Genomic DNA, 256,232 nt, shown 5'->3' on the forward strand with positions numbered 1-256,232 from the left:
CTGTTGCACAACAATATCTATTTATTTTATCCCAGCGCTGAGGCCCAAATAATGTGTTTACCAACACCACCAGGATGAAGGATAAGAGAAGGCAGGAAGGAATAAGCAGGTGACTTGCCCAAATCTCATTTGACATGTGGGTGGAAGAGGAAAGACAGGAAAAAAAAGAAACAGTAAGAGTTAAGGCAGAAGTCTCCTGGTGAATGACTGCACCTGAATCAGGCATCTCCAATCCAGAAAAGCCCACAGGACAGTTCAAACAAGTGAATAATATGCCTGTATTCAAGGTTTTCAGTGCTGTTTTGCCTAAAAGATAATTTCATTTGCATTTTCTATAAATGAGTCATGACCTGCTGATAGCAACAAAACTCTCCATATTTATTCTGCAAAAGTTACACCTCAGAGATGTCACCTTATGGTTTTTTGCCTCAGTAAAATTCTGGCTCCCCACATGGTGGGAGCAACAGTGCTGACTTAAGTGGAACAATACAGTGGCAGAAAGCAAAACCATGGAAATCTAAATGGGAGAGTGAAGCAGAAGGTTTAGTACTGCTGGAGCCAGATGATTCATGAGGCTTGTGTCCTCTCATCACTGCTCTGGTCTCCTGCCTAGGAGACCTCAGCTACGGCTGAGGGGGTGCAGGCACTGCACTTAGCACCTCATCCTGCTTTTCCTGCTGAGCAGTTACCAGAGGAAGGAGACCCCGGAGTACCTGGGCAGACACCCAAGAGGCTTCTGAATAAACCAGGCAAGGTTCTGTACTGCAAAGCTAATTAGGAAAAAGGAAGAAAACCTTCCCAATATAATTTAAAGCAAGAAAAATATTACTTTGCTTTTCTATATTCTCAATAACGCATATATCCCTCCACCCTTTGCCTTTTTAAATCTCTTTCAGACCACCTTAAATTCATTGGAGAAATGCTCAGTCTTGCATTAGGTACAGCCCTGCCATCTGTTAGATTTTTTTAAAATTAAACACTTGTTTAATATCAGGGGGGAAAATGCAGCAATGGCTTGGGTTTTTATTTCAGTCAAATACATATTTGCTGTCCTAAATGAGTTCAGAAAAGAGCAGCAACCCTGACATTTCCTGGGGAATCCAGTTCATCCAGGACCCCATCCAGACATCCCAAGGTTGGACTCCTGCCTCAGAGCCCATCTCGCCAAAACCATAAATCAGTTTCAGTGATGGCAACATCCAGCTTCTGTGGGCATCTTCATGCATGAAAAGGAAAAGGTTCTTTTTAAGGGAAGAAGGTTGGGGGGTTTTTTCTCATAAGACTAACAGGTCATGTATGTTTATCTACACTCCAGAGATACTCTATAAGGGAAAACTATCAAGGTACCAAAAGACCCTTTAACCAAAGAAAGAGAGGGATAAGAAGACACAACGATGGGAACCTCAAGCCAGACAAATTCTTGTATTTAACAGAATGAACTATAACACAATATATGGAGGGATGTGGCAGTTCTCTTTGTTTTAGGTGAGATTCTTCTAGGTATCCTCCAGTAGGGACAGGTACATGTCAACTAGGAACCCTTTCTGGTTTTGGAGAACCACGGGTACTTTCATGGTGCAGTTCATTTCTTCAAATGGACACTTCATCTTCAGACTGAAATTAATTGCATCTGTTTGAGGATCTCTGTACCCTTTCAACTCTGGTGACTGTGCTGGGATCTTGGGGTGACATCTGGTGAGACAAGTGTGTGTTTTCTGTCTAGGCATCTCTCTGTCACAACTTCTTGAATGAAACAAGTAATTGTTCCTGAAGCTTAGGTGACCAGGTACAGTGCAAATCTTGATGCTTAGACATGCTCAGATGACCCCACAGTCCCTTCTGGCCTTCTCCCTGAGTTTCTGAGGCTGGCACCACTGCAGAGCCATAGGCAGTCACAACCAGCCCATGATGCAGGTGAAAAGTGGTTTTGGTTCCCTACATAATATGAGAGACAAATGAGAGGGGATGCCCCTTTGTCAGTGCCCAGGGTAAAGTCACAGGAGAAATCAGCCGTCAGCAAGCACTGACTTGGCTGCTCGGCCCAGCACAGCACCCTCTACCAGCTTCTTCCTTTCAGTATGAGGAGGGCTCCAACAAAAAAACTAAAAGAGATTTACTAGAGAACCTCTGGGCACAGAGGATTCATTCAGTGTCACTGTTCTGATTCAAGCCTCTGAAGATGTTGAATACACTCACATTATTCATTCACTATGAACAGAAGAAATGAGCACTCTGGCTTCTGTTTCCGTATACTTAAGCTACACTCAACAGAAAAGAAGCCCCAAGTGGTTTTTGTTGAGAGACTCAGGTAAGGTTAGATAAAATGGCAACTGGATTTTTTTTCTTATGAAATTATGAAACGTGGTATTTAGAAACTGCTTACTTGAGATTCAACTGCAGACAATGGCAGATGTTCCCTGAAGTAGGCTGTTTGGAAGTAGGATATTAAGAACAGTTGCTGTATTCATGGTGGGGAGCTTGCATTGTTTCTCCAATAGTCTTGGTCCAGCTTCACACAGTAACTCTTACTGCTGTGTCAAAACACAGGCAAATTTCCTCTCTGAAAGCCAGCAGGCAGATAAGGGAAACAACTGCAAATAATGCTGTGGGGTTTCTACACTGACACAGAAACAACAGGAAAGAGCTCCTATCTAATCTGCACCTGTGAGGTTTTCCCACCCTCCAGAAGTTCTCCCCCACAATGGACTCAGATTTACTCAAAACCTTTCAGGGGGCTTAGTCCTGCCCCAGCTGCAGCTGACAAAAACAATGGAGAAACCGAGGCAAAAACACTTCCCTGAGTCATGTATCTAATTCCAGGCAAGGTCGCAGTGTGCTGGGAGACAGCCTGGGGTGCACACGCATGGATGAACGACACCCAGCCCGTGTTGTGACAGCAGCGAGAAGGTGACATTAAGTGAACTGCAGAACACACACTCCAGACCTCTGCCATGGGCAAATGCACTCCCACAGACATAGCCCAGGGGATGCAATCCCAGTGGTATGGAAGGGTAAAGCTCAGCTGTCAATTGGGATCTCGGCAAAGTCTCACTTAGCATCCACGTTGCTCGTACGCATGTATGGGCAGCCTGAACTTCACCCAGATGGAGAGGAGGCTGGAGGGGAGGACAAAAAGACACACCAGCTCAGGAAGGGTAGCCACACCAGCTAAATTAAGCAGCTCATGTATGGATTGTAACACCTCAGCTCCATGCACAGCCCACATAGTCTTCAGGCCTCTTCAAAGCAATGAACCAAGCTCAACTTTTCTTCAGTGATGCTGAACCTCCAGCTGCTGATGCTCTCCCAGACACAGTCAGGACTCAGCATGGGTCTGGCACCCTTTGCAGTAGTTAGGGTGGAGATACTGATCCAGTTTTGGGGTAAAGTGAATTTACTAGTGCAGATATGAGCAGTGCTGTGCCTGCAGCCCCCAGGGCCAGGTAATGATCTCTGCTCTGTTTTACTAAAGTGGAGAGGCAGCCTCTGGGTTTAAAATGTACCTGGTCATTTTCCCATGTCCCTTCTGCTAACAGGATCCGGAGTGCAGTTGCCTATTACGCATTAAATCAGGAAATTACTATCATTAAAAATCACTTTATTCAATCAGTTTTATAGTCATCTGGCAGTTGCCAACTTTTGTCTTCAACTGCACACTGAGACTGTGTCTACGTGACTATCAGTCATTTGTAGGTCTCCTGAAAATACCAAGTACACCTTTAAAATATCTAGCTGGGGTCCTGCAAACAGAGTTGCCATGGCAGCATGGAAATCTAGCCCAGCAGAATATCTTTGCCTGTCCAAAGGTGACAAACCATTCAGAGCATCCAATGGATACTTTAAAACAAACTGGGCTTAAAGAAAACCTGGTTTGTCCTTCTCTCTTAAAACAACAACCTGACACCTAAAATCAGTAGTCACATGAGAAAAGGGGGAGGTCAGTGGCATGTGAGGCCTGAGAGGATCAGAAACCCATGTAAGCCTGCTATGAAAACTGGGCAAGTCCCCAGCAATCAGAAGACAGACAAGTTGCTGTTGATAGCTGGAGCAGCCCTCAGAACAGCAGTGCCTCAGTTTTCCCTTTGCCTTCTGCAGATCTTTGTCACAGCAGCGATTACTGCTATTGAAAATACCTGCCTCTATTCTCCTTCCTTGCTTTCCTTCTGACAGGATAAATTACTGCACTCAGAAAGTAAACAGCTTTTGCAGTTCTCCTGAATATCAGTGCTGCTATAAAACTATTCGAAAAAAAAAATGCATACAATGCAGAAAACAATACTGAACACCAATTGTTAGTATTTGCATCATGCCATAGGATTGCCTAATATTTAACTGGTATAACAAGCAGAGAGAACCCTCCCTCCAGGACCCCAGGCCTCAGTTCTTCAAAGACTTCAGAATGTGCTTTCATCTGACCGTGAAGTTGCACAGAGGGACCATTTGATGTGCATAAAGGTTTGTGCCTAAGTACTTATAGGGCCGGAGACTGATCTGATGAGCACAGAAAATTGGAGAAAACTATGAGGAGTAGCAGATCAGTTCAATCTTGATCAGATGAAATCAAAGCTGAGGCACTCAGCAGTGCCAAAAGCCTTTTAGGATGGGTAACTTCTGACCCTGTGAGAGAGAAATCCAGGAGTTCTTCTTAAATGTTCAGACTAATTGAGTCCCATCAAGGCCTGAGGCAAATAAACATCTTCAGCTCCGTCAAGTTGCTCACATTGTGTGTCCAGCTGTACAGTGATGAGCACAGGGAGGTAACAAAAGGGATTCCCTCCTGGTTTATGCCCTGTCATTTGACCTCTATTTAAAAATCTCTGAGATCCCTACATCTGTATATTCAACCTCACAAAACACAGAGCTTTTTTTTTTTTTTGAGCCATATAGCTCCAGAACTGAGTGCAGAAGCTTCCTGTTGACCTACAGCCTTTCTGTCTGCAGACTGTCCAGTCTAGATTTGAGGAACCCCTTCTCCTGGGTAAACAAATCCAAAGCATATCCCCAGCCTGCCTGAATCTGAAGTTCAACCACTTGACTATCTTTCTCATTTTAAATAATGACACTTTAAGTCTTCTCTGAATGTATCCCAGACATTTATTTGTAGGCTATAAGGAACTACCACATTCATCTTCTCTTGTGCAGGCTACAGGACTAGTTGTATCTTCTTCTATATTCACCTTCTCCTTTTCTCAACCAGCCTTTTTATCTTCTTTTTGTACTCTGGCTCACACCCAATCTCTGATGGAGCTCCTGCTAGTGCGAGTTCCAGGGAACACCACCACCATGCAGGGTGAGGGGCTCCCTTTGGTCCAGGCTCCCTCAGCCACCAATTCTCACAAGTGACTCCTTGTTCCCAGCATAGACCATGACCATTTGCAGCATAACAAAATAAGGGGGACACCTAAGCTGCAGCTTTTTTCCAGGTTGGGCTGTGTTCTTTCCTCTAAGAAGTGATCTCATTCCTTATTAAAGGTGGGAGGGAAGGAAGGAGGAATAGAAACATATCTGGGTCATAGCTTCTTTGTTTGGGTTTTCATCACCCCTCCTTTTACTTAGGACACATCAGTAATTTAGAAGCTCTCTAGTGAAATGCTCTTGTTGACAGTCGGGGTCAGAGCAACACATACTGGAAAAACCATGACAGAACAAAAGTTTATACAGGTTTACTACAAACTCAACTGCCATTCCCAGCCAAGACTAGCTGCTACCCAGCAGACCAAAGCAGAAGTACCCCATGGGATGGCCTGACTGCCTCTTTCCCCATCATCCACCCCTGCCACCCTCAGCACAGGCTGGCCTTGGCCAGAGACAGTGCTCACAAAGGAGTTGGTCACTGCTTCTTGGGTTGGAGTTTTTCAGACTTACTGTTGATCAGGTAAGCCAGTCTTTCTTGAAGTTGAGGGAGGAATTACAGGGTTAATAAGAGAAAAGAAGCAGAAGCAATGAACTGTCAGAGTTGCGATGGCCACTGCACTCAAAGTGCTTCATTAAAAACTTCAGAGGGCTTCAAGTATCAGCACCATGTTATCTAGAAGTATTTCATACCTTTTCAATGTAGCATTCCTATGGGTAGCTCCACACAGTTCTGGCTCTTTCTCCACTTCTTCTCTCTTCCTTCTGCTGTTCCAGCTCACAGCTTCCTGTCCCTAGCACAGCCACCCAACCCTGTCTGTCCCTCACACAATCTCCTATCCCTTCCTCCTCACAGCACAACCACCAGACTCCAGCTAACTCTTTACCCACTAACTCATGTTTTTATCACACCCAGCTGTGAGGGCAAGGCTGTTCCCACCCTTTGGTAATTAACACAGCTGCAATATATCAGAGGCAGGATTGCCTTTAGCACTGTCTCTCTCTGTCTTCCCACCATGAACCAGCCCAACGTGGGTACCTGCATGCCCATGAGTGGTAAGGGAGGCTGTTCAGGGCTGTATTTCTACTGCCTGTGGCCTCTTGGAAATCAAGCTTTGACTTGACTGCCAGTTGCACCGACTTCTGGTTTTGCCCAGCCTCTTGTAGACAGCCGCCTTGGTGAGGCTGGCAGGAAACTAATAGCCCTTGCTCCTGAGGCTGTGTGTTTTGTCTAAGTGTGGATGGCAAAACACACGGTTTCAAAATCATTACTCTCCTTTAGAGGGGCAAGAGGGGAGTTTGGGCTGAATTTTGTAGTGGGGAAAGACTGAATGTTTCACAGTCCCCTTTGTGTCCTGCCAAGGTCTTATATGTCGATGAAATCCTTATTTCTGCGGAAAGCAGGATATCTGGCGGGAGATAAGAGAGAGTAATTGCCCCACATCCAGCAACGAGTCCAGCAGATTTCTCACCACTTGGGTTATTAATGACATTTTGGAAGTGTCAAGCAGAGCACTGTGGAAAAGCCTATATCCTGATAATCAGGAAAAAAAAACACAGAAAATGTGAAAGTGGCTTTGCTATTCCTGGATGGCTACAGCTCTGAGAGGCAAGCACTGAAGATTTCTTTTTATAGCAACAAAAGCTCTCGTGTCACCTAATGGGGACTGAGAATTTGGGTCATAAGCTGGAGCTTTTGCAAAGGGACTTTTCCAAATGTGGCACTGCTCTGTGCAGTGCTGCACGCTCAGCATCCGGCAGGTCGAAGAGGAAAAGGCAGCGCTGGGGCCCCCAGGTAAACACTGCCCTTCCCATCTTCCCACTCTGAAGCGTTGAGTCTCAGCTGCCAAAACTCCCAGAGGGCCAATTTTCCCATCGCACGGCGAGGCATGGCACAGGGAGTATTAACAGCACTCAGGTGGGAAGGGTAGCAGCGGGATTTGCAGGGAGAGCCCTGCTTGCCTCGCCTAATGAAGCAGCACAAGGGCGGCTCACACGGACGATGCACTCCCGCGCTCCCTGCGGCGGAGGAAGCCTTGCTAGGAACACTTTCTTCCTAGGGAAAAGCTATTTGGCTGCTGCCTGAGCAACTGCTGGTTCACGCTGTGAATGACAGAGGGTGAAAATACGCTTTTTACAAAGGTAATGGCCGGAGTGTGCCGGCTCTCACTGTCGGGGCAAGGCGCTGCCCTTTCTCTGCCCACTTCCAGCCAGCCCATGGCTGCGCTACTCGCTCCTCGGGGCAGGAAAAGGCTCCGGGGAGAGGGGAGGCAGCTCCGGGCCGGGCAGGAGGTGCTGCGGGGTCCGGGAGGTGCCCGGGACACAAACCAGCGCTTCGGGCAGCTGCCAGTCCCAAGCAGGAGCCGGGGCAATTTATAGACGAGAAGTATACGCTACCCTTGATTTAGCAGTTTACTCTGTACTGTCAGAGGGAAGCGGGGAATTGTTACGGTATTTGCCCCTGAGACATTTTTCAAAAGCTGAGTAGGTAAAGAGGAAGGCGTAAGCAAAATTTGTTGCGAGACAGGAAATATTAATAATGAATGGACGCTTTCCAGAGTGGAAATAGGTTACTAAAACAGGCTGCGCATCTGACCAGTGGCAATTTGGGAAAAGATTTAGACAGCGATGTGTTAATTTGGCTAAGAATAGAAATATATTTAGTTTAAACACAACCATAATGTGCCACAGAAGCTCCAGAGGAGTTTCTACAGTGGCCATACCTGGGGCCTCAAAAGAAAAAGTTTTTGAGATTTAGGAGCTATTTTGTGTTATAACACTCCTAGTTACCCCTGCAGGCTTTTGTGGGAGGGTTCTCTGGCCTCCCTATTCCCAACAGCAGGGCAGAAAAGGCTCAGGTTTTGCAGCAACAGCTGCATTTCGGGAATCACATCAAACAGCACAATCTTGCAGGAAAACACACAGTAAAAAGAAAGCCCAATTTCTTTCATCTGAAAAACTATCCAAATTTCACTCCATGACAATGCTGGGCCAAGGCATGACCTCTAATAAAAATGAAGGGGCAGCAGCTGGGTTAGATACCCCAATCCCCTTTTTCATCTGGTGTTGCAGGACATCAGCTCTCTACCACAAAAAAAAAAAAAAATCCACAATTTGCCTGGAAAAACTAAATATTTGGGCCCAGGGCCATAATTCCTTGGAGCATCAACTGAGTATCCATAACTGTCCACAGCACAAGGAGTGGTGCCATGTTGACACACAGGGAAGAAAGAGCTCATCCTCCCAAATGTGAACTGATACTCCTAAATTAACACACTCAACAGTCATGCCACAAACCTCAAAACTCTTAAACTTGTTTTGTAAAGCACATGATTTGAAAAAACGAACATTTTTTTATTATTTTTCTGTTTACTCAGTCTCTAGACTTCTGGTCCCTGAGGTTAGCTCTGCAGCCAACGGGCTACAGACTTTTTCCAAAACTGAAAGTCAAGTTTGCCAAGGAATTGTTTAGTCACACAAACTGAGACTGTAAGGAAAAAACACCAAAGATCACAAGACTCCTGATAATTTTCTGGACTTGTCATCACACATGATTTGTCATGTAAGCTTGTGGAGAATGATGGGTTCAAAATCCTCTGAAATGCTCTCTGGTTTTATGGAAACTCCTGAAGAACTAAATACTGGATTTCCTTTTAAAGTTTTTTTGGATTTTTTTTTCCTTTTCTCTTTTGTGTTGTTGTTTTTTGGGTTTTTTTTTTGGGGGGGGGAATGTATTTGGTTGGTTGATTGGTTGGTGATTTGTTTTGTTTTGTTTTTGGGAGGGACTTTTTTGATATGGGGGGTTTTTTGACTACTGTAGTACCTGAAGTACTAAGAGTGTTTTTATACTTAATATTTCAGTATCTATGTAAGGGAACATTCAGAAAGGAGCCGTCTTCTGTCCATCCAGCTGCGTTCAGCTGGGAAACTTCCACTCCTCTCATCAGTATATTCCCTAGTTCTGATTCTCTAATAACAGAAGAGAGAAGAAAATACTAAATTGGCTTCTTTTACTGAGCAACTGGACAGACAGAAATGGAAATAATGCGTAGTACATGAAAAATGAGTTTGTAAAATAGGACAAATTTTCTAATTTGTAATCCCACACACAGTTCTGTTAACCTGCCAGTGGGTTAACAGTTACTTTAATAAAAAATGGGAAGCAGCAAAACGTTTTATTACTTTGTCTTTTGTCTGTTTGTACTGTCAGTAAGATAGCAGAGAGGAGCAGCTAGTTATCAGAATTAAACACCCTCTTTTCTAAAGTCTGATCATGTACAAATATATGGTACCAGGCACTAAAAGTGACCCAACAAAGGGATTTTTACAGCTGTGCTGTTTCTGTGTTTGTCATCACAAGACTTTTCGTGCTGGGGTGTGCTGAGAGACAGGCAAAAGACTCAGTGATCCCAATGTCTTCCTGTGTCCTGAAATTTCTGCCTGCAACCAGTGCCATTGCCCTGTAACCTCAATAAAGCCACAACTACACCATGTCTCTCAGTCTTTCTTCCTCCCAAGCTTAGTAAATAAACTTCCTGCAGCATTTGCTAAAGTACAGACAAACACTTCTCAGCAACGTGACTGAAACCTGCAGTCTCTCTTCTACTCACCCACATGTGTGTAAGGACACTAGATTAATGTACCTAGCCTTAGCACGAAAATGAAATTCTGATTTTATCATAACACACTGGCTTGACAATCTCTCACTAAAATAATGAAAAGCTCCACAATACCTGTCCTCCCAACCTCACATGCCACTTCCTCAAGGTTAAATAGCTTACACTGCACTGCTGTCTCCACTACTTCCATGTAATTATATTTTCTGTGTAAGTTTGTGTGTGATTCTCATCTCACAGCAATTCATACGAACATACTCAGGTGGCATACTCTTGTGCTAGCCTTTGGAAATGGTCTGTTTTCTGTGAGATTAAGTTCTTCCCTTCTAATTAAAAGAATTGCTCAGAATTGGCAAAATTAATTGAATATACTATTAGCTAATTTATTTTTAGTTAGACCTAAGGGAAAATCCAATTATAGATGACAAACTTTTACAGTGGATCTCCATCTTCTTCTTTCCCCTCAAGAAACTATTTCTGATGAGCCAAATCCTCCTAACATTTCCTACCTGCAATATACCACTGCAGGCTGACTGAAGAGCTACATAATCCCAGTCTACAAACCAGGGTGACCCCAAGGACTAGAAGTCTGGGTGCTGGAGGTGGCTCTGAGTGATGGCAGCTCCCACACCAGCTTGCATTTTGTAGAAAACCAGGCAGTTCCCACTTTCTGTAGGTGCAGTGTCTGCCCCCTCTGGTGCCCATATATGAATTTAAAAGAATTCCCTGATGGTTTAATTGAATATTTGCTTGGGAAAAATGTCTTTGAAGGTAACCATTTCCTTGAAGACCAAAGGGTTTTGCCATTCTTCAGTCTGATGGTTCATAGTCATCCACCTCAATGGCTTTTAGACACCCTGGTATTTCTTAGTTGAAGCTTTCCTGATGGTGTGCTGACAGTTTCCCCAGCCAGAGCTTTTGTCTTTGTAGAAAAGAGCAGAAATGCAGCACAGTCTGCCAGGCTCTGCTGACAGTGCTGTGAGGAGCACAGTGGATGGACTGCATACACACAAACTGGAACTGCCCTGCTGAAAAACCACAACAGCTCCACTTTACCAGCCAGCAGCAGATTAGCAGGGATGTGATTCTCCCTCACAAATAAGAAGAAGGTGAAATAAAAAAAAAGTTCTGTGTTAACACTCACCTGAGAGGCTTCTGGCATTCAGGTCTAGGACAGTATGTGCACATTGGCTTTAGGATGGCCTGTCAGAACCACCTTCTTCCCAAATGCAGGATGTTTTATACAAAAGGGCACTGCTTCCCTCCTGGATATGAGGGATTTTAGACATTCTGGCACGTGGTGATAGGGAATACACTTCAACTTGAGGGACTCCTTCTCCTGCCTGAATTTGCCTTGGATTGTCAGCAATGCAGCCTCTTCTGCTGTTTGTCCTCTTGTTGGATTCAGTGTGAGAGGAAGGAAGGAAGGAAGGAAGGAAGGAAGGAAGGAAGGAAGGAAGGAAGGAAGGAAGGAAGGAAGGAAGGAAGGAAGGAAGGAAGGAAGGAAGGAAGGAAGGAAGGAAGGAAGGAAGGAAGGAAGGAAGGAAGGAAGGAAGGAAGGAAGGAAGGAAGGAAGGAAGGAAGGAAGGAAGGAAGGAAGGAAGGAAGGAAGGAAGGAAGGAAGGAAGGAAGGAAGGAAGGAAGGAAGGAAGGAAGGAAGGAAGGAAGGAAGGAAGGGGTGTGTTTCCAAAGGAGGCTAATAACACCAGAAACAGAGGAATTCCATGTGCATACATATACACAACACTACTATGGATGTGTTGCACAGTATAGCTAAACTGTTAGTAGCTATTATATAGCTATAATAATAGTAGCTATTATTCAGGTGAACAAAGAGGAGAAAAAAAAAAAAAAAAGAAAAAACCCACAGTGAAAAGAAGAAATCAGGTTGCTCTCCCAAATGCACATAATAATTACACTGGCTGTTTGCTGTGTGCCCCTCTACAGCCTCAAGGCCAACTTCACTGCCTCTCCAGAGGCAGAAAATGCCAATGACTATCAGGAGGGTTGTCATTCTGCTGTGAGAAGTTACTCCGCCCAGGCTGAAAATGTTGTATTCCTGTAAGCCTGCATGAAAACTGGATGCTGCTGCTTTTATCTGGCCATTCTGAAAACAGTAGGCAGTTTTCAGACCACATTTGTATTTCCTTCTCTGTAGGGCAAACCAGACCCCCCCACCACTTCAGCATGACAGCAAGTGACCCCAGGACTCTACAAACCCCTCGGGGCTGGTGAGAGCAGCCCAGTTCCACCAAGGGTGGCACAGGTATCTGCCTCTGCCTGCAGTCAGTCCTTCTTGCTGAGTGCAGCAGGAAGCCAGAGCCTGGCCCCGGGGAATGTCACCATCTGCCCTTGACATCCCTACAAGGAGGCTGCCTTAGGACACTGCTCCTTCAACAGGCCATGCCCCTCTCAGAGAGGCAGCAGTGGTGCTGGGTGTTCATCACCTCAGTGCAGGTACCTGTGGTGTCAGCAGCCAAATCACTCATGTCAGGCAGAATGACAGTTTGGGAGCTGTTCTTCAGTGGAAATGGCCCTGCAAAGCACTGTAGGACAAGGTTTATTGCACTGTAGAGTGAAGGGTCACCTGCAGTTCTGGATCAGCATGGGCTGTTGCAGGCACAGCCTTTGCCAACCATCTCCCCACAGCCAGCTCACCAGCTCCCAGCTGAGTGCACCAGCCACTGCCCCGAGGCCTGGAAACAAATTTCCTCAAAGACTTAGTGACGCTCTCAGCAACATTGCACAGCTGCTGAGTGCCTGGCACTGGGGAGGGATGGTTTGCAGCTAAATGCTCTGCTGGTGCCTGCAGGGCAGTGGTGACCCACTGGAGCTGCTGCTGAACCATTTCCTCTGATCCTACTGTGGAGTTTTGTCTTCATGTACCACTGCAGTGACCAACAGATCTCGCCTGCTGGCACTTGGCACCTCCACTGGGAAGGCTCAGGGCTGTAATTTGTCAGACCAGATGCAGCTGCCTCTAGGGGTTTTTTAGGGTTTTTTGCAGGTCTTCAATTGCAAACAAGGCAGATGTCTGTTCCAAATACACATCTAAGGATATCCACCCTTCGTTTGTCCTCAGTGGATAAAAAATATTCTTTGGGTGTAATTTGTCTTCTCAGAAAGAGGGGTCTAAGCAACCCAAATGACTCCTATGCAAGAAGGATCTACTCCTGTCCCTCAGCTGGAAGGGGCACATAGGGTGCCCAGGGCAGCAGTGGGCAACAGCAGTGTGTGGTACCATGCAAGCAGCAGAAGTGCTCCCCAACACCCCTCCTGGCTTCCAGGGAACCCCACCTTGGAACTGCACAGAGATCTGCTTTCAACACCAGCAGCTTTTCCTCCAGTGAGCACCCTCAAAAAGCACAGAGCACAGAGAATCCTGACTGCAGAAACAAAAATGTGTATTTTTGTTATAAACTCAGTGGATATATTGATTACATGCATCACCTTTTTATGCACATCTCTCTCCTGGCAGCTCTTCATCAAGTACAATGTCTGCCTGGGTGAAATGCTGTCACTTCTCTACTACAAAGGGATGCATCTCTCACCATCTGAGCTCTCATTTTCCCTGCATGCCCAGAAGATCTCGCCTAACATGGAGAATAGCCAGACATCTGTGCTGTGTGCAGGGTAACAAGTGTCCTCTGTTTTCTCCCATAAGAATGATAAGGCTTTCACTGGATGTACTCAGAAAGAACAGACCTCTTGCTCTGCTATCAGATGTTCTCCCTTATGGAAAATGCAAGCCCCAGGAAATAGTTATGGCTCTACATCATTTCAGACAGGGCCCGGCCCCAGTGAGATTTTCAAAGCCCTGTTAAAAATAGATTTTCACTCCCCAATTTCATTTTCTATCCAATTTTCTCTCAGTGCTGCACCACGCCCATGCTATTTCTCCTTAAACTGAAATGCTTCCCACCACTGCTTCCTTTCAGCACCCCTTGCCAGGCTTGTCATTTACTGTACATCTGCATTTTTGCAAGCCACAGCCAGCAACCAAAAGGACCAAGCCTTTCATGTTTTGCTTAGCACCAGAGGGGGAGAAAGCAACATGTTAAAAGGAGGCACCAGCAGGTGACAAGGCACCCCAAAATGGGATGGGTGTGAGGCTGAAGGAGCACTGTGGGAATGCTCTGATGGCTCTACAGTATCTGAGCATGGAAGACACTGGGGCAGTCTGGCACATGAAGGTTATTAGGGCTAAGAGTCTCCTTAAGGTAAATGTTCCTCTGCAGTCACCAAAGAGAGAGAGCAAGGTTCATAGTCAAGTCAGTATTGCAGTTTGGAGAAGAGCCTTAAAATACAGCGTGAGGTAGATAAGTTGCAGAAATAGAGTGCAATGAAACTGAGATTTTACGAGACAGGTGTGAAATGCTTCCTATCTAAGGGAAACATCAGTCCCATAAACACAGAAAGTAGGGATGTTGCTTCTGCATGGCACAGCCTAAGATGAGAGTGGATCCTGACCACACAGGAGCACTACGTGTGCGTCCCAAGCAGGAACATTGCTCATGTGTAAAACTAGCAGGGGCTTTTCCCGAGGTAGACTGCCACAGGCAGGTTTTGGTGTGAGCACAGCATTTGTCTGTGGGGCATCCTTCTGTCACAACAGACTAAAAAAATGCTGGAGGAAATCCTGAGACAGAAATGAAAAAAAGAAGTTTGAAATCATCTGACAATTGAAGAAGGTGAAACTAAATGTGTTCAAAAGAGGTAGCAAGATACCCAAAGAAATCAGTGAGGTGTAGAAGATTATTTCTACAATTGTACAGACCACACCCCCATTAATTTATTGAGGATAAAATAACAAGTAGAGCACAAACAGAGAAAGCAAGGATGAAAATACATTTACTTTTAAGAAACCATGCAGAATTTCCACAATGGATAGAAATAGATGGGACATGCTGTGTAGTCCAGGCAGGCCTGTGCTCCTGGCTGCAGCTACTGTGGGCACACCATGGTTTCAAGCAGCAGCACAGCCCTGACAGCTCCTGCAGCTGCAGGGTGCTGCTGCACCAGCTTGTGCTAACCAGCCTCCCTCCTCCTCCCACCCACAGGGACCTTGCCCCATTGCCCCTCTGATAACGCTTCCCACACTTCATTCAGTGTAATTATCTTAATGAGCATTTTCAACACAGGTATCCTTAAAAGGATTTTCTTGCTCAGAACTATAGGCACTTTAAAATGCTTCTCATCTTGCTCACAGAAGCCTTATTTTTTCCTTTGTATATATCACAGGTATTCTGTTGAAAATCATGTGAATTTCTTTTGTGTGGATATCCAAAGTAATACATCAGCCAGCACAGAGAGGTGCAGAGGGACCCTCCCACAATGTGACACCTCAGTGGGTCCCCCTGTCCTCTCCTGGGGCTGGACACTGCCTCCTGCAGAAATGGTGAGTTCTTGTTTTGAAATGCTGAGGAGAAATTGGTAACCCTTTTCCTAACTTCAGGGATTCATTTTTTTTTTCCCCAAATGGTGTACGGTAGATGTTCTGAAAGATTTATTTTTTTTCTTCAGGGGGAAGGCTATGCTATGCAGAAGCCTCCTCCCACAGCTCTTTTCTGCAGAGGCTGGGGAGCAGGAAGCCCCTTGAAACTCCCCAGTGCTCCACAGCTCCCCAAAACTGCTGGGCTTGCATGGCAGAAGCAGATGGGTTCATTCAATGGAGCAAGAGGTCTGCAGGGAAGCATCTCATGGGCTCAGTGAGCAAGGAGGACTAAATTGTTTATGACTTCAGCTGCCAAATTTTATGTCTGCTTCCCTGTAGTGAGGGTCACGCTGCTCTTGTCTTTCATCAGGCACTTTGCTGTTCAGTTTAGCCAGCACTCTCCCTGTCAGAAACCCCTGGGCACATGTACAGGGCTAGGTTGTCTCACTTGGAGGCAGAGGACACCATGGCAAGGCATGGCAGATGCCCATCAGATTTTACATGTCTGCACAAATGCACAAAAGACCCTTCTTCTGTACAACCATAATGAGAGGACTGCACACACAGCATGGCAGCAGGAGGTATCCCAGAATCCCAGTAGAGTCCCTCCAACATCTGCTCAAGAATAGATCTTTCTTCTGCTTTTAATAATTTTTTTTTTCATTTTGAAAGGAAGAAAACAAGCAAAACCAGAGGGTACAGTAAACTGCTCTGAAGGGCAATGATCTGAAGTTGTAGAAATCACCACAGTGCTATGCTAGGACACTGGGAATTCAAAATGTTCAACAATAAAAGGACAGCTCACATTCAAAGGTGACATTCAAAGCAATTCAAATGGCATAATAAAGCAGTATGTAATGAGGTACACAGTTTGTATTAAAGGTCCTCTTATTAAAGAGCTGCTGAGTGTGCTGTGCAAAAGGATTTAAAATAGACGTTTCTGGTTAAACAAGGTCTCGTTTCTAACATATCTTCCTTTCTGACTGTTCCTGCAGTCAGGGAGGTCATATCATAAGGCTCAATTTGTGACGACACAGCTGTTTCCATAGTAGCAAACTATTGTCATAAACACTGAGCTTTATGATTTCACAGCTGGATTTAAAAAAAAAAAAAAGAGAGAGAGAGAATCAGGCTGGAAAGGAAGTTTTTTATTCCAATGAGACTTAGGGGAATACAGAAGATTGCAAGCAAAGAAAATTGGTTTTTGCTTAAATGTTCTTTTTTAAGTTTACCCCAGTGTGAAAGACCTTTTTAAGGGATATAATTTGGGTAACGATCCCTCTCCTATTTAAATGCTCACAAGGCTAATGAGCAAGCTTGTCTATTTTTGGAACACTTCAGCAGTAAGGCTGGATATTTTGCAGCAGGAAGCCAACAGTATTAAAATGTGTTTTCTTCACTTTCCTGAAAGCTCCTGACCACTTCCGCCATGATTTTCTGTAGCTGCACCACCTAGAAAGCAATGTACAGGTGAGGTTAGGTTATTTATGATGGTGAATAAACCCCACCAGCCACCCTTCACCTCCTCATTACTTGAATTATGGCTTCTTTTTACCAATTACATTGAAACATCCGTCACTACTGAGTGGAAACACCGTCAAGGTGGACAGATTGAAATATAATTGTGTTTTTAGGGAGAGTTGTTTTCCTGACATGGTGATTTATGTCCTTAAGTTAAATTAGTATTGATAATTATCAATAGCCCTTAAATATGAAAATGCAGTCAAAGAGACTTGGTTGTGGGAGGCCAGAAGTGGCACGTGGTGCCAGACCACCAGAGGGTGTAATATATCATCGTGCCTTGGATGACAGGACTCATTTTGCCAGGGGCAAATCCCAGGACAGCTTTGCAGGCATGAAAGTGCTTTCCTGCATCCCCAGCCCCATACCCCAGTCCCTCTATGGGCAAGAGTGAGGCCTGGAGAGATCCCTGGTGCCCATCACTTGCCATGGGCAAGCTCCTCTCCAAGCAGCATCCAGTTCTGCCCTCAGGGGAAGTAAGGCTGGGGTGTCTGCAGGTCTCCCCATGGAGGGAGGTAAAAGATTCCATTCTCTGACAGCCCTCAGTGGTCCCTGCAGGGATATCTGGCAGGGAACTGGCATGTGTGAGAGGGCTCCCTTCATGCAGCTACAGTGGAACAGAGCAACCTCCATCCTCACTGTCTGGGAAAGAAGCAGCATCACACAATGGAATGCACAGTATTCCTATAGGAATGCAAGTGGTGAAACATCCTGTGTTGGCCTCCATCAAAAGCCTCTAGCTTTGAGCTAGAGGAAGATTATTACTGTGTGTCCTAGTGATTCCCCTGGAATTTCTACAGCAGAAGCAAATTAAAGGTAATTCATCTTACAAATAATTAGCACATTTCATTTCAAGAAATCCCAGCTGACTTTACCTACTAGGCACTAGATTAGTATGTCCTGCCCTAAAATGCATCTGACACTTAGCTTTCTAACAAAGAAAATTCATGTGCAGGTAATCTAACTTGTCAAAATATAAAATAACAGCACAGGCAGTGCTACAGGCTGCAGAATTTCTTCCTCAGCCACTCCAAAATTAAAATGTTTTAGAGCATGAGGGCTGGGCAGCCACAGATCCAGTGTGTTGATGCAGCCCAGCTTTATTGACTAATAAAGTCTCAAGGGAGGTTTTTTTTTTTTTATTTTCTTTGAAAGAAATCCAAAATACACAGAAAGGTCACTTTGTAAGGCTGCTTCCTTCCCATGAGATGGAAAATGGCCTTGCTCTGCAAGCTGGAATTGCTAGGTCTGGATACTGAGAGCTGTACACTAGAGGTCACTGCTATAATAAAGGAAAGAGCCATCTAGCAGCTAAGGCACTCTATTTATTATAAGGTGACTCACAATGAAAAGCAACAGCTAACTGAACTATACTGTATCAAGTGTAAAGAATCACTGAACAATGCCTATTCATCTATGGATGAAAACTGAGAGATACTGAGATTTTTTAGAGAAAGGGGATAAAAGCACATACAAGGCCCTTCATTTTGAAACACCAGTTCACTTTTATCAGTTTCTATTGCTTTAATTGAAACTGGATAATTATGTCAGCCAGTGGAATTTCTGTCACACTGGTCCTCTTCCTTATTTTTTTTCCTCTAAAATGGGTACTACTGGGTTGGCTTATCTTGACCAAAAGCCCAATGCTGCCTTTATCTCCCAACATTCAAGTTCTGCTAAACTATACTAGTAAGAAATGGACTCGAGGAATTTTTAATATAAATCAGAGATGCAAACCAGTGGGTAATTAGTTGAGGATTACAGATGGGATGCCAGCGAAATAATTTCCTGCGGAGAGATTGTCACTGCTTACTGTGCACAAGTCAACTTATCCCGAAGCTTCCCAAGCCTCCAAGCATGCTCGCCTCCTTGTATCTGTTTCTGCATACTCTTAATTAGTGTCTGGGACTGTTTGTTTAATGAGGCATCCCACACTGTGGCAGTGTAGCTTCTCTCTCACACACATCTTGTGGCTGAGCAGAGATGATCAGCCTCAGTTTTCAGACTGCATTTCCCCAGCTTGTGTCATAATGTTATGGTGCTCTCTCTAAGTTTATTTTTTCCCAACCTTGCTGAATTATTAATTTCATTCAGGATCAAGCCATGTAACCTGTCCACAGCCTGTTTGCTGATGATTCATGACATTTCCTGTTTTGTTTCCTTTATAGGAACCATGGTTCCTGATGATTTTGCACATCTTCATGTGGCACATCCTGTGCAGGGAACTTCTTATCACAGTAGACAACAACATATTTTGTCAGCTGTTTCTCCTTATTCAGTCTTAATTCCAGCCTTTCACATCCTTCTGGCATTATTTTATCCCATTTACTTTATTTTCACAATTTCATTCTTCTCTTGCATCAAATGGCATGTCAAGCAGGAACATGACAGCAAAAGGTGTTTCTGTAGTGGGCAGTTGTGGTGTGAGATCAGCCCATCTCACAGTCCTGGCCCATGCCCATGCTCACTTCTTGTAAGATCTGTCATGTTTCATCTTGGTCAGGTGTTAGACACCAAGAGACAAACCCATCATGACTACAGAAGCTACCCAAGGCCTAATCAGTTTCTGCACAGATCACTCCGTCTCTATAAAGCGTTCTGCCAAAACATTCTTCATGAAACTCAGTTTATGTGTTTCTTTTGTAACTATCATCTTTTTCATCCCTGAATAGTCTTCCTTTTTTCTTGCCTGTTTTCTGTAGCTAAGGAATAGTCAAAGACTTACTTCTCAGTTCCTCTGACCATACTATTCAAAAATCTGCAAATTATTTTCTCCCTTCTGAAATCTGATCTGCTATTATGCTTTTTAGGCTTCACATCTGAACTGAAACTTAGAGTCAGCTTTATAAAGATGCTTTATACTACTGGTTAAGGTTCAATTCAACCTTTGCCTGTCTGTTATTTCTCCTATGCCTGTTTCAGCATGATAACTTCTCAGGTTTCCTACATCTCCTTGAGAATCCATTTTCACTTTGTATACACCAGAAACTGTTTCCAACATTCATCTCATTGTTCTTAGTCTCTCCCCACCCAAGAAAAAGTTATTGGAAAAAGTTATTAGGGTTTATTTTGGTCGAATAATTTTCATTTAAAGTAGCATGTTATATAAAGTATGCAGTGTGCTAAAGCAAATTTTGGGAAGCAGCAGTCTGGACCTATGAGTACTGGTAGTGTTTTACATGAGTATTAAGACTGTTTTCTACCAAAATATCTCTGGTCATGTCCATTGCCTTCCTACACTTCTTTGTAATTGAAAACAACTTTGCTGTGAAGCTGTTGAAATGCAGACAGGCTAGGGGGGAAAAAAAAAAGACCAATTCTTTTCTGGGCCCTGAACCAAATAAGCAAACTGTAATATGTTGGTCATTTGGAGAAATTCCCGTCATAGCATAATTCCCCCAGTATTGCTCAATATTTGCAAAGTTTTTCTAGCAAATTTATGAATTTGTCCTGCCCTGCCATATACATCTGCTGTGAAAGGAAGTCCCCACAACAGCCCTGTGAGCAACCCAGGGTGTCCTTCTCTGTTGTTTCCTGGAGCACCCTCTGCCACAGTGCCTGTCCCCCAGGCCTCCGGAGCCTGAGCCCACCGGTCCTGCTGCAGCCACCGAGCCACTTCCTCCCCTGTTTGTCATCCACTGCCAGGCACCCTGCTGGCACCCAGCCCTGCAGCATCTCTCTGGGCCTCCCTGCAGTACAAACAAATAATGAGCAAGGGGGTTGCCTCAGAGCTGCTGGCCAGACGGCGTTTCCAGGTCATCAGTTCCCTCTCTTGGAGCCCTGAGCTTGGACGCACTCATGCCAGTGACACTTGAGTGTCACTTGAGGCCACGAAAGAACAAGGTCATGGGAAGGAAAGTTTAAAAATCAGTGCTTCAGACTGTTCGTTTTTCTCAAATGGGGCTTTCTTTCAAATGCCTTTACAGAGTATTGCTCACACTGACCTTTCCAACGTATCATAAGAAATAGGGGAGACCGCATTAAGGTTTGCTGTGTTTTGATGCTGTTACAAGCAATAAACACAGAAGTTGACTCCATTACTAGACTGGGCTGCTGTACATGCTCTGAATCTACACTTACTCTCCATTCTTTCTCCTGGGGTCTATATGTGTGTTCACATGTGGTTTATTCAGCTTATATCCCTACTCCTGTTCTTTATTTGAAGGTACTTGGGACCCTGAGATCTCCAGCAGATTTTGCACGTGAGCATCGGTGTTGTCTGGAAAGCTTTTTGGTGACGTGCACATGACATGTGGGGAGGGCAGAACATCTGTCAGAAGATCACAACAGGAATGACTCTGAAATTTACTCATAAAACAGAAGCAGGCTATGTAGCTTGCACCTTCATTTTTCTAATTCATACAAATTCATCTTGGAAAGGTGTGGTTTGGAAGACTCTGGTAAGCCTAGACTATAACCTAACCTACATTAAATTCCAACTCCACATTTTATATAATTCTTTTGTATGGTGTCTGTTTCCCTTTTGCAGTTACAGAAATTCTAAGCTTGTATATAAAGAGAAGAATAAGTGGGTCATAAGGTGTGTTGCTTCATCACTTATTTACCTGGAATGCTTGAAGATACACGGCTGCAAATATAAGAAGCAATTTTAATGTCAGATCTAAATGTTTTCAAAACAAGGGTGGAAGAAGGACAAATGCCCTAGTTAGCTTGAAGATGGAGCTGGGATGAGATTTGGGACACAACTCCCTGCAAGCACAAGGACCTGACCTTACTGACCTCCCAAGTCCTTTCCAGGCTGGGATTTCCATATCTGCTTTATCCAAGTTCCCCAGCGGGTCAATCTGACCACAGTGCACTTTTCCCTGAGCGAGTTCATGCTCTCACATGGTATTTGTATGGATGAAGCTTTTCATTGTTTTCAAGTGTTGTCAAGGAGTAGGATTGCAACTATACACGCGAAATTTCATCATGTCACTTGGCTGAATGCTCCTTGGGGCTGGGGTGGTAGCATATGATGAATTTTTGGATGCTAAACAAATCACTATTAATATCTAGCATGTTGTACTGCTGAGCCATGGAAATTTGTGTGTAGAATTTCATTGTTTGAATGGTTTTGGCTTTCTTTTTTTCCCGGGTAGACTTTTGAAAATGCTGAAGTCCTGGCATCAGCCTCTTCTTGCTGTTTTCCAAGGATGTTTTTGGAAAGTTCTTGGAGACTAATACCAGACTGCACAAACAGACTCAGAAACCACAGAGCTCAGCCATTTGAGACATTCTCAAGCTTTTGGGAAAGGCGGCTCTAAAACACTTTGATTTCCCCATAATCTAGGTTGTTTAGGGGAACAATGTGTGTCCATGTTATAAAAATAGCCATGTGGCCCCAGCACACTGCCCCTTTGAGTAGCATGTGCTGGCCACCACTGTGCAAGACATCTTTACTGGGGACAGCAAGCATGGCTAGTGTAGAGCCCTTGGAAAGGTCTGAGATGACTAGAGAGGTCCTCTAAGCAGTAAACCTTCTCAGAGGGACTTTTACAAACCATTTTCAAAATTCTTTATGTTCACAGACTGGTAGCTAACATAGAGTTAAGCTGTCGAGGCCCCTGAGCTTCTGTGACTGTGGAGGGAAGGTTCCCCTGATTTACAAAGGATCAGTGGTAGGCAGGCTGCTGCCCAGCCAAGCCATGCAGATGCTCCACATTACAAAGGAAAGATCACATCCCCTCATAAAGACTTTTGTTTGGCACCTACCTACTATTCTTCCTTTCTGCTCCCCCTTTTTCCCTACCAAAATAAGAGTGCATTGATTGTGAGCATATTGCCATCCTTTGTGTGTGGAAAACATGTCAAAACAACAGCCAGATATCTGCAAAGGGTAATATTTACAAAGTCTCTCTGCTTCAGAGAGTCCAGGAGAAATTCATTAATTTATTTGCAAGATGTTCTGACTGGAGTAAGGATCCTGTAATTAAATTCCACTCACTCATTGTCAATGCCTTTATGTGCTCTTAGTAAGAAAACAAAGGAAAATATAAAGATGCAAAGGTACTCAATTTCAAATAAGACACACAAGAGACTCTTTTGCTCACAGAGAGGATTCTTTTTTCTCAGGCTTTCATTGCCCAAATCACTTTTCACAGACATGTGGCTTTTCATAAACTGCATCTCTGTTACTACAGGGATGTGGGATTCCTGGAGACAGCACAAGGTGACACGTGCCATCCTATCCTCCATGCCAGTGTAACTCCTCCTTAATGGATGACTGCCATGCCACCCTGGCAGGACATGGCCTCATCCCCCAGCTGCAGTCAGACACCCTTGCTGCAGGAGTCTTCCACTGTGCCCTGTCTCACCTTGGCAGATCCTTAGCTCAGAAGAGCTCTGATAATTAATTACTGGAGTAATTAATTACTGGAGTATCACCAAGAAGTTTGCAGAGACAAGGGCAGGGGGAGCACATGCCTCCATCTCAAAGCTAAGAAGAAGCATTACACAAGCAAGGGGGAAGGAAAGTCTGACAGCAAGATCCTGGGATTTCCTGCCTGCAGCAGGGGATGTGCTTCTGTGACCACGAGTATACATGAACAACCAGAGAACTGGTTAATCAAGTCGTTTAAGAGATGCACAGGAGAGAAGATACAATATCTTGGTCGCTAATCTGAAGGACTTTCATTTTAGCACAGCTGCTGAGGCAGTTTTAAGAAGTCTGTTAATGAAAGCCATTACCTACGATTATCATCACCATTGACCCCTGTGTGAATCTGCTTTTCTGTCAAGTCTGGATCAAAACAATTTTTTTTTTTTATCAGAACAAAAATTTTTACTACTGCTTTCACACAAAACAGTGCAAGGTTACCTGCAGACTTTGTGTGGGAAGCACTGCAGAAAAATTAGCTCAGTGGAAGGTGCTAATGGGCCTGATCTTTACAGCATCTGAAGGAGATAAACAGTCTGCAATCTAAAATCAAACTAATTTTTTTTAATACTTCAGGGAAAAAGGTGAAGGAACACACCACAAAGCACAGCTCTCTCATGGCAAGTCCAGAGAAGTACAGGGCTTGAACTTCTTTGATTCATTTGCTTCTAAGAAATACATGTCTACACAAAAACTATTTCTTAGTAGCTCTATACTGGGCATTACTGTACCCACTGCTGCCATTCAGACTGGACGAGGAGCTAGCTGATGACTATTTTCCAGTTTGATTTGAAAGAAGTAATCTTAGAAGAATACTCTTTGACCTAAGAGCCAAGCAAGAAAAATGTGTGTGTCAACATAGAGGAACAGAGAGAGTCAGATCATCAGCTCTGGTAAAATTAGAAAGAAGCACAATGGAATCTATTAATGCTACTCACAAGCAATAGGGACTGTAACATAAAACTGAAGAAACATAAAAAGCTTGATTATCCACAAAGATTATAACATGTTAATCAAAAATAACAGCAGCAGGGGACTTACTATGCCAGGAACAGACTTCACTTCATTGAATATTATACTTACAATGAACTGTTCTGGACAATAAACTGCAACACGAGCAGGAGGAATCTGGAAAGTTAGAGAGCAGTCCCGTTTTAGTTTTTGAGTTAGTTTTGATTCAGAAAGAAAGATAACAGAAAGGGATACACCCTTCAATTTGTGTTCACATGGAGAATACCCACGTACCAGGTCTTGAGGATTGCTCTTGCTAGCACAGTGCAACACTGAAGGCACTGCCTGTGATGCTGCCATCAAGAAAAGAGAACACTAATCTTCTAATGGTCCTCACATCCATGAAGAAAATCCAACACAGACCTACAGCCAAAAAGCACAGTCAGCAGTAGGTACTTCTTGCAACGACAGCAGTAGTACTTCGACCAAACACAGGAAAAGATTCAAGCTCAGAGGCTAAAGGGGTCATCGAGTGGTGCTGCTTAACAAGAATGTCAGTGATTGCATCCTGTCGTGGCTTCACCCCATCCAGCAGCTGAGCCCCACACAGCCACTTGCTCATGGCCTATCCAGCAGGATCAGGGAGAGAATCAGAAGGGTAAAAGCTGGAAAACTCACGGGTTGAGATGAAAGCAGTTTAATAGGGAAAGCAAAAGCTGCTCACATCAGCAAAGCAAAACAAGGGATTCATTCACTGCTTCCCATGGGCAGGCAGGTGTTCAGCCATTCCCAGGAGAGCAGGGCCTCATCACATGTAACAGTGACGTGGGAAGACATCCCTACAAATGTCCCCCTCTTCTTCCTTATTCCCTCCACTTTATATAATTATTATTTATGTAATGAACATGATGTGATGTGGTCTGGAATATCCCTTTGGTCAGTTGGGGTCACCTGTCCCAGCTGTGTCTCCTCCAAATCTCCCATGCACTCCCAACTTGCTTGCCAGCATGGCAGCAAGAAAAGCAGAAAAGGCCTTGGCTCTATGTAAGCCCTGCTCAACAATAACAAAAATATCTGTGTATTATCAAGCCTGCCTTCAGCACAAATCCAAAACACAACCCCAAACTAGCCATTGTGAAGAAAGTTAACTCTACCCCAGCCAAAATCAGTACACATCCCCAGTCTTCTGCTTTGTAAAATAAGAAAGAAGTCATGAGGATTTGGAATTTTTTTTTTTAAATTAAAAAAAAAAAAAAGATTTGGGCATTCTCCCTTCAAAATAGTACAAACTTAAAACTTCATGGCTGCTCTGCATATGTGTGTGTGCGTGCTGGGCCACGGGAAGCAAAATGTGTTCAGAAACCAGAACAGAAAATTTTGATTTAATTTATCCTACCCAATGTAGAAAAGGGTTTCCTCACTGCTTATGCAATCCTTCCCATTGAACACTACCTCACAGGTCATACACCTCCTTTCCAAGTATAACACTGCCTCATAATAAAACTTAGGAAACATATTGAAAGGTCAAAATAACAGTAACAAGTTATAAAACTATTTTACTTATTCAATGTTTCTATTTCCAATATCCTCTCTTTAAGCTTTCACTTTCAATATTTACATACACTTTTGCAAAACTTTATTAGGGTGATATTTTGAGTTTGGGTGGACAGTGTTAAAGTGTTAATCCCTGAATGCATTTAAACACCCCAACCAGACTGTGTAACTAAAATACTTAACGTCTCTATGGCTCTCTCTCTCCACTTTCTTGTGAGCAGTTTTCCTCAAACTAATCCTGAATGCCCTAGCAGAAGCTCACTTTTCTGTTGAGGTGTTCTGCCAGCATCAGTAGGTATTTTAGCCTCATCACAGAGGGGCTATGAGGGGGTTGGTCCAGATAATGGAACGCTCAGCAGAGCAAGCAGTCTCACCCTCCCAACATGAAGTATTCCTTCTGATGGAAACCAGATCATGGAGAGCAAAAAGAGAATTAGCTGTGTCCGGGCATTGTCCTCACTAATTTGAGACATTCTCCAGTGTCCTTCAATCAAACACAAATTAAAATACCTTCTCATGATCCAGCTTCTGGGAGGTAATCACAGACACTCATGGAAGTTGCACCAAAGGAAGTTTCCAATTTATTATTTTGAAAAATGTGCCTTTAAGCAATTTTCCCAAAAGCATAAAAGAGGCCAATGCATAGCTAGAAATGGGATTTTGGTCTTTTAAAGAAAGGCATAAAGCCCACCCCAGACCTCAGTTCTTCAGCATCACTCACTCTCCTAAGAGTCAGAGCATGGGCTCATGGTTGTGTGAATCCCACAGCTCTGGCTTTAGGGGTTGTTGCTGATCTGAGGGGATGCTGCATTTGTTGTGTGCAATATTCACAGAGCACATACTCTTCTCAAACTGCTGTTTCCGCACTGTTTCCTTCTCTGTCCATGGCTACCTCCTGCCATGACAAGGCAAGCAGAGTAGAACATACAGCCACACATCTTGCAGACCCCTGCAGCAGTTCAGGCTTTATGACTGGGTGTTGCATCGAGAGAAGTCATGATTGCCCCAAGGGTCCCTGACTTGTCGCACCTCACAGGCAAATTGCTCCCACAAAATAGGTGATAAAACATGACTGCGATTAGAATGTAGGAGGAAAACTGCAGCAGAGTCTTATACTTCCATATGTTTTTACTATGACAATATTTGAGGGGAGGGGGGAGATTACAACCTCCGACTTGGCCAAAGGCAGAGTAATCCTGCTTTAGGTTAATCCTCACTGAATCTTGGTACAGCAATGTTACCTTGTGCTGGGGAGGGTTATGAATGGCACATTGACAGCTTGGCTAACAGGCAGGTGTAAAATGAATCTGTGCTAACATGATTGCGTGCTGTCTCTTCCTTCGCATCCGAACAAGATTTCTTGTGGTATCACATGAAATGATGGTGTCTTAATTGAACCTAAAAGCTCTGAGTCCTTGATGGATCCTGAGGCTTCTGTGACAAAAAAATTGGGTAATGGTTGCAATATGAATGAAAAATTTCAAATACTAAAGCTTCTACTACAGTTTCTCTGCTCTTAGCTGTCTCTCTTATCCCAGTTTTAAAGCTTTTTCTGACTCTGGTGAGGAGTGCAAAACCCTACAGGATTTTTGCTGCAGTCTCAAAACTTGTGTGGCTATTGTAAATTGAGAGTGCTGGTGGATAAGAAGGATTGCTCATTTTCTGAGCACTACACCAGCTGCTGAATATCTTGTCCTATATCCTACTGCTCTGCCTGAGCTACAAGTGGAATTACACATGTGCTTTGGCTGTGGCTCCTGCAACTTCACTGAAATAATTAACACTTTCAATTGTGCTCATTCGGGATGCAAATTGAACTTCAGTAGCTTCAGCTCACTGTCTCAGACTACAGGCTTAACCACAACCGTGTTAATACAGGAAACCTTTGCACCTTTGCATACAGGACGCTTCTTTTATCTGCGGGAGGAAAGGAAGTCACAGTTTCCCCTGCACATTCGCCGTGCTTCATCTGCTCTCATCAGCTCTCCAGTAAATGGAACACAGCAACTTATTGTCGTCAAAGGGGAGCAGCGAGGCCGGGCTCGGGCACTCCTGTTAGCATCCGCGTTCTCCCGTGGCACTGGCAGGCGATGGCAGCCCAGGGCAGAGGAGGATGGAGGCACTGAGGGTCTGTCCGGGAACCGGCACCATGGGGAAGCTCACACGGAGCGACTGGATGCTCATGGGCAGCGCCTCCGGGCACTCCTACAACTCAAAACATCCTTCCCTCCGCCATGTCTTCTTAGCACGAACAAGGTCCCGTCACCTGCGCTTAGGAGGAAGGGAGAAAGACCGGGAAGAGATGGAGCCTCGCAGGCTGCTCCCCGGAGACTCCGCCTCGCCTCGGCTTCCGCTTCACGCTTCGGACGTGATGGATGGAGGGGTCGGTGCTTGGAGACCGGATGAATCATATTTTCCATGTTCAGCTGTAATCTGTGTAATTTTTTTATCAAAGGGCAAAATGCATTAAAGCAGAGGCGGCTGCAGCGCTCTGTGGGCTGCGTTCTGGTTTCCTCTGCCGTCAGGACACAGTGCCATCCAGCTGCCCCTCCTCGTTCTTCAGGACACTCACCTCTTGGCAGCTGTCTTTCTTCTTTCCCTCTGGTGCAGCAGGGCTCAGGGGTGCTGACAGATGATAACTCCTGCTCAGCTGCTCACCCTTGTGCCCCTGAAACACAAATCATCCTGGAAAAGCACACAGAGAGCACTAGCAAACTGCTTCTCTCATCTGCAGCCCTGAAGCATATTTGGCTTCTCCACACCTTGCCATTCCTTTAGGAGGTTTTGGCTCCTCCTGCCGAACGTTGCTGCAGAAGGAGATGGACCATGCAAACGGGAAGCTGCAGTTGTGTGATATTCCCTGCTCAGCCACTCTTACCTGCTTTGGCTGTGGAGGCAAGAAGTGGCTATACCTCTGAACTGAGCACAAAGCTTCCGCTCCTGAGCATATTGCAAGGAAATGCTGCGTGCGTCTGTCAGCCTCACCAGGGCCCAGAATAGCTGTGCTCTCTGCCTGCCCCAGATCTTCACCACCCGTGTGGATTTGCTTTTTTAATTCTGTTACAGCCCTCACATGAGCTGCCCAACTTAAAGCAATTTTCTTAGTCATCTCTCTAGCTACCAGACATAGTGTCACACCAGTCACTGTGCCAGTCCATGTCATGGGGTCGTGGGTTTGACTCTCTGGCTACACCTCCACTGGTAAGCAATGCTGTGTCATGGCTCTTCTCCTGGCGTTTTTCCACACTGTCAAACTATCACTGTGGTTATGTTGCATGATTCAGACCAACAACACCCCACAGCGCTGTCTCAGATGGTGCCCAGGACCAGTCTAGGGTTAGCAGGGAGAGGTGCCATCTTAACAGACAAGGTGGGTGCAACTACCCTGATCTGGAGGATGAAATGTACTACTGTAGGAACACAGCCCATGCTGCGGCCCAATGACAACAAACAGTCCATTTTGTGGAGGGAGATGAGAACTGGGGAGCCAAACTTCTTTCTCTGTAGAGTTTCCACCCTCTGACCATCAGGTGGGCTTCACCTCACCAGCCTTTTGGCTGTTTAAATCTAATAATCATCCACTAGTTTCCTTCTTAGTAAAGGAACAGAAACAGGAACCTCTAATGGGCAACCTAAAATAGATGGGGTGAGTCACCAACAGGAGACATCTGTTACTATCCACTAATTAAAGACGGAGCCAAGAGAACAGACTCAGACAACTTTCTTCACCCAGCTAAACTTGGGTGGCATGAATCTTCCTTTATGTGGTTTTGCCTCTACCTAGCCTACTGAGTCCTAGGACAAGGCACTGCCATATGCATGTTTAACAAGCACACTTGTACAAATGTACAAATGCAGAGTTCCCTATGGCTCTTTGAACTGATCATTCCTGACTTCTGAATAATTATTTCTGCAGAATTAACATTCTGAACATTTGCTTTCCAGAGGAATATATGTCATGCCATACAATCTGTGATGTGCAAGATTCTAGATTCACATAATAAATTTTAGATATATTTTTAACCAATATGTTTGTTCCCTGAGTTATACCACATGGCTGAAGGAAAATACACATTTCTGTTCATCAGATCCCACAGCTCAAGCTGAAGGAAAATACACATTTCTGTTCATCAGATCCCACAGCTCAAGCAGCAATGTATCAGTAGTAATGACTCTGACCAGCATATGTTAGGATATGTTAGCAGCAACATCATTTTATACCCACTGAAGGTGGAATTTATGACAGCACGAATAAGTGAGAAGCTAAAAAATGGTTCTGCGTGAGTCCTTTTCCACTTTTCCATTGTTGCAGCAGGGATGAGACAGGAGTATCAAAAGAATGCATGTTTGCTTCTCCAAAATACTGGTATGACAATTCTCTTTGAAACAGGGAAGAAAACTAATTTTCCTCTTGTCTCCATGTGCTCACAAGTGTGTGAATAAATATAAGCTGACACAGGATTTGTATGAGTGCGATACTGTGAAGCACCATTTTATTTTGCACCGCCAAGCTTTTGGCACATCTCATGAGGAAAGGAATGGTTCACAAACCATGCAAGTCTCCCTAAAACACACATCATAAAACCTGTGGTGTGTTCCTCGTCACTGTATATGCTGCTTGTTCCACTTACTCCCTTCCACTGTTAGTCTTCACCTTCGAAAATCCTGATTTCCCCCCTCTCATTGAACGACATTAGTTACTATGGAAACTGATCTGTGGATACGGAACTTGGTGACATCCACATGGAAAGGATGCTTCCCAGGAACCTAAATATCGACTGGATGGTTATATGCCAACACTGCATATGGCTTGGATTTTGTAAAAACCCACAGAAGGGCACTGCGGGAAAAGAGGTATCATCTGATGTTATGGTGAAAGAAACCCCAAATCCACCCACTGGTATGTTTGGCAGTCCCATGACCTTCCTGGTGACACAGCCCTGTGACTCAGAGGGAGAAGAACCAGAGACAGGCTGTGCTGAACCACAGAACTGTGGATTTGTCCCAGGAACTGCTCTGTACTGAGAGAAACCCACAAGGTCACTACTACTTTTGTGGCGGCTTTAATGATGCTTACCAGAGAACTGTTACCTAAAGTTAAAAGTAATTAAAGAAAAAAAAAAAAAAAAAAAAGCTACGCACAGCACACCAAAAATGTTTGTGACCTAGCTGTTTCACAGAGGTCCTTTCTCATAACACAGAAATTCACCTATTGCAAAAAACCCATTGTCAGGATACACTGGGCTGGATGGTACTTTGCTGTGTCACAACAAGAAGAAAAACTTCTTAGAGGGATTAGGTGCACCAGAAAACAGCTGCAACAAAGAGAAGAGGGCCCTGCTCTCAAGTAGGCAGCACTCAGCAGAGGAGTAGGACCAGGCAATAGCAGGTACCAGCCCCTTTGTGGATGTCATCCTGCCCTTCACTGGATATGACCAGACTCACCTGGACACGTGGGGATGCCTCTTGGTCTCTTTGCTCAATAAATGCTGTTTTCTGTTCCTGTTAATAAACTCACTAGACGCCACCTCCCTCAGTGCAGGCCAGAGGGCAGGCAGAGGCCTGTGGGGAGGACACCCCCCTTTCCCTCTGGGCAGAGGGAAACCTGTGGGGCAGGCAGGAGGGAGGTGGCACTGCAGGCAACAGGGCAGAAGACTGGGATGAAGGGACTGGACATAGCGTGATCTCAGCACAGATTTATGGATTCCCAGCCCTTGTTTTTGATAAAAAATGTAAATCCTTTTCTAGAACAGAGGCACACAGCCTGAGTTGGGGCATCATGCTGCAACCAAAGGCGGACGTTTTGAAGCAGGAGTTGTTCATATTGACTTCTTTTCTAACCCTGTTTCCAGAGGAGTAGGAGACATCTCCAAGCATTTCCCAGTGTTTATCAGGACAAGTCACTGCCAGGGCAAATGCTGCCAAATGAGTATTGTAGGGGGATAAAATCCTCAGAGTGGAGGGATCATTTGACTTGCTTTGGGTTGGATTGATTTTATGTTTAATATGAAATGCCAGCAGCATTTCCATTCACCTACAAACCAGGTCAGCTTGCTTCCCCAAACTATTGAAAATCCTGTTTATTTACCTGGATGCACAAGGAGCAGGTCAGGAGTGCAGGTTCCCTTCTCATCCTTTGCTCCTTACCCCACAGCCTTGAGTGTAGATCACTCAGATTGCCCCTCCTCCCCTCGAGTAGTTCAAGAGGAAAAAGGCTACAGTAGATTTAGTGATCAATGGCTGAAAATAAAATCTGACCCAATTTCAAGCTCCTCTTGAAGGATTTGGGAAAAAAAAAGATACATTCAGTACTTTTTAGAGGTTGGTGCCATTGCAGCAGTAGCAGACCTAGTATGGGCAGTAGGGTAAAGAGGTACAGATTGCATACTTTAAGTGGAACTATCCTCAAAAAAACCCAAGTAATTTAACACCTTGGACTGTGCTGTCACATTTCTGTTTAGCATCTATGTGAAAAGTCATCATGTCCCATTTTTAGATGGCCACCTCCCTGTTCACACTGATCTTTATAACAAGCAAACAAATGCCCATCTATATTTAAAGGGGGATTTTACAGAACCCTAGAAATTTCAGACTGACAGAGATTTTAGGCTGAATACAGACAAGTACATAAAGTGATGAGTTTTTGCACAGTTTACCTAAACTTTCAGGACCTGTTCTCTCTTGCCAGGCTACCCTCTGGCACTGTCCCCATCCTCCACTTCTCTACTGTCTCAGGGCATTAGCAGAACACAGGCTACTCTAGTAAGGGGAGTGGCTCTAACACACTCCCCTGTCATTTCCCGGTGCATCAATTGTAGGGATTTTCCAGAGGGCTTTTTTAGATCCACCTGCTGTCTGTTTAGCCAGCCCCACAGAAACATATAAACCTGTTTTACTTGAAAAGGGAAAGCAGGCAAACCTCTCTGTGCAATTAGATTGAGCTGTCTGTCTGCTTTCAGCCAAGGAAGAGCTGCCAACCATGTTGAAGGAACAATTTACCTGACTGACATCTGAAGAGGAACAGAGCAAGTCCCCTAAATGAAACTTTCTCTTCAGCCTCAGGAAAAAAAAATCTATTTTATTCCCACGGTTTTGGCTGATCCCCTCTGAGTCTGTGTGAGGCATGATGGCTCTGAACTGTTCTTGCTTGAAATAAACTGGCTGGCCCACCCCTAATCAAAACCAGTATTTAGAATGTGACAGAGGAGCAGCTGTCCAAAAATTAACAAGCTGATGATCCAGATTGTCTTGGGTTATGCATCTAAACCAAGACACAGATGTAGAAATTAACTGCCAAAACCTCAGGTTCTAAAATACATCTATTCAAAATTAACATTAAATAAATATTGCTAGATACCATTAAATAAGCAACAGAAATAGGCTCAATCTACTTCTGGTATTGCAAGAATCTTGTGTGCTACATACACTAGGAAAAAAAAATAAATAGAAGTGAAGCAATAAAAAAAACCTTTAAAATTGCACTTGATAGGAAATCAACAGGCTGAAATCCATGCTGGTCAGAAAGAGAATAACTAGGTTATAATAAGTTGTGCTGAGGAATAATTGAGTGGAGAAATGGAAAGAAAATTGAGCAGCAACCTCTCCCCTTCCTAACAAGAAGATGTCTCAAAACTTAGTGACACTTTTGAGATGGTAAAAAGTAGCTTCAAAGCAATCAGCAGGAGAGCCTACACCCCAGAGCTGCAGAGTTCCAGACAGAGTGGAAAAAACGATGTTGAATCTGATTGCTAACATACTCTGTCCCTATACAAGCAATGCCACAGGAAAAGGCAGTGGAAATTCCAGAGCCAAGACTTGCAATAAGGTCAAAAATGAAAGCCAAGACCGGAAAAAGATGAATAGAAGGGCAGCACCATCCTCTGCTCACCTGCATCGACCAGCAAGACCTCTCCCTTATTTGCATTTGTTTTTGCATACTGATGTGAGCTCTAGACTTGGAGCCGAGGGACTGAATTTTTATTAGGCATCGGCTGTCAAAGCACAGACAGCGGCAGCGTAGCAAGGCTGGAACAGCCTCAGTTTAGCTAAGCGGGCCCCTGGCTGCTCTCTATAAATACACCGTGTGGGGGTAAGCGCCAGGGGGGGGGGAGAGCTATTTCTGAGGAGAGAGATTGCCCAAGAACAACAAATGGCTGTGAAGGGAGGGAAAAAGCCCTGCCTGCAGAGGGGACAGGCTCCGCCAGCGTGACCACCCTGCCGGGCATTGCCTGGACTCAGACCAGCCCATCGGGAGCAGCAGGTGGGCTGGCACGTGCCCTGATGCAGGGGATGGGCATGAGAAGCGATTCAAAGCCTGTGGGTTTGCCAAGGTGTGCTCACAGGACTCAGGGCAGCAGCCCTCTGCATGCCAGGGACACCAAGGCTCCCAGCATGGGGGCATTGTCACACACCGGCAGCCCGGTCTCCTGTGCCTGTCCAGCAGCATCCAAGTCTCCGTCCATGTGGGACAGCCACACGTTCAGTAGAACTTTCCTAAAAGCTTTGTCTGAAAAGCTCAGATTTCTAAACAGGAGATGGGGTGTCTCTATGCTGCCAGCAGCAGTGACTGTGAAATGAATACTAAAAATTAAATCAACACTAAAAAATACTCAGGAAAGTATTGCAGTGTAATTCTTCACTGCTGGCGTTCAGAAACACTCAGTACTCAGCTGGACAAAGGTTCCGCTTGAACAGTGAATTATCAGACTTGAATAATCTCCATTTTTCTCTTTCCAGGACAAACAAAGAGCAGAAGAACAGCAAAAGAAGGAAAGCTCCACTATAAAGGGTGGCAAAGAAAGTAACAAATGGGACATGTGACAGGGGAGATCCTAATGTGCCTTTAGCCCAGGGCTCTGGAGAGGCAGGATGGCACAGGATAGGGCCTTGACAGGGAACCCCACCTCCCTTCTGCTCCACCAGCTTGTCCCTGGGCTGCAGAGGGTGCTGGCCCCAGGTGCAGCTGGCCATGACCTGTCATGCTCTCTGCTCTGCTGCTGGACCCAACAGGAGGGCAAACTGGTGGACCTCATGCAGGGCAGTCCCTAAGTATCTGGCTACAGCACAGGTTTTTCTCCCACCAGTGCTAGGCTGCTATAATTGTATGTAAAAGGCTACTGTCGGCTTATAGACAGCCCGCTTCTTTTTTTCTCTTTTCTTTATTTTTTTGCCAGAACTTGAAGTAAATAGAAAAGGTTTGAAAGGTTTGCTGGGGAGCAGCGTTCTGTTCCAGTAAAAACAGCTGGTTCAGATAAATAAATATTATGTTACTATGTAGTAGCCACACTGCAAGCGATACAGCACTAGGAACCTAACAGCAAAAATACCCAAATTATAAACTGCATTTCATTCCCCAACCTAAGAAACAAACACAGAATGTAAAGGAAGTTTTGGGGTTTTTTTAACTCATCTCAAATTTAATAAGTGCTGGTATTTCTGCTAGCAGTAGTAAAGAAATACATGTTTAAAATAAAAACTTTCAATACTGAAAGCAAGGTTGTAGACTGTAGCATATAAAAGTTTCCCAAAACAAAATTCTTCCTCCTCAAAACTAAAAGATATCAGAAGAAATCTGATAAACAGTGCACTTTTGAGGTCTAGTATGAAGAATTTGTGCAGAACAGGGAAACAATTCTGTAAGAAATAGTGATCTCTAGGTTGAATCCTTGTGTTGGTTTCTATCCAAATTCACTCAAATCTTAATTGTCAAGATCACATCAGAAAGCAGGGCTGTGGCTTGCAATCACAGCTTAGCAGCGGCAGGATTGCAAGACGTAAAATAAAGCTGCCACCAGACCTATCTCAACTCCCATTGCAGTTACAGAAGTTCACCTTAATGGTTTAATCATTTTCCGACTGCACAATCCTCTCACTGTAGGATTTAGAGCCCCCTCTGAAGGGAGATTTGGAGACCTCCAGTGCTGAAGGTGTTCAAACAAGAGAATGAATGGTCCTTGTTTGTTATGGATTTGCCTATATTTGGTATCCATCTGCTTTCCTGACAAGACCCCCAATGGCATAATTTGTAAAATGCATGGTTTTATTATGCCTGCCTGGAAATTACCTCACCTAAAAGTTCTGTTTCAGCTGATTGGTTTAAATACAGTAAACAGCAAAATACTCTTCTTCAACCATGTAATTTAGAGCAAGCCCAGAGTTTACCAGCCTCCTTATCTGACTTCCTACATCCCATATCAAAGTCCTTCACTTCTCTGGTGATGCTTTCAAATAAACATAAGAGGCTTTTCCTAAACGTGGGATTTATTCAGGAGGTCAAACTGGGATCTCATTCATAAGATAAATCATGCTGTAAGAGAGATGGCAAAGAGACAAGAGCTAAATAGCTTTTCAGCTAGGGGTATGAGATGATACAACTTTAGAAGATGTTGCTGGACTGAAGGAAAGCTTGGTAAACACCAGGCCAGTTCACTTGGAAAACACATCTGTGTGAATGAGGTCTACAATGAGCTGGGAGGAGTTTTGCTGCAACTCACAGCAGAAACCAGCTGTTTCCCTCAAATTTTGGTGATCTCACCCATTCCTTCTCAACATGCTGCTTTTTGAAGCTCTGTCTACCACAGTTTTGGGGGAAAAGCCTCAGGATAACTGATCATTTCCCCTTTTTATCTGGAGCAGGCCCCTTGATGAACTTCATCCAGAATCAGCTTTGGTCAGGGTAATTTGAAAACGTGACCCAAGCTGTCAGCTTCCTGTGCCTTCTAACCTACCATCCTCCTCCCTTGGCCCTCAGGACAGTGATGTTTATTGTCACAGCTGATTTTGATGGCAGTGTGGGGACTTGTTTTCTTTCTTTTAGTTGACGTGCTGCTCCTGCTGGGAGCAATAAACATCCCCATCCATTCACGGGGACTAAAACCCACCCTGAGGTGGTATTCTGGGAGTGCAAACGATCAACTTCAATGGAAAATTGACCAGCAAAAACCATTTCTGAGCAGCACTGCTGATTCCAAATATGTAGAGAGGAGTTTAGCTGAGTTGAAGTGATCCCAAGGAAACAGCATAATAAAGCATTCAAAGGAAAGAGTAGCCCCTATGTCCCTCATATCTACCTTGCAGTGGAGAGCTTGGCATTGATGAGCCTCCTGCCCCCCATCTCCAAATGGATTCATTTATCCACTCCAAACTGGATGGATAAATGCAGAGATATCAATGATCTTGAGGGGATTTTTAGATCTGCAACCAAGATGCAGTCAAGGCCCACCTTGGCTCCATCACCCCTGGGCAGAGACATCATGCATGTTCATTGGGACCACCACGTGTGGGCTCCTCATCCCCAGCAGCTCCTTGCCCAGGCAGCAGGGGGTGAACTGGGCTGTCACACCCACCTGTGTTGAGAAACAAAACACTGCTCTGGCACAGATGTGCCCACCCCTGCACCCACATTGCCCAGGGCAGGGCTGAGGCCGTTCAGCACTCTCCCAGGGGAGTGTGGATGCCAAGGAGTACTTCCCCAGCGTGCTTTGGATGGGGTCACTCGCATTTGGGTAGCAGGGAAATTTACCCACCCCCATCAGTCAGCCCCAGCATCTGTCAATGCTGCCTTGTTTTCCTTGTTTACAAGTAAAGCCAAAGAGCAACTAGAGGTCAATTCTGTCTTCTAGACACTTCTTCAAAGCTTGCACAAAGATGTATGGAGTTATAGCAGGAAATAATTTTAGAAGTATATTATTGTATATTAATTTGAAGATTTTCTTGTCCCTCTCAGAGGAGTCTGGCAGTTCTTCATTTTAATAGGAGGGAGATATTCACATTCCTGAACATGGACTATTGGACCTCTCCCAGTGACTGTTCCTACCATGTGATCTAAAATTCCTGTTTTTCTTTCCACAAGCTTGCAGCAAACAAAAGCATTTGTTTAGGGGGAAGCTTGTCTAGAATTATGCAGTTCTAAATAGAGTCCCATGGAGAAGAGAGAGGAAGAAAACATGGCTTGGGTAGGAGAGGTGGAAGGCTAAAAGGTTTACTCTAGACTTTCACAAGAGGTTACGAATACAAAAAGATGTACACAGCCCTGCAAGAAGTTTAGCAGCTCCTGTCAGTTCCATCATGGATGGTCTCCTTCTAGCTCATCTCTTGTCTCGTGGGCAGCCATGATCTAAGGTACAGCTGCATGAGGAATACACTGCCCATTTTTTAGGAACACCAAGCCTGTGTCAGGGTATGCAAACCTAGAGAGGGAGTAAAAGGCAGTAGAAGTCATGCCTGTGTGTGACAGAGTAGAATAACAAGATGAGCAATGCTGGAAAGAGATGTGACTCCACTGAGGTCACAAGGGCTTCCAACTGCCCCCAGTCAGCTCCAGCCTCAGAACTGGGAGGATCTGGGCATATGTAAAAATAGGGTGTGGAAGCAACCTTATCTTTTTAGCTGCTTTCCTGTTTTATATTTGCTGCCTGCTTTAAGCCACATCCCAGGGGCTGGGTAGGGTTAGTGCAGAGCTGTTATGCCAACTCATTCTTGACTCCCTGGTGAGAGAATCCCCTCCCTTGCTTTTTGTAGTGCCCAAGTGCTGCCAAGGGATCATCACAGGGCTTAGCACAGAGCTCGTGTTGCTATCTCACTGTATATTGTACTGTGCTGTTATTCCTTCACTTTTCTGCCTAAGTAGCAACTGCAGTAACTTTCCATCCCCAAGCTAATTCACCAATCAATCCAAACTGGGATTTCCATGAGGTTGCACACACCTGTATCTGCCCGTATGTTCTTTGTTTGCCTCACTTGGTGCAGGCAAGAGAAGGGAAAGTCTGACCAGTGAGGAAATCTTCCCCAGGCTTTTGCTATTGGCCGGCAGTCAGCAGGCAGACTCTGGGCACGGGGGTAATGTGTCCAGCTGGGTCACTGCCAAACGGCCTGGTGCCAGAGAAATATCCCTTTGTCATACCAAGTTCTTTTAAACTTCTCTTCACAGATCAAAATCCCTGTAGCCAAACTAATGTTGTTTGCCTCATAACTGTTTCTGTCAGAGGAAAGGAGAGTGGACCTGCTTGGGGACATCTGCTGTACACAGCCACTTCAGGCCAAACAAAGGGAACTGCAAGCAGAGAAGCCTGCATCCCGAGACTGGCTGCCAGAGTAACAAGCCATATATTTCCCAAGACATTTTCACCTTCCTCTCCTTTCAGGAGACCTCTTTGGTCTCAAGTGCCCACATAACCATACAGAGGGGAGGGGAAAACTTGAATTTTACATTGTTTGGTACTAACCCTGGGAGACATCCCCAGACACATCCCTCCTCATCATCAGCTAAAGAGCCTCATCAGAATTATGCTGAGTTTTTATGGAGTCTCACTGCCAGTGCCCCAGCTACAGTTGTCTTTTCTGTTTAAGGATGCCATGGGATTCACATAAGGCTGAATTGCCTTGCAGCCCATATGCTTAATGGGGAAAGACAACCAAAGCCCACCTGAAGGCCACAAGAAGGTCACAGGCACTGTGCACAAGCTGGTGGAAAAAAGCAGGGTAGGGACCAGTAGCACTGAGTAGTTCTGCTTTTTTGTGTATGTGCATTCCAGCTACAGAACGAGCCTGGGATGATTTCCCTGAGGAAGGAGGGATCTCCCTGAGGAAGGGTTTCTAAAAGAGGCTTGGTTTCTGCAGCCAGTTACCACACAAAACTTGGCAACTCGCAGCACAAACCCTTTCGAAGGCTTTTTTTTCCCCCTCCTTTCCCTGCCCCTACCACAGAATGTACATCATGCCCAGGACCCCAGAGAGCAATCAGGGCAGGAAAAGAGTTTGACTAGGAAATCTTTCCAATGTCAACATCCTCTATCCTGGGGCCTTGCTTTCCGTGAAAAAATGGACTTTGTGTACACATTTGCGTGGACTGGGCTTAAAGGCAAAGACCCATCCTGTGGGTTTAAAAATAAAGTTAAAAGATACTCTACAGCCTAAAGAGGTTGTGCTCCCTGAGTACTCCAGTGATGTATTTAGCAACATACTTATTTAGACTAAGCAAAACCTTGGGCATTTGAATGCAGAGAAGCCCTGGGGTCACAGGGTTCTATACCAGACCTCATATCCATCAACACTGTAAACTGTTGCTCTAGTCCTCAGCAAAAGTTGTGGAGTGATTTAGGGACTCCCAGGCTATTCAGACTCCCAGGATCTGGGCTGAAACATCCATGGCTAAACAGATCCCTAAGGCTTTTATGTCATCGCCCTTAATTTCTACTAGAGCAGGAAAACTCTGGCTTGTTCAGTGCTGGGATTTCTCCATGTAGCCAGCCCAGCTAGGGCAGAGATGAGAAACTGAACCAGTGCATTAAGGCTGAAAGTCAGACTGGTGGTGGCTGGTCCTGAAGAGCAACCAAGTAGGATCTGCTGAGCTGCACCAGTCAGTTAAACCACTGGTTAGGGATTGCCACAGCATCGTCTCTCTTCCACGCCTCATCCCTGCTCAGTCTCAAGGCTGATGACAGACAATCCTTAATGCAAAGCTACCCAAACTATGCTTCCCTTAGGGTCACATATCCCTGCCAAGAGAATCCACAAAACAGGGACGTTTGTGACTACCATGCTGAAATATTGCCATTTCAATAGAAATAATTCTGCAAGGCAGGAAGGCATGAGCATTTTCAGAATGCACAACACCAAGAAGCAGCTTGCTTCACAAGACTGACACACGTATTATTTTGAAGGAAGTCGTATCCATGACTAAAAATAAATCTATGCCATTTCCCCGCTTGAATTTCCTGTAGATCTTTAAAGAATACAGAGACCTAACCAAGTCATTCTCTTTGAAAGAAACATTTGAGATCATTAGCAACTTACCTGCTGGGAGGTTCTCAAATCCAAATGTCTTTGTGGTAAATTTGCACAGAGCGTTTGATACCCATTTATCCCCTCATTTACAAACAACATGTAACTCATAAAGTCAGCACTACAGTAAGAGAGGCACGACTGGTGATTGCTATGCTTGCAATAGGCAGACCTTGGATTAAAATGAGGTTTCATTGTTAAGTGAAAAGTTAACTTCCAGGCACAGTTCTTAATTTAAAACATCTGAAAAATTAACATTCTTATTTGGGCATTTTTCTAGGTCAAATGGTAGTGCCTGGATATTTTCTGGACAAACTATCTCATCCACAGTAAGTGTCTAAATATTTGGCTCACTTCTCTAATGTATGTAAGTGAGAATTACATTGTTTTTATTAATTACCCCAGAATAAGTTCATCACTCCTCATCACAGGTTTTGTTTCACTGCTGTGTCTGGCTCACTAAAAGCAGAGCACTTGTGTTACACCCTCTGACAGTGCCCACACACTTTGGCTGTTTCATATTTGGATTACACCAGTTGTTTTCATTTTGGATAATTTCTTGAATCCCTTCAGCATCTGTCAGCTCTAGCACTTAAATGTGCTATCAGTCTAGAGGGTTTGGTGTTTTGGTTTTTTTTTTTCTTTGTTTGGTTTGGTTTCTTGGTTTTGGAGGGCTTGGGGGGGTATTTTTGTTTTGGATTGGTTTTTTGTTTGGGGTTTTTTTGGGTTTTTGTATTTTTTTTGTTGTTGTTAGTTTGTGGTTTTATGGGGGGGAGTTGTTGTTTTTGTTTTGTTTGGGAGGGGGGGTGTTTGTTTGTTTGTGGGGATTTGAGGGTTTTCCCTACAGGTTGAAATCTCTTGACTCATTATATTCCATGATTCCAAGCAGATTTAAAACACAAAGGAACTGTCCACACAGTGCATCCTGCAGTGGGTCCCCACTCCTTTGGTTTGCTTTCCAGGCTCTTCTTATTACATCCTCAGATAGCACCTCTGTTCATGGTCATTGTAAGCTTGAGCAGCCCTTTGAAGGAAGTGACTTGCAACGCAGCTTGGTGGAAACTTGGGCTTAGCTTAGGTTACATGGGGCCTAATGGACTCCAGTAAGCCATGCAGAAGAATTTCATTAAAACATGTAAAATAATATTCATGTTCTGTTTGATGCTTGCTTCTAATGTCTCTGATGGAGAATATCAACCAGTTTGGGGCACCATCCTTCAAAAAATACATGAATAAAAAAATGAGGGTGTAGGAAAAATGACCTGCTTGGAAGGGTTGAAGTTGATTGGTCTAGCAGGAAAAAAAAAAACTAAGGAGACATTAAAAGCCTTTAAGGACAAGACAGATGCAAAAAAGGACAAAAGAAATTATTCATATGTTCTTTGAAGATAGGACAAGTGTAATGTATTTTGATTGCACCAAGAGAGACTAAGGGTTGGTGCGAGAGACAGCTTCCTCTAGTGATAAGGACAGTAAACAATGGAAAAGATTGCCTAAGGACGTTGTGGAATATCCATCACTCTTGGTTTCTAAAAGCAAATGTGACAGATGTGAGTTGGAATCATTCTGGAATAGCTGGGCAAGGACTGTGGACAAGTTTATTCCTCCAGGCAGAGCTTTTTTTTCTTTCTTTTTTTTTAATACTTGGTGATAATGTGCCTCATAGGCAGAGAAGATTAAATATTTATTAAAAATTTTAAAAGAAGCCTCAAGGAATGAAGGAAGATAAAAAGGCCTTGGACATCACCAAGTTTTGAGGAGCCAGAGGTGAGCTTTAGTCTTCAAACAGTCCTCTGATCTGTTTTTGTTTTACATAAAGTTAATATCAAATATCACTTTGTAGGCAGCATGAAGAAGCCTGTTGACTTCAGAAGGTCACTTAAGGGAGGATAAGCTGGGTGGGTACTGCAGTCAGTTCAGATACTTCATCGAGTTTCTTGTACACGTCCCAGTGGTGGGCCTCATGAGAGGAAGTGCACCTATTGCCTGGCCAAAAAAAGATTTGTGTTACAAAGTTCAGAATCCTTTTGGAAGAGATTGAAAGCTAAACGTAATTTTTTGGGTTTTTTAAAGAAAGAAAACAAAAGGGGGGGAGGGGGGCATAAAAAAACTTCCGGTTCCAGGAAACTGAACTGAAGTTTAACAGCCACACACAAAAAGGAAGAAAGAATTAAGCTGGGCATAGATGATTATGATAAAAATGTTAGAGATCTGCTCACAGTGCATATCATGGAGTCTCGGTTTACCATGCTTCATACTATGTACAAGGATTACAGATATCCAGGTGGGGGAGGAGGTTGTTGGGCTGTCCCTCTTCCCACTGAAGAAACAAGAAGAGTATGTGTTTCACAAAGCCAACAGGACCACCCTTCAGAATTCCAGTTAACTTCCTCTTCTCCTTAAATCATCCAGTACTCCTATACAAGCCTCCTAAATCTTCTTCACAGTTACTTCAGTAAAATCCTAAACCACATCCATCGTGTTAAGGTGCCTTCCTCAATAGCAACTCATTAACAGATCTTCCAAATTCTGACTTCACTGACACTGCATTTAATGAACTGTTGAGATTCAAAGCAGAATTCAAATGATGGGGAAATTGAGGTCTAAAACAGCAAAGACACAAGATGACATATTTCCAAGAGCTTCACAGCCTTTGTTTCTGTGAATTTTCTCATTTGTGCTACTATAAACTGGGAGCAACTCCACTAAATGTGGCAAAACCCCATAATAATTGCACATCAGCATAGTCCCACTGCAATATCATGATCAGTCCTGAAAATGCTCACATGAATTACCATTTAGATCACACCTTTTCTGGAAGCCTTTAGCAATAGTTGACAAGAAAACAACTTCAATAAAAGCACCTCAGTTCATCTCACTGCATAATGACATTTGATAAAAAGAGAAAAAACTATATTGGTTTTTGTTTATGAAGCTGATGTACTTTCCAAATGCATACAACAAAGTCAAAATACTTAAAACAATAAAGCATTTCAAAGATAAATCTTGCAAGTTTCAGGATATTATATGAAAAGAGGCTAAGTAGATGAAAAAATGGCATTTGAGAGGTTATGAGTACATTAAAGGCAAAGAAGAAAAAGACTGCTTAAAATGACAAACAGGTTGTTTTGATAGTCAAGATTTTCAGCCTATGGGAAGTGGACTTGTAACAGCAATTAATTCCTTTCCTTTCCAAAACACTCAGACCTGTGACAAACACCGAAGTTCACTCAGAAGCAAAAAAAAAACCTCGGAAAACCTCCCCATCTATCCTGATACAAGTGTGAGCTTTAAGCTGACATCTGACTAACTGGAATGGTCTGTACTTCTTTAAATAACTTTGAATTACGAAACTTTTGATGAGGATTTATGTACCACTTAAGTCTTATAAACAATATGCAACTTAATAATATTTTTTTTCAACTGGAAAGCTGGAGAGGACGGAGTTTTCAACAAGTGTTAATTTCTTAGATATTTTTCCCTTGAAACAGAAAATTACATTTTTTCTATTCAGTACAAAGCAAAACCATAATACTCAAACATATCTAATACACAGCCTAAATCTACCAAATTTGCATAACAAAAAAATGTAGGGGGACAGTCGGGGAAAGTGGGAGACAGAGAATTACTTTGCAGCTAAATGACAGCAGTTGGTGAAGATGAATGAAGAAAATTGAGTTCCATGTGTTTGTATTGTGTGGATTAATTTATGGAGCTTGAATGTCTTTGAATGCTCTTGCTATGGATATATCAATACTTTTGATCAAGAAGAACACACTTGGTGAGGAATAAAGAAATTACTAGATTTCAATACTCTTAAATGCTGTATGAAAAGCCGATGCTGAATAAGAACAAAAATCACAGATTCTTATAAACAAGTACAATTAGTCACAGTTATGTAAACATGAGTATATATTCAATTTGTAAGCACATATTAAAAGGAAATATGTTAAAAAACATTTTGAGAATAAGACATAATATACTGAACAAAATCATAGCACAAATAGGGAATTTCTTTTCCAGGAGAAAGTCATTACAATAGAGGATCCTGGGGCTGCCAGAATGGACTGTATTGGACTGAGGGCTCACCAGAGAGCCACATTTCTCTTTCTTGGCCATGCTAACACTGACATCCTTTTCTCTGGCAGCAGTCCCACTTCTGTGGTAGTGTGAATAGCTAATTCCATATATGCTTACTCTTGGGGTTTTGTTTTGTTTTCTTTATTTGGCCATGTGAAGCACAGTTCACGGCCAGGAGAGCTCACCTATAGGTATTTTAACACTGAACAGAGGATGATCAGGTAATGAGATCTCTATCAGGCAAGGGATTCCTTGGTCCCTTACTTCTTTTATTTGCTATCCTGTTTCCTGGGGTCCTGTTCCTGGAGTCCTCTAAATTTGTACCTAAGCCTCATATTACTGTTCTGGGTCATGAATTGGTCAAGTTCCTCACAGCCAGTTTCTCCACTCCCTTTGCTCATATGTGAATGTTCTGATACAAAATGTAAATGTTGTAGTTTCTAGATGTGATGCAACCTCAAGCGGTACTTACCAGACATTTTTGAGCATCTCGCCTAGCTTTTGACTGACCAAACACTCTTGAAAACTATTTCCAGCATTTAATTTGTTACTTCATACAGCTATTAATTAAAAAGAAAATCCATACTACAACACTTTCACTTCTTTCCTTGCAAAATTGACAGTGTTCTGCAGTTGTCCTAGCACAGATCATATCACTGTCAATAGCTGATCCTTAGACTGGAAAATGCAACATTAAATATGGAATCTAATGCCAGCCACCACATTTGTTGACTGCAGTTCCAAGACAACTTTGCTCTTTGGTGTGCAGGTTGGTGTGACTGTCAGTAAGGCTAGAGGGGTTTGTGGTTCTACAGAGGCTCCTCTGTGTCAGCAGTGTGAGCAAGGAGTAAGCCCAGTGAGCATGCTGGAGTGAGGGCTACCACAGGAATACTGACTGGCTCTGGAGGCATGAGACAGCTGGTGGAGAATGGTAGGTACCTCTTCTTCTCTGCTTCTTCCCCTTTTAGTTTTACCTAGGCCAGCCCTCCAGTCTGAGTGTCTGCCTTCCTCTCTCAAGAGGATCTTGTCTAGCAGCTCTACTTGCTTTTACAGGCAGAAGACCGTACAGATAAAATTCCTGAACTCTCCAAAATCTTACTCAGAACTGCATACGAGGCATACAAAGCACCTAGCAGAAATCTTTGCCTATGTTCCCAAAGCATGCATGAAATTAACAAATTTGTTGGGAAAACAGGCAGCACAATGACATCTTCCCGTTCCAGAAGAGCTCTTGTGATGCTGACTGGTGGGGCTCTGCAGTGTGCTGCACTGCACAGTGTTAAGTGATAATGCCCTTAGTTTTATAGGGTCATTAATGCTGATTATATCTGGAGTGTCCGCACTTAAAAAAGATTTGGGACAGGACAAAAGTACTGTGCTCAAAGAGCTCAAAAAAATGGCCCAGACCAGAACAAGGGGGTGAAGACACAGATTACTGATATTCTGGGGGTTTGGAATTGTTTACAGAGGTTTCCCAGCTCTAGTTTTTTCAGTGATAGTATTTAACAATACCAGTCTTGCAGAGAAAACCACCCACAGTAATTCATGAGAAGACTGTGAGTAAAGTACACACCATACATGTTGTGATATAAAACACTAGTTTTAGCCAACTGATACTGTTTCTTTGCATCTGTGAGACATGCTCATAGTGAAGTCCACTGTTTTTCTCACTGTGCTGACCTGAGAATTCCCTCAAAATTCCCTAGGTAATTACAATGAGTTTTGGTGGAGCTGAGAATCTGGCCCATCTGACTCCAGGCACCTGTGAAGTGTGAAGCACAAACGTCTGAAAATTATATTATTTTTTCAAAAAATCATCTTAAACTTTAAATATTCTAAAAGCAAGAGATGTCAAAGTAAATTTCGCACACCTCAAAGAAGAACAAAGTTACAGGTCCCAAAGAGCAAAGGGAGATTCCTGGCTTGTGATTTAAGTGCTCCCGTCTCTAAATTTAAATAACAAAATATTTTTCAAAGTATGAATCTCTTGGGCACTGTCATATTATGTCACCAAATAATTCATTAAGGAATGTTAGCTCTACCTTGGTTGTGTGAAGTGCCAGAGGTTTCTTTCCCTGAAATGGCCTGTTATTCCCAAGGACAGAGGGAAGAAGAGGCTTCTCTTAATATTTTTCTTTCGGAGCACAATGGATTAAAAACAAAACAAAAAAATCCTAAATAATGAGAAGGTGAGGAAACTCATTCTAAAGGATCTAGAGTGCTGTAATAGTATGTCACCATCCATAGTAGGACAAGGCTCTGTTCCCTCCCTGTGCATAAACTGCTTGATTGCTTTCACTGCCACAGTTTGTTTCCTAATATTTGGGATGACATTTCCTGTTTCTAGCCTTGGGCTTATATGGGTTTGATCCAGCCTGCCCTGAAATTAATGGAAAGACTACCACATACTTCAGTGTCCCCTTTTCCTCTTGCTGGAGCCTGTTGGCTGCTCCAGTGATTTCTCTCGCTTTCATTTTGGCTGGCCTTCCAAAACATCATGCCTCTTGTTCTGCACACATGTACAGACAGGAAGAGGGAGAGACAGGATAGAAATCTCTTTGCCCTGTGTGGTGGCCAAGGGGCATGGAATGGTTCATGTGGCAGCTGTGTAGGAAACAAACTCGGCCCCCTGTCCCAGGTTGCCCTCGGCACAAGCCCCAGCCTTCCCCAGCTACTCCCACTCTACTGCAACTGCCAGTACCAGAAAAGCCAAGAGATGCTGCAACTCTCTACCTGCGTCAAAGACTACATGTTTAGTTTTTGAGGTCCCTAGGCACAGTCTCATACCTAACCCTGGTATAATGCCTCCCACTTGGGTGATTGTCTTGCAACATTTAAATTTGTCTCAAAAAATTAGTGTGGATACTGCTCCTTGTTTGTGTGCTAAGATAGCACTTTATTATCTCTAGAGATAATCTCTTGTGAGTGATCTGCTTGTTTGACTGCAAACACCCTGGGTTTGCGACACATTGTAAAGAATCAGGTGTATACTTTCTAGGTGTTCAGTACCAAAATATGTATCAGGCTGTTCTCCCACTGATGACCAACAGCCTTGCACTTCTGGTGGTGGGGTATTTAGTAATTGTGAGCTGATACCTTCTTCTCTGGCTTTATCAATTTAATGTTAAGCTCTTGGAGGACCATAGTTTGCCCACAGTGGCAGGCTTTGGCCTGTAGGTATTTCCCCTTCAACCTATTACTTGGTCTCACTACCACTTCTGTTTGATGGGGTAAAGTACCAAAGGTATATATTCATCTTGACAGCAAGCATTTTCACCAGGCTGCTGTTAACACTTTCTGCAGGGAATGTTACTATATTCAGGAATGCTTTGACATATATTTTCTTTTTAGCAGCTTGCTTTTATAGGACTGTGGCACTTTTAAGCAGTGATTAAGCTTTGTCATTGTAACATGATGGTGACGTAGAACTCCACTTCCAAGGTAAATCATCTGAACTAAGTGGCCTAAGTCAGGGCTGTTATCTGAAAGCACGAGGCTGAGGGTACCAGGCCTGCTGAAATTATTCCTGCTGTGGTCAGTGCAGCATCTGACAGTCATCTGCTTCCCGTCAGACTGAAAGACAGTCCACAGTGTGTGCACAGACAGGGAGGGCTGGGCAGCCAAGGCAATTTCAGGGTCTCAGTAGTGAAAAGCATCTGTGGTGTGGGCAGGAATGCCACAACCAAGATTTACCTTTTTCTGAAGCACCTTTAACTATCTATGTCTACACCACTGAATAACGGAGGATCAGGGACTGATTCCTGGTCCCAGTTTTCAAATGGAACACACTAGATCATGCCTACTAATCTGCAAGGTAGTTGCTTGAAAAAACCAAAGTTTGAATCACCCAAGAGAAGCCAGGAATGACAATTAAACAGTGTGGACAATGTGCTACCAATACTCAAGTTCATTCCCACACTCTCCCTTTATTTAGAGCACAGACAAACTAAATGCTATATACGTTTCTTCAGCTTTGGGTTGGTTTGGCACATACCCACATGAACCCCAACTGTTTACCAGGTCTTTGATATCCCTGGCCATGTCTGCCAAACAGTGACATCTCCAGGTTTTTGGACACACACTTCAGTTTCAGAAGGTGCTCTGAGGAAGTGTCTGTGATCTGAATGCTGTGAGCCAAATGCCTTTATCTATGATGCTCTATCTTTTATGCCCAGACTGCCTCAAAAATTCAAGTACTCTGTACATGTGGGTGGGAGTTCTCCTTTGGCATATGCCCAGTTCCACAAAATTATAGATATGAGCACTTGTTTCATATGATTTGTTGTCAACTTCCTTTCAGATGCTTGCTTGACAATGGTAAATAATTGGCTTGATTGCTTTCTGTGCCTTTCTCTTACCCATTTTTCTAGCAATTTGAGGATCTCATATCTTGGTTCATCTGCTATACTTTCATGACCAGAAAATTAAGTCAGCTATGTATATCTAATTCCCTCTTTTTGTTGTGTACCTCAAAATTGTAGCAGTGCAGTTTCAGCATCATGGAGAGTCACAAGCAATAACTCTTTTAATATGCTCTCTAGTGATTTAGTGTCATTTTCTACTTCAGTTGCTTTACACCCTCAAACTTAATGGTGAAACAACTCACATCAAACATGATTGCTAGACATTTCTTCTTCCTTTGGGTGTCTTTTGGTTCTGTGGTGATAACGAACTCACTCAAAAAGCTACCAGCTGCCTTCTGCTGTAGGAACTGGTACTCCAAACTACAACTCGCTACTAACTCACAGTGTTGTTGCCTTTTCAGTCATACAGCCTTATTTTGGGACAGGATAAATGATTATCTGTTTTCTAGTGGTATGTAATGGTTAAATGTGGTAACCATGTGTGTGATTTTTTTTTCCTTTTTTCAGAATTCAGCAGCTGTTTGATGGTGGGAAAATAGTATAAATAATGTCTGCTAGTTTAAAAAACTACTATTAAAGTAATTTAGAAATTATCTTTAGCTGCAGCTTTGTTGCTTTTACCTCTTTGGCACATAATCCTAAGGAGGTCAGCAAATGCATGTGAATGACATGGCAGAAAAGCACATTTTACTGTGGTTACAGTCAAATTTTATTCCACTTACTTAACTCTATCAAATCAGGTTGTGGCCAGCAAAAGGTTGTGAGATACATGCTGCTCTCAGGAGATTCAGTTAATCCCACTTCTGTTGTTGACAGGGATTACTCACTTCTTCTGCACGTAGGAGCCTAAATGCTATTACCAACTTTACCTGGATGAGATCCATAATCTTGCAGAGGAGCCATATGACTTACCTGGGTGCTTTTAACATTACCACCAGTGGCCATGAAGCATTGGGAATCAACCTGCTTCTCCAAAGCAAGTAATCCTCATCCAGGAAGGTATTTAGTCATGAACTCCAGCTGTCTTGTCCTGGCTGTGGTGCTTGCTGAGCTTTTCCTCATACATTCACAGCACGGGGAAAGTGGAAGCACACTCACATATATGCTTCAGGGACACCCAAAAGGCACTTTTGGGAAAAGGGAGCTTGATTACCAGCCAACTTATTAGTTCTCAAATGAAGATAAACACTGAAGTGAAGTGAAGCATGGGTATCTGAAAAGAAGGAACATCCTGCTGTTCCTGGTAGGAAAAGTGTGTAAGAGAAGGGTGCAGAAAAACACTCACGCACGGAGTCATTGTGATCTGTGTAACAGAAGATGCTCATCCTGCCCAAGTTGGTACAGACATTCACACAGTGACACCCATGACAGCCCTGTTGACCTCACATTCAAGGGACTCAGAGTAATGCTGGCAGCTTGAATTTTATACCATCCTACCATAATTACAGTACTTTGGCGGACTGAGATTTTTCCTCGAACAAGACTGAAAAATCTTGTCACTTCACATATTTCCTACTACCCTACTGCTTCTTTTGCATTTGATTTCATAAGTGTTTTTTGGGTTTTTTGAGGGTTTTTTGTTGTTTTTTTTCTTTTTAGTTTGCATCATGGGGTTTTAATTAGGAACAGCTTTTTAATGCTACTTTGCATTCATATCATTAGCTTTTCTGAGGTTTACAGCATCGTTTCTGTTTCCATGCCTTTGCACCACATTAATACCACGTGTCTGCAAAATCTGACTCTTAGTCTCACTTCTTGCCTGCTTGACAATGTTATTTTGTATTCTTTCTTTTATCAGTAATGACTTCTCTTTTCATGAATACTGTATACAAAGTCTTTGTGCAGGGAGACCTTTATTATTCCTCAGATTATTATTTTTCCCTTTTAATTTTGTTTGTCTAGATTATACCTCTGTGCATTTGGGTTTTGCATTCATATGGGTACCTTTCTGTGTTTTCTCTTTTCTACTAGTGGATTAACAATTCTGGGTCTGGCTCATCTTAAATCTTGCATTTTCATGGGAACTGCTCCTCAGCCTTGCATGCAGCTCCAGCTTTTGGAGGCTTGTTGAGGAACAATCTCATATTTAGGTACTTTAAGATTTGATAATCACAGGGGCTTTGAACAGTTCAGCAAAATGGTCATCTGTTCCACACTGAGCAGATACTCTTTTTGGGTAGAAGCAGTCTTAGAAGGTTTTTAGTTCAGCATTTGGGTGAAGACAGTTTAGTGCTGATGCATCTGATCAGCATGTGGCTGCACGTCTCAGAGAGCAGTGCAGCTACATTTATTTTGTTCCTCCTTCTGCTTGGCTTCACTACATCCCATGTCTGTTTTCCAGTCTAGCTAGGGAATGTCCAAATGATGAGCATGGTCATCTCTATACAGGCAGCTATGGCACAGTGCCATGATTATTGTTTTTGCTTCAGCTGAAGGATCCAGAATTCATCCCTAATGACAGATGCAATTGCAATTGCCAAGCAATAAAGACTCCCAGTTAGAAAATAAGCTGATGAGGGCACAGGTTCACTTTGACATTGTCAACAAAATAGTCTGTTCAAAATACTGCAAGAGGTGAGAATGATGCAAAAGGAGGGCAGTGGCATTCAAACGTGCATCTCCACAACAGCATGCCAGTGTGATGACAGCAAGGTGAAGGCTGCTTTGTGGGAGGTTTACACTGAATCACATCCATTTGCAGGTGCCAGCAGACACAGTGTGGGTAAAGATGAGCATACTGCTGGCTTGGATGTGTTTTCCTTGGAGATAACACCAGCGGAAGAGGCTCTGATTAATGAGCTAAAAGCAAATGCAAATCTTATTAATGCTTACTTGGAATCCAGTCCACAAGTCAACATCTCATTAGAAAGAGGGTTACTGTGAGTAAAACAGTGCATCAAGGCTGTTGGAGTGTGACAGGGACAAACAGATGGGGCACTAGAGAGAACACAGCCTCTATGAACATGAGTAGAAAGGGGCAGATTTGAGAAAGAAGGCATGTAAGACAATCTGAGAGAAGCTCGGCCCCTACCCCAAATTGTGGGAACACCTACCAGCACTCCACTGTCAGCAGATAGCTGGAAACTCCCTGCTAAGATATGTACTTTGTACTTTCCTAATAACTCTCCGAGGCATACAAGGACGGCCCACTGCTTCTGACTGGTAACTGCAGCCTCCATGAGGAGGAGTGCAGGCAACCAAAGAACTCTCCCAACCCTCTAATAAGGTCATTAGCATATGTCTTTGCAAACCATACACATGGAACCAGTCCACTTGCAACTGACAGATCTGGGTTATTTTACAATTAGGAAAAAACAAAAAAAAACCCAAAAAAACCCAAAAACTAACAAACCAAGCAAACTGGGAAATCACATCCAAAAATAGATTGAAAGAACATGAGAAGTGGAAGGTCAAGAGTTCAACAGTTGGGTAGTGCCAGAACTGGGACAGTTTACGTAACCTTGCAGTAGCCTCCCTGAGTGTATGCAGCAGTTAGTCACAGGAACATGAATTGGTTTTTTTTGAGAGGATCCTGACTCATTTGGTGACGTAATGGCCAAAAGGATTAGAGAGAAAAATAGAAATATGCCTCTCCTCACATTCAGGAGGTGGCACTGTGCAAAAATTCAGCCCCACAATAGAAAGAGTATTACCAATTTTCTTCATGCTTCTGCAGTACAGCCTGCCTAGAATATTTATAATTCTTCACAAATAGTAATTAATCTTCAGCCTGCACAAGTAAGAAGACATTTTCCTCTCTATTTTGTAGTTTGGGGACAGGAGCACTATAGTCAAAGTACTCCCTCAGATAATCTGAGTATCCTCATGGAGTCAGTTAGTTCTTAGCACCTGCTGACACTTCAAATCTGAAAATTGCGATGTTAGTTCTGTTACACAGTGCGGCTTGGAGACAGTGACAGACAAGAAACTGCTTACTTCTATTTCTTTGGCGTTTGGAGGTAGTTCTTTGAGATGTGAATACTTCTGGGAATCACAAAGCCCTACATGGGCCTATTTTCTGGAAATATATCTGCAGTTTTTCAGTGCATCTACTATGGTGTTGGTGTCTACAAGTAAATGAAGAAAGTGATATTTAAGAATAAACTTGGGCTTTATTCTACTGTAGGAAGCCAACCCTTCTCTGATGCTCAGCAGAGGGCTAATGTTGACAGCAGAAGGAGGACAATGACACATCTTTAAGTATATTATACATTCCTCATCTCTACAAAATTATGTGATGTAATATACACACTGCCTCCTGTATCTTTGAAAAGATACTATCCCAAGAAGAGAACTGCTATATTCTTTGGCTGGATTATAAATGCAACAAATTACTTTTGCCCCCAGTGTTCTTATCCCACAGTTTCATCACTGTTGTTTAAAAAATACTTTTACTGAAAGTCAATACCTTTTACCAACTTGCATAAAAAATTTTAAATGTTTATTTGAGTACATAAAACAAGAGTAAGAAACTTTTTTCTGACTTGAGTAGGATGTGACTTCTAATAAATCTTAAAGTTATGAAAAATGGCCTTAATATTTTTATGCTATTTCTGGATTTCCCAAGGCTTCCCCACATCTGTTTTTTCCCCATGTCCACATGTAGCCACAGAGAGTGCAAATAAATCTGGAGCTTATAAACACAGAAGTTCAACTTTCAGAAATGCTATTTGAAGATGCTGTTCTTACAGTTTAACACCTGCCTTGCTGGTTTTGGAAAACCTCTGTGTAGTTTCTCTTCCAATTTTTGTTTCTGAGATATTCTAAGACAGTTAGAAAAGCAGGCTTGTATGAATGTAAATGTTTGAGATTAGACCTGCTATACCAATAAGGAATGCCTCTTCTGTTTATTCCTTAAAGATTTAAGGTGATGATGTTTCTTCTGTCTACTTGCTCCCACAAATGATTTACCTAATACACAAATGCCAAAGTGCTCTTTTCCTATGCCTGCCAATACCCTTACTTCAGCTTCTGTGTATTATTGTGACTATTGCTGATGAGCATGATGCAGAGTTCAGTTCAAACCTTCCCTTCTGCTTCCAGGTTGCTGTTCACACCTCAAAGATGTTGTCCCCAGGGAGGAAAACCTGCCACCTCAGCATTCCCTGGCAGTAATCACCTGTGAGTCAGCAAGACCCATTTAGCACTCCCCAGCTGAAGCACCTCCTGAAAATATAGTGGGATGTTTGAGGCAAATACTGTCAGCCTCCTAAAATACTGTAGGCAAGTTCAGATTCCTTCCTCCCCCCCCCTCCCCCCCCCCACTACTCTGTAATTATTTATAATATGCTGTACATGACAGGCTGGTAAAATACACGCAGCCAAAAACAAAACGAATGGAAGTGTTGCCAAGTTAGCAATGTAAAAAGGGAGGAAGTGTAAGACAGAAGATAAAATGGTGAAGCAGATTAGTGACCTATCAGTCTGTGACTAGTGTATTGGTTTGAGTGAGGAATTTGAGCATGATGTTTGTTTATCCTTATGAAAGGTAATCTCAATCAAAATATTTTTTATTAAAGAAAAAGAAAGAAAAAATAAAGGCACTATAACATTTAACACTTTGGGGATCATTTAAAATACAAATTCCTTAGGATCTGGCTTTTACAAATTATGGCTCAGAAGAATCCAGCAAATAATTCTGATGGCTATTCCTGAGAGTCAGCCTAGTTTTACTATGAGTGGCTTGACACAACCAAGGAAACTGATGTCCTGACCTGTTCTACAAAAGAGCTGCTTTTACATTTCTTTGCTATTACAGCCATGAATCTGTTTTGCTCCTCAAAATATTACCTTTCATTGAAAACTGTGGATGTTATTTATTCAGCATACATTCATGCTAGCTGTCACTGACTTCTTCCCCCAGACAAATCCAAAAGATACTTGTATGTCATTTTGTGACTGCTACTCTGTATTCCCAGATGTTAAATTATTAATACTAATAAATCCTAATCAGACTCTGTAATTTTCATATTGCTGTGAGAAGCCATGTATCTCTATAGGAAGATAGGAGCAGGGAATAGGAAGGAGAGGAGAAAAATCTTGACACCACATCAGTTAGCACATGTAACTGCAAATTTAAGGTTTTGACAGCATTTCCATGAAAATGACTGGTGGAAAAGCAGCATTTCAACGGACATTATTTCAAAATTTTAATGAATAAGTGTTTTACAGTGAGGTTGGAGAAAGGAGAAAATGGTTTGGCATGAGGAGGAAGGCTACACAGATGAAGGTGAGAGAAAAGTGTCATGAACTTAAGGAATTTAGAAAAGTTGAGATAATAAGAGGAGAGTATAAAGAACTGTTCCAATGTTATGCAGGTAAATTTAATTATTTCTTCTGTTTAACTGGGAGAATTTCTGTCAGATTTTCTGGGTGATTCCTGAGGGCAAATTTCAAAACAGTCAAGCCATGGCGGTGAGCACTAAAGAACGAGGTTTGTGTGAGGAGGAGCTGCTGTGGGGACACGTGGGCTTGACTCACACAGAGGGAACAATCCAACACTCTACCATGGGGCTGCAGGAAATTGCAGCAGCTTTGTGATCCCAAGGGAAGTACAGGCACCCTAAAGGGGAAACCCAAGGCATCTTCCTATGCTTCCCATGCAACTACAAGTACTTGATTCCTGGCTCCACACCTTGCTCTTCTTCAGCCATACTAGCTCAAAATCAGACTTTCAATGACATGCTGCTGAGCCAGTTTGTCTGCCCAGGCTTACAGCAGTTTTGTGGCTGCTGTGTGATATTGTTTTGGTCTGTCTTCATTGATTAGTCAGTTACTTTCTAGTTTGGCTCAAAAAAGAGTGTCAAGTAGTTTTTTATCTGTCTTTTCTTCTTATTCTTCTTTGTGCTGCTCTGGTTTTCATTCAGAGCAAGAGCATTCAAATTTCAGACAAAGATTCTTTATTACCACTTTTTTGATTATAAAATTAAGTGCATTTCTTTCCTGTACCTTTTGTAGAAAGAATATCTGGTTGTTTGATTAATTTCCAAGGTGCTTGAGGTCCCCAATAAACTTCTACTGACTTGTGGGGAGGTAGGATAATGTATAAACCCATAAAAAAGGCAAACAAGGCATGCAAAAATGCCCCTTTCCCTAGAGCCATGTGCTGGCATTCTGCTGAGGAACCTGGAGTATCAAGACACCATTTGCAGTCCTGATATTCTCTAAGCTCGAAGTTCATAAATCTGCTCTGCCCCCACACTGCTCTGGCCTGAAGCTCTGTTCTGCATGAACTGGTACCTGCTGCCTGCTGCTGGCCCAATGGCTGCAGCCTGAGCTCCTCAAAGTCTACAGGATCAGGACCCCAATCAGTGTTTCTGGAAAGGCATAATCAGATCTCTCCACCGAGCTGCAGTTTTCATCCAACAGAAGGAGAATCAAAAGTTGGTTTTTCAATTGATCTGTACATTCCTACTCTTGTGTTGACCATACCTTTTACATGGTAAAAAAAAAAAGATTTTTAAAAATCAATCTGCATAGAATAGGATGGAAACTAAAAATGACCTACCTAGAAGCCTGAAAAACTTGTTTCTTTGTATGTCTACAATCAGGTTTAAAAGGAGACGTGACACGTGTGACATTTTATTTTGGAATTCCCCATCTTCTCCAAATTCTTTATGTAAATTTGTGGAACAAGCTCTGTTTGGTCCCGAAATGTAATGACCAAGAGTCACCTACACACAACCTACACACTCACCCAGACAAGAAGGGAAACCCTTTTTGTTCTGAACACTCAGCTGTAGACATCTTGATAAGAAACAAGTTTATATTTGAACTTGTAAAACTTTATCAGGAAATCAAATTGTCAAGATGACATAATTCTCTGGTTAAATACCAGCATACTAAAATGAAATCCAGGGAGAAATGGGAGAGAAATGTAAACCTCATTTATTGAAAACTTGTGTTATAGTTCTCTTTGCTATTTCAACATATTTAATTAAGTTTCTCTCCCTCTGCATTTGTATTTTGTATGTCTCTCTTGTTCTTGTTGAAGCCTGAAGTGCAATTTCTTCAGTCCTAAGGCAAAAGAGCTTTCCAAGCCTAGGAGATGAGTGACAGTGAGATGTGCCAATCTGTCAGAATGGGAGCACCCAAGGTCACAGACGGGGCGCTGCTGGGGAGAGGACTTGAAGCTGGAGCATGTGGTGCTTTCAATGGGCGTTGGAGGTGGATGCAACACCTTGAGAAATGCTGGGAGGATTTATGGCGTTGCTGAGAACCTGAAGGGAACAAAGTGTTCAGGGAACTTTTCCAATCACCCGCCTGTGGAGCAGGGTGGCCCGTGACTGGCGGACAGGGCAGCCCGCACATCTTTGACTACAGTGCAAGCGGTGCTGTGGGGACAGCAGGTACACCCCTGACAGACGAACATCGTGGGGTTGACTGACGCTCCTCCCAACACGGCTGGCTGAATGCTCCGCGATTAAATGTGGAAAAAAGGATAAAATCATAACTCTGGAAAACCTCCGCATATTTCATTACCGCCGTTGCCTTACCACCCACTATTGCCAATTTCAAGAATTACGGATAAAAAAAAATCGTAATAGTAGAACAAGCCGTCGTCTTTCACAAAGACGCATAATCTGTTTAAGATTGTTCTCCCATTCATCGGGTATGTTGAGACGTTCGGCTCACTCCTCCCTCCTCCTCCCGAGGCGCCCCAGCGGTGCGCGGAGCATCGGAAACCGCTCCGGCGCCGGCAGCTGTCGGTGGCGAACCGCAACGTGGAGCGACCACCCCTCCTCTCCTTCCTTCTCCCTCCTCTTCGCCCCCGGTCCCCTTCCCTTCCCAGCCCGGGTCCGCCTCCGTCACGGCCGCGCCGAGCTCCCGGAGCGGCGGCCGCTGCCCGGGGGCGTCGGTGGGCGCTGCCCGCCCGCGGCCCCGCGCCCCGCCTCCCCCGCCTCCCACCAATCAGAGTGGCGACTGCTGCGGGCTGCGCCCCGCTATTGGCCGCCGCCGCTGTCAGTCGGGGGCCGCCCCCGCGGAGGGGCGAGGCGGGCGGGGGGGCTGCCGGCTCCGGGCGGGCGAGCGGGGCCGGGCGGCGGCGGCGGCGCTGCGGTTGCGCCATCTGTCAGGAGCCCCGGTGGGAGGGAGCGCCCGAGCCGCGCTCGCCCGAGCGGAGCGGAGCGGAGGCGAGGCGGCAGCGGCAGCGGCAGCGCGGACAGCCCATACGAGCTCATCCTTGCCCAGGCTGCGGCTGTGCCGCCGCACGGAGTCGCCGCCTCCGCGCCCGGCCGCGGCTCGGCGCAGCGCGTCTGCCCCGGGGAGAGGCAGCGGCGCCCGGAGCGGCGCCCCTCGCTGCGGGCGGGCGGGCGGGGGCAGCCGGCGGAGGAGCGGAGCGAGGAGGATGCGAGTGCGGCGGCGCCGCCCCGGCCCCGCGCTGCGCTGAGCTGAGCCGAGCCGAGCCGAGCCGCCTCAGGTAACGGAGGGGCCGGAGCCCGCCCGGGCCAGCGGGGGCGGGGGGATGCGTGGATGGATGGATGGATGGATGGATGCTGCGGCGGGTCTGTTTCCTTTGTGCGCCCGAGCGAGGATGGGGTGCGGGGGCTCCCGGCGAGGGGAGGCGGCCGCGCTGCTGCGGGTCTCCCCCACGCAGGCACACGCGGACCCCGCGCCCGCCTCCCCCGCCGGGAGCCGCGGGCAGGGCCGGGGGCAGCGCCGGTGCCTGCCCGTGCGCGGCCCCTGCGTGCCCAGGGGTCGCCCGTGTCCGGGTCCCCCGCCCCCGCGGACGCCGGCCGGGGAGAGGGGAGGGGGCGCAGCACAGGGACGTATTTGTTGTCGCCGAACTGCGAAAAAGGGGAGGGGGGAAATAAATAAAAAGACCTTCTCTCCCTGTGAAATAAATCGTATAGGATTTGCGCGTCTGTGACAAAGGCCTCTTTCAGGGAAGAAAGAAGGGACGCACAAAATGCCCAAGGGTGGTAGGATGTGAAAAGAGGCTTGTTTCTTGTCTCTCCCCTAGAGCCTCTCTGTTCCTTCCCAGACGAGGCCGCTGATCTAGTGCCAGTTCCTTTTCAGCTACATTTTAGATTAGGGAGAGACACCAAACGCCACACCATGGGTGCCAGCGTTTTGCTGCGTCTGCAGAGCCACAGTGTACGTGTCGCCCGACCTCCTTAATAATGCTCAGTTTGGCCTCTGCTTCCTCGGGATCTCGCCTGATTTCTGCTCTGTGTGGATGCTGCGTGTGCGTGAGCTCTGGGAGAGGGCTGGCCAGGAAAGGGGGTCACTTTGTGGGAACAAGACCATGGTACCTTGGTCCGTTCAGCAGTGACGGGGAGGGCAGGGCTGTGTAGGTGCTGGAGGAGAAGGTTAGGGCTGAGTGGAAAGCAACCCTCTGCAGTTGCTCATCAATCACTCGGATATGCTCCGATTCTTAAAATGCTAAATAACGAGTGACCAGGGCGGACCGGGCTTTTGAAATGCATGCACAAGACTGGGAACGCCTTTGGGACCTTGTCATTTTCCTCCTTGTATACAACCTCTTTAACTCCCACATCCTTCCTTCCACCATCCCTGCAGCTGTAACTCTTTTCAGGATCTCCTTCCCACACCCCCTTTTTTTTTTTTCTTTTTCTTTTTTTTTTTTTCTTTTTTTTTTTTTTTTTTTTTTTCCTTGATGCCTTTTTAACTAGCGTTCTGGCAGCTGAGAGCAGTTGCAGGTGAAGATCTGTTTGTTTATATGCTGGTGGAGGAAGTGTTTTCATTAGGGTTGACTCGTCTGGTCTCCCATGAGGAGGAACAGTAAGCTAAAGGGACACTGTCAACTTGAAATCCAGAGAATGTACATGATGAATGGAGATCTGTGTCCAATATTACACCCACCGTTGAGCTCCCTGCTGGAGATCTGTGGTTTTTATAAGCCTGTCTTCTGACTGTGTGGGTTGGTCATGCAGTGAAGGAGTAAAAACACACTTCAAACAAAGTTCTGTTAAGTGAACAAAGGAGTGCAGAAGAAAAATACCAGAGTGGGAAGGGAGGGCAGGCAACATTTCCAACTTCTCAGTTACATCCATTGTAGCCACTGCTTGACCCAGTGGGAAACTGGAGGGGCTATAGTTCATTTTTACAGTTGCACGTTTATTTAGTATCAGTGAAGTGGAAAGGTTGTTACCTTTGCCCCAGTGATTCAGGAGTTTTCAGCACCTTGATGTGTGTGCTCAGAAAACTGGTAGCACTTGATCGATGTCAGTAGGTCAGTGTCTTTTTGCAATATAAGAACAATTTTAAGAATGGTATCTCTTGTGAAAAAGACATTGGGTTCCTTATTGAGCCTTCTTTACCCCATAAAGCTATGATTTTGATGGAAAATGGAAAAAAAGATCGTATAACTAATGCTTTAGAAATTTGTATTTTGTTGATAGTAGGCTGCAGATTTGTTGAAATGTTTAGATGCTTCTTAGAGGGTGCCTGTAAGCATCCTTCCTCTCCACCTCCAGCAAATTACTGCCTCATCAGTGTGGCTTGTCTTTGGCAAAAGAAACAATTTTCAATATGAAGTTGTCTGATGGTAGGCCACTGGCTGTGGTGTTTTGTGGGTTATGCTTCAGGCATGTTGTTTCAGAAATTCTGTGTTGCCTGCTGGTGAAAGATAATAGTGGTGTAAAATACAAGTTAAGTATAAAACTCTTAACAGCCTTCTCTGGAAATTATTTTGATGTTGAGTAAATACATGTCTTCAGTGAGGGACAAATGACTTTGGCATATGGGCATGGCAGTCAATGTAAGCCAGAAAAGGAAAAGTTGGTGTAAAGAAGTTGGTTATTAATCATTTTAACAAATGTCTTTAAAAGTTAGGACTGAGTGATAAATTTCTAATTCATATGAGTAAGAAAAACATTGCTGAGGAACTAGTTATTTTTGACAGACTAAAATAGATTCCACAATATCTTTATATGAAATACCTAAATGGTGTCATCTGAAATTAATGAGTGGTGTCTGATATGGTGAGGGCCTTTGTGACCACTGGCCCTGTGGCTTAGCTGAATTAATCTGGATATACTAATCTGGACATGGTATCATCTGCACTGATTTACAGTGTAATAAAATTGTGGGTAAAGTAAGTGAAAACTGTCCAGTACATTTGTGATGATTTCACACTGTACTATGGTACATCTAACAATATCATATGTTTAATTGTGTTAAGTTTAGAGCTGTTGGCCATCTTATGCCCAATTACTTTTATTTAACTAGCATCTTCACTTTTCTGTCTTGCTGCATTACTCTGCTTTTACTTCAGGGAGAAAAAGAGTTGGAGGCATGTGTTTTCCCTTCATCCTTCTCTCCGGGGTGCGCATTAATATTTGATTCAAACTTGTTCTGTAAAGTTCTGGTGAAGTCAGTTTGGGCACTACTTTGAATGTATAATAATGGTGTTTGTTTGTGTCATGGACAGTGCTTTGTAATCTGCTTTATGGGCAAGTCTGCTGCTGGCAGTGTGTATTTTCAAAGTGACCTTCCTTTCAGAGGGAGAAAACCAGTAACTCCTGGCCCTATCCCACCCCTGCAGCTCCCACAGAAGTGTCTTCACAAGTCATTTTGACCCATTACTCCAAAAACAGGACTTGAACCGACAAATCTAGTTCACCCGAGCAGTCTCATTGAAATCCAGCAATTAAGGATTCCTTTGGTGACAAAAGGCCTACAGATCTGTATTGTGCAAGTCAGCCATTTACTCGAGGCAAACCCACAAAAGGGTTTTCGTGCCTCGGCGTGGAGCACCCTGAGTTGTGATCCCTATAGCTCTCTCTCCCCTGAGCCGGGGATGGAGCTGCTTGCTGTGCCATGCTGAATGCGTTGTGCACCTCAGAGCTGCCTTCCCAGCAGCGGGGGAAATGCTGCCAGGGCCACCCAATGTAAAGTGCCTCAGAAGGGGGTGAAGCTTCTGGGCTGCGTCCGCCTGCCTGCTGCGGGTCTCGCTTGGTGGCTTAAGGTTAGCTATTAGAGTTTAAAAACCCTAACCTGCTTTTGGTAAGGTAGTAATAATAATTTAAATTAGGAAAAAAAAAAAAAAGAAACAAGAGGAAAAAAACCAACACACTAAAACCACAAACAAACAACAACAAAAAAACCCTACAGAAAATTAAAACAAACAAACAAAAAAAACCCCCCAATTTTGCATTTCAGTAGATGATAAACGTGCTGCTGTAGAAGAATCGGGATTTCTAGCATTTGCATCCTGTCATGGGTTTGGCCCCTTAGTGCCTGAGTTCCAGACAGAGAAATGACAGGTGCAGATGCAACATGAAAGGCTGGAGCTGTTTCGGTGCATCCGAGGAGTGTGTGGCACTCCTCAGGGAGCGAGCGCCTGAGCCCCGTTAGTGCTGTGCTCTAGGGCAGTCTCACTTGTTAGCTCAGGCAGGGCTTTGGTTTCAGGCAGGTAATCTGCCTCCTGCTTTGAGAGTGGTCAAGTTAGACCTGTCTGTGGGATGTGTCCTTGAGCCCTGAAACTAAAAGCAGGCCCGACCTTACAGGAGTTGCAGCCAAGGAGAAGCAGTACCCTGTTGCTGTCCTTACCACTAGCTGCAGGAAAGCAATCGCATTTTGTAGAGTTCTTTCTGCAACTTCAGTTCACTTGGAACGGAAACGAAATTGAACAATATCACTACTGCTGGGGGAGGTGAAAAATCATATTACTTCAAGTCAATCAAAACATGATGCCTCATCTTGCTTCTGACTGTTTTAAATGGTAACTTGCTGTGAAAGCAAGGATTTCAACTCAAAATACTGCCACCTGTTTGGAGCAAAACAGAACCTTTGTCACCTTGACTTTTTACTGGAGTATAAAATCAGCAGCAGTTTTGCAGAGCTTTAAGATATGGATATAACTAAATCATCTTGCAGAAAATGGCTGTTGGATTTCTCCTGACCAGCTCTATTCCTTGTGTACCATGAATCTGAATGAATGTTTTTCATCTGAAAAAGCTATCAAAAAAGATAGCCTGGCAGTATTAACTGATTTGAATTAGATGGTCCAGGTTAAATCTTCTTTTCAAGAGGGAGGAAGAGAGCAAATTAAATTTAAAACTTGCCTTTCCTAATATGCAGCTCCTTTTTTTGTATCAAGACATCCCAGTTTGAATGGATCTAGTGATGTTGGCTGTGACAAGGTGCTGTGGGGAGAGGTTAGCCCAAATTTTCCTGCCCATCTTCTCCCGATTCAGAGAAGTCTTGCACCTCTGAAAGTTGCCCCATCCACACTATAATTTTCTAAAATATCTGTGAGTAATAAGTCTTTCTTGCTTAAGGCAGAAGCCTAAATTTTTAATGCAAATTCATTGATGTTCATCATACTGAGATGTGGTTTAATGTGATAAACTCTACAGGGCAGCTGCAATGTGAGAATGTTTTGATGAGAACGGGGAAGGTGACCCTTCAGTGCTTATTTGTTTTACTCTATTTTGGTGGATTTTTTAGGAGGCAACAATGACTGGAGGCCTTTTCTAGCCTAGGGAAGTTCTTTGTTCCATCCTGCTTTAGGTTCCCTGTGGCTACAACCAGAAAGAAGGGATGTTGAGAAGCAGCTGTGAGTGGTGTTCAGTGCTTTGAAGTACAAAGGATCCCAGTCAGAGCTCCTCAGAGGAGCCAGAGATACTTTTAATAGTATCGAATCCTGTGCTGTGAGAGCAGTTAGTCTGCTCTCCCCAAAACAAAGGCACTGTCGCCAGCCAGCCCTGAAGAAGACAACTCTACCTCACACAGCTCACTTTGCTTCACAGCTCTTGGGGTGGCCTCTGGAAGATCATCTGCACATCCTCCAAGCTCCCTTGCAGTGGTTCTGGGAGCTCTAAAGGGCAGATTAACATCTAAAACTTTGGCTGTGTGAGGACAATTATAACCTGAAATTGAGACCTTACATTTCAGACAAAATGTACCATCAGTACTGAAACTTCCAAAAATGCTTGGAAAATACTGTTTTATTCACCAAAGTGTTGATGCTCACAGTGGTGAATTTGGAAAGTGTTTTGAAGTTGAAAGTGATGGTAATGGCACCAGGGCAATGTATAAAGAAGAGAAGTAGCTGGCATGGAGGGACATTGAACAGACCCAGGGAAGAGCTGGCTGAAGCAGGCAGAGGAAGCTGCCCTTGTGTGTGGGTGTGTGTGATTGAGGACATTTGCTTTAACAGAAAAGCAGTGTTTGGCACCACTTTAACATGAAAATAACTCTTGCTTTAGTGACTTTGGGAGGAGTAAGGAGAAAACCTCAAATGATTGGCTTGGCTTGCGTGAAATATCTTCTCTGTTTAAAATTGTCCTTTTCCTCTTGGCTCCAGTTTTCCTCTGTTAACAGATTTGACCAAAATAGTTCTCGAGCCTTTTTGGTATAGTCCAAGTTGAAAATATTTTTGCCAGATAATCTTAATTACGGCAGGTCTAAATTTGCTATATGAAGATATACAGAGAAGTTAAACAGGCTGTGAAAATGAAGATTAATATTAATCCTATTCAGGTTTGTGTGTTTTTAAAGAAAATCTTTACCATTCCATGAGGGTTCTCTAATGACCAGTCTGGTGATTCCTAGCATCCTTCTTCTTTACAGTTTCTATTATTTTAGTTGTTGGGGGTGGGGAGCGGGTGGGGTTGCGGTTTTTGTTTTGCTGGTTTTTAACGAATAAACTTTAACATTCATTTCAAGGCTTTTCATTGTATTAATAAAGACCTTTCAACCTCCCTTGTTTTTGAAAAACCTGTGTGTGAAAGAGCACTCTGTGTAACATTGATCTTTGACTTGCAGCTGTACCACTTACAAAAAAGACAGCTCTGAAGGTTTTCCTGGCATGATTTTGGAATATCATGTATTTCCTATCTTGGTTCCTGATAACAATGTACAGATAATTATGTTGGGTTTTTAATTTTTATTTTTTTAACAAGTATGTTGGGTTTCCCCCCCCCCCTTTGTACCTGACCTTTAAACGACAGAATTGCTCTGGGTCTTATAGTTGAAGTTGATGCTCTTGCCTGGAATTGTAGGAGAAGGGAATTCAGGTGACTTCATCCCTGATAAGTAACAGCTGTGTTAATTACCCAATACAGCCTTGCCCCGATGAGGCACAGCTATACCCAATAAAGATAAGTGGGATAAAAGGGAGTAGGTTAGCTGGGGAGGGGGAATCATGAAGGAGGAGGAACTTTGAGGAAGAGGGAATGAGAGGCTCATGAAGAAGAAGGATCCTGGGGAGAGAGAATCACTGCTGTGAGGTCAGTCTGGGTCTGCAGTGAGAGCCTGTTGGAACCTGCAGTCATAGTCTAGCCAGGTAAAAGCCTGCATTCAGAGTCTGCAAACTAATACATGCAGAGATGGTTTAGCAGGGAATAACCATCAGTCAGAGGCTGCAAGGGAAACCTATAATAGGAGCTTGCTGCAGCCAGAGCCAGTGAATAGTTGGAGTCAGGATGGCTAAGCTGTAAAGAGGAATAAACCAGGACCCTTTTCATGCTGTGATAAACAAGAAGTCTGTGTCTTGGCTCATTTCTACCCTCTAGCAAGAGGGCTGCTGCAATAACAGAATAATTGAGAAGAATAGTTGTTTGTTATTTCAGAAGTTCTCCAATCCAGAATCCACCACAGTGGATGATGAAAGTGCTGGGCATATAGCTTCATTCCATACCTGGTCATTTCTTAGGACTTAGCAGTGAAGACCAGCGCAAAGCCCTGTTTGGAAGACAGTGAGGATTGTGTCCTCCAGCCAGCTGCTTTCACCCCAGGGACAGAGGGGGAGAGCAGGTGTAAGCAAAACAAACTCTCACACCCATAAAAGAAAGGATATTTGCTTGGTTTGGGGGCTGGTTTTCCTTTGTGGGCACCCCCTTACTAGGAAGCTATGAAATGTTTTTTTCAAGAAAAAAGAGCATCTCTAAGACTCGGTATGAAAACCACTGTTGTCTGAGTAGGCAGTAAATCCTCAGTGTTTGCTCTTGGTGGTGAGGTTAATGGTGGGGGGCACTTATGGTGAGCTTCATGACCTCACCATGTTTTTAGGACTCCCTGTGAACAGGTCCTCTTGCATGCTGTCACTATATGATAATAAATTTTGAATTACAGAGAAGGAGCCCTTATCCAGCAAAATTTTTGTCTAAGGACCAGCAAAAATGCTAGTTTTGTTGCCCATCTTCCTCCCTGGGAAGTAACTGAAAACTCCTATATTTCCTTCTGGGCTCATCTGTGAGACAGCCGACAGATTATTAAATTTTTGGATGTGCAGCATTTAAATTGGTGATTTCATTAACACTCTCAGTCCTATTTCCAAATTAATTGAAAGAGTTTTGCTGGTTTCTCTCTCTTCACGAAAGAATAAAGCTATTTAAAACTAATCTTTTGAATAGCACGGTATCTGAGGTTATTTGTAATTTTAATTTACTGTCTTTAGCTAAATATGCAGGCCTTTAATTCTAAATATTAGATTCTCCAGGTAATTTTGAATGATCAGTGATTTTTATATTCAGAAGACCTCATACTGTGGACTTGTGAAGAGAAATAGCTGTTGGATTTTTATTTTATTTTTAATTTTTTAATATCTCTTCTATTTTATTCAGAAAGGCCAAGGCAAACCACCTTTAAAAGGAGAAAAAAAGTGTTTAATGAAACCCATTGTATTAGCTGTATTCACTGCTGAAAATCTTTGTTAGCCTATCAGCCTACAACTGGGATAAGATCAGTGTGCAGGAGCTGACAAGCTGAAGAGCCAGTTTTAACTCTCAGTATAGCAGGCTGTACGCTCTCAAAAAAACCCACACATAGCATTGGCTTCAATTTCTTTTGGACAACTCTCTAGGAGTTTCTCTTTTGTAGGAAAAGTAGTGAGCCCAAAAATTTGACTGAGAAGAGAGCTGCTAAATGTTGTGGCCTTGTGGAAGAAACATCCCCTACACTTGAAGGTCGGAAGTGACCTTTTGTGCACTTGGGGAGGTAAAAGACAAGCATTGACTGTCTTTCCTGCTTAGGGCAGCATTACTGGCATGTCTAAAAACTGCAGAACTCCTTGTCCTAATGTTCAAGTGGGGCTGCCAAAAAGGAACAAATAGGGCTGCAGATAAAAGTGTGCAGGGAAGACTGTGTCCCTTTTCCTCCTCCTCAGTCATGGCAGGCAAGGTGGGGAGAGCATCGCTTTGCATTGCTTGATGACTTGACATTCACAGCAATTTCCTGCTGGTCCTGTAAAAGGTTAAAAAAAAAATCTTTCATTTATAGATTTTTATTTTTTTTTTAAACCACTGACCATCAGTGTGATTCAGTGACTTCTTTAAGGGTGAGGTAACCTTTTCTCTGCTCTTGCTTACATTTTCAGTAAATCTTAATTCAAAATCACAAGGTTACATTATTTAGGGTTGGGGTTTTTTTTTTTTTCTCCCCATGCAATAGAGTTAGTAGTTAGCTCTGCTTTATGAAGCTGATTGTATAGATGTAGGTGTTGAACGAGTCAGCTTAATCTTGCTTTTGTGGTCAATTCCTCCATGACTTGTCATGTGAGTTTGTGACTTGCAGAAGGACTCTGTCATCTGGTAGAGTTAACGTGGCACAGCAGGACTGTGCTGAGAGCAGTTTGGGCCTGCATGGGGGACAGCATTGCTTTGGTTTATTTCCTTGGGTAGAGCAAGTCAGGGACCCAAGGTATGCCTGCACGGTGCTATGCCAAGGTGGGCCGAGGAGCTCATGTGTGAGATTCAGGTGAGCCCCAGCAGCCCAGAGGAATACCGTGCTCATGTGCCTGCACTGCTTCCAGGACCACTGGGATGTGTCCATGAGTGTGTCTGAGTAGCAATGTATGGTGTTGTAGAGGCTGTACTTTACTTCTTGGCACAGAAAAGAAGAGACAACAGAGCAGTGACCAGAAGGGGTGGATTAACTAGATGAATGTTCATTTTCATAGCATCAGACTACTCAGACTAGCTTTTTAAAAAGTTGTTACTAAACTTAATATTTTTTTCTATTATTATTTTCTTTTTTTACGTTATCTGCCCCATGAATGAGAGTGATTATGCTCTACGAGAGCTTCATGTAGAGCAGCTACCCACAAACTTTAGGGTGACACAGTGCTATGATAGTATGCAATGATGCTGTGATAGCATGCAATGTTTATTTTCAATCTGCCTTGTTTAAAGAAAGATGCATTCAAATTGTATCACTGTAAGAACTGGAGAGTAATTTTTGATGAGTGAGGTCTTGCTGAAGTAAACTAGTGAAGAGAGCTTGTGGTTCAGGTTTAATCTTGAAATTTTAATACATATCTCTGGATTTCTTAAAGGACTGTTTTTGACACTCTCTTCCAAAAGTGAAATATCACAGAAAAATTAAGAAAATGCAGGTGTAAGCAACTCTGCGAGGAGAATAAAATCTGTTTGCCAATAATGTAGATACTACAAACTGTGATAAGAATTTCTTCTATAATCAGCAGTATGTTGCCACTGTGAGGTATAATTTCTGAGAATATACCTTGAAAATGGCAGTCAAACCACATCATGTCGATTTATTTCGTGATTGTTGGTATGGGAACTTGCTAAATCTTTTAAATTGTGATAAGTATGTGGCTTTGAATTCTTTTACATCATACTTTAAGAAGGGGATGCAAGACAATGGGGAGAAACTCCTAATGTTGTTTAAAGGAACTATCACCTATGGGGTTTTTACCCAATCATATTGTAAAAATTGATCTTCTGTAACTGATCTCTCTCTAGAGCTAACAGATTTCTTTCTATTAGTACTTTTTTATTCTTTTTTCCATTAAACTACTCTTCAGTAGTCCTTCTAACATCTCTGAGATGAGCTGTAGGTTTGAAAGAAATACTCTCCCTGAACAGAATAGTGATAACTTTGAAGCCAGGGCCTCATCCAGGCAGGTTTTGAGTACCTCCCAGGACAGCCTGAGCAAACCCAATTCTCAATCTTGCCTTCATCTGTCAAGTGCTGCAGCAGCTTTGTGGACATCCACTGGACTCACTCCAGTATGTCAGTCTTTCTTTTCCCAGGACTCCCAAACCAGACCAAGTACTCCAGATGTGGTCTCACAAATGCTGCATAGAGAGGAATAATTACTTTGCTCCACCTGTCAGCTAATTAGATTGCTTATTTGGTGCCAGATCTTCAGTTGCTGCCTGGTATCTTAATTTCACTCAAACTGCAGCTGGTGGAAACTCTCCCTTACAGGGGACTACTTGTAGGCTCTGTCACCTCAAAAAGGGCTGGAGCAATGATGGTCCTTTGCTGAAGTTACACAAAGGAGGTGACCAATCCAGTGTTTGTGTACAGAAGGCTGCAAAGGTTTTCGGTTTCCCTCTAGTGAATTTTTTTTGCACCCGTCCTTCGTGCCTCATTATGCAATATAACCTGAAGCAGTGAGATCACATGTTTTGGTAAAACAGTGAAGAAAATGCATAGTAAACAGCATATTCAAAGAGATGCATTTTGTGTATTCGGTTTGTTTTTCTGGCAATACTTTGGCTATTAGCTAAGTTACCCACTTTAAAGTTGATGTTTGGTAGCAAATACGAGGATTGAAATAAGAGTTGTGCCATCCAGGTGAGCCTTATAGGAGCTGTGGGACAAAAACTTGTGCTTAAAATTTTATATCCAAAAGGTGTTTTCTTCTCCACTAGATTTCTAAGGCTCTGTCATTGTGAGTGGGCTGTTAGAGGTGACTGATGTACTACATGTGATTGCTGTAGTTTGTATTTTTTTAAGGCCGAATCTTCCTACACTATTTGATTATTTTTTCGAAACACACACAAAATGAAAATTTCATTATTAGTGGTTTAAGTACTGAAATTAGTATTTGCCTGAAAAAACACAGAACAACCGGAGTACAAGATAAACCCCAACCATCATCAAACATGTGCATGTGAGACTTACCTTGCAGTTGTTGCTGCTTCTAGGAGTGTGTGCCTCCCACCACTTAGCTCAGAGGTCCAGTGTGCGACACCAGCTGAAGGTGTAGATTTTATACTTGCGTGTACCTGCTTTAATGTGTAATATAAGAATATTTAGGAAATTCTGGGTCACAAGTAGCTATGTCAGGGCAAGTGTCTGAGGTGTTGAGTGCGTGTTTGTGCTGCCTGACTGACTGATGGTCAGGGAGATGCCTGGGCTGAGCGCTTGCTGTGCCTACAGGACCTCCTGGGTGTCTGTTCCACCAAAGAAAAAAGAAGCCTTAACAGCCCACTGTAAAAGGAAGTGGTAGAGAGGTTTGAGCTGGGGAAGGTTGCCAAGGGAGGGGAAATGTCAGACTGTTTTTTTTTTTTTCCTGTGGGGTTTTTTTTTTAATTTTTATTTAACCTTTAGTATTTATTTCCACTAGAGAAGTTGTTCAAAGTCTCCCTTCCTACTCTGGCTGTTGCTTCCACTGTTTTCCTCCTGATTTTTCTTTGAGTGTTTGTTCTATCTCTGTGGCACTGGCTGTGGCTTCTAGAAGCTTTTAGTGGTCCCTCTTTTACCTGTTCTGTTCCCATAACCCTGCTTACAGCAATCCTGTCTTCATGCTTGCTTACCTCAGTCTTCTCCACTGCTCACCTGCCTTGCCTGGCCTGCAAATCCTCTCATCTCCCATGAGCTGTTTATCCTTGAGCTAATGGGTGTTCACAATGCTCTGACCATAATGTTGCAGAACTGCTTATATTCACGGTGATTAAAAAATAAAAAGAGGGATTACTTTTTTGCCCAGCCCCAGAAAATGAGTTTTAATTTTTCACTCAGTACGGTTACCATTGTAGGTTGCTTGCAGCTCAGAGCAAGCAAGGTGCCCCTCCTGGTATGGAACCAACCCTTGGGTTACACAGCTCATTCAGGTTACTGAGGCATTGCTACTTAGCAGAAGGACTTTGTGCAAGGCATTTTTCAAAGTGGAGGCTTACTGCTAATCTGATCACTGTTTTGTGTGGACAAATGGGGAGTTTTGCCTGTTCACAGTAATGAATGGGGTCACAGACCTTCCCCAGGTACTATTGGCTGCCCAGGTGAGGTTCACCAGGTCAGGAGGGTGCATGCTTTTATTTATTTGCTTTTATTTAATCAGAAACTAGGGTCACTTGGTCCAATATTTAAGCTCTCGTGGGGGAGAGAGTGACAGTTGAAAGTATTCAGAATTTTTTTCCAGTTTTGATTTAAGTCATGTGAAGAGCTCGCAAGCTTTCTGGTGTTTGGTTGCGGCTTGAGTAAAATAGTTCCAATGGGAAGATGAGGGGGATGTATTTCAACTCACATTTAATATTTGTTTAAGTGGGCTACGCAAGATTAAACTTAGGTTATTGTCAACAAGATAGAGAAGTCACAAAAACTCCTTTTCTGAAGAGTGTGATGTGTATTATCTTGGTAGGAAGTTTGGGACATGAGGCAACAAACAGTGCTGAGTGCTGGAGATTAGTACCTACTCCAGACAATGCCAGCACCTTTAGTCTCCTGCATCCTGACCCTGAGTAAAATTTGGATGGTCGCAAGACTGGAAGCCAGTGTTACCAATCTCAATTATTTAAATACTTCAGTGGTTGTGGAGGGGAGGAAGAAGGGGTGGGAGTTCAGAGCTAGAGATAGATACTGCATGTTCATTTGGCTGCTGAGGTTCAAGGTAGTGTGGTGGCGGCTGCTGCTGCTGATCTCAAAGGTGACTATCTTTTTCTTATGGAATAAATGTCTGTGTACTTGTCAACACCTTCTAATTAAATCTAACACATTCAAATTATTTTGAGGTTGGCTCCACAAGTGTGACTCAGGTACTTTTAATATATATACTTTGATTGCTCTGTCTGGAAGACTAGTTGGTAGAGTTGATTTGCAGATGATCTATGCTGTTTTGAAATTGCTGATGCATAAATGGGTGTAGCAGAGGCTGATCCTAAAAATATTCTCAATTTTCTTATGTTAACATTGGCAGATGTTTCTAGCAATACACTGACTTCTTTGTATATTGTTTTTAGTCTCTTAAAAAAAAAAAAGAAATTAAACAAGGGAAGTCCTCTATAAAAGGAGTGGTAAGAGCTGGAGCATTGCTCAGGATGAGGCATTTGGCACTATTTTGTCTTCCCTGTCGGCAATAGTTAAAGCATTATCTATCAGTGCTGTCCAAACAGACAAGCCCACTGACTCCCCATGCCCTCACCCCTTCCATCCCAGCCAAATCTCAAACCACCCTGAAGATACAGATGCCCTCCAGGATAACTGACCTTGGCTGCCTGTGTGCAATATGTGTATGAACCAAAAACGTCAGAAATGGTCCTTTCATGTTATAGATGTGAGTCAGATTTTTTTTTTTCTTTCTCATCTTCTTGTGACTTTATTCTCTGGCGAGCATGTGGCGGCTTAACTCTTGAAAAGTGGTGCCTTGGGGTTTGACCCAGAGATCATCACAAGATGATCACAACAGAGACTGCTGTTTTAAGGTGGCTTCTTATTCCCTCTGGTTCTTTGGTGTAGGAATTTCCAATGTCATTTTGTCAAGAATTACTTTTTAGGAACTAAAAGAGTGATTAGCACAAATGCTAAAGAGGCACAGTAAGGCATACAGTGTATTAAAACAAAAGGATAGGGAGGATCTCAAGTAACTTTATCTCTGAATTATGATTTTGCAGACTACTTTTGGTGATGTGCTTAAATCTGAGTATGTGCCGCATGCTTGGCCTAGAGGTGTAGTATGTCCCATTGTCTGTATATATAGCTAACTGGTTTTGAACACCTTTTCCTTTGGGTTTTGGGGGAGTGGGAGAACATATTGAAGACATCCCACCCCTTTTTGACTCAAAGGGAGAGAGACCTGGATAATGATTTTTATTAATTAGCAGTGGCCAAGCCCTGGAAAAAGCAGCATAAACCTTCTTGGCAGTAGTTTTGTTGTGGTTTTGGGGCGTTTTCATCTTTACCTGATGTTCACAAGAAACTGCTAACCTAATTTTGGTATTCCTACAAGAGCTCATTTCTGTCGAGTTGCCAGAATTCCTCAAATTTTAAGTTCCTTGTTGGCACATGTAGTTTGGGTTCCTTTGCTTCAGTTTTTAATACCAGGTTTTTGAGGAGGGGTTTGGGGTTTGTTTTTTTTTTTGCCTGTGTTCAAATTTGCATTCTTTAAGAGAAATATTTTTCAAGCAAACTAAGAATAATACAAAGTATAAGAACTTTTTTTTTTGATTTACATAATGAATATTTGAAGATTCATGCCACTTTTATGGCTTTTTGAAACTGTACCTTCAGCCTCCTGTCCCTGTAGTGTGAGGGACCACACAGTACTGTTGTCCTGTGTATTGCAAAATTTAAAAAGTATTAAGGAATACAGTGAGGTTTTTAACATAGAAAAGAAATAAATGTTAAAAGCATGGATTTTTGTGTATTTTGTTTCTTGTAGGCACAAGTCTTAAGCAGTTGGTTCACCTGTCCCTCAGACACTGCTTCTAACCTTCCTAAAGGGACTCTTGAACTCGGTGCTTGTGGATGTCAAACACCTGGATGCTGCCAAACCAAGTCAGCATGTGTGTTTTCCCTGACTAGCCATAGCTCTTCTCTCACCCTTTTTAGGTTGGCAGGAGACATGGAGCAAAAGGGAAGGTGAAAAGAAAGGCTCAACCATACAATTAACTAGGAAGTAAAGGGGAGAACAGGAGGATGCTTTAGTAAGAAACAGAGCTTTGTTGGTCCAATGATTACACCTTGATAGTTAAATTCAGTGACCCTTATTTCTAGGAAGTTCAAAGTGTAGCTGCTTGATACCCAAAGTGACGATTTTTTTCCCCATTCTTTTCAATGTGGAATCTTTATCAGAAGACTTATTTATCAGGCTTTTATAGAGCAAAAGTAACCCAAGCCACATGAACTCACAATGCTCAATAGGGGATTTGAAATCCTGGTAGCCAGTTTGCCTTCTAGGCATACCCAGCAATCTCCCAGACTTGCTCTACCAGCCAGTCATGGCATTTTAGTGACATGACTTGGCTGCATCTGCGTCCCAGTACTGTTCCTCCTCATGTTTGTTGGAAAAATGGTTGATTGGTGTGTAACCAGAAAGAATGCCTTACTGTATTTAAATTCATATGGGTAGTACCCGGAATGTGTTATTTTCAGTCTCTTCTTCCTAGGAGTAGAGATTTTCAATGTCCCAAAAAGGATGTCTCATTTATATCCCTTTTGTTCGCTAGAAGTTCAGGAACTGCCTGCTTCATCTCTTTAAGGTGTTGCTGCTTGATTTCAGTGACAGTTATGGAAACTATGTGGTATAAGGAAATTTGGGGGGAGAACTGAGCAGAAAGGGGAGGAGACAAAACTTTTAGTTCTGTTTGCAGGCTGAGGTTTCTATGTCTATGCTTCAGTCTAGAAGTTTTGGCTAGGGCCAGCCCTTTCCTCTGGGAGTATCATGCTCTGACATTTCATATTTGTTCTCCATTTTCAACAGCAACAAAGGTACCAGCCAACATGCTGGGGTTTTTTTCTTTACTTCTTCAGCTTTTACTGGAATTGAGATAAATTCATCCTCTAGAAAAAAAGAAAGAAGGAGGGAGGGGACACGAAGAAATACATTGCTGCAATATTGGGTGCTGAGAAACTTGGTGTTTCTGGAGACTTCCTGTTAAGCATTGAATGGTTTGTCATGTTTAAGCATCTCTTATTCTCTTTGTGAGTAAGCATCCTGCATTAGTTCTCACTGAGTAGAACTGGACAAATTGTGCTACCTTGGCTTAAACTGATATTATCTTTTATTAAACTGATACAGGGAAAAGCATTTATCTGCACATGTGTGAGCTCTAATAGAGTTATTCAAGATTGGACAGAGTTTTGGGGGTGATTTTGCTTGGTTTGGGTTTGGTTTGGCTTTTTATGTGTTATTGGTCTGGGGCTTGCCCTTCTGCCAGATGCTGCTACCTCATAGGCATGATGAGGTCTGAGTTGGACACTTATTCCTCTGGATGACATAGTTTGTGTTGGGTTCACCCTCCTGCAGGCTGCTCACTCCTAGGCAGCTTGCTTGGGCTGGGGTGTTGGCCTTGCTCTTGTGAAAAGGATAGAGGGGGGTGCAGGTGTCTGTCCTTCCGTCCACACTGCTGTCATCAGAGTACCTGGGCTGGCAAGTTAGTGCAAAGGCATCCTGCAGTGGTAGGCTGCCTGAGATGTAGTCACTTAGTGTGGGTCCTTACTATGGAGTCAATGACACCCTGAACTTTCAGAAGGTTTACCAGGCCACTCACATCCCGTACAGTGCTTTCTTTTTTTCCTGGTGATCTTCCCCTAAATCACTATGCAGATGTGTCTATAAGAAAAATAAAATGCACATAGTAATTTGTTTTTATGATCTTCTCTCTGGTATATATTTGAGGGGTCTGCTAACAGATATCCATAACAGATCACTTCCCAGCTGCTTCAGAGTTGAAGTTTGCAGTTGCAATAGCTATGTTGCCTTTTGAAAGGGACTTTATAAGGTCCTTATGGAGGAGAGTGGAGTGTTTGGAGATGTGAGGCTCCTAAGGCATTGCCAGTACTTCTATACTAATAACCTACTGCTTCTCTAAGGGAAATTGGGTTTTTTAAGTACAGAAGAATAGCTTTGAGTTGCCAGCTCAGTTGCAAATAATTGCCCAGAGCTTTCCAGCTGCTGTTAGAGCATGTACATCAGCAATGTTCAGTAATGGGTGCTAAGTAGGAGAAGTGCCCACCCATAATCTCTGCCAAGTATCTCTTATGGCTTTTTGCAGTGTCTGTATCCAGAACTGACATAACATGTATGTATTTACATCAGCATTTGACTCAGGCTGCCTCTTAAACCACAAAGCACACAGGTGTGTTGAAATAAGGGCAGGCAGATGCCAGCTGAGGTTTTGTGAATCTTGCTTTTCTGAGAACAGCTTCCAAGAATGACACAAAACTGTGCATGGTAGAAAATTAGGATATGGGTCTTATATCATTCCAGTCCTAATGGCACAAGTTAGGATACAGTGAACACAGGTCACTACTGATTTCCAGAGAGTTCAAGGGACGAGCATCTCCAACTGCTCTCTCCATCCTTTGGTTATTGAGGAGTTTTTAATATCTAGCTGTATTTTCATCTGTATTTGCACAAAGCATTTCTGTTATCTTCAGTGTACTTGGAGAAACAGTGGACCAAAATGGAACAGGTCCTGGAAGCTTGTCTGTTCGTGCCTGCTTTTCTTGTGCAAGTAAAATGCACTGTCACTTTGTAAAAGCCTTCTTTATCTTTCGGGGCTGCTCATGTGCTCCTTTCCCATTCTCTCTCCTTTTTAATCATCCTGACCAATTCCTCTGGCCTCTCTTCATCTGTTTTCCAGCCGAGAAAAGACTTTAAAGCAAGTTGAGCAAGAAGTCACAGATTACAGTGTGCTTTGTCTAATCTGGAGGTAATTGAATTGAAGATTTGAGGTCTTGGGCTCTTCCTTCTGCAGGTAGCAACAACCCATGAAATCTGTTGATAAATGAAGTGATGTGTACCCCTTGTCCTCCCCCTTGATTGTGGTTAACCCAGCAGTAAAAAAAACAGCATGAAGTTTCCCATTTCTCCCCGAGCTTAAAAAGAAGAGATTGTGCATCAGCCTGCTGATTAATCACACGCACTCATGTGATGAGAACTTCTCAGTGGATGGGAAACATTTGCTTTTAACAATCTTAAAATAGTCTCATTTCAAAGAATGTTTCCTTGATTTTTTTTTCTTTTTCCTGATGCTTTTTCAAGGATGCTTAAGTGTTAGCAGTATCAGTGTTTGTGTGTTACAGTTTGGGTTTTGGTTGCCTGATGTGATCCTGGGCTTTTCAGCTGAGAAGATCCCTGTTTACTTCAGTGCCCCGTGGAGCAGATCAAGGCAGTAACAGGAGAGATTGTCTCCTGCTGAATCACAGCTTCACCTGTTGCCGGAGCTGGGAGGTGCCATGTGAAAGCGGTGGGGAAGTTTGTGGGGAGGAAAAGGCAAGAGACCTGCCAGGCATCTGGGAAAGAGGCTCCACTTAAGCACACTCTGTTAAGAGAAGTGACTTATTTTGCTGCATAGCAATCTAACAAATTCTGGGATGACTGGAGAAGTATCAAGTTAGTGCAACTGCAAAGGAGGTCAATGGACTCATTGCTGTGGATGTACTGCATAATCAGGCCTTGGTTCTCTCAAACTGGGCGCCTAAATAAAGAACTTTGGAGCTTATCTTGTCTTTGTCATCAAGTACCAATAATACTCCTGGTGTCTTAGGATGCAATAAAAAAATGCATGCTTTGTGAGGGAGAACTCATGTGCTGAGCAGTGCAGGGGCCCATAAGTGAGCCGGTTGTGTTTCTGGAGCAAGCTGAGAAGATCATTCTGTAAAATGACAGTGAATGTCAAAAGGGGGAAAAAAAAGTACTAAATGTCCACGTTGAATAAGCACCAGACATTTTTAGGCACTGAAGGGGAGACTGCTCTTGTGGGAAGCTTTCTGTGTGACCATGTAATTAAGAGCTTCATCACAGTGAAGTCATGGGCAAGCTGGGGGAGGGCAGACAAATGTGAGCTGCACAACCAGTAACAGCTCTGGGAAGTCTGGGGTTTGGGTGCATAACTTCATACAAAGCCTTAATATTTGTGTCATGCAAACGTGTGTAATTGTTCTTTAACACAAATCTGCAGTGAGGTGTGGGAGGGTGAAAGCTGAGGCGTGAGGCTTTCTGTTGTTCAGGTATGAAGCACCGCACTCAGTAACCAGAGAGCTCTCACTACAAACTGGTGTTGCAAGTCAGCACACGTGAACCACACTAATTTGCTGTTGCCTGCAGTGCTTGTGGCAAAGATGACAAACCAGCCTTTCTGCGAATGAGAAACCAGCGAGACACAATGCAGAGTGGAAATTTGGTGCTGTTGGGACAGTAGGCGTTCCCAGGCTCCTGATCTCCCCTTCCTGTGGGTGGGAGGGTGTTGTACACGTGTGTGTGGGGAATGGTCTGAGCCACAGGCTGGCTTTCTGAGCACCCCAGCAGGTTAGCGACAGCAGAGTTTACACTACCAGGAAGCCTGGCACCCTGGAAGGGCTTACAAATGGGACTTCTGTTTTTCTAATTACCTGGCTCTAGTTTGCGGTGACCAGAGTGGTTTTGTTTCATTTTGATTGGTTGTGAGAGTTTTTTGCTTGTTTTTTTTAAACACTAGTATTTAGGAGTTCGGTCTGTACCATGCTAAGAGCTCTTCAGTCAAAGAATGTGAAGCAGCTCTTTAATGCATATGTATGAAATCTTACTGTCCTTTACAGGTAATACAAAGCAGAGTCAGAACATAAACAAGCAATCCTGTGTCTGTCAGCACTGTTACTCTGTTTTATTTTAAACCTAATTATACTTGAAAGTTGTAGGAGAAATTGAGAATTGACTTTTGGCACTTGTCAACACAATCTTAATTAACCATCAGCACCTCTTTCCATGCATTTCTGCAAAGAGCTCAGTCCTATGATCTCACTTCCCTCATCTCATTTGACAGTTAATACTCCCAAGTTAAAATCTCTTAAATTTATAACAGTTCATCATCTGTTTAAAAATAAGAGGTAAAAAACTTCTGGAAGCTGTTTGGGCTCCTTGCATGTCAAAGGACAAACTCATCAAGCTGTCCTTTTCTGACTCTCAGCAAGAGACTTCAAGGATATATATAAATCTCTCTACTGTGGCAGTGTGGGGTGATAGGATATTGTGAAATGCACTTGTGCTGGTGAATGAGGTTATCGAATGAACAGAAGACATTCAGGGATGAAACTACATACAAATTTTACTTCCTAAATGAGGTGTTTGTAAATGAACTCTTTGTTAAATGTGAACTGAAATTTTTTGTTGTTTTTACTGACAGTGGAAGTAGAAGGCATTAAAATAGTCATTGAACAGCTGGCATGTGTCTATCAGAAAACAATAGAATAGAACCAAAAGGTTATGTTCTTTGTGTTTTTCAAAAATTTCTCGTTTTCAGTGTTATAATGACTTTTACCTTGAACATGACAGGTTTGACAAACTATCAGAGATACTGTAAGTTGTTGGGGTTTTCTACTTTTTTGCCGGGGAGGGGGATTTTTTTGTTGTTGTTGTTTGTTTTGTTACTGCTCCCTTGGTTTTTAGAAGGAGAAGGGAGAGGATTGTTAGAGGAGGTCAGGGGTGAGGAGATCTTTTTTGGCAACTGACTTTTATTTGAAGTAAAGATATTTTTAAAGCCACAAAACAGCATTTGAGTCTTATAATCCCTGATGTGCTTGTATAAGCTACTTATGAATTATAATAAAAAAGAAAATCCTGAAAAGCCCATGGTCAGTAGTATTTGGACACTTGATGAAACATTTTTAAGGAGTCTAAAGGAAAGATAAAAATGCAATCACATCCTGTGCCCATTAACATTATTGTATGGGTAAAAGCTGGTTCAGTGCCTGCATGGCATGTCCCCAACACAATGTTGATGACATTTTGAGAGAACTGGGTAAACATTTATACTGTGCTCTGAGAAAAGGTTACCTGAAAGCCTTTCGATGGAACTTGGATTTGCAATTTCAGTTTTCATTTTTTTTAGATACAAATAAAACCCATCACCCCAAATCAACCCCAGGTCAGTTGTGTCCATGAGAGGTTTTCTTCCTTGGGCTAAATGGAACTGATCATAAGTTTATATATATAAAAACCAGGTGTTGTGTCATTGCTTCTAGACTTAAATATATGAATATTTATTTAAAACTATGTTCATATTCTTCAACATACTAACAGTAAGAGATTTTGCATGCTGCTTGTGGTTGTAACTTTAAGAAAAATCCATGTTTAATGACATAATTTGCCAGAGCATATACTTACTGAACTGAAAGGGACACATCCTGTGACTGGTTTCCTGTGAACCCCAGAGGGCAGAAGTCTTTTCCACTGTCATTTTGTCTGTTGGTGTAAAATAGAGATTATCTGCTGTCTGCCATTTCCTCTTCTCCCTCCATCTCTCTTTCTTTCTGGAGAGAGGGGGAAATAAATTTTCTGTCTTGTGCAGATGTTAGCACTGCAGGGAGCCTCTCTCTCTCCAGGTTCAGGAAGCATTTCCCAAATGGACTGTACAGTCCTTTGTATTTTACTTCTTTTTGTTTGAGTTTATTTAAGATTGTTAGTGTTTTGTGCTGACAAATTTTACTACACGCCAGTAGTATGTGTTTATGAAAGAGTAATCATGTTGTGATTCATTTTTAGAGGCGCTTGTGTTAAAACAGCATATGAAGGAAAAATTATTCAATTTAAAAAATCTGAAATACAGCTCTAGTGCAGTTGCCTCAGAGTCCAGGAAAGGTGCTTTTAAGCAAGTTTGTAGTAGTACATATTGTACTGCTGTGTGTCCAAAGCATCTGTGTCACAAAAACACTGTGAAAAGATGCTAGATGTCCATGTATTGAGAGTTTCACTTCTTTGAGAACTGAAATCTTCTACCATCTGTTTATTAAGACTGCTTTCATTACACCTGTGAAGTGGGATGAAACTGAGACTTCAGTCTTCTTGTGTCTGAGTACAATGAAAACCTTGCTTTCAAAACTCCCCTGAAGCCTACAAGAAGGAAATGCCATGTCTGTATAATTTTCAAACAATTTTAAGGATCAGAAAGATTTTTAAAAGGAATTTTAATTTATGTTTAAATGTTTTTCCCTGCCCTCTCCCCCATCAATCCAATGGTCTGCAATACCAATGTACTGTTTCCACTCCCAGACAGAAAACTGGCAGCCTTGTTGAAGGGGTCAGGGGATGAAACAGAGTGAAAATCACATTGACCTACTTCGTGTTGAGGAAAAAAGTGGTGTCAATGGAACATTCCAGAGAGACACTGCTTGTGCTGTTTAGTCTTTGAAGAAAAAGTAGTATCTATCTACAAAGTGAGGGATCTTTGTGCCAGTCACAAGTCCTGAAATAACCAGTACTTACACGTTCCAGTTTTACTTTATTCTTTTGGTGCTTACTTGCAATCAAATTGCATTTCGGTAGTATCTCTCCTGATCTTTAGAGCTCATGGGAAGCTCAAGTAGTAAATGAAAACCTACATGCTTGTTCATAAAGTGGACAATAAGGGGATTGTGAACCCTCCTGTGAACCTGCTGAAGTCAGGAAATCAGTAGTGAGAAAGAAGGTGCTTTTTCTTGCAAACAAAATAAGGTTTAAGGGGATTGGTATTATAGCCTCTACAAGGAGCAAAAAGTGAAGATCCACTGACAAAAACTTACTAGAAATGGTGTGTGTGGAATATTTGCAATATTCCCCTTTCTGTGCTGCTTTCGTCCCCTCCTCCGTGGAGGCTGTTCATTTATATTGAAATAAAACCTGTTTCTCCATTTGAGGTGGACCAGTGTTGCCTGTCAGAGCACAGCTGCAGCTAGCTCCCCCTTTTTTTTCCCTCTTTTAAAGAAACAACTCTAGTGCAGTGCTTCTATCCCAAGGTAAAGGAGAAACAGCAGCAGGGTCCAGGTGGGGCTTGCTTTGTCGTATTGGGGTTTGTTTTTTTTTTTTTTTGATCATCCAGTGTATGTTACAGAGAGCTGCCTGGAAAGGCTGGCAGGCAGCATGTGCAGGCAGCGGATCACAAACAAGCCGTGGAGTTCGAGCGGGCATCTCTCGGAACATGGGTGAGGTGAGAAAGGGAATTTAGGTGGGGTTTTGTTGGTCTTGTGGTCTTTTGGTTTGGGGAGCTTTTTTAATAAAGGTTGAAGAAAGGTTCAAGGGTGGAGGTAGAGACTGTAAAAAATACAGCCAGGACAGGAGAACATCTACAGAAGGAGAAATGGTAAAGCTAAAGCAAACAACAGCTGTGAAATGAGCAAAAACCCACAATCCTGCATAATTAATAAGAGTGGGTTGAATCCAAGAAGTCAAATGAAGCTTTTTTTTTTCTTTTTTTAAATCTAGAAGTGCTTTGTATTCATTGACCAGAAAGCTGTTTGGTTGTGTCACTATAAAGTATAGACATATGCATTTTGGTATTTCAGAAAATGCTTTTGCTTAGAAGGTGGCAGCCTGGAAACTTTTTTTGTTTAACTTAGGTTATTACTAAAGAGTGGCATAATGGTTTTTGCATTGCCCCAGTCTAAGCATAAGGCTGGTGAGATGGAGGTAAAGATGCTGAAATATAGAAATGCTGAGTCAAGCTGAGGGCAGAACAGCAGGCATGGAGGAGGCTGCAGACAGAAGGAGGGGTACGAGGCCTTGGAGAAGGACTGAACTGGGGAGAGGGGGAAACGAGGCAGGTTAATGGCTTGTTTAATTTGTGGAAGTGTTTGGCAGTTTATTTCTGCACATATCTTTGCTGTATCAAGCACATACATTGTAATTGCAAGTTCATTGACAAATATGCTTGATTAAGAGAGCTAGGAGAGTTGGCAGCAGAAGTCTCAACTGGTGGGAGAAGAGATGAGAGGTTTTATTTGGAAAATGCAAATTGAATGTGGTACTGAGAGGAAAAGTTGCTGTACAAGGGATTTTTTTGGTGTCTGCCTGGGAGAGTAAAATTTAAAAATAAAAAGGAAGAAGAAAGAGAAAGGTACTTTGAAGTGTGAGGAAAGAGATTTGGACAGTAAAAAAATACTGAAGTTCAGACCCACAAGTCAGATGAGACTTGCTCAAGCTGTTGTAGTTTTCCGAGACAAGTTACTGAAGAGAATGACAGGTGGGTGAAGTGCTTTCTGCTGGAGAGGGGTAGGAATCTCTGCATGCAGAGCAGGAGACAGTCTCCTTTCTCCTCCCATCCGTAAGACAGCAGCTCTCCAGGGAATGGGAGAGAAGCTGATTTTCTGGAGTTGTGGCTTATAGGGGCAGGGAATCTGATTAAACTAATAGGAGATATAGTGTTTCACAAGCTCAGGTTCATAAACCAATGGAGAAGCTGTTTTTGGAAAATCAGACCCTGCAGAAGGCAGGATCATCTCTCACATCCGTCTTCAGTGGCGAGGAGGCTTTGGCTTCCAAGGAAATTTCCTTGCCACAGTGATGGTGGAGCTGTTGTATAAGTCTCCCTTTGTGAGAGGGGCAAGTTACCCAAAGCTGTTAAGGTGAAGAGCAAGTTCATCTTCCCTGAACCAGAGCTGTGGGCCAGGTGCTGTGGTATTTTATGTATTACTTGGGATAGGAAAACATGGGAACCTCTCTGTCTGCTGGTCTGTACATGTGCATGCCAGAATGTCTAAAGAGTCTTCCATAGTTTTAGCTATCTTGTACTGGGGGATGTACTGGTGTAGGGCTCTTATGTTGGTTCTCATTTGCTTCATAGTCTTTTCCTTTCTTGGATTAACACATGGAGGCATTCGGGTTTTTTGCATTTTGGTGGGGTTTCTTTGGAAGGCAGCAGAGGGGAAGGGGCAGTGGATAGCGTCAGGGAATGGGAGACAACCAGAGATGGATTTAGCTGTGCAAACGCCCATCTGTCCTTCCCCAGTAGGAAAGCAGCGTAATGGCAGTGAAACATACTTTCCTTTAATCCACTTCTCTATGCCTTTATCTCAAGATAAACTGTAAAATTCAAAGTATCAAATAAAGGCATTACATAAAAGGCAGCTATTGCTGTACCCTGGAGCATGATGTGCAGCACAATAGGAAACTCTTTAGCAAACCTGGAAATCACAGTAAGGAAATAGGACAAATGTTCAAAAATGCTCTTAATTAACTTGCATTATCAGTAACTGCACTGAGTTGGTTTCTCATTTAAAATTTCAATCTAGAGGTCCTTCTGACTGGCGTATTTCATCATTTTTGCTGCAATTTGGCTTTTGCAATTGGGACACTTCAAAAGTGATGGCCTTTACTATCTGAGAAAAAGCTGCTCGAAGTTCTGGCTTTTAAAGCTTAAAACTTATTCTGATATAAATGAGGAAAGCATAGCTTTGCTATGAATCTTACTTATTTTGTTTGGGGAAGTTGGGAGGTTTTCATCTGTATTTAGATACCGATGTTTTAAAATTTGCATACAGTTCTTTGAAATTCCACCTTTTGTTGCCACAAATGTCATTTTTGGTTTGAAATGAAGAATGATGAATACTTTTCCAGGAGTCTAGAGCTCAAGGATTAATGTGGTTGAACTAGTTAAATGTTAAATCTATTCAAAGTAAAACTGCACAGGGACTGCAAATGTTCCTGCATGCAAGTAAATCCTTTTTATATTGAGTTTGGTTTGCTAAAGACGTAACTGCTCTGCTAGCTTGTTCTGTACAGATAAGTTATGTATGTTATAAGCAGTCTATCTTAGGGTACTGTATTTGCTGTTCCTATTAATGCTGAGCTGAGATTGCAGTTTAATTCTGCTTTTTTAAAATGGGAATCAGCCTTTTTGAATGGAAAAGAAGTTGCTGTAGCACACAGTATATTTTATACACTGACTTCGTATCTCTGATGGCTAGAAATAAAAGTTTCTCGAGAAAATTGTGTGAACCATGATAAAAGTTTAAGTATTCTCTCGTCTCCTGCAAGTAAATATCTCTTTAGCCTTCATCTGATAAGAGTCTTCAATGGGCTTTAGTTGAACTTAGTTACATCTGTGAAATGTAAGTATCAAACATCCCAACACGATTTTGTACAAGTAAGCGCTGTTGAAACTTGTGCTTATCAAATGACTGAGAAGTGTTAAGTCCTTGTTTTAACAGACTGGCTCTCCATTCCCTTATATCTAATTTTGAACAGGAAGATTTTGCAGAAGAGTGGTTAGGATGATGTTTTTATTTCACCTGACTTATACAAACTTGCGGATGAGACACTGGAAGAGCCACTTTGGAATTCCAAGTTCAAGTGCTCACAAGTTGGGGAGTGAAAAGAATTTATGCTGGGACAAATTTCAATGCCCTGTGTTCTGAGAATAAAAGGTTCCTTTTTTTGCCCAGCTACATTCTTGGAAGTGACTGAGTTGTTTTGGCTGCAGCTCCTCAGAACACTCAGCCTGAACTCGGGGCATACAACTTCAGCACAAAAGGTTCAGACGCAAAGGTTTCCTAAGCAATGAAGTGCAATGTGTTGGGAAATTACAGGTACCCCAAAAAGTAAATTGCTGCTTTTTTTCCATTATGATTTGGGATTTAAAATTTGCGTGTCAGAATTCCATTTGATCCATTTCTTCCGGAATCATCATGCAGCCTTTTTTTTTTTCATTCTTCTTGTTTATTTTACAAAATGCAGAGTTGCTACACCTGGGTCATACCTGTGGCCCAACAAGTCTAGTAGCTCATTTTGACTTAACCAGATTATGTTGCTTTGGGAAATGTTTTTAATACCACATGAGACAGAGAGTAGACAATGAATCTTCTCTTACCTCCTTTGTAATTAGACTGTAATAAAATCTTACTCCTGACATTTAATAGCCCTTCTAACACCATTGGCAGCAATGCAGCAAAGCTAGATGCTGTTCTGCATGTAGCAGATATGGAGGAATGGACCTACATTCCTGGCCCACTGATTTCTCCCAGAACTATAGAATAGTTTGGGTTGGAAGGGTTCTTTTAATGTCACCTAGTCCAACATCTGCAATGAGTGGGGACATCTTCACCTAGATCAGGTTGCTCAGAGTCCTATCCAGTCTCACTATGCAGACTACTAATTTAGAGCAAAATTTTATTCCTTGTAGTTTGGCTTAATTTCTATAGTTGGGCTTCTTCCTGAGTATGAGTTCCTTAAGGGTCTGCAATATTCAGAGATGCCCACCTTGACTTCAACAGCAAGAAAGTTGCCCAGATGGTTCTGCAGATGTTATCAAGCACCATCTCTTCACACAGACTTTTCTGTAGGGGATGTTAACCTGGGCCTCAGTGTTTCTTCAGGATTGCTGTAGACCTGAAATAATTAAAAAAAACCCAAAAAAACCCCCCAAAAAAAACAAAAAAAAAAAAAAAAAAACCAACCCCAAACACTGCAGGGTATTTGTGCAGTTAGTGAAGTCTCTGATGGCAAAGATGGGACATGAGATGTAAGTGAAGTGTTAGTTTTTCAGAGCAGGGAGTTGAGGGTAATCTAAAGGCTTAAGATAAGAGTGTCTATGAAATCAGGAGAAGAGAATTCATGTAATTTGAGGCTGTTTCTAATTTCTTCTGCCTTGTGATATGGAAGAAAATTATTTCTCTCACTCCTGATTGCAAGATCACTAAACTGCAGACCAGTCATCTATAAATGGAAGTATCTGTAATTTTCTTTGTTTTCCTAATTCTCAGTATTATGAGAGTAGAATTACTGTGATTGAATCAAATATAAACCCATCCAAGAAGTAAGCAGTGTTTCCAAAAATTATCCTGGTTGGGGTATAACAAGTTTTAAATTGGTGCTTTTATATATAAAATCTGTGGCCAAAAACTCAGTAGAACCTTCAAAAACCTTCATTTCCACTTCAAAGAGAAGATTTATTTAGCTTTCAAGTAATCACAAGGCAAACATGGCTGTGGTCTGTAATTTTTCTGGATGTAGTTAAGCAGTATTTTTGGAGGTTTGAGAGCTGTTGATAAAATGACAAACTACTTGCTCTTCTCAAGCATTTCCCTCACTTTGGAAACTGCAAATGCTCTAGACCGTGGTGGGGGGCTAAGTTATGTATTTCATCCATAAGTATTACATGTTTATGTTAATATATTTAATCGTTACTGTGGTGTATTGGCAGGAATTATTCTGTCTCCGCCCTAACTACCATTGTTGCTTTCTGTTTGTCACTACTTAAATGCTGAAGAAGTAACTCTGCTTTGCGGGAGTAGACTGGAAGGTGGTGACAATCACTTGTCATACTTTACTCAGCTTTCTTACAGGAAATATAGGCAATTCCTGTAAGAAGTGGTTTTTTGGTCTTCTGAGTGTGCCGTGGGGGAAAGAAGACTGTTTGTGAGTTTCCCTTTCAGTGTTTCATTGTCTGAAATGCCATTGCCTGGCTGCAGCTCTCCAGGAGCTGGGTAGAAAGGAGCATGCAGGGGTCCTGGAGCTCACCTCCTTGCGGAGAACTGGGGCACTGAGGGAGAAGCAAGCTCAGCCTTAGTCGGATGCGTCTGTTATCCGTGGAATTCAGAAAGGCACGACAAGAGAGCTGCAGTGGGCTGTGTGATACTTCAGTTCCACGCCCGTGGCTGTTCCCCTGACACATCTCTCTGTGTGCGTCAGGTTCAGGGCACTTCCTAACTCCTGCTGGGATGGCTGGGTGGGTGACACCTCTCCATCTGAGCCCGCTTTGGCTCCTGCACAGGGAACACAGCCACTTTTAGGCTTTCAGGAAGTCACGGCAGCCCCTCCTGCAGTGAAGTAGTCTGCCTTCCCTGCCTTTTTTATCTGGTATGGGCTGCTACTGCTGCTGTGTTTTTATTTGGTAACATTTTCCTTAATGTAACTCTAAGAAACTTCTGAACTGACACTGATCACAAACAGCTAAAACAGTGGTTGTAAACTTAATCCTGTCAAATACACATATACTTTCAGGAAAGACACAGTTGTCTTTAATTGAATCAGACGTTATCTCTGCCATAATTTTTAAAGACCATAGGAAAGTTTTAAATTCTGGGAGTATATTGAAATGTAGCAAATTTGTAACAAACTCGATACACTTCAGCCAGGTTGCTTTCTTGGAATAAAAATGCTCTGAGGTAATTCTGTCAAATTAGCTTGGTAGAAAAGATAACATATCATGTGGAAAAAGGTACACCTTTTAACAGACTTGAACGTGCGTGTGTTTGTTTGCAAGAGGCTCGTGTTGCCTCCTTCACATTTTTCTTTCTTCCATCCTTCCTTTGTTGTCTTGTGCGTTTAATTATTTTTGAAATCCCAAGAAGCAGCTGTATCTGTACTGTGTCTCATAGGGTAGAGACACAGTGATGTCTTGGAGCTCTCTGAAGTGCTGCAGAATAAGCTTTAAGAAGAAGAAATGAGAGAGTATAGGCTTCAGCAGAGATTCCTTTCATCAGGATATTCAGTGTTGCAGCCATCATAAACGGCAAAATCGGGTCAGAACTGCCAGACTTCCCCTTTCTGAAAGAAAATTTTCTGTAAAGCTACCACTTAAAAACTTTAGAAACAGAAGACTTTATAAACAAGTATCATTATGGTTTATAATACAGAAAACAGTGTTACAATAACTATGTTGCCTCAGGCAGCTTACTTCAGAATTTTTCTTCACTCAGTTTTGTAGTATGCGTGGTGCATAAATTAGATCTGTGTTCTGACACTTCTAATTGTTAGGGATATTCTAGCGATGTGCTTGCTAATGCACTCCTCGGTGCTGTAAGGCTTTTTTGCCTTGGGCTCAGCTCTTTGATTTTCACCCTCTTAAAATGAGGCGAGTGGTTATGGCTTGGCTCAGCGGGTGCTGGGGCGTGTGGCCAGAGCCACAGAAGAGATTTCTTCTCCTCTTTGTCCTCTGCAGAAGCTATGTCGAGCTGGAATGGAGGAGAAAGCCTGTGGTCCTCTGACGTGAAGACCCTGAGTGGGGCTGAGGCAGACACGTTAAAACAGATGGGTAAATGAGCCCCTGCTGCTTTTCTCTCGGTAGCCTTAAATCTCGTAACTTGCAAAGCCAGCTGGGCAGAGGAGCCCACATTTGTGGTTATATAGTGTAGTGAGCTTGGATTGGCATGTTGGTGCAGAGGGGAAGCTCACCTTGCTGTGTGCAAGGTGCAAACTGCTGGTGGGGCTTGGAGTAGCAAGGTGGACTCGGAGATGAAACTCTGTAGCTGTGAAGGAAAGCGCTTGTGCAACACTGACTAGTTGGTGAACAAGAGATGTGGCTCTCTAGTGTGGAGCCAGATGTTGGAGAAAGTGCTCCCCAGTTGTTGCCCCAGTTTTCTTGTAAGGCTTTGCTCATCATCCTGGTCTCATCAGTCTGTTTGGTGGGTTTTGTTTTTGGGTGGTTTTTTTTGAGATTCCTCAGGACTCTCAAGTCCTGGGATACAAAATGAAAAGCTTAATTCCAGTAGGTGTTGGCCTCTTTGTCAGAATTGGCTCCTTTTATGTAGTGATTCACATTAGGATGCTGGGCAACAAGATGGGGAGCTCAGCTTCCAGTCTTCTTTCCAGTCAGCACCTCTGTGTTAGCATCAGCTTCTTCTGTACTCCTGTGAATCTCTTCAGACCAAATTTGTGTGGCTCTGATAGAAGAGGAACGATGTTTTTCTACCAAACTTAAGTATGTGCTGAAGGTCTCTGCTTTCACTACATCTGTCACTGGCAGCTGTAAGAAAGCCAGTCATTTTGGCTACTGAAGCAATTTGGCAATTTATTGTGTGTGTTTCAGCAGCACTTATCAGAGCTAGATTTGACCAAATTGAGTTTAAGTTTTGTTCACTTCTTCACCAGTCAATGGAGGTATAATAATGTCTTCTGGGGGGTTGATGAGATTTCACTGCACAGGCCAGAAGGGTTTCTCTTAATTGAGTCTGACCTCTAGTAGTTCACTGTTTTGGTTTGCTTTTCTAGTCTTCTCTCTGAGCCTTAGAATGCAACCTTGACCTTCTGCGACCTAAGATGGGGCTGCTTACATGTGAAATGCCACAACTTGGACATGATGATCCTTGTGGGTCCTTTCCAACTCAGCATATTCTGCGATTCTGTGCTCGTCAGAGATACTTCCTGTGACAAAATGACTCCTAGAGTGCCCCATTTTTGTATGGGATAAGCAATCCTGTTTTTAAGTACAAAAAATGTTGTGTATAGCAGGTTTTTTAGTGGATGGTTTTGATTTGTTTCTTTTTGGGGGAGAGCTGCACTGAAGATTGCCTTTATGTTGTTGGCATGTAAATTTTAATTAAGTAGTATCTCTATTAATGCTTCCAGCTGTTTTTCTGTTTTATTCTAGAAATTAACACTTCAGCCATTTAATTAAAGTCTTTGGGATTTTTATTTTTTTTTATTTCAGTTTCCCTTTTTAGTTTAACTATCTTCTGTATGACTCTTTAACCTCATTTTTAAAGTACTGTTAAATGGTTGGTTTGTGATCTGAGTTATAATGAGTGAATATAATTTTCTTTCTAAATTTGACCAGTGAGATGAAGAACTATTCAAAGTTTTCTGATAAGCATGCATGGAGCTTTGGATTATTGCTTTCTTTTTCTGTATTCTGTTGAGTACAGTTTCATCCTTTTGGTTGCTTCCAACGGGGAAATTAACTTAGAAGATATTTGCCATCAGTTCATGCATGCAAGAAAAAAAATTGCTTGCAAAAAGTTTTTAAAGGTAATTTCGGCATGATCTTTCTTTAGTATTGCTCCCATTAAATGAGTGTGGGGAGCAGTCGCTACTTTATAGAAATGAGGTGTTAGGAGAAAACGAGAAGTGTGGAATAAGTTGGAGTGTATACTTGCAGCTTGTGGGTTTCTGAGCAGTAATTGCTGTATAAATTCTCAGCCCTTTATCTGGAGTAACTCTGGGCTCTCTTGCAGCTGTAACACAGGATATAAGTATGCTTGTGGGTAGCTAGCACTCAATATACACCCACTAGAAGTTCACGAGCTGCCACAAGCTATTATATAGCATTTGGGACCAGAACATGGGACTTCTGGCCCAAGGTTCATAAAATTTGAGCTACACAGATTGTTTCCATCTACACAGAAGTTTGTATTAAACACTTACCTTGTAGTTATGTTAGTGCAATCTGCATTTTAGGACAGAGGATTGCTTTGAAGGAGGGCACTGTCTTCCCTCATAGTGAACAATGTGTCCTGATTAATCTGGGTAAGACTGTAGTTGTCTTTGTAGATGTGTTCAGCTCCATTCCAAATGGCTGTGACATTTGAAGTTCCTAGATAGACCTTCATCTATCATCATTTACAATATGCAGATTCAGGATTTAATCATTCCCTTGAGCTCCTGTTGTTTTCTGGTGATGTGTATCTTGGACATTACTTTAAAAGAACCCAAAAGTAACTGGATGCTTGGCTTGGTTTCGTTTTCACTGTTTTACCATGTCTGTAATCTAAAAACAAACCTTAATTTTTTTATTCTTTTTTAAATTACTTTTTTCAATATAAACAGATAACATGAATTTAATCCCTTGTTAATGTGTCAAGCAAATGTGTGTCTTGGTGAAAACATGGAGGAGTCTCAGCTTTGTTGTGGTAAAAAAGCCAGAAAAACCCAGCACTTAGCTTTGGGAGTGATAAAGCAAGAATGAAAATGAGAATTAAGCTTTTCCTTTTTTTTTTTCCTTCCCCAAAATATTCTGATGCCCTGTCAAATGATTGCTATTGTATTTTAAAATTGTTTTTCTGGTTTTTAATTTGGCTAAAATATATGCTTCTTGTGTAATACATGATGTTTGCTCATATGAGGAATGTTATGTTTATATGAACATATTACAGCCAAAAATTAAAGTACCATTAACAACTGCCTCAAATGTAGTGGCCATAAACTGAAGTGCAAGAGGCTCCACTTCAACACAAGGAAGAGCTTCTTTACACTGAGGGTGGCAGAGCACTGGAAGAACAGGTTGCCTAGAGAGCTCATGGAGTCTCTCTCTGGAAACATTCAAAACCCTCCTGGACACATTCTGTCACCTGCTCTAGGTCACCCTGCCTTGGTAAGGCAGGTGGACTAGATAATCCCCAGAGGCCCCTTCCAGCTCTAACTATTCTGTGATTCTGTAACCACCTGTGACAATTTGGTGCTCCCCTACTACCTGGAGCTTTCCTCATAGTGCTGCTTGGTGCAGGGTGATAAACTGCCAGCCTCAGCTGCAAGCTGAGCCTAGATTGTTTGTCAGCCTATTTTAATAACAAAAATCTGAAGAATGATAGGGAACTTGCTGAAGTTAATGGAAAGACCCTAATCAGTGGGATTGGAACCAGTCATTGACAGTGCAATTCTTTGGCAGAAAGGCCCTTCTGTGAGTATTCTTCCAAAATACTCCTCTAAAAACAGAGTGCCATTGGCTGCATGGAACCATTTTCAGTCCCTTTTATGCACTAGTTTCTCTTTATCATGATTAGTTAGCAGCTCTTTGTGTTTGCTGGTCGCGTGGCTGCATGTGCAGTGCTAGTGCTGGCTGCTGAAGAGCAGATTTTCAATGAATCTTTTGGGTGTGCACTGAGAGCTCAGCTGCAGATGGGAAGTGCCTTTCCTGTGGAATTTAGATTAAAATTGCCACACGTAACATATCATTCTGCAGGCAAAAAAATGTAGATTAGGCTGTAATTCATGAAACAGATATTGAAATTTTAAATATATAATCTTGATGGATCATATTTTTCTTCCCCAAGCTCAGTGTTGTCTGTAATAAAGCAACTTCGTGAAATTATACATGAGAGAAGAAAATAGACAATTAGATGTGAGCCTAGGGTTGAAATATTTCTGCATATTATTTCCTGTAAGTTCTCTGTTTATGTATGGGACTGTAAGTTTGGGGTTTTTTTCAAGTGCGGGTGTATCTGTAGATATCAATCATACTTAAGCTGAATAGGCCTTTCAAATATACTTACCACACATTGTGGTTTTGTGTTTAATTAAACATATATCGAATCCTACGGTTGTTAATCTGTCAACCTACCCTTGGAATCCATAGCCATCTGATCAAGTAAAAGAGAGCTGGATAAAACTTCATAAGGTTTTGAGGAAGTGCTTATCTAAGAGAAATCTTTACTCCTAATTTTAAATAGTATTCTAGTACCATGTAAGCTTTTAGTTATTCAGCTTTTAAAGTGTTTCCTCCCATTTTGATGGTGAATTGCTGTATCTGTATAATTTTTCTTGGATCATTTCCTGTCCACAAAAGACTTTATCTTAATACTGAGCCTTTCTAGTAAACACTCAATAGATAGGAAGTTATAGCTTCATAATAGGCCACATCTCTGTGGAAATCTGTAAACATCCTTTTACCTCCCTTTTTTTTTTTTGAGATTTATTCATTAGTCATTCCTGCTATGCTGCTTGATTTGTGTGAGAGCTTGGAAAGGCAAGGCTTATCAAATAGGAACCTTTTCACTTTGTCAATGCACCAAACTAAAGCTGTACAGAGAAGGTATATCAGTTTGAATGTTAAGGTATTTTATGTAGCCTGAAAAGCAAAATTAATAGCCTGATAGGCGTCTTTGATGGCCAAAGGAAGAGCTTTGCACAAACACAAAAGTTGAGTGATACCCTGAGAATATTTTTTTTCCCTATTAGCACTTTCGAAAAGGTTAATATCAGAGAGGGATAAGCTGATGACCATAGACTGAATACCACTAGTAGGCAACCTGAAACAGTAATTTTTGTGCTGAGCTGGTGGTCCTGCCCATCAGGTGATCAGAATTTGTGCCTGGTTTACAACTTGTCCTCTGCATGTGGAGGAATGTCAGTGTTAACCAGTTAGGTCCCCAGCTCACCAGTTTTCATGCCTGAAGTTCGTTCCACAGCAGGGTCTCCAGGAACCTCAGCATAGCAGTAAGCACGTCTGGGACTGGGACCCCATGCCTGGCCAGGCTGGCTGCCTGCTGAACCTGCCACGCCTGGTCCTTGGTCCATCAGGAGAACGCAGCGCCACAGAGAAGCTGCAGGGCTTGTGGTTCCTTCAGCCACAGCTTCTCTTTGGATTTGCCCCATTATACACCCCAGTGAGGAATTCTGTCAAAAACATCTGCTCCATTGAATGTCTTTTTTTTTGCTTATGGATCAAGGCAAATAGAAATTACCTCTGTCAAGATCAACTTCGTCTGTACTTTTTAGCATAATTTCTCATACGTGTTGGTTCAAAATTTGAGATTTATTTCCAAGAAATTCTTCTGTGTGTGCATACATAATACATAAAGATTTCATCATCTGCTCTCCTATAGTCACTGAGTTAATTATAATGGCTCCCAGGAGAGATGCACAAAATATTCTGCCTGAAGTTGTTTAAATTAAGACTTTTAAGGTCTGAGAATCAGGCAAGTCTTGATTTCTAATTCCAGAAATTGCACTGCTAATGTTTGTGCTTTTAATTCCTTTTCTGGTTAATTTGGCAAAGTGATGGTGAGGCAATTTTCACTAAGAAACCTCCAAATCATGTTAGTTTTGAAAAGTATCTATTTCCTTTCCCCCATGACTTCTACTCTCACTTAAGAGTCCAGAAATAAGTTTCATCACCTCAGGTAACCTAAGTTGCCTCAGAGGTGACTGATGTAACTTTTCTGAAGACCAAAGCATCACTCTTGAGGCAGCCACCTGAGTCCCCTCATTTTGGCTTAGTGAGTGTGACTCTTGCTTCTGCATCTCTTTTGTCATGTGAGCCAAGGGATGTGCTGCCTTCATCCTGACTGAATTGAGGTTGTGAGTTCAGTGTGTCTTGAGGGCTGGGTGTACTACTTCTCCTTCACCTGCTGAATTAATCTGATTTTTTAATTATTGTTTTTAATATCTGTGTGTTATCTAGGAAAACTGACAAGGACATCCATCATCTCAGGTCAGGTGTTACTGTGGTGCTCTAATGCAAACCAAAGGAGGGAGATAACTTCTTCTATATGCCATAAAAATTAGCTTTACTGTCTTTCTTTGGATTGCTCTCTCAAATCTGTCTACTTTCATCTTCTTACCTTCCTGTTTCTCTCTCATGATTACACCCTGTACAAAATACCTGTATTTCTGCATGTCTGCACTATATTATTGGATGCTTTTAGAAAAAGTGAGTATCCCTTTCACAGAACCTTTTGGACAGCTGGTACAAGAAAGGAAATGGCCTGATTTTGTATATTTGAATAACTGACACAGTCTCCGAATACCTTGGATTGCCAAGTCAGGAAGGTCTTTTCAACGAAAGCAATACTTCAGAGACCTAATTCTTTCAATTAGATAAACCATGCAGAATCACAGCTCTATACTTCTTTCTGACCGATCTAATGTTATTGATGAATATGTGGTGGGTTGATTCTGGCTGGATGCCAGGTACCCACCAAGCCACTCTGTCACTCCTCAGCTGGACAGGGAACAAAGTAGATAATGAAACATCCATGGCGCAAGATAAGGACAGAGCGAGATCACTTGTGATAGTTACTAGCATAACCAAGACAGGGAAAGTTAGTTTAATGTTACCAGTTGAGAGAGCAGTATAATGAGCAATAAAAACTAAATAATAAAATACCTTCCCCCCCCACCCTTCCTTCTTTCTGGGCTTAAGTAAACTCCCAATTCTCTCTACCTCCTCACCCCAGCAGTGCAAGGGGGATGGAGAATGGGGGCTACAGTCAGTTCATTGCACAGTGTTTTTGCCACTCCTTTCTCCTCAGAGGGAGGACTCCACACTCTTCACCTGCTCCAGTGTGGAGCCCCTCCCATAGGAGACATTCCTTTCTCCGTGAACTTGTCCAAAACACTTCTTTCCTACAGGCTGCAGTTCTTCATCAACCACTCCCGTGTAGGTCTCTTCCAATAGGGTGCAGCCCCTCAGGAACAGGCTGCCCCAGCATGGGTCTCCCACAGAGCCACAAATCCTGCTAGCAAACCTTCCGCAGCATCACAGCCTCCCTTGGGTTCCCACCTGCCCTGGTGTGGGGCCCTTCAGGGGCTTCAGGTGGATTTCTGCTTACGCCATGGACCAGCATGGGCTGCTGGGGGAGAGCCTGGCTCACTGTGGTCTGCACCAGGGGCTGTGGGGGGTTAAAGTTCCCTGTAAAGGCTGAGTGTTGTGTTGTTTATCAAGAATTAGCATTTTTCTCATGTTGTGTGCCTTCCATGATCCAAAAGAAGTACAGCTGGTCGAGTTTTTTTTCCCCAGATAGTGTTCCATTTTTATTCCTGCATGAATTAGCAGCCAGAGAAGGTTCTGCAGGTCTCCTGTTTCCTAGCCTCATTTGGAGCTAGCAAAAAGAAAGCAAATATAAAGCCAGTCCTGTTTTGCCACTGTTCTTTGCTCTGATATTGACACATTCTAATACATTCTTTCCTTAAAACATGCAATCGTGATGCCCTTTTTTACTTGCTCATCTGCTATTAAGTACAATAAAAGTTTTGTAGAGACTCAGATTAGTATCTGATAATCAGAGTAAATTAAAAAAAAAATCAGCAACAAACAAAAACATCAAAAACTTATTTGTAAGAAGATTCCTTATGTATTTTCCAACTCAAAAATAAATGACTGCAGCTTGTATGACATGAGTCTCTTAATAATTAACCAACTTCTGGTGAATGTGTAGTTGATTAGTATCCTGTGCTGCTTCCTAGGCTAATGCTGGACACAGAGATGTTACAGGTCTTGTCTCTACCTGGAAATGATATGTCATCACATACTTTAGTAGAACTGGTAGTGAGCATGTTTTTTTCATGGCCCTATATTAACTGATAAGTTGAAGCTGCCATGGGTATGTTTGGTCCTGTGAAGTCCAACTGGTGTGTTGAAATAGTAATATTCTGGGTAATACTGCCCCGTGCTTAATGATGCTCCTTCCTGTGTGGTGGCACTTACTGTAACTGTCCTGTGCTCAAGTGAGAGACTGGTCTCTGAGGTGTCACTCTGTCATCCCTTCTGAGCACTAGCCTGTTTCCTTCCCCCACAGTGTTCCTTGTGCAGGATTGCCTCTTGGCTACCCATTGGCGTAACTGTGGCACTGTTTCAGATGTAGGCTTGTGACTTTCCAGTTAGAGATCGCTTACTTCCTGCAGTAAGTCCTGAAGGGGGCTTGTGTTGAAATGTCCACTGTGCAAACCGTGTGCGGGTGTTCCGCTGCAATCACTGGCGTTCACTTCGCTGAAGACAGCGCGGGGCACGTCAGAGCTCGTTTCTGTGGCGCTGCCGTCCTATGCATCCTGCACCGCTGCTGGTGCAGGAGTCACGGCAGCTGCACGTCCTGCTGGACCTGGAACTGTGTAGAGGTGAAGAGGAAAGCTCTGATACCATGGCACACGGTCAATATCTGAATTAATTGTATATCTGTCTTCTTCTGGAATGACTGCAGAGCAAGAGATGATGGAAATGAGAGCTGTTTCCTAATTTCCTACTAGAAAATAATTTAATTGCCGGAGAGAATGAGGCAACTGTTTACAGACAGGCCTGTCTGAAAGCAGATCTGCAGGTAGGAGTTAATACCACCTACAGCTTTTTCAATTGTAAAAGGAAACTGGTGAATAAATAATAAAGATTATTTTTTTCTGTGGAACAGTTCTCCCTAGTAAGTGTGAAGGGAGGTAGCTGCCATTAGCCTCCTGTGTAGGAGCTTATAACTGATGGTGCAATAACAGTAGCTATCTTGAGAGTCATGTGGCCTTGAGGAAAAAGGAGTAATTGCCTCATATCCTCTGGCTTTCCTTCTTCACGGTTGTGCTTTTCACGGTGCTGTTCAAGAATCTCTTGCTCAGGTGTGAAGGAAGGGGGTTGTTTGGTGTGGAATATCCTGAATCACTATCCCATCCTTGAGATCTACATGGCAAGGCTTGCCAGCTTGGGCATTTGTAGGGACACATACAGTGCGTGATTAATCTGAGAGCTAACTAGGTTTTCTTACCCTGACTGCACTAACGTGTGTCTCGTGGGCTGTTCAGATGGGCCTTTAAAATTTCGTTCTTCTCCAACTACCACTCCCCGTCCAGGCTTTCTAAGAAATAAGGATGTGCATGATTTTAATCTCTTAACTGTTTTTGGAGGACCCAAAGTTGTCACAAAGTGACTTGTGCTTTTTGGGACTATTTGAGGAAACTGCCTGGAAAAATCCAGCCTTATTCAAATGCCAAGTTGTATGCCTGGGATAACTAATCACTTTTAAAAATAGTAATTGTCATTTAGAAAGCCTACTTCTTTTAGTCTTTTAGAACCATTTTCTATAATGTTCAACTCCTTATTTGCATACACCTTGAAGTGCTTTGTAGATTGAGTATACTTTGCTAGCTTGGAGTAGAGTCCTACTTTTTATGTGTGATTTTATTAGGAGATAATCATAGTTTTTCTATTTTGAGGTTCTGAAGAAGTATTAGACCAGCAATTTTAAATTTTGCAAGAGCTGTTTCCCCAGGATATATAGAGTGAACAGTTTTGGGGTTGTTGTATTTTTAATTCTGCACGCTGAAGCCTTGAGCTTTTATTATGTCATGCACAGATGAGGAAAAAGACATGTATGAAATCCTTAATTATTGCCCTTTTCCAATCTTGGTTTTGGGAGCTGCACCAGTAGATTCTTTGGGTACTCAACAGAGTATTTTTCTTTTTGGGATACTTTCCTGTTAGAAACAGTAAGATGCTTAGGTGCTTCCAGGGCTATTTTGGTGTCAATACAAATCTCACATGAAACGGCACTACAGTAAAGATTTTGAAACTGGAAGGTCTTTTCTTTTATGGGACATCTGGCCCAACTTACTGAATTGCAGGTAAGAGAGCATTCTCTTGCTAGTGTTGAAGTTGCTAATGTCCTTGGTGAGCCCTGGGTTATTCTCCCTCTTTCTCCACTATGAACGCACTGCTGGGGAAATTGGCAGTAGGGATCTCAGCTCATAGCCTCTGTGAGGGGACTGGATTTTGTTCCTCACTGCTCCCTTTTTCTCCTGGAGAAATGTTGTTCAGTTTGTCAAGGCCTTTACTCTTACCAGGAGAGAAACTTATCTTTTTTTCTTTCTCAGAAAGTTCACTGATACCTGCACTTCCTGTCTCTAGCCCCTAAATTCCCCATAACATGGGTGGGAGATTGTTTAGTGAGTTGCCATCCACACTAGTTGCAGAAGCCTATTCGTGTGTGACCCGACTTTGCTTTGTATGCTCTGCTGACCTTGGTGAAGCCAGAGGATGTTCTTTTTGGGTGCATTGAGGAACATGGAGGGTGACCACAGAGACAAATAAAAGTATCCACTGACCTTGCTGCTACATTGCTGTTACCAAGTTATCTTCCTCTCCCAAGCACACATGACTAATCACAGCTCCAGAGGGCTGCAAGGAGATAAGCTTAAAGGGAAAGAGAAATCAGACTGGCACAGACATTTCACAATCTGAGAATTGTGTGGTCACCCATGTAAATCAGGTTACAATTTAAAAAAGCTTGTGTTTTACATGCATGCATATATCTAATGGCTGCTTGCAGTTGTCTTTATCTGCTTGGGTGGGTGTTTCTAATGCAGATTGCATTCAGAAATATCAGTGCAAAATAACTTTAAATCCTTCATGCTGAGTTGCTTGTGCATACCATGGACTTTCTCTTACTCTATTTAAATAAGAAGCAAGTTCTAGTTATTTTGCCACATTTCTTCTTCATGGAAGTAAAAACACAAAGTTGAAAGAACAGATGATTAATCAAAATGTTGTTGGCTACGTTGTTAAAGTTGTAAAGCTAAAGTCAAGGTGATCCTTAAGGATTTAAGCTTATATTGAATAGAATTTAGAAGCCAGTCTCCTAAATACCATTTTGGGGATTTTTCCCTAAATCTTCTAACAACAGTCACCACGATCATCTTCACAATTTGTCACAGCTGAGAAAGCTACTAAGCATCTTTCCATGTGAAAGTAGATGAGAGAGAAGAGTGCACGAGAAAAAGGGAAGCAACAAAGTTGTTGGACTGCTTTTTACTACCCCAGTGTGAAGTTCTCCCTAGTTATTGCCCAGAAGCCTGGAGAACGGAACAGAAAGCGAAACCAGGGTCTGCCTCCATAAACCCTTGTGTAGTCACCTGCCTCTGCAGAGAAATAAGGTGAGAAGCCACTGCTAGCACTGGTCACTCGTGTTTGCATAGGAGGCTTGCTGCTGACATAGCCTGCATCAGCGTTCACCCCACCAGAAGGATTTTCCAGATGCTTCCTCCTCAGAAATCACTTACTCTTCCGAAGACGTGAGTAGTGACTTCATGGGAGGAATAAGTACTTAGCTGGAAGAAAATGGTGGCATGAAGCAGATGATGCTTTATCTTCAGACAATTGCTTGTCACAGCTCTTACACAAGCCTGTGGGGCTCTGTCTGCCCATACTACCTGACCAGAGTCTGAGTGAGGTTCTGCCTTATGACTGTTCAGGGCACGTGCATAGGTGTTGGAGTCTTACCTGCTTACAAGGTGTGCAGCAGTGGAGGGGGTCTGTAGATCATCCTATCCCTGCCCCTCCCCCCCCCTCCCCTCCCGTCTCCCAAAGTAGAGATTCACTTTGGTGTTTCCAGACCTTGAACCCATGTACATTTTTGACTTCTTGGTTTCCACACCTGCTGCCACCCTGCATTGTGCAGATTGTAGAGCAGATACTACCAGTGCCAAGCTGCTTGTGTCACTGTGAGAGGGAGGAGTGTTGGTGGGGGATTTTTTTGTGGCGATAACGTCTTCCCCATACCCACTCTTTACCTTCTTCACTGAAAATTTCCTCCAGTAACTGGGCAGCATCACCTGGCATTGAGGTACATTGAAATTACATTTCTTTCACCTTCTGTAAAGGTCTTCCTTCTACCACTGTTAGGCAGAAGGAAGTAGGTTTTTGCCCCACACCACTTTCTACACAGTTTAGGATTTCTTCTGAGGTTCCTACACAGGGATGAATGTTTGATCTGCTGTCAACCTGCCTCCCACAGTGTGGGATTTTGTAACTAGACAAAGATGATGCTTTGCATACCTTTTCTAAGCACTCTCCAGCAAAATGAGTCTCTGCCCTCTGAAGGGAACTCTCAGGTGGGCATAAGAGTCTGGGCTGGGCCACCTGTCTGCATTCCCTGCTGAAAGCTTTGGGTCTTGCCCCAGAGGAGTGTCCATGGGGCCACAGATTCTGCTTTCATCTCATACATCAGCCATGCTCTGAGCAGTGGTGCTGATGGGCAAGGGGCATTCCCCAGCTGGGCATGGAGCTGCTGTGGGTGCTCTCTGACTTCAGAGCAGCTCCCTGGCAGAGAGGGAATGAAAGGGGGTCATCTGGAGAAGCACCTGGGTTTACTTTTCTAATATATTCAGGGGGTTGCTTATGTTCAGGGTTTTGGGTTCTTTCTCTTTCTGGTGTTTGCTTTGCCTTGGGATTCAGACCACTGTGGTAGTGTAAAGTTTAAATGAAAGGTTCCAGTTCCTATCTGAGGTTTTTCAAACATAAAGGTTAAATGGTTTACTTGTCCCTTTTGTCTTTCCAAAGTCCTGCAGTGTATTTTCACTGAAGTGTCCTACTTTATGTTAGGGGAGAATACTGGTGATTTTGTGAATGTGACATTTGGGGTGGATTCTGCTGCTCCCTGAAAAGGAACTTACATTTTACTGACAGTAGGAAGTAGTTGTACATGCTTTCTGGTTTTTTTCCCTGTCTGAAGGAGAACACTCCTATAGAAATGAGTAGGAATTTTCCCATTGAAAATTAGAAGAACGAGAAGAACAATGTGAAACTTCTAGACTAGGAGTCCTTACTGGTGTTGATCCTTTTGATGTAAAGCATTTCACTTTACCCTTGTGAAGATCCTACTCCATAAAATCTCTCTCAGTGAGAGTGGTGAGTTCTGGATGCAGAATGATGACAAAAAGCACATTTCTTCTCTGTGGCTAAGCCTTTGAAATTGTTGGCCCAGAGAGATTATCATTAGAAATTCTATAAGACAGAGGATGTAAAAGGGGGATGCAAGAGGGGAAAGCCACACATAGCTGATGGCTGTTTGCATCATGTAGACACCTAATGGCATAAAGTGGGCTTTGCAGAAGCAAAAAACGTCAGGAGCACTGAAGGTTTGGCTGAAAGTGGGCATGGCACTCTGACATTCTCGAGATTTAGTATCTGTGATTTAACTTCCTCAGCTCACCCAAGTCTAGAGTTACAGCTTTCTAATGCAGCATGGAAAATCAGCTGTCAGGATTAAAAAAAAAAGTATAGAAGCTATTTTTTTTTCTTGCTAGTATTCCAGTAGTATGTGTTTAATAAAAATTTTGCATCTGCTGGAGGCAAAAATACAATTTGTAAAAGTTCATTTGTGAAGTCACTTCACTAGCAAAGGGCTAATAAGATAAATCTAGAGTCTGAAGAGGCTAATATTTCAGTTTGCCCAGAAAACTTGGTCATTTAAATCCAAAGCTTCAAGCAACGTTTTGCTGTATGTTGTGTATAAGGATAAGTACAGGAGACCTGATAGGGCTGTCTGTGCAAGATGTGTCAGCTGGAGCTTTGCTGTATTCATCTTCAGTGCCAAGCAACTCCAATTCCTCGTGGTCAAACAAACTTTTTATTCATCGAGGTGCAGTTGTTTGCCAGAGCTATTTGCAGTCATGTGTCAGAGGGGGTACAATTAATACGTTGTAAAAAAAAAAATTTTTTTTTAATGGTGTGTGCTGTGGAGATTTAATACAGCCCTGCTGGCAGTGCTCTGAGGACCAGTGCAGGGTAAGGATTTGCCAGATCATAGCTGAGCACTTGAAATTTTTCAACCAGCAGGAAGGAAAAAGTGTGTGAGAGAGCCCGTGGGAACTGTATTTTGGTTCAGCAGCGTCCGCTAACATTGTCAAACTGCCTGTCTCAAACTGTTAAGGCTGATAAACTGCCAGTAATTATCATTTAGAAAATTAGCGGCTGCCAAAGCCATCACACACATCACATGTGTTGGTTGGACTGGTTTGAAATTACTTCACTTAAAAAAAAAAAAAAAGAAGAAAGAAAGAAATATTCTCGAGCCTGCATCTGCTCCAAGAATAGCGTTGAGTTTTGACATATGACAGTTGGTGCTGGCAGAAGTTATTTTTGTTGTTCAGAGTAGGCTTGGGGGATACTTTCTTGGAGTGCGTCACTACTGCTATTTACCGTCCGGGTAGCAGGACAATTGAGACCTCTGAATATTTGCAGCACATCTAAATAAATAACTGAAGTATGTGGGATCTCTTTTCCCTTCCCTTCTCTTTCCTTCCTTGCCTGTGACACTGGACAGAGAGAATTAAAAATAACAGTTGCCAGAAGGAAAACTCTTATTTTGCAGTTGATTTCCAGCCACTGCAAAGAAACTGAAGCATCATGGACGAGCTGAGCAGGGCAAAGCTGCTTAAAAGCAGCTTTGGCTGCACACCACCATCACTTCATGTCCTCACAATCCTCCCAAACAGCCCATATGTAAAAAAGTGGCTTGAAGCAGAGCAAATGTCATTTCTTTCCTCCCAAAGGAAGCTGAGTGCTACCGTGACCAAGAGCTAGGGACGATATGAACACAACCGTATCATACAGATATTGCTGTGAAGGAAGATGAGAGTGTTGAAAGGACCATGTAGAAGCTTGCACAGTATTTTTCACGCAGAGGTTTGTGATTTGGTCAGTCATCAATGAATAAGTTGGTACAAAGTCTCTGAATCAGTGATCTGTAAGTCTGAAGGACTCAGAGTTGTCAGCACAAGAAAATACCACATTTTAGCCTACATTTTAGTGTGTGTACCTTTCTACTTCTATTGAGTGCAAGGGTGTAAAAAGTTTGTGCGCTCTCAGCTTTTCCCTCTAGGCTGTGGTTCAAGACGAGACTTCTGGGGTGATACAGCCAACCTCTGAAGTTCCTGCTCACACATGTTCTGTGTTTCTCCACCCATCACTGTTTCATAATTTAAACCAAAACATTTTGGAGTATTGATGTTAAACCCCCGTGTCTCAAAGATTCAGTGACCGGTGCAATGTAACTAACAGGAAAATCAGTTGAACCGAGGTAAATGGAGAATTGCAGCAAAACAGCCTCTGCATCTAAGGGATAAGGACAGCTCAGGGTTTATCTTCATCAGCACTTATGATTTGTTTTGGAAGTACACCTTTTCAATAAGTGATATCATGTATCAGCTTAATCAAACTCTTTGTGAAATACTGAAGGAGAATTTTCTCTTTTCAAACAATATTCCTGGTGCTGTGAAGCAAGTACTCAGAGACTACCAAATGGAAATGAAAGGAAAACGTATTGCGTTTCATTATTTCATCTATGTGAACACTTTACTGTGTCTAATTCTGTTTATCTAAAATTATAAACAAACTTAGCCTGATATAATCTAATTTTCATTATAGAGACCAAATGCTATTATGATGGGCAACAAATTGGCTTAAGATAATTCTGTCTTTACAAAATAAGATTGTAATCAACAGATTTATAGTTTAATGAAGTCTCATGATATATGTATACCCTATAGCTTTTAGAGCTTTATTTTCAGTTCAGAGTTCCTATTAGTCTAATTTAAGATTATTGGTGCAATCATTTGATTGAAGATATGTCTTTTTATAAACCAACAAAGAGTGCCAGCATGAGATACTGAAAGGAAGCAGTGTGAGATGTTTTATTGCAGAGTTGTTGATGCATGCGAGTGACAAAAGTAGGCAGTGAGAGCCTGTGCTCTCTCTAAAGTTTGCAAAGGGCAGGGGATGGTAAGGATATGTAGGGTCCCAACTGGGAAAAGTGAGGTTATTTTAGTCTGAAATAATGCTTTTGCCAAAATATAAAAACTTTTTGCAGGTATTTGAAAAATACCTTTTTCATTATTTTCTTCTTTTCTCAGTCTAAACTGTAGTCTCTGAACACCATGGTCTACTTTATTGGCCAGATAGCACTAATCTTGAGATATGAAAGCCCAACAACAGAACCCTTACTGACAGGGATATAGAAACCTACTGCATCTTATTTATGTAAGTACTTAAAAGAAATTAGGGGTTTGTCTGTGTGTTCATGTTTTTGCTTCTGATTTATTTATCTACTATTTTTGCACTTTAAAACAGCAACTCTTCCTCCTCCCCCCCCCCCCCCCCCCCAACAGGTTTTTGTTTCTATAGAAGCATAGAATGGTTTTGGTTGGAAGGGACCTTTTAGACCTTTTATTTCCGACCACCCTGTCAAGGGCAGGGACACTTTCCACAAGACCAGATGGCTCAGAGCCCCATCCAACCTGACCTTCAACACTTCCTGGGATGTGGCGTCCCCAGCTTTTCTGGGCAACCTGTTCCAGTGCCTAACTTCTCTGAGTGAAAAACTTCTTCCTTATATCTCATTTAAACCTACTCTCAGTTTAAAGCCATTCCCCCTTGTCCTATCACTACAATCCTTTGTAGAAAGTCCCTCTCCAGCTCTCTAGCAGCCCCCTTTTGGTACTGGGAAGTGCTTTAAGGTCTCCCTGGAGCCTTCTCTTCTCCTGGCTGAACAACCCCAGCTTTTTCAGCCTACATAAATAGGAGAGGTGCTCCAGCCCTTTGATCACTTCATTGGCTCCTCTGGACTCACTCCAAAAGGTCAACAACCTTCCAATGTTTGGGACCCCAGAGGTGGATGCAGCATTCCAGGAGGCATCTCACAAGAACAAAAGCAGGGGGGCAGAATCTCCTCCCTGGCCACACTGCTTTGGATGCAGCCCAGGACACAGTTGGCTTTCTGGGCTGTGAGCACACAGTGCCAGCTTGCATTGAGCTTCTCTTCCACCAACATCCTCAGGTCCTTCTCCTCAGGGCTGTTCTCAATCCATTTGCCATCAGGCCTGTATTTGTGTTTGAAGTTGCCCTGACCCTCATTGCACTTGACCTTGTAGAACGTCACAAGGTTTGCACAGTCCCACCTCCCAAACCTCCTAAGGTCCCTCTGGATGACATTCCTTCCCTCCAGCATGTCAACTGCACCACACAGCCTGGTGTCAGCAAACTTGCTGAGGGTGCAGTCACGTGCCTGTAGTTTGCTCAGCTTCTTGTCTGAGCAAACTGGCAGAAATAATTAATTAAGCTTGCATCGTAAAGGGACTGTAGATCTGGGTCATTTGTAACAAATAGGTGACACCTTGTGTAATGATTTTGCTAACGTGATGAGGTGTGGATACAGGAATGTGAATTTCTAGCTAACTGGCTGTGTGTGATCAGAATTAAAGTATATATACCTTTATTTCAGAAAGTGTATGAAATGTGAGGATATGTATATGTTGCTCTGGTTTGTGATGTTCTGAAGGGCTGGCTGGGGAGAGACAGTGTACTCTTCCTCCTGGTTTATCCCTGTTCTCTTTCAAGGAACTGTAATCTTCCTTAGGTGTACTTGGATTAATGTTGCCTAAGAGCCTGTAATTAAACATACAGGGCTTGAGGAACCTGAGAAAGAGCAGTGCTCCTTGATCCTGTGTGTCCATGAACAAGGACAGGCACAGCTCAGAGCTCTGGGCAGTAGGCCATGGCACAGGCAGCTCTCTCACTGCCACTGTGTGGCTCAGGGGGCTGGGCAAGGGTGCTGTGACTGCACTGGGCTCAGTCCATCAGTCCCCTTTTGTGCCACAGCACAGGAAGACCTTATCTCTAGTATAACTGGAGCCAGCAGGGTGTATGTTGGAGAGTAGCTTCCCTTTCCCTGTGCCCCCCTTCACCCACGCTTTTAAAGAGAGGGTTTCTCTGGCTAAGAAGCTGCGTTTCATGAGGACAGGAACCAAGAGGCAGTTCATTTCTATGGAGAGTTGCTATAAATAGCTTGCTCTGTTAACATAAATTCTTTCTGTGAATCCTACAAACAGGGTTTTATTCCAAGCCTACAAAATGCTTTGTATACCCTTGTTACTTTGTACGTGCTGATGCTGCTGCTTCCCCCCCACAAAATGAGAGGCAAGCCTGACACTTGCAGGGCAGTGCTGTTCTGTTGATGGAGTAAAGGAGTCAGCCTTCCTAAACAGGCCTGTTACAGTGTTAATTTTTTAAATCACTGATACCAGAAGGACCACGACATTTTTCAGGCAAGTAGGGCAGGACTTGCTGAAGTCCATGCACATTGGTTTTTAAACCTTCAACTAGCTGCAATGTTTTCTTACTGCTCTGCTCTCTACTAATGCTTGCAGTGAGTCTGGGTCAGAAGCTTGAAAACTTTGCAGCCTTGAAAGCTTTGCAGGGCTTTTAGGAAGCTTGTAATTGCTCTACTGTGAATCCTAGAGTGAGAAAGAACTTGCCCAAAAGGAAGATGTCTTCTCTTACTGCTCATGCAGTGAAAACTCTATGGACATTAATGATCCCAGCTGTATGATATGCACCTGTCACTCTGCAGCTTTTTATTTTCTTCCTTTTACATTGTCCTGGTACTGGAAGCCCTCTCTTTGGGAGAAGATTTTCAGTTTCCATTTAAATCCATTTCTGCATTTGACTATCTGATGCTCAGTCCACGTGCCTTCCCCCTCTTCACATGAAATGGAAGCCAGTGAGCTGTTGAAATTTTCAGAGTTGAAAGATGTGACCTAGAGGTGCCCGTCCAGAAAAGGGAAGTGCTTTGGTGTTCAGGAAGTTGATAAAACACACGTGTTTATGAGGAACCATGCTCTCTCTCACTTTTTGTCCTCTTTTTAAATGTGTCCATCTGCTTGTGGAGACCACTGTCTTAACTCCCCATACACGTGTATGACAAGGTCAAATAAAGATCCCTTTCTCTGATATCCTTTCATGCATGAGGTGCTTCTAAGTACTTGTAGCTCTGTGTCTGTGTGGGTGGGTTGGGAGTGCAGTAAGCAGTGGACGGGCACACGTGTAGCAGGGGAAAGGAAGCAGACCAAATACACTGGTTGTTACCCAAGGTGAAAACAGCAGTGCGTGGTGAGCAGGGAATCTTGACATGCCAGGTAGCATTTCTGCACAGACTGTCCAGCTGCAGTGCCAATGGCTTTGTGGGACTATTGTGGTCCCAAATTCTGTTGACAATTTGCCATTTGATGTAAAAGTATATGTGAGGGAAAGGAACCTGATGTTTTTATCACGTACAGTTTGGGTTTAAAATATGACTATTGATTAGCTGCTGATGATGGTGTTTACTGTTGAATCTTCACAACTGGCTCTTGGAGCAGCTCCCAGATTGTGCAAATGGGTTTTTGGAGGGGAAATTAATTAGCTGGCTTGCATATTCAAAAGAAAAAGGAAAAAAAGTCTCATCTCTTTGTGACTCAGGCATGCATCCCATAGGATTGTTATGGATATGTAGTTCCAGGGATTGTACCCTCAGCCTGTACCATTCATAGGTTTTGTAGAGTTCATAATCAGATGTGTTCACGGCTGAAAGTGGCACACGTGCTGCTCTGAATGCTCCTTCTCAGATGTCTCCTGCTTCTGGTAACCCACATTCTGCAGCTGGGGGCTGCGCTCCAGGCGCCGCATGAATGGTGTGTCTTGTCTTTCAGCGAGGCGCAGTGAACTCCATTCTAGGTCAAAATCAAATGTGACGTTTCCTAAATGCGCGAGTCCAAACTAGGTACAGCACTAAAATCCAGAGCCTGTGAGTACTTTCTGTGTGTTGTTTCTCAGTGATTTAAAGTATATTTTACTCGAGGTGGGAGGGACACTGGCTGTGGGTTTATTTATTATTGTTTATTAAACCAGTGTTACCTCATCATATAGAGGTGCAAAAAACTTACCCTGACAGTACTAAAAATCCGCTTCTGTTGTTCCAGGGTGAGGGTGTCCTGTTTACAAACAGTGGCCTAGATAATACCTGCCAGCACAGCTCCTCAAACCTTCAGCCTGCTTCTCCCTGCTCCACTGTTCTTCCCTGCAGTCCTCATAGGCACAGCGAGAGCAGGCAGTGACCCAGATGCGCTGCTCTGAAAGTGCCATTTGTTTCCAGCACTCAGCATGCTGGCAGATTTGACACATGGCTACACACGCATCCATCACTGGACCAAAATACGCCTCTCCTGTGCTGTAAGGGGTGTTGTATCAGATAAGCCACTGCTGACAGGGCCAGTAGCTGTTCACACATCCTCTGAGGTGTGTGGCAGTGTGTGTGCATGGGACACCTGCCCTCCGAATGTGGAAGGATTTGTTGAGCTGCATGATGCAGTCCTGGCACTAATTTTTTTTTTGACTGCTTAAACTTTCCAGGGGGTTAGCAGGCAAGAATTTTGCTGCCGCATGCTTTGTTGCCAATGCTACCAAAAAATAATGAGAAAGGTCTTTTTCCAGTTCTGTTTTTTGTCAGGGAGTACAGGGCTGTGTTCTTTCTCTTCTCCTATTCTGACTACAGCTTTATCTCTGATTCCTTTGCATGCAGAGTTATTTAGAGCTATTACATGTATATATGCAAATGTGTTTATACAAATACGTACTTACACAGATATATAATCACCAGTGTCATAGATACGTGCATATATATATATATATGATTGTTAAGATTAAAACATAAAACTAGTTCTCTCTCCCCTCATCCAAGCTATAAGCTCAGTCAGTCTTTTTTCACTTTTGTGTACCAAGCCGTCAAGTCTCATTCAGCTTGACTAAACAGATATCCATTTGTACCTCCCTTCCTCCCTACACCTGCAGCTCTCCCCATTATTTCACACTGCTGTTGCCATGGACTCCATCAGTGTCCCTCAGCCAGGCCAAAACCTGTTCATCTCTCAGTTCCCTCTGTCTTTACTCTGAGTTCACCAGATTCTTCTTGCATACAATCTCTTAATAAATGCCCTGTGCTATCCACACCACACAGTTGAAATTCACATCTAAGCACTCATTTGTTGTCTCAAATTACTGCAATATCCTTTTCTCTGGCATCTTCAAATTATAATTCTATCTGTCCAGAATGTCTTTGCAAAAGGATTGTGTCCTATTTCCTCCTTTGTTAGCAGTGTAACCTTCCCTACGCACTCCTCTACTGATTTCATCATTCAGCACAAGGTGCCTATCTTTATCACCAAAGACCCTCCCTTCCTCTCTACTTCCCATCTGTCAGCCAGCTCCAAGAGGGCATCTTTCTCCTCCAGCCTCCTGTGATGCCTGTCTCCTCCAGTGCACGAGTTGCTTTCTGACATGTTACAGATTTTCTGCTGACCTAACCTGCCCAGTTAATATTGGCAGGACTATTTTCTTCTTGTCCTTTAGATCTCTCCTTTAAAATGTTCTCTTTTCGTCTGGGATGCAGGCAATGCAGTGCAGCTCACCACCCATCTTCGGTTTTCGCACTTGCACAAGTAGTAAGCACTCATTGTAATTTTAGACCTTATTGAGATTAAGGCCTTAACCAGCATCTCCTGTCACTGCAGGCTTTTAAAAATAGGCTCGACATGCACGGTAATAGCAGCGTTGTAACCATGGCAATGCAAGGAAGGCAGGGTTTGCAGGCAGGGATCTTACCAGACCAACTGGCGTGTCTGAGGGCTGGACCAGGGCGACTCAGGCGAGAGGTTTCAGGTTCAGGAAGGGACTGTGAGCCTCAAAGCACCTCTCTTTTTCCCCAGGTGGGTCAGGTGGCCTCATAAAAAAATTAAAAGTATAGTTGTTCCTGCCTTGAGCAGGGAAGCCACCTGGATGATCAGTCGAGGTCCCTTTTAATCCTGTAGCACTGTTTTAATCGGCAGAGCTGACTTCTTGTCTTCTCCTTGTGCTGTGTGTTCGAGCATATGCTGATCTTCTGCTGGTGCCAACAGAAGGTCCCTGAATATCAAGAAACCACAATATCCTCATTAAGGATCTTCTTGGAGGATAGGAGAGTAATGTATCGCTGTTTGAGCAGAGGCTGGCTTTGTGCAGCAATAAAACATGAATATTAAACAGGAAATCAATGACACTTCTGAAACATGTCTGAGACAGAAATCCAGATGCTGTATGGGGATATAGGCCCCTAAGCCTTATGTCTATGCTACTTTCTATTTTTTTTTAAAGCTGCATCTGCATAGTTGGCAGTGTAAGAGGGGGATATAGCAAGAGAAAAACCAGATTTTTTTTAGCCTAGTTTCCTGAGGAAGTGGGGGTTAGGCTGTTAACTCACTGTGTTTGTACACCAGTCCTCCTCTTTATAAGTTTGCAGGCTATCTCCAGCCAGGGAGGGGCCTTCAGGGGCAGCATTTGACTTCCCAGCTCTTTCTCCAGTGCATTAGCTGCTGCAAGGAGATGGGCTGGGTGTGGCGGCAGCAGGAGCAGGGTGCTGCAGACACCCCCGGAGCAGCTGACCAGTGGCTGCAGCGGGGCTTGTGCAATAAATGTGACTGGGTACCAGACATCTGGGTCTATGGGAGAGCCAAGAGCACCAAGATGCAGTGTGAGAAGGACTCTCATTGTAAAGTTAGCATCATGAGTCCAGATGAGCTGGAAATTCAGTTTCATTAGTTCCACTGATCAGGCATTTGCTTAATCTTGAAAAACAAAAGGGAAAAAAAAAGTAGGAAGGTTATACTGAATGGTAATGACATTTTAAATCCTTAGAATATTTCAGCAAAATAAATGCTTTTGTGTGGCTTCTGCATTGCAAAGAGGTTTATATTAATGTAGCACAATCCTGGAATTACATGAACCTTGTATTTTTCTGGTTCACACTGGGACACTTGCTTTCTGAGGGAAAACCTGTTGTCTTTAAGGGCAGTGTGAAATAATACTTAATCTAGAGCTTGAGGCTGAAGCATTACATTACATCAGTGCAAAATCTTTTCATTCATAGTTTTAGTGTGTTGTCCTGAGAATTTAATTTCCTGTTTGCACTGTGGGAGGGTCTTTTTTGGAAACGACTAGAGAGCAGGGTTGGTTGTTAAGGGTGTTTTTTGAAGGTAAATTGTCAAAATACAGTAATTTTTTTGTCGTTGGTCTTTTTATTTATGTTATTTCGTGAATATCGAACCCAGAAACATGAAGTCTCATCATTAAAGTAAGTAAATAAATAATCAGTGAAGTAGTATGAGAGACAGCCCTTTTTTTTCTTTTCCCTCTTTCCCCCCCCATCCCCATCCTTGGCCCATTGGTGGTTTTTCCTATGTTTTGCAGTGCTTCTCAGATTTAACGGTTATATTCTCTTCCGTTTTGTCTTATGTGACAATAAAGGACCTTATTTATTTTCTTTTCTTGTCTCACTATTAAAAAAATAAACCAGAAAGTCAAGTTTTTTGTTCTTCTATTTCCAGTACTCTTGTTTATTTTGAAACTTCCAGAAAGAGATAAGAACAGCTTAAGAAAAATGCTCTCCAGAGTAATCCCTTAAAGAGCAGCAAACAAACAGTGCAGATTGGTCCTAAAGGCTGTGCTTCCTTTCTGAGGAGGGAGGGAGGTGGGGAGAGAGGATGTTTTCTTTTTAGTTGTGCTCTAATCATCCGATCTGGGATTTGATAAGCTCCACAAGTCTGAAACTGCTGCCTCCTCCTGTCTTCCCCTTTCCTGCCTCTCAGAAGATTAAAGTGAACATGGCAAAAAGGAAACAGTTTATTTTCAGCTTGTTGTAGTTAATAATTAGTTTACAGTGCAGTATTCTCATTGTTTGTATTCTAATCGTGTTGCTATATTCTTTTCTTACATTGTTTACTTTTCACATCACGGGCCTTCTTTGATACAGAAATAGGTTTACAAATAGCCCATTCTTGCAAAATTTCAGCCTCTTTTCAACATTTTTATATTGCACATCAGGAAGTGTGACACATGTAGGTGGAGTAGCTTCTGCAGACTCGCCTTGCCTGCCCCCCTCCCCAGCAGACTGGACCATGTTTTCTTTTCACTCTCTGACAATTTGGAATTACAGCAATTGTGAAACCACAATAGGAAGCAATCAAGACTTTAAAGTATTACATGTACAAGATATAAGTATTTTTTGGCTCGCTCAAAATTAGCGAAATCCATGTATTGACTGAACTACAAGAAGTCCTTAGTAAATACCCCCAGTTTGTCCTACGAGATACTTGTGCTGAGTTCTTTTAACCTTTAAAACCTTGAAGTAAATCTGCCAGGACTTTGAGACTATGTATTCCCATGTGTATATTTTTAATGATTTCTTCCACAATGGCAATGGCTGACATTATGGGTACTGTAATACTGCAACACTAGCATATGTATTCTATATATATTCTCTATGCATGTGTTCATTATATGTCATGGAAAAAATGTCCTTAATTAAATCCTTGCTCACTGATCAAAGCACAAAAATATTTCTTGTATAACAAAGATTCTCTCTTAAGGAGGAGGGGAAATTTGTTTATAATAACAATTGCTTATAAAAGCACATTTTTGTATACAAAAAAGCTACATTTGCATTGCAGTGTAATTGCACTTCTAAATGGCCTTTATTGCTTCTCCAGAAGGTTTTGTAAATACACTGTTTAGCCAGTTTCTGCTAAAGGTCCTTCTGGGTCAATCCTGTCTCTTCAGAAGGAAAGCATTTTCTTTTTTGAAACAAACTGGAAAATCAATTATTAAAGCAAAAGCTTCTGAAATCTTGCATTATGCATGGGGGGTTTTTTTCCCTTGCTGTCTTTTTTAACCTTCATAATGGTGTGAGTACTTATTTCTGGCCATGGAAGGGTTTCACTGATGCCACTGGGATACTGAGCAGGTAAGGATGAGCAGGAGAGGGATGCAGCAGTGACTGGAGCTGCCATGTCCCTGCATCACTGTCTGCCTATGACTTTCCTCAGCTCCAGAGATGCCCAGAAGCATTTCTAGGAGCCAGCTCAGAGGGATAGAGAGTTCAGTCTATTTTTAGGACTATGGTCTCCATTCATTTATTTTTTATAAAAATTGTGTAAGACAGAGTTCTTTTCATTTTTCTGCAAAGAGAAATGCAAATGCTGTTCCTGTAATTAATGAAGTAATTTTTCTACTATTTCAAGAACTACAGTGTGCTGCTACAATCACATGCCCCTCATATGTAACACTCTCAGTCTGAGTGCCTACTCAGTATTGAGCTTGCTAATAGCTTCCCCTATGGATTGCTCAGCCCCTGTGGCTGTCCATGGCCCCCTGACCCAAGGACAGGCAGCTCCAGGGGGAGGCCAAGCTGTGCACAGCAATTGCTGCCTTTTGCCTTACACAGAGCTGCACACTTGCCTCTCTGTCCGGCAGTGAGGAAGACCAGGGGTACCACAGGGTTTGAGTTCTTCTCAGAACGCTTTCAAAAGGCAGGATTTACAAATGGGCCATGAGTGCTATCGTGATTGCCTTCCTGTCACCAGTGGCTTCCCTGTGTCGTTCTCCACTTGCTCGCCGTGACCACCAGCTGTCCCACTGTGGGTTTCCTAAAACTGTTAGCTTTTCTATCTTTTGATTCTTTGCATCTGCCTCTACTGTGTCCCTGTACACACCCACACCCTCTGCCTCTACTGGTGCTTTCCATGCAGGAGTTGGATGGTGCCATGTTTCCAGATCCCAGCTTTATGCTCTCAGCTCTGCCACGTTAGAAAGCCAAGCTGATGCTTGGAAAAGGAGTTGTGAATGAAGATTTTGTTTCTTTTATCCAACTTGATAGTAGAGCAAGGGGAAAAAGGTACTGATACCACTGATACTGAGCTGGCAATATTGAGGGGCTTGAACTACCTGGGTGAGGGACACAGCCCAGGGTAAGGGAGAGCAAGCAGCCAGCTTTGGCAGGGCTGGGAGGCACAGAGCATGGGGATCAGCTGAGAGCAGCATGTCTGCTAAAGGTGAGTCAACACAGCCAGTGTGTGGGGAGATTGCAGTATCACAGAAAAGAAGCAGTTGACCTTTTGCTCTTTAGCACAGTTTGTGGGTTTCTTTCTCTTCATAGCTCCATTTTATTAAATTGGAAAAAGTTCAAGCAAAGCCTCTGCATTTTCCTGGCGTTTTCCTCCCACGTTTCCTGTTTCTTAAAACTTGTTGCCACTGCAATGGTGACTTTGCATTTGAGTTCCTTCTGCTGCAAATGGAAAGGGCAGACGTGTTTTTAGACAGGAACAAGTTTAATGGTGCAAACATTCTTGTTTTGAAACCACTGAACTACTTTTGGACTCCTTTAACAGAGCGACCTAGTTATCCTTATTTACATCCTGCATGTGCAGAAGCTTTCCAGTAACCATTTTAGAAATCCAGTGACTTTCACATGAAAAAATGCAGAGTGCCAGTCCCATAGCCACTGTCCTCTTTCCAAGTTTTGGCACTGTTGCATGGGAGGACAAACCCCAAGAATAGTAGTGTCTTAGTAGAATTCTTCTACTGGTGTTGGTGGTTGGTGTTTTTTTCCTTTGCTGTTGTCCAGGATTGCATCTGGACTTGTTGCAAGAGCAGATTTTGTTGGGAGCTCTCTCTTTCTGCCTTCAGCTCTCTCCCCCCAAGCCTATTGATGACTGGGCTTTTCCATGTGCCAGCTACCTGGGACCTCACTTAGAAAAGGAGTGGTTTCAGGCTAACAGGGAGGCTTTTGTCTCTGTGTAAGAACAAGCCTATAAGCTTCCCTTAAACTTTAAATGTTTTATTGTTGGAAAGCTTTCAGATGTTCACAGGATAAGGGCTCTTTATATGTAATCTGGCATTGCACAGTAAAGGATTACTTTATGTAAGTTAAAATGTGCAGTGCCTTTATAAACTGGCTGTGTAAATTCAGCATGTAGGAGATTGTTCTTCTCCTTCTGTTCAATGTTGCTTCTAGAAATGGTTTCTTGGTTTTGATCAGTTGGAGGGGTGGGTTGGTTGGTTGGTTGGTTAGTTCTTGGTTTTAGTAGGGTTACAAATCTTAGATGGTGGGAATAGGTGGAAAATGCTGCATGCACCCTATTAAAAACTGAGCATGTATGCTTCCATAGATTTGTTCAAACAGCAGTGTCAGCAGAGTCCTGGGTGACAGAATCCTCAACCAGTCTGAAAAGGGTATCTCGAGGTTGTTAGAGCAGAGTCCTAGTAACCTATTACTGAAAAGTACTTTCTGGACCAATTCATGGCCCAAAATCTATGGGGTATGATGTATTGCAACATAAGCATGACTGACATTGAAACAGATGGAAAAGGCAGGCTATTACTCTGAAGAGACTAACCAACGCTTTCTTTGCAAAGTAGATCCAGCTCGTTTACTGGTTACACATTCTGCTCCAGACATGTTCTTTGTAAACTGTTCAGCATGAAAAACTTGATCTTCCCAGTTTTTGCCAAGATAGCAGCCCAAGCACCAGGAATGCCTGCTTCTACTTGAGGTTTGAAAAAGCAGCAGCAGAAGCATGTTGCTAATAGAAAACTGACAGATGTTTATAATTATGTAGATTTTCTTCTGTGTTTGAGTACCATAAACTCAATTGCATCTACTAGCATTTGAAAAGTATGTAAGACCACTTATGGCTTCAACCAGCCACTTCCTCCAGCTGGGTGAAACTCGTATGAACTGCAACATGTACCAGGCCAGCACCCTCTGTGTGGTTGTTTTTATGCTTTCAGCCATGTTATTATCTGTTTTCAATGGTGGGTAAATTGTCACTGAACAGTTTTTGTTCCAATGAACAATCAGCAGTTTTGTGGGTTCACATTTAGGATTATTCACAATGCACTTGATCCAAATATCCTTGAAGTTGTTGAGTGCTGATGGATTTGGGAGTGCAGGCTTGAGAAAAAGTACTTGCCATGTCTGTTTTCAGTGATTTCTCTTTTGCCAGTAGTAATAACCTTAATTCTGATCCCAGTATGAACTGACAAAAACACATCTGAAAGCTGATGAGGAAAAATAGAGGTTGTCTCATGAAGCAGACAATGTCACGAAACCAAACATGCAAATGATGGCTAGTTATGCTACTTGCCACATTCTGTTTCACAAAATACTTCTTCCTTTACAAAAAGAAAGTATTTTTTCCATAAGGCTACATAAATATACTGCTGATATATATGTAACACTAGGAGAGGAATATGGGGTTTTGGTAAAAGGTGGCAGTTTGTTGAAGCTTGTGCTGCCTATAGGAAAAAGTTGTTCCTGGCAGATAATAACTCTGATTATCCCCCAGAAGTGTTTTGCTTGTCTTTAATGTTTGAAATCATGTTGGGCTAAGATTCAATGCAAGTTTTCATGTCTGTTGGTGTGCTAAGGATTTTCTGTATCTCACCATGTTGGAGGAGATGCTTGGACAGTTTTCATTTGGATACAGGTTGGACAAACCATTTGTTTCCTCTTCTATTTGTTATACTAATTGTAAAAGAAGCCTATATTGGTGTCCCTTGAGGCCCGTATTAATTTATTTTGCATCTCCTATGCTGTACTCTTCAAAGTGAGCAGAGCTTTTCTGAAAAGTGCTCATCAAAATTTGGAGATATGTATCACGATCCAAAGCCATCAAGAGAAAGGAGTATTTCCCCTACATTCTTGGGTAGAATGAAAGTCATTAAGACTAAAATTGAGTTCTGTACGGGCCCCCAGACTGAACACAAAGAAAGACTGAATAATCTTTGGTTTACTCTGCAAGCTATGTCCAGCCCTCACCCTCAATTATGCAGCAAAATACTTCCCACCTCCAAGTCTCTCCTCTCCTTTGTAGCCTGACATAGAGCACATTTCTCATCATCATCTAAAATCAAGCAAAAGGCTTCCCTGCGCTTTCTATCTGCCATCCCTACAGTTCTGAAGATCTTGCAAGGCTAGAGATGTGGCAAATTGTGTGTCTGCCTCAGATTTAAGAAGACACCCCTTTCCCTAGCCGTCTTGCTAGTTTTTGTCATACATGGTCTGGGTGAAAGGCTTGGACTAGACTCCCTTGGCATGTATTAAAGCAGCTGCCTGCATTCACGTGCTGTAACATGGGAATGTTACATGTAACAAGTGGAGCTGTCCTCTTGGTCCATCCTTTTCATCTTTTCCTCCCTTTTACCCTAGAGTCAGCACAAGCCTTTTTCTTTTTTATTTCTTCTTTTGTTACTTCATTTTCTTTTTTCGGTCTCTTTGCAAATTTGTCTGAAGAATTTCCCCAGTTTGGTTTAATCCTGGTTGCTACATAGGCTTTTATGCTGGGGTGAGGGAGGAAGGGGAGGAGAGGAAGGGAGCACTGCCGGGGCTGCATCCAGAAGCTCCACACCAGTGCTGGGGGGAGTTCAGCCCCTTTTGGCAGTGGTGCCAGCCCTTGTCTTTCAAGTATTCCTGGGACCCGCAGCATGGAGTACAGAGTTTCCTTATTTGTCACTCCTCTGAGGAAATTTTTTAATCAGTCTCATGGAAGAAAATAATGAGCTAATCCAGAGCTGAGGTGCCGTTGGATTGTTTTGGACCTGGCTCATTTCTTAAGCTTCTAACTTTTCTGCATGCAGATTTTATCCAATTAGTTTGGAGGCAGAAGTAGAGTTTCTTGACTTGATGTTTTCTTTCCAGGCCAAATGCCTGGAAGCTAGGGAGGGAAATAGATGGCACTGGCATAATAACCACCTTCCCTGAGTTTGAGCAAAGCAGTTAAGACTCTTTTTTTTTTTTTTTTTTTTTCTTTTGTATTTTCATAAACTCTGCCAAGCTGTGCAAAAGGTGATGAGAGAGGAGGGGGTATTCATTCTTTTTCTTTATTCCTTGATATACCCACTCTTTTTCTCTACTGCTAAACAAAGAAAGCAAGCAGAGAAGATGCTTATGTTTGTACTTTGCTGTTAGAAAATGTCTGTTCCTAAAATCTCTCACAACAGCCTCCTCTGATTTGTAATGATGCTTTTTTTCTTTTCTTCCCACCCTGTACCCTCCACTCAAATGAAGTCTGAGCTTTATAATATCAGATGTCTGCTTGCTAATCAGGACTTAGAGCAATGTGATTCAGTTTCCATGTTTTAGAGGAATATTTATTTGGTTATTCCTTAATAGAAATTTTAATTTCGTAACTACTTTATGTAATGGTGACCAGTAAAAATAATTTGATTTAAGAAGCTATTCCCCTTTTGTTTCCTGTTTATGCCTACAGCATCTTTCAGGAGAGGTGCTGGCACAAGAGTTGCTGTTTCTGCAGCTGAGGCAGGTTTTCATGATCAGTAGTGCAGGGCTCCTAGCTGTCTGTGTATAGCTGTTAAGTTACTCATCCTGCAGTAATTTCACAGATACCTCTCTGGTGGAAAGTTCAGCCAGGTACTTGGGGGAGAACGGGACTTAGAAGCAGTTCAAATTTAGTCTGACTTCACTGGTGAGGACACCTGGGCACTGAAAATTGTGTTCCTCTCCATTTGCTGCACAGTTACCACTCCCAGCCATGAGCACCAGCAGAATCCTTGCCTCCTCCATCTTCTAGGAGTTTACAAACTAAATGTTTTAACATCATTGTTAGTCTGTGCTCCACGAGTTATTCTTTCAAAGATTTTGCCTCAAGGAGAAATAAGGCCTAGCTGTCATTTGAAATTTACTCAGGGTCGGCAAAATGATGGCATTTGTCACTTTTGCTCTCCATCTTCTTCAAATGGGCCCTAGTGTGTGTCAAGCTGGATATTGTGTTGGCTTCCTTCTCCCTCTTTGTTCTCCTAGAGAATGCCAAGTAATTAATACAGTCTAAAAATGAAGTGTGGCACAACCCCTTTTTTCCCTTTGTGTAGTTTTCAAACAAGGAGGCTGTCATGAACCTACGTGCATCCAATTCTGAAACCAGTTCGCTAAAACAAAATGGCTTAGAGATACTGACCAATTTTTTTTAGGGTTGGATCTAGAATAAGTGGCACACTTGCTGTATGCTACTGCGTGTTTCATGTTGTTGGCTTTGTCTCCCTGAAATCTGAATAGCCATCATGTTGGTGACAGTGATGTGTCTGAGCAGTCTGAGGGAGTCCTGCAATTACTTTAATATTTTGCATAATACCAGTGGAATTCAATAATTAGTTGTGAAGGTTTGGATCCAATTACCTCCTTCCCTAAACCAGGAAAAATGGTGGAAGTTGGGGATAGATGTTAGTAGAGAGAGAAGAAAGTATAACATAAGTTGTGGTGTGCCAGTCACTTATTTTTTTCCCCTTCTCTCTTATTTTACAGGGCATGTTTTCGAGCCATTTGTGAGGAAATGTGGTGAATATAAACTTGCTCTGTTGGGGGGGAAATTGTGGTAAGTCGTGCTGTCTTGAATAATTTTGGTTTTCAGTGAAAATTTCTGAAAGATTGTTTTAGCTTTTTTCAGTTTAAATTTTTTTTTTTTAAGCTCTGGAAAATACAGAGCTATAGTTGATTATATGTATTCTTTCTCTGGTACGGAGACTCGCAGTATGAGAAGCATTGACAGAGAACAGCATGCTGGGCCTCAGGGCGAGGAATGTGTTTTCATTTGCTCCAGTGGCATCTACTTATTGTGTTTGTAGCTGTTCCATTCTGCTGAAGAGTGGTTGAGCTAAAACCAGGAGTAGAAGAAATAAAAAGGCCTAATTTAAAAACAAGGGGTACCAAAAAAGCATGCTAGCTGTATAAAAGATCAGGAGCAAAAGTAATGCAGAGGGTGCATGTATTTCCCAAAGTGGTGGGGGTGTCCAGTCACTCTACAATCTTTCCATCTCTTCCCAGAATATCTGACTGCCATCCTTGCCATGTGGAACTAGAGTGGCTTGCTTATGTCTGAGAGATAAGGAGATACTTACTGTGTGCTTTACCAGTTTGCCTATCCCTCCTTTCCATACCAGATAACAAGCTTGTCTGGCTACTGTATGAAACACTTCCAGAGGCATCAGCTTCCAACAGACTTCTCTGGTCCTCAGGGCTCTGGGAATGTGGCACATCACGTGTCTGTGCTGCTGAATTGCACCACTCAGAAGTAGAAGGAGAGGGAGAAGAGCGGGAGGTAATTAGTGACATGTCCCAACTAGAGGGAAATAATTCAGAGAAAGCTCTTCCAACCTGCAAAAAATAAAGGCAGCAGTTCTGGAGCAGTTTGTGGGCTCATCTTACTTTTTCCTCTAGAAGATTGTGGATACACCCAGTTCTGGATAGTACCAATCAATCACCCTTTGGAAAAGAAACGTGTCAGCAGAAGACTGTGTCCCTGCTTTCCCTTGGCCAAGCAGGGTATTGGGCTGGTGCTTTTTCTCCAGGCAGAATGTGCAGATTGCAGATGAAAACTGGCTTGCTCTCCACTGGCAGAAGACTTAAGAGTCAGAAAGCCTGCAGGATAAAAAACTAAAATTTAAAGATTTGCTCTGCAAGAGCACTTGTTCTTTTCTACCATTTAAAACCCCCCAGATGTTACATCAAATAGAAAGATCTAGATTAGCTAGCAGATGTTTAAATGTAGATCACTTACCCTTCTGCAGAACATTTACTCTTAGAGACAGGAAAAGATAGGACCCAAAATTCCACAAAGAAGCTGGCCAAACACATGAAAATTCCTGCACAGTTGTATCTGGGTAAACCCTACTGCAGGTCATTCTTTTAAATTATCTACTGTCTTCAGATCAGCTTTTCTGACAATTGTGCATGTTGTAAGTTTGCATCTATGTCCGTATGAGAAATACAAACAACAATTTTTTAACTAGAATTTAGTTGTAGGGCCATAGATGAGCCACAGATCAGAGCATTAGTCCATAAGATTTTCACCATGTGCTGACTTCCACAAAACTTTGTGACTTTACTGAAAAAGAGGATAGAATCTGGATCTGGTTCTCTTTTTGGTGGTAGTACTGATAATTTGATCCTAAAAGTTGTCCAGTGTCCTTCCTTATAGATTGGCTGAACTTTGTGTGGGGAGTGACAAAGTTCACAGGTGAAAGAGGAGAACTATTTGGAGATAGTGATGCTATGTAACACCAAGGAAAAAAAAGTTTATCAACAAACCTGGAAGTCGGATGGTTGTGTTCTAATTTCCCTTCAAAGATTCTTCAGCTAAGGCCAGCCTAGTGTCCATGTCTGACCTTAATAAGAGAGCATAGTTCAAGTGCAGCAAGGGAAAAACGACAGAAGAAGCATGCTGCTTAGAATCGTGGAAAAATCCTGGTTGGAAAAAACTGCCACGAAACAGCCAAGAAACTTGTACAAACTGATGTCTTGTTCAAACCCCCACTTGAAAGAGGTCCTATTAGGTCAGGTTGCTCAGGGTCTTGATTTTCAAAATTCCAGCTGGCTGGAAACTTTACAGCCCTTCTGGGTATCTGTTATGTCTGACCATCCTCAGAGTGAAGAAAATGCTTTCTTGTTGCTTGCTGTTGTCTGCTGTCTGTCAGTGCGAACTCTACATCTTCTCTGCCTGTGAGAGGGAAGTCTTGAAGAAGACCTCAAAATCAGGAAAGTTGACTCATGTGGCTCCAGGGAAATGTGGTGTCATGCAGATGCAGTAAACTTGCTAGTGGGGGAAAAAAAGCCAGACCACAGTCTGGTTCACAAAGGTTCTGCGTGGGCAATGTTTCTCAACCTGTAGTTGACGTTCAGACTCAAGAACAGGGTTGACTTGGTTGAATTTTGAAATGTGGAAGAGGATTGGCTGACACACTGATGCACCTGAAAACTGCCAGCTTTCCTCACCTGCTTGTGGTGATATAAGTCATTGAAAAGAGGCACTTCTCACTGCTGGGTTGTAAACACCCTGGAATTTTTTTCAAGTCAGTCCGGAGCTGGGTTTGTGCTCCAGGACTTTGCTCTAAAATTTTTTTTAAAATACATAAACAGAGTGCAAATTCTGTTTGTTCTCACAGCTTTTCTTTTCACTCTTCCCACTTCAAACCATTTGAAACATCTTATTTTGAGGTAGAATAATCAAGGAACTTGAGTTTCTCATATGTAAGGATCTCTGACCCCACTGTATCTTTGCCTATGGCATTACAAATTTCCAGAGAGTTTAAAAATAATTGCAAAAATGTAAGACAAGGAAACAGTTTTGCCCAGCCTCTGTCCCTAACCTACTGAATCCAGGAAGTACTGGACATCAAGAGGACATTTTGAATTTATCTTGACATAGCTCAGAGGCTCAGCAGTTATTTATTCATCTTGTATCAAAGTCCTAGAAAAGGTCATGCAGCCTCTAGATCAAAAATTCATAATGGATTTAAGAGCTGATTAGAGACGTATACTTGAATGCTGGGCGGGGAATCTTGGCTGAATTCAAAACTCCCTCAGCTAAGCTGATGACATTTGATGAGGTTTCTGTAAAACAGCCTTGTGGATGTCAGAGCAGATATTCGTGTGGCACTATAGGTTGCGTTGAGCACGGCATTGGAAGGCGGTCACGGAACAGCCACCCTTCCACATCACAAGGAGTCACAAGGAGTCTGACTGATGTAGGACAGAAGACCTTGGGGTGATCTCTGTTGTATTTTTTCCCCCAGTCACACTGCTCTTTGCTAGTCCACAGTCCCCTTGAAACTCTTGCCTTTCATAACATTTTTTGTATTTCTAAGCGTGGCTTACGCTGTACAGTTTGGGTTTCTGTCCCTGTCCCTGCACCTGGGTACAGTCATCAAGATCAGGGGTGGATAAAGTTGTGAAGTGAATTGAGGGACTGCTGTGCCATAAACCTGACCTGCATCTTTCTGTGCCAGGTGTGTTACTGAGCATTTGTCCGTTTCCTATAGATTTTCTCTTCCCAGAAAAGCTGTGAATGCTTCAAACACAGGCCTTGTCCTTGAATGTGTATCTCAGGGCCTGGGAGACCATGGCTCTACTCCCTCTGAATTTAGGCAGGGATACCTTCCCAAGATGAGGGCTTTTTGATGTTTCATCTGAAATCTGAGATGCTTTGCTTCTATTTGCACACTTCTCCATAGACTAGAAGCAACTGCGCATCTTAAACAATGGATTCGGTTGTTGTATCAGTAGCTCAGCTATATCAAGGAAAATTTGGACTTCTGTTAATACACTCATCTGCTGTTTTGGGTTTTTTCCCCCATTAGAACAGTCAGGTTTTTCTTCTCTCTCCTTTTTTTTTTTTTTTTTTTTTTTTTTTTTTTTTTTTTTTTTTTAAAAAAAAAAAAGAGGTAGCCAGTAATGGCTGCTTTGATTTTAAGAAATTGTATAAAACCAAATTTTCAGCATCTTTACGCATTGTAAATTTATTTGCCTTTAGAAAGACTGTGATGCCCTGTGCATTCCTGGGTATCCAATTTGTATGATACAATTATTTATATCTCTGATGTCTACCAAAAATGCTATTGCATTTCTCTTGGTAATTCTTCACACGTCAGGTTTCTGAAAGAAACTGTTACAGAGCAACTATGTATTATCTGTGCTCTCACTACAAAAATAACCTACTGGGACTTCTGCTTTATTACCTGTACTCTGCCATACCCACAAGAGGATTTGCCCAAGTCATTAGCTGTCTCTGTAATTAGGGCTGACCTGGTGTGCTTTGGTCCTATTTCTGGCAGCTTTTAGTTTTCTGAAGTCATTCATTTGGGCACTGATGTGCCTCACAGTGTTCTTCTGTTGCATATCTTCATTATCTCTTCCTATGGGCTGAAGATTATCTTTCTCCTTAGGAAGGAAATGTGGGAAATGCTTGAACATTTTGATATATTTGGGGCTTAGCAAGATTTGCTATGCTGTGTTTGTAATTCCTTCAATTTTAGTCTGTTTCTTTTCTTCCAGTCTAATCCATTCAGAGGATGTGAATGTTGATGCTGCTGGGTATAGTAAATGTTAAATCTGGTCTATAAGATTTCTAAGGAATGTGGTTTGTCCCCTGCTCAGAACTGCATGTGTTCACTCCCAACCAGGTTGGATTTAGTCTTCCCTCTACAAAGCATTGTTATACTTCTGTTCGGTTTATCAGGTCAGATAACCCTACACAGCGAGGTTATGTTCCAGTCTCCTGCAGAAGAGATCTTTGTGTCTGTCTCTGTAATTTTCCTACATTTCACTTGTAATTCATTTAATATAGTTTTTTTCCTCCCCCCTGCCCTCCCACAAAGTTTGAGGTGGTCCAATTGTTGGAATTACTCAGCAAAAGAGAGTTGTTCTGTGGGCCATCTATGTGGATGTCTCTCCCACTGTAGCCACTAGAGAAGAAATAGGAAGGGACAGTTAAAACAGCAGATGGAACAGAGCACTTCACACAGCTGTATTTCCCAGCTCTCTTTGCTGCCTCAATGGCAAAGATGTTTGCAGTGGGTCATGATGTTACAGTAGCTTGAATAGCTATGATAGGGTTTAGCAAGTGCTAAATTGGTTGTGGGGGTTTTTTTTAGTTTTTTGTTTTTGTGGGGTTTTTTTTTGTTTTTTTTTTTTTTTTTTTAATCTAGATAATAAGCCTTCCAGTTGCTCTGCTAAAAGAAAAACATTACATTTGGAAAATTCAGATCTTGCTTTAGGGAGTCTTACATCAATGTTGCTCTTTTCTGTGTGTGCATTGGTGCAGTTGATACTGAAACTCTTGTTCCATCACACCGATGTGTTTCACACCTCATGTTCCCCTTCCTCCCCGGCAGAGAACTGGATACAAAGACATACCTGATAGAGGGCTGTCCCACCCTTTAGAAGCTCAAAATTAGGTATGGAACAGCCTTGCAGCTGCTCTCATGACCAGTTCTATTCACTTACAGTGTAACAGCAGCTTCAGGCAGGCGGGTGCCACCCAACTGGTCGTGGGATCCTGGAGCATTGTAGGTGGGATCTCCAGGGAATTTAGTTGCTAGGAAGCATCACCTCCTTAGTGAGCTCATGCAAATTAAGGTTTATTTTTTAAGAGGTTAGTAATTTAGTCATGTTTGGGAGTTTTCTGCAGAGATCAAAACACAAAGATTTTGCCTTGGCACCTTGCAAGTTTATGGTCCAAATCACAAAACCTCTTGAGTTGTTCAAGGAGCGACCAGAAGCTTTTCACATAGATAAATCACTCCAGTTTCCCATGCCTTGCTTCAGAATTAGCTTGAAAAATTTTGGCTGACGTCATGCCAAAAATCCAAAACAGCAACAAAGCAAGGGGGAAGAAAAGCCTCCCAGCAGACACCCAGCATGGAGAATATTGCCAAACTTGAGTCTGTTTGTGCCAAGTTTATAATCAGGCAAGAACAGGGTCTTAGTAGGTAATACTCTCAACCCACAGCTAATGAGCCCCACAGCATAGGGAGTGAGGAACACTGTAGAGAGCCTGATAATGCTGGGTGCAAGACACAGATCATATCTGGGATTAAAAAGAAAGGAGAGCATGATCTCTGGACATGAGATATGGCCATTTCTGTGGATATTACTCTTACTAGAGGAATAAGTGTTGTAATGATAAATAGATCTATAGGTAGAATTTAAGGCATGCAGACAGATGTAGAATTTCCTGACCTAAGTGTGCTGTATTTTGCAGCCCAAGCCACAGCACTGCTTTTCTTCTATAGTTTCTTTTATGAAATACAGGAGGAGGGAGATGGTTAATTTTCTCAACATTAATTCTGCCTCATCAATACTTCATGGATTTAATAGATTTTAGAGTTACAGTCATTTGGGAGATTCTTTTATCAGCCAGGCTCAGTGGAAGTTGCTGAAACTAAGTGGAGGACAGAATGCATGTGTGTGTGATACAGGATGCTGTGGTATCAGGATGTTATTATTATGGGATTTGTTTAAGCGATTTCTCTGTGCTATTTGTGAAGCTTTATGTTGGGCGCTAAATATATTGTGTGTAGGCAAGTGATCTCTTCAATAAGAGTTTGGTATGGATCTCCAGGTGCAAGTGTGTCTGTTTCCACCTCATAGCATAAGCGCGCTGCTCTAGTTCTTCATCTCTCATTACATCTCCCTTTCATTTAAATGCTCATCTGACACAAACATAATGAAACTGCATATAAAGGACCACGAAGAGGAGGAGAGATCTCATTGCAGATTACCAAAGCTGAATATTTTTGGACATTGAGTTATTTATATTATCATTCTGCTAAGCTCAAAGATAAAAGAAAGCCTTGGACGCCACCCAGAAAAATCAAGAACAGAAACTAGTGTAAAGATGATGCATTAATGTGAGTCTTGAGAATGCCTGCAGTGCTGTATCACAATACCCATTCCAAAATAATTTTTTATTATTATGGGTGGATCCTGAAAGCCAGTGCTCGGTGATGGGGGAGATTACTGCTTGAGGTGTCACATTCCATTAGCTGAGGTGGAAAGCTCTGTTTTAGGGAGTGCTTCACATCATTCTGCAGCTGCCCTGCTAGCAATGGGAAACAACATTTAGGGGCTCCAGGAGGTCCTCTGTAGCCTCCACTGGTGTGGAATAGTCAGCTCTTCCCAAGACATAGCAGGGAATTCACCGGTGATGATTTTTAGAAAACATCCAGTTTTCTGGGTTCATGCTTAAAGTCATGATAAGTTTGTGTCCGTGTTAGCTCTGAAAACCTCAGAGCTAACAGAGGTTTATACAGCCTTCTCATGAATAGCATTTTGTCCTGGTGACCTTTATACCTTTCAGCACCCACCTATAGGAGTCTACCTAATATGGAAAGTCATATTGCTGCTATTGTTTTTAAGAAGAGAAAATAATAAAAGATTCAACTGTGTAAATGTCACTCCTGCCCAGCCCGTTTAGTATTACAAGACAGGGAGAAGTCTGCATTGAAATTTTCCCTCTGGCAAAAGCTTGAAAATCCTTGAATATTGTGTGCATCCTTGATCGTGTCGTGCAATGGTAGTAGTGAAAAATACAAAATTTATCTCATTCTGCTAGGGATTTGAATGCTGTGCTGAGCACTAGTCTTCTAATCTTACAAGGTGGTGTTGAATCCTGTAACAGTCTTCCAGGAAAGCTGTGACATCATGGAAACACGGTGGGATGGCTTGCATGGCTGGAGTGCTGTGACGGATGGCTACAAGTTCTTCAGAAGGGACAGGAAAGGAAGGAGAGGAGGCTTTGGATGTTAGGGAGCTTTTAGACTGCGTAGAGTTGAGGATAGTGACAATAAAGTGTGGAACGCCTCTCACAGGAGGAGCAGCTGAGGGAGCTGAGGTTGTTTAGCCTGAAGAAAAGAAGGCTTAAAGGGCACCTTATCACTCTCCAGAACCACTTGAAAGGAGGTTATAGCCAGGTAGGGGCCAGCCTCTTCTTCCAGGCAACAAGCCATAGGATGAGAGGACATTACCTTAAGCTGCACCAGGGGAGCTTTAGGTTGGACATTAGGATGAATTTCTTCCCAGAAAGGGTGACTGGGCATTGGAATGGGCTGGAGTCACCATCCCTGGATGTATTTAAGGAAGAGACTGGATGTGACACTTAGTGGCATGGTCTAGTTGGCCTGTGGTGCTTGATCATGGGTTGGATTCAACAATCTCAGAGATCTTTTCCAACCTAATTCTGTGTGATTCTCTGATTCTCTGATTTCAGATAGCATTGATTTACTGACATAATTTTGTGCTGTTATTTAATCAAACTGCATTTCTTACTTTGTGTTTTGTTTTATGCAAAATCATGATAACTAAAGGTAGTGACTTTACAGGCAGAAGGATAAAAATAGCACGAGACATTTTAGATTCTTTGTAAAATTATTAGTTAAAAATAGGCATAGATGTTAAATAGGATCTGAAATGTTAGCTACCTTGATCCCTGGTTAACAAACATTCCCATTCATGCAGTTAAGATGCTACACAGAAAGAAAACTCTATGTGAAAAAAAATTCAGTTGTATGCTATGGAAACAGGATTTGGGGTCATCTCTTGTCCTCTTTTGCTGCTTATCAGACGTTAAAAGTTTGTCTTTTTCTTCAGTAGGAACTTACACAAAATTGAAGTACAGTATGCTTTAAGCTAGTGATTGCATCAGTCACCAGCATCTGTTACTGAGAGGTGCTGAGTCTGGTTAGCTGTAATTGGACAGAATCATCAGTCTAGGGAAATCCTCATTTTCCGTGATATTTGTTGCTTGTGCGTGACACTTAAGAGTTTTTGTCCGTTTTTTCCTCTTCTGCAAATTCCTCAGTATTAGGGAATTATTGTCTCTCTGCATGCCATTTACTATCAAACATAATCCCCTTTTTCCCTATTTCCTTCCATTTACATCCTTTGATGAGAAATATTTAGGCCACTACGTCTTTATTCTTGTTAGGCAGAGGCTGATGAAAGATCTGTTAAAGGAAATTTTGCTCTATCTATAGAGCAGGGTAGCTCAAAATACACGCTTAGACATATAGAAAGCAGGGACTGACAGCTGATAGATGCTGTAGACTTTCATTGTTTTCTACCATGGTCATTATGCCAAATGTGTCAAAACACAGGGAAACAAATTTGTATAGAATTGAAGGGGCTTGTTTTTTGGCAGGGAGGACAATGCAATGTCCACTGTCCTATTTTTAAGATACCCATTATGACCATTTTGGTATCTGCTAAATGCCTTTGTAGAAGCCCAAGATCATTCCATTTGCTTTTTTAAATGCCTTTTCTCCTAAGTTTTGCCCTCTAACTGACTGTAATTACACAGGGAGGCTTAGTTTGAGTTTAACCACTGGCTTTCCTGTATGTCATTATGTAGTGTTGGGGGATTATCAGGCACATGAACTACATTATTGTAGTTGTAAACTACAGTATATTACTTCATTTTCTTTTCTAGATTAGACTGTTTATAAGCCAAGTGTTTCAGATGAGAGAGAGAGAGCACTAATCAAAGCTGACAAAGCAGAAGGAAAGCTTGTGTTGAACTGCGAGGCTGTTTGCAACAGCCTTTTGCTCACCCCAAGGAAATAAGAGTATGCTGAAGACACAAGCTACATTACCAGTCTAAAACAGAATTCTTTCATGTCAATACTTACATATTCACCATTTCTGTGTTAGTGCAGCATGTGCCTTCCGTGTGTGTGTCATCCTGCACATGTGGTGTAGGTGGTGTCCAGATACAGCTCCTTGTCTGGTTATGCGTGTGGAATATGCCATTGGCTGCTGTCAGCAATAGCAAATCCTGCACAGAACTGCAGCTCCTGCCATGCTCTGAGCAGTTTCATGTTGTCTATGCTCAGCAAAAGGTGTAGCACCCTTGATCTAATGTCTCTTACAGCAGTGAGCAAGAGGATTATGTATTACATAACAGGCCTAAAGCAGCCCAGCTTGAAAACGCTTGAGAAGGTGGATGGATGTTGGGAAGAGCTCTGAGGGAGGAGCTCCATTTCCAGGCAGAGAGAGGAAGCACTTGAGCTGCTTGCTGTGCACAGCCAGTGGTCTTTGGGAAGAGCTCACGTTCACATCAGTTTTGTTAGTTTGCTTTACCATCCAGTTAAGGTCCCATAACTTGCACCTGTTTTTATCCATACTTTTCTGCACGTGTGATTTGGGTGAATGTATGTGAGACCTGAATTTTAAATTTTGTGGGAAACACAGATTGTTACTCTGGTGTTGCAAGACCCCTTTTATAGCACTTCTAAGTTTACAGAAATCAAAAGAAAATTATAGAGTTTGTTTTGAGGTACATGTTTGAGTCAGCACTGAAAGTCATTTGTGTTGCAGAGGTCTTCTAACAAGTATTTCTGTTAACATTAATAGTTTCTATTACTGTATTAGATATTTCTCCAGTTGTGCTTCTGATTAAAGAAATAACAAGTTCCTAAGCTGTCACCTCTTCTTCTCCAAGAAAACTCTTACTCAATACAGTGAGAGTCCAGTACCATTCCAGGCCACCATCCTGCTTTAGTAGGAGCTGTAATAGTGTTGCTGTGGGGAGAATTTTTGTGTCAAGTTATCAGCACTGTTCTCCTTCCACTGTAACCAGCAATTCTCAGGGTATTTTTTTTTTTGCCAAGAACATTTCTCCTCTTTGAAGCTACTCATGAATGTAGTCAATGTCTTGCTATGCTCTTTTGAGTCTCTTATGTCTGGGATAAATTCCAGGAGCTTTATGGTGTGGCTTTAGGCTCCACTGGGTTGGAGATGCTTCTACTTGTCACCCAGACAAGAACTCTCCTTAACTATTTAACACAAGAAAAGAAAAAACAAACAAACAAAAAATACAGGTAAAAAGATATAAAACCGTTTTCCTGTTCCAGGGTGGAGGAAGAAGATACCCTAGGCATAGCTGGCAATTAATTGTCCATTTTCTTCAGGTTTTCAACCAGCTCTCATAGAAATCTGGTTTTTGATGGACAGATCTCTAATGATAGCGGACAGTGAGAGCAGCAAATTTAATATGCTCTGCAAGTCAGGGTTGAAGTACCAGAAAACTGTGAGTCTGAGAGAAATGCCCTTGGAGCTCACTTTGTCTGCTCACAACTCGCCCTTTCTTGTGTTTAACCAGTTTGAGTCCAGGTCATCTGCCCTAGGCTCCTCTGTGTCAGTGCGGTGGGGGAGTGTGAAGGGAGCTGATTTTTTAAATCTTTTTCTTTTTTTTTTTCTTTTATTTTTAACCCAGAACACATGAGCAAAACAGCAGGCTGTATGCCACTTGAAATGGTTCATGCAAAGTGTCAAAGTAGCTGTTGGTGCTGTCAGAAATCTGTTCTTGGTTAGTTTGGGAAAATATAAACTAATAAGTGACTCTCCAAAGGTATTTCTGTGATTATGTGGCAGGTAATGACACATTTACTGTGTTAACAAGCTTGACAAGTAGTTTGCTTGACATGTCCAGCAACCTCCAATTAAACTTTCTGTAACTTACAGAAATCATTCCTTCTGATATTGCATGCTAGTACCCTGCAAGAGTCTGGAAACATCTAAGCCATCCTTATTGACTTGTTGAATTTTATAGGTGTTGCATATCTTATGATTAAACAAAATCTTGAGGAATAGGATTCTTCAATGGAGCCCGGTTAAATCTTTTGCAAGGGCTGATAAAGCTTGCAAGTAGAAGAAACTGACACTGCAGATCATTTAAATCTGTATTATCTCATCAGTGGGTAATTTCCAAACCCCACTTATTATGTAAATGTATTCAGTAACCAGAAGAAGGCTTAAGTATGTGAGAAATCATACTTTCATGTGCTGTAAGTCATCTCACCTGTGTTATGTTTATTCTGGGTGAAAAACAGTGTCTGACTGTGACTGGGAGCCTCTCCAGGGATCTCATCCTCAAATCTGCAGTGCTGTGATTTACAGGAACAGCCTTGTGATGCCTCTTGAACCTCTTGGAGCTTCCTGTTTCTTTCTTAGTCTTTCCAGGACTAATGTAATTTTAGCTACTTCTTAGCAATTAGATTAGGCACAGGCAATTTCCTTGTAAAATTGCCTGAGCATGTTCTTCCATACACCGTAATAGACTTGTTGTGGCTCAGCGATGTTTGGCAGAATAATTAACCTGGACTTCAAGCACCACAAATAGATATGTAGCTAGAAACCACAGATCTGCTCAGATGCTTGTTTGAGTTTCTCTAAACACAGTCTCTGCCATGGCCATGTGTCTTCAGTTTATGGTTTCTTCTGCAATCTATTCACTCTGGAAAATCACATTTTAAGTACATTGGACAATAAATCCCTTGCACCTCTTACCCCACAAATGTGCCAACATTAGGTGGTGTCAGTTGGTGACAGGTGTGTCTTTGGTGTTTTTTTAAATAATATCCCTGATTGTGTTTATTTTAGAATAATACTATTTTAAAACAGTACCCTTGAATGTTCAGGGATCTTCAGACAGAGGAAAGAGAGCAGTTAAAGATTTAATAAAAATCAAGAATCACCTTTGTGAGCATCTTTCCAAATAAGCCTGAGAACTGTACAAATAGGACAATTTCTTTTTCATGCAAGGGCTGTATCGATTTTGTGCAGCATATCACGTTCTGTTAGGTCTTTGTGCAAAAGAAGCGGTGCTAACCTTCTGCCCCTTCCCCTATCAACCTCATCACTTTCTGGCTGCATGTGTCTGGTGCCCCTGCAGCTGTCCCCATAAACACAAATGCCGCTTAAAACATCATTTCTCAAGCATTTGCCTCTTCGTTTCAGAGAGCACAGAGAAAGCAGAGTGTCCCTGTTCACACAGAGACATACCATTACATTTTCAGCCAGTAGTCTGATTGCTAAAAACAAAAAAAAAACCACCCATGGGTAATTAGTACTGTGTGTGTAGTTAATCGATTTAAAATTAAATGCCACTGGTGCTGCTGAAAGGTCTTGCGTTTGTTATTGCTTTGAAAAAAATCTGATTTAGTGAAGACCATCTCTGAGAAGGGATATTGGTTCTTTGTGCACTGCCTGCAACAAAAGAGAAGCTGGGGGTGCAGTTTCCACAAAGGATGCTGTAAATTTTATTGTCGCCTAGATTGGGGGGGCAGTCTGTGTTGATTTTAAGAGAGAAGCCCTTCAGGGTAAGGAAGCAGCTGTATATTCTTACTCACAGCAAAAGGAGCTCGTGTGCTAATGGTCTTACGGGTGAGATAGGAACCTCATCTCCTGCTTCCTAGTCCATCATCCTCATCATTAGATGATTCTGCCTCCCAGGCAGACTGATTACTTCATATTTTCATTCATTAATGATTTATCAGACAGCTCCTCCCCTAAAGGCTCATCTCCTCTGTTATACTCACAGCCCACACGCAACCAGCAACATGTAGCTTCCAGCTGGCACTCTGACTTTGGGAGAGCAAGCTACTGGTAGCCCTTTCTACATCTCCCGCTGCCCCTTCCTCCCCTCCCTTCCCAGCTGCTCAGCTCACCTGCCTGCTCCTTGCTGGCTTCTTGGATTGCACCAAAGCCATGAAATCCCTGTGTGTCCTGTCCTCCTATGCCATCTCTCCAATCTGATTGTTTAATGTGCTTTTCACAACTATTTTTTCAATCAAAAAAAAAAAAAAGAAAGAAAGATGAGGTGACCCTGCCTGTAACGCCGTGCTTATGCGTGTTACAGAAAGGGTGGCCTCTCATTTTGGTGAGAGAGTTTGTTCAGTGGTGACTTAGATTTTGGTAGAGGAGTGGGAGTGCTGGGGAGAGACTGTGCAAGCTGTATCTGCAAGCAGGAAGGTGTGGGTTGGCAACAGTTTCAGGTTTTGCTATCAGGTGCTTGGCACAACAGCTCTGTTGAAATCCCTCTCCAGTTGTCTGTGTGAGAGTGATTTTTATCATGTTGCTAAAGATTAACTCTATTCTTGTTCTCTGTTCTGCTCCCAGGAATCATGAAGTCTGAGTTCTGGGAAAGAGAATCCAAATGAATTCTCATGATGAAAGGGGGGAAAATTCAAAATTGTTTGCTACTGTCCAACTTGTCTGCTGCAGGCAGGTGGTGACTGAGAACAGTGGGAACAAGGGCTGCAGGACAGGAAGAAAAAAATATAAGCTAGGAGGAAAGGAATAAATGAAACTCCCTTGAGTCATTTATACATGAATGTATAACTCTTGAGTGCTCAATCTACTCTTGGCAAGTGGTGACTGATAACTAATTTTCTCTCTTACCTCTCCCACACCCTCCCAGTGTCTTCAGAAAGGACATGTGACAGGGATAATAAATCTCATTATTTTAGCAGGCTAAAATGGAAATTATGGATTAAAAGTGCTATGGATGCCTCAGTAGAGAAAAACTGACTGTTCCTAGGATGCCTAAAGTATATTTTCACTTGCACTGTTTCTGAGATCTTTCTGAATTATTTAGGGCCCTCCACTTACCTCTTTGGCCCAACACTTTTAAGAAAACCAGTGTTAAAGTCATCAGTGTCCAACTGAGCAGCCCTTTTCCTCCTACTGCTTGAGGGTAGCTAGAGCCTGACACTGCTCAGGCTTTGGGGGAAGTCTGGATCTAAATCTAGAGATTACTTTTTACTCTGGGTCTCTGAGTTGGAGCTTTGTGCTGCTGTTTTAAGGAGGGAGATGGAAGGTGAAGGGGAGTTCAGGCTGACACACATAGTGGCGCTGCAACACTGATCTGTTTGGATGCCTTTGGCTTTGGAGCAGGGAGAGGTGTGTGAGAACGGTAGCTGGTTGTGTTCTTTGTGCAGCCAGGTGTCTTTAAAAAACAGTGTCAGCTCGTAGGGTGTAGGAACTCTTGCTGCTCTGTGTCAGAGGTGGCTTTGGTGCTCCCACAGAGAGGGTGGAAAGCTGTGGCAGGACTTTGCTCACACAGGCTAAGGGGAAAGTGCAGTGTACCTGACTCAGGTCAGAGCAGGGGGAAAACCAAGAACAACAGCAAGTAACTTATTTCAGGGGGTAATCTGTGAGCAGAACAGGGATTTGGGACATGGGTCTTGCAAGCCTCTAGACCAAGGACACAGCCCATTGCTTGCTGTGAGATAGATGTGTTCATCCTCATCACAGAACTGTGGATGAGGATGGCAACTGAGATGGATAAAACACTTCATGCATTAGCAGGTGTGTCAAAGCTTCTTCCTGGTCTCTCAGTAAAACCTGTTAAAGCTGGCACACTGTCAACAGAGCTAAGGGCTTGTTGCCTGAGGAGGTTTCCATCAGTAAAGCTGAGTATAAATTTACAACACCTGACTACTTTGTTCTCTGTATGTAGAGTGTGTTACCTTGTGCATAGGGTGCATTAACTGTGTAAGAAGTTGCTGTAGTGCAAACAGTATGCACTGAATTTCCACCTAATGCTAACGGTCTGGCATAAAACATGGTTTACCAAGCAGTTGTTTGGTTTTTCCTGGCTTCCCATCTCTTAGCTTTACCGCTTGAATTGGAGCACAGGACATAAAAAAGAGGAAACCACACCTTTTCCCTGCAAAATGTGTACTACGCTTTTGTTACCTTACTGAATTTTTGCATTTGTTTCTATCTTGTAAAAGGAGTGAGAGGGGGATTTTTATGAGTGCAGCAGGTCTTCACGTGACCTGACAGAATCACAAACTGCTGCAGTTAGGAAGGGCATCTGGAAATCATCTACTCCAACCCTCTGCTCAAACCAGGGCCAGCTTAAAGTTGGTGTCTCAGTGGGGTTTGGATATCTCCAATGGAGACTCTGCAGCCTCTCTGAGCAGCCTCTGCCAGTCAGTGTTCAACCCCCTCACAGTACAAGAGTTTTTTCTCATGTTTAAACAGCATTTCCTGTACTTTAATTTGTGCCCATTGCCAGTCACTGAAAACCACTGCAAAGTCTTGCCTTGTCTCATTTGCTGCCTCCCATGAGGTATTTATACACGTTAATAAGATTGTCCTGAGCCTTCTTTTCCAAGCTGAAGAGTCCCAGCTCTCTCAGCCTTTCCTTGTAGGATGGATGTTCTAAACTCTCAACCATCTTTGTGGCCCTTTTACTGGATATGCTCAAATAAGTTAATACCTCTTTTGTACAAGGGAGCCCCAAATTTTCAGGGATCCCTAAATTGAATCCAGCACTCCAGTCATGTCTTACCAGTGCTGAATACAGAAGAAGGATCATATTTCTTAACCTACTGGAAGTGCTTTTTCTGATGCAAGCCAGGAGGCTAATGGCCACCTTTGCCATAAGGGAGCATTGCTGCATCATGTTCAACTTAATTTCCACTGGAACACTCAGATTTTCTCCTGCAATGCTGCATTCAGGCTGGTCAGCCCTGGATTGCCTGAACACTGCTGATTCAGGTTAGCATTTTCAGCTTTTTCTCATGTTTAATGTGTCTGTGGCAGCTATTTCTTTGTGCAGACTATTTGGTCATTTTACATAATTACACTATTGAACTAATTAAACTATCATCCTGAAATCATGTCCTGTGGAAAGCAGTTCACAAAACAAGGCTCAGTGAGGCTTGCACCAAAATGGAACATGTAACCCACCTAACATATTGGGGTTTATTTCCTCCCTTTTTCTCACGCTTAAATGTAAAATAAGCATTATACTGAAGGAACCAGGCAAAGGCTAATTTGCCTCATTTGAATGTGAAAAGGAGCCCACATCCTTCCTGTGCCCTGCAAAGAATGCAGAAAGACTTTACAGAGAAAACAGATGTACTAATATGTATCACTTGCTGGGGGCAGGGGGAGTCCAGGGTGCTGCCTTTAAAGCAGTGCCGAACTTGCAAGAAAACAAAAGCACCAGCATACAAAATATAGTTCTGGGAAGCTGACAAGGCTGAGACTCTTTTCTTTTGCTTATATTTATGCTCCTGGCATCTGAAAAACTGCTCTGAAAAAATATATAATACAAAAGGATACATGGAGCCTCATTTTTCATGCTTCATCTTCGGGGAAGATGGTTAAGTGCCCAAATGCAAACAAAAAGCAGAGCTTCCAGCCCAGCTGTAGGGAAGTCTCCTGCATTTCAGAGACAATATTGCCTCACCAGAAGTATACACTACTGACATCATAAACAAAACAAACATAACTTTTGGAAGTATCCCTTGATTTTGTGTTTTAAATACCTCTCTAACACATAAATATGAAAGAGTTTGTCCTGTTACCTCACAAAAAATACAGGATATAGTGGGGAGTTCTAATGGTCTGATGGTTTTTGGCATGGGAGATAGAGAACAAGTGAACTCAGATGTTATTTCTACAGCTATGCAATCCCACTGTCCTTTCCTGACTCATCTGTTTATCTCTTTCCAAGAACTTTGGCATTGAGCAGTCAACACTGACCAGTCAGCTTGTGAATATGCTGGTGTTCATAACTTCCCAAATTCAACAACTTGCATGATGCAGATTTGGCCCTGTAGCAGTATTGAGTCTCTTGCCAGCTTTTAGCTTGCAGACAGGAGGCAGTAGCATGTGACGATTTATAATTTATTATATACATGTATTATCAGTCCCAGTAATAAGAGGATGCTTTAAAGTTTTCTCTTAAAAGGCTACCTCAGACTTCCTAAATTAAAAACTGGTTTTCCAAAGGCAGAGAAGTGAAATGTAGCAGTAACTCAGATTTCTTTGTTCAGCAGTGGTAGCTGAGTAACATCCATGGGTAGGTGCAGTATTTTGTGAAGATGTTGTGTTCTCCCTAAGTGCAACACAATGGGCCTTTTCTTACAGTCTGTAATAATGAGGTTCATTTCAGAATTGACATTTCCTGCTTGATCTGCCATTTGCACCTTTGGAAAGTGTTCTTTATTCATAGGAGTTTTAAATCTATAGCAGTGATGTACAAATATCCAGCCATGGATAAGACAGGGTCAATAACCTTGAAAAGAGAAATTTTAAACCCACTTACCTAAGTCACTTAGATGAATGTGAATGGAGCTCAACGACTTTTGAGGTGTTTGAGTTGCAGTTTAAGTGCTGGCTTGTTTTGTACAATGAGGGTAAATAAAATCTTGGCCTTGAACTGGTATCTGTGTATTGGAACAAACATCTCAATGCAGCACGCTGCAGAAGGAAGGAAGCAGAAGAGAAATTAGATCACTTTCCTGTATTATTTCTTGTAAGTGTAGTCTTCTTACGTATGGAACACACATTTCCTCTTGTAAAAATATTGTAACAGCCCGCAGTAGCCAAACAACAAATAATCTGTTGTGGCTGAAAACTGGAGTCAGAGGAGCAGGTTTAGAGAGAAGTGTAGGAAGACTGCAGATGATCAGATCTCTAATGCTCTGAAAAGACAGTGAGCGTGAACTACATAACGGCTGCTGCGATTGTCCTAACAACCATGGCTTTACAATGTGGAGGAAATAATAGACTGACTCTTCATACAAACAGCAGTGTAAAGGTATGAGTGCATTTGGTTCTTGCTTTTTGTTTTGTGTCATCTCTGCATTTAGGCAGAACCATGTGGGTATTTTAAACCCCTCTTCTTCGTGTGCCTTTATCCTGGAGTGTGTGTGCTTTGTTTATCTCTGTCTACAGTGATATGGGTTTGTACTCATATTCCATTCGTTCTCTTACATCACCATTAAGTCCCAGCTGCATGAACTGCACCACATGTATTTTGTGATAGGAATCACAGAGGTGAGAATCCAATTCAGTAACAGAATCACCAGTCAAAGAATTGTTTGCATTGGAAGAACTTTTGAAGTTCATCTACTCCAACACTCTTGCCCTGCACGGGGACACCTACCACTAGGCCAGGTTACTCAAAGTCCCATCCAACCTGATATTAAACATTTCCAGCAACGGGACACCTGCAGCTTCTCTAGGCAAGTCTGTTCCAGTGTCTCACCATCCTCATTGTAAAACATTTCTTCCCATATCCAGTTTAAATCTACCCTTTTTCAGTTGAAAACTGAGGTTTAAAAAAAGTCACTACAGGTCCTGGGAAAGAGTTTCTCTTCTTATAAGCCTCCTTTAAGACTGTTCTAAGGTCTTCCTGGAGTATTCTCCATGCTGAACAACCCCAATTCTCAGCCTGTCTACATAGGAGAGGTGTTCCATCCCTCTGATCATCTTCATGGCCTTTCTTTGGACCTGTTCCAACAAGTTCGAGGTCTGGTACTGGGGATCATGGAGCTGGATGCAGAATTCCTGGTGGGATCTCACAAGAGCGGAGTAAATGGACAGAATCACCTCCCTTGACATGCTGGCCACGTTGCTTTTGTTGCAGCCCAGGATTCAGCTGGCTTTCTGGGCTGGAGTCACATGTTGCCAGCTCATATCCAATTTTTCATCCACCTGCACCCCTAATTACTTCTCCACAGGGCTTCTTTCAGTTCCTTCATCCCCCAGTCTGTACAGGTGCTGGTGATTGCCCTGACCCAGGTGCAGGACCTTGCATTTGGCCTAGTTGAATTTCACGAGGTTTGCACAGTCTCACCTGTCAAGCCTGTCAAAGTCCCTCTGGATGACATCCCTTCCCTCCAGCATGTCAGTGGCACCACTCAGTCTGGTGTCATCCACAAGCTTGCTGAGGGTGCGCTTGATCTCACTGCCTATGCCATTAATAAAGATCTTGACCAAGGCAGGCTTAGATGAGGTATGAGGAAGAAATTCTTTACTCTGAGGGTGGTGAGGCACTGGAACAGGTTGCCCAGAGAAGTTGCGGATGCCCCATCCCTGCAAGTGTTCAAGGCAAGGATGGGTGGATTTTTGAGTAACCTGATCTAGTGAAAGGTGTCCCTGCTCATGGCAAGAAGTTGAAACAAAAGATGGTCTCTAAGATGCCTTCCAATCCAAACCACTCCATGATTTTATGACTAAATTGTTTATAATTCATGATGATTGGTGGCGTTAAAATCCTTGTTGCCTGAACCTTGTGACGCTTATGCAGGTCCTAACATAGCGTAAAAGATTCTGTGGCTTCTGATGCTCAGCCAAATTGTGGACCACAACTTGTGGCCACATTCTAGGGGCAGGTCACATAAAGGACAGTAGACTTTGTGTAGGGGTGGTTTAATGCTCCACATCGAGTATCTTCAGTGGCTGTTACACATGATCACTCTTCTCTCAAACCACACTTCCTACGGACATTAAAAGTGGTAATCTTTATCTGACTCTCAGTTGTGGTCAGATAACAGATGCAGGCTTTTATTGTGGTAGAGTGACCCACACAAGTAGCTGCAGAAGAGCAAAGTGAGAATCCTCACAAGAGTTCCCCTTCCTGGAAACACTCCAGACACACAGTAAGGGGAAGCCTTAAGCATCTCATCTGTTTTTTGTGTTATACCATTGCAGACAATCTTTCTGTATGGACTGATGGGGGAGGAGCTGGAGGACTGGGAGAAAAGAAAAACTGTAAATAGCAGAGCTGGAAGCTTTTCTTGAGAGAGGAGGAAATGAGCTTGGGATCTGCTTTTTTGTTTGGTTTTTATTGTATAAAGTTGAGGGACCAGCCACTTTCAACTCTGGTATTTTCCCTGGTGAGTTCTGAAGAACTGTATCATTGATACTGTATCATTTTTTACTCATTTTGCTCATTTCAGGAGAAACACCACCAGGTGGAGAAGAAAATCCTTAGCTTAGTCTTTTATTCTCAGGATAGACATTGTGGCATCCTTGATCTGGTTTCCTACCATAATTAGTCTTTCCCATGGAAAAAAAATATTCCCAGCTTCTCTTCTTGCTGTCCCTATGCAGAAAAAAGTGAGTGTTGCCTCAGTGTTCTCTGACTTCCAAACTATGCAGCCTCAGAGCATGCTAGAGCTTAGATATTTAAGTGAGTGGCAAGGCAGGAAGGTGTAGTCCTGACAATTATATTGAAAGCAGGTCCATGCAGCCCCCTAAATTTTAGAAGCATGTGAGAAAGGGAAGAAGAGTGGTTTACATTAAGTTGAGGAAACTATACTAGGAACTCTTTTGAATGTACTGTGGCCATGAAGGACTGCATTAGGCTGTTCCTGGGGTTTTAAATTAATATCTTCTACAGGACAGATGTTCTGTGCATGTTATGTGTAAAGAGCCAATTATATACACAAGTCATGTAAATTTAAGCTATAAATGAAATGCTGTGTATGCATTTACATTTTGTAAATGTCTAGAAATGTTTATCTTGCTTCTCCTTTTCTTAGACAGCATGTATCAGCCTTGCTGCTGGGAGGTGGGCATGTGTGTGGCTGGGGTTTGGCTTGTGCTTTGTTTCCTCTCATTGTTTTCTTCAGTGAGGAAAGGAGATTGGATAAAACTCTTTTCTGGTCTCTGTTGACATCAGCACATTTGATCTGCCTGCGTCCAAAAGAATTATGTCAAAGCAATTGCCTGCATTTGTTCCTTAGCGTGTTCTCCAGCAGCACTGTCGCTTGAGGGTCAGACTGGAATACATTAAACTGGAATTGGGGCAGAAACTGCAGCCAGCCTCAGGTCAATGATGCCTCTTGAGATTTGTGAAAGTGACACTTCTGGGGTTCATTGCATTAAATTCCATAGCATTTCTGCATCTAGTCTGGGTGAATTACAAAGGCAGATGGGATGGTTAGTTTCACATTCTCCCGTTTAATTCTGTGTCTGTGTGTCTAGAATAAAAGGAAAAGCCTTGCATCTGATTTATTTTGCAATATTTCAGAAAAAGATTTTTTTTAATCCATGTATTAAAGCTCTTTGCCTCTACGTAGTTTTTATCATCTATGGTTAGGAAGATTATCACAGTTACTTCATCTCTAAAATTCTATTTCTGGAGTTCGGCCTATGTGATCCTTGGTACATCTTTTGACATAAGCCTTTACAAGGTTTAAAAACATGTTTGCATGTGTGCTTAACATCCTCATGCTGTTGGATGTAGCTGGGATTGTGCCAGAGGAAGAAGGAGAAAAATGCATCCAGGAGGACAGAAAGTATAAAAATGCAAATTAAAACTGTACTTTTGTAGGTACCTTTTCTTAGTAGCTCTGAAACCGTGTCCTTGATCAGCTTTCCCTAAACTTCTGCTGTATTGGTGACTAAAGAGTTGCCAATCACAGTTTTGAGTCCTGAGAACTGTTGATAGGAATGCCAGGTATGGCAGAGCTGAAGTGGTGGGGGGTATATGAATGCATGTACACGTACACATGCATACACACCACACTTGGACAGGTCTTTTTCCTCCCTAAAATTTTTCCAGACTTTCTTGCTGTGATTCACTCTGCAGAAGCTTTGTACTACGTGTTTACTGAAGACAGGATGTTTCTTTTATGTTTGTAACATATGACCAAGATTTTACTATGCTGTGCAGGCTGTGTTTTAGCAAGCATCATTCACTGAGCATAAACCAAAAGTTTGAAAAACACATTTTTTCCACCTGTTGAACATAAAAATAGCTGTAGAACCATAATTAATTTTAATTAGATGTTTGTATGAAATAATGCCTTCTAAATCTCTGGAGTGGCATATGTGAACTAGTCCTGAGCGCAAGTAATTGAGATTATTTTGTCTGTTTTATTTGCAGAATTTACACTGCAGCATTCAGTCATAAATGGGTTCATTCCAGAAGCTTAAAATGAGATGATGCCAGCCACTGGCACAAATCAAACACTTCAGCCTTCCCACTCCTGCACATTGATAGGATTAATACTTACTGGCCAAAGGCCCAGGTTAAGACAGACAGCACACAGAAAAGCTTGTACTGCCTCCTTTAAAAACACCACATTTAAATATTGGCAGATTGAGTTATTGGTGAGATTAAGCAGATTCAGTCACCAGGGCCCCACAGCTGAACACATGGTCCCCAGGAACCCAAATGCCCAACCCCAGCCTTGGAACAGATAGCCAAAAGCTTTCTTGATAGCACCCAGTTCCCTTGGCATACAGAAAGGGAAGGAAAAGACACGTAGAATGTCCTGAGTGACCTGGGAGGTTCCTGCAGGAGTAGTGCTCATATCCATTCATTCTGCTTAAAGGAACTTATTTTCCTGAAGATCATAGCTAGTCCACTGGTTCATCCTAAAAGGGTGAATTTGGGAGAGGAAATTCCTGTGAGGTGTGAAGGATTCTTTTCCACAGCATAATTCTCTGAGGTCACCTTCTGTGGCCAGGGGTGCTGGGATAAGATCTCAGCCAGATCCCTGGGACAAGGTCCCAATGGCACACAGCAGATGAAGTGAATTGCTGAAAGAAGATGCTTTCTCAGTGGCAGAGCTGTAACAACAGCCATCAATTTCCTAAAAATGGTTGCCTAAAAGTGGCATCTCAGTGTGAGGAGCTTTGTACTGTGAGGTTTTGTGTGCATCCAGGTGCTGGGAATAGAGAGAGGCTGCCTGCAGATCCTGCAGAAGATGGGCAGTTGGGTGTCATCTGTATTAGATGGCATCTCATCCCCGAAAGCCTGGAGTTTCCCCAGAGATGTTTTGTAAGCTCCTGTGAGCAGGAGGGCTGCCAGGATTAAGACGGTACAAGAAGGAGAGTTTCTTGGTGGCAACACAAAACACAGTGTGATGCAGTGACCACTCAGCTCACCTGCAGGAACTCCTGCTCTGTAACTATTAACCCAAGCCGTGTGGGCGTGCATCCTTTTTGAATCAAGCATGGTTACTTTCCCAACTTTGCTGATGTAGGCAGTACCTCATAACCTGTGATGCAAAGGGTTAATTACTGGTTAATTGCCTATAACACATCGTTGCTGAACAAGCAGAACAAACTGGCCTGTCTGCAGTCTGGCTTGGAGTAATTTTCAGTCCTGATGCAATTTCTAACTTTGCCAGATCAGAGCCTGCTGTTGTCAAATTTATTCAGTGTAAGAATACTGCTATGCCATGAATAAAATACAAAAATTCCCTCTAAGATTTTTGTTTATAACAAAGCCTTCTGTAGCCCAGTGTTTTCAGTTATTTAATTTCTCTTCCCTGAACACTCTTCCAGTTTTTCCAACAGTTTTTTGGTTTTTGTTTTTTGTTTTTTTAAATGGAGCAGCAGAACCTGATACGTTATTCATGGAGCAGAGGAACAAGAACCAAACACAGGCACACCATAACCTACCTACTCATCTTATGATTTTCATTTGTTTGTACAGCTGAGGCTCCCATTAGCCCTTTTGGCCACACGTGGGGAATTCATGTCGAGCTGATTGCTTCCCAGGACCCCGGGTCTCATATTCAGTCTCTGCTTTGGAGGATAGAGTCCTCTCTCTCCCTCTCATCCTGTAAGTATGGCCTGCCTTCTTCATTCTAATCAGGTGATTTTGTACTTGGCCATATTAACACTAAAACTGGTTTCTCCCATCTTTCTACAGACCCCAGTTGCTCAGTGTCAGGCTTGTTCTTTTGTGGTTTGTTTTCTGCTATTCCCAGTCCCATGTCTAACTACAATGACTTAACTTTAGTCCAGGTCACTGAAAAGGCTATTTAATAATAAAGAGATGATCACCAATGCCCATGGAACCCAATAGGAACCCATTTGTTTGCTAATAAGTAGTTTCCCATTTACAGTTACACTTCGGTTTCCTTAATATATCAGCTTTTTAATATTTAAATGATTGAGGATTCAAAAGTGACTTCAGTATAAAATAGGTTTAAGGTTTTAGCCTGATCTTGTCCTGCTCTCCATGTACAGATGGAGACTTTCCATATAGGCTTCAAAGCCTTCATAAAAATACTCTACAGAACAAGTCAAATGGCTTAGATTTGTAATACTGTTAACAATGCTGCCTTCGTCAAGTGAACTTGTAATTTTTGCAAGAAATTACATCAAATTAGTTTGACAGGATCTATTTTCCTTAAAGCCAAGTTAATTGACTTTAATTACAGAGCTTTGAAAAAAGTTATTAATTGAGGCTGATGTTGGTTGTTCTATCCCCTGCAAACTCATCCAACTGGCCTGTAATTACTTTTTACCCTTCTCAAATAGTAGCCCAGTATGAGCCTTCTTCCTGTCCTCGATCCTTTCCCAGAGGCCAAGAGCTGCTTTAGATGCAGTAGCAGCTCCAAGGCTACCTCTGTAAACCTTCTGAGACAAATTTATTTCTAGCAACTAATCTGAATCACCCAGAATCGTTTATCTGCTGCTTAACATCCCCTCTCCAGGGGCTCCTGTGGTGGGAAGCTATTTCATTATCATCATCATAAACAGATCATCCAGCCTTTTACCTGTGTGCTAACCGGAAACATTTACTGAATAACTTCTGCTGCTGTCATATTGTTATGAATGATTCTACAGTTTTTATTGTTCAGGATTCATCTTTCATAATCTGCTTAGAAAAATATAAAATGTATTTCTAATTCCATGTGCCTTTATTTTTTCTAGTATCTTCTTGAGTCCTCTATATAATCTTTATTTTAGCTTTTTCTCACTTCTTATTATCTCTTCCTCTTTCCCCTTTCCTGTACCAGTTTTCTATATAACATTTTATATGTTTTTTTCACTTCCCTGGTAAACCCAGCTGTTGGGTTTTTCTCGTTGTGCGTTATTTTTATCTAACCCATTTCCATGGTTGTAACACTCTAGGCATTTAGGAAATGTCTTAAACTGTTTGCAGATATCAGCAACTTTCTGTATGTTCTGCCTTCAGCCTGATTTGACTCCCATTTGCTCTAGTTTTGTGAAACTGCTTCTGAGAAAGCATGCACTAGGATTTTAATTTATGTATCTACAAAGAGCATACACGCACATGTTGTATAAAATTCTGGTCTGGATTTGATTGCAGACAATGTTAGCTATTTTCACAGGAAGTGTTGGTCCTTTTCAGTCTCAACAACTAGTAACCTCCTGGTTGGTGATCATTTCCTCTCTAGTGAGACAAAGTCTTGAGCAGTGATGCTCTGGCTCCTGTGCTAGACCACAAATGACTTAGGGGCAGTTCAGGTGCAGCTACATCACTGAACCAGCTGTGAGTTGTGTTTGTTGTGCCAGCACTGCAACTCCTCCCCATTGCAGCCCCTGGCTGGGGCAGGAAGGGAGTAGGTCCTGCTGCACGTGGGTGCTTGTGTGACCACCGTGGGGTTTAGCTTGCGTGTGGTGGAGTTCAGCTCTTCACCTTGTGGTGAGCTGCTCCTGCCCCCTTTGGTGCTGTGAGACCAATGTTGTATATGACTCACGTAGCTAATTGGGAAGAGCTTAATTTCACAGTGTTAGGAAGGCCGATCCTTTTTTGAATTTAGGGGTTAGTAACTTGTCATTTGCAGCCCTTTGGAAAGTACAGGCTTGTGTTAGTGCTAGTGACATAAGGTCTCCAGTGTAACACAAGAGGGGATTTTGTACTTCTTGTATGTGTTGAAGAAGCTCATCATCCCTGTAACTCTCCAAGATTGTTTATTTCCAAGCTGTCAATCACTCAGATGTCATTTGTGACACATACAACTTGGCACCACCCTCTTCAATTTGGATTTTTTAAATTTGCTACAGCTGTTTCTGTTAAAAATATAATAGTCTAAATATAGCTATTATTTTTCAAGAGTACTGTTTTGCATTGCTACTTTATAGGCAGAGAGTTTATCCATTTTTAATTAGCATATAAACAACTGAAAAGGGTCATCTTCTCACAGCCTTTGCTTTGGTTGATGTTCTTCTCAATATCATGGTTTGTGTTGAATGTGCTTGTGGTTGCTTATTTGACCTGACTCTCCCCGCCAGCCTGGCTTAGAGTGTCAATTTGTTCCCTATCAAGAGGTCCTTTTGCCTTTACAACACAATCCACAAATCTGACACGTGTCCCCCTGTGCTGTGGGGTCAGCACAGTTGTTAATTTCAGTGGCCTTCAGTTTTTTGTCTCCTTTTGCTAGGAAGCAGGGAGGAACTCTAGACAAGATCTCCAGATCTCCTGAATTGTCAAGAACTTCGTATTTCACAAGGTGTATCACAGAACAGTCATTTTCAGTGAAACCCTCCGTCTGCTCCAGATTACCATTCCAGTTTTGCCTTTTTGTTTTAAATACACAGAAACAGAGAAACCTCTGTGGACTCTTCCTCATGGACTGAGGGTGTAGAATATACCTTTGGTCAGCTGGGTTCAGCTTTCCTAGCTCTGTCCCTTCCCAGACCTCCTCCTGCCTTCTTGATAAAGTGGCAGAGTGAGAAAGGAAGAAGGTCTTGATGCTTTGGGAGCACTGCTCAGCAGTAACTTAAACGTGGGTGAGTTATCAACGTTGTTTTGGTCGGAAAGCTAAAGCACACACAGCAGGGCTTGGGATGCTGTGGAGAAACTGAACCCCGTCCAGACACAGTAAACTTAGCTAAAGTGTCATCTAGCAGTAAGCTGCTGTCATACACTGAAACCACAGTGGCAACAGCTGGGTTTGATGGAATGGGTCCCACAAGAGAACTTTCCTGTGAGTGTGTGAGCATAGGCAGAGTTTGTGTGTGTCCCCATTACTGGTGTAGTCAGTACCTTCAGTACTCACTACCTTTATCACAATGTGATTGCCACCCTGTTTGGGGACCCCACCTGTCAGCATCTTTGCTGTTGTAGATGAAGCCAGCTACAGTGATGGTGAGAAAGCTGGGGGTTTCTTTGTGGGCCGGCCACAGGCAAATATTTGCTCATGTTTAGGAAGAAATGTGTTTTTACCCCCAGTGTAACTGGACAAATAAGGGATTTACATAACTCTATTAATGTTAGCAGTAGCAACCTAGAAGAAATGAGAGCCCCTTCAGGAGGGAATGGTGTCTGGGAGGGTTTCAAAGTAAACCTCCTGATTTGAGACTCAGCTTGCTCCCTTTTTCTTGCTGTCACATCCTCCAAGTTCTTTAGTCACAAAACAGAAATCAGACAAGGCAGAGAAGGGGTTAGTTTCATTCCTCCATGGGCGAAGGGGGATGGGGAAGAGCAGTGAGGGTTTTTTTTGAGAGGAAATCTTTTTTTATGCCTCTTTCATAGTCCACAGTGTCAAACAGGCAGAAATTCTTTACTGTGTCCTTCCCCTTTCCCCCCTTCCTTCCCTGCCCATCCTGATTCACATTTGGCACTCCGCTCTCTGCCGCTCCCATACTGTGGGTCAGATGAACATCCATTAATCCTGGGTAGAATCTAAAAATAAGAATTGAAAGAAAAAAAATCAGAACAGTGTGAATCAACCTGCAATCATTTTTCTGTTCTCCTAATGGGAGAAAAGAAAGAGGAAATCAGTGGAGACACTGTTTTATTTCTTCTCTTTCCAATACAGAATTATTCTGGCATTTGCAGCAGTTGTTCTCTTGCTATAGGTTTTCTAATTTACACACTTAAAAGGCACTTTAAAATTTAGGTGCATTAGCTCAAAATGCTTATACAGACCATCCACCCACTTCTCTATGCTCATGAATAGAGCTACCACAAGCAGCCTGATGAAGGGAGGAATGTAGCTCGAAATCACTTGAAAAAATTGTTGCATTTACATGGTGTTCTCTCAGAGCCAGGGATAGATCCGTCCTTTGCAGGGGTTAACTATAGAGTAAGCAGTGTGTTTACTGTATGTAGCTGCTGCCATTAGTTCTTAATTTCAAAGATTCTTTTAATACATTTTAAGCATAAAAAAGTCGTATGTGCAGTTTTGAGTCTGACTTGCTCTTCAGTTCATGAGCATAAAACCTGCGGGCCTTCCTTCTGAACTTAGTTACACATAAGACTTTTTCTTTTAGATTACAAGTGAAGTTTGGAGGCTGGTGGGAAAAGAAAAAGAAAAAAAGCCAGAAGAACCTTTTCTCAGAACTGCTGCATTTTTCTAGGGCATCTTTTTTTCAAAGTAATAAAAGCCCTGAGACAGTACGAGGCTTAACTCAGTTACTGTAACTTTAAGAGATTGCAGCGTGAGCCTTTAATTGCTTCTTGTGTTTTGTTCTGGTTTGGTTTTGCTGAAAGGGATGTATCACAGGGAGTGGAAGAGAATTCACTGTTTTTTGAAAAAGATGAGGCCCCAACATTCACAGTCTTGGCTGGCAAAGAAGCTACACAAAACCGAAAGGGTGGAGATGTGTCTTTTCATGGGCAGTTTGGAGGGTTTATCTTCTCTTCTTGCACTGGGGAGCTTTTGATTACGGCTGCTCAAACAGCACTGTGGTAATGCAGCTTCCTTTGGCCTTGCCAGGTCACATCCCCACCAGACAGCTACCAGCCAGTCCCACCACCACAACTGCCCCTCAAAGAACACATGGACGTGGTTATTGTTCCTCCTGCCCAGCTGGAACACCGACTTCCTTTTTCCTCTCTAACTTGTAATAAATGGATCATACAGCTATACAGATAATTAACAGATTGTCTGGGTTGTGGTAAATCTCTTGCCACAGAGGGACCAAGACATTCATCACTCTTCCTTCCTGGCCCTGAGTGGCCACTCGCCCTGCCCCAGGGACAGCTGTGCTCACAGCCTCTGGCAGAAGCCACTGGTTGTAGCTCAGTGAAATCCTTCAATATGCACCGTCTTTTCCCTGATCCTGACCCCTGGGGCTGGCTGAAATTAAACAGGCAAGGTGAAGCCCAAACCTTCATTTTTCATAACTCATCTTTTAGTTCTGGTCCCAAAGGGAAAAAGAGGGAAGGCAAGCACAGGACCACGCTTTGCAGGTGTATGTTAAAACTTAAACCTTGTCTGCAGAGTCAGGAAGCTGTTGTTTCCAGGGCTGTGTCCCCGGTCACTCAGTAATGGGGAGGAACAGCAGGGCAGAATATGGCACTTCAAAGTCCCTTCCAGGCTCTGCTCTTCTCACAGCAGCTGGAGCTGCTCCCTTTCCTCAACCCCTTCTGCCACCATTGTAGAGGACTTCCAAAGCAACTCTAAGCTGACAAGAAACAATAGTAAGAGCACTCTAGCACTGTAAAAGGCATTTGCTTTGAACCAGAGCAGTATGGCAGCAGGAGCTCAGCAAAGACTGCTCTTCCAGCCATGGACGTCTATGGAAACTGGGCAGCAGCCTGACTTTTGACTGCTGCAGATGAACAATTGAACTGCTGGGGTTTTTTTCTGCTCAGCCCACTGAAGCAGAATCTGGGAGTGAAGTATTAAAGGTCCCCCTTAAAAATCAAATTATGCAGTCCAGGAATTTTTAAGTGTTGTTTTGAAACATACTTGAAATTTTGCCCTGCTGTTTCTGGCCTTTTGTTCAGGAATATGACTTTGTGTATGTGAGATTTTCTGTATATCTTTAACAGACAGAGGACATCCAGTGGTAGTACTGTGTCTTCTCTTATTTACATTTTTTAATGCAGCATGATGAGTGTGGTGCACATGTAGATTTGCAAGAACTCTACACAAATCTCTGGCTTTGTTCAAGGCTGAACCAGATCTATCACAATGCAGTAAAATTATATACTTTCTAGATCAGACCTTAGTATAAAAATCATATGTACATATTGTAACCTGCAACCCACAAGCCTGAGAAATAATGAATGACACCCAAGAGTTTGAATTTTCAAGTATTTGTTGTTTCTCTCTGATCTAAAAATTGTGGAATCACTGGCTAAGATGGAATGTAGGCAGTCCTCTAAAATGTCCCGGGAGTTAATAGATAAAAACAAAAATAATGTAATAACTACTTCTGTTTTATTCCATCTGTTTCATTTGACTTGGCTTGAAACTGACAAGTATTAATTCTGGAAATCCAAAATGCTCCCATCAGCACAGACATGAGTCAAAGAGAGGTCAGCAAGCAGACAGCATGAGAATTACTGACCTACATAAGGCTGGTTTTAAGTGCCTATTTGTTGCCCAACTTGGAATGCCTTCCTAGCCACTTGTAATGGTTAAAGTGGGTGAGTGAGACTTCTCTTGGGAGTTTAATGTGTCTCAGAGTTGTGTTTCAAAATAGGTAATCCATCAGTTTCTCTCTAGGGAGCTACTAATGGGGCATGGAAAGTAAGATGTTTCAACTTCAGAGTAAATTTCTGTGTTGATTATTCCTGCTATACAGCCTGCAGGAGGCATTCCAAAGTCATTTTTAAAGTCTCTCTTAAAAATTCTTAGCGTTCTTATTCTCGGAAAGCCTTTTCTGTCCTCCTTGAATCTTCACGGTAACTCAGAATGTGGCATTTTGAATATTACATCCTACGGTAGCTCATAAAATCTGGTTTATTTGATGTCACAGACTGATAGTTCTGTGGTGCTTTCAGCAAAACATAAAGCACCAAGAAGATGGCCCTTAGAGATTTCATTTTTCACAGCCATGCTGGATGCAACCCTTAGTTTGATTCGCCACAGAGACTGAAATAAAGCCAAGCATTTTGTGCTTGATTTCCTTTTAACATAACTATTTCTTAACTCAGCTTCCTTGCCGATGCTTTCCAGGCAAAATTTGTAAGGCTTGGTCAGAAAAAGGCAGTTGCCAGTTACCAGTCATCCAGCCTATCCCTTTCATGTTTTTTTTACTGAGAGAAGTTACCTTAAAAATACGCCATCAGATTTCATTCCAGAGAAATCCAGGAGGAGCAAGAATGCACCCAGCTGGGTCTGAACCTGCTCTCCATCTCTTCAGCAGGCTGGAACCCTCTCCTGTTCCAGTTCCCTTTCATGTGCAAAGGGTTGGAGCACAGAGGCCACAGCATGGATTGAAGGGTGCAGGGTAGACAGGTTTTTTCCCTGCATCTCCCAGTACCTCTCTCTTGAACACTCTTAGGACCTATTTTCTCTTAAAACTCTAAAAAAAGAAGGTTCTGAAGATGTACCATATTCAGACTTTCAGCTGTGAGTTGCAAAAGCTTCTGAGAAAACCTCTGATGCTCGGAAGGAGTGAATTTGCACCATTCTTCCCCCCATCCATATGCTTACTACTGCGGACGCAAAGGTTAATCAGTACTTTTTGCTTTTCAGATGTCACATGTTGGAGCTTTTACTTTTAAAATAGAAGTATAAAAAAACGAATTTTCCTGCTACTCTTGGACTTTTCCTAGGCTTTGATTAGCCTAGCACAGGATGGCTTTTGTTTATGTTAATGGAGTGGATGTCTGACCTTGTTGGGTGTTTCAGTTTTGGCTTCCATTTTGTATCAAGAGCATAAAGAAAAACCGAAGGAGGATGAGTTACAGTAATAATAATAATAATTATAATTTTAATGTTAATACATCTCCTTAGCTTTCATCTGTATCCTGCTTGAAAGTGATTAAGGTGCTATGACTATATAAATTATTAATAATGATATAATGAATTTTATATCCCTGTCGACTAATGTTTCCACAATGTAGGTGGAAACTACTCTTCTGGTTAGACACGTTGGATTGCTTGCAACATGTACATGTTGGAGTCCAAGAAATGTAATAAGGACAAGAAAGGAGACAAATAACATAATGTTTATTTTCATTTGTCTCTAAGGAAGTCTCAGAACCCATGAAAATGGGGAGTTTTATGTTTTCATGAAAGCACGTTCTACATTAAAACACAACTTCAAAATAAACAAATTTAATTGTTTGCATTAGAAAAGTTCATTTTAATTAGGCCACTTACATACCTTTTAAGATTACCTGTGTCAGACTATGATAATGCTGTGTGACCCATAACCCACACATCTGAGAAATGCTGCCTTTCCTAGTGGAAATGGATTAAAAACTTGTTCCCTTACTGTAAGATGCACAGCATGTTGGATGAGTAACATTGTGTGCTCATCTCTAGAGAGTTTAGTGTAAAACAACTCCAGATTTTGTTTAGTGATCTCAGAGCTGGCTGAATAATTCCAGCCTTCCACAGCTCCAAATGCTGACATACAGGGAGATGAAACTTTTGGGTATTAAAATCCTGTTCTGTGATACTGAAGGAGATTAGTTTTTGGATTCCATTCATTGACACAAAGGCCAATGCTGAATGGAGGTGATATTTATTGTCTATGAAACCCCTGAGTAAGCTGAAATCACTTTAGGCATGTACATGCATACATGTATTCTCTCACATTTAGCCAACTCCCCACGATGCTGTTTCTTTGAGCCAAGAACAGACAACTTTCAGGGACTTGGCTTGAAAAGATGTGTGCATGTAACACCCTCTGTCACATTTTACAAGAGGCTGCAATCAAGCAGTCTTTATACTTGGATTGTCTAGACACTGTGACAGTGGGAGGGGACGAGTGAAAGAAAAAGCCCGTTTTGTCAGTCATTCACTTTGCATCAAATTCTCCTTCCCTGTGTGCTGCCATTGCCAGAGAAAAGATAAAGCAAGCAAAAACCAAATAAAAATCAAGGCATTCATAATTCACTGGTTCTCTATACATGTAATTCCTAGTAATAAAAACCCAAACCATTTTTAAGCTACCAGTACATATGAATACCATCTCCTTGTTTAATCACCTTTTTCAGAATAAATACTTTTAGCAATTTTTCTTTTTGCACCTGATTTGTCATTTCAACTTTTTCCTTATCAATGTGTAAATGAAATATGTAGGGTTGTCTTGTCAGCAGTTGTAAATTTATATGTGAAATATTCCTGGATTTCAGTGGGGATTTTTTTCCCTGCTCAGTTGAATGTTTGTGAATGAGCAACAAGAAAACCACTTTCCCTCCCACTGGTCTCCCAGATTTCATGTTTCCTATCTCTTTTTTTCTTTCATTTTCTTCTCTGCTTTTTTCATGAAAGCACATGGGAAAAAATAAGAGGAGAAACAGAGCTGGGAGGGGAAAGGGAGGAGGTGATAGAATTTCACAGGGATGTAAGTCTGCAAGCCAACAAAAAGGCTGTGAAATTCTTTAAACAGTAAATCCTGCATATCACTTAGTTGCCTGGAGGTGAATAAGCCCATGTTGCAGCTTTTAAGCAGGCTGATTTAATGGTTTACTCTTTCCTGCTTTGGTGGTCAGCACCTCTTGTTGAGCTGGGATTTCTCTTGTGTATCTACCACACAGCATTTGCTCACTGCCTGTGTTTTACTCTCTGCACACCACAGCCACGCTCTCACAGAGGTGTAGCGGGGTCCAAGGAGTGAGTCCCAGACTCATCCCTCCCACCCAAAGCCTTCTGGACTCTGCCCATGCTGAGAACAGGGAGATGAGCTGTCACCCCACAGGGCTCTTGCCTTGCACGTGGTCCTGCTTCACTCCCTGGCAGTGCTCATAGGATGCCTTGGTTTTGAGAGGAGCCAGGAAAACCTCAGTTCTGAGTGACATCTCCAAACAAAGGGTCTCCAGAACCACACCGTCCTGCTGGTGAAATGGTAAAAGCAGTAGTCATGATTCCACAAGCAGTTTTTCACAGCTGATATGGAGCTGGCCAGTGCACCTCTGCACCTCTCATGGTCCCTGTGGGCTCACTTGGTGTCACTGCTGCTCCTGGGGATGCCCAAGACTCTACATACTTCCAACTCCAACCCAGCTTCCAGGGTGAGCAGTGGCCTTGGTCAGCATGGCTACTGTAGCAGTAACAGCAGCAGTGTGTTTTGCAGCCTCCAGGCTGCAAACTTCTTTCCCTCAACCTGTTGTTACTTTAGTTTATTGAGGGATCCCAGTTCATGTCACCCATGCAGCAAGTGAAGTGTCAGGAGTCCATTTTTCTGTTTTCCCAAAAAGACTTAAACATTTTGGTGAGAGAACCCTGCTGAGTGGATGCAGTGTCTTGAAAGGAATTAAGAAATGCAAAATGGGCAGTTTTAAATCAGGCTCTGAGCAAGAGGGGGTAGACCCATACTAACTGTAGGCAATACAACTCCAGGAAATAAATAAAAATAGTATTACAGCATAACAGAATCATTTAGGTTGGAAAAGACCATAGCATCCAGCCTTTGACTGATCACCACCTTGTCAACTAGACCATGGCTCTGAGGGCCGTGTCCAGTCCTAAACCCAATATGGCTGGGTCTGATCCCTTGGTAGTCCTGTGTGTGCCTTGTGATTGCACTCGAGGTGATCTGTTCCATGACCTTCCTGGGCACCAAGGTCAGACTGACAGGCCTCTATTTTCCCAGATCCTCCTTCTGGTCCTTCTTGTGGATGACTGTCACATTGGGCAAACAAAATGGTGCTTGTTCTTCTGAACAGACTTGTAGAATAACTGGAAGTATCTGCAAATTGTAGAAAATACCCTTCAACAGAAGTGTTTTTCTTTTTAATTAGCCAGGTTGGATGTGGGAAGTAGGTATGCAGACTGTGGACTGTCACAGAAAAACAGGGAGCTGCTGCGTAATTTTTCAAGCATTAGCACTGGTGAAACATTCTTTTTCTGAATCCCATGAGTTTGTCAAAACCAATTTCCTGTGTTAATGTTGGGGTAAGGCATAGAAAATAGCCAGCCTGGCAGCTACAGAAAAATTAGGAAATTTTAAAAAGCACAGACCTTTTATTTACTCAAAGTGACAGATATTGTCTGAAACGTCAAAAGAAATGGGGGGGGGGGGGGGGGGATGTACTTAACTATTTTTTTTTTCACTTTCTGCATTTTCTCCCTGTCTATTTATATATTCTGAAAAAAGTATGTCTAGTAAGTAATTTTTTAAGATTATTTTTCTGTCACTGCTCTTCCAACCCCACTGTTCAGAGTATGTTGGTTGTGTGCCAGGTTGCATCTTAGAATCACTGTACTAGTTCAGATCAAGCATACATCCAGACAAGTATCTGATTCCCTAGGTTCATCACACCCAACTCCAGAAACTCGGGTTTTGTGTCTAGGTTCAACTTGGGCCAATAGCAAAGAGTTCAGTAACACCACCACCTGGATTAGAGGAAGTTAGAGCTAGCAACTGTTGCCTAGAAAGGCAACACCAGTAAGGGGACTAACCTTGCAGGACTGCTTCTGAGATTTGGTGGATCAGCCTCTGTCTCCCTCCACACAGAGAGAGGCAGGCACCTAAAATAAAGAGAGATTAACCCAGGCCCTGGTAGTGTCCCATAAGGGTGCTGAACAAGAGGTTACAAGAATTTAAAAAACTTGGAGCAACCTTTTTGAGGCTGTAATTTTTGAAACCCTCTCAGTTTCATCCTGTGCGGAATCTGTACTTGCAGTTGCTCTGCATTTGACGTGTTAATTCTTCTGGGACTTTCTCTGGTTTCTTAACGTATGTACCTTTGCCAGCCCCACCTTCTGTTACCAGTGGTTTTAGCTTTCAATTTGGTACCGCATGAAAAGGAGCTTCCTTTTTTTTTTTTTTTTTAGCTGTGTCCTCTGATAGCTCCCTCCTACTTTCCTGCTGTAATAATTCTTGGCTTGCTGTGGCTGCTTTTCTGCCTGCCATGCAGAGCTCCAGCAATGGAAGAAGGGTTTTATTGTCTTCAGGTGAAGTCCACTCCTTTGTAGTTGGCAAGGTCAAATATGAACCACAAGCTAAGTGCGTCATTCTGTGTTCTGAGGGAAGTCTTGGACACCTCCAGCTGCATTTTTTTGGCTGAGTCCTTTGCCTGCCAGTTGCATCTTCCTGGCAAAGGGTGAGCAAGATGGGTTTCATCCACTTTGTCACTCTGTGCAAAATATTGCCTGTCAGGGCTGGACAAAGTTCTGCCACTACCCCCTAAGAGCAGACAGGACCCCATTCCCCAGGCCTTCATGGAAAATTCCTGAGGGAAAGATTTTGTATGAGCTTTGTTCCAACATGTTGCTGTTTATGTTCAAACCACTGCAGGTGTTTTTCCAAAGTACTTAACTTTTGAGCTGTGAACTTACTTTGAGCCTCATCATGTGTGAGTTTGGAGGAGATCTGGTGAGCATCAACCTATGAGTGCCTATTCTTTTCTTTCTCTCCTAGGATTTTAGATAATGGGCTGTGTGCAATGTAAGGATAAAGAAGCAACAAAACTGACTGATGAGAGGGATGGCAGTTTAACTCAAAGCTCAGGCTACCGCTATGGGACAGATCCTACTCCGCAGCACTATCCTAGCTTTGGTGTGACTTCAATCCCAAACTACAACAACTTCCATGCCACAGGAGGCCAAGGACTGACTGTGTTTGGTGGAGTCAACTCTTCCTCTCATACAGGGACACTGCGTACAAGAGGAGGAACAGGTGAGCTTGAAAGTCTTATTTTAGTGCTCATAGTGTCAATCATACACCTACAGCAGAGGCCTGCCTTACTGTCTCAGCATGTTGCTTTTAGGAAGAGTTATTTCATGAAATAGTGCAAAGAATTGAAGGAGGGTGGAGCTGGGTCTTCACCCCTTCCTTCGCTAATTTGCAGATCCATTTGGGGCTGAGAAATTATGTATACATGCCAAATTCGGCTAACTGCCTCATCTCTCTACCAGGGAATGTAAAGTGTGGGCTGAGCCAGCTCAAGTAGTTAAATACTTGGCATGGCTATGTCTAAACTGTCTCTTCAACCCCTTTTGCCTGCTTGGGATCCTGTGACTGTACAGAGTGAAGGAGGTGGAGTGCCCACTGGCTGCATAAGACCAGAGAGATGAGAATCGTTCAGAAGGTTGGAGGGTTCAGTTTGGTTTGCTCCTCAGCAACTGGAGTAGCTTAGCTGTGGCTTAGCCACATCATTTCCTGAGGTTCCTTTCCCTCCTGTCTTTTGTGATGGCGTATAACCCACCTGTCTTTTTCTGTAGGTGTAACTCTTTTTGTGGCGCTTTATGACTATGAAGCAAGAACAGAAGATGACTTGAGTTTCCACAAAGGAGAAAAATTCCAGATACTTAACAGCTCGTAAGTTTTAGGCTTGGGAATCTACTTTTTAATAATTTCAAACTTATAATGTTTACAATAATGTTTGCTTATGTTATTAGTAAAATCTGATGTTGGATATTCAAGTGTGGAGGGGATTTACTCTATGCTTACTTACTCGTCCTTGCATTTAGTGCACTTCTGAAAAGTGCTGTGTTGTTGGGAAGAAAAAAAACTTCAACTACATGCAGCTTTACTTTTAAAAAAAAAGTGTTAGATTGTGTGATTTACTGTTTACATTTTACAGCAACCCCACATTCAGAACTGAGACTGCCAGCTCTGTACTTTATCAGTAGCTACAGAGGTTCTGCAAGGCATTTACTAACACTTTTTCCAATCTGCTACAAGTATCCCTACACAGAAATGAGCTAAAAACTGATTCACAAAAGATTCATTATCCAGATTCACGTGCCAACCTTAAAAGCATTTTTGTCCTTTTAAAGGTAGGTGGTGCAGTCAGAACATGCTAGGAAGTTCTGTTGCATCTGACATGAAAAACACATTTCCATCCTGGAAATCATCACACAACTTAAAATTAATTTTATCAACTGCCCATAGAAAAAAAAAATCCCTTAGTGATTTAAAAATAACTACTAAAACTCACTGTGCTACTGACCTATATCTGAACATCTTGTAATTCTTGGCTAAGAGCATAAAGTGGCAGGCTCTGTGTTATGTTCACTACTGCTGTTATGTAGAGGTAAAAACAGGTTAACGACCAAGTATGTCACTTTCTAAAGGGTTTGTATTGGTCTTCTCTTTTTTTCTTATAATATGTGACAATGAGGCAAATTCACCCCTGGTGCAACTGTTAATTTTAATATAGCAACTGCAGGGTTGGAATTGGCTCAATGTGCATTGAAGTTTTTTAAAAAGTCAGGTAATTCTGTGGAATATTTCATGAAGCTAAAGAGCTTTGATGTAGATGAAAGCACAGAAACTCAGTTACAACTTGTAGAGGGAGCAGCAGTTTAAAACCTTTCTGCTTTTAAATTAGGGGTTGGAAACGAACCCTTTTTAAACCTATGACCCATTTTTGCTCTCATTGCCTTGTGCTTTCCTATCCTTGCACAAACTATGCCATAACTTGAAACAAGAAGTTCCACACAATATAAATACCTTGTATGTGCCAATTGGTGAAATCTGGCAGTGCTCACCAGCACTTACAGAGCAATCATCCTTGGAGTTGGTGAGACAGAGATATTCCCCTTCATGTCATTGGCTGAAGTACATGCATTTTGATGCATGGAAAAAGGGATTTCTAAGAAAGGAAAAAAGACCAAGCATTCATTGATTTTCCTGTAGGATTATAGAAGCTCAGTTCCCATCATAGTTAGCTCTATTTGCTTATAAACATGGCCCTAACCACACCCCTGGAGTAGTGACAGCCAGATGGGGAATCTCCAGAAAACTGCTTTTCTGTAAGAATGCTTCCTCTCTTCACTTACATCAGGATTTTTATGAAATAAGCCCATTTTTAAGCACCTGCCAATGCTATTTGCAAATAAAAAGCATGTAGGTGCAAAAAACGAGTTTGTCTGGAATTTTTGGAGGGGTTTGGATTTGGATTTTGCTTTAGCTCTCAACAAATGAAAATTGATTTGTGCTTTGGAGTAAACATTCAGTGCAACACCTGAAATGACATACAAGGGGTATCCCTGTGACTTGAACCCAGAAATTTTATTAAAGGCAGCCTGGGTGAAAGAAGTACCTGCAGAATGGTTCAGAGCAGAGCCTGACTTTGGGGCTTCCAAACATGGGGCCATCCCCAGCATTCCCACCCTGTCTGGCCCCATTGACTAGCTGCCTCCTACCTCCGCTGCAGGTCTAAAATTAAGAGCTGTGAAAAAAGTCTGTATTCCTCCTCCTTTCTGGCAGTGGTTTGAGAGATTTAAGCTTCTCTGTCAAAGCAGAGGGGGTTGTTCCTGATGTTGTGATCATCTACAGGACTGCTTTTTTCTTCCCTAGATATGACAAAATATCTCCATCTAGTGGACTCTGTGCACAGTAAGGAGAAGAGATGGAATGGTGCAATTTATCAAGCTCAGTGTGGTGTAGTGCCTCAGAAATATTCTACAGCAGATAATGGGGGAAGGGTTAGCGCTTCAGTTGGCAATACTAGAGACACAAACAAAAAGGGCCATTTGCCTGACATACTAATGCACACGGTGTATTAAAATAGTGTCAATTGCTAGCCTCTGCAAAAGCTATTTGCACTTTGAATTGTAGAATTGGAAGTGTCTCCTTTTTGACTAATCACGGCTGTTTTCTAATTGTTTTCCGTAAAGTTTGTGCTCCTTTAATCTGTTAAATAAAGTGAAGTTGAAAATTTAAAGAATTCACCTTGACACCACCTTTCCTTCCAGTAACAGCTTAGACAGTGTGGTTTCTGTAAATGTTTCCTTCCAGAAGAGTCTGAAATCTCCAGTCACATTTGATAATAGTGTTTCACTTAGTGAACAAGTCTCTGGTTTACAGAGAGAGGGAAACTGTCAGTTTCTAAGCAGTCCAGAGATAGAAAAGAGAATGCTTATTAGTAGTGGTAGGGGTTAAACACTGCTGAATCTGGTGCTGAGAATGAAATTAAAATTGCTAAATCCCAAATCATTGCATCCTGCAAAAAGCTGAGAAATAAACTTCTCTTTAAGCTGCACATCCTGCCGCAATGTGCATTGTCTGAAAGGCAGTACCGTGTCCCACTGGGTGCACCAGTGTAAGACAAAAATTCGTGTTAAGCCTACAGAATGCTGCCCTAAGATGGTCCTGCGTGAACCTCTTCACATTTAAATGCTGTAGAAGAGCTTTTTGTAAGTATTTGAAAATGCAGCCGAGTCCTGTGCTACCTCCTCCAGGTGGCCAGCAGAGGGAATCTAGACAATGAAGTGTGATCCTTAAGGGCCATCTGAAATGCCGTGTTGATAGATGGCTTTTTGATATCTTTTTGTTTCAGATTAATTATGCTCATAGAAGTTTAAAACAAGGAGTGAATGTGACATTGTGTTGTGGTTTAACCTCAGAGAACAACTCAGCCCCACACAGCCACTCATTCACTTCTCCCGTGGTGGGATCAGGGAGAGAATCAGAAGGGTAAAAGTGAGAAAACTCATGGGTTGAGATAAAGGCAGTTTTAATAGGTAAAGCAAAAGTAATGCACAGAAGCCAAGCAAAACAAGGAATTCATTCACAGCTTCCCATGGGCAGGCAGGTGTTCAGCCATCCCCAGGAAAGCAGGCTTCTGTCATGTCTAACCATGACTTGCCATTGCTCCAAACATTCCCCCCTTTTCCTTCTTCCCCAGCTTTGCATGCTGAGCATGATGCCATATGGTATGGAATACCCCTGTGGTCAGTTGGAGTCAGCTCTCCCAGCTGTGTGTCCTCACACAGACCCCTGCACACCCCCACCCCCTCTCTGGTGGGCGAGAGGCTGTAAAGCCTTGGCACTGTTGGAATGCTGCTCAGCAGTAATGAAAACATCCCTGCATTATCAAAGGCTGTTTCCAGCACAAATCCAAAACACAGTCCCAGACTAGCTACTTTAAAGAAAATTAACTCTGTCCCAGCCAAAACCAGAACACAGCATTCATTTTGGCAATTTTTCCTATAAGCTCTTTTAAGGGTCTGTATTAGAATAATTGCTATGGATACAGTTCTCAATATTCTAGTCCAAATTCAGCCCCCACCAAACCTGATTACCCTGGGCTGTTCTGCCTCTTCATGCTATTATGCTGTATATGAAAGGCTACAGTACTAATCACTGCTGCAGTAATTCTAGGTGTAAAGAAATATGTATATTATTTGGGTTTAGATGCAAACAGCTCTCTCAGAAGCATGCCGATGATAAAGAGATGAGTTGCTGTGGCTTCTTAGGGCCGCGCAGTTTTGGATGCTGTTAACGAAGTCAGATCATTGTCTTTACAGCTCTGTCTTGCTCTCACTTCTCCTCCTCACCTCTGTTTCCACAGGGAAGGAGACTGGTGGGAGGCCCGTTCCTTGACAACAGGCGAAACTGGTTACATTCCCAGTAATTATGTGGCTCCAGTCGATTCCATCCAAGCAGAGGAGTATGTTTTTTTTTTTTTGTTCTAAAGACCCATTAGTGCTGTATTAGAAGGAGGTGTGATGAGTTGGTTTTGATTGATTGCAGCAATTTTTCAAATGACTTACGTTATATTTATTTCAGGTCTTAACTGCACTGATAAATAATTAGGTAATTAGTAACAAAAGAAGCACGAGCTCAGTGCTTTTTCAATGTCAAAACAAAGGAAGAAAACCTAAAGGAACACAGGTCTGCTTCCTTTTTTCAATTGTCAGCTAATTTCAAGCTTTAACCAAAAGATGCCCTTGCTTTTCCTGAATCAACTTGTAAAAATATTTTGAGTAAATTAGTGTGCAAACTGTCCATTAAAGAGAGCACATTGTATCAACAAATTCAAATCCTAGGATAGGTAGGATGCCCAAAATGCATACAAAGCTGCCTAAGGAGGACCCATCTTTGCAAAGAAAAAGAGTGATGTGTGTATTCGCGTTATTTCAAATATAAAAGATACAGTGGAGGAGCTTACAGAGCTGAGCAGGTACTACTGAAGTCTGTACTTCAGGTTGTCCTTAGTTGATTGTGAAACAATACAAAAACATTGCTGCAGGAAGGAATAAAGGCTGTAACTCTGAAAGCCTCATATAGAACCACAAGTAAAGTGGTTGAATCTTGTCCTTCTACTGAGATTTTGTAGCTGTGCTGCAACAAAAATATTGAGTACTAGTAACTCACTATATAAGTTGAGTATTTACAGCAACATCTGTACAAACACTGCTCTTCAGCAGCGACAGTTTTCTGCCCTTTTCCTTGTGTATACCCTCCACCCACCACATCTTGGTCTCTGTTTGTCCAAGTCTGGCTGTTGTTGGAGGACACGAAGTGTTCTCAGCACCTACTGATTATAGGCTTAATGCAGAGAGCTGCTGCGTAGCACAAGGAACATCTACTACATGGTTTGTCACATTGGCTTTCCAGCATAAAGGAGACACAGCATGACAAAAACGGTCAACTGTATCTTAGTGACCACACTTTCCACACAAGATCCTCTCCATGTCTGGGCTTTGTGACACTGTTTAGTAGTGCTACCTAGCATCTGTCTTACTATTTCTGAAATTTCCCTAAGGTGGTACTTCGGCAAGCTTGGCCGAAAAGACGCCGAGAGGCAGCTGCTGTCGTTTGGAAACCCCAGAGGTACCTTCTTGATCCGGGAAAGCGAAACTACCAAAGGTAGGGTGGGCATTCTGAGCGGGCTAGTATTCTGGCTATGAATGAGAAGATAATATGGGAAAAATTGTGCTGAGTGTGTGAAATACTGTTTTCAGTGGTATGAAGGTAGAGATAAGTACCATTTTGCATGTATTTGTGTTAGGGAATTGGATGTCTGGATGTCCTAGGTCTTAGGGTGAGTGTTCAAAGTAGAGAACAACTGAAGTACAACTCACGCTCAACCCATGGTATCTGCAGTGCAAGCCACATGGTGTGATCCTTTGAAATGCTGGATCCTTGGAGGGAACAAAAAAAGGAGAAAAAAAATTATGCAGCAGTTTTAAATTCACACATTAACAGGGAAAAGACTTGAATATAGTTCTAATTAACATATTCATAAAGTATTCAACTGTATCCATTCTGTTGAAGTCAAGTGGAAGGGTGTATTCTCCTCCTTCCCTCTAAAAATATTGGAAGAGTTTCAGTTTTCCTGGCGGGTGCTATTTTTGCTTTTACGTTTTGCTCACAAGGCCTGTCAACATCTTCTTCAAAAGCTTCACATGTATGAAAAGATCTTTCTAATTCATACAACCATTGAGCAGAAAGCCTGCAACTAAGTAAAAACAAACCTGGCCATTTCTCAATTAACCAACAATCCAAAACAAAAGCCATGGGAGGCATAAGTCACTAGAATTAATTCCATACAAGTTCTGTAGTCTAATCATGGTTCACATAATTAAAGCACCGACTTGTCAGTGCTTTGATCAGAGCACACTATCAGCTAGGCTTAGCATGCAAAATTTCATGGCTGGTGAAGGAGTTTAAAGAGAATCAAGACTTGCACTTCTCTCTCCCTGACCTATCTTCAGATGCTGCATTCAATTCAATCATCTGAAATGGTACATTTTGCATTATACCCTCCTGAAGTCACTTTGATTCTTTCTTTGCTCCCTATAACTCTGAAGACTGTTTTTGATGCAAAATCTGAATAGACTTGCTGTTGTTTCAGGCAGATGAATTCTTGTCACCCCACAGCTTCACCATGCATCCCATAGCAGTGAGGCATTCTCACCAGGAGCAAGACAGGCTCTAACTTGCTCTTTTTCTGCAAATAGCCTCCACCTGTTTTTTTTCACCAACAGTTGTTCTGATTTGTGTGAGGAGCAGGATTTCATCCCACTCTGTGCCAAGTTTAAAAACTCACTCATCTGCAGGCATGGATTCTAAAAACAAGCAACACTTTCTCTAAACCACATTATCAGTTTAGTCTGGTTTCCTCAGTTTCTATACAGTGATAGGGGCTATGTTTTGCAGCGCTGTTTACTTAGCTAAGTCAGGGCTTTTTCTAATTTCTTGTGAGATGCAAAAGCATTGGGGAAATGTAGTAATCCATCATGGATGGACTTAGAACAGCAAGTTTAATTTCTCTGCATTTGAACTTTAGGCTCTCTACACCTTCAAGCGGAGTTTGCAATAAAACTATAGGAAAAAACAATTTTTTTTTTTTTTTAAATGCCTATTTCCCTTCTCATCCTTGTGGTGTTTGAGTATGTTATTAGAAGAAAACAGGGAGCTTGTTGTTCAAGAGAGAGAAAACAAATCAATTGGGTGGGCTCAAATGGTGTGTTCTGCCATGTCTTCTCAAAATGCCCCACCCCAACTAGTCATCGTGGGCTTAAGGCAGGAATTGTTTTATGACCTAGAATTGTCCCTTCTGCTTTAAATAATAACAATAATAAAATTAATCAGGATCGTGTTAGAAGTATCATCACTGATGGTTTCAGCATGAATTTAACCTCCCTTGATCATGGTTGCCTTCTCTTCTTTCTTTCAAAATAAATCATATGGAGCTGGCTTTTCATTTTTTCAATGCCTGACTACCCAGGTACTTCATCAGCTCTTGTCTGTATAATCCTTCACCTGGTTTCAATCTCCACCTTTCAAGAATGTCTGGTTTTAGTTGTTTGGCTTTTAAAAAAAAATCATTATTATGATATATTGTGATGTCGTATTTCTATCCCAAATTCTTGTTATTTATATCTCTTGTATTTAAATTTATCATCGGATAATAATGAATACCATAGATAACCAACAGCCTAAATAAAGGAATAATGAAATTCGTCTTGGTTCTTGTTTATGTCCAGGTTTAAACTAAAGCTCCAGTCCTGCAACTTGATCTGAGGTCAGTGGGGGTCCACAGAGGGCCACCCACACAGCTCTGATTGCTGACCTGGAGCCACAGATTGTTTACGTTTTCCTAAAGAATCTAAAAGTGACCAGATATGCAGGGAGCGTGACTAAAGAAAATACAGCTGCTGCCAGTGGATCAAAACTCAAAAATGAGGAGTTGGAGAAGACTGCCTGGAAAATCCTGAAAGGAGGCTGACAATGTACAGCCCAGAGTAGTGGTACAAAGCATGCACAAGATGTGCTTGCAAATCACCAAAAAGCTTTGAACTCCTAGTTGAGAGAAATGTAACGACTTGGGGAGAACCTCTTCAGAAAACTGTCCTAAACAAACAGTATTTTTCTACACTTAGAAATCATAGAATCACAGCAAGGCTGGAGTTGGAAAGGACCTTAAAGATCATCTAGCTCCAACCCCACCAAAATAAATACATAAAAGTAAAATAAAATTTAAAAAAGAAAAAGGACACATAAAATAACCCCTGACACTCCTTTAAGGGTGCCTCCCATTCAAATAAACCAGAATCATCTGTTTTAAGTGCTGGCTCTTTTCCTTCTATATAGGGGACAAACAATAGGGAATTTGAGAAGTCCTTGGAGTCAGGGTGGAGGCATTTTGCATCTCCCTCAGGAATGAGCCACCCTGTTGTTGGTTAATGCGGCCAAGGAGACTTTTTCCTGAGGATACATCCAAGAAAGACACCTTACACTGAGACCACCTTTCATGCCATACAAAACTGTTTGCTGGTGGTTTTCTTTTTCTGCCCCTAGCTGACATGGTTACTGGTGAAAGGAGCAGAGGCTCCAGGAGGGCCTTCCTGAGCTCTCTGCAGCTGACAGTTTCCTCTTCTTCCCTTTAATGCCTAAATTCCCTTGAGTAAACACAGTATTTGTCTGAGCCATGAGTGAGGACTTGTTTTCTTTGCTGCCTTTGAAATGGGCCATGTTTTTGTTCCGATGCTGCCTTACGCTGTAAAAAGGTGGCTTTGCTTTTGACACTGTAGAGAGCCAACACGTGTGTCACTGGCTGTAAAACAGGACTGTCCTCCAGAGTAAGAGACCTGAACATGCAGGCCCCCATGTAGGTGCCCACTGAGCTGGTTTTGCAGTCAGCAGGAAGCCGAGGCTCTGTTCAGCTGCCCGTGACTGCAGACACCGAGTACCCGTGCCAGCATTACACCACAGTGCCATAACACTCATGGAAACTGGGCTGGGATTCAGCCACCCTCACAGCACAGAGGTTTATGTGCGGGCATATAAATCAAGCCCCCAGCCCACCTGCAGGCTGCCACCACTGCACCTAAAACTAGATTCAGCCCATCAGCTGAGGTTCCTTTACCTGGCCATGAGCATCCAGAGCCACTTCAAATGCCTGCAGGGCATCCACATGGCTGGAAAAATGTGACAGCCTGTGGGAAAACTGCCAAGCAGCATGTCCTTAGGCATCTCACATGGCACTTAATCCCTGTGCTGGGGCATCTGAATCCCACTAGTAAGCTCTAAAGCCCCGCATGGATTTGGGAAGTTAAACATGAAGTTCTTGCAGATCTACTGGTGCTCAGTCTTGGTGTAGTATTACTTCCCAAAGACTGTGGTGTACAAGGTATGCTTATTGGGCTGTTTATAAAGAGGTTTGGGATCCATCCAGGTAACACTACCCACATATAGTTATTATCTCCAGAGCTTCTTGTGAAAATCTTGGTATTTACCACCCACTGGCATTTACATAAAGTACAGTATTTGCAGTGTAACCTGACACTTAGAATAGGAAAAGTCGATTGAATAGCCTGGAACATTAAATGTTAAAATGTGAGTTTTCATTTACACAGAAGTCCCAGTATCCTTCTAGAACATGGTATGAACATCCCAGGATTTCTCTGACACTTATCTCATTGTGTTAGATTAATTTGTTCTTTTTCAGGATACAGTGAGCATTTTGGAAGTGATTTCTCTTTCACTTTGTAACAACTGACCAGGAAACCAAAATCTTTGTGATTAAAAGCTAATTACAGCTTTTTATTTCTCCTTTGCTTGGAACAGGTGCCTATTCCCTGTCCATTCGAGACTGGGATGATATGAAAGGAGATCATGTCAAACATTATAAGATTCGTAAACTTGACAATGGTGGATATTATATCACAACTCGGGCACAATTTGAAACTCTTCAGCAGCTGGTTCAGCATTACTCAGGTAATTTTTCAGATAATACATGGCACTCTGAAGTATTTTAAAACAAAAGTGTTTGCTACTGAGCTGATGTATGTGTAAGATGCCCTAAAGAGTCATTTGATCTATGACTCTTGCTTGTTGCAATGCATCTTCTGTTATCCCTTTCCCATTAGAGTTATAAATGTCTTTGAGTGCTGTTCACAGGATACAGCAGCAGAGCTTTTAAAACCTAACACTTTACTGTGCTAAAGGTTTTGTCAGCTCTCCCTCTTCTAAGCAAACAGAATTATCGAATTTGACTTGCACATCTCCAAGCATGAATTCCCTGTGAATAAGTGAGTGTTAATATGTGCCATTTTGCAGCACACTATTGCTAATAAAGCAAATAGGAATTGCATTGTGGAATTCAGTCACCTAAAACAATGGTCAAAAGGTTTGCATATATTAGATATATTTTCCCACTGGATTTTTGTTCTATGTGCAAAGTATTAACATTAAAATTATGTTAAATAAATATGGTAATATGCATGTTTCTTTATGTGCACTATTTGTGTCCACCCACCAAATGTTTTTTTATTATTCCTGTGGATAAAGTGTGGCATGCACTATTCCACCCAAAAGTACGTCCTGTTGTCACTGGCAACTGGTGTACAACAAATGCAACTTCAAAGCCCCCCAAACCTCTGCATAGGACAACTGGTTCTTACACAGGAGATTGCCATGCTTCTCAGTGTGGTCATTTTTTAAGCAGAAATTTGTATTTTGAATTTTTTGCTCTTTGGGGTTTTTTCCCTTTACTTTAGCTTTTCATAATATTATTAACAGATTACCCCAAATGCTTGCTGCTCAACTTTTCGTAATTTTTACTTGGGAAATCAACTTCTCTGTGGGGCATTTTTTCTGTATTCTTTGTATTCTGTCTGCTGTATTCTTATGCTATTCATACTAGACATCTGGCTGTCTTCTCCACCCAATTCCTGATGGGTGTATGCTGCCAGGGAGAATTTCTAGTTGTTTCTAGTGACTATACTTCAAGCTAAATGAGGTATAAAAACTCACATATAAGGAAGATAATTTACAACTTCACTGTACTAGTTGGTATATGTCAAATTTTAGTTTCTTGTGGTCAGCTTATTTGGGTGGCCTGTTTTCCATGCACAGATGCTGAAACAAATAGATCTGGAAACAGCCATTTCTGTGCAACATGGAGGTATAATCAGTAGGATCCTCCAGGCAGGGTAGCTCTGGAGGCATGGTACAGCACTCCAAAGGTTTCCCCTGCGGTCTCCAGGACCCAGGTGAACACAGGAGCCCTCGTTCCATCCTAGCCCCAGATGTTTCAAACCATGAGGGCTCCCTCTAACTGCCTGCTCTGCACTCTGAATTCTGGGAGAGCCACAGTGCACAGTTGTGCTAATGAGGTGGAGCTTGGTGTTGCAAGGAGCTTCAGTGCTTGCCCACCTTATGCTGCTGAAACAATCCATTCACCTGCGTAGAAGGAAATTCTGCACAGAAGAATACAGATTATGTCTGAGTCTGAAGTGCCAATTGCACTTCCCCACCTTGTTCTGCTCTGCTGCACCTGCTTTAAGATGCAACTCTCTGTGCAGGCTTTATATTGTGGTCTGCTTTGTGCAGCATGCTATACTCCTCATCGACATGTGTGTATATGTATTTCATGTTGGTATATATCATTGTTTTTACTCTTGCCAAAATATCTTGTGCGACTTTTGTCACAGCTCAGTCTTCTGTGAGGGTTTGCAAGAGTTGATATCATGAACCTGCCTCAAACAATGTAGGACTGGCTGCATATACTAATGAAAGTTTGCTCTAGAAAGAAGGTCAGACTTGCGTGACACCTACAAAGACACCCTTTCACAGGGCAGAATATAGAAAATGCCTTTTCCCAGGCTACAAAAAGTCCACCAAATTTTCATGGCTGTGATTTTTCAGAAAAATAATTAATCTTCTCTGTGTTTCTTTTACTCACTACAGAAACAATTCAGATTGTAATTGACAGATTATTTTTAAAAAGATGTACTGTACCATAGTAAAGCAGTCACTCAAGAGGTTATCTTAATTCAGCATTGTGGGAGGAGGGAAATCCTGAGCCTGCAAGAGAAACCAAAGGTGGTCACCTTCCATTTAAGGCTGTGCAGAGACTAAAATATTTCCTATTCTGTCTCAAATGAATATGTTTCAGTGTTCAATTCCTAATCTTCCAGGATGCTTTGTGGTATGCAACTAACAGCTGTTGTGAGTAGCATTGTTTTTATGCTTACTGTATTTGTTTCATGTCACACTTTTTTTTCTTTCCTCTCCTTTGCTGTTGGCTTCACTTCTGGCTCCATCAGAGAGAGCTGCAGGTCTTTGCTGCCGCTTAGTAGTCCCCTGTCATAAAGGAATGCCAAGGCTTACTGATCTGTCTGTCAAAACCAAAGATGTCTGGGAAATTCCACGAGAATCCCTACAGTTGATCAAGAGACTGGGAAATGGGCAGTTTGGGGAAGTATGGATGGGTATGGAGCAAAATAATTACTCTAAAATAGCTCTATGTGTGGGGATTACAAGATGGAAGGTGAAAATGTAGAACATTGTGACCTACAAGAAAAAAAAAGTTAGTAAAGCTCAAACTGTTAGGAAAAATGTCTTTGGAATCGTGTCTTTGACTTTGAAATTCTTTAATCTTCAACTTTCACTATAATTGATGGCAAAAGAAAACTGAACATCCATGCTTCCTTGGAAGGTCTTGATTTTGACAAATTACCACTGTCCTAATAATAAATCAAGGCTCACATAGTAATCTCTTGGCTATACCAAGAAGCCCTTTTCTGCAAGCTAACAAAAGAAATCCTTACCTCCAACATCCAAAAAACAGTGTTTGCAAAATGAACTTTAACGCAGCACTGAGAGACCCTCACCTTCCATCTTTCTCAATGCATGCATAATTTTGGATTATAAGTGTGTTTTTTTTATTAATTTCCTCTCCTATAGAGAAAGCTGATGGTTTGTGTTTTAACTTAACTGTGATTGCTACGAATAATACCCCACAAACTGTTGGATTGGCTAAAGATGCATGGGAAGTTGCACGTGATTCATTATTTCTGGAACAGAAGCTTGGTCAGGGGTGTTTCGCTGAAGTGTGGCGTGGTAAGGCAGAGAATGTATTTTGCTTTGGATGGATCTTTTAAGGCCCTCTTGGCAGAAATAAACATTTCAAGTTTAGATCTTAAAGCTAAAAGATCAAAGTAGTATGAAATGTTAGTTTATATTGCCTGAAACAGTCAAACATAAATACAGTAATCCATGGGGAGGCTTCCTTTCACTTGCACACAGTGGTATGAGAGGTTAGGGCATTAAAATTCATTAATTGCATTGGGTTTATTTGGGTGACTACACAATTGCTAGGTATTAAAATAGGAATGATGCTAAACCTGTAAGGCAGAATGGCTAACCAGAAATTCATCTGGTAAGTAGACACTTTTCTTTCCTCCTGTGCTGTAGCACTGATGGAATCAGACCCTGAAAATGTTTCCATCCGCTCTCCCAGTTTAAACATAATGGCAAATATCAGCAAACTGATATTGTCAAGCTAGATTTCCCATGCATCCACTTCTTCAAGTCTGTTTGAAATTTGTGTCTGCAGCAGAACCCAGTAATTCAATATAGAGACATGGGACAACAGAGGCAAAACTTGCCGGGCCCAGCTGAACCCCCACTTTGAAGTCCAGAAATATTGACCTTTTCCAAATCCACTGACATTGTTTTCTGCACACTGGCCAGCTTAACTTACCCATCATGGGACTCATTCTTTTAATGCGTATAAAACAACAAGTAATTTACAATTTCCATAAATCTTAGTATGGTCATAGCATTGAAACACAATATAGTGGCCATTTCACAAGATGTGGCCCAATTTCTGTTCCAAATTGCCTTTTGTAGAGACTCTAAAATTACCAGTTCAAATAAAGAATCACTATATATTGTTTCTTCACAAAAATCTGAGGGGCCAGTTCGACCACTCCTTTTGTTGTAGTGACACAAAAATATGTACAGACAAAACAACCAGTGGGTTCTCCTGGGTTCTTGCAGCTGTTTACCACTGCAGGACTACAGCAAGGAGCACAGCAGCAAGTCTGTGAGATTTACAAAATTTATGAACCAGAAATACAGAAATTTATAGAATCTCACAGAATTACAGTTGACCTGTTGCAAAGAAAGCTGCCTACATTTCTGTTGGCATTTCCAGATAATTGCAGTTTCTCCTTCTTGTTCTCCATCTCGAATGCACGCACAGGTTTCCAGTTGATGTTAATACTTAGTGGTCAGCTCTGTGTGCCATAGATCTTAAACCAACACAACAAGTTAAAGGAACAAATGTGAAAAAAAAAAAAAAAGAAAAAGAAAAAAATCAGCTAGGAGAAACAAAGTGGCAAGTACCAGTACCAGGTATCTGTCAGAGATGCAAAAATTATTATTACAATTATGAAATTATGTTTCTTAATGTATAGTAAAAAATGTTAACAGCCCTGAAGCATTACCAAACTGGAGTAGATTAACACAGTAAAAATTAATAAAAAACACACTAAGTAGTAACTAACTACACATGGGAGGAATTCAGAGGGAAGTCTATGGTACTTTTCTGTTAGAGTAATATACCAAAACAGAACAAGAAAATGGAAGAATTTAAACTGGAATCGGGGCTGAGAGGATAAGTTAACATTTTTTGTTGGATTTTCTTTTTTCTAAACTGGTGAAAGTCATAAAGGTATTTAAAACCAGACTTGCTGGAACACTTCATGGTAATAGAATGTGTCCTGGGATTTTTATTAAAACAGATAGGACACAATTAATCCTGTTAACACACAAGGTGAGATCCTATTTTATTATTGCCACTCTGGTGCCCATGAAACTCTGGTTTTATTTCTGGTTCATATAATTTGTGGTACCTCTGCAAAGTGGCCGTGACTGATGGCACACTGCAGTCTGGAGCCTCAGTGACTCTAGATGAAACACACTCCCTGTCACCCATCAGAAAAGATTTTGGCCACCCTGCTTGAAATTAGAGGCAAAACCACATCTTCCCAGCTTACACAGGAGTGTCACTAAAGCAAAGTCCTGCTTCAGCTCTGGTTTGAAGGACTGAGAGGAATTAAGGCTTCAGGAGTCCTTCTGAAGTGTGCTGGGGTAGCAGAGGTGGTAACTCGAGGCATTACTCCACTGACAGTACAGTGATGCCTTGCACTGAACTGGCGGAAGGAAATCAAGGCATAATGAAAACCAAACTTGCACTGCACACTTTGGACTAATATGTGCCTCAAGCCCCCCCACACATCTGGGATTGCCCTTAAAAAGTGAGGAGCAGCACAGATGCAGGAGCTCCTCCACTGCTCATCTGCTAGCCTCAGCCAGGCAAGGTGGACCTAGGACCTGAGCATTTGCACAAAAAAGGACCAATTTTATGGCTCATTTTGTACTCTGGTAGGTTGCAAAAACTCATGATAAAGTTATTTTGGCCTAACCAATTCCCATGCAGGAGCCGAGCCCTGTTATTGTTCATGTACTTTTAACAAACTGGGTTATTTTGCGCGTTACCTTTTTCCATGACACAGCCTTTGTGTACTTCGTGAGCTTTCTGCTATCCTCATGCTTAAGAACAGAGGAGTAGTTTAATGTTATTTATTCCTGAAGTCATTTAGTGTTGTTCTGCCTTATCACACAGCAGCTCCCTATCTACAGATCACATTCAAAGCCATGTCAGCTCTGACTCTGGAGCAGGCTTCTGGCTAGTCTGGGCAAAGGACAACCAGAAGGCAGAAGGAAAGTGGTATTTCTGCCCATTTGAATTTTCCTTCCTTTTCATTCCCACACAAAAAAAAATACCCCCCCCCCCAAAAAAAAAAAACAAAAAAAAAAAAAAAAAAAAAAAAAAAAGAAAAAAAAAAAAAAAAAAACAAAAAACACCACCTCACAAAAAAAAAACCCACCAAACAAAAAAACACCCCAAGTGAAGCCCCACCTCTTGCAGGATGCCCTGAGTCAGCCTTTCCCAGCTGTCTCCAGGTTCTTGTGCAGGCTTTTTGGTGTTCCAGAAGGCTTGGTAGGTGATGGCTGAAAAATGATGCACCTTTGTCTATTTCAGTGCTGACCACAAGTAAAGAGCAAACTGAAGTGGATAGGAACACCTCATTTTCTATGAGCAGCTCCTGGGGATAAGGAGAGGAAGGAAAAAGGCACATTTCAGTTTGGAAACACACCTGTGTTTCTAAAATGAAATTCAGGATTTGTTTCTCAGGAAGGTTTTTTTTGTTGGTTTTTTTTTTTCATCTGACTCAGAACAAAACCAAAATGTTCAAATGTGTTGCAGATGAGAAGTTCTGGTTTAACCAGTTTTGTTGTCCAAATCTGTGACTGGAGCTGTGTTGTTGTCTGTAGCAATTACTTGATAGCAAGGGAATACACAGAGATGGGTTTCAGCAGTCCCACGTTTCTTGCTCAGAGAAGGTTTCCGTGGAGATCACTGGCAACATTGTCTGAGCAGGACAACGGCAATTGTGCCTCAGTGCCAATGGGAGTATTTTCAGTGTAACAGAAAAAGACTAAAATACGAAGGAGGTGTGGGAGGAATATAATGATAAAGCAACATGGGATACCAAACTTTCTTTAAAAAACCTTATCTTAAATGTCCTTGCTACTTTTCCCTTGCTTACATTAGGCACCAGACAGAAAAAAGAGCAGAAGATAGTTAATCTAACTAAGTGTCTGTGCTTGTAGGTACGTGGAATGGAAATACTAAAGTGGCTATCAAGACCCTGAAGCCTGGCACCATGTCTCCAGAATCCTTCTTAGAGGAAGCCCAAATCATGAAGAAGCTAAAACATGACAAATTGGTCCAACTTTATGCTGTGGTATCTGAAGAGCCTATCTATATTGTCACAGAGTACATGAGTAAAGGTGAAGCTAGAGCTGCTGTGCTTGATAATATTTTTTTTCTTTATTGCTGCTCCTTGGGGATACAGAGGGAGGTGCAGCAGGGTGCATGTGAGGAAGGAGAGAGGGAAGAGGAAACTAGAGTCACATGTGGCTTCAGAAGAATTATGATTTCCACTATGAACTGGGCCCAGAACCTGGGGGAAAGAGAAGTTGGTGCAGGCTAAGTGATTCCAACCGCATCAGCATCTAAACTTCCCTGACAAGTGATTTGCATTTTCTAGGTTTGATGGTACTAGAGGCTGCTTCCCAAGATCCTAGCTTTTCCTGGCATCAGATAGTTCTTAGGACATCTTCTTTCAGTGATTACTTGTTGGCCTAGGATTTCAGCCAATCCTGGGTCTTGTCACGGCACCTCATTCTCAGATCACACTTCACTTTCAGTCCACCCCATTAGCATCTTAATACATGATTTTCACATATTTTTCTTTCCCTTCTCTTTTTCCTTCACTTTCCCCTTCTTCCTTGTCTCTTCCCTTAAGCTACTTAGCTGGTAACAGTGTAGTAAAATGAGAAAAAGAAAAGTTTTCACTCCATCAGATCTCCAGCAGGGGTGCTGAGAGCAGAGCAAAAAATCTGCTGGTTTTGGAAAAGCAAATGAAGCAAATAGGAAACATAAGTTCTCATAGGGAAGTTTCATTGTACATTGGAGGATACACTCTGAAATTTTAAGTGCATTCTTTCAGTCTGTTTGGAGTTGACTTTTATTTTCCTGGCAGGTGCTTGCCCACCTCCCTCCTCAGAGGCATCCAAACCCTGACTAACTCACACTTTAATCATACATCTCAGTGACAAGCATATGCTTTTTCCCTTTAAAAATAAAGACTTTTCAAAACCCTTCTGAAGTATGGGGTTTATTTTGGCTTACTTTACTGGTTTATACTGTAACATTTTACATCTTTGGATCTGAGCTTGAGGCTGACGATTTATCAAGGGAGAAATGCTTAATCATCTGTCTTTTTCCTTTGTTTATTAAACCAGTTCTCTGACCTTATTTAAAGGAGACTGCTACACTTCTCTGTTCAGATACAACATTAGGACAAAAGCTGTAACATCCTAGGCTCTTTTTTTAAAGCAACAGGGTACTTTCTTGGTTTCCCTTGCACAGGAAAGCGATGTGCTTACAACTTTTGCTGAAGTTGCTTTCATTTCATCTCTTCTTTGTCTCCTAAAATTAATGGTTCATGCTGTGTTTAGTTCTTGGTTACCTAGAGGAAGACCACTACTAAATTGTAAGGAAAAATAGCCTTTGCTGTCCCCTTTGGGCTCACCAGGCTCTGGGCTGACCTTTCTTTTGGAGCAGGTTGAGCTGGGATCTGACTTCTTCCATAATTTGTGTGGCTTGGAACTGAGCTGCTGCTTTGCAATTAGCTGAGGCCTTTAGAGAGCAGCAGGTATGTCGTTTTAAAGAGCACTGGCAAAGTTAAGAAAGATCAACTTTCTCAGTAATGGTCAGGAAAATTTAAAACAATCCTGTTTCCTTTCCCTGCAACTCTAGTTGTACCAGTGGCACATTCTTCTGCAAGCCAATTTAAAGAGTTAAAGCGAGTACAATAGGAGAACTTAAGGATATTATGGGGTTTTTTGAAACTGTCCCTTGAACTTGAAACATTGCCGTCTTTAATATTGCACAAACTGCTGTACCTCCATCCTGATGAGTTGTTTTCCTAACATCTCTCCATTGTGTCAATTCTTCATTCGCAGGGAGTTTGCTAGATTTCTTAAAGGATGGAGAAGGAAGAGCTTTGAAGTTACCGAATTTGGTGGACATGGCGGCCCAGGTCTGTCTTCAGAGTATTGAGCCCTGAGATGCACGTGTTTATAGCCCACTAATGTACTGAGTTTGTTTTAAATGCGTGGTTTGTCTTTGCTGCTGCTGGCAGGTGGCTGCGGGCATGGCGTACATCGAGCGGATGAATTACATACACAGAGACCTGAGGTCTGCAAACATCCTAGTGGGCAACGGCCTCATATGCAAGATTGCTGACTTTGGATTGGCAAGGCTGATTGAAGACAATGAATATACAGCCAGACAAGGTAAATGCAGCAGCAGGAGTAGCGCTGAGTGTCATTCCTGTGACAGGGAAAGAGTGGAACATGGTTTTGAAAAGCTCTATCTCCTGTGTTTCGGGGCTGCTTTCAGTAAATCCTGAACTCATATTAACTCCTAGTCAGAAATTCACTGCTGAGTGCATGTCCTAAAGAGCATGTTCTATTCTATTATCTTTTCTTTGAAAACCAAAATGAAACAAAGGTGATGAGTGGGAACACAGCTGGAAATGACAGCAAAGACAGGATCTTCATGGTGCCATAGCAAAGAGGATATTTGACCTACTGGTTATGAGAGTCTGAATGTGGTAATCCAGAAAAGTGTATGTAGGGTGTTTCTTTTGTAGTGTGCCTTCTAGTATTTATTAACCACTATAATCACTCTTGTAGTATTCTTACTTTCTTTATTTCAAACAGGTCGAAGAGTTGTGCCTCTGTGAAATGAAGCTGCCTCTCTGAGCACTATATTTTCTTTCCTTCTTCTTAAAAAAGTTGTTTTCATAGAAATGCCGTTTTCCAGTGCTACACAGGGTGCTGGACACAGACAACCACTGGTACACTATAGAAATGTATCAAAGAGTTTTGTAGCTTTTTCTAAAAAGCGTGTGTGTTCAAACTGAGCCATGTCACGGGCTCTTTTTAGTTATTCTTTACAAGTCATGCCTTGTTGTCAGATGTTGGTCCAAGCTGCAGAGCTACAGTTTTTTCTCTTTCTGCTGGCAGTACTTTGGTAGTACTAGTTCAATATGTGTTGCTAAACGTGACTCCATCCTTTCAGTAATAAAGCCAAGGAGGATCCCATTAAACCCCGTTGTACATCACCAAAAAGCACAGGCCAGCTAAGTACTTCATAACCTGCATTTACTCCCTCCTCTTGTGAGTTTTCTTCTCTTGAGCAAAGTCTCTGTTTCAGCATGGACCCTGTCATTAATTCTTAGGAAACAGCTAACCTCTTTCTGTAATTTTTTCTCTAAGCGTTGACAGAAGGAGCCAGAGAGTTTCCAGCATGCCTTGCCCGGGCCTGGGAGCAGCAGCAGCTCTCAAGCTGTTCTCACCCCTCTGAACTGCTGTTGGCAGTACCCAGTCATAGGGATGTGGACCACAGGCTGCATCCACCCTAAAAGGTGCCTACTTCACAGTCAGACAGCAAGGCCTGATTATTTTGGTGGGGTTCTTGAAGAACTCGTGACAGATACTAATGCAGAGCCTTAAGTACTGTTGATTTCAGCCTGAGGGTGGGAATTGCTTCTTGTTAGAAAAAAATAGGCTTGTGTCATTTTCTCTAGAGCAGTAAGAGTGTCTGGAGAGGCTCTCATAGACAGAAAGCTGCCTCCTTGCTGTTCCCCTATGTAAAACAAGAAGAGTTTTCCCTGAACAAGGCAGGCAGATCCAGTCTGCAAAATGGCTTTGAAACAGTGTCCTATATTATCTCCATTTCTGCCTGGTTTGCTGCCATGTCTTTTGTTCCCTTTGGAAACCACCCAATGTATAGTTTTACATGACTAATTATTTGTTTGCATAGACAAGTATGTGACCTACTTCTGGCCAAATCTCTTCAGGCTCCTGATCCCTTGGAAATCCTATGATGACCTGTTTGCCTCTCAGTTTAAATCTCTCAGAACAGTTTTGCCCTCTTCACATGTTAAAAAAGCTGTGAAAACCTGCCTGACTGATATTGAGAAGTTTAGATTTTTAAATAAAAATCACTGGGTTTGAGGTGCAGAAACTTTGAGAAGAGTATAACACCAGGCCTGGCAGGGAGAGGAAGCATAGCTGTGGGTATGTCCTGCCCTTTTATTCATGGCAGAAATCACTTGCATTGAGGAAAAAGTGTCTGAGAAGGGAGAATTAGTTTGGCTTTTAAAATGCATTGCTGATGATCTGGAGATCTGAGTCATGTTTGCCTGGTTTCATCTCCTGGTGCGAGTATGGAGAAGTCACCCATCCTTCCCATAATTGAGGGCAATGGACAAAACTTCCTTCCCCTCACCTCTGAGTCAGGCTGAAGTCCTTCAGAGCTACAGAATTCCTTAAAAGAGAGACCCAAAGAGCTATAACTACAGGCATCATGTAGAAAGGTTTTCCTACTTTAATTAATATTTTTGTTCCATTCTTAAGGAGTAGGAAGGGATGCTTTTTTTGACCAAGTAGCACACAGTCAACTTACATTTCATTGCAATTAACCTGGCTTCCAAGCCAGGGTGAGCCTAAGACCTTTAATTTATTGAGGGAGAAACATGGTTTCTAATGCACCAATGGATTTTTTTTTTTAACTGGAATTCAGTTCTGGCTTGTTTAGTTAAGCTTCAGTTTGAGCAATGCTTGTTGGAGACCACAGTATCAGGAGGAAACGGTTGCCTCTGCTTGTTTCCCATGACCTATTACTTCAGCCTCCAAGGGGATGCATCTGGGGACTGCTCTGTTTATCTAGCTGACTACTGCTTCAGTGGGAATTTTGACACAGGAGGAAAGCTTGGCCAGCAGAGGGGAGGGGAACGGGGAGCACTCCAAACTGGCAGCTCCTGTGGGAGAAAGGAAATGTTTTTCCTTGCAAAATCTGAAGATTAAAGTCTCTGGTCACTCTACTCAGCAGTCATCCTTCTTTTGGCTTAAATGTGTTAGTACAGAGCTCATTGTTGGCGTGGGGAAGAGGTGGTTTTCTCCAGCTTTGCTTGATCTCTGACTCCCTTCCTCCACTGTCACTTTTGTCTCTGATTAAATATTTTGAAAGGAAACAGATGGGGATGCTTTGAGCCCCAGCAGACTAGAGTGCAGGATTCCTGAACCTGTGTGGGTATTACTGAGCCTGGTGGTAATGTTTTACTGACCGGTTTATTTTCTTTTGGGTTTGAACAAAGGAGGCCTGACTGCTCCTGATTTATGAGAGGTAAATAAAAAGCAGCTCGTTGTCTGCACTGCCATTTCTCAGCAATTGTCAGGAAGTAAAGAGACGGTCATGCCACTAATGATTTAAAGTGTGTGACTAGCAGTTATACACTGCCATTAAATAATACCAAAAAAAGAAAATTCTTGGCTTGTAATGAGCATTTGGCTCCTCTTGCTTTTAGAGGAAGTGAGTAATCAAAGGGGAAAAACATGCCTGGTTAAAGTGACGCCCATTTCAAAGGCTGCACTGGGGGACTGTATTGCAGTCTGTCCCATTGCTCCTTCTGGCTGATGCTGTTGCAACATCTTCCCCACATACACAGTGTCAGGCATGGAGTCTTGTTTCCTTCTACCAGTGCTGATGCTTGTGTCAGCCCTGTAAGGCAAGACTTAAAACTCTTGGTGTCCTACATGACAAAGAGAAACTTCCCATCACCTCCGGCAAAGGATTTCCCATGCAGTTCTGCTGTCCATACACTGATACGGTTCACAGTTATGTGGAGTTTTGGCCGAGCACATGGCATTTTTGTGGAGAGTGCCAGTGTTCCACGGACTCACTGGGTTAAAGTTGTTACTATTCTAAGCAGCAGCGGCAGCAGCTGATACAAATTTAAAATTTTCTCAATAAAAAAAAATTGCAGAGTTATTTTCCAGGCCATGTTTCTACTGCACACACTAGCAGCACTTGCAGTAGTGGCACTCGAAGCGCACATGAAAGAATAAGGATCTTCCTGATGCCTTCCAGACGAGTCAGAGCTATTTTGGGAGCTCTAGTACGTGTTTGTAAACTCTCAGATCATTTTTGCCTCCTTAACACTTAGAAGTAACTCCTTCCTGCCCTGCTTAAAATCAAGTGACGCTCCTTAGTTTGATTTCCTAGAAATAGGCAGGGATTTCCGCCCCCCCACTCCCGCTTCCAGGCTCTCTCCAGTCCCTTTGCAGGGACTTGTTCACCAGCTGATCAGACCTGTTTTGTTTGTGACTGACTGTACTGCAGGCTGTGGCATCCAGGGCTTTGTTCTCGCTCTTTACCTGCCGCTCCCTGAGCCAGCCCAGGGGAGGACAGGGGAAAGGACTCGTGGTTCTCAGCCAGCAGATCCCGGGGGGATCCCCGATCCCCTCCTGCAGAGGAGCCATCTGCCCTGCGATGAGGACCGCGGCCAGGTCAAGAGGAAGGGCGAGGGGACGGGGGCTGCAGGCAGAGAGGCGGAGGGACGTTCGGAGCCGCAGTCCCGCCCCTCGCCCCCCGCTTCCTGTGGAGGGGTCCGCCTGCGGAGCCTGCTCCTCATCGCTGATGTTTGCCAGGCTTGTAATTTCATGTTCGTTCTCACAGCACAAAAAATGTAATTGCACGGTCCCTCCCACACGGCACTCATCATCGCCTGCCTGCCGGGGCTGACTCGTTTCCTGTTTCATGCTTGCTTCAGCACTTCGTTTTTACCTTTTGCAGCTTTCCCTTTCCAGCCCCAGAAGCGATTCAATGCCACATTACATTCCCTGATTGTTAACCCAAGAAGTCCCCGAGTTTTTGGGTCTTGGAGCTTGGAGTCCTCCACTGGGTTTGGTTTTAAGGTACAAGAGGTAGCAGCTTTGTAGCATTTCCAGAAACAGAATCATTATCGAGCTGGCAGTGGCTCTGGGGCATGAATTTCAGAGGTTTCTACTTCATCAAGATTTAGATCTGAAAAGAAACCAAAGCTCTGAGGGATTTTTGCTTGCCTCAGAAGAAACCATGCTGAGAATTGTATCTCAAGGTCACTCAATCATCCCATCCCCCTCTGCTCCTTCTCATCATATGACCTGCTTGTAGCCAGCAAAGAATTAAAGCAGGGCCATGGATTGATTTTTCCCAAGGAAATCCTCCTGGGAGATAACCTGCGTGAATGCCTGGGCAGAGTCGGGCAGGGGTCCCTACAGCTCCAATGGCGCTGAGCCTCACAAAAATCCTCACAGGCTTGGGGGCCAGCTGCTCTAACCATAAATTGTATCAGCAGCTTTGGTTTCATGTGGTTACAAGCAGTGCAGAAACCCAAAAAAGGCTTTCCCTGGGCTTTAACGTTTTAAAAAAAAACGGGGACAGAGATAAAAGCTGCAGATTAGTACCTTGTTTGGGACAAAGACACATTATCCTGACCTGATGGATGCAGTGTGCTGTTGGTGTTCATGCATGGGGTTACTGATGTGCTGGTTTGTAATAAAACAGGTTCCAGCAACAAAAAGAGAGAAATCCCTCTTCCACTGACGCAAAATCTGCCTTCAGAGTAGGAGATGGGCTGCCTTGTCAGCTGGGGTAATTTGGCTTATCAGATTTATTAACATGCTTGTCAGTAATACACGTTTTATCTGATGCTGTTTAATTTGTTTGCAGCACAAAGTCAGTTTGTTTAATAAGCTTCTGAGGCCTGGGCAGAGAGAGGTAATAGGTTTTTTAATCAGTGTGTTGGGAAGAGAGTAAGCACAGGAACTGTGTGTCCATCAGGAGCCACACACACAGCATCCAGCCTGTGCTAACACTCCATGTAGCTACAGCAAGCAGGAGGCTTCAGGGCAGTGCTCAACACATTTGGTAATTTTTGTGCTTTTACAGCAGTGCACTGTCTCTGTCTCCAGTTCCAGGTATTGAATGAGAGACAACACACACAGCCCCATTCACGGAGCTGTGTGTGATCTCCTTGTGGTGAGGCAGTGCATGTGTTGTACCTGCAGGTGACCATCCTGGTGTGTTCTCCCTGGTCTCTGCTCCCCCTTCACTGACAGCTCTGCCGTGCTGGACTGCAGACTCTCTTGGACCATCTAGCCTCCAACATGTGTTGCAGGGCCAGAAAACCATGAAGCAGGGTTCTGCTAGCAAGCTCTCTGCCAACCTTGCATTTTTCTTCTCCCCATCTACCACTCCAAATCTGTCATCTGCACAAACTGCAGAACATGATTTTTTATATTAGTTGCTTTAGACAGAGAATCATCCACAGCAGGGGCAACACAAAGAAGTAATGAATAGCTGCCCTGTCATTGGAAAATCCTCAGCACAGACCATTCGTCTCTCCAGCAGTGCTCATCACACCCCAATGAGGATTGTACTGCTCTAGCTCTCAGGAAAAGGGATTTCCTGGAACTGATCCCCCTTCTCAGGGGCTTACCTTGCTTCTCATTTTCCTGTGGTTCGACAACATGCCACATACTCATCTCCCAGTGACACACTGGCAGTAGGTTGAGGAAGACAAAAATTCTGGCGGAGTTTGCCACAAAAGAGTCTGAAGAGATTTCCTTCCTCCAGAGATGAGTTGTAGGTGGTTGCTACCTTTGGATCTGAGTATGAAGCACAAGGGAATTAGAGCAGATTTGGCTACGTTTCTCAGAAAAACACAGCTGATTGAAGAAAACTGTTGAATAAAATGCGTGCAACATGTGAACAATCAAACTCCCCTGCATGGCCATCTCACACAGCACCAGCCAACGTCCAAGGCTTCAGGCTCCTGGCCAGCCTGGAGCTATTGCTTCAATCAGCTGGCACAGGCTGTGTGTACAATCTCAGCTGCACGTAGGAGAGAGCAGAAGGACATTAGCCCTCACGTTCAGGACTGCCTGCACAGGCTCATCTAAAGGCATGCACTGCAGGTCAGGGCAACCTGACCACCAGATACAGGCAGCTTGCAGTTTTTCCGGGGATTGGCACGGGCTGTAGAGCCCCAGGATCTCCCGGCAGCTGCAGAAGCCAGTTGCCAACCCCACGTGGCTGCTGGTGCTGCTGAAGCAGGGCCAGCTTCCAGGACAGAGGATCAAGTGGTGGCAGCTTCTGCTGCAAAGGACTCACACATCACAGCCAAGGTAAAAGGAGAGGATGAAGTTCTACGAACTAAGATTGGCCACACAAAGAAGTGTAAGTGAAGCAGATTGAGACCAAAGCCAAGCACCCCAGTTTAGTTCCTGCATGCATATCAACCAATGAAAATACGTAAGAGACAGATTTTAAAAAGTGAACAGGCATCCAAAAATCCTCTGGCATCTTTGCAGATCTAACCAGTGATGTGCTGATGCTTAACTAGACTTAAGTTCCTGCGTTCGGGCATTAGGTATCTGAAACTTTCTCTTACATCTTTTTTATCCATTAGCAGGACATTTTCAAGTCATTTAGCAGGACTTACTTGAGCAACTGCAATACTCCCTAGGAAAAAAAACGTTTTTGTACTAGAGTACTAGTCTCTCTTAGGATCATTTACATGTACAGCAGAAAAAATTTTAGCACATCGAAGCTTTACTAAGTAAGGAGATGAGAATTACAGTGTTTACTTTTTACTCTAAGTCCTGTCAGATTGGTGTGTATGGCAGAAGATACAGGACGTTGAGCCCTGAACGTGATGGCGGAACGATGCCAGGAAGGAACTCTAAACAGTGCCATGAGTTCACTCCCTGAGAGTGATTTGTCCACGTTGTTACATTTCACACTCCTCCTGAAAGCAAAGGGAACTTCTATGAGAGGGTGATGTGAAGTCGAAGGCAATCTGTTTCCAGATTCAAGAGTGTTTGTCACTAGGGATCCGCAATAAGCAATGCAACTCTTTTGCCTGTATGTTAATACAAGGCACCAGGGAAATGTCTGCATATTTTTTTGTACATACTATGAGTTAATTATTACCACAAGACTTTTCCTTAAAGTCGTACTGAAAATATTTTCCTTAAGAAAACAGTCAGTGATAGGAAAAGCAAATAAATCAGTGTTTAAAGACTTGTTATCTTACTATCCTTACTGCAACTGGCTCCTCCAAGCTCTGATGATGGATGAGCACATTAGAACTGCACGTATTTAAGGCACTACAGGCTTTTCAGTGCCAGGAGCTTAAAGTACACTGTCAAGTTATAAATCACAGGCCAAAGTTGTGCCCTGATATCAAGCACTCCAAGCAACTTGAATGGCAGTATTATTTCAGAGTCCTTGCATGTTTCTAATGAAATATTGGATTCGCTTTTAATTTTTGTTTTCACCATGTTTGTTTGTTTGCATTTTGCTCAGCTTGAGCAGGCAAACTGGGAGGTACATACCCAGCATACCTCAGTTCTGCCTCAATGTGCTAACTGTGTTTGATTTGCAAATATTCAAAACACCTTGGGAGAAATTATTTCTATTATATTTGGCTTATTTGTTTTTAAAACTGGGTGGTTGTTGTTGTTGGTTTTTTTCATTTTATAAAACTTCAAACTTGAGTTAAAATGTCTTATTCTTCTCTTGGGACGTGGGACAAACTGACCCCTTCCATGTTTAGTCTTTCCTGATGCCCTACGTGTTCTGCCTACCTGTCCTCTCTGACTGTACTCTGTGGAGCTGTTGGTTAACACTTTTCTGCAGCTGCTTCCTCCTGCATGTGTTGCAGAACACAAGAGTCACCTGTGACCTGCCGCTTTGGTTCTGTCTCTGTTCTGGTTAAGATTCATGTATTCTCTTTTAGGTGCAAAATTTCCCATTAAATGGACTGCGCCAGAAGCGGCTCTGTATGGAAGGTTCACAATAAAGTCAGATGTGTGGTCTTTTGGGATCCTACTGACAGAGCTGGTAACAAAAGGGAGAGTGCCATACCCAGGTAAGAAAAATGTCCTGCTTCACCTAGAAAAAGGAGTGGGAATGGGCCATATGTTTATACTGGAATGTTTATTTATATTCACTGAGCTCGAAGGAGAAAGGCTATAATGTGTAAGTTCTGTGGATGCTTAGAAACAGTTCTGACTCAAAGCCACGTGGTGATGGTCATGATAAAAATGACAAGGGGACAATTCAACAAATTCATTTTTACTGTTTTAATTGGGCTCAATTCAATTAATATAATTTCTAGACAACTAATGAAAGCAAGGTAAAATTATCATATTCTGGAGCAAATAGCTCTCCATAGTATCGCATTTACTTTAAGATACCAAGAGTTAAACTCCCACAGAGGCCCTGCTCCGTTTATTCTGTCAGTCTGGTTCATTGCAAGGTTTGATGACTGTCTGAATGTCTGGTACTATCAAACCTCTTTTTCATAAACTCTTAAATTTCAATCTTTTCTTTTGAGATGGATGGAAAGGAAAGAAAATAGTTCTGTAATGTGCAGACCAGAGCTCATGGCAGGGTCACAGCAGGGCCAGATTCTCTGCATGGGGGAACTGGAGGCCCCATGGCTCTTTGTTGAAACCCTGCCAAGTGTCCAATGGATTAAGATTTGTAGGAGGGGTGATTGGATCTGCATTCAGATTCAGATCCACATTCAATGCCTGAAGACTGTAGGCATTCAGGTGAAGAGGAAAGGGGTGAGGTGAAAGCCATGCGTTACATGGAAAGGAATTTAATCCCTTTTTCTCATCAGCACAGATATTAACAGCAGGGGATGCCCTGCATTTCAAGATGCTTCTAGCTGCATTTTCGGTCTTTTTATTAAAAAAAAAAAAATCTAAGTACTCAAGAGTCTGACTGTGTGCACTGCAGCTGATTTAATGGAAAGTTCCCTACAGCAGTTTCAATTATCCAATCTGTGCTGTGATCAAGCAGTCAGATCCATATATCAAACTGAGCAGGAGAAGCATCAAGGTGGAGTTCAGTTTATCCTGTGGTGTCTCACACCACTTCAGAAGACTGAACTCAGCAAAACTAATCTTCCAGACTTTTACCAGGAATTTCAAGTTTGCTAGCACCTAGCAGGCAGTAGCTGATATATGAGAAGAGAATAAGGGGACTGGAAGGCATCTCATGATCAGAAGGGAACTTTGGCATGATTAACAGGGAGCAGTTTAGCAAAGGTGTGGCTGTGACAACTGAATGAGGTAGCAGAAAATATAATGGCATGTTTCTGTGGAATGGATGAATCCCGCTGCCCAGCATTTCCCCATGTGGGGTGTTGCCTCCAGTCAGAGCAGCTGTGTCACCAGTCAGCACAAAAGTCTTCCTGCCATAAGGATTCCTGGTAGTGGTGTGAGAAAGCTATGATTTCTGCAGGTTTATTGAGGGTTTAAGCAGACATGGCATGCTGTGCAAAGGTCAAAGACAGAGAAAAAGATGTATAAGCTTTAGTTGATGCGGTGTTGCTCCCAGAGGGTGGGCAGTATTCCTAACTGGGCTGCAGGGATTCTCTAGTCACTGCCAGCAGAGTGGGTGCCTGGGGGCTGTCGCCTGGGGGCTGTCACCACCAGAGTTAAGGTGAAAATACCGTTCCATGCAAAAACAACCATTTAAGCCCTGTGTTTACTCACAAGTCTGTAAGTGAACACAGGGTTGGCCATGGCTGCAGAGGATGTCTGCACTTCGTAAATGTTTCTTTCCCTTGCCAAAGGAGGAGTCCACAGGATATGCATTTAAGTGCTTGCAATATATAACTTCTGGTAGGAGCCATGACAGTAATCTCAGGCATGGGCTGTGTCCTGAAATTCTGGACAGTTTTATTACGTGGCAGCTTGAGCACATCAAAGACAAGCAGCAAGATCTCTCCTCTTTCAGCACCGTCCTACCCGTTCATCCCTCACTACATAAAGCCCTCACATGCCAAAAGGCCTTCTGGCGCACTCTCCTCCACCTGCACTAGGAAGATACCAAGTAGCTGGAAGCAATTTTTTGTGTGTTATGTATCACTAAGGCAGCAATTTTCTGGACAGTCATCTACTGCCTTGGTTACACCTTGCCCATGCTCTATGCCAGGGCCATTCCTTCCCACCAGGACTCCCCTGTTGCTCATCTGGGAGGTGTTAACCATTCTTATGGTCACCATCACTCCCCTCTACCAGTTTTACATAAGGGCAACCTGGATCTTACATTTGAATGTCCAAAGTCTTTACAGATTTCAGTCCAGTCTCATTTCCCAGACCGTAAATGGAAAAGCTTTTATAGGCTGAGGCAGCAGTGGAGGGGAACTGGGGCCTTCTCAGAAGGATCTGTCTTTGCAAGGGGATTGAAAAGAGAGCTTGGACTTCCCAAAGTGACAAAGGCCTCCTGAGCTCCTTAGAAAAGACTCTCTTTTCCCCTGACTTAGAAAGGACCATCTATCTCCTACTTCATGCTGGGAAGAGAAAGGACCCTGTGAAGGACAAAGTTTCATGAATACCTATCCCTGTCTGAGATAGGGAGTAGGGGGTTCAGATGCACCCACAGGGCATTTCTTGTCATTATGGCATGGCTTGCATGAGGAAGAAAAATAGGATTCTATCACCCTGAGAGGCAAGACTCAGCCCTCTTCATCCAAGTAGACAACCCATAGGTGAGAGAGTGCAGTCTGTTGGCACTGCCAGCACTTTGGTACCCAAGATACGACACTGAAGAGTGTCAGCCTTGAAACAAAGAGGGTCATGGAACTGTCTGTCTGCTGTAATATCCAGTTTCTGAAATGGTTGTGGGCATGTTGTCCTGATGTTCCTGCTTACAGCAGGCTGGAGGAAGTGGAGAGAGGCCCTCAGACAAAGGGATTTCTCTCTTGCTTGACAAGTTCTTAGTGCCTGGAGAGATGATTTATAGCATACATCCCAGTCCTGGGGTGGTACCCATGCCTGCAGGACACCATACCTCATGCATTCCCATGTGAGGAACCAGGCATTGTTTTAAGCTTGTGTAGAAGGAGGGAAAAGCACAATGAGTAGAGTGGGGAAGGCAGGCAGTTTACAGGAGGGAAACAGACTGGGTGGAACAGAACTTGGCATTCTTTGTCCTACAGATTTCAACCAGTTCCTGTCCTGATGCCCCATTTTGGAAGAAAGGCTGGTGCAGTGGTGAGATATATGAGCAGTAAAGATTTTTCTGGTGGAGATAAAGATCAGTCTAGAGTTTATAATGAAGTCTTGCCCCAAACCCTATAGCTCCCACAGGCAAGACCAGCTCTTTGGAAGGTGTCCTCATGTTCATACATCAACCAAGCCTGTTTCTCTGGTCCACTAACTTATGCCCTTTTTTATGCTTTCTTATCCTTTTCACAAGGCAACAGATTAAAATAAGCAACTTTCACAGTCTTTCACACAGAGGTTCTATTTCTGCTATTACAGTGGAGAAATGAAAAATAGATAGGGCCAAAGGAGGCGCCAAGCTTAAGAAATAGTCTTCTTAGTGGACCTTTCTCAGTGTCAGTTTATTTTCTCTTTGACAAATGCCCTTCCCTAGCAGTAGTTGGAGAATTCATGAGTTTTTAACATGGTAGCTTTGGGATAGGCAAAAATCTCAGCCACATGAAACAAGCACCTCTGACCTTGCCCCTTCTGCTTTCTGCTGCACTGTCACATCAGGAGCATTTTCATTTTAACTCTAGTGTGACAGCCACCGTGATGCTACTCCCAGTGCTGCCTCTGGCCAGGCAGGTCTTTGAGTCTGGGCTCCAAGCAGCCCTGCAGCCTTTGTGCAGCTGTATTCAGCCTCCTAATCCCTGGGGGAAGCTGGGCCATGAGTCCCAAAGAGCATGTAATACCCAAGCCTGGGGCCAAGTACGTAACAGTGAGCAGCATAGGTAGGTGGGTGTAACATCATTGTGGATGGTAAATAAGAGGTCAAGAAAGATGTGTGCTCACCACATAGGATAGATAAGGTCAGGTGGGTTTATTTGTAAGCAAGGAAGCTCTGATCACAAATGCTGTAGTTCAAGGTTGCATCTATTCATCTGTTATACCAAGCAAATAATGACGTATTTTTAAAAACAAAACCAAAGCAAAAAACAGATATTGCTAGTCTAGTTTTGAGGATGAGATGCTGAGGGTTTTCAGGCTTTAATTTCTAAGTGAAGTGGCATGACTTCCGGAGTTTTAAAATTTGCTCCTCCTTTTCCACAGAAATAACTTGGTTTGCATTGCACTCGGTAAGAACAGCATTCAGAGGTTGTCTTCCCTTAGGAGCGGCTTTGCTGTTCCCTTCCATTAGTTTCATCACTGGTCTGAAAGCATTCAGTGGGTCTGGAAGGAGCATCGTTCTCAGTCTGTGTGTTGGGTTTGCATAGCCAAGCTATGATAGCTGGGGGAGGGGGGTGCCTGAGAAGAGGCTGTGACCTTGTGGGAGGCCCATGGAGAGAGGACGCCCTGCTGGAGCAGCCTGTCCTTGAAGGACCATGGAAGAGTGACCCACACATGCTGCAGCAGTTTGGGGAGGACTGTTGCCCGTGGGGTGGAGAGGTTCATGGGGAACTGTCTCCCATGTAGGGACCCTGTGCTGGAGCAGAGGAAGGACTCCTCTTCCTGAGCTGCAGGAGAAACAACCAGTGATGAGCTGACCATAACACCCATTCCCTGTCTCCCCAAACCACTGGGGAAGGAGCTAGAGCTGGAAGGAGGGAGGGGTGTGGATAAGGTGTTTTTAAGGTCTTATTTTACTTCTCATTATGCTGCTCTGATTTTGTTGGCAATAAATTCAACTGATCCCTCTAGTTCTAGCCTGTATTACCTGTGACATTGTTTGGTGAGTGATCTATCCCAGTCCTTAGCTCATGAACCCTTTGTTATATTTTCTCTTCCCTGTCCAGCTGTGGAGTGGAGTGAGGGAGAGGCTTTGGTGGGTGCTTGGCATCCAGCCAGGGTCAACCCACTACAGTCTAAGAGAAGAAAGCAATAATAAAGTAGCCTAAAACAATAGGTCTCCTCTCTGGACTTCACATGCCCCAAAGTAATCTGTATAGCTCATTAGTTTGGATGCAGGGACACTCCCTAGTGACAGTGATGTTTCCTGTCTTCTGGAAGAGCAGCATTACCTAGATCCATGCTATTTGCACATCTAATCAAGCTCCTAAGAGCACACCAAAGTACTTTCCAGTGTATTCTTTAGCCACACTTGGAAACTCGGCATCCTTTTTTGTCTCACAGTAACTCTTAAAGTAACTCCTAAAGTCACTGTAACTTAAAGTTCCTACAACTTTTCTTGGAAAAGCCGAGCAGTATTGCATTTCTGTCCCCAGTCTATATGGGCAGTAGATTTTTATTGTACTGAGCATTAGAGTGGCCATATCCTGTGGCATCCTGAGATTATTGAAGGTTTCACTAATAATGCTGGATGGTGGGAGGTTATTTGATTTTTGGTCTTCTCAGGGAATAAAAAGCTAATGGAAAAGCCATCTTTTGGGAACTGGATGTTTTCTTCTTGGCCAAATCGTAATTCTTGAAATATCATGAGCACAAGCTGATTTTTCATGGAATTCTACAATGATAGAATTGTCTAGGTTGGAAGGGACCTCTTAAACGTCATCTAGTCCAATCCTACAATAATCAGGGATATCTAATGTTACTCAGAGCTCTGTCCAGCCTGAACTTGAATGTTCCTAGGGATGGGGCATCCATGACCACTCTGGGCAACCTGCTCCAGTGTTCTGCCACCCTCGTTGTAAACTACCTTTTTTTCTTATACCTAATCCAAATTTAGTCTCCTTCAGTGTAAAACCATTATGCTTTGTCCTACCCAAACAGGTCCTCCTAACAAGCCCCCTTCAAGTACTGAAAGGCCACAATGAGGTTTCCCCAGAGCCTTCTCTTCTCCAGGCTGAGCAATCCCAATTTTCTCAGCCATTTCTCATTTCAGGGCCCTTCTTTGGACTAGCTCCAACAGGTCCATGTCCTTCCTGTGCTGGGACCCCAGAGCTGGATGAAGCACTGCAGGTGGGGTCTCACCAGAGCAGACCAGAGGGGCAAAATCCCCTCCCTTGCCCTGCTGGCCAGTCTGCTTTGGATGCAGCCCAGAACACATTTGGCTTTCTGTGCTGCAGGTGCCCATTGCAGCTCATGTCCAACCCCTCATCCACCAACACCCCCAAGTCCTTCTTGGCGGGGCTGCTCTCACTCTGCTCATCTTCCAGCCTGGATTGATAGCAGGTGTTGCCCCAGTAGTGGAATAGCTGTACCCAACAAAAGAATATTGCTGAGTATTTTATTTCGCAGATGTAAGGATTTTAGGATAAACTTTTAAGGGGTCTGAAAGCATACTGCAAGCAGAATGTCATTTATTATTTATTAAGAGTTGAAACTCTAGGGTATTCATTAAGAGAGAGGAGTTGTACAGACTGCTCAGATATTCTCTCTGTGATGTTAGAAGTGCGGATATGACAGACTTCTGCTATCAAAAGAGAAACACTAAAACTTGCAGGATAAGATAAGTAAGTCTATAGAATAGGTTTGTAAACATAAATAGGCTATTTAAGAGGTAAAATGTATACCTGAAGCACTGCTGTTTTAGAAGTCTGACTAGTAATCCAACTGATTTAGAAATAAAAGTCTTTGAAATTCTGTTTTTAAATTAACAGTTCATGTCAAAACTAACAGAATTTCTTTGGCAAATCCTAGGTGCTTCAGCCCTTTCTGGATATATGAATTCCAGTGAGGAACATGAGGATTACTTGCTTTAGTTTCATAACTGGGGTTTATTGTGAGGGAAGGGAAAGGGGAAAGGAGAAAGGGGAAGAGAAAAGAAGGGCATTTTCCTGGATTAAACTGTGATGAAAAAACCTGGCTTGACTCACTTTCCAGGGACAAAAAAATGACTATGATTTCAGACAGCAATGTCCCTTTCATGTTCTTTTTCCTACCTTTTTGTTAAACAAAGGGAAGTGAAGAGCTGTTTGTGTTTTTCTTCCCCCTTCTGTCTCCTCAGGGTTTTTCTTCCAGCACGCAGTTCGTTATCAGGTTTCAGAGTGTGCTTTGCAGCACTGAGTAAAGCACTGGATAAAAATACCAAACATTTGATATCTTAGAACAACAAATCAGTTGGGAAGGAGCTTTTCTGCTGTTGTTGCTTCCATCCATGTTGTACTTCAGGATGTACTGCCAAAATAAAAGCAAAGAATGCAGTTTGTTAGTGGTTAGGTATATATGAACAGATGAGTTACTGGTTGCAGTTACTTTCATAGCCTTTAATATCTACAGGAAGCGAAGCACAGCAGAAGTTCTCACCCCAAAACACAAGGTAATTCAGCTGATTCAAAGACAAGGATATGCAAAAAGGTGCAGATTTTTGTTCAAAACACAAATTTATAAAACTAATATTGAGAACACAACATGAACAAAAATACGCATTTTTTTCCTTGTAGTATTCTTGAAAACAGGAAAGCCAGAAAGTTTGGGTTGATGCTGCCTTGGGTTTGTGTCTAACAGACCAGTAGTGTTGTTTTGTAGTCTAATGAACAAGTGAAATATCTTTGGGAATGTTCTCGCTGGATAGTGGGAAACACCCAAATGTTTGTTCAGTGTGTTCTGGTTTGTTGTGAGCCTCTGTGACCTAACAACATCAGTTTGGAGTCAATAATATAGAACCATAAATCTGTGCAGAATCTGATGTCTGCAGAGGCTTGTTACTAGTCTGTTTTCATCATTTTGAAGACCTAACCATGGTCCACTTTAGGAGTCATTCAAAGTGTTTGTTCCTAGTTATAAACATCTAACACCAAAAATATGGTGGGTGGATGCAGCTGATAAATGAAACACAAGAAACCAGTGCTGAAGTCTTGGTCTGCAGGTTAGGGAATACTGTAAATCAGTAATCTAACCTTTGTTTTTGCAATTATCCCTGCAAAAGGGAGTGTTAAGGTGAGGCCTGTAAGAGTATGAGACAGTTTTCCAGAGAGGTTCCTCCATGCACAACAGGCAGCAAAAGAAACTTCTCCTTTCTTCTGTGCCTTCCCTGCAGTAAAACCCGTATATGGAATTAAACCAAGTACTCCTCTTGTTTGAAGATGGGAGTTGCTGCAGTAAGCTAAGCAGAACCATGCTGTGACCATGACATGGATAACTGAGAGCCTAAATATAAATACAAGGAATAAGTGGGGAGACCATGCCAGGGGTGCTTACAGTGGCAGGATAGGAATATGATCTTTGCCCAGACACTGCAAATGGATATCAGTAGGAGGAAATTACCCTGACAAGATAAGAGGAAAAGGGGGTTTGTAATCCTAACATGAGATGAGAATCTAGATATGGATGGTCAGGAAAGGCTGAATTTTGCAGATGTTTCTTTCTAAGCATCCTTAATAATTAAACACAGCCAGGACATGAGGATATAGGCTAAAGTCCAAATCCAAGGTTACAGCCAAGTTACCAGCCTAAACGCTATGTAGTGTAAGGATTTTATTCCCTGTCATGGCTTAACCAGAGCCAGTAACTTAAATACCACACAGACACTTGCTCACTCCCACGGCCGACCCCCAGGCCCCTCAAAGGTGGGATGGGGAGGAGAATCAGAAAAAAGGTAAAACCTTTTCTTCTTATCTTGACAGGGTAATATCCTCCTGCTGATATTCAAGAGGTTGAGATAATAACAGTTTAATAACTGAAACAAAATAAAATATAATAATAATTTTATTGGGAATGAAAAAGAGAGGCATATAAGCCAAGAAAAACAAATTATGCACAATACAGTTTCTCCCTGCTTCTTGTGCACCTCCTCACTGGCAGAGCATGAGAAACTGCAAAGTCCTTGACATAGGATAAACTCTGCTTATCAACAACTAAAACATCAGTGTGTTACCAACATTATTCTCATACTAAATCCAAAACACAGCATTGTACCAGCTACTAGGAAGAAAGTTAACTCTATTCCAGCCAAAACCAGACCTTTCTACAAGTCAAAGTGTAGAGTGGATAAATGAATCTGTATTGAAGAAGGTGATTGAATTATTCCTCACAAATAAATTTACAAAAAATACGAGGTTTTGGGTTCTGGAGTTGGGACAAGCAAACTCTTCAAAAGGACACCCTGCAAGAAGAAAGTGGAGGATTCCCAGGGAAGGATAGTGTCATGGAAGCCAGGAAGAGGCAGAAAGTGCAACATCAAAGTGCTGGTTTCTAGATTCAGTCATGGAGAAACTAAAAGTGTCCCTGCTGGTTCTCCTGCAGAGCTGCTTGCAGGACCTGCTAAGTCAGGAGAATGAATTCTGCAGATATTTTTCAGCAGGGGACTGGGGCAGGGCAAGCATAAAGTTTGCAGTCAGCATGCAGGCTTCCTCTGAAACACTTCTGCATGCCTGTGGTGCCAGTCTTACCCCTGGTACTGTTAAAAAGAGAACTGGGAGGGGGATGTAAACTAAAGCTGAGGGTGACTTGCGGTTAATGTTTGGTGAAAAGCACTTCGGCAGAGGAGTCAAGGGGTTACAGAGAAAAGAAAAAGTAGCAATGGGCCTGGCCTTATTCTCAGAGTCAAGCAAGATGAGTCACCATCCCTGGAGATATTTAAAAGTCTGTAGGTGTGGTGCTTAGGGACATGGTTCAGTGGTGGACTTGGCAGTGTTAGGTTAACAGTTGGACTCAGTGATCCTAAGGGCCTTTTCCAACCTAAATGTTTCTATGATTCTGTGAAGGTAATACAACTTCTTTTCTTTTGAGAGAGAAAGTGAGCTATGGTTCTTTGGTGGAGATGTTTTGCTTGGCATTTGACTTCTCCTGTGAGCAGCTTTGTTCTGTTTTAGTTTGGGAGCAGTCAAATATGATGGAAACTGTATTAACCAGCACAGATGGAGGGAGTGCAGGTCAGCAGCAATAATCTTCTGGGCTGACAGTGAAGGTAATGCTGCTGGACAACCCTGGTAGCCAGGAGTAGAAGAGTTTGTCTTCAAATCCCTGCAGCATGACCTCACAGAATGCTTTCAGAAAGGCCCATGGTTAGTGTGACGGTTTCAGAAATTCATCTTCATTTCTAGAATTTTGAATTTTCCATTTTTTGCAATGCATTTGATTTCCTTAAGCACATCACATATTACATTTCACGGTTCCTGCTGTCAGAGAGGAAGGCACCAAATCCTGCCCATTGTGAGTTAGCCAAGAGGGGGTAACCATGGGAGCAGTGTTCTGCTCATCACTGGATCCTAAAACCCGTTACTGAGAAAGAAAATAATCCAGGTTACCTTGCAGTAGATGCGGAGCTGAAACAGGACGTCAGTGTGGTTGTGTTTCACTTGTCTTAACCAAAAGAAATTAGTATGATTGCATAAACCACATGTATTGTAGATACAGTTATACTTGGTTAATTTTTCTGTAATTTACTGTAGATTTGTTTGCCCTTCACAGGCATGAATAACCGTGAAGTCTTGGAGCAAGTAGAACGAGGTTATCGGATGCCATGTCCTCAGGACTGTCCCATCTCCTTGCATGAGCTTATGATTCATTGCTGGAAAAAAGACCCAGAGGAGCGTCCAACTTTTGAATACTTACAGGGTTTTCTTGAAGACTACTTCACTGCAACAGAACCCCAGTACCAACCTGGTGACAACCTGTAAATCCCTGGTTTCCAGACACTGTCATGAATTACCAGGTGTTTCTCAGCCCTGTCCCACCTGCTCTCCACCTTCCAACTCAGCGATAGGCTTCTCCAGAGTGCAACATCTTCCAGCACTGCAGTGCACAGGAGGGGCTGAAGCTGGGAACTTCCACAGCCCTTGCCTATGACCACTTGTCCTAATAATCTGAATGTCCTGGATGAAAAGGAGAAAAACACTTGTTTTTTCTTAATCAAAGACTCCAAAACTGCATTGTATTGATGTTATGTAAACTGCAAAACCTCTGTTCATTGTAAATAGTAACTCAGTGCCAATAACTGATCCTAGTGCTTTCCTTTTTTTAAAATGAAAAACCTATGTGATTTTAACTAGTCTTCTCCTGATTCAACTAAAAGTATTATTTTCCAGAAGTGGCCTCTTTGTCTAAAACTTTTTTTTTTTTTTTCATGTTTTAACAAATAAAATCAGGACAGGTGTTTGGGTTTTTGCTTTTTTATATATAAAATATATATAATATATATACATACCTGTACATACAGTATATGGGTGCTATTGCAGAGGATGCTCATTTGGAATTGAATGAATCCTGCTGCAGCTGTACCCAGAAAGCGATAATTTTACTGCAGACATGAAAACACTGGTGGGATTCTGAAAGCCAGTGATCTAATTTTTGGCTTTTGCCAAGCATGATTTTTTTAAATTGGATTGCACTTTTTGTTTATGATTATGTACCTGTAGATGGTTGTAACTTTGCTCTTTCAGGAATCACGTGCTGTATTTACAGTAATGTTTCCAATGTTTGACAAGTGTGTGATGATTTGTTCTTGAAATTAAAACGAACATATTTAAAGCAAGAAAACTACACCATCACCGTTCGAACTGGAAAATTGAAACTGCAAGGACTTCTTGTATCAAAACATGTATACTGAAATGTTTCAAAAAGATTTATTAAGCAGTGTAACCACATTCAGATGGTCTTAAAATAATAGCATTTTAGCCATGTCCCCCTGCTAAACTGTTGGTCATGCAACTAGGATTTTTCTGTTTTATGTGTAACATTTTTCCATTGTAAAATAAGTGTGTTAAGTGTCCTGTACTGCTAATGAAATTACTTTCTCTGTGTCTGCAAGTTCTCCAGTGGAATTACTATGCACTTCTTTACATTTCATGGGGGATGCACAGAACAAAGTATTACCTTTTCAGTTGTCTGTACCAGCCTTGAATTACTTACGTTTAACCAAAAAACACACAAAAAAAATTCCTTTCTATTTCTATTGAGTTTTTAATACTGAGTTGCAAATTTTAAAGTCTTAATTACATTTTGTTATGGTTTATTCGCAAGTTTACATTTTAAAACTGTTTAACTTTCTTAATTTAGTAATTAAAAAAAAGAGCATTTTACATTTGGATAGTTGTTTTTTTGTTTAAACTGTGGAGCTAATGGTGGACATGAGATTAAAACCTTTTCAAGAAGGGGTGTCATGCCATTTGGGGCATCATATTTCATAGGAGTATGCAGACCAGTTACCTATGGGACATGATTTTCCAAATTATGAAGTCAATATGGTTTTAAATAGCTGGAGTTCAGCTGTAAGGAAGATGGCTGAATGCATAGCTAGTCTCTCATTTCTCTCTTCTACAGCAGTTTGTTCTTTATTAGTTCTGTTGCATTTAACATGAATGCTTTTACAAGTGTTGCAGGAAAAGACATTTTCTATGTCTTGTATTGCTGTTACTGCTTTAAAAGATTGTGGCCAACTAAGACTTCCTGACAGTTGAAACTTTTCTTTTTTTTAATTATTTAGTACTTAGATTGTGAATTCATATTCTGAAGATTCACACATTTTCTAAAGAGAAGCTTTCTTCATTTGTGAAAACTAACCCAATAATTAATTGAGATTCAGAGAACAAATTGTCATCATTGTTTTAGTATTTTCTATACAAAACTGACTAAAAATCCTCTTGCAAAGGAGGCTTCCACACTTAGTCTTTCTCAAAGTGTGAATTTATATGGCAATGTTGCTTGTTACCAGATTTCCATGATAAATTGGTTAACGTTTTACATGTAGAGTCTATAAGTAATGTTATGTACATTATATATTCAATGTTGCTGTACCTGTAGCTGTGGAGTACTGAAGAGGCCATGATCCTTGTTGGACTTCTAGCTTCCTCTTAGTACTTACAAAGCAAGTCGTGGCCCTCTTTTTTTTTCCCACAGCTACCCCCCTGCCTTAAAATATCATCCATGGAACTGAGGACTCCATAGTAACTCAGCGGGCTGGTGAAGCCAACACGTCACCTCCTCGGCCCAGAGCCCGGTGGCGAAGCGTGGCCATTCCGCCAAGTTCCTTAGCAGCCTTTGCTGTGCCACAAACTTAAGTGCAGTTTCCATCTGCAATGCGGGACGAGCCTAAGACGTTAGTTTGCTTATGTTTCTCCTTGGAAGTAAGACTCGGACGGGGCGTTGTTGGGGTTTTATGGCCTTTATTTCTGATTCTTGGGTTTGCTGTTTCTTGTATTGCATTCGGTCTCTGAGTACCACGTTGGTCTCTGCCGGATCTCTGCCTGCAGCTGGCTTGTGTGCAGACTGGTGCCACTGTTGAGTGGCAAATCCAGACCATTTCTCATCAGTAGCTCTTCTGCTTCTTTTTCTTAATGTTGGGAGTTTTGTTGTTTGGGTTTTTTAATCTCTCAAATAAAAACATTAGCAAAAAATTTAAACAAGGTTGTTAGGTTTTTTTGCTACAAATTAATAAAAGCCTTTTCTTAAGCACTGTGTGTACACCACAATAGTTGTGTGGTGGCTGTAAAAGTAGAATTTATGAGATTAGGAATCTTCTGTTCCTTCCGATATTTTTTTAATGTAAGACTAAATAAATTCCACCCAGATAAAAACAATTGGCCAAATGTTCCCCCCACCAGCTCACCTGATTCCATGGTGTGGTGGCTGAATTCCAGAGGAGGGCTTCTAGAAGACCTACCAGCAGGAGAAAGGACTCTGTGGGGTGACACAGGCATCTCTAAGCCAAGTTTAATCCAAGACCAGTCTCAGGAAAAGTGACAGGTGGAAATGGGACACTGCTGTGAAGGGATGGTTAGTATGGTTATTAGATTTCTGTGAGAAGGCAATTATGTGAGACTTGGTCGTCTTTGAAAAAGACAAAAGTTTGTCAAAGGCACCAACATGATATTCTTTGGCTTTTGTAAACAGTGCTCAGTGTAGTTCTGGGTGATGCTCTGTTTTGATTTAATAACCACTGTAGAAAAACAAAGTAAATACAAGACAGAAAAGTGATTAACTGCTAAAATTACAAGAATAATCACAAATGGAAAATCTGTCTCCAGTGTGAGTGTTTCTTCTGAAGCCTCTAGACTGAAAAGGACTTCCTGCAGCCCAAGAAGGCAGATTGCTAAATACCTCGATCTTGCCACATAACTTCAAGGTGAGTGGAAAGCTGCTCAAATTTATTTTAACGTGCACCATCCTTTTCTCAAGTGCTGCAATAAAAGACGGAGCACGCTAATGAATGCTACCATATTGTACCCAAGGGGTCTAAGGGCCTCACACAAGGCTGAGCCCAAGCATGCAAGAGCTATTAGGAGGTATACAGTAGCTCCTCTTCTAAAGTGTAGACAATATTCATTCATCAAAGAAGCCTTTTCCTGTCTAATGGGAAATTACCACCAGCAGTGCAGACAAAAGGATATTTATTTTCTCCAGTCGTGTCAGTTTGAGGGTCTGTCTGTCTTTCAAGAATAATTGAAGTCTGTTTGTAGCTCAGAAATCTCATTGTGTTCTGCAGTCTTGGAAAGCAGTGATTATAATTTCCTGTGACTCATACACAGGGATATTTTATCACTGAGGGGGACTCCTGTCAACTGGAGCAGTATTCCCTGCCATCTTAACTGAAGAAAAGGGCACTTTAGTTTCAGAATAAACCAGTACAGACCAAACCAGAATCCATGTCCTTTCCACAGAAAAGGAAAAGAGGCCCCTTGCTGGGATTGCTACATGAGTAGGGTGCTACTGTCTCCCTCTCAATGCTTCTAAATTTCTCAGAACTTCTGACAGCTAAAACTAGGCGGCTTAGGTTCATTTTGAAGGTTAGAGAGGAAATGCTGGCTTCCCTTAAGTCTGTGAGGTATTTTCTCTTGACTTCTAATACAGAGCCTGTTCTTACATGTGTGTTTACAATTATCTGTGACTCAAAAGGAAATTCACACATAAAAACATCTACACAAACATCAATTCTATCTCCTTGTATTACTCCCCTATAGCTGAATGCTTAACAAAAATGAAAAACTGGGACATGAGTAGATTAGAGGACAAAGTGTTGTTAACAACAAAAGAGCTGCTCTTTTTTCTTCTTGTTGTTTTCCTTCTCTTTTTTTTTTTCCCCTGCTGGTTCCCACTCCATGATCTCTTACAAATCCCTATTCCCAAACCAGGAGAGGTGGTAGCAGGAAGCACTGCTGCTACAGCCCAGAGATGCTGTGGCTACTGCAAAGAGCAGCCTGCAGCTGACTTTAAAGCTGGGGAGAGAAAACATTTCTTTCTCCCAAGGGCATGGCTGCAGTTTGGAGCCTGCGGCGGGAGTGTGCAGGAGTGCTGAGAGAACTGCCCCCCCAGGAAAAGCAGGTCATTAGTTGGTAGGCACTGCATCGTGTGCTGGAGAGGCAGAGCCAAAGGTTGCAGCAGCAGCTGTGTTTGCAGCACCAGCTGTGCTCACAGCGCCTGTGCTTCCTTGTGCCCAGGGATTTGGGTGATGAGATTAAAGCCGGCTGAGGAGCATGAACTGCGGTTTCTGCTTCCAAATGTAAATATCTTCTCTGTTACGGCGTAGAGGAAAAGAGTGGATGTTCAAGATGGGGGAAAAAATCAGGACTGGTGTGGCCTGTGACTGCGAGGCAAGTGTTGGTTCTGCCTGACCAGGCCAGATGGAAGTTTGATTGTGTGGCTCATTGTTGGAAATAACTCGGCAACAAGCTCTGTGAATGGCTAAAAGGGCAAAGAGTAAAGAAATGAGATTATCCTTCTTCCCCTACAGCCAGGCTAGAGCTTGCCAAGGGCTCTGGTTTGCTTTTTTGTGCATAAGCATTTGTTGCTGAGCTCCTGCACCCACAGCCGTGAAGTTTGCTCAGCTACCTATTGTCACAGCTTCACACAAAATTCCTGAGCCCTGAAATGGATGAATTCTAATCTGAAAAAAGAAAAAAGAATGCAGGGCTGCTTTGTGACTGTTGGGGCTCAGCCTCATGCCAGAGGCCTGTCTGTGAGCCCTGGCATTCCCTGTGTTCCATTCACTACTGCAGTTCAGGCTCTGGGCTGCCTCTCAATCCCATAAACTGCTGGATTTCTCCATCTAGAAGATGCTACTCACATAGGAAGGGTCCCTGGTGTTGGGAAAGCACTTGCAGGGGTCCCAGTACACCCCTCCTGGCACCACACAGGGCCTGGGCCATCACTGTTCCTGGGACAGGCTTCCAGGAGAGAATGGCAATGCAGAAGGGGCCTGCAGCTTCCCTGGAGGCCCTTGGACACCCAGAGCTGCCATGCTCTGTTGGCAGCAGCTCAGGCACAACTGCGTGGAGCTGCTGATGGGTCTTGGGTTGCCTTGGCCGGGGCTGTGTTGCTACAGCCCATAGTCCCAGTGACAATGGAGAAGCAGATGTTAAATCCTGCCCTCCCAAGAAAGCAAAGGCAACAAGCCACATGGGGAACAGCTTGGTGTCTTAAAGAGAGAGGACTAGGTACATTTGGTCACACAAGAGCTCAAGTGTTCCCTCAAATTCCCATCCCTCCCAAAAGCAGTGCAGCCGCCAGCTGAGCTTTGTCTGTGACCTCATATACATCCAGTGTATAAAACACGTACCACATATTGAACATTTGCACATGTTACATGTCTTTTGTTCCACTTGGGTGGTCTTTTCCTCCCCTCCCCCCCCACCTCCTGCCCCATTACTCATCCACACAGCTCCCGTCACTTTATTCTGTACGTGTCATTTCTGAAGGACTACCCACCCCTGTCCTGCAGAGAATGGGGGCTCTGGTAATTGTCAAATGTTGAGTAGGTAATGATCAATGGGTGATTAATTGGATGCAAGAGGGAATAATATAGGTATTACTTAGCTTCTGCTCTTAATTAAGAGGATACGTAATGATGTGGGGAAAACCTTAACAAAGGGCAGGAGGGGTTTTTGTCATTATGCAGGGTTTAATTACAAGCATTGCACAAGCTAACATCCAGGTACTGTTTTCTTTCCTTTCAGGGTGTGACTGAAAAATGCCAAAGCAAGAGCCTTAAAATAAAGTAAGTGGAAAATATTTTTGCAGGCACGTGCCTAGCAACGTAAACAGCAAGACATGGAAGAAAGCCCCGGTTTTCCTCATAGTGCAAAAGCAGCAAGGGACAAGCCACATGCAGAGAATCAGAGTGAGACCATTGTAAATGTTATGCTGAGGCAGAGTGGGTTAAAGGCTCACTGCAATGTCTCCAAGTTAATTCCCAGCACCAGTGTTAAAAGAGGAGCAACATGACGGCGCTTTATTTAAACAGTTAATCATTTGGAAGCAAAAACATTCATGATTTATTTCTCCAAATATAGAGTTGTGGTAGGAAATACGAGAAGGAGCACTTGATACCAACACTTTTTTCCTAATGAAAAAAGAAATACTACAACTCCTGCAGGATTTGGAACGTTTTTAGAATAAAAGAAAGGTCCATGTTAACTTGCCTTGCCAATGAAAACCATCCTGCACTTGAATCTGTCCTTTCTATGACAGGTCCAATATGAGTCATCACGTTCTGCTTGTAAATAATGTACAGACAAGATACTAACTTTAGAGAGTTCAGAGTTTTATCTGGCTTTCAGTGATGAAGTCAGTAGGGTAGGAAGACTTCAAATATATAAAAGAGGCCTCCAGAAGGCAATTATGCTGGCTTCAGTTTTGGCAATGAGGGAGGTTTTTGAAATGCTGAGATAAACTTGTGTATCTGTTGTCCAAGTTTCCTAATCCAAAAATGAGTTACGTGACAGCAGTTTCTACAGCTTTGTGGGAGGGTACTTAGGTTTGGGCTGGACCTTTGAAACCCACTCAGCAGACAGTGCTGTTAACAGAGTCAGCAGAGTGTGACTTTCAAGCTATTTTTCCTCTGTTTGTCAGGCTGTTAATAAAGTACATAAAGCTCAAGTGAGAGGAAACTGCTCCAAATATCTGCTATTTTCTGGGGCTTGGCAGGTTAAAGAGGGGGACAGAGACTGGTTTTGTTGGCCGCATCTGCAGACACCATTAGGTCTCTACATTTCTGGACCTGGAAGTGCTCACTCAAGGGACAGATCTCACAGCCAGAACCTTCCTCTCCTGGCCAACTGGCATCTGTCTACAGGGGTGGCAGGTGGACACTGTTGTTTGCTGGATATTTCAGACCAGTGTCCAGGGTTTGACCAGCAGAGAACAGAGGACTGTCCGTACCCATTGTCAGTGAGGGAGGCCATCCACTGCATGAAGGGAGGTGCTTGATGGCTCCATAGCAGAGCCTTTTACAAAGACACCCCACAAACGTGGGATGCAACGTTCCATGGGACACTCCACCTGCAGGGTCCCCATGCTGCTGCATTCCCTGAGGAGCTGGTCATCACACAGCAAACACTACACACATCCCTCACGTATGTCCCAGGAAAGTCAGGCATTCTCCAGAGCAACTCTCCCTCCCTGCTTCCATCCCGTCGACATTCACCAAGGTCCTGATTTTGGCTCCTGTGTGGCCGTGGGCCCCTTGCCACCCTCACCCACTGTGGGACACAGGTGGCAGTGGACCTATCACTGCTCTGGAGCTGGAGGCTGGTGGGAAAGCTGGCAGGAGAGGCAGCCACTTAAGCCCAGTGCAGTGCAACTCAGGGGTCAGGCAGCCTTGATGAAAATGCCAGCTGTCAGGGTGTCCATGGTGCAGAACAGCTGTGCGGTGGAGGCCAGGCCAGAGGGATTAAACCTTCAGCCGACTCAAATGACTGTGGTTATAAAGCAGCCACCCCAGCCACAAGCATCTAGTGCTCATCACATCTGGGTCTGGCTGGGACCAGCAGGGACTCTCCAGGAAGTCTGGCAGCAGTCAAGGACAACTTTAGCATGCTCCAGAAGGGAGCCCTAGTGTCCTGCTGGCCTTTGCCTTGGCACAGGAGAGAGGAAGCAGGGAAGGAGGGGCTCAGGATGGCCAGTTCCAGGGCTAGGCTGATGTAAGGTTTCACAAGAGGGAAGGTAAGCCCAGGTTGCAGGGCATCACTGCACTGCCATCAATACAATCATACTTAGTGCTCGGCTGGGGGCACGTGCTGCTCCCAGCTGCTTGAGGTCTCCCTCCAAAAATGCAGGTGGTCATTCCCTGATGAGAGGACATCATTGCCTGGGTCACTGCTTTGCCTTTGGACCAGAAGGAGGGGCTGGCAGGAAGATGCCTCTGGTGGGCATCCAAAGAGAGCCCTTCCCGAGGGCAGGAATGTGGGGCATGTGGCTCCTTCCTCGGCCCCCAGTGTCACAGGAAGGGCACCGGAAGGAGCAGCGGTGGCACTGCCAGAGCGAGGAGCTTGGGGGATGGTTTAGATGTCCCTGTGTGCGCAGGCAGACCTGCCAGGCATTGAGGCAGCATCTGGTGTCCGCCTGTGGTCACTTGGAGGATGAAGTGCCCAGGCTGCAGCTTCGTGAACCTTCTTCTAGAGTTAAACTAAGAAAATGAGGCTGGATATCAGGAAGAGCTTCTCGGCAGGGAGATGCGCTGAGTGGAGGTCAGGACAGTGGTGTGGGCTGGGACAAAAGCGGCCAGAGTGGCTTTCCTGGGCGGCTCACCGGGGATCTCCGGAGCTGCTCGGCTTTCGGGAGCTGTGAGAATAGGGAAGTTTCAGCTTGTTGGAAAAGCGAGTTTCTGCTCCTCGCCAGTGTAGAAACTTGGAAGTGTCTAGAAATCTAACCTAAAAGAAAGAACCAGGCGAGAAATCCTTTTTCTGTTGTTCTTTATATAGTCCTTACACGCATCATGTGATTGTCTTCAGTAGTCTGAATCACAGCTGATTTAACATTTGGCACTGACAGTAAGCGACCGAGGGCTGAAAGCACGGCATGGCTTTCCCGACGAGGCACACCGTTTAGGAATCGCACCGGGGCTCCCCCGGAGTCACTGCTCCGCGGTGCTCCCGCAGAGGCCGCCCGGCTTTCCCCGGGAGAGGCAGCGAGCCCACGCAGGCACGGCCAGGGAGCCGTGCGCTCCCAAGTGTCACTGCCCCGCAGAGGCTCTCCCGCCGCCGCGCCGAGCCGTGCCTGCCTCCTCCACTTCCTGCTGCGGAGCCAGTTCTGCCGCTCACCTGGGAGAGGCAGGGAGGGTGTCGTAAAAGGAGGGGAAAGGCGCCCGGCCGGCCGGCCGAGGAAGGAGCCCCGGGCGCGGCGGGGAGCGCAGGAGGCGCGCAGCCCTCTGGCTCTCCTCGGGCAGCCCAGCGCGAAGCTCCCTCGCCCGCAAGGTAAGAAGTGTCAGAGGTGCCGCCGCTCTCGGCCCCTGTTTGCCGTCAGCCGCTGACCCACGCCTGCCTCTCGCCGGGGCTTTTCCCCCCCGCTCCAATTGCTGCCTCGCTCGCTTTCTCCCCCCTCTCTCACGAGAGCCCGACTTTCACAGATGGTTGCAACATGTTTCAGCCATTTCGCTGCAGTTTGTTTTGTTCGTTGGTTCTTGTTCTTTTATTCTTTTTTAAAATCGGGAGGGGTTTGGGGTAAACACTGGGGACGGACACGCCTGGTGTCGAAATGTTGTCCTGCCTATTGACGTAGTTGCCTGGCAATGCCTGGCGGCCAGGCCTGATCCCGCTCCCGCCCTGCCCGGCTCTGCAGGCTCAAGGTGCGCTGTTGGTCGATGACCCTCTCCTCACTCTCCCTTGCCCTTCCCTTTCACCTTCTTTTTCCCTTTCTTTCCCTTTCCTTTTCCCTTTTCCCTTCCATTCCCCGGCTGACCTGGGGCTGCATAGGACAGGTCCACAGACCTGGTGAGGGAGAGGTGGCTGCAAGGCCTGAAGAAAACAGGATCACACCTTGTTGCACCGTCCTCTATAGCCTCGGCACGGAAACAAGTGGGAGCAAGGTGGTAGTATTCTTTTAGATTAGGATAAAATCAGCCATATAAAACCCGCTCCCATTTCACCCAGTTTCAGGCTACAGGTTTTGTAGGGTTAGCACTGGCTGGGCACCGAGATTGGCACATCTGGGCTTACAGGTCCTCAACTACCAGCAGCAACCCCGAGACCAGAAATTCCAATTTCCTGCAAGCCCTGGGTGGGTTCAAGGCCTGGAGTGGCCACACCAGTGCCCCACCATGACCAGATGTTGCTGTGACACCCACGGCGGGTGATTCCAGAGACAGGGATGCGAGGGGCAGGGGCGGCTGGGCCGGGGTGGGCGGGAGGCTGCCGATGGTGCTGCTGCCTGCGATGCCTCTGAGGCTGGCCGTGCCCTTGCACAGTGCTGGCACTGTCTGGAAGCACGCTGTAATTGGTTTTTTTTTTTTCTTTTCCAATGGAGCTGAATTTTCTTTCTGTTTTCCTAAGGCAGGAAGCAAGGCATGTGCAGTTATGGTGTTCGTGTCTGTCAGTGCCCCCCACCCCCAGCAGTGGCTTTTGAAGTTTGGCAGAGGGTACATGTCTGAAGGATACACGCATTTCTGCACGTTTCACGACTGCAAGTGAGCGAGGCAGTTCTCACGCCAGCTGAGGGAGACACGTCAGGTCCCCGCAGGCTTCCCTCAGCCTCCCGCCGCCCACGCACCCCGCAGCCCTCGCCATGCAGAGCAGGGAGAGTGCTTAGGGATGTAGGGATGGGAGAGACATCAGCCCTGTGAAATAGCAGGGGTTCTTTAGGAGCCAGAGTCTTCGTTGTAAGGCATGAAGCTATAAGAAAGCAGGCTGGGGAAATTGATGCCTCTCAGGGTGATCCCCCCCCCCCCCCCCCATCTCACCCCAGTGAGCCAGCCCCAGTTTTGTGACAGGAGTTTTGAATGTCCCAAGGCCATGGGGTATCCCAGACTGGAGGTTCTTAAGTGCCTGTGAGAGTTTTATCAGCACCAGAAATGGGTGGGAAGTAGCCTCTGGAAAACAATCACGTTTTTAAGGATACTGAAGATAATTGTAGACACTTTCATATTTCACAAAGTTTAGAAAACTGTCAGGGAATGCTGCCTATATCTAAAATGCCCGTTTGGATCCTGCTAGAGGGTGTCACCCTTCTAGTTTCTTACTACTTATTGCCCAGCATTCCTTCAACATGTATATTGATGTCTACACTAAAAAGGCAAAAAATATTAGGTCTGCTGTAGCCTTTGCACCGTGGATTGTCCAGTGAAGCACCATTAGTGCTACAAAAGAGAATGTGAAATTTGCCATGCAGGCAGGATTTGAAGTATATTCTCCTGGCACATGTAGATTTTCCTGCCATGGCTTCAGAAAGTACATGAGAGCAACCATATAGCCAGAGGAACATTGTTTCATATTCTTCTTCTGATTTTTCCAGAAGTCATAAAAATAAACGTTACCTGCCCTAGAGAGCTAAAGTCAGGGCTAGGAATGTGACACGTTGCCTTGGTCTTTGCTGTGGAGGGTGCCCAAGGGAGAGGGTCAGCATCCGTGATGACAGCAGCCAAAATTTCTCATGGTGAAGTGTGAAGCTCTGAAGCTTGGATTTCCTTGGCAGTGCTTATTTAAGTTGTAGACCCAAACCAGTTCCCACATTTGCACTTGCTCCTCCTGTAAGGATTTCTCCTGAGTTTTTTTGAGGAAAGTTGTGTCTCGTGCTTCTGTGGAGAAAGTTGCACTTAGAGCAAGTGCTCTTGCACACTTGTCTCACCCCATGGCAACAGCATTCCTTGGGATCTCAGCATGTGCATCCTCACAGCAGCTTGCAAATTCTGTATCCACTTACTCCCATCCTACTGATGGATATCAGCAGCACTAGGGAGCTTAAGGGATTCAGCCAAAGTATGCAGAAATTATTTGGAAATCAAGAAATTCCTGTCTGTCCCCACCCGTTGTGATCTCAGCTTTGCCTTAATCTCTACCCATGCCATTTTAGAAATGCTGTGACTGGTGAATAAAAACCCCTGTCCTTGTGTGTTGTGCACCAAGGAAGGTAAGGTTTCTTTCTCATCCTAATGTTTTCTGTTTTAACAAGGTAGACAAAGAAGACTTTGATCAAAAGAGCAAAGATATTTTCCCCTTCTCCAGAAGCGGCAGAAAGCACAACCATGCTCGTGTTGCAGTCTCTCTCTCCTCTGTTTCTTCATGACAGAAGGTTTCTAATCAAAAGCAGATAGATGGTTAGAGTGTGTTTTGGGACAGCACATCCTGACAAATCTTCGTGCTGGAAAACAGATGAAATAAATATCTGATGGGTTTTGCAATCAGCTACCAGAAAATAGCACAGATGAGCTGAGCCCAACACCCTTCCCCTTATTCTCTTGCCTCCATGGGAGGATTTTTTTAGGGAACTTTGGCCATTGCTTCAAACTTGGGTGCTCAGGCCCATCTCTACTGACCTGCAGAAGAATTTGCTCCCCTTCATTTATGTCTCCCTGCAGGTTTCCAGGAGTGGCCATGGCCAGCAGCAGCTGGCTGTGAGCAGGAGGTCTGGGTGGCTTCTCTTGTCTCCCTGGCAGAAGCAGAGGAAGAAGCTCTCTGGGTGTGGGAAGCCTCATCAGGAAGCTGGAAGGGGGTTCTTCTCAGGAGCTTGAATCACTGAGCACCCACCCATAAAGGTTATTTGCTGAATTAATGCACATTGCAGAACTGGGTGTATAAGGAGAGGAAGGAAAAAGAGTGGTTTAAGGAGTTCCCTTGACATTTTTGGGAGAAGTCCAGGCTCTGTCCCTCTAGGAAGGGCCTCCTCACTTTATTACAAGCAGAAATATATGCAATGGCTCCAGCTGGTTATCAGTAATCTCCTGAATAGTCAGAGGTGCAGGGGGGATATTAAATTCTTGACGTTTTCTGGCAATATCATGAACTGACTTGAAGTTGCAGTGTCTTTCCAAATGAGGCTGGGCACGATCTCTGCTCTCCAGCAGCCTCTGTGCCAGAGAAGGGATCAGGCTACAGGTTTCTGAGGGTATTTCAGTATGCTGAAGCATTCCTCTCCTCTAGTTCTTCAATGCAGGAGACCAAGCAGGTAATTTTTCTGCCCTATGCCTAACTGTATTTGCAGGATAAGCTAACTAGAAAAGTCAAAGGAAACAAAATGAAACTCAGCAGCAAAAGGCAACATAAAATACAGGGATAATGGGCTCTTTCGGGTCTTTTTCCAAATGCCAAAAATCTTCAGCTGAGCAGAAACAACACCCTGAAGTACTGCTGTTGGAGGAGGATGTTTTTGAATCATCTGTTACATTTTCAGCAGTGTGGGGATTTCTCTTGGGAATTCCCCTCCACATGGCATTGCAGTCATTGCTCAAAAAATGTTCAGCATGTCCTGGGGTTAATTTATCCATTGCTACAGGCAGAGCTCTGCTGTTGTAACAGCTTCTCTCTCCAGCCAGGGCTGCTGAGGGAGGAGGGGGATGAAGTCACATTTCCTACTATTTTAATGCCAAAGCCCTCATCCCCTTTGTGCCTCGTACCTCGACCCTGTGAGAGCAGGGGCTGTGTGTGGGTGTCAAAGCTCAGCTTTTGCTTACACCCTGCAGCAGAGTCTAAGCAAAAACCTATCTAAAAAAACCCAAGAATTTTTTGCAGGTAAAAACATGAGTAGTGGAATTGGTTGTCTCTTCTGTCTGACCAAATTATTTCACTCAGGTATTTGGAGTAATTTTTAAAGCTCATGTTACACAGGAAGGAAATAAGGCTGTCTTTTAAATATTAAGTTGATTTGGGAGGTAAAGAGGTGCTTGTCCATTCAGAGGTTAAACTAATAGGAAAGACATTTTTGAAATGTTCTGAAGTAAGATATTTGAAGAGTTTGGTGGCTGATGATTTGCAATAGAGTTTAATACAGTCTTAATATCCCTTCTCCAAAAGGCAGACTAAATACATTAAGTAACAAACTTCAAGAAAGCAAACCTTGAATTTTTCTTGCCCATGTTGTCCCTTTGATTAGATTCACGCGGTTCATTTCATAGATAGCCAGATGTTAGCAATGGAACAGAAAAAAAAAAAAAAGACCAAAAACTTTAGAGGTTGTAGCCTCCAAAGGATTTTAGTAACTTTTAAATCCCATCTGACACCCAATCCAAAACCTATGGAAGTCAACATAGATTTCCATTTACTTCATTGAGCTCTGGATTGAGATCTCGGTTTCTCCACAGAAATCTGTTCTTCTTGTCACAGTGCTAAACTAAAGGCTATTGAATATAGAGGATCTGAATTCAAAGTGGTTTCCAGCATTTTTGCCCAGCTACTTCAGAGACCATCAAAACAGCATCTTGGTGTATGAGGCATTGCAAATTTGTTTCCGAAAAGTCTAGTTTGCATGTTTGCTAAGGATTATATCGAATGGAGAGATGATCAGACGATGCATGTGGCCTGCAGAGGTGGAGGTGTACCCCAGTCCACAGCTGAGTTGTGCTTTGTGAACACCAGGGTGAATTTTGCACAAGGAACCAGTTTACTGGAGGTGCTCAGAGGGGAAATAAGAGTTTGCAATGCGATTTGTGCTGCTGGAGTGCTCATCAGACGTGTAGAGATATCCACAAGTTGAAGCATGTCTGAGCAGCCACTTCAAGGCCAGCTGATCCAAGGGTCAGGTTTACAAAGCCGTTGAGGGAAGGAGAAGACAGATGCTTTGCAGGGCATTTGACACCTCTCCTTCACAGGTGCTTTTCTGTCAGGGGACCACTCAGCAGCTTTACAGCCTGGTTGGTGTAAATCTGACTGTGCTGTACTGCCCTGGTGAGTCACCACCCCAGGGGTGTCATCATTTAAACTGACACCTGGCCAAAGGTCCCAGGCAAAGGACGCTTTGCCACCCCTGCACAGCACAAAGTCCTTGACACGGTCCTGCGCTGGTGCTGAGAGCTCGAGGTTTTCTCTTTCCCATCGCATCGGTTATGCCTGTCGGAAAACCGGGGCTCAGCGGGCTTGGCCGGTGTTTGTGACCCGGCACAGAGGAAAAGGGGTGCGAACCTCGGGGAGGGATGTGATGGTGGTGAGCTGACTGTCAGCCTATCCAGCCTGGGCGCTGGAATGGCAGGAGCTGGTTTGGCAGCAGACCCAGCGCTCTCGTGCAGGGGCTGCAGCTGTCGGAGCAGCAGCGTGTGCGCTGTGTTGGTGCAGCTAATAGCTGCTCTGAGGACTTGCCTACATGGGAAAATTTACCAGCATAATTATCCCACTGTAATTATCCCAGGATAACTCTCCCTGTGGATGTGCTTAATATAACATAGGGTATGTATGAATATATGGCAAATCTTCTGCACAGATGGGGCTTCAGTTACATAGAGGAGGAATGTTTACATTGCAGCCCAGCAGCAAAGCACAGTTTATATCCTACTTCCCAGCAAATGTTACACGCAGAATTTTCTGTGCCAGAGGTACTTTCAGGGGGAAGTACATGTCATTTGATCTGATCAGCATAAACGTAAAGCCTCAACCTTGCCCTGTAACATGGGGCACAATATTTTGGTTTTACAGAATCACTCTGGAAGCCAGGGTAAAGGCTGGGACAGTGCTTTGTACCTCTCTGTGATCCTGTTCAACTCTTTTTTATAGAGTGGTCATTTAAATTTGTTCTTCATTTGACTTTTTTGTTCAAGATACTGTAACTGAAGTTGGGAGGAGCCCTTGGATCGCTAAAAGCTCTTCAAACATACTGTGATTTTGACTTTCTCTACCAGGCTTTCAGGTCAGATTCTTTCACCAAATGTTGTCATTCCCATTGCTTGAGTGCTTAGTCACCTCTCCTCTGATAACTCTCCCACCTGGGATTCTAGCTGCTTCAATCTGATAGAAGGTGAATGGCTGGGGAAATGATGAGCGCCAGGTGCATTTTTTTATACTCCATGGTAAGAGAGACAATTTGCTGGGAGGAAGCTGAGCTGCACCCTGTAAGAGGATGAAGATGGCTGCACTCCCTGAAGCCTGCTCAGCATTCACCCATCACTGCTGCTGTCATCCTGAGTCAGAGTGAAGCAGAGGCATCCATCATCAGGAGTCACTTGACCGGACCAAATTTACTGATAGCAGTCCCAAAAGGGAGTGATCATTTTGTTTTGGTCAAGTTCTAAAGGAAGGAGGGAAAAAATCCAACCAATAACTAATCTCTCTAAATTATCTTTTAATTTTCAGCAATTTAAAATAATGAGAGTCGTGTGATAATAGACTGGAGGAAATGGTACCATAAATTAAGCAGCAGCACTTGGAAACAAGATTTTGAGTTGAAATTAGTCAGCTAGGTGTGTGGTGAATTTTAGATCCGATGCATCATCTGTTATTGGATGGTCAGGAGTAAAATAATTGCAACTGGTTGTGATGCCTGAATTATGCCTAAACCAAAGCTCCAGACCTAAGGAGTGCTAGAATTACTTCTGAGAGACAGTTCATCTGCTTTTGCCCCCCTCCAGTGTCAGCAGGAACAGTTAAGTTTCAGAAATCCCATAAAAAACATTTGATTTGCACAACACAATTTCCAAAACCTTAACTGCTATTTCTTTTTCAGCATCTGAGATGGAGTTGTTTCAGGATTATTGCCCATGTGAAACCATACCATGTTCACAAGAGTCCTCTTTCTTGTTTTCCAGCTTGCTGAAAAATCCTGGCCTTGCAGTAAAGCAGCTGACTCACTTCCAGTTCAACAAAAAAATTTGGAAATGGCCTCTGTGTCAGGTTAGTCCAAATTATAACTCTCTACTAGCTTCACTCCAGCTAACCTTCTACTTTCTCGTTTTGCCAAAAGTCAGCCAGACCTTTCTTGCTGTTTCCTGCCATCTTTTTAAAAAGCATTAAAGTATAAAGAATACATATTGCTCTTCAGTATTCCTGCTCACAGTCACTGAATGGATGATAGGCATTTGTCTGCCTGGCTGTCCATCTCCAGTGTTACTTCTCTCAATTTTTCAGGCACTTTTGTGGGTCGAAGCATACCAGTCGAAGTGGATGAATCCATGCCATGGTCCCAGTTACCTGAACATGTCTTGGAAAAGGCTTTGCAGCCTTCTGGAGAGGATATGGAGGATGAGGAGGCCCAGAGCCCACAGGTTGCTCAAGTACCTCAGGCCAATCCATCTTGCCTTTGCAGAGCACCAGTTCCTCATCATTCAGCACTGTCTGTGGAGCCAGACAGCAGCTTGTGGTCAAAATACCCTGATCCTGATGGAGGTGGACACTTCTGTTCCCCTGGTGAATCAATATCAGGAGTATTTCCCTCGAAGACACACTCTACAGCTATGGACAAACCAGGCATGCAGCCAAGATCCCAGCTTTCAGCTGACACCAGGCACAACTCCAGTAAATCAGAGCAGATCTTGTCTGATGTTCCTGAGGACTCACTGGAGGAGAGCAGCCAAGGGAGTTCACAGTCACAGCAACCCTCAGGAAACAGACTCCTGGCAGAGCTAGGGACTGTAGATACAGGATACAACTCCCAGTCACAGGACGTCATGGGCATCAGGCATCTGGAGCCCCCCTTACCACTGGTGTCTGTGCTGAACCCCCAGGACCTCCCAGGACCACTGATCTCCAGAGAGTTTTTGGGACCTGAGCATCAGGAGTGCCCTGTGTGCCAGCACTTGGCCCATCCCAACGCCCCCTCGCCAGCCCACGGCTGCTTCAGGCACCGCTGCCCGGCGCAGCAGCCCCCGCAAGGCCCATGTGAGTAGCACCTCTCGCCCCGCGGAAGGTCCTCTGGGTGTACCTCAGCCATCCTTCACCAGGGGTGTGTTCCCAGCACCGCATGCAATTATTAAGCTCGTTAAACATCTAATTGCAGTCCATTTTAGAATTTCAGATTTTTGGGTTATGTGGCTGGACTCTCTCTGCTGCAAAACCTCTGAACCTCTAAGTTAAAGAGGTCGCGGTTACTCATCGAGTGCAGGTGAATGATTTTGCCTAGAAACCAGCCTTTGTCGGTCACGCTGAGCATGCACAGCCTCTCCCTGCTGTTGTTTCATATTCTAGTCATTTCCTTCCTCCTTGCATCAGTCAGTCGGCAGTCTCCTATACCGACTCAATTCCTGTTGTTTTCATAGATTTCCTTGCTCCCCCTTGGATCCCCAAAGTTGAGAATTTCCTGCCAGGATCAGGATGGGAGGTTACCCTTGATCTCCATAAATAGTATCTCCCAGCACTATGACCAGACTCACCCATGTGTTTTATTTCTATGTGAAAAGAGCGTGACATCCATCATCCTCATTTTTTTTTTTCTGTTGTCAGCTGAAATGAAAGCTCATTACTTAAAATGGAGCCCTCTCAGCTGCTGGTGATTGTGTCGCTGAGCGCTGATGTGACTCCCTCAATATGGGCGTTCTGGCTCTGGGAGACTACAGCACAGTTTACAGCCTGCTATTAATTAGCATTCCTTTTCAGTCTCTGAGATTTTTATCTGTTATGAAGTGAGCTTTGAACATTCAACAGCAATATCATTGTTTTAATATAATTTATATTACATTAGGCTCATGAGACCCTGACCTGTTTTGGGCTGGCTTTGTAATAAGAAGCTGTAGGCCTGTTGTGATAAACCCTTTTTTTTTTTTTTTTTAACCTTTTTTTGACTCCACTGCATTTATATTGCATCTGTTTAAGGAGTTTTGTCATTCCAGCAATGTGCTATAATTAGGTATACGAAAGAGGAGGGTTTCAGAAACTCGGTTTCCGGCTCTGATTTTGGAGCTTTGTAAAGGGGAAGGGGCTACAGATGGATTTGCCAGCTTAACATTTGGAAAACGTCCTCTGGTTTTCTTTTCGTACGTTCTCCTTTCAGTTCAGCTCTAAGCAGACAAAGAGCTGGTTGCACAACACCCCTCTCTATTTACCTCCATTTACCTCCTCCACAAGCAGGCATCCTGAGAAGTAGGACATTTACTGAATGAGGACATTTTGTTTGAAAGCAGGAGCTCTGAAAGGCTTTCTTCGGAAAAATCCCTACCATTCCAGCCATATCCAGAGGGCAAAAAGAGCAAAATAAACTCTCATGGCTGGAGCAGATTTGGTCAGGACCAAGAAAGTGGCAACTGTGCTCCTGTTTCTCACATGCCTGGTACAGCGTAAATCACCTCCTGACAGCTTCTTGTGTCTCAGATGATTGTTGGGCAGTGGCAACCCACAACAAAGCTCTGCAGTTTATGTGTTGCAACACGCCTCCCCTGGGGAATAGCAACTGTGCCCGGAGGCTCTAAGCTGGCTCGGGGCACCTGCTACTTGAGATACAACAACAAAACTGCTTCTGGAGTCAAAGAAATGTTCACAACGTTGCCGTGTGCCCTGGGACCTTTATTTCACATATTTGTCTTTGAGAGATGAGGGGTGTGTGGGCCCACACGCCTGACCGTGCTGTGCTTTGAGCTGTAGCTACATCCTACATCCTGTAGCAGCAGACAGATCCAAAGGAAGCTGGTGAAACATTGGCTTTAAAACCTCCACATCAAGCTGAGTCTCCCAGATCCCTGTCACCTTCCCTAGAGCTGGTCATGAGGAAACCATATTGACTTGCAATATGGTTCTCCCAGACCCTTTCACCCTGTCCTGTTGCAAATAGTTAAGAGGGGGGTGGGAAAATCTCCTAAAACAATCTCAACAAATACAATGTTGCTGACTCACAATTTCATCAGGAATCTGTGTAATTATGGGGTTGGTTGGAGGGTTTTTTTTTCATAAGTGTTGGCCCCTGGAATTGGAGTATTTCATCAAAGCTTTGTTTTCTTTGTTTATCCTCCCCTTAAATATATATATATATATATATATATATATATATATATATATATATAGTCCTCATGGCTGCTAGGGAAAGGAAAACATGATCCAAAAAAAAAAAAAAAAAAAAAAAAAAAGCTAAAAGGATTTAAAAAAACAGTTCTGGGGGAAAAGAGCATTTGAGTATTGCAGCTTTTAGAGACAGCTCATAACACCATAATCATGCGGTGCTAATAAGCCCTGCCAGGCTGGACTTTGATCTGCACACAGCAGCTTGGAAGTGCACAGAGCTGCTGCCTAATGAAAACAGCAAGCAGAAAGACTGAGAAAAAAAAAATGCCTCCTCCCCAGTTGGGAAACAAACAGCTTACATTGCCTTTCTTTTTCAGTTTATGCCAACAGTTCCACTGTACGATAGTTATTAATCAGTATTACGTGTGGCCAGCAACAGTAAAGGTTTTCAGAATTACTTGAGCAAAATTATCACTTTGGGCTTTCCCTGCAGCCTCTTGGATGGCAATGGGAGCAGCAGCAAGTCCTTAAAATGTCACTTTGACAGAAAATTCACACAGGGTGAAGTAACAAACTAAGCGATTATTTTCCCTCCTTTCATTTACAATAATCACAGTCTGTTTAGCCTTAGTGTTGCAAACTGATTTGTTCCAGGATTTTGTCTCTGCTTTCATGAGAACTTTGGGATGATTCATTTTCACAAGTCATTGCCAAAGAGAAATCTAAAAAAAAAAAAAAAAAAACCTACCAAAAATCACTGAGGCACAGTAAGCACGGGGACAAGGCAGCCCTGAATGTTTAACTCTCAGCTATCCCAACAGCCCAACCCCGAGCAGGGATCTGAACTGTGCCGTATGTGAATGGGAAATAGCAAGCTTTAAACTCTAAAACATTCCTTCGTCTGGCTCCTTTCAAAGCGAGATACCTGCAAATGCCTCCAAACTGCTCAGTTTCCTGAGACATGCCTGGAAAGGAATAAACACAAACTGAGGCAAAAATGTGTTGGCTGAAATGATAGTTGCTGCCTTTATTTTCTCACCCTCCCAGATGGCAGAGCTCCTTACCAACATTTTGCTGAGCCATCGCAACCACTTCCTCCTATTCCTGGACCTTGCATGAGAGTTATCCGCCCGGCCCAGCAAGTCATCCCAAATTACTCAAACTTTCGTACTCCCAAAGGCACTGGAGAGCGACCACCCCAGAGGACGTGCTCCTCCCCTGGTCCTCCTCGATTCCCGTAAGTATGCCTGGGGGCGTGGGGGTTGTGGGAAGTGGAAGTTCCTCTGATCTGCTTTTGTGGGCTTTCAACCAGTAATTCTGAATCCTTGTACAGTGAGCTGTGCCCAGGAGTACATGTGAGATGCTGGGTTGTTTTCTTTATTTGCTGTTTTACACCCAATGGGGGCCTGACCCTTTCCTAAAGGACTTCAAAGGCAGGTACCTGATACGTTGTTAGAGCACACCCTGAAATGCTCGAGTTAAGGAAGATAAATGCTTGAAGGTTAAAGGGATGAGGGATTGAAAAATATCTCAGTTGAAACCTTGGAGCTCTCCTGCTCACAGGCAAAGGTCAATTTAGTGGCTTGCTGGGGTCTTCAGATTTACAATGTACTGGCCTGGGACAACACAATCACTGGCTTGCAGTGATTTCCTTCTTACCTCTTCTGTGGTGCAGAGAGAAAGGGAGAAAATCCCATCAATTGCTGATATATCTCTACACTGCAGTTTGCAACCTTTTCTGTGATTTTTCATAGCAAAATGTCTGGCACTTTTCATCCAGGGCTTTTTGACTGATTTTCAAATATTAATTTACCAGGCCTTATATTCTTGTAAGTATCTCATTTGCAGATGGGAAATCCTGTTCATTCAGGGGTTCCTTCAGACTCAGCTATCTAAAAAAAAATTGAAGCTTCAGGTTTTGAGACTATCTGAAATCAGACTGGTTTTATTCAAGTGCCACAATACTTTTAGAGGTGTTAAACTTATAGGCATCTGTGCTTGAAAATGCCCACTTACATGACATGGTCTCAGCAGGGAGCTGTGAGAATGTGCAGGACAAGAGAGGGCAGACAGCTGAAATTTCCTTCTGCCCTGGCCTGTGGAAAGTTAAAGGCTGTAACAGAAAAGTGACAGTAAGATAAGAGAGTACCTGCAGCAGAGAGAATTGCACTGAAGAGTTTGTATGAAAATGTAAAAATATTGGGGGATAGTGGGTATCCATTGCAGTAGTAAAATTTAAAACCAGACTCCTGATTTTTGGCATATTTGTTAGATAAGGTGGAATTTCGGGAATATCCGTAAATTGGCCACTGGGTAGTGTTTTTGTGGCCAGTGATGAGGCATGTGTTGCTTTTATTAGTACTTTCTTCTGCTAAAAGAGACCCAGAATACTCAGGGTCTGTCCTGCGGCTGCGTGGCTGCTGCTTGCAGGCTGACTCCAGGAACAGCAGTTATGTGTTGTTAATATTTGCCTATAGAGTATTTTGTAACAGAAAACATCTGCACCGAAATGAATAAACCAAATCTTAATGTGACAACAGAAAACATGCTGTGACCAGCCTGTCGTCATTCATTTAAGGAAGGCTAAGAAAAAAAGAAAAGAGAGTGGTCTTGATTGACTAAACATCATGGCTCTGTGGGGAAAAGCTCTCAGAGGAACCTAAAAGTCACCCAACAGATTCAACCCAGCAGATTGCAAGCACACCTCATGTAAAAATTTATAGATTCACCTTCCCACTGACTTAAAACCTGAAGCCAAAGGGTAGTAGGACAAGAACTTCTAAGCTTCCTAAAATCATTCCTGTCTGTTTACTGCAATGGAGAAGACATTAGGCAAGGTTACTGCAGGTCTGGAATGGCAGTCTCTGACATGAGAAACCCTTGTTTGGGTCTGCCATTGCTGGTCAAGATATTAACTTTGTTCCCTTTGGCAAAACATTAGGTTTGTCCAAGACTGGAGGCCCTCCAGAGCTGGAGCTAGAGTGCCCTTGTAGACCCATTTTCCCAACTGTCGCCTTTCCCTGAGGCTCTTGTGCTGCACAGGACATTGTGAGAGCATCTGAGGTGCCATGAAGCGTTCTTTGCCTTTCGAGAATGGGAAGAGGTTACCCAAGGGCCACCCTGCTCCCGTACGTGCATAAAAACATCCACAACACACCATTATTTCTCCCTCAGAAACAGCCTTTGCTTCTGCTAATTGCAAGCTGAACAGCTTTCAGCTATGATGTGACTTACTTCCTGTGATTAATGTTGTTTCTCCGATAAACTGCTTCTTGTGGTAGCCTGTCACCAAGGTATCTGTTCCAAAGACACTGTAATAACTGAGCAGATGTGCTGAGCCAAGCATTTCTGCAAGAACTTTTCACAGCTAATACGCAGATAAAGTTCTTAGTGTGTTATTAAAAGCAAAAGGAATTCTGAATTTTGCCTGAAAGTAAGTATTTTCTAAATCCTCCATTGCTTTTCTTTGTAGAAACCAGCTGTACAACCAGCTACCCAATGGTCAGCTGCCCCCCAAGGCATGTGGGCTGGATGAAGCCTGCGGTTGTCCTTCTGACAATTTTCCATCTCCAGCTGCTGTCCCGAGACCTCTCAGTAACCCTGCAGCCAGGGGAACTCTGAGAACCAGCAATCTGCCGGAGGAGTTGCGTAAGTGCTTGGCAAATTTGTTCTGTGCAAGATTTTACAGCAAGGCCTAACAGCTTTAGGTGGGAGAGCTCCAGAATGGTGAAGGGGGAGGAGAAGGCAGGGGGAAATGACATTAGGACACCAAGACAACAAGAAAAGAAAATACCAAGTGTCACCACATCTGTCAGTGTCTGTGTTTGGTGGGATGGAATTACCCCCTTGAATCCTGAAAACATAATTGTCATTAATTGCTTGTTATTTTGTTTACAAAAAGTAAATACTGTTTAGATTGTTTTCATGACTTCTTGCTAAACAGGATGTCCCTTTGAGGCAGGAGGGGCTGGGCCTTACAGTAAAAGACTAATAACAAAGCCTGAGGGATAAAGTGTTTATGCCTGCCCCAAACCAGACAAATACATTTAGCCTTGACCTCAGTTTCTCCCTGAACTGGTGAGTTTGGAGAGGACTCTGGGACATGCTGAGGGCAGCACAGACTCTGCCTGACATGCTTCTACTGCCACCAGCACCACAGATGCTTTCCCTCTCCAACTCTTAGGGGAAAGCCAGGTTTCAGAAAAATAGGTTTTTTTCTGAAGGCCAAGCTGACTAGTAGGTGAGATGTACCATTGGTGAGAACCCTCCACGGCTCTCCTGAGGTTTTGATTTCTCCTTTATTCTTCATTCTGTGTGCCACCCTTCAAATCCAGAGAGTCGCATCTCTCTGGCCTGTAGGAGTAAGTTGTGATACCAGATACCACTCTTGGATAGACCCTACTTTATCAGTTAGTGTGTCCTAGATGGAGGAATTACTGGATAAAACAGGGTCATCTGTGGTACATGCACAGCTGGATTAGATCAGCCAGCTGGTTTACCCTGATACAAATCCATGAAAACCCCTCCCACAAGGGCAAGGACATTGCTGTCACCAGCCATGCATCCTGCCTGCACAGGGGGTTAATGCTGCTCCAGGGAGAGGCAGTATGACATGCATAAAGGCCCCTCCAGCTCTGTGTCATATCAGTGGGTCTGGGGAAAGCTGTGCTGGCTGCAGCCAGGGCAGCCACATGTGAGCTGTGGGTGAGAGCCCAGGCTCAGGCTCAGGTATGCCCAAGCACTGGGAAAAAGCAGCTCTGGGCACAGGGCAGGGGGAGCAGCAGAGGGATTTACCCTCTGCAGCTTGCCAGTAAGGCAGGAGGAGCTCAAATCTAGAGCAGGGTTCTGTACAGGGGCTTGGTCTCAACACTGAGCCACTGCACTATCCCACATCCATTTTGTAAACAATCCAAAGAGACCCAAGTGGGCAGAACCTGCAGCGTGGTGGAGAAGGAGGGCTGTGACAGTCTCACCCTCTGAATGGTGTATTTAAATGTGTTATGTATTCATACAGACTCTCTTTCCCAGGCAAGGTCTTCATAACCTACTCAGTGGATACAGCAGTGGAGGTTATGAAATTTGTGAACTTCCTGTCTGTAAACGGATTTCAAACTGCTGTAAGTATTCCTTCCGGAAAAAATTACTTTCAGCCAGAGAAGAGGCTTTTTTAAAAAAAAGCAGAGGCAATACACTGTCCATTTAAATGCTTTTCTGATTATCATCACATTTTGTAGGCTAAAAAAGATACAAATAGAACGAACTAGACTTGGTTTTGCATGCTGTAACTTAAATTATCTGCCTTTGTGTTTATTTCTCTTTTAACTGAATTTTGTGCTTTGAAATATGCTTTAATAATGACCCTGGAAAATTTCACTTAGTGACACCAGATGAGCAATTGTATGAGGTTTTGTGAGCTATTCCATTAATACTGTCTCATATTTGATCTGTAATATCAATATTACAAAAGGTCAATTTTATGTTCATCCCATCCTACTTTATTTTTTCTCCAATGCGATTACATCATTGATTCTTCAGATGTAACTTTCTGCTAAAAAAGATCTAAAAGTAGATTCTAAAATTCACACAGCTTAATGAAACAGCTCACCTCATGGTTTCGTTTGCTTTGTTATCCCTTTAAAAGTGATTTTCCTTTGTTATATTTTTGAAATGGATTCTAAAAATCATTGGCCTGAAAAGGTCTGTGTCATACTGTCTAATCCCATAACTCATTCTCATTTTTACTGAACTTCTCATGGGTTTGCTTCATCTTAGAGGCCCACAGAGACTTTAGGATTCAGTGTTCGTCAAAATCTTGATTCATATTTTCTTAATTCAAGAGCATATGCTATCTGACCCCTCAACCTTCACTCTTTGGCTCCAGTTCAGGAAAGCATTTAAGCAAGCAGCTATCATTAAACTGAATGAGACTCAGCGGGGAGCTTTGCACATGCTTATTTATTTTCATGAATCAAAGATTTTTTTTACAGAGACTGCAATTATACTTCTCTCCGGTAGTTCTGTACTATGACCAATTCATAAAAAAGCTTTTGGGCACCATAGCTTTACAGAGTAGAAGGCTCATTAATAGCACCTTTGCTGGACAGGCAACTCTTGGAGCCTGTTGCAGAATAATAAATACAGCAAAATGGCCCCAAAGCAGGGAAACAAGCGGACTCTCTGCATTCAGAAAGGGAAAAAGAAAGACTTCAGAGGAAATCATAACTCTTCTCTCGAGAACCTGGAGAAGTGAATACTTACTCCATTGGTCACAGTCACTGGTTGCTGGTTTCTGGGTTTACTGGGCATTCAGAGAAGCAAGCAGTGTTGGTCATATTCAGTCCTATGAAGTCCTTCACTGCTGTACTGTCACTGAAGTCTGGGTGACTGCACCCAGTTACCAGGGACCTGGCTGACTTCCCACCACACACCTTCAATATTTAGTTCAATGTGAAGCTAAAGCTTCACACCCAGTATATCCTTGCAGTCAGAAAATAGCAGGCATTTGCAGCGATATAGATGGAGAAGGTTGGGCAGCACCTTGTTCTGTCCAGTAAAAAATGCCTGGGAGTTGAGGGCTGGCAGGGCAGCCAGTCAGAGGGCCAGCTGAGTGGGAGCCCAAGGATGTGCCTGCAGCAGCCCCTCTCTACCTGTCCAGCTTGTCTCCAGACTGCACGGGAAGGAGAGAAGTGCAGGTAACACATTTCTTTCCTAAGGGAACTGGGCAGGCTTGTCATAAACAAAGAAAGGAGTAGGTGCTCTATCAGTGCTGTAAAATGGAGAGGAAAGGTGAAGGGATGCTCACCACGGACTTTCATTCTCTTGCAGATTGATATCTTTGAGGACACGGTACGAGGTATTGACATCATTAAGTGGATGGAGCGCTACCTAGGTGATGTATGTAAGGGCAATTTAACCTTGTTTATAGCAGAAGTGACCTGAGGAAAATGGCTGAATTATTCTAACACACAGCAGGGCTAGAATGAAAATGCAAGACCCTACTGTTGTCTTCCCTGCCCCTGTAGAAATGGCAGAGGCATTGCAGAGAGAGTGTAGGCAAATCTCACTCACATCTGTATCTGATGGTCCCAGAGCTCTTTCTTTAAGAAATGAAGTGCTAATCCTGGCATTCTTGCCAAATTCTAATGCTTCCTGTTACATCCAGCCTGAAGCTGCCATTGGAAAAGTTGTTCCTCCATCCCCTTTTTAAATAGTGGGGTTTAGCTGTGCTTGGTTACAATGATATCTGTATTTCATCCCAGGCTGCATAGTCATGGCTAATGTTCATCCTTCTCACCGGTAGCTTTTACACTGGTATTGAAAATGCTGATGGGTTTTTCTGGATAAACCATCCTAAATTTAAACTGGAAATTGGTATTCTCTTTGTTGATATATAGATTTGTTCTCATCACTTTGTATCTATGTAATCAGTAAAACAGAGATTTATCTTGCCGCCAGTGCTGTCCCCTTCACTTCCTCTGAAGTTTCCCTGAGCAGTGAGTGCACATCTCCTCTAGGATCAAGCCCAGTGGTCGGACTTTACCAGCATAGCTGGGTGCAAACTGGCAATTCTGTCACTGGACAGGAGCCATCATGGGCTGGCTTCCTTGGATTCTTGCCCTGCTGAGTGGCCAGTGTGTCTCTGACTCACTCTGGCCAGATCTCCATGGTTCAGGAACAGGATGACAGAAGTGGTGGACTCTCCTCCACCTGAGCAAGGAAGCTCAACCATCTGAGCCAGCCCTATACAGGTTTCTTGCAGGTGTCCATGCAGGCATGATATAATTGCATGCAGAGCCAGCCTGGGACCTCAGCCATGGAAATGCAGTCATGCCTACTGGGGCTTGCATCAGGAAAATTTAGGCTTGGTCTCACTGTGTGTAATGTAGGTAATGAAACCAGAAGACAGGGTGACTTTGCTTTTGCCAAAAACATCATTATCACTGAAAATACAAGCTGGCAGATCTCCTCTGGGACTTGGGCACAGTCAGTAGGAGAAACCAGCATGTGCAGATAACAATCTCCTGCCTCCACCTGAGGATCTTTCTCTGACTACCCACCCCAGAAAAGTTTGGTTTCCCTCACTAACTGTAGAGGCAGTTTCTAATTTCAAAACCCTTACATGTGTGTGGAGGAAGGGACTGCTTGGACACAAGCAGAGGGAATTGGGCAACTGGACATGTCTCTTGCAAACCTTCAACATCCGTAAATGCTTATACACATGTCAAACACAAGCAAAAGTAATTCTGGAGTATGTTGAGTCAGTGTAAGGGATAATGGCTCTTTACCATATTTGACCCTGTGGTGGGGCAGATTCTCTTGATACAGCACAGAAGGAAAGAGTTAATTAAGTGCCAGGCTGACTGTGACCCACAGCCTTGGAAGCCTTACACAGCCTGATGTGCTGGGGATGAAAGGCAGGCCCCAGGTAAACACAAGTAGGAAGCTTTCATCTGCTGCATTTCAACTGGCCTGCCATTAAGGGGGAAGAGATGTTTCCCAGATATAAAGGATGGCCCCTCTCTGGGAACCTGAGCTCAGTGTGGGGCTGGGATTAAACAGGTCAGAGGCAAGATTCGGGCTGTCCTAGCAAGGTGGAGGAGCATTGTCTTCAGCCCCTCATGACAGAGCTGCCAGGTACCCCTAAATCTGCCCAGGCCATCCACAACAGCCCCCCTCTCTGCACACTTTGCCACTAAGATCAGCAAGAAAAGATGTCATTTCTGCCACTGAGGGGCAAAGAAGTAGCTTCCACAGACCACTATCTTAAGTAGCTTTTTGTATAAAAAGCCATATATGACTAAATAGATGCACTTCTACATAAGCTGTTGGAAAACATTTGGGTCTGAATTTGAAGACAAAAGTTTCCTGTGTATGCACATAGACACTTTGCACTGATAAAAAGTAGCTTTTTATGACAGGGATTCCAAGTGTCAACTGGTAGCTGCTAATACATCTCTTGACATTTAGATTTTCTATATTGAGATGCTGAGAAATTATGAGGAGAACGAGTGTGTATGAGTTCTCCTGTATTTCCTGCCAGAATGAATGAGATCCTCTTGTGTTTGCCAGGAACACAAAGATCACTTAAAACACAAACTGGCAGATTTCCGATCTGCCTCTACCAAACACGCTGCGCTCCTCAATTTCATAAAAGTGCTTTTCTCCCTAACAGAAGACGGTGATGATAATCATAGCAATCAGTCCAAAATACAAACAGGATGTGGAAGGGGCTGAATCCCAGCTGGACAAGGATGAACACGGCTTACATACTAAATACATCCACAGGATGGTAAGCAAGGACATGCTTTTGCTGTTTTACAAAGACTGTCTCTTCTTCTCAAAAGACAAATCTGTCTCCAAATGGCAGGTTCTTTGCTTTGTTTTCCCTAATCCCCATAGTTAAACACCCCTCTTTGGAATTCATTAATCCTTCCTCTCATCAGCTCCGTATGCTCATTAACATCTGCTAAGAGGTTCAAGGAAGAAAAATCCTATTAAACATGCTCATCCTATTTCTTCATATTCTTTATTGTTCAGTGTTTTTCCCCTCCTTCACCTTCTTGAGCCCTTGTATAGCCCTGAGCACAATCTTATCTAACAGTGCCCGACCTTCCTCCCTCCAAGCCAGCCCCTGTTGCTTCAGCCATCCTGGAACTGAGGTCTTTTTCTTAGGGAGCAGTAAAGCTGACTGAAAGATGGAATTGCAAAGCAAAGGCAGAGATGCAGTGTGGGGCTCCTGGGGAGTGCATGGTGCCAGAGGACCAGACACCCATCTCCACAGTCTGTCACAGGATGGACATTTAGCCCAGAAGAGCCCGTAGAGCCATGAAGCTGATCCTTTCTCCCTGGGTTTGCAGTTAGCCACCTTTCTCACTCTTACCCATCTGATCCCCCAGTCTGAATCTGCAGTCAGGTTTCTCAGAAGCTGTCACCAGCAGGTGAGCCCTCAGCAGTACTCCACTGTCCATACCACCCCTGGGATGCCTGTGTCCAGGGCCATGGGGAACAGGCTGGGCCTTAGCTCAGACACAGACCCGGCCTCTGGCTGAAATCTGTCACCTGTTTGTAGGCCAAACGGGTGTTAGTCAGGCTTCACCAGTTCGAGATGGATTTCATGGGATTGCACCTGCAGCTAAACCCACAATTATTTCACTCCATGAAACTAAATGTTCAAGCAATGTTGACAGATCTTGCCTGTATCCTTTCTGTAGCAATGAAGAATTAGATTAAGTGACCAAACCAAACAACACTGAGTCCACCAGCAGTAGATCAAATCATTTAACAGAAGAGCAGTTTAAGTAAGCAAGGAATGTTTTTATACATAGGGTTCAGATGCATGCAGAGAAAAATTGTCATGTCATTACAACAAAACTGGCCTTTTGTTCTATTCTAGATGCAGATCGAGTTTATACAGCAAGGAAGTATGAACTTCAGATTCATCCCTGTGCTTTTTCCAAATGCCAAAAAGGTAACATACATGCATGCTTATATACTTGCCACATGATTAAGTGCATATTATTTTGATCACAGTGCAGCAGATGGAATCTTAAAACCTAAACACTCAATTTCTTGGTTCTTAATAGCCCACAAGTAATATTCCAAAGCTTATAGGTTTATGTATTCCAAAGTTTATAGGTTTATGTACATGCAAATAAAAAACATTTCATCCACAATATAAATCAGCATATAAATGTATTTCTGATGATGAATGTACAACTAAAACTCAAATTGCCTTGAGCACTGAAAGAATTTAAATGGAGAGGTAATCTATCCAGGAAGCATGCTTTTTATATTAACCCTTTTATAATTTTGTCCAAATGCAATACTGATGAGTGAGATGGGCAGGATTTATGACTGATGTGAAGAGAGGGTCTGGAAGAGGGTGTGTTGAGAATATAAAAATAAACAGTATAATACATACTAAAGTACTAGGCTGTTGCTTGAAGTTTGACGGGCCCATCAAAGGCAAACTAAGATTTTTTAGGATTTGCAATTTCATCTGCCCTCCTTACTTGTTTTGAAGATTCATTTGAGAATAAGAAATAAGTAATGCAACAGATTCTACCTCATTGAGAGAATCTCTTGGATTTTTATAAAGACAAAAATATTAAAAGGCTTCAGTTATAGCTTCCTTAATCTCCTGCATTGTATTCATTCATGTTCACTTTGCATAAATAAATGCTTTGTGCACTGTTGTGTAGCTATCATGTTGCCCCTAGGTACAGCTGCATTTTAGAAAAGTATGGAAAAATTCTTTGTATTTCTTCGGGTGCCTAAATTTTGGAACATGACTCAAAATTTAAACAATGCTATCAATGGTTATAGGCCTATGCAGTCCCACCACACTTGTAGGTTTTAGTGTAATTAAGTTCTTTATTTAAGCACCGATTTAATATCAGAAATTTGAAAATATGTCCCTGGGTTTGTAAAATATGTGAGGTCCTGTGGGTTGAACAGTACCTCTGGTATTTCATGTCATTCAGATCCCTTCCTGAATGATCTCAGTCTGCTACTTACCTTAACTAAATACCTAGAAGACAGCAGTGGTGGGAATTGGACAGGCCAAAGGCAGGGAAGCAGTCAGCATTTTCAGTCTTTGGCGGGGAAGGGCTTCTAACCTTGGGGCTACTTGAGTGCCCACCATGTGAACGGGCCACAGTCTAGATCCACTTGGCACCTTTAGGGTTGCAGAGAGAAGTGTCCCAGGAGGTACTATAGCTGCCTTGGGGCTCTGAGACAGAACAGTAAGTTATGTTAATTTGGGCTCAACTTTATTTATCAGAAGACTATTTAGCATATAGCACCAGTTCTCTCAGACAGTGGTCTGTAAGGAATTTCCAGGGTTAGTTTGTCCAGCTGCCTCTATCAAAGCATCAGGCTCCAGACATCCTTCCTGCCCATCCTCTGTAGGCCACATAACCCTTCAGTATTTCATGAGGCGCCTTTCTCATTAAATTATGCAGACCAGCATTTTCTGCTGCTGTTGAGCTTTAGCCTCTTTCTCCACATAATCCTTTGGTACATCACCTACCTTCACCTAGCTACTTAATGATAATGTAACTGAGGACACCATGGATGGAAGGAGAGCACCAGAGCCCGAACAAGTTGCAGTAATGAAGTCTGGAGGCACTCAGAAGAAGTGAGGTACCTGAAAAACTGCCAAGTATATGTACAATTGGATGATGTTGACAGGCAAATTACTTCAATTTTGTCTTTTTGTACTGTCCTTTATACGTTCAAGTATTAGCATAGCTGGCAGTGGAAAAGAGCAGAAAATGAAGATTTGGAGGTTTCATCTGGGGATGGGGCTATTAGATGAGTTAATCTCATACACAGCACATCATAAAGCACTGCTGGTATGTGAAAATTAGTCGACCTCCTACAGGAAGAGATCTGTGTGATCCAAGGAGCGTTCATTAGGAAACTGAATAATGAGGCGAGGAATGCACAACACACTGTTAAGGTGGAACTGGCATTTCCAGCTTCCAGTCTTACACTACTAAAGGAAACATGGGTCTTGCTGGTTCAAGGTTTGCATCACAATAATCCACAGCAATGTGTCCTCCTCATCTGGCCATCTGATGACTGAAGTGTTAAGCCAAGATTGCCCCATGCTAGAGGCTGCCTCTGGAAGCAGCCAAGAGGTCAGATGAACAGGGTTATTGCCAGGGAAGGCAGGAGATGTCAAACCATGCTCTGCTGTCACAGCCCTGAACAGTCCTGTCCACTGCACTAATACACTCTGCCCTCTTCCTACCAGTTTGAACTGCGGAGTTATCAAATACTCTCCTTACGGCATAGAGAGAATTTCCTCTCAGCTCACAGATACACAACCAAATTTTAAAAATGTAAAGGAGAGTAACCATTTTCCCTTTACTCCCACCTGCGACAGATGATGTTGCGTGGCAAGGAAAAGCCCCTTTCTCACTCTGGGTAAAAATAGCAGCTATAGCTACCCTTTACCCCTACACGCCTCCCTCAAATTAAAACTATTGCCAGAGCTGATTCACGTGCAAGTGCTTTTTGCACTGACTTCATTATGGAGGATATTAAACAAAACTGCATAAGCAGTTTTGGAAGCAAGGCACAGAGCTTGTCTCTGGATGTATAGTGCCTCTCTTGTTACATCCCCACTTGCTGATTTCTTACCTACTATACATTTCTCTCACTAATTTCTATCTTAACTAATGATTTACCCATGTGGACCTCTATGAAATGCATTTCTGAAGTCCAGACTGACTATATCTTCTGTATTTCCTTTGTCCAATAAATGTAGTTTGTTATCAAAGGCAGAGAAAGGGCTCATTTGGTAAAACCCCTGCTATATTTAATTGCATTTCCTTCTGTAATTCTTAACAAGATTTAGTAAAGAAACAAGTTCCATGTAATAATGCGCATGCATGCAAACACAGTCATCTTTCTTTCTCCCAGTAACATTTGAGTTTCTTGGCCAATTCCAAAAAGCTTTGTCAAAGGAGTAAAATTCACAAAGATTAAAATCCATTCCTGTGCCAAAATAAAAAGACAAGCACGTGGAGGCAAGAAGCCTTATTTTTGCTCCTACCAAAGAGAATGCTGTGGGGTCTTACCTTTGTGCAGTGAGATGTCCATCTAGAAGAACAACCCTCCACTTTAAGGAGATCACTGACCAAAGCCTATCCTTTCTCAGCCACTGGAGAAAGAGGAAGGTCAGGCTTCATGGATACCTCTGCCAGTCACAAAGCTGCTTAGGTGAAGCCTAGAAGCCTAGGTGAGTTCATGCTAATGGGTCTGCAGGTGCCTGTGTGACTTGCTTCCTTCTTCCTATACATAAATCCTGTAGCTCTAACAGAGTGGTTGCATCAATTAACATAAACTGCTCTCTGAGCAGGAAAAGTGATGCAGCCTTGTTCCTACAGCTGTACAGGCCAAGGAAAAGACAGCCAAATTTGAGACGCATGATCATGGGAATGAGAGGTTTGGACTGCAGCTAGGCTGTTTGCTGGCAGCAGGACATGTGCTGCCCAAGCCAGGGCATCCCCTGGCAAGGTGCCAGAGATGTGCACGCCAGCAGCTTTTTGCTCTGTCCTCTTGGAGCTAGCTCCACTAGCTTGACAGGAACTGTGCTGCTCCTAACAGGGGCTCTCTTGGGAAAACACTACTAAATAAGAGGTTTAGGGACCAAGTGCTGGATGTCCTGGCTCCTCATGTTGCTTACCTGCTGTCTCATTTTGGCTACATTCTGTTGTCTCCAATTCCAAAACAAATCTCTGTCTCATGGTGACCATGAACTGGTTTTGGTCAAGGATCTGTCACCCTGTTAATCAGTGGTATTATAATAGCCCTTCACCCCTACACATCCAGGCTGTCCATATGGAAACCTCCCAAGGCTGTGGGAACATGGGAACATGAGGTCTGAGCAGATTCGTCTCCATCAGCTGGCTGTCACTCTCCAGTGCCATGGTGGTCCCAACTTCATTATGTTAATGGACATTAGCCAACCCCTATGAAGGATTGCACCTTTTCCAGGATGCAGGCATTGGTGGAGGTTTGACCCTGTGAATCTGGACATGCATTAGTCTCCTCAAGCTCAGCATCAGCCTCAGCCTTCTGCTCAGTTGGTCAGAGCACACCATGCTTGGTGAAGAAAGGTGCAAGGGGAGGGGGAGACAACTACCAGCATGTGAAATGTTCCTGTGGGATTCCAGTCTTCTATTGATCCTCATCCCAATGTTGCATGTGCTGTATGGATCCTTTAGCAGCTACAAAGGTGGCAGCCTTTCCCTGCTAGGGAATCCTCTTCTCTTCTCTTCTCTTCTCTTCTCTTCTCTTCTCTTCTCTTCTCTTCTCTTCTCTTCTCTTCTCTTCTCTTCTCTTCTCTTCTCAAGCTTTTCGATGTCTGTCATTGACATCAGACTTCCTTTGAAATGTGCTGAAATTAGCCAATGTGATGGCAGAAGAGAAAGAGAGACAGGCAAGCTGTGAGATCACACAAAGTTCATTTATTTAGGAACCCAAATACAATTCTGAAGCCAAATTAACATTTCATGTTGTTACAGGAAGTGCCTAGAACAGACAAAATTAAATCTTCCTTGGCAGGGTCTGACGGAATCTGAAAGGTTCTGGTAGATATTCAGAAGGATTTATGGGATTTAGTTTTTATTTTCCTTGTTTTTTTTTCAGGAACATGTGCCTACCTGGCTGCAGAACACTCACATTTATAACTGGCCAAAGAATAAGAAGAACATCCTTTTGCGGTTGCTGCGGGAGGAGGAGTATGTTGCTCCTCCGATAGGACCTTTACCAACACTCCAGGTTGTGCCGCTATGAACATTGTAACTTAAAGCACATGACGAGTGGTTGTTAAAGGGTTGTTCCTGGCAGGGAGCCAAGACTCTTCCAGATGGCTCTTTTTGATGACAGAAGACACTCTTTCTGCTAAAGGAATTGGTTGTCTTGGGTTACTCAGGCTCAGCTTGTTCTCTACCATGTTAAACATCTATTTCCAAAGCTGATGGGGCAGAACTCTCTTCTCTAGATTTTTAAATAAGCTACAAATGGAAAGAATGCCCACTTTTATTTTAACATCTGGTTTTAACATATTCCTTGTATTAGTCATTATAGCAAACAAATACCAGAAATAATGTTGCAATAAGTATAACATAAAAATTACATCCTCCTTTTTGCTCAGGGTTTCTTTAAAGGTATTCCTGCTTTGTATAGCATTATTGAACCATTAATTTGTATATACACTCTTAAATATATTTGCCTTTTGTAAGGCAATCTTATATACCGTGTCCACTTCTGTTATTGCTGGGGACAACAGAGAAACAGGTTGGGTAAGGCAGATTTTCCTTAGCCTGTCTTGCATAAAGAGACTTGTCTTCAATTAGAGGACTTTTAGATCTGAAGTCTCCAGAGTTCCCTTTCCTTACGGCTTGGTCCCTCACAACTCGAGCATTGCAGCAATAGTCCCCAAAAGGAGAGCTGAATGCATGACTACGTGTGTGCTGTCAGTGCCACGGAACACTGCAGTATTTTTTATGGCAGGCCTTTAGCTTCACTACTGCTCTTCAGCCCTTATTTAAAACAGAACATGTTAAAGGACAATTGACATTTGGAAAGCCAACGATTGTTAAGAGAGAGAACACTGACTCCTACAACTTGCAGTATGCAGTATGGAACAATAAAATAATTAAAGACGGAGAGCCACGGGGTGCTGGCCACCAGGATGGCTCAACATCATCACGTATGCTAAAATTTGAACATTTTTTAACAGACCACATAAGCATGACTTTGGTGACAATTTTTTGCTTTTTAACAGCCTTAACGTTACTGAGGTAACAGTGGACCCTATTGGCTTAAAATTCTGCAGCCCTTATTCTTTAGAGCAGTCATACCAAGATCCTCCTCAGCTTTAATATTTGTCATAGAATGACCCAAACACAGCTTTATAAAAAAGTTCGTGTGTTTGGTAGCCTGAAAAGAAAATGAGCCCAGAAGTTGATACTTCTCGTACAGTATCCAAATTATTTAATTAGCTTTCCATGGAGGTGGTGCCAGCATGGTGTGTTGATGCAGCACATGCTTTGTGGTTCTCATGGAGAAAAAATTGAAACTCAGATTTTCCTTTAGCAGACTTCTGCAAAAATAATTGCAGCCATTTAAGAAAAGGGTGTATTCAGTGTGATTTTGATTGTGGTATTTGCTGTGCTTCTTGCAGCTCCAGTTTCAAAAGAGAAACTCAACAACTGAAAAAGGCTAATACCTGACTTGCCAGCAGCTTCCTGAGAAGGCACAATAAAACTGTGTTAGGCAGTGGTACTTCCTGGCACCTACTTACATGTGGGGAAGGGAGGTCTGTTTTTCATGTGATCATTTTTCAATTAAGAAAATCACTTTCTAGTATGTGGTGACAGCCTAAAATCATGACAGAAATTTATCTTAAATGGTCAACAAAGCAAAGACAAAAGGAGTGGGATGTCGACATTTGGGGTCACCTGGAGTGTGCTACAACATCGAGCTCAGCCTCTAGGTTATCAAGTCTCCTAAAATGCTGTGGCATTATCTGCCAACTCAGTATGGCTGCCTCTGTTACTTTTAAGGGTCTGAAGTGTTTTAACATTGTGAAATAGTTTGTCTCAAATGGCTTCTAAGCTTCTTGGCCAATTTCTGCCACATCTAATAGGGAGAGCTCAAAGATACTAAGTGCCTGTGAGTTTCATGGAAAGAATTACCCAAGCAAAGAGCAAGCTCCAAACCTGCATGCTGATGAGGGGGAGGTTCTGGTCTCTTCCCAGAGGTGGACAGCTGGCCACCCTGGCCCTGGCAGGGGGCTGGGAGGCTGCCTGGGGTACACAGCCTGCACAAGTCAGGAGGAGAGAAGCATGTAGGGAATGAGGCGGCTGTGTCAGTTTTGCTGCTTGCAAAGCAGCGTATTAGGGAGTGCAGTTAAGCATTCAAAATGATTAGTGAGGCTGGGTAGTAAATTCCTTTCATCATTTTGGCTGTCATCCGAAAATATGTGCTCTAGATTTACCACAGATTTGCTTGGTTTGGGCCAGGGAATTTCATTAAGTAACTCCTGCATCATGTGATGCACAAGGTTGCATTAAATGGTCCAGTGATTATCTCTATTCTTCTGTTTGAAGGATCCTTTTCTGAAAAACAATACTAGCAGAGTGAGGAAGAAAAACTAAGCTTGGCTGTTTGGGATGTACGAAGAGCCCAGTCTATTTAACTGCCGGGCTTTTTTTTTTTTTTTTTTTTTTTTTAATCAAATAACAATTCCCAGGATTCATTGATCTTTACATTAGTTAGAGCATCCTATAAGGACAGAAACCATGATGGGGAGAGTGTGAGTAATGAGCTAGCAGCCTAGTGAATCATTTCCCCTAAAGCTTTGTATTTGTAGAGAGACAGATGGTGGGAGCTGTGAAGAGGGAGAGGCAGGAGAAAAGCTGGTTTTTGCAAACAGCAGAAGTACAGAGGACGGTGAAGAAAGAAAAAAAAAATAATCAGCAGGTAAAGGAGAAGAAGAGGCTGAGAATACACCAGCTGTTTCAAAACTAATGCATTAATGTTAAAATGGATTAGGATTAAGGGAAAATACAAAAAGGAAATTGCAGAAAACAAGAGCTTTGCGGCTGAGACAGGGAAAAATTACCAAGAGCAGCCCTAAATATATATTTGTAGATGAACTTTTGAGTCAGTTATTAACTTTATGTGCAAATAACAGAGAAGTAGCTGAAAGTATGCAAGACTTCATCCTGCAGGCTGGCAGTGCTGCTGCCCAGCTGGAGCTGCCAAGCTGCAGGTACCCACAGAGACAAAAGGCATCGCTTGGATGGCGACAGCACCAGGGGTTGCACCTGTACATTCACAAGGAGTGTGTGAGAGAGGAAATCCATCGTCCCTCACATGGGAAGTAAGCAAAACAAGAGAGTTACATACTTAACACTGGATGGGTGCAGCATTAAGATAGAAATAGAGGATTTAGGGACGGCCTGCTTTGAAGGCTTGCCAAAACTCAGACAACATTAATGCATGTAAACATTTTCTTATGCAAGTCACCTCAGTGACAAAAATAGGGTTGCAAAATTTTATCCCACAGTTAAGTTAGATCAGCCTCTCCAGAGAGGGGTGTGTAGGGTGATTCGCGTACAAAGTTAATTTAATAAAGCCTTGTACACAGGGCAAGAAATGCTGCCCTAAGAGCTTATTTGCTCCTAGTAGGGTCTTAGCTGCCATCATTTGATGCCATTTAAGAAAATAAAGCAGCAGACTTCCCTGCAGCCCCTCTAGGACCACCAGCAAGGCAGATAATGAAACTGGCTCCTTAAAACAGCTCCACCAAAGAGTGCCTTGCTGAGAGCCTTTCCCTCATCTCCAACCACTGACCAGGCTGCAGGTAGCAGAGACATGGGCATCTCAATAACAGCATCAGTCTGGGCAGTGAACTTGGGCAGTGTGGTCAGGAAGCTCTGCAATGAGATAAGAAAAGAGCAATTCCCACCATTTAGGATGCTTCTGGCTTTTCAGATGGAGGCACTGGTAAAGCTGACAGGGACCCGCCACTGTCTTAAAAGGGAAGGGGATGTAGGAAGGAAGAATTGGGAGCTCTGTGGCCTTGCAGTGCAAGAGGTCTTCTGTGGTAATGAAGTAAAACACGTCTCAGAGTGTTCCCTCACCCTCAGTGTGCATAACAGGTACACGTTATCTTCCAAAGCAAACATCTCTCTTGTTACACTTTGGCTTTAATTTAACAGGTTCCTCCATGCCCATATCTGTAGCAGTCTGCTATTGTTTAACCTGTGTTTGGGAAACAGATCCTGCCTGGAAGGTCACAGCTTTCATCAGCCTTCTCCTCCACCATCCTTTATCATGATGTTGCAGCAGGGAAGCACTGCCACAGCACCCAGTTTGCAGTACTGATGGGCTGGCACTGCTCCTTCTCCCCAGAACCCCCAATATGGGTCTTCTGCAGAAGTTCCAGGCTGGCACACAACACACTGGTATCATTACACATCTCCAGTGTGTCACTTCTCCGTGAGCTGTGCCAATGGATGCTCACACAGTCCCCTCAGCCAGCATGAACCACACTGGCACTTGAACATCTCACAAAAGCCACTTGTAAAACCCTCTCTGAGACATCAGACACATCTCTCCCACCTGCATATTACAACCAGTGCAGGAAGAGAAATGCCTGTATTTATGTGGTATTTGTATTACAAGTTATTGCTCACAGCAAAAGGTGTTCTCTAGGCTGCAGGAGAAGGACATCTGAGCAAGCAGAGGTTCCACTGCCATGGCAGAGGAGTGCTGGATACTGCTGCCCACACAGGCAAAGCCAAACCAGGCCCTGAGATGCCAGACCACAGAAGAAGACAGCAAAGTGGAAGCCTGTCCAATCCTCCTCCAAATTAGGCCAAGAATAAGATGGAACAGCTTAGCTCCACTCCAGCCTTCATCGGCTCAGAGCCCAGCCTCAGCCTGATCATGGAAGAGTGCACAGACCACCAGCTGTGTGTCCCTGTCTGTGGCCAAGATCACTTGTAAACAAACAAAAAACCATCTAAAGCTAAGTTTCCCAGCCTGTCCAGATCTGCCAGCTAGGCTAGGTTTCAAGGGTTTGCTGATGTGGATGGGACCAAATGAATACAAACAAACATACTCCCCGATGGAGGCTCTGAGCACTGCATGCCACTGCACAGATCCATGCAAACTGCAAGAATTGTCACCAAAAGCAAAGGCAAGGTTTTTAAAAACATTTGTTCTTTATTGAAAAGTATCAGGGACTTTTCCAGGGGGAAAAGGAACTTCTCCAGTTTTCAGAGGGTGAGGGACAAGTACCTGCTTGCCCACTTAACCCTTGGGTAAGGGGAGTTTCACAGTAACCTCTGTAGACACCAAGTTCTTGGGGCTAATGGGCAGATCCAGGGAATCTCAGGTGAAACTTGGATGAACCCCTGGGTGTAAATCCCCACAGGACTGGCTGTTGTGGAAGGGGGACCTGCCAAGGAGTAGGAAACTTCCCAGGACCTCCTTTTACAGTTGAGCAGATGAAGCCCTCTCTGTCTGACTCATACCCCTCTTCTAAGAATGGGAAAATGCACGCTGTTGGAAAGCTCCAGAGAACCTCAAAAGCGTGGGTTTTCTGGGGCTGCAGAAGGTGGTACCGTAATGGCAGACACTGGACAAACACCACCCCCTCCCCCAAACTACTAAAATAGTTAATAACTGAAATTCATTTTTTCAAAAATCATGAGTAGCACCACCTGCAGTGAGCTCATTCTGGCTGAATTTCATTCTCTGGATTTTCCATTTTTTTCTAAGGAAGTATATTCTGGAAATACTATCTTGGAGGCCTTTTTCAAAGCTACCTTCCTTTACTTGGGCTGACAGTTCTTACAGCATGTCTGTTCTGTTTTTCATCAGCTACGCCCAGTGAAAATCTGGTTAATGTGATGCATTGTGACTGCCACGTTCAGCACTGCAATGTTCTCGTGCCAGCCTCAGGATTTCAAGCAAGCAGCAGGTGCTGCAGTCCACTGTTAAAAACCCTGCAGTCTTCAAAGGAAGAAATTCAGTGAGAAAGACTTCTAAACAGATAACACTATTGGGGATTGAGTTGAACACCCCAGAAGCAGTGAGTGCACTAAAGAATCTTTCATCCTAAGGCTGGGAGAGGGAATTGAGCCCCGCTTGGCACTGACCAAACCCAGTCCAGTCAGTATCTGGTAGCATCAGTTCTCAGTGGGTGCTGTGTGCATCTCACACATGTGCAAATGCACACAGCCAGATGCTCCCGCCACAGTCTTCCTCCCAGAACTTCCCTCCAAACAGATTGTACAGAGACACTGAAATCCAGCCTCAGCACTGATAAGACACTAGTGGTTCCCAAATGCCAAACCAACAACATACAGGGGACAACTGACCACCCCTCTTTACAGCAGACTAAAAATACCCCTACCAGCAATAGTTCCAGATGCTCACATACAGGGCAGAGAATCATTTGGAAAACAGAAGTTTTATTCTTCCCTTTATTACTGCACTGCTGCAGACAGCAGAAAGTTACCCACTCACTCTTCTCCAGCCTCCTTAGCTAGGAAGCTGGACAATAGCAAAGTGGCCATTTAGGTAAGGTTGTTGAAGACTTACTGATTAAGGAACCACATACATACAAAAATTATTGGATTTTATGGGTCCATTCTCCTCACAGCCTTACAAGAGACAGTTTTTTCCTTGAAGCACCAGGTGTGTAGAAGCTGAAACAGCAGAAAGCCAGCAGTAAGACTATCCCAAAAGAGATGAAGGGGAGCTCTTAAAATAGGCACAATAGCACCTGAGAAGACAGACAGTACAATAAAGAGTGAGAAAGAGGAAGGGAACTACACTGTAATAAAATTGAATGCAGTAGCAAAACTAATCAGCTAGCATAGACTAATCTCTTTCGGTCTCTTTTTTTCTTTTCCTTTTTTTTTTTTTTTTTTTTAGAGGTAAAATAACTTAGCATTTACTATTTTTAAAAAGGAGAGGGAAAAGAGAGAAAACCAGTATTTTCCTCCAGGCTTTTGTGTCCCACTTTAACTTACTAGTTGGAAACCAACCTGTTAAAGCAGCACAGTCCCTTCTGAGGACACAGCCATACTGATGACAACTTGATATATCAGTATATCAGCAGTCAAGAGACAGACAGCTGCACCAAGACAAGACAGACAGGTACACAGGAATGAAAACTGCACATCTCAGACCCTAACACTGACTGATGTAGTCAAGATGCCTTGCTCAGTCCAGGATGGAGTTAATTATTCCCAGAATTATTAACAGGTTGAATTTTAAGCTCTGGGCTGGATGGACTTGGAATTGGAGAGACAGGTTTCACCACTCCCTCAAAGCAGTGCCCAGACAATGGTGTGAATTTTGTGACTTGCTCTACTGGAGCTATACTAGGGAAAAAGCACCATCCTCATCAAACCAGGTTATCATTTTTCTGTTGCCCATATTTCTCAGTTGTGCACACTTCCCTGGTTTCGATGTCTTACAAAGGAGCTTGTCTTGAACAGCCCAATGTTCCTGGCCCCCACAGCAGTTTCTTTCAGTAGAAATGTTCATCCAGAAACATCAGGCTCAGCCTGTGCATCCCTACACAAAATCAGCACTGGATCTGGTGTGACCCTGTACTGCCTCCACATGATGTGAAATAAGAGGTGTAGTTCAGCAGTGCTATTGTATGGAGAGAGGGTGGTGCTCGGGGGAAACTATCCAGGGCATTTCTATATTAAGTATGGTCTAAGCCTACATCTGTGGTGATACCCAAACTGGTATTTTGCAGAGAGCAAGAAAACAAGCCTTGATGAGACACTGTCATTGGTGAGAAAATCCACTGAGGGCCAGGAAATCTGGTGTCATGTTGCCTGTGGCAGAGCTCAGTAAAACGAATGCCTTCAAGGAAGCAGAGGAGTCCTTGACCTACCTGCTCCCTACAACCTGGGCCTTTCTTAGTTACATCACAGGGAAAGGCATTTATCCTGCTAGACACATGGGGTACAAGCACAGGTTGCAAACAGCGTGTCTGTGAGCTCTGAGCCTGTCAGACAGGTCTCAGTGCCTTGACCCCTTGGTGCACACGGGCATTTAGCAAAGGCTTTGGAGGCATTTCACATCAGCCCAGCTCTGACCAGCATGCTGTAGATGTGCAAGATGTAAAAGCATGCTCTTTCTCTCACATGCTTCTATTAGGGAACCTCTAATCAAAAGAAGCATTTTTCATAATTTTTTGGTTGTTGCCTGCATTTTACAACATTAGAAGCAGCTATGTAGATATAACTGCCTTGTGCCTATGCTGAATACTAGAAGGCTGTTCTTACGAAGAGCTTATAGTCTATCTGGGATTTGAGTGGCTAACTAAAATCCTTTGCAAATTATCTGTCACTTCTTTGTAAGCCCTGCTTCCTTTCTTTACGTCTGAAATCGGGCTGGGGATAATGAACTTCCTGTATCATGAACTGGGATACAAGGAAACTCATTGTACACTCACCAAGGAAGAGTACATAAGTAAGTAGCTTATGAGGCAGCTCTGAAGGGTCTTGTTAGAATGACTTATTCTCCGAGTTTCAGTGGTTTGATTAAGTGGATCATGTGATAAACACTTATAATGAATTTCTTCAGATGCTGCCAGGGAAAACCCAGCAGATAAAATGCAGAATCCCATGGCGTTGCTTTCTGCATAACAAACTGATTACAAAGATGGAAAAATCATGCAATTCACTGGCTTCTTCTCCCACTCAGGACAGCACAACACTGTTATACAATTTTCTCTTTGCTGCCCCAGATTAAAGTATCCTTGCTACTCAGTCCAGTTCAAACTAGTGCAATTTTTCTCCTACAAGTCATCAGGCAGATTACAGCTAAATGTAACTACTCGCAAGAAAGTCTAGTCATGCTTCTGAATGATTCCTTTCTTATTAAAGAAAATAAAACAAACAAATATGGCAATGGTTAGAATGAGCAGGTGATCTATAAGGCTGCTTCCAACCCCAATCCTTCTATGATTCTATAGGAAAAAAAACCCCACAAAGAACTAAAAAAAACCTGAGCATAAACTCACAAGTAACATATGCTAATTTGGTTTGTTTAAAAGCAGCAGGCCATAGTTGAGAGCATCCCTGGCCAATACATGTAGGACCAATGAACCAGGGGAATACATCAACATCTCCTCTGCTCTCTCCTCATCCCCTGTTTGCAGCTTCGTTGCTTCTCCTTCTCAGCAGCACAGCCTCTCTCCTTTACTCTCCCAAGTTGTCTCTGCCTAACAAGCTACAACACATCTGCAAAAGGCATCCTGGCTCTGGCATGGAGCATGGGATGTATGCACTTGTTCCTGTCCTGTTAGCCAGCATAAATTACAGCACTGCTTCTTCAAGGGCAGTGCCATATCCCTGACTCGGGTGTCAGCTGGAGCTGTGTGATGGATGGGGTGCCTTTAAGAAAGTCTTCCTCAGGTCCTGTGGCTGAGATGAAGGAAAGACCCCAAATGCCTCTTCTCCTTGACTAGGAATACCCACCTGCTCCTGCTACCATAGACAACAGCTGCATCAGGAAACACCTGCTGGTCTCATCCAACACCTGACTATTTGTCAGAGCTCTGCCATACAGAAAAGGATTTGGAGCTCTGCTGGCACTTTGAGGTGTCAGGATAGAGAAGGCAACTGTTTCAGCTGGGCTTGGTGAAGATGTCAGGAAGCATGCAGAGAGATAGACAAGTGCTGGACTCTTAAGTGAGGTAATTGGTATTACTTGGGACCCTTAATTCAGTAAAGGGTTAATGAGGACATCCTCTTCCTTCCAGCTAGCTACTGACTGATTTTCCCTGAGTCCAGGTCCCAGATTTTACAGAGCAGCAGCTGAGATGGCAGAAGCTGCAAAGCCAGCCCACAGTAATGCCTGTCCTCAGGCTACCTTGATCCATATCATCCCACTGAGTAATCAGCTCTTCAGGGTCACTGGGTGAACTGCCTTAAAGGGAATTTCTTTGGCAGTTCAGGTGTCAGTAGAAAGAAGAGGGTAAAGGGTGGTAAATGGCAGGTCACCTCAGCAGCTCTGTCCTGCCTGTCACCAGCAGGTCTGATAGCTGTCAGTGCCACAGAGTGGAACCAAACTGGCAGTGCTAATTCCTTCATCAGACTTGCAGCCTTTGCCTTTCCCTCCTGCCTGACACAAGGCAAGAATGCCCAGCCTGGCACAGAAGTTGCACACCATCACCTTTGCACCAACACTAGAAAGCCTGGCACAGCACTTGGGAGAATGGTCTTGGTTATGGCTTGCATTGAACTGTGCTTCCCACTCCACCTGCTTCCCATGCACAGGAGCAGTGCCACATCCCCTGTAAGTTGCACTGAGCAGCCTGCTATACCACCTTGCTAAATACCAGCTACCAAACCCCCAGATGTGCACAGACAGCAAGTGAGATCCCGTGCTTGCAGTTTGCACTGACACTGGAGCTGGTCCAGAGGCAGGTCTAGGAGCATCATTAAGTACAGTACCAAAGCTACAGCAACATGCTACATGAGTCAACAGCCTCATCATACTTAGTGAAGCAGTTACAAAGAGATCTAGGGAGGGAACATTTGCCAGATGAAGAACACAGGCAGGAATATCAAGTGGACTTTTCAGATGAATTACAGCATTGTGGGAGGGGAAGATGCCCTGCTCCTTGGCTTGACCATCAGAATGCTTATCCATCAGTTCTATTTTGAGGAATGGTCCAGCAGTCATGGCATCTCAAAGAAGTCCTGGAGGATGGAAAAAACTGTTTGTGTTTTTTTTTCAAGCAGCCAACCTGTAAACACAACAGCAGTTTAAAATGTACATCACTCACATCATGTATGTGAGCTTTCCTATGTACCCTTACCAGGCATTAAGTTTCCCCAGGTCATGCTATTATTCAATTAATGGGATTGCAAGCTATAATTGAAGGGATAATACACCTCTCAGATGTCATCAGTTGTGATGGCATGTGAGAAGGAGGGCCTTATCTTGATTTATTTTACAGCCAAAGGGAATTCACGAATCTAATAGCAGCAAAAAAGGTATCTTTAAAACATGGTTCTATACAATCAGTAAGAATCAATAACAATAACAGTACTGCTATTAGACTCAGTCATCAGAGAACAATGGAATTTTAAATCTGTAAACCAAGCAAAAATTTGCACATTCAGTCATTTCCACTTGATAAAGGAGCCTTCCTCCTACATGACAAAAAGGGTGAAGGTGTTTGTGCTTTAAACCATGGATGCTAACTTATCCACGATCTAGTCTGAAACCGTGAATCAATTTGGAGTGCCATTCAGCAGCCTTTTTACTGGTCTTGTACTGGTATGTATTAAATACTGTCCACAGATTTCCTTTGTAGACCTGTCCCCAGGGACTGAAAACCTGGTGTGCTCAACTCATAAATAAAGCTAGTGAGACATGAGCAAGAAAAAAACATAGCATACTTCTGGGAATCACTCCAGGAAAATAAATATGCAAGATGGCACATCACCCTACACAAAGCTGGCAAAGGTAAAATAACATTTGGGTTGGATCATTATGGAAAAAAAAAAATTTCTGTGTTCATATGTACAAGCTGATCTTCCACTGAGACAAAAGGGCAAAGGTAAGAGTGGAGTTTGACTCACAAGAAAACAAACGTCCTGGAAACAGTTGTGGCTTATTTAACGGAATTGAGGTAATCAAGTCTGAATCTGATCCCTGGCTTTCAGAAGGCCCATGAATTCTCTAGGAATGACCACAACTATTATTTCCCATCTCTGTGGTTCATGACTCTTCTTATGGCATATGCTTGTTTTTAAATTCTAGGTATACCTTTCCCTCAACAGCTAAAATGCATGACTTTGTACAGTAGTGCTAAAACATGGTAAAGAACAAAAAGGAGCAAGTTGTCCTGCTTTCCTATAATAGGTTTGGATGAACGTGCCCTCCTGTTTCCATCAGTGCTTCACTCTCTTTTTCTTGAATAGGACATTACATTTACTGGCATTGACTTTTTCTTCAGAGTTTATTATTTGGCTCCCCTTCTTCTTCTCACCCCTTCTTCTCTCATTTTCAGTCTTTTCTACCTTTTTTTTTTTTTTTTTTTTTTTTTTTTTTTTTTTTTTTTTTTGGTCTAGTCTCCTGAATCCTTATTTTCCTATTAGGCTTTGCACTGTCTAATCCCCAGGTTAGTTTATCGTTGTTATTTATGAGATACTGAAAAAATTAAGCCACTGTATATAATGTACGACAACAACAGGATTGCAGAAATACTCATTATTTAATAGATGAATTAGCAGAAGACACAGCCTGCGACTATGCAGATTGCAGACAGATGTCTACCTGTGTCTTGTTTGGCTGTGATTTGAAAATGTACAGAATTCTTTGAGAGCAAATGTGATGTGCTCTTGGCAATTTTAATTTCATTGTGGATTGGTCCATATTTTTACTTTTAGGGATGACGGTTTACTGTTGTCTTATAACTGCCTGGTGATGTTTGCTGGCAATTTTGCTTGTGTTCTTAAATTTTATACATGACAGTAGAACTGCACACTTGCTGTGCAGACAAAGGTTTATAACAAGCTATTTATTGATGCCACATTCCATTAATAAGTCTCAAAATTTGGAATTTAAGGAAAATATTTTAAAAGTAGTAACTTGCACTTTTTCAAATACTGTTTGGTCAGGTACTCTTGCTTTGTGTGTGCATTTTAAAGTTACTTTATCCTTTGTATGATTGAACACGCTTATGCTATCTGGTGTTGCTACTTTCATTGGACAAAGAACCTGTAGGAAAGCTTTTCATTCCTGTGATTGAATGACTGCTAAGATATAGCACCAGGGTTCAATGAGAGGTATGTATGCCTACCTGCTGGAGTTGCACGTTTGTTTATGAGACTGCAAGAGCTGACACAGCTGATACAGCACATGTAAGCCGTGAGGCACCTGGAGGTTTTAATCTGGACAACAGAACACTCAGCGTGCCTTTGTGTGTGAGAATCCCAAGGGTGCGGGAGTACAACAAAAGGAGAAAGAGGGCTGTGTGGGATATGTGCACATCTAGCACTCATCATTACTGATAGGTAACTCATTCTCTGTTTTCCTCCTAGCAGTTATCCACATGCAGCATATATCTGTATTTTCACTGCAGTGTACTCAATAACAATCATTAGTTCCTTCCCTGGCAGACTCAGATTCTTGAGAGGTTGCAATAGGAGCAACACTTTATGTTGCAACCCATCAAGAGTTGTTAATATATGTAACATCTGTTGAATTGGGAAGACAGAGCTTCAGGATGATGCTCTGTAGATGTCTAAGATAAATAATTTTCTAGCTGAAATTGTCAGCACAGATGCTGCTCTGACAGAGTATGATCTAATGCTTTACCTGGAATTGCTATAACAATCTTAAAACAGACGTGCAATCTGCAATAACTAGGTAGGAAAAGTCAAGTGAATATCTTAAAATACTTCACTTTTTGTAGTTAACAGGGCACTTGTTACATCCCGAGTATAAAGAGATGACTGACTCAAATAACATGGTTTGACAGAGGAATACAGAAAGATGAATTCTCTAGTTCAGGTGGAGCTCCATAACCATCATTGACAGAAACTGGAGGACTCCATTAAGTGCTCTGTATCCAGAGCACAGAGCACAGAAGAGGGATCAGCTTGATTTTTCCATCTCTCTTGTCACTGAAGTGATGGCCGAAAGTCATTAAGGGCATAAATTTTTTGTCAAGGATAGGGACAAAAGCTGATGGTTCCAGACACAGGCCCCAGTGTGAAGCAGGAAAACTAACATATTTACCTTAGATGTACACTTCAAGGACCTTCAAGAATTCAGTGAAGTGGGCAAAGACACTGAATATAGACTGCTGCAAGTTCTTTTGGCCTTTCAGGACTGGCCACTGCTCTAAAGCCAGAAGATGGTGTAAAACATCATGTAGCAATTCCTGAAATATACTCAAGATACTTCACAGGTCTAGGAGGAAAGTTCCGTTTCCTTTGCCAATTAGAATTGCCTCAATGAGATCTTACCATTGTGCAAGAATGAGTGAAAAGCAGTACTTCCTATTCTTAACAGCTATCCAGCATGCAGGCTAAGAGAGGGAACAACTTTAAGTACAGATACCAAACCATTCCTTTGTTTAGTGGCTCCAAATGCTGGAAGTCCATTAGTTCTACAGTTACTCTTTTCAGGATATCAGGGTAAGCAGGACTCTTTGGCAAATAGTGATTTAAAAGGTTAATTTTGCTGAGTCTTACTTGATATTGCCAAGTAATCTGCCAATTAGAAGGACTGACAGGAAAGACTAAAAGGAAACAGCTATCCCTGGAACAAGGAAATCATTGCCTTGTCGGCTTGTGCTTGAAAATGTCCATTCAGGGCAACTCTATATTGAGAAGACACCTTCAAATATTTTTGATTCCTCTCTGTGTTTGGAGGAGGAGTATCTGCTGAAACCTTTTAGGCAGATATGCTGCAGACTAAGCACAACTTGAAAAAGGATTTTATGCAAATACCATAATTTCATTACTTCCTGGCACACAGAGTAATGTCACATTCTCACACTATTGTCATAAAGCCATATAAGATTGCTAACAGTCACGATGACCTTTCTGGTTCAGATATTTGTCCACTGGAAACTGGTTTAAAGGGCCTGACTTAACTCTAAAGAGGCCAACCAAAAACTATCTGATGACAGTAACTTTCTGTCATGACTTGTGTGGTGTCAAGACCTAATCCATATCCTGTAAGTTACCCATTTCCTACAAAGAATTAATTTATCCTATCATGTAACAGAATAGCAACCACCTATTCTGCATTGAAATACTTACCTACTTTCTAGTGTTTCAGTCTAATAAGCACAATTTCCCTGAACTGACAGAATTTTTAGACTAAAAAGAGAGGTATGGTTTCTGTGGTTTGTGGAAGTCAAAGGGAAATTCACTGCTTGGTTCAAAAGCAAATATCCATGTGGCTGTATGCAAATTGATGGGTTTCTGTAGCTCACTGTCTTCAACAAGAAAAATTTTTAAAAAGGGGAAGGACACATTGATTTGTATGTGTGAATTTTCCATTTAATCTTCCCACTGGACTTATAAGAAACTGAGTGATTCATTAGGGGTATGTTATTTTAACCCTCACTATTCGAAAGCCCCCCTCTGAGGGTGAGACCACCACAGCTGTGTCCACACTGTAATTGAACCAAAAGTCCTTTGGACCATGAGCAAACATGATATAACGCATAGCCTCTCTTCCCCAAGCCCTATCCAAATGTATTATGGCACAAGGACCACCAGCAGGCTGCTTGTGACCCTTAGGATGCTCCTGTACTAACCCACCAAACTCACTCAGGTGCCCAGATGTCAACATGCCCTAAAGAAAGGGCATCATGCCCATTTCTGAGGTCAGTTCTGTATCCTCACAGTACAAAATGCAGTTAAGTGTTATTTTTGAAAAGGTTTCAGGTCTGCTTTCATTGGAGCACAGATCTAGGTCTTAAGTGATTATGCAAATTTAGTAATTATGTAAATCTATAAGACTTATGAGAATTGGAATTAAGACTGCGGATGTAAATGTGGACCTTGCTATCTTGCATTTGGTGGGGGAATTTTTATTTTTCTGAACATTGTAATATAGGAAAACCTTAATTCCAACACAAAGCTTTATTAACAAATCAGGTTGATAGGCAGAATGGTAAAGGTTAAGCGTAATTTGTTATTTACAGTTTTCAAAATCATATACAAATCCCTGTGTTCTGAGTGCTAAACTCTTGTGACCTATACATATGTTGTTTGTTTTATTAGACTACATGTGAATGAAGAGAACAGCTGTGTCCTCCCCTTGCACTTCAAAAGGTCTCTGATAAAAAAAACCAAACAAATCCTCTTTAAGAAAAAAATTCTTAATTTGAATTCATTCATTCTGCCTGTATAAGGACTTATGAAATTATTCCATGTTTTTATTACATTCAGAATTAATAGTGAAGAGGCAGGTAAGGTAGACTGTCACACCTGTTCATATGTGGTTTTGGAGTTAACATTTCAGTTATAATGCACTGTTCACTACCACTGTTTTCTAATCTAGAACCAGACCCATGGTAAACTGGTATGATGTTCATGTAAGCCTCTATGTGTGCTGAAACTGAGTTCAAGCAATGCCATTTCCTCTTTGTGCAACTTTCAGTTACCTAAAAAATGTTGTTAAAAGGATTTCCCTCTTTCCATACATAATTTAAACAATTCTTTGTTGGATTGGGTGTGACTTTAAGTGTTATCACTAAACAGATACTAGTATTTAACTACTTTTAACAAAGTCACTAAAATTACTGTGTCTGTGCTGTAGGCTTTTATTGCTTTTATTACACCAAATGATTTCTTTCAAATTGCTAACAGTACACAAAAAACTAGATGTGTGTAACCCATTGTTAAACTAATGCATAACCTTATGTAGTCTTATAAAGATTTATGTCAAAAAATGAGACAATTAATCAGTGTAGGTTTTGAATGTGACTAAAACACAATGACACATATATTTCACTGCAAAGCATTCACAGCGATTATCAGCCAATATCCCTTCTCTATGCTTCCTGGACTGCACACACTCCTTTTTTCCCCCAGAAAAATACAGATCTTCAAATATAAGCACACATAATGAGAATACAACAACAAAACAAGAAAAAAGGCTTTGCAGACAGCTGCTTGCAGCTCCTGCTAAGCTGTGCACTCAGGATGGGATGCGGAAGAGAGGAGATGGGGGTACTGGGATAGGAGTCTTTTTCCTTAAACAGGGAATATTGTGTTGTAGTGTGGAGGGAACTGAGGAAGGAAAATGCAACCAAGCCATTGGTTTGTGACTCACTGACACTGTGTATTTTATTTGCTTTGTTCTTGGCCTGTACAAGTTTGATGATATCTGTCCTTGGTCTTCTTCCACTTACTCCCACTGCTATGTGAGCTTTTGCATGTGTCAAATGACCCAGATGTTTCTCCTCCACTCATTGTCTGCCAATTTGGCTGAGCAACTCCTGTGATTTACAGGCAAAAAATACATGAACAGGGTGTATTTTCAGTAACAAATTCTGCAGCTAATTGAAAACTAAAAATTAATTAAAATATTTTTAAACATTTACTTAGCAGATGAGTGATTTGTTGTCTTCTACCTTTGAAAATTTTCATATGGAATCATATTTAGAATAATTGAAATTCTATGATGAATTACCAGAGTCAGTTACAGATTCTGCCTTTTAAGACTAAAGCAACAGAAAATTTTTTCATGCTTGCCATATCACTGCCTGGAGAGATGCAGGAACAGGCAAAGAAAGCAAGCAGAACATAGCTGTAGCTGGCTGGGCTCATTTAATCCAAATATTTAATAACCAAATGTTCCTAACAATAAATAAGAAATAGCAATCTATTCTGTATCAAAGGATATATTTGAACTCCCTGGGCAAGTTTGGCTTAAGCTTATGAGGTATGTGTTGGTGGAAAGGAAATACAGAAATGAAAGATGAATATGTTCTGAACTATTTTACTATCAAAGAGAAGGGGAGGATACAGGAATGAACTACACAGTTCTGTACTTTGTTCTTGAAACAAGCAGAGTAACTTCCCTCAAAGCACACACTGGGAACTACACAGACTGTGACAAAAGCCCAGGCCTGGCCAGATACCCAAATCAGCTCACTGTGCCCAACTGGAGTCACGTCGGACATGTTCGTTTAGGGCACAAAGCAGTGATAGGAACGTATTTACCCAGCTGAGAGGAAAAGTGCAGTAAATCTCTCTGTGTCATTTTCCACCATGTTCCTCAAACAGTTATATAAAGCCAACCCACATTTCTCTCTTACTATGTCACAAATATAATCCTCTCTCTAATAAAAGATCTACATTTGAAAAAACATGTTAAATAATTTTCAGGCATGATTAATAGTTCTGCTGAATGGTAAAAATCTGGTTAGAGCAGCTAGGCTATGATGGTTTTTTAGGGCCAGGATAAAGTTTATTTGATTCTCTGTTACTGAGTGTCCTCAGCTGAACCTACCAGCCCTTTGCTGTGTGAGGATTATAATTCAAGCTGCAGTTGGATCAGCCTCTGTTTCTATTTTTAGTGCAGATCTTGCTCCTTATTTAGTCCTGATTGCATAGCCAGAACTGCCTTCTCAGCAGCTCAGTGAAAAGCCTGCCTGTTCCATTTTATAACTTTTCCAGACAAAAAGATGGGAGGCCTGTAGCTTTCCAAACAGGCTTATTTTAGGAGCTTGCAATACAATACAGTCCAAAAACCCAAGGGCCACATGAATCCCTGCTGAAATACTATAGACTTTCCTGAAGTTTTACACAGCAAGAATTTGGCTCCTTCTAAGTTAACTGGGATATTTTAAAAAAACAAAACAAAACAAAAACACCAACCAAAATATCCCAACAAACCCAAACAACTAAAACAAAACAAATCCCCAAATTCCCCAAAAACTTTCTTCACCCTAAATACTTAAAATATATCTATTGAAACAGTAATATACATCTGGATCAAATTCTTCCAAAAGAATTTTATCCTCCTTAGTTTAAAAATCCAATTCAGGAAGGCAACTACTAGCCAAAAAAGAAATGAACAAGGAAAAATGGAAAATGTTGGTTTTTAAAGAATCTCTTAGCAGGGATGACTACGCAGAAGTAATTTTCTGCCACTCAATTAAAACCATAAGAACATTTCTGGTTTTGAACAAAGTTTTCCCACTACAGCAAGGAATTTCTGCAATTCTGTCAGCATCAGCTAAAATGTTTCACCTTCACTTCTAGTGTCCTGGGTTGTAATATAGGATGTGCACAAAGTATTCTATCACCATCTTCATGAACTGTTGAATCCAGGTGGGGCAGTGTTTTCCCAGACCCCCTCCCTCTGGGCCATTATCTTCTGTTAATGGCCCATCAGATGCCTTGCCCATGACTCATAGATAACCCCCTCCAGGAGCTGTCTCTGTTTAATGGGCCATCAAGGACCCCCTGCATGACCCATCATCCCATTGTGAGATGCTTCACCCAGGGGGAGGAACCAAGCATTCTCACCTGGATATAATCTGGGGTTTGGGACAGTACAGGGGGCCCTGACTCACTGGATTCCCAGAGGAACAGAGCTACCAGACCTTTCTACAGGATCACTGCTTCAGGAAGACCACCTCATCTGGACTGCTTCCATCACTCTGCTCAGGTAGTATTCTGACTCTGTCAGTGGTCTTTTTGTATTATTGCATCTATTTTATTTTACTTTCTTTCCTTTCTTCCTATTAAATTGTATCTCTGACTTGGAGCCTCTCATTTGTTTTGCTTTCAAACCACTACATCTAGGATTTGCTTATGGAATATCTCCTCAGTCATTCATACTTTGTAAGCCACAGTTCCAGTCGTTGCATGCAAATGCTTAACTAAAACCCAAGATTAAGATGATCAAGACCACTGTGAGGCTATAAACACACAAAATGCAAAAAATCTACATGGATAATGCATGTAAAATATCTTTTTGTCCACAAGTACTGAAATACAATGTCAATAATGGGTCTTATTTTCATGTGAGAAGACACTGCATCTTACCATACACTGAAATCACTCATAACTCCATACAGGTCTTTGATTCCTCACACAAGATGGTTACAGCCTTGCATGCACAGACCTCTTGAATGTAATCCTGAATCCTTTCTCTCCAAACCTGCCATAAATTGCTAAGGAATCGTTATGCTGGTCAGGCAGTGGTCACTGAATTCAGCAAGTGTTATTCTACATGTAAGGATGTGCAGCACTCCTCCTGTAGTGGGGAGATTGATTGCAGACAGCAATCTCCCTCAACTGCCCCTATATTCAGGTTGTTGACTAGTCTTTTCATGGCACACTGAGAACACAAAGGCAGATTTAAAAGAAATTAACTGGAGGAGTAAAGAATTAAAATCAGTGAAGAGAAGTAGGGAGTGATATATTCTCATTGTAAATGTAATTACCCCTTAGTCAAACACTGGACAAGTTACAAAGCCAAAACAACACAGAAGGGCCATAAAAATTATGTATTCATCAGGTCTGCATTTGCATATTCTGTGTTCCCCAAATATCTTACTGATTCTGTGAAAATGAAGAATGTTCCAAATATACGAAGTCAAGTTCCATATCTCGATTTAAATGACAGGCTTGGAATGCCGTAAGAAGTACTCAAGATCACTATCTGGAAGGCAGAGGGTTAGAAACTGAAAGAACTGGAAGTCATTAACTGAAAAGACCCAAGTACTTGAAAGCCTGTTCATCCTAGCACCTCTCAGAAACATTGCACCCTTGTACCCTGAGTGGAGATTACTGAAATTTGGGGATGTGGGATGTGGAGTATCTTGGCTGAGCTTCTCAGTGTGACACATAAAGTTAAAACTCTAGCACATTTGGACAAATACAATAAAAAAATACTGATACTAAGGCACCAGTGTGCAAACTGGGGCAATGAAATCACAATTTGTGTGCCTACAAATTAGGAACAAAAATTTAAGCATGACTATTCTGAGAGAAAGGTATTTAAGAACAGAGCCTTATTCTCCAAAAGCCACTCAGATTTTCTTCAAGATTACACTGAGAGACTGAACTGCACCTGAAATCCTTCAGAAAATGCCTAAAAATCTAACACAGCCAAAGACTAAGATAACTTCCTTTAAGCCCTTTAAAAGAAGGGGCTTTTGAACTGATGCATGACAGAGTAGCCCAAGGAGCCGTTACTGAGTTGCAAGGGTCCAAGACATAGTTTGGAAATCTGTACACCTCTATATTCCAGGAGCGTGGAGAGAAGTTTTTCACAGGGAGACCCTATATGGAATCATTACAAGATTTTCTCTAGGAAGCCTCTGGCATGGATTTTCTTATGAAACACCACAGCATAGTGCAAACAGTATCAAATTACTCACAACTATTCCAGACATATTTTTTCATAAAAAACCAAGACTGCTGAATTCATCTGGAAGAAAACCCAATCTAAGTGTATATAGCTTTGTTTGTAATTCAACACTATAAAGAGCACCCTAACAAATTATGAGTATTTTGCAACTGACGTAATAACTATTTCTGTATTTTCAGTTAAGAGTGACCACTTCTCTGTTTTGAATTAGGAAATCTGCATAACATTAAATTACTTAAGTGCCATTTTAAATCAAAATTAAGTAGGTCACTTTGAAGTCAGCTTTGATGGACAGTTTTGTTGTTGGTTTTGGTTTTCTTTTTCAAATGAGAGCACGAGTCTGTTCCCTCAGCACCACTTAATCACTGGTAACTTTCATGAAGGGGAAACAAAAGGCCTCTTCTATTTATCCATTATGTTCCTAAGAGGTGAGAACAGCTTGATGCAAATGAAAATCATTAAAGCATTCTGCACTACCATTAACTGTCTGAATATGTGTCTATGCAAATGCAGCATATTACCCAGTGAAACTGCAGCCTCCTGACCTTTTGCATTGAAAATCTATGCCTTATGACTCTCTTAACAGTCGAAATGCTTTCTATGCTGTATCTCTGTGTAAGTGTTTGGTTTGGACAGGCACAGTAATGGAGTGCAAGCCATTTCACAGAAATATATTCAGTTTCGGATACCCCTTCACCTTTCTGGGGAAGGGGTAACATCAGAGATCCCCGATTAGCAACAGCGCTATGGTACAAATAAGAAGCCAAAATGTGACTGCCCAGACCCGATCTTGAGTGCATTTACACTCACAACTTCACTCAAATGAGTAGTTCCATTTAAGACACAATGAACATATAATAATGCAAAACTGTAAGTGGTTTGTAGGATTAGAGGCCTAATTAAATATAAAACCTACTGACCTAATTCTTTAGAACTTTGTCCCTTGTACAGCCATTTATGCCCAACCCGAACGGTGTGCAGAACCCTGCTGTTCCCACTCAGTGCCACAGTGCCTGCCCGATGGTTTAGTCCTCCGACAGCCGTACCTGGTGACAGTAATGCACCATAACTCCTGCCTTCTTAAAAGCTTGAACCAGAGACATATTTACGGTAGCCCAGGCAACAGGTTACAGGACATTTATTGCTGTTCAGTCTGTCTCTCTCCTTCACAAAATGTAGGTCAGTCTTCAGGCACAAATTTGCATCTGCTGCATAAGCTTTTCTAGAACTAAGTGTTTGGCAGAGGTTATCTCCCCCTCCTTTGGGACATACACCTTTGTTGCGTAGTTTTATGTAGCAGCAAAGTGGTTAAGAGGTGCATTATTCAACAGCAGCTGAAGAGGCAACAGTAGCCTGGATTCTAGGCTTTCTATTTGAAGGACACCAAGCCAACCTCTCCTGTCTCATAGACCTGGCACACTCCGAGGAGAATGCTTCAATCAGCAGGTAGTTGCATGTAAAGCACCTCCTACCTCCAGTTTGGGATTTTGCCAATTATTGCTGATGACTGGAAGACTTAAAGGACAAAAAGAGTGAGGAAATTTTAATTTCCTAGGCCTGCTTATATTTTTTTATTGGAAAATAATTAGACAGCTTACATACATAGTACTGAGTGAAGGGAGAAAGGACCTTTAGGCAGGGGCCCTTATTACTCATTTATTTGGATGTTATGGAAAGTAATTAATGCATTTCAAGGCCAGGCTGGAGCAGGGTTTGAGCAAACTGGTATAGCGGAGGGTGTCCCTGCCCTTGTCACAGGGTTTGGAACTGGATGATGTTCGAGGCCCCTTCCAAGCCAAACTATTCTGTGGTTCTATTTGAAGCACATAGAAAAGAAACCAACCAATGGAACTGAATAACCCTAAAGGTCTTGTTCTGAAATTGGCACATTTTAAAAACCTGATGTGATTTAGTAAAATGGTCCAAAGGAACAAACCTGAACACCAGCCTGCTTGTCCCCTAGGCCAGTGTGCTGGAGGGCAATTTAGGACCGTAAGAGCAAGAGCCATCCAAAGCAGCATTCCCACAGTGGTCAGGGACAGCACTGGAAGGCAGCGTGATGCAGTGGTCTCAGCATCCCTTTTTCATTTTCCAGTATAGTTGCAATATATGGTAAGTAACATCAAAAAGGCTCCAAAGGAGGAAATTATGAATTCTACTCTAATGCTACAGTCTATACCAAATAATTCGAATTTTTTAAGCTTTGGAAGTAGGAGTGTTATATTTTATAAATTATTAAAATAAAATAAGCTTAAAAAGTTTTGAGTGCTTAGGAACATATATATTATGCTAACAACAATACAGTATTTACTGAAAAGTTGTGCTTATAACAGGCTCATTCATTTCATTTTCTGTCAGAACATAAGAAATAAAGTTGTTTATGTTTCTAGGTAATGCACTTTATCCCTTTGGCAACTACTGCTGTATTTTCTCTTTATCTGAGTGAAATTTACTTTTAAACAAAACTATTTAATTTAAAAAATGCTAATACTTTCAAATTGTGATAAAAGACTAAAGCTACTCAGGATAAGCTTGAAAAACATGGATGCTATGGATTCCTTTGTTTAAAATAAGTAATTTCTGAAGTACTAAAAAAAAAAAAACAAAACAAACGCAATTCTGTGCCAGTAAGAAAAAGAAAAAACTGGGAAACTGACTAGTAACCTTGTCTGGAGCAAGAGAGGGGAAACTCAGATTACTGGTATTGAAAGCTTGATCACAAAAAATAGTGGCAGCTAAAACATGTAGTCTTTAAACATGCTTTTTTTTTTTCTCCAACAGCAACTAAAAAAGGTGGACATTTTTCATAAGAAATCAAATTTCCTCTTCCAGCAAATAGATATTAAAAAACTTAGAATGCTTTTAAAAGCTTACTCATTACAGCACAAATATATAGTCTGATTTTTAATGTTACCTAAAGATCTATCCAGAATAGCCACCATAGCTGCTATCTTTAGACAATGATCAAGAAAAAAAAAAAAAAAAAAGGGTATGGAGAAAAGGTATTCTTTCATGAAAGACATGCCCATTTTCCTCAAAGCACCAGAGAACTTGGCACTGATAATTCTTGTTTCAAATGTCCAGTCCTAATGCCTTATTTCAGAATGTTGCTACAGCTTTACAGACAAGCCCACAACTACACTTGATTTACTGACTGATTATCTTCTATTTCCTTTTAAAGGTAAAGAATGTGTCTAAAGCTGAATTTGAGAATGTGATCACATCTTGGAAGGTTCTCTTCCCTCTCTGAACAATGTGAGACTCTTTCAAAGTTATTTTTATGGCATAATAATTTCTTATTTTCCCCTGTGCATTACCAATTTCACTCACTTTTCTTTTTTTCCCAAAAAAGCGCTGTCCTAATGCAAACACATCAGTTAATTATTAGAGATTAAAAATGCAACAGGTCAAAAGCCTCAGTCCTGTCCTCAGAAAAACAGGACAAAATACTGTCTCCACAATATAGTTTACAAAGTAGTACGGGGAAAGGAAGGTCGAGGTGGAGTGTGTGAAGAGGCTGAAATATGAAGTAGTACTTAATACTTCACAGATTTTGGGGACAGTGTTGTTTCATCTTATTAGCCAAGTCATCAAGTTCCTGCTTTTGGACAAAAACAAGTGTCACTGATTTTCTAAGTAAAACAGCTGCAAGATTACTCAAGATACAGCAGGAAACACGTACCATATTATAACGGAATCCAGTCCCAGTCACTTAACTGCACAGCTCCCAGAGAGAACACAGCCAATTTCTGTACACAACTACGTCCTTATAAACAGCACACATTATTCTCCTCCCCAAAATCTGGAAACAGAATCACAGTGTCTTGCCTTTCAATCTGTCCTAACTTCAGTTGGCACACTGCATTAGATTAGCAGATCTACTCTATAAATGTGGGGTTTTTCCCCATTTCGCATCTCCAGTGGTACCTACCTCATGCTTTGAGACACAAAACGATCAATATATTGGTATGAAAATTAATTTTATTTCCAGGACTCAAATTGCTGAGGGAGATCTGTGTGCTGACAGGGTATGCATTTTCAGGGGCATCCTTTAGCAAATAGTACTAGAATTGGTAGACTGTCATAGTAATAATAAGAAGAATAAGAATATCTTAATATTAAAATAACATAATATATCGTCCCTACTGAGGAAAAAAGAACACTAGCAAAATGTATTCAGTAAGTGAACACTTTTGAAAGTAGGCTTCAGTAGCTACAAAATTAGCTTTTTAAACATCTAGATAAGACCCCTACCTCTGAAATTGCATTAAATTTAATTTCAGATGAATCAAGCCTGAAAGTGCTAGCCTTAAAGGACAGCAGAATACTAGATAATATTTATCTTATAATAAAACAAACACTACCACTTCCCCCAAAAGCAAGAACAAAATACAGGGTCCAAAAGAACCCTTTAGATATTACATAACTCGATTTTTGGAATGCATATGGTACTCCAATGAAACCTCAAAAATCACTTAGGATGTGCTGCATAGATTACAATGCAGAACAGGAGGTCCAAAGGACTGTGTAAAAATTCTGTAGCTTAAAGAAAACACAGACTTTTATAGGGCTCAAGATAAAACTGGAATAAAGGAAAAGCAGTAATTTATCTATACCTGTGGTGCCGCAGGAACAATTGAAAGGCCTTGTTTTATTTGACAGCTTCATTAATCCCCAAGAGGCTACAATGAGGGCAACTTTGAGGACACTGAGATACTTCAACATAAATTAGTGAGGCTAAAATGCAGCCAAGAAAACTGCAAAATTCAATTGAATACAAGAAAAAGCAAGCTACCGCTATGGAAAAGACTGAGAGAAATATTCTGGAACAGATTCTGGAATATATTCAGTGGGATGGAAGTACCCCAGAGGCATCATATTTGTAAAGGATCTAAGGATAACAAGCAAGCAGAAACCACAAATAGATTTGTAAGAGTACCAACAAAGAGACCAATTTAAATTTGGGTTGCATACTTGAAAGCAGAGTATCCTGGAGCAGGAAGGCAATGGTTTGTCTAAACACAGCTGTAGGTAGCCTGTGCAACACTTCATCTGTGGACAGCCAACAAAGTCCTTCAAGCCTGGTGATGGACCAAACATCAATACTCCCAATTAATTAATTCTGCCCTACAAATGGAGGTCATACGGTTGCCTGGACATAAAACAAATTCTTCATCCACACTCTTTACAACCACATCTGGACATCACAAATGTGTTCTAGGCATATTACAAGAAAGATCTATGCAAATTAGATGGAATTCACATAAAAATAACAGAAATTCTTTAGCAGGAAAGAATCAAAAGGAAATGTTACGAGCCCAAGCAAGTGTTACATTACCTAGCTTAAGCTAAGTGAGTAAAAAGTTAAAAATGCTTTTTTACATTCAGTTTGATTGGGAAAATTATTTCAAAGGAACAAACCCCAGGAAGGAAAAATAATTATTTAGGGTGGTAAAAGGTTATTTATACATACTTATTTAGGAACTCAGAGAAAGCATATACTGAGTTCTAAGCTAGAGGTAATTGTCCTAATAGAAAAAAATATAGCAGGCATCTGAAACTTCAGTATAATGTATACATCCCTGTATGACAAGGACCAATACCAACACAGACGGACAAAATATTTAATGGAGCTCTGCCATCTCTAAGCTAATCTTAAAACATTTTAAGTTTTACTCTTATAGCAACACTCCTCTTTCCTTTAGGATAACAGATGGCTGTTTGTGATCTACATACTGCGCTGAGGCTTCTTTCACTTTGTCTGATGCATGAATGAGGAATGCCTCCCGTAAGTCAGACTACATGGCAGAAAAAAAAGAGCATCTAAAATTAAACGGCTTTCACTCCTTACCATCCAGCCCCATTTCTGTGATTCATTCACAGAAACACATTTACCATTTTAAAACAACAAAAATTCAAATAATAACTCATGTATATTTG

At 42.7% G+C, this 256,232-nt stretch overlaps 2 protein-coding genes across 18 annotated transcripts; both read left to right on the top strand.

Annotated features, from left to right (window-relative positions):
• Positions 1 to 58,117: 58,117 nt before the first annotated feature.
• FYN (FYN proto-oncogene, Src family tyrosine kinase) lies at positions 58,118 to 197,763 on the top strand. Of its 11 annotated transcripts, none has more exons than XM_066179392.1 (15): positions 58,119 to 58,450; positions 76,278 to 76,391; positions 119,329 to 119,398; positions 143,339 to 143,467; positions 155,878 to 156,135; positions 156,681 to 156,777; positions 160,760 to 160,858; positions 161,957 to 162,060; positions 166,267 to 166,416; positions 168,750 to 168,914; positions 173,170 to 173,349; positions 175,090 to 175,166; positions 175,269 to 175,422; positions 183,762 to 183,893; positions 194,278 to 197,762. In XM_066179392.1, exons 5-15 carry the CDS (start codon positions 155,889 to 155,891, stop codon positions 194,484 to 194,486), a joined length of 1,614 nt encoding a protein of 537 aa, XP_066035489.1. In that variant the 5' UTR covers positions 58,119 to 58,450; positions 76,278 to 76,391; positions 119,329 to 119,398; positions 143,339 to 143,467; positions 155,878 to 155,888; the 3' UTR covers positions 194,487 to 197,762. The 11 variants fall into 11 exon arrangements, with proteins under 11 accessions (XP_066035493.1, XP_066035489.1, XP_066035488.1 ...); XM_066179389.1 differs by lacking the exon at positions 58,119 to 58,450 and adding an exon at positions 64,860 to 65,287; XM_066179387.1 differs by lacking the exon at positions 58,119 to 58,450 and adding an exon at positions 64,860 to 65,231.
• Positions 197,764 to 203,846: 6,083 nt separating this feature from the next.
• Positions 203,847 to 230,122, top strand: TRAF3IP2 (TRAF3 interacting protein 2). 7 transcript variants are annotated; one of them, XM_066179401.1, is made up of 11 exons: positions 203,857 to 203,993; positions 211,238 to 211,322; positions 211,557 to 212,306; positions 215,403 to 215,592; positions 217,828 to 218,003; positions 219,384 to 219,472; positions 221,181 to 221,249; positions 223,528 to 223,644; positions 224,749 to 224,823; positions 228,025 to 228,105; positions 229,518 to 229,605. In XM_066179401.1, the coding sequence occupies exons 2-10, from the start codon at positions 211,307 to 211,309 to the stop codon at positions 228,088 to 228,090; spliced, it is 1,548 nt and encodes a 515-aa protein (XP_066035498.1). In that variant the 5' UTR covers positions 203,857 to 203,993; positions 211,238 to 211,306; the 3' UTR covers positions 228,091 to 228,105; positions 229,518 to 229,605. The 7 variants fall into 7 exon arrangements, 6 of the variants coding, with proteins under 6 accessions (XP_066035498.1, XP_066035497.1, XP_066035499.1 ...); XM_066179400.1 differs by lacking the exon at positions 228,025 to 228,105 and having other exon boundaries at positions 203,858 to 203,993; positions 229,518 to 230,122; XM_066179402.1 differs by lacking the exons at positions 203,857 to 203,993; positions 228,025 to 228,105 and adding an exon at positions 204,336 to 204,364 and having other exon boundaries at positions 229,518 to 230,122.
• The last annotated feature ends 26,110 nt before the right edge of the window (positions 230,123 to 256,232 follow it).

This window comes from Chamaea fasciata, unplaced genomic scaffold (assembly GCF_029207755.1).
Source record: "Chamaea fasciata isolate MVZ Bird 193981 ecotype frontalis unplaced genomic scaffold, bChaFas1.0.hap1 SCAF_3, whole genome shotgun sequence".
Classification (NCBI taxonomy): Eukaryota; Metazoa; Chordata; class Aves; order Passeriformes; family Sylviidae; genus Chamaea; species Chamaea fasciata.

Excerpts from the sequence above, each read along its gene's own strand:
- FYN (XM_066179396.1), top strand. The coding sequence starts at position 155,889 with ATGGGCTGTGTGCAATGTAAGGATAAAGAAGCAACAAAACTGACTGAT. Across the intron at positions 175,167-175,268 it reads TGGTGGACATGGCGGCCCAG|GTGGCTGCGGGCATGGCGTA; the intron begins GTCTGTCTTCAG and ends TGCTGCTGGCAG. Across the intron at positions 175,423-183,761 it reads TGAATATACAGCCAGACAAG|GTGCAAAATTTCCCATTAAA; the intron begins GTAAATGCAGCA and ends ATTCTCTTTTAG.
- TRAF3IP2 (XM_066179399.1), top strand. The coding sequence starts at position 211,205 with ATGTTCACAAGAGTCCTCTTTCTTGTTTTCCAGCTTGCTGAAAAATCC. Across the intron at positions 219,473-221,180 it reads TAAACGGATTTCAAACTGCT|ATTGATATCTTTGAGGACAC; the intron begins GTAAGTATTCCT and ends ATTCTCTTGCAG. Across the intron at positions 223,645-224,748 it reads CTAAATACATCCACAGGATG|ATGCAGATCGAGTTTATACA; the intron begins GTAAGCAAGGAC and ends GTTCTATTCTAG.